At 41.5% G+C, this 288,358-nt stretch overlaps 1 protein-coding gene across 1 annotated transcript; it reads right to left on the bottom strand.

Annotated features, from left to right (window-relative positions):
• Nucleotides 1–83,987: 83,987 nt before the first annotated feature.
• On the bottom strand, nucleotides 83,988–285,257 carry LOC141178661 (uncharacterized). The gene is made up of 2 exons (XM_073660551.1): nucleotides 284,712–285,257; nucleotides 83,988–84,968 (listed from the first exon to the last, which is right to left on the bottom strand). Exons 1-2 carry the CDS (start codon nucleotides 284,727–284,729, stop codon nucleotides 84,072–84,074), a joined length of 915 nt encoding a protein of 304 aa, XP_073516652.1. The 5' UTR covers nucleotides 284,730–285,257; the 3' UTR covers nucleotides 83,988–84,071.
• Between the last annotated feature and the right edge of the window lie 3,101 nt (nucleotides 285,258–288,358).

Here is a 288,358-nt window from a genome sequence, read left to right as displayed (position 1 = left end):
CTGGTTCGCTTCTAACCTGCTGTCTTCATTTTCAGCTTGCTGAATTCTAACTCATTTACTGTCATTCGAGACGATGCCTTTGCTGGTCTCTTTCACCTTGAATACCTGTAAGTGCTCCACTTAATGTCATATTTTTGATTCTGTTCTTCTTCATCTTTTGGCATGTGCAATTGTATGAGCAAGTATTCATATGAATTTATGACCTACTTAAACCTTCGAGGACCTTAAATTTTATTCAATCAAATTTTTTTACAGTTTAAAACTATGGGACATATATGTGCCTTGGTCCTCAAAGGGTTTTTAAAGGGGCTGCAAACATAAATACGAAAAAAATAATTCAATTAGTGCTTTTTGTGTTCATTTAATTTTTATTTGAAGTCCATTTTTTTATATACATTGAAATTAAGCCCTACCCCATGGAATGAAGCCCTACCTACATGACATCTGAGAGCTACATGGATCCCGCTTGTGAGGTGCCTGTCCGTCACTACTATTCAGTTTTAGGGTCCACTCACTAAGCCATATATTCTCTCATGCAAGAGAATAGGGCCAATTATGCTAATGACACTGGGCTCAAACTCTGTCAGAGCTTCAACTGAGTGTGATCCGATTCTCTCGCAGCACAGATATGGAGAAGATGGAGAACTTAATTTCTCCATCTTCTCCATAGTCTCTGTGAGTGTTCATCGGACTGCACTTGGACGACATCCGAGTGCAGTCCAATGTTTTACGTGCACCCATAAACTTGTATGGGTGCACATGGTCCGAATATCGAATGAGATTATTTTCTCATGCCAATAATCGCACTGTCCCATAGTATAACATAGGGCCGAGTCCTATCCGATAAAACATAACATAGCATTCGGCCGTGTTATACGACAGTGTGAGCGAGCCCTTAGAATCAAGGAATATTTACATGCAGATGATGATATTACTCTCCAAGTGTATATTTTTTTAGGCGAGTTCATAGTAAATGCTTTGCATTTTTGACATGTGATCAACTAAAGAACAAGAAAGATTTAGGACCTCGCCTATAGAGAAACGGAAAATAGTTTGGAGGACTTGCATGTCCTTTTTTATTTATTATGAGAAAATCATAAAAGATCCCGTTTTTTAACCATGCTGTGACTTTCTGCTGAGGGAGAGGGAGAGAGCTGCCCTATTCAGAGTCTGTAATAAGACCTGCTGACAAAAGTGTTGAAGATACAGTCTAATGTGAATTAACAATGAAAAGAAGTTAATTTAACAAATGGCTTGTATTTTTTTTAATACAAACTTTTTGTCTTTACAGCTCCTTTAAAGGGAATCTGTCATCAGGTTTTTGCCACCTAATCTGAGAGCAGCATAATGTAGGGTTAGAGGCACTGATTCCAGTAATGTGTCACTTACTGGGCTGCTTAGTGTTGTTTTGATAAAATCATTGATTTGTCAGAAGGTAATTATCACTAGATGACTAGTAAGTTCTATAGGACCCCACCCCCATCACTGATCAGTAGATTTCTGTGTACACTGAGCATGGGCAGAAAGCTGCCAATCAGTGGTGTGGGTGGGGCTATACAGAGCGCAGCATTCAGAGAGCTGCTAGATCTGCAGCAGATAAAACGGTGATTTTCTCAAAATGACAACAAGCAGCTGAAAAAGTGACACATCGCTGGAATCAGGGTATCTGCCCCAATATTGTGCTGCTCTCAGATGAGGCAGCACAATTAATATTATGCCAAATTAATTTCCCGTGAACTATCACATGATCTATCACAGGGGATCATGTGACATGTCACGTGATAAATCAGGTGTGTGGAGGGGGCCCGCGCCTTCTAAACTGCCCGGGGCCCTTGCTACTCTTAATCCACCCCTGCCTATATCCCCGGAGCGGCCTGGCTGCCCCAGTATGCCGGCGAGTCGCATACCTTGGGCGACTTTAAAGAAAGGCTGTATAGACTGTTCAAAGTTTATCCGCTGACAGAAGAACAGAAAGTAAGCATACTGATAGGGCAGTTAACTGGTGCGGCCCAGCGGGAGGTAAAGTCTTGGACAGCTGAGGAGAAAAGGACTGTAAGGGGGGTTCTGACACGTCTACGGGACACCTTTGATACCCGTACCTCAGCAGAAATCAAAATGCGGTTCTATGGATGTAAGCAGCGAGCTCAAGATAGCATCCGAGATTCTGCCCTAAATTTACAGGAAGCCTTGGGGGCAATTAAGCAAGCTGACCCTGGCAGCGTGCAGGATACAGATAAACTATTGACTGACCAGTTCATAGAAGGTCTGCTGTCCAGCGCCCACAGAACCCAGCTTCGCCTCATGGCCCTACAGAACCCCGATTTGACTTTTGCACAGTTCAAAGATAGGGCCATCCGGGTGCTCTGAGAACCTGCACCGGGTGGCGCTGTAGCTTCCCGGCGCCCTGCCATCCCTTACCACCAGGGGGCGGCGCCCTATCCTGAAGACCTTGTGGGGGCTGATGCGCAGGCCCTAAATCCATCCCCGCCTGCAAACCTGCAGCATCAGGTCCAAGAACTAACAAAGAGTGTTGCTGCATTGACCAGGACCGTACAGTCGTTACAGATGGACCCGTCAGGACCAATCAAGCTGGCTTCCAGTCCGGAGGATGTCCCGTGGCGTCGACGGAGGAGGATCCCGTCGTTCAGAGGGAGGCCCGCCGATCATTACACTGAGGATGGACAGCCGATTTGCCGCCGTTGCAGCCAGCCGGGACACGTAGCCAGGTACTGTACTTTAAATGGGTCCGACCTGGGGCAAAGGGCCAACTCCCAGGCATAAGGTCATCAGGCCCATCTAATTGGCGTGATAAGTGCGTAGGGGGACGCCCGGTTTTACCCATAGCGCTGGACGGTATCCCCATGAGTGCACTGCTGGACACCGGGTCCCAAGTGACTACCATCCCCTATGTACTTTTCAAGCAGTACTGGAGTGACACTGATATAACTCGTTATCCAGACAATGACTTGAGCATCATCGCCAGCAATGGTCAACCCGTGCCGCAGGTGGGGTTCAGAGAGATGACCATTAAGATTGGTAAAGTTGAACTGCCGGCACAGGGAGTGATCATTGTGGACATTGACCGTCGAGAAAGTCACCCTAAAATAACCTTGGGTACTAATGTGATTGAAAATTGTCTTTCAGAAGCAATGGTAATTTTGCAGCAGGTGGCGATGAATGCGAGCTCCAGCCAACAGAGGGTCCTCCAGAAGGAGATAAGAGCCCTGATGAGATGGCAACAGGTAGAAATGTCTGGTGGTGAGATCGGTAGCGTGAGGATGAGCGACCCGTTCCCCATTGCCATGCCCCCCAAAAGTGAAATGATCTGGTGTCGGACTGCAATCGGGTTAAGAGGGAGAGACTACCAAGCCATGGTAGAACCCGTGTACTCAGACAGCAGGCCCACCATTTTGACAGCCCGGGGGGTGGTGGATGTCCGCCATGGAAGGGTGCCCGTCCGGATCTTAAACATTGGGGAAAGAGAAGTACACTTGCCCCGGTACGCTACACTAGCCAAATTGTATACTGTTGAACACAATGCTGTCAGGGCCATGGAACCCTTGCCTCCATCTCCCCAGGCGGAGGGTAATGGTTCCCAGAAACCCAAGGCGTACTGGTGCCAGAAACTCCTCGTGGGTGCTGACTCCACTCCCTTGCACCAAAAACAAGGAGTCTACCGGGTGGTTCAAGAGTCCGAGAGAATCTTTAGTAAGCACCCGCTAGACTTCGGCAGAGTGAAAGGGGTAGAACACCACATCCCCATGGGGAGCCACCCACCAATAAAAGAAAGATACAGACCTGTACCACCCCGCACACTATCAGAACGCAAAGGGCATGCTGAGAGAAATGAAGGAAGCCGGGGTCATTAGAGACAGTTGTAGCCCCTGGGCAGCCCCCTTGGTTCTGGTAAAAAAGAAAGACTGTACTATGAGAATGTGCGTGGACTATAGAGAAGTCAATCGTATCACCCATAAAGACGCATACCCGTTGCCTAGAATAGAGGAGTCTTTGGTCGCACTAAAATCAGCTAATTTATTCTCTACTTTGGACCTTACTAGTGGGTACTGGCAGGTTCCTGTGGCAGAGGCTGATAAGGAGAAGACCGCCTTCACCACCCTGATGGGATTAAGTGAATTCAACTATATGCCGTTCGGGCTCTGCAACGCACCCGGGACCTTCCAGAGGCTGATGGAATGCTGTCTAGGGCACCGAAACTTTGAGACGGTCCTACTTTACCTGGATGACGTGATTGTCTATTCGAAGACTTACGAGGACCATCTAAAGCACCTGGCCGAGGTGTTCGAGGCCCTGGCAGGCTATGGCATGAAAGTGAAACCCTCCAAGTGCCATCTGTTAAAGCCGAAGGTACAGTACCTGGGACACGTGGTGAGTGCAGAAGGAGTAGCCCCCGACCCTGACAAAATCACGGCAATAAAGAACTGGCCAAGCCCCTCAAACATAAAAGAAGTGAGGCAGTTCCTCGGGTTGGTAGGCTACTACCGAAGGTTCATCCCCAGGATCACCAAGATGGCAGCCCCTATGCAGGACCTCCTTATAGGACAATCTAAGACCAGAAGCCAAAAGCCACCCTTCAAGTGGGACAAGCCGGAAGAGGAGTCCTTCCGCCAGCTGAAGATGGCCCTCACGGGGGATGAGATCCTGGCCTACCCTGATTATGGCCAGCCTTTTATCCTCCACACAGACTCCAGTAATGTGGGGCTGGGAGCCGTACTGTCACAGAACCAACAGGGCAGAGAAAGGGTGATCGCGTACGCCAGCCGGAAGCTGAGGCCCACCGAGAGAAACCCGGAGAATTACAGCTCCTTTAAGCTGGAGTCCTTGGCAGTGGTGTGGGCCGTAACAGAACGTTTCAAGCATTACCTGGCCTCTGTGAAGTTCACTGTGTACACGGACAACAATCCGTAGACACATCTGGACAATGCGAGACTTGGTGCCCTAGAGCAGCGGTGGATGGCCCGGCTAGCAAACTATGACTTCACCATCAAGTACCGGGCAGGCCGAGCCAATGCCAATGCAGATGCCCTATCGAGAATGCCCCACTTGCCCGATGAGGGAGAAGATCCAGACGAGTTGGAGGAAATAGAGCTCCCTGCATTCCACCGGTACGGGGCCACTCAGTACTCCCAACGTGTAAGAGACAAAGACTTGACCACTGTCACGTTCAATCCCTTACCTCACCACGGCTGGGCTGAAACGCAAGATAGTGACCCTGCAATTCGCCTGGTGAAAGACCTCTTGACCCAGGCAGACGCTAGCCCTGGCTCGGACACTCCAGAGGAAGCCAAGCAGTTATGGAAGGAGAAAGGCAGGCTATTCCTCTACGAAGGTAAGCTGTGCAGAAGGCTTGTCAACCACCGGACGCACGAGCTGACCTGGCAGGTAGTGGTACCGAGACGAGATGCAGCAATGGTCCTGGAGGCCTACCATGACAGAGCGGGACACTTCGGGTGGAAGAAACTGGAGTTCCTACTGAGAGAGCGGTTCTACTGGGTCGGAATGAGAGGGGCCATAGAGAAGTGGTGCAGGGACTGTGGCCCATGTAACCTCAGAAGGAAGGACGGTACCAGCCAGAAGACGCCCTTGATGCCCATCGTCACCAGGCAGCCTCTTGAGCTGGTAGCTCTGGACCATGTGAAACTGGCTCCAAGCCGGTCGGGCTACGTCTATGCCCTGACAATAGTGGACCACTATTCCCGGTTCCTGGTGGTGGTTCCTGTTAAAGACTTGACAGCCCAAACAGCGGCCAGAACCTTCCAACAACACTTCTGCCGTCCACACGGGTATCCGGAACAGGTCTTGACAGATCAAGGTCCAGGGTTTGAGGCTGAAATCTTCCAGGAGTTCTGCAACCTCTACGGCTGTAAGAAGATTCGGACAATGTCTTACCACCCACAAACCAACGGGCTGTGTGAGAAAATGAATAATATCGTCATTGATCTCCTCAAAACGTTGCCCCTGGAAGAACGCAGCCTGTGGCCGGAGAAGCTGCCAGACCTGATAGACTTATACAACCATATCCCGGTGAATGCTACAAATTGCACCCCGGCTTACCTGATGCGGGCAAGACCAGGTAAGCTGCCGATAGACCTGGAGATGGGAGTCCTGACCCCCGAGGACACCTCCCCAGACGCGGACTGGGATACGGAACGGCGGCTACAGTTCAAGAAGGTACAGGAGAGTGTGGAGAGGAGTCTGGCTCAAGTGAGAGAAAAGCAAGAGAGGCTCTTCAACCAACACGCCCCTGCTGGTCCCCTGGAACCTGGTGAGCAGGTCCTGAAGCGGAAGAGAAGGCTTCACAAGCTAGATGACCAGTGGGAGAGCGACCCGTACACAGTACTGCAGTCCAACCACAACAACCCGAAGGTATGTGTAATTACCAAGGATGGAGGAGAAACCACTAGCACCGTCTCCAGACACCACCTAAAAAGGTGCCCCGAGCAACTACAGAGTGCAGGAGAAGATCAAGATGACCTTGAACCCGCAGAAGACAAGAAAGAAATGATCAGCACAGTTCTTGGAGAGTTCCCCCGGTCCTGGACTCGGATAAATGATGCAATAGTGGTACCCGTCCTACACTTCCTTCAACCAACCCAGCAGGAACCTACAGGAGAGCAGGAGGAATCAGAAGACCAAGCAGCCCTAGAGGCAGAAGAACCCATGCCAGCAGCCCAGGAGAGTCAACCCTCTGCTGACAGTGAGCCTGCCATACCTGCGGTAAGCCAAAGGACCCGCAGATAGCTGCCTGCACTGCCTGTAAACCCAGCTAGTAGCTGTACCCTGAATGCTAGTGGGGAAAGTCAGGTTAGACCACCACCAGACAGTGGGTTACGCAGGTCAACCCGGAGCACTAGGGGGCAAATACCAGCTCGCTGGAAGATCTAAATGCTGTATATTGTAAATGTTTTATGTTTGTTGCCTGGTTGCTAATTATGTTTTTCCAGTCTTTCTAGTTCATGGACTAACAGGTTATGGACGCTGAATAACCGGAACTATCTTGTAGATAGTTGCACTTGGTGCCCTCTTTCGAAGATGGCCACGGAAGAAAAATCTGTCCGGTGTGGCCTCCTTGTGGCCCAAAGTAGAGATCGCAGCCTTGTCGCCACGCCCAAGGCCAGGAAATTGGGGTTTATGGAAACAGGTCCCCACACCGTGGAAAACTTCACCTTGTTGGGTGAAATGGACACCCGGTCACGGAAGCCTCAAGGACAAAATATACTTGTATATATGTTATGTTGTCATTTATACCCTGTATTTGTGTTTCCTGTTTAGTCCGGAGTACTAAATTTTACTAGGGGAGAATGTGTCACCCCAGGCCTGGATGCCACAAACAATAATCTGTGTCTGAGAGCAGGAGGGAGGTCCCCTGGTTAGGGACTATTAGCATACAGCACCTCCTGTCCCAGGCCAGCAGGGGGAGCTGGCTGCCCCTATAAAAGCTGGAACTGGGGGCAGGGTTAGAGAGAACTGGAAGATCTAGCTCAGGAGTGAGACTAGTCCCAGAGAAGGAGGGACAGTTCAGCTGTAGCTGAGGAGTCCGTGAGGCAGAGGAGAAACTGCAAGCCAGGGACAGAGGCGACGAGAGCCGGTCCTGGAAGAGAACCAATCTACCGGGCATTGGGGTCCGGGGCTGTCAGGGTTACAAGCCCAGCAGCAGAGAACCAACCTGCGAGGGATTTCAGGTCCCTTGGCCTAAGAAGCCTGGAGGCTCCGCCACACAGAGGGACCTGTACAGCGAGGAGCAAGCAACAGGTACCCAAGGCCCTAGTCGCATGCCATACAGGCGAGAAGTACACGGCCAGCTCAGGTACGTGGGCTATTACACCACGAAAAGGGGGATAGTCAGAAAGAGCATAGAGAGAACGGTAGGCCTACACACTCACCCTGACCAGTGGGGCTCGCCCGAATTCTCTCAGACACCCAGGCCCATTCCTAACCGGTACTGTTGGGTCATTAATAATATCTACAATAAAGACCCTGAACTGTTTGAAGCGGACTCTGAACTCTTACTATTGCGGCCTGCACTATCACCCCCAACATCCACCTACACTGCCCTGAGGCTACACTCTTCCCGTGGGGAGTTATCCTACACCTGTGCTGCACACCAACACCAGCCTCAGCAGTCTGCCTCGCAGCGGCGGTTATCCCTGACCGCAATCCACGGGTGGCGTAGTCGGACATTCAAAACACTGATAAATAGACTGCCACCATTTGGTCTGACCACCCTGAGCCACGGGATCGGGTTGCCACTACTACCCCCATCAGCACCGTACACTAGAAGGCCCGGTTCCGTGTACCCCACGGCCCAGGGGGCGAGTCATGTGCATCAAATTATACATACACATATGGGGCAGTGGGGCTTCATACTATATACAGGTGCTTCTCACAAAATTAGAATATCATCAAAAGTTAGTTTATTTCAGTTCTTCAATGCAAAAAGTGAAACTCCTATATTATATAGAGTCATTACACACAGAGTGATCTATTATATAGAGTCATTACACAGAGGGATCTATTATATAGAGTCATTACACACAGAGGGATCTATTATATACAGTCATTACACACAGAGGGATCTATTATATAGAGTCATTACACACAGAGGGATCTATTATATAGAGTCATTACACACAGAGGGATCTATTATATAGAGTCATTACACACAGAGGGATCTATTATATAGAGTCATTACACACAGAGGGATCTATTATATAGAGTCATTACACACAGAGGGATCTATTATATAGTCATTACACACAGAGGGATCTATTATATAAAGTCATTACACACAGAGGGATCTATTATATAGAGTCATTACACACAGAGGGATCTATTATATAGAGTCATTACACACAGAGGGATCTATTATATAGAGTCATTACACACAGAGGGATCTATTATATAGAGTCATTACACACAGAGGGATCTATTATATAAAGTCATTACACACAGAGGGATCTATTATATAGAGTCATTACACACAGAGGGATCTATTTTAAGTGTTTATTTCTGTTAATGTTGATGCTTATGGCTTACAGCCAATGAAAACACAAACGTCATTATCTCAGTAAATTAGAATACTTCATAACAACAGCTTGAAAAATGTTTTTAAAATCCGAAAAGTTGGCCTACTGAAATGTATGTTTAGTAAATGTCCTTAATACTTGTTTGGGCTCCTTGTGCATCAATTACTGCATCAATGCGGCAATGTGGCATGGAGGGATCAGCCTGTGGCGCTGCTGAGGTGTTATGGAAGCCCAGGTGGCTTTGATAGCAGCCTTCAGCTCATCTGTATTGTGGGGTCTGGGGTCTCATCTTCCTCTTGACAATACCCCATAGATTCTCTATAATAGATTCTCTATGGGGTTAAGGTCAGGCGAGTTTGCTGCCAATCAAGCACAGTGATACTGTTGTGTGTAAACCAGGTATTGGTACTTTTGGCAGTATGGACAGGGGCCAAGTCCTGCTGGAGAATGACATTTCCATCTCCATAAAGCTTGTGGGCAGAGGGAAGCATGAAGTGCTGTAAAATGTCCTGGTAGACGGCTGCGCTGACTTTGGTCTTGATAAAACACAGTGGACCTCCACCAGCAGATGACATGGCCCCCAAACCATCACTGATTGTGGAGACTTCACACTAGACCTCCAGCAGCTTGGATTGTGGCCTCTCCACTCTTCCTCCAGACTCTGGGACCTTGATTTCCAAATGAAATGCAAAATTTACTTTTCATCTGAAAACAACACCTTGGGCCACTGAGCATCAGTCCAGGTCTTTTTCTCTTTGGCCCAGGTAAGACGCTTTTGGCGTTGTCTATTGGTCATGAGGGGCTTGACACAAGCAATGCGACACTTGTAGCCCATGTCCTGGATACGTCTGTGTGTGGTGGCTCTTGAAGCAATGACTCCAGCAGCAGTCCACTCCTTGTGAATCTCCCCCAAATTTTTGAATGGCCTTTTCTTAGCAATCCTTTCAAGGCTGCGGTTATCCCGGTTGCTTGTGCACCTTTTTCTACCACCCTTTTTCCTTCCACGTCCATTAATATGCTCGGATACAGCACTCTGTGAACAGCTGCTTCTTTAGCAATGACCTTTTGTGGCTTACCCTCCTTGAGGAGTGTGTCAATGACTGCCTTCTGGACATCTGTCAAGTCAGCAGTCTTGCCCATGATTGTGGAGCCTACTAAAACAGACTAAGGGACCTTTTTAAATGCTTAAGAAGCCTTTGCAGGTGTTTCTTGTTAATTCTAATTTACTGAGATAGTGACTTTTGTGTTTTCATTGGAGATAAGCCATAATCATCAACATTAGCAGAAATAAACACTTAAGACAGATCACTCTGTTTGTAATGACTCTGTATAATATATGAGTTTCACTTTTTGGATTGAAGAACTGAAATAAATTCACTTTTTGATGATATTCTAATTTTCTGAGAAGCACCTGTATGTAGCAGTGCGGCAATTATATTATATACAGTCAGGAGAATAAGTACTTGATACACTGACAATTTCGAAAGTTTTTCCACCTACAAAGAATGAAGAGGTCTGTTTTGTTCTACTTAACTGCTGCAACTTGGACCTTTAACAGGATTTATATCTGACCTATGAGAAAGCATACTATGTGTATTTGGCAGATTAACTCAGGCATGTTTATGATAAACTGAATACCTGGATTGGAGTCCTATTTATATACAGAATATTGACTATTAATGCTGGCAGAGTAAGTCTTAGGCTATATTCACACTAGGTGTTTTTTTTCTGCAGCAAAACATAATCTCTTGGCAGGAAAGAAGTAGCGTCAAAAACGCAGGTTTTCGTGTGTTTTTTTGCAGTGGTTCTTGGTGCATTTTTGGTGCGTTTTTCAGGATCCCAAAGTTCAGCTTTGCTTCCACCATAGACACATGAAAACAGGTCACCATTGCAAGACATATGTTCATGAAAAAGTACACATTACAAATGTAACAGGGGGGGAGGTGAATTGGTCTGGAATGGTTTATCTAAGACCCTGGCAGTGCATTGAATTTGTAGGACACTATTTACTTTCACATTATGGTTTGCCATTGAGTTACTCAGGCATTGTTCATTTTCACACCTCCCTGGGCCACACGTGTTGTTCAATCTCACACCTAGCTCAACCAATGTTTACTTTGTAGGAATCACTAATTTAATTAAACTGTAATAATCCAAGCTGCTATCTCAGGTGACCAAGACAAGATGGTTTAAAGTTGGGAAAATCACAGGAATAAATGTGTGTCACATACTTGCTTTTTTCACTAAAAACGCAGCAAAATGTTCAAACTAGGCTTTTTTTCAGCATTTTTTTCCACCACCCTTTTTTTTAATGGGTGAAAAACGCTGAAACAAGTGACATACTCTATTGCAAAAAGCCATGGAGAGCACAAAATACTGAGGACAAATAAGCAAGCTGTGTGCATGAGATTTCGGAAATCTCATAGACTTTGTTGGTACTGTAAAACGCAGCTGAAAATTTGCATAAAAAAGCCCGCTAAAAAAACGTCTAGTGTGAATATAGCCTTGTATAACAGTTTGCCAATGAGTTAGGATATATGACCACGATGCAGAAATGCTGCAGATTTTTCCTAAGCGTTTCTGCATCTCCCTGGGTTGTCAAGCGCTTTGACAAGTGATTTTAGCATCACTTGGAAAAGTGCTTGACAACTTGGTCACACTATATAATTCCATGCAACCGGCATGGATTTACATAGTGTGACCAACTTACAATGCTGCAAATGCAGCATCAATAATAAAAAAAAAGAATAATAATGGTGAAAAATAAAAAAAAAACATTATACTCATCTTCCGATGGTCCTCGATCTCCTTCTCCGGTGAGTCCGGTGTCTTCGGTGGATCACGGTGCTGTAAAAGGACCTTCCATGACGTCATTTAGTCATGTGACAGGTCACGCGACCGCCGATGTCAGCGGTCACGTGATCTGTCACATGACTAAATGGCGTCATGGAAGGTCCTTTTACCACTGCGAGCAGCCGAAGAGCCAGCAGCACCGCTGGGAGCAGACAGGGGCCATCAGAAGGTAAGTATATGTTTATTTTTTATTTTAATTCTATTTTAACTACAGGTACTATGGTACCCGGGTCTGGAGGAGAGTCTCTTCATCTCCAGACCCGGGTACCATCCACGCATTGAGTCGCATAATATCCACATGTGTATTTGTAGTCATGCGGATGTTATGCGTTCCAATGCAAGTCAATGGCGGCTAAATCGCAGCGACTCTGCAAAATTAATAGACGTGCTGCGGATTTTTCCGCAATGATAATCCGCAGCGGAAATCTCCGCGGCATGTGCACAGCACATGCGGATTATCATTGGGAACCATTGCAGACCTATCACCAAGCGTTTTTTAAGTGTTTACGCGGCGGAAGTTACGCTGCAGAAACGCCTAAAAAACGCATAGTGGGCACACAGCCTTAAAAGTTCTATGGTGAAGAAAAACACGTGAGATAATAAATACTAAATATACAATATTTCCCATAATATGACTGAGCATATCTTTAGGGTGTATTGACTGTTTTTTCTTCTGCAGCAAAAATGCTGTGTTTTACAGTACCATCTTAGTGAATGACATTTCTGAAATCTCATTCTCATGCTGTTTTTTTTGCATTTTTTTTAAATCTGCAGCTTGTCAAGTCTTTCAGAGGTTTTGCTGCATTTTTCACCCATTCAAATGAATGGAAAAAAAAACACAAGTAAAAACACCTGAATTTTAAGCAGCGTTTTTCCTGCCACCTTTGATTTTTGGGGTAGAAAAAAAATGCTGCCAAAATCCAACTTGTGAACACACCTTTATCCTGGTTGTGTTCTAATTGGATATAAAATAGAACGGTCATGATAACATGGGTAGTTAATTGTATGGTGTTTTCACTTTATATATTACCAGGCCGCATTCTATTTGCGCAGAGCTGCTCCGTGAAGATTCTATCACAAGATTCCGTGATGACATCACAGGTGATGGTGACATCACTGCTCACAGTCGCTATATATACAATGCACATAGGCTCATCCGTGCCTTTCTTGGCTCTATAGTGACTGATAGCACTTGCAGTTTTTCACTATGGCTGGAATTGTTTTGGACATTCCTCAGGTAAAAGCACTATTGTTGATCCTTATGATCAATCGTCCTAACAGTGTGCTTCTACCACCCGATGGCGTCCTCAGCTTCACTCACCGGCTGGTGATGGAGCTAGTAAAGGATTGCCTGACCAAACACCGACAACGTCGTCTAACGTCAGACTATCTGACGGATTTACTTCAGAACATCAGGACATTACTACACCAGGTAAGTGGCGGACACTCTGCACAGAACATCTCAATATTGATAGATAATAATGGAGGGATAGAAGTTTTTTCTTCTAATATATCATATTTTGCAGACCATAAGACGCACCAAAAATTTTTGGGAGGAAAATAGGAAAAACATTTATTATAATAAAATGGGGGTCTGTCTTATAGTCCGAATTTTCGGTTGCTTACTGAGGGGGGTGGTGGCAGTGGAGCAAAGTCACAGGAGGCAGAGTCGCTGCTGCAGGAAGTCGGCAGTAGGAGTGGGGCGCTGCTGCGGGCCCCAAGCTGGGAGGAGCGGGGTGTCCAGAAGGTGCGAGGCTGCGGGCCCTGGGCTTCAAGGAAATGTTAGCGGTAATTCAGGAGGGGAGGCCCTGCTCTGCTTATTGATTTCTCTGCAGTGGGCTTCAAGAAGTAGGCTGCTGGAGATGGCCAATACGCAAATTGACATCTCAGATCGTCATTGAGCCGAGATCTAAATCTTCACATGCACTGCCTCCAGCGGCCATTTGCCTGAAGCCCACCGCCAGAAAATCAATGGGCAGAGCGGGGACTCCCCTCCTAAATCACCGCTAACATTTCCTTGAAGCCCAGGGCCCGCAGCCTCGCACCTCCTGGATACCCCGCTCCTCCCAGCTCGGGGCCCGCAGCAGCGCCCCACTTCTACTGCCGGCTTCCTACAGCAGTGACCCTACCTCCTGTGACCTCACTCCACCACAGCCACCCCCCTGGTAAGCTACATTCAGACAATTATTATTATTAATAATCTGTCTGATATGCTGGGGTGGAGAGTTCCAGAGTAGGGGGGATGCACGGGAGAAATCTTGTATGCGATTGTGGGAAGAGGAGATAAGAGGGGAGTAGAGAAGAAGATCTTGTGAGGATCGGAGGTTGCGTGCAGGTAAGTACCGGGAGACTAGGTCACAGATATATGGAGGAGACAGGTTGTGGGTGGCTTTGCATGCCAAGGTTAGGGTCTTGAACTGGAGTCTCTGGGTAATGTGTAGCCAGTGAAGGGATTGGCGGAGCGAGGGGAGAAGCCAGGGAATAGCGGGGGGACAGGTGGATTAGTCAGACAGCAGAGTTTAGGATAGATTCGAGGGGTGCGAGAGTGTTAGAAGGGAGGTCAAAAATTTTGGAAAAAAAGGCATCTTATAGTCCAAAAAATACGGTAAAACACGAGTCCCCAAATACAGTATGTAGTCATTGTATCTGCAGACAGAGAACCGATGTCACATACAATTTCCGCCTCCATTCTGACCGCTCTCATCTCAAAATTCTCCTTTCCATTTTTCCTTCTTTATAGGCTGAAGAAAGATCTCAGACTGAAGATTTGGCTGTCTTTAAAGAACTGGCCGAAAAAGTCCTGTCTATACTAGAACGCTCATTGGAACGCCCGGTAAGGATCAATATTAATAGACGTATCTTAATCCACCGTATCTGAGGAGACTTTCTGAGAAAAGGTCTGAAGATGGCGCGGGATTTGTATCGTTACAATTGGTGCATCTGTAAATTTTGGTTTAGTCCTTCATGATTTATGTATTTGGTGATTTAGTGAAATCTTCCACATATTAATTATATATATTATATCTATCAGGAAACAACAGGAGGCGACGCCAAACATGGGCAAAATGTGACCCCGAAAATCCCTGACCCTAATAGGAGTCAGCCGGAGCTGAACAGCGATCTGATTACAGGTGAGCGATCACCCGACCTTCTACAAGGAATGTCCAGATATTACAGAGGACGGAGGATAATGTTAGATTTACTCTCTACTCTGTGTAATGGGAACCTGGCAGCACATTGTTACATATAGAAGTAGTGGTGTGACGGTATAGGCCATTGTCCCCTAATAATAATTGTTTGTAGAAATCCAATGTGCCAGTCAGGAGAAATGTAAAGTGGACACCATATACAAATCACAATGGAAGTGCACTGGGGGTGTGAAAGAAGAAATCCAAGTGCAGTGACACGCCCCCAGTGCACTTCCAGGCTAATTTGCAAATCTCTCCTATGTTTCAGCTCTCTTACCATCACTCATATGTGCAGCGTGGGTGGGGGGTTCCTCATTCATGTGATGGAGGGTCCATTCTGCAGTGCTATAGCAAGTAACATGAAATAAATTAAATTTAAATTGCATTACTGCTCTAGAAAATGGGAAAAAACTAAGATACTGAGCACATAATTTGGCCAATTCATGAATGCCCAGCAGCCAATGACAAGGCGATCTTTTTGTTGGAATCCTCTCCTAATGTGAATCCTCTCCTAGGCTGAAGCCTACATTTATATGGGTAGGTAGGATCCTGTTGTAATTAAAACCACCCCGGGCTGATGGGTGGAGATAGGTTCTCAGCAAAAAAGTTCGCCTTGCCGTGACTGCTGGGCATGCACCGAGCAAAAGAAGGTCGCCTTGCCGTGGCTGCTAGGCATGCACCCAGCAAAAGAAGGTCGCCTTGTCGTGACTGCTGGGCATGCACCCAGCAAAAGAAGGTCGCCTTGTCGTGACCGCTGGGCATGCACCCAGCAAAAGAAGGTCGTCTTGCCGTGACTGCTGGGCATGCACCCAGCAAAAAAAAAGGTCACCTTGCCGTGGCTACTTGGCATGCACCCAGAAAAAGAAGATCGCCTTGCCGTGGCTGCTGGCCATGCATAAATTGGCCAAATTATGCGCTAAGTATCTTCCTTTTATCCTATTTTCTACAGCAGTAATGCAATTCAAATTTCATTTATTTCATGTTTACATGCTATAGCGTTACAGAGTGCAACTTTGTTAGTTATGTATTTGGATGGCTACTCTTAGTATGCACCTGTTCACACCCATTTTCTTTTCGGAAGTGATGGTCAGTCTTTTGTTATTTATGAAGGGGTTCCTCCATCATTTACATTACATTTATCTATGGATTCCCCGTATATTCTCATATTTAGAATCCCCATATAACGAGTATTAATCCCATTTACAGACATCTTGTCATTTCTCCGATATATTGCTGTATTATCTATGTAGGAATAATATCCTCTAATACATTTCATTTCTTCATCATTATTTTAGAAACAACTGAGCTGTCGAATCCTAACAATGGAATTAGTGAGATCCCGGAGATCCAAGAATCCGTAAGTATCATAGAGGGGGATGCGTGTGTGTCATCAGATCATGGGGTGTGAATGACTCGTCCAGTATTATCCCCCATACAACCATGGGACGTCTCTATTCTAAGTGTAGATGACCCTATGGTGTTAATTACATTTGAATTACTGGGAATCTGTCACCAGGTTTATGCTATTTGGTCTGAGAGAAGCATGATGCAGGGACAGAGACCCTGATTCCATGTGTTGATTACTTTACTCAGTGGAGCAGTTGTGATAAAATCACTATTTTTTGCTGCTGCAGAGCTCTGAATGCTGAGTCTTGTATAACCCCGCCCACACCATTGATTGGCAGCTTTCTGTGTACACTGTGCATAGGCAGAAAGCTGCTAATCAGTGGTGGAGGCAGGGGTACAGAGCAATAGGACTACCTGGCTAGACAGATAGTCTTCTAGTGATAATCTACTGATTTTATTGAAACAGCCACACACAGCCTAGTAAGTAACACATCACTGGAATCAGGGTCTCTGCCCCTACATCATGGTGCTTTCAGAGTACATAGCAAACACCTGGTGACAGATTACCTGTAAGTCCTCCTCTGTGTGATCTCCCACATTATCCAGAATGTTATAGTAATGTATGATGACCGTTGCAGGGCGGCTCCAGGATTTCGTGGGCCCTGGGCGAAAGAGTCTCAGTGGCCCCTTTAACACATACCACGATTCATGATGTACAGATAAATATATATGTATATATATATATATATATATATATATATATATATATATATATATATATATATATATATATATATATAGTACAAGCCCGAAGATTTCACTTCTTACATTACATGAGCGATATCTATTGTAAATTCCACAATAACTCAGAAAGCGGCGAATCCTCACAGCTCACAGTGCAGACCGGACAGTAATGTCCTCCACACAGTATAATGGCACCACATAGTCCTCTATACCATATTATGAGCTCCATATATTGCTCCATATAGAATAATGGACCCCATAAAATGCTCCACGCAGGCTGTGCCCCCATATAATGCCCCATGCAGGCTGTGACCCCCCACATAATGCCCCATGCAGGCTGTGCCCCCCACATAATGCCCCATGCAGGCTGTGCACCCCCCCACATAATGCTCCATGCAGGCTGTGACCCCCACATAATGCCCCATGCAGGCTGTGCTCCCCCCCCCACATAATACCCCATGCAGGATGCCCCCCTCCCACATAATGGCCCATGCAGGATGTCACACCCCATATAATTCCCCATGCAGAATGTCCCTCCCACATAATGCCCCATGCAGGCTGTGCCCCCCACATAATGCCCCATGCAGGCTGTGCCCCCCCACATAATGGCCCATGCAGGATGTCACCCCCCATATAATTCCCCATACAGGATGTCCCCTCCACATAATGCACCATGCAGGATGTCCCACCCCACATAATGCCCCATGCAAGATGTCCCCCCCACATAATGCCCCATGCAGGATATGCCCCCCACATAATGCCCCATGCAGGATGTCACCCCCCATATAATTCCCCATGCAGGATGTCCCCCCCACATAATGCTCCATGCAGGATGTCCCACCCCACATAATGGCCCATACAGGATGTCACCCCCCATATAATGCCCCATGCAGGATGTCACCCCCCATATAATGCCCCATGCAGGATGTCCCCCCAACACATACTGCCCCATGTAGGATGTCACCTCTCACCCCATATATTGCCCCATGCAGGATGTCACCTCTCACCCCATATAATGCCCCATGCAGGATGTCACTTCTCCCCCCATATAATACCCCATGCAGGATGTCACCCCCCCATATAATGCCCCATGCAGGATGTCACCCCCCATATAATGCCCCATGCAGAATGTCACCTCTCACCCCATATAAAGCCCTATGCTGGATGTCATTTCCCCCCCCATATAATGACCCATGCAGGATGTCACTTCTCCCCCTCATATAATACCCCATGCAGGATGTCATGCCCCCTATATAATGCCCCATGCAGGATGTCCCCCCCATATAATGCCTCATGTAGGATGTCACCTCTCACCCCATATAATGCCCCATGCAGGATGTCACTCCCCCCCATATAATGCCCCATGCAGGATGTCACTCCCCCCCGCCCATATAATACCCCACGCAGGATGTCCCTACCTCCCCCCCATATAATGCCCCATGCAGGATGTCACTTCTCCCCCCCATATAATGCCCCATACCTCCATACATAAAAAAAAAAAAATCAAATGCTCACCTCACTGCTCACCAGCTGTGGAGAGGTAAGTATTGTGCTGGCCGTGGCCCTGGGCAAGCATTGGGGGGGGGGAGCAAGGCCCACTAGCTGGCGCTGGCACCACTCTCCTCTGCTCACCGGTCCCATAGCACGCCAGGGTGCCCGACAGCAAGTGGGCCCCTCGCCTACTCAGGGCCCCGGCACTTGCCTGGGTGTGCTGGGTGCTAGCGCCGGGTCTGCCGAGCGTCCGGTTTGTATCCTCCCAACATCATATCAGTGTAAATCATCTGGGACATAATATGGGGGGAGAAGTTTTTGCATCTGTAACTTTTTTCCTGCATCTTCAATAAATCAGTATTATTTCTTATTCTTTTATAGAGCGTGATGGATTCATTGGTTCCGGCGAGAAAGCCGCATATGAGCGACTATGAAACTTCCAAACTCATCAGCAGTGGAAATTTTGGGTGAGATTTCTGTTGCCATAATCCACATTTCTCAGGGTTCCCTATCACAATGCTTCTGCCCCTGCACTCTGCCATTCAGTGTTATCATAGGGAAATTATGTGATCTGTAGCAAATCAAACTGTAAGGAAAGCGATTTAAATAATATAATTACATATAATATAATATATAATAATATAATATTATTACATTCGCCTGTGCTAGACCCTCATCTGTTCTTATGCTGCCTCCTCCACCTGAGCTTTTCTGCTCTCCACTCTGATCTTTGTTTTGATGGGGGGGCTCCATTATGAAGCTGATCAGAGAAGTTGGCTACACATGGTCACATGAAGGGTGACACCATATTGACGTCAATGACATCTACACCCTCCACCATGACCATGTGGGCCCAATCACTGGCCTCAGCAGCAGAAGAGAGCCCTGGAGCACATTCATTTTGGACCAATTTTTATTTGCACTAAATTGTATTTGGTCAGTTATAGCGAATCTGCCCAAAGAGAATTTCGGTAGATTCTCGTATCTATAATGTGACCTGGGTAATGGCTCCGGCAGAAGTGGCATTGTGGAGACCTCCCATAGGTGATCTATGTAGTGCTATTTTATGTATTTCTAGATGTGAATTTATAGTGGCGGCCAGACTTCTAGTATTAAACATATGCAAATTGTCTCTTCAGAGAGGAAGCAAACTAGAACTCCACCTATAGGAAGTAGCAATCCTAAAAGTCAATATCGACCCTTTAACAAGCCTTGTCACATGACTTAGGATAATAGCCAAAACCAAAATCTCAATTTGCAGGAACTGTGTTCTGGGGTACTGCCCCTCTTCAGTGCAAAGTGTGAGATATGGTTTGACTGGGTGAGAGGTGTCTGACCGGTATCCAAGGGGTTGACGTTTCTCCTTGCGGACATGAGGAGACTTTTAAGCCGCAATGCTCTTCTGGGAAATAGGATTGCTACTTCCTATAGGTGGCACTAGGGTGCTAGTTCTCTTCCTCTCTGAAAAGAGACAATTTGCATATTTCCCAGAAGAGCATTGCAGCTTAAAAGTCTCCTCACCTTGACTTGCTTAACATGTCACTCTCCGCAAGGAGAAATGTTACCCCTTGGATCCTGGTCAGATGCCTCTCACCCAGCCAAACCATATCTCACACCTTACACTGATGAGTGCTTGTATCCCAAACATAGTGTCCAAAAATTGAGATTTTGGTTATGGCTATTATCTTATGTCATGTGACAAGGCTCGTTAAAGGGTCGATATTGACTTTTAGGATTACTACTTCCTATAAGGGGCACTAGAGTTCTAGTTCTCTTCCTCTCTGAAGAGACAATTTGCATATTTCCCAGAGGATCATTGAGGCTTAAAAGTCTCCTCACCTTGACAAGCTTAACATGTCACTCTCCGCAAGGAGAAATGTTACCCCTTGGATACCAGTATTAAACATATAATGATTTCTATAGATGGATTATTAATAAGGATTTATTATAACCGATGGATTCTCCTTCTCTCCAGGGCCGTCTACTTAGTGCATCATAAAGACTCACACCATACCTTTGCTATGAAGAAAATGGCTAAGCGGAACCTAAATACTGCACAGAGATTGGAATGGGCCTTTCTGGAGAGGGACATCTTAACATTTGCTGATTGTCCCTTTGTGGTCTCCATGCTCTGCTCCTTTCCAACTAGATCTCACCTGTGTATGGTCATGGAGTATGTAGGAGGTAAGACACATCTATTGTATTATATTCAGCCCATGTCTGCTTTCATCTTATCACTGCTCATATCATTAGGACATTGTTGGTTACATCCCCACAGAGCATTTACTATAGGTTATCTATTACCAAGATGCTCGTAAATTCATTGATCTTGGTGCAGGGGCGCTATGGGGCTCATCAGTCGGAGGGGGTCTGTCGACGCTCGGCAGTGGGCAGCATCCCTCCACCTGTCATCACAATTTCAGCGGTATTTGCTTCTTCAAGGAGGTGGGGCTGGTGGGGGCAAAAATACTGAGTAGGTGGCTAGTAGGGGCCAAAATACTGAAAGGGGGCCGTATGACTAGATATGGGGGGACTGTGAATGCTGAGTGGAGGTCATCATATTAAGTGGGGTGCTGTGGGGGTCCTCACTCTGTATGGAGGCCCCCATTCTGTGTGGGAACATCATACTGAGTGGGGAGTTATGCGGACCATTATATTGTGTGAGGGTCTGTGGGAACCATTATCGTGAGTGGGAGGGTTGCTGTGGGTGCCATCACACCGAGTAGGGGGTTGTGGCTGGCCTCCTTCTAAGTGGTGGCCTCCTTAGGAGGATTCACTGTGGGGATACCATACTCATTGAGTGTGGGTGTGGGCATTTTTGGGAGCATCATACTCTAAAATGGCCATAAAAGTTGTATTGCTGGTGAGAACACCAAGCTGCTTCAACAGGGATATAAATATATTTCTTTTTTACTTTTTAGGGTGGGGGGCAATTACAACTTTTGATATGGGGTCTTGTGATTTCTATGTACGCCACTATCTGTGTGATCTCCCCAGGATGTTTCCGCTCACTGCTCATTATACATCATAGTTATCTGCTCGTGGTATATCATGGTTATCTTCTGTATAAACCCCTCACCGGTCATATTTCCTTTCTTCTATAGGTGGAGACTGTGGGACCCTTCTAAGCACCAGGGGTCCTTTCTCTGTCCCCATGGCCCGCTTGTACTTTGCAGAGGCGGTACTTGCCGTGGAATACCTGCATAGTTACGGTGTGGTGCACAGAGACCTGAAGCCGGATAAGTAAGTGCCCCCGTAGTATAATAAAGTGGGGAAAGTTGTCATTTATTATCATTCAGTCTGTGAGGCTAAAACCATCTTCTCTTTTGCAGCCTCCTGATTACATCTACTGGACATATTAAAGTTACCGATTTTGGGATTTCAAAACTTGGTCTAATGATACCGAAAACCAACACCTACAAGGAATTAGCAGTGGACATCTCCAGAGAGTTCCAGGACCGTGAGGTCAGCATCACCTACAAGAACTTAGCTTGTTATTTGCAAATCTCATCACACTATTGTCTCTTCTCTACGTTCTTCCTTTCTAGAGAACTTTTCCACTAATATTTTATCTTCTGCATTGTGTTTTAACGATGATATCTTGTCATAATAATTGTTTCATCGATTCTCATCTCTATGTTCTGTTGGTTTCCAGTTCTGTGGCACCCCATGTTACATAGCCCCAGAGATCATCCTGAAAGAAGGATATGGAAGACCTGTTGACTGGTGGTCATTGGGGATCATCCTGTATAAATTCCTGCTGGGATGTGTACCATTTGATGCTGATTCCCTCACTGAGCTTTATAAAAGGGTTGTCATTGGTGAGTAGAATAATCCGATCATTGCGTTGATTGGTTACATTTGTTTAGTTATTTCCTTTGCTTTATGTTACAGTCCAGTAAAGAGGTTTTATTTTCTGTAATTTTCTATGTAACAGGAGAACTAATTTGGAATTGTGATCTCGCTCCACCCCTGGATGCTCAGAATCTCATCACTGAGCTGCTCAGAAGAAATCCTGTGCGTAGACTTGGGACAGGTAACAGATATACTAGTATTAATATTCCCTTATTAGACCAAGGACATATCGCTCATGTCCATGAAGATCAGCATTTCTCTATCAGCTCATCTACTGTATTTCTAGTTCTCCACACTAAGACTTTCAGTTTATTTCCTTCATGTCGGCTCAGTTTTGTCATTAGTTCAGATTACGATAAAATGTTCAGATATGGAGCCATCCCTGACTATGTCCGCATCACTTTTGGTTTTCTTTTTCTAGGAGGAGCATTTGAGATCAAGGTTCATCCATTCCTGAGTGACTTGGACTTTGACAACATTCTGAGCCAGGAGCTGGAGTATGTTCCTCAGCTTGTTTCAGACTCAGACACCAGCTTATTTATCAGTAAGTAGAAGGAGACGTCATCTAGACTAAGCGACTGTTTGTCTCATCTTCCCTAATATGTGATCATCTGTTCCCATTAATATTAGTGATAAATAGTGACTGTGTTATACTGACAACCTCTAATAATACTTCATTACCTATTTCTTGTAGATCATTCTGATATAAACAAACATCTGGTCTCAAAGGATGAGGAAGGCACAAGTGAGAACAATGAGAGCCTTGACTTCCAAAATTTTACGTCATCTTCTGAAAAGCTTTGTAAAGTAAGTATGTGATTAATAAATCCAAAATATGTAAAAAAAAATTAAAAAAACTCTAAAAGCACATAAAAAAAATATTTTATATCTTATTTTTATCCGTATTTAGCTCTGTACCATCGCTACCAGGATGGTGAACAATGAGGATCCCAATGCCCCTCCAGAGTATACACAAGAAACCAACACAAACATCTCAGAAATGTGAGTAGATTAGAAAGGGTCATTACTGGGAGTTCCAGGCTGATCTATGTACACAACACCAAATATAGGACATAAATAACAGAATATCAAATGCAGCATTCACCGCTTCATGGTTAACGGTCATTGTACTTTTGGCTTCAAAAAATGCAGAAGATAACAGCCCATAATTGTGGCAGGTCATGCATTTTTAGCACTGCCTACTCTGTAGGAGAGCTGTAGTATTACTTGCCAGACATTCTTAGTAGTTGTGTTCTGATCCATGGAAGGTAGTTTGGAGCAGAAAACCTTCCCCACTATGACAGTCATATGTCCTATTAGGCCTTATAGTCAGTGTTCTTATAGTGAGACAACCCATTTTATACTGTGTTTACTTACGATTTACATGTTTTTCTTCTTCAAACAGGCAGAAAGAATCTGTTCCTGTATGTAATACAGACTATGCTGTTACCATCTTGCCACCCTCGTCCCCATTGCCAGGTATGTACATGTCTACAGCACCAACAATGTGAATGTTGACTTCAAGGCTCAAATATTTCCACATGGTTTTTCTGGTCTACTATGTTATCCATGTTTCATGGATCTCAGCTATGTTGACCATGGTTTCGTACTATATCCCTATTTCTCTAATTTTGTACAGGAGTTTTTTTTCATGTTTTCTGTATATTACGTTGTATTATCTAGTAACCTAGTGAGATATAGCGACTGTGTTATACTGACACCCTCTAACAATCCTTCCTTACCTATGTCTTGTAGATCACTCTGATGAAAACAACCATCTGGTCTCAGAGGATAAGGAGGGCACAAGGGAGGACGATGAGAACTTTATCTTCCGAATATTTGCATCATCATCTTCTGAGAGGCTTTCTAAAGTAAGTATGTGATCGATAAATCCAAAATATGTACAAAAAAAGGATCTATAAAATTAAAAAGTATGTATATTTAATAACTTATTGTTATCCACATTTAGCACTCTACCACCACTAACGGGATGGTGAACAACGAGGATCCCAAGGCCCCTCCAGAGTGTACACCAGAATCCAACACAAACATCTCAGAAATGTGAGTAGATTATGGGGTCATTACTGGGAGCTCCAGGCTGATATATGTGCACAACACCAAATATAGGACATAAATACCATAATATCAAATGCAGCATCCACCGCCCCATGGTTATGGGTCATTGTGCTTTCAGCTTTCGGAATTGTTGGAGATAACAGCCCATAATTGTGGCCGGTCATGCACTTTTAGTGCTGCCCTCACTGTAGGAGAGATGTAGTATGAAATGCCGGCCATTCTTGGTAGTGGTTTTCCTCTCAGCTCTCTATAAAAGGTAGTCTTGAGCAGAAGACCTTCCCCACTATGACAGTCATATGTCCTACTAGGCCTTATAGTCGGTGTTCTTCTAGTGAGACAACCCCTTTTATACGGAGTTTACTTGAGATTTACATGTTTTTCTTCTTCAAACAGGCAGAAAGTATCTGTTCCTGTATGTAATACAGACGATGCTGTTACCATCTTGCCACCCTCGTCCCCATTGCCAGGTATGTACATGTCTACAGCACCAGCAATGTGAATGTTGACTTCAAGGCTCAAATATTCCCACATGGTTTTATACAATACTATAGGTCTCTTATGTTATCCATATTATGACAAAGCAGATCCTATAAGAAGATATTGTTACTGATTATTTTTTTTTAATTTTTCATCAGAATTTCCATCTCATGAAGAAAGAAAATCGGCAATAAATCTGAGTATGGAGCAACAAAACTCAGAAAATGGAAAAAATGGGAAAAAGAGACGAGGTAAATGTGAGAATCAGCTCCATGTTGTGTGATGTCAGTGAAAATAATTCATGTGGAGTAGATGTCATCTGTCAGTGATGGGATTGTCACATGTATGATTGCTGACAATGACCCCTGACCTCTGTATGATAATATTCCTCTGCCGTCCGGCCACAGTGACTGCACAGCATTATCATGTAATATGGAGTCCCATCACTTACATTATATTTATTTCTCTTGTCATAGGTTCCATCTTCCGCCGGATCTTATCATCCTGCCGGCGTGGATTATCCAGGGCTGCTCGTGCATTTGCATGCTGTCACTGTTGCCCTAAAACCATCTAAAAGACGGGACACCTAAGCATCCAGCGCCCTGAAGTCCAGCAGATCCACCATCACTGCTGGAGCTGTATAGAAGGACCTTCACCATCTACCTGTGGCCTTCTGACTGGTCAACCTGGACAAGTTTCAGTAACGCCTCTGTCATCGGGCTCCGCGGTATTCATACTGCTCGTCTGACTTGTCATTTACTGATCACCTGGTATCTGACCCCGGCTATCTTCCTGACTTTGATTTAGTCTTTTGATAATGTTCATGATTTTATTCATCCCATTATTAATTAAAAAAAAGTAAAATCTGTTACTGTTGTTCTGATTCCTTTTTGTCTTGAATTCACAAATACTTGTAACTCACTAATTGCTCTTCTTCTCACTAAATGTATTTCTCATTATCCTTAATGCAGCAGTCAGTCTCATATTTCTGTCCAGCAGTTACACTGGTGCCTCCACCCTGTACCAGTCATTACACTCATCCACAAACCTCTCCACACTGCTGCACAGTCCTGCATCTCTACCATATCTACACTCCAATGAGCTAAGATTAACATCCTCCATAATCAGGACCTCCCACTCTCATGTCCAAGACATTTTCTCTGCTGCACCAGCTCTCAGGAGTGGACTACTGCAGGCAATCAGGTTCATTCCCACTATCAGAGATTTTAAGTGTGCAGTAGAAACAGATTATTTGTGGCAGGACTATCAAATCACCTCACTATTCTAAGTTTTTCCTACAGCACTCAGTAGCACTTCATATTTGTACATATACAGATAATGGTTGGTGACTGGTTCATGCAGCCTTAATTCCACAAAGATAGAAATAAAAGGTCAACATGTTTCATACATCCAAACCATCCTTAATCATGGCAGAAAAACATAATTTTAAGTTCCCACTATGAATATTTGGTGAGATATCACAGCTGTGTATTTTCACAGCACAAAGAACGCATCTTACAGATCAGCAAATCACAGTGTGCTGACGCTTAGTGTTGTAGTTTTGCTACGGGCTCCAATGTGGCCCCCCCATATGCGAACTGCTACATGGCCAACTTTGAGAATTGCATGGTGTACACAAACCAATTATTCCAGTCATACTCCATCGTATGGAAAAGATTCATTGATGACATTTTTTGCATCTGGGCCGGTCCATTGGAGTCCCTTGAGTTATTTCACAATTTCCTGAACAGTGCATGGCCTGATTTGGGCTTCACCATGACACATGACAAATTTCAGATTAGCTTTTTAGACACCTTGGTACTTAAGGACACTGAGGGGCGCCTTAGCACAGATCTTTTTCGCAAATCGACGGACCGGAATGGTCTACTACATTTTACTAGCAATCATCCCAAACCTATGAAAACATCTATCCCCAGATCCCAGTTTAAAAGGGTCGAACGTATTGTCTCAGATCCAGACACAAGAAATCTTCGACTACAAGAGATGCAATCCAAATTTAGAGAACGGGGTTACCCCTCTTCCACTCTCCAACTCGGAACAGGGAATTCCAGCAACAATACGGCTTCGGGCTCCAAGGAACGCATCCCTTTTGTTCATACATTTCATCCTTATGCCTATCTGATTCACAAAACCATAAAAAAACATTGGCACTTACTACAAGAAGCACACCCTACCATATTGTCATTTAAACAACCTTTTATGCCCTGTTTCAAAAGAGCTCCCAACATCAAAGATGCACTGGTACATGCTGATATTGGCAGCAACAAAACAGGCCAGACACAACGCTTTCTCTGCAATCCTAAATCAGGCACATTCCCATGCCTTCATTGCCATCAATGCAATAATGTGCTTAAAGGCAGTTCCGTTTTTCATCCCCAGTCAGGCAAGAGATACACTATCAAAAATTACTTCACATGTGACAGTTCGTTTGTGGTTTACCTCATTAAATGTCCGTGTGGCATGATTTACATTGGAGAAACCACACAACCTATAAAAGATCGTATTTCTAAACACAAATCGACAATCAGATGTAGAAATATGTTACTACCGATCCCGCACCATTTCATTACAGTAGGACATAATATATCACAACTTAGATTCCAAATCCTGGAACAGGTACCACCATTACGCAGAGGTGGTAATCGGATCTTACGTCTCAAACAAAGGGAAGCATTCTGGATCCACGAGTTGGATTCCAGGACCCCCAAAGGTCTGAACAGGGAATATGACTTATCTGCTTTCATCTAATAGGATACATAGTACCCTGCTCTATATCGTGATTTTATGCTCAGCCACGCTGTTTTCTGTAATGTAACTAGTAACTCTGATTTATATTGTCATTCAATGTATCTCTTTAACATGACTATATTTCTATAGTATATGATGCACAATGCTCGGTTTACATGTACTCATTCGTTGTTTCTTTTCTCCCTAGAAAGCCCTGCCTTCCATTCCTGCTCTCCCCTCCAGTCCCCTCCTCCGTTTCCTTGACTACTGCGCTTGCCCAGATCTCCTGATTCTCTCGGCCGGTCACTTCCTGTTGGTGGAACGCAAGCCTCTGGACCGCACGCGTCACATCCGGTGACGTCACTTCCTCTTCCGCTCTAGCGCGCTCTGCAGCGCCTCGTTCCTCTCACTACATATATAAATAGGGACCCTCCACACCTCTTACCTGTGCCTTCTACTAGCGGGGGATACCGCGTAGCTCTGCCCTCTTCACCCAGGTATAGTACTGTCTCTCCCTGGACATACACTGCTCTTCAGCAAGCGTCTCACCTCTTTAAATTTATACGCTTCCAGGAAGCCTTGTTACCTTTTGTCCATATCATACGAACGGGGGATACCGCGTTATACAGTTCTCCTCATTCACTACTACTTCTACTACTACTCAGGTATTTTTACTATGTCTTTTAGACTGTGTGTCTCCATTATACCTGGCGCCTTACCTCTGCATATACTTTTACACAGGTAACTCCAGAAACCTTTCTTCTGGACCATCCAGCCACATACACCTTCTCCTTCCTCTTGGTATGTTTTCTTCCGCCTCTATTAACTACATCCTCCTCTACCCTACATCCTCCTCCACCCTTATTCCACTTTCCTTCCCAGATCCCATTGAGTTGCATTTATACTTTATGTTATAATCCTTGAATGTATTATTTTGTTTTCATTTTATTATTTTCTGACTGCATCTACTTATTTTGCAGCAATACTGATGAAGGTCAACTGTGACCGAAACGTTTATTTTTTGTGTGGACTGCATAATAAATTTACCTTCTTTGCATATCCATTGAGTGCCGAGGTTATTCTTATATGTTACGGGTTCGGCCCCTACTCGAGCACCACTCATCAACAGCTGTGCGGTGATTTTTTCATTTAGTAGTACGATTACTGTGATGCCAAACTTATAAGGTTTATATATATATATATTATATATATATACAGTGTTTAGCATAAATCAGTACACCCAAATAGATTTGTCAGCAAACCTGTAGTTTCCTTTCAGAATCATCATTTTATATGGGATACCATACTACAAAATACTCTCGCAAATTTGAGCCATTGAATGCAAACAAGATTTGGTATTTTGAAGACCCCAAAAAAGTAATTTTCTTAACAAACGCATTCAAGATCATGTTTCAAAAATGAGAACATCCCAGTAACAGTCTTAAGAGAAAAGCTAAGTTTAGACAACAAAATTCTAATTAACAAGAACTGAACCACAGGTAAGTGTAATTATTCATTAAACAGATGTCCAGCAGACAGGTGTCTGTAAAAGGAAGTTACTTAATAAAGAAAACTCCTTCCCATTTCATGCTATCAGCAATGGCACCACATAGAAGGGAAATGTCACAAAACCTGAGAAAGAAAATAATTTCTTTGCAATAAATGTGAAGTCTACAAGAAGATCAGCAAAACTTTACTTATCAGTCAGAATACTGTAGCAAAAGTGATGCAAAACTATAACAAAGATGGAACTGCAACCATCTTACAGAGACGTCCAGGCCGACTATGGAAGTTAACACCTAAACAAAAGTGTCCTCTGATGAGAAGGGTAAGTGGCACCACATAGAAGAGAAATGTCACAAGACATTTCTGAGAAAGAAAAGAATTTCTTTACAAAAAATGTGAAGTCTACAAGAAGATCAGCAAAGCTTTTCTTATCAGTCAGATGGAAGATAACATCTAAACAAAAGCATCTTCTGATGAGAAGAAAATCGACAGGCAAATTCATTGCTATTAGCTGAAGAAGTAGAAAGCCAAACCAGGGCGAGTGTTTTCCATGACACGACACGGTGTACACTGCAAATGAATGGCATTCATGAGTGTCCTCCACAAAGGAAGCCTCTCTCCCTTAAAGCCCATGAACAATAAAAGTCCGTCTACAATTTGCCAGGGTCCATGCTTAAAACTATGAGGACTACCGGGACTCTATACTGTGTATGTGCATCTTATGTGTATGTCCGTATTTTATGTTTGTGTGCACTATGTATATGCATACGTTAAAATGTGTATAGAGTATTAGCATGTGCAAATTTTATATGTGTGCCTAATATAAATATACATGGAAATGTATATGTAGGTGGTGCCTGATGGAGGGTGGGGGGCCCAGATCAGAAGTCCTGATTAAGGGCCCTTCACTGTCATTGTCTGCCCCTTATATAAACAGTAAAATCTCCTTTAATAACTGGACTTCCATTGGGGTGGACTTCTCATAGATGGCCAGTAGGCATACTATATTGTGAATCTGGGCATCTCTCACAGAAAATCTGATCTGGATATGAGGGTGACGCGCCCCCTGGGCCAGTGCTGTTAGGGATACCCGGAGCCGGATCAGATGGGGGTTGTAGTCTCCGAGTGGCTGTGACCCGGTCCGTGCCCAGGGTGTCAAGCTCAGTGTGTGGCAGTCCTTACTGATGTTACTAAAGTTCTTTATGTCGACTACGCCACCCGTTGAATTGCGGTCAGTACGGCCGCCGCTGCAGCAGGGTCCACTGAGGCTGGTGATGTGTGTGCAGCTTAGGTAGTATAACCCCCAACGGGAGGGGTATAGCCTCAGGGGGTCAGGTGCAGAGGATGGTGGTTGTGGAGGTGCAGTGAAGATGGTAATGAGAGTCAGAGTCGGGTTGTGCAGTTCAGGGTTCTTTACTTACTGCTGTTCTTGTACCGGTCACTCCGGCCTTGAGTGACCACCCGAGCCGCGCTGCGTCCACCAGGTCCTGGACTCGGCCAACCCCCAAGTAGTTCTGGAGCGTGGTTCTGAGCTCCCTTTCTGTCCTGTCCTCGTCTCTGGCCTTCCCCACCAGGGATCCACCTAAGTCCGGCTCCCTCGGGCCTCTTGTTGGTGAACCCTTGTCTCTGGGTTCCCTGACCCTATTTGTGGTCTGCCTTCCGGGTGGATTTAGTGGGTGATCGTGGCAGATCAGTCCTGCCCACGACCTCCGGTTCCTGGCTAAGGTGTGCTGTAGCCTCTGCCAGCTTGGGATCCAGTACCCTGTTGCCAACTCTTCACCCTTTGATTTAGTTTGGGCTCTCAGAGTTCCTTCTTTCTCCCCCTCTGGGTCTTTCTTTCTCCTCTCTCTCTCTCTGGGCCTTGGGGCTGCTCTGCTCCTCTGCTTTCCTCCACTGCTCTGCAAAAGACTGACAGACTGACCAGCCTTCTGCAAAAGACTCCTCTGCAAAGACCCTGTCCTAAGATGGTGCCCACCTTATATACTCCCTCTATGTGTGAGCTCAGGTGACCAGCACCCAATGAGCTCCTAGCTTTACCCAGGCTGCTCCCCCTATCTGCCCCTACACTACTGGGATGTACCACCCCCCTCCCACTCCAGCCAGGAACAGACACTGTCGTACCTGCACATTTCTAAGTGGGAGTACCGTTGGTCTGCTCCTCGGAAATGGGATGTGTGTAGTGCATGCAGCTAACTGAGCTCAGTTCCACACTCCATCCTTACCCGGGAGTGGAATACCACACCTCTGGCTGAGGTGCAATACCCCTGTAGCAGCCGAATCCTCAGGGTGCTACATTCCCCCCTGGTAAATCACAGCACGTCCTCGGGCTGTAAGATATAAACATCCACAAACATACATTTTTTTTTCATAAAACATAAACATATAAAACATCATATATTATCAGCATAAACTTTTCATATAAACTTTTCATAAAAACATTCTTGTCTTCTGGTACCTCCGGTCACGGTGCAACTTGTGACCGGGTAAAGTGCGACAGTCTCTTGAAGAAACACGGTTTTCTATAAAACCGGTAGGGGGCGCTTTAGGAAGCGCAACTATATACAAGGGAATTATGGCCGCTCTCAGTCCTCGGCCAGGTATTAGGAAAGGGATGACCGCTCTCAGTCCTCGGTCAGTGGGGAAATGGGACACACTGGAACAGTTCACACTTGTCCCAACGGGGACCATATTTTAACTAGAACAGTTCTTATACCCTGACGGGTAACTATGTACAGTCTCTCTCTACCGTACTCAACGACGGCGTCCTCCTGCTCTTTCTTTGTGGACAGTTTCAGTTTCAGACCCGTCCGGGTCCTCTTGCTCCTCCTCACACCGCAGCTCCTCCTCCGTCAGGCGATGCACATGGAGGGCGAAGGGTCCTTTGGCACACTTGTGCCGGGTGAAGGTGACCTCATCCCCTAAATACAGGTCACGACCTCTGTGTCCCTCCGGTAGGTGGGACTCAACGTCTCTCCTGGTCACGAAGACGTCACCTGGGGTGCGGTGATCCCTGATGAAACCCCACCCATGCTGCAGATTGAACTTTATCACAGTCCCGATGGTACGGGGACCATGCGCTGCACGGGGGTCTCTCCTGGTCCGGCTCTTCTGCTCCGCGCTCCTTATTTGGGCTTGTTGTTCCCGGACCCGCCTCTCTCTCCGCTCCCTCTCAAAGACCTCGAGCTGCTGGCGGCAGCACTCTGCACGCTCCGCTGCGGCTGCCCGAGTCTCCTGAGTGAACCCCATGAGGTCTTCTCCGGTGGGATCCCACTCAAACTGGGTCTCTTCTAGCGGGGGCGAGGTCCTCTTTACAGGCTTCGGAACCGGAATCAGGGGTTCGTCTAGGGGTCTCTCTTTCCGGAGTCGGGGATGGTGAAACTCCGGTGGCCATATGAAGGGCTGCCCATCCGGGCACGTATGCTGGGCGAATAGATCTTCACCCAGGTGCGGCGCTCTAGATGTTATGGGCGCCGTGGTGGTAGCGGCGCCCGGGTTTACCAGGCCTTGCGACCAGGCCTGGGGCACCTTGAAAGTAAAGGGCACCGTAAGAACGGCGGCACCCTGGGTTACTCGGCCCTGCGACCAGGCCGGGGGCTCCGCGGAGGTAGGGGGCGCTGTTGGTATTGCGTCGCCCGGGGGTACTAGGCCTTGCGACCAGGCCGATGGTACTTCCTGCTTGGCCACGCTCGGGGTCGAGGCGTGTGACGTCACAGGGGTCGCGGCTTCCGTTTGAGGCCTAGTCTGCGGCGGTGACGTTGCAGCGACGGGCACGGCAGGGGGTACTTCGGGCTCTGCGACGGGGAGCTGGGGCAGGCGCGCGGTTTCCCGGCTCGGGGTAGTGACGTCCCCTTTACCTGCCTCCATTCGTTCGGCTCCCTTCTCGGCGCCGTCTCCGGCCTTCAGTCCTCCTGCGCCATCCTCAGAGGCGGTCTGTCTCCTCGTCTCGGGTGGCGTGCTCCGCTGACGGATTTCGGTCTGCTGGGCCATCTCTCGGCTCCACTCCGCCAACGTCTCTCGCTGCACCCGGGCCAACCTCTGTGCGAGGCCCTCCAGCGCGGTCTGTGCACACTCCCGGTCTCGGGGGAGCTGTGTTAGGATCTCCAGCAGGCCTTCTGGAGTGGCGACCTGCAACAGGCTCCTGACCACTGGGTCGGTGCTGCCTGGAGTGGCGGCCCGCATCAGGCTCCTGACCTCTGGGTCGGTGCTGCCTGGCTCTCCCTCCATCTCCGGGTAGGCTCTCTCTGGTCTCTCTTCCAGACGTCTTGTCTCCGGGTGCGCTCTCTCCAGACTGCTCCAGGCGACACCCATCTTTGTTCTCTTCTTCTGTCTCCGCCCACATTGAGGGTGGTCCCGGGGCAACTTAGTGATTGTCAGTTCCAGGGGCAGTTCTCTCACGCTGATGGACACTTCCAGCATCACAGTCTCTGTTGGTGGGCGCGGTTTCCGCTTTTGGCGCCATTCTTCGACCTGGCCCACGATGGGAGGTGGCCTCTTGCCACCCTCTGGCACGCCCATAATGGCGTCCGCGCTTCCAAGGCGGGAAATCTTCGGAAATGGCGGGAATCGTCTCCCAGTGGCGGGAAACTCCATGGATGGCGGGAAAAAGCTGCAAATGGCGGACAACCGGCGGGAAACGACCTGTGATGGGGCCCGATGGCGGGGACCCTCCGGAACCGGTAGGAGACTTCTTTTTGAGGTAACGGTGTACTTTTCTTCAGGCACGCAGTACCCGGTTGTTGCGGGCACGTTATCCTGCCGACTACGCCAAAGTTGTCGCGCCCCCTGGGCCAGTGCTGTTAGGGATACCCGGAGCCGGATCAGATGGGGGTTGTAGTCTCCGAGTGGCTGTGACCCGGTCCGTGCCCAGGGTGTCAAGCTCAGTGTGTGGCAGTCCTTACTGATGTTACTAAAGTTCTTTATGTCGACTACGCCACCCGCTGAATTGCGGTCAGTACGGCCGCCGCTGCAGCAGGGTCCACTGAGGCTGGTGATGTGTGTGCAGCTTAGGTAGTATAACCCCCAACGGGAGGGGTATAGCCTCAGGGGGTCAGGTGCAGAGGATGGTGGTTGTGGAGGTGCAGTGAAGATGGTAATGAGAGTCAGAGTCGGGTTGTGCAGTTCAGGGTTCTTTACTTACTGCTGTTCTTGTACCGGTCACTCCGGCCTTGAGTGACCACCCGAGCCGCGCTGCGTCCACCAGGTCCTGGACTCGGCCAACCCCCAAGTAGTTCTGGAGCGTGGTTCTGAGCTCCCTTTCTGTCCTGTCCTCGTCTCTGGCCTTCCCCACCAGGGATCCACCTAAGTCCGGCTCCCTCGGGCCTCTTGTTGGTGAACCCTTGTCTCTGGGTTCCCTGACCCTATTCGTGGTCTGCCTTCCGGGTGGATTTAGTGGGTGATCGTGGCAGATCAGTCCTGCCCACGACCTCCGGTTCCTGGCTAAGGTGTGCTGTAGCCTCTGCCAGCTTGGGATCCAGTACCCTGTTGCCAACTCTTCACCCTTTGATTTAGTTTGGGCTCTCAGAGTTCCTTCTTTCTCCCCCTCTGGGTCTTTCTTTCTCCTCTCTCTCTCTCTGGGCCTTGGGGCTGCTCTGCTCCTCTGCTTTCCTCCACTGCTCTGCAAAAGACTGACAGACTGACCAGCCTTCTGCAAAAGACTCCTCTGCAAAGACCCTGTCCTAAGATGGTGCCCACCTTATATACTCCCTCTATGTGTGAGCTCAGGTGACCAGCACCCAATGAGCTCCTAGCTTTACCCAGGCTGCTCCCCCTATCTGCCCCTACACTACTGGGATGTACCACCCCCCTCCCACTCCAGCCAGGAACAGACACTGTCGTACCTGCACATTTCTAAGTGGGAGTACCGTTGGTCTGCTCCTCGGAAATGGGATGTGTGTAGTGCATGCAGCTAACTGAGCTCAGTTCCACACTCCATCCTTACCCGGGAGTGGAATACCACACCTCTGGCTGAGGTGCAATACCCCTGTAGCAGCCGAATCCTCAGGGTGCTACAAGGGTGGTCTTCTATAAGCGGTGATGTTTTGGAGAGATTTAGGGAAAAGTCCCAATGCTTATCCATCGATCTGGTAATTTGAGTAAAATATTTGTGTTGATAACTGATCACAAAGTCACAAAATATGTAAGATTTGGCATAACCTGGCTCATTTTTCAAAAAGTTATGCTCAATTTTTTTAGCACCAAGTTTTGTTGCTTTTTTGTAGACTTACACTAACTTAGTATATTGTGTGAGAATTAAATGAATTATGAATTAGTTGGTGCATTTTACCACACTCTGGGGGTCCCTGACAGTCCTTCTTTATCTGTCCTGTAGTGATGCCAATGTAAACTTCCAAGTGACCGCGCAGTCAATCACTGTCACGAATGCAGGACAACCTATGATTAGCTAATTTTTGGGAAATCCTTATAACAAAAGGGGATTGAAAATATTTACATTTATTTTAAAAGCATTAAAAAAAAACAGACCCAATACTTATAATTAGTTTGTTGAAAGTAGTCTAATTAAAGGGAGCTGAAAGGATTAGAGATTATGAACCCGATTCACCAGTGTTTTTGCCAGAAAACTGGCATAAAGCTCTTGAAAAGTTGCAAAGTTTTGTGACTTTTCCCATTTTCACATAATTTTAACTTCTTTAAAGCCCAAGACGTACTGATACGTATCTGCGCCCTGGGACTTAAGAGCCTGATACGTATTAGTACATCTTTGCGATCGTGCACACAGGCTGTGCGGGCGTGATCGCCGCCGGGTGTCAACTGATTGTCACAGCTGACACCCGGTGCTATGTGCTGGGAGAGGTCCCGCACATTAACCCCCGCAATGCTGCGATCGAAGTCGTTCGCAGCATTGCGGGGGCAAGGGGAGGTGATCGGGATAGTCACCTCTCCTGCCGGCGTCCAGCAATGTGTGCCGCGGTTTCCCGGATGTTGCCATGATGACCCGATTCACTGAGGGGTGCAGTTTTAAGAATGGTGTCACTTTTGGGTATTTTCAGTCATAAAGACCCCTCAAAGTGACTTCAAATGTGATGCGGTCCCTAATAAAATGGTTTTGTAAATTTTGTTGGAAAAATGAGAAATCGCTGGTCAATTTTAACCCTTATAGCTCCCTAATAAAAATAAATTTGGGTTCCAAAATTGTGCTGATGTAAAGTAGACATATGGGAAATGTTATTTATTAACTTTTTTTGTGTGACATATCTCTCCGATTTAAGGGCATAAAAATTCAAATTTTGAAAATTGCAAAATTTTCAAAATTTTCGCCAAATATCTGTTTTTTTCACAAATAAACACAAGTGATATCGAAGAAATTTTACCACAATCATAAAGTTCAATATGTCATGAAAAAATATTCTCAGAACCAGGGGGATCCGTTGAAGCGTTCCAGAGTAATTACCTCATAAAGTGACAGTGGTCAGAATTGTAAAAATTGGCCTTCTCATTAACGTGCAAACCACTTTGGGTTGTAAAGGGGTTAAGGACTCTACCTGCATATACAGTCATGGCGGAAAGTGCTGGCACCCTTGAAATTGTTTCAGAAAATTACACATGTTTTATTACACGCATGTTTATTTCCTTTGTGTTTATTGGAACAACACAAAAAAACTGAGAAAAAAAAGGCAAATTGGACATAATTTCACACAAAACTCCAAAAATGGGCCGGAATACATATATATATTTTTGATGGGACAACACTGAAGATGCGACACTTTGATACAATGTACAGTAGTCAGTGTACAGCTTGTTTAACTGTAAATTTGGTGTGCCTGCAAAATAACTCAACACACAGCCATTAATGTCTAAACCGCTGGCAACAAAAGTGAGTACACCCCTAAGTGTGTTCTCAGCTGATGTTATTTGTTGGTTTTTCTTTGCATCCCGAACAATTTTCTTGGCAGTTGTGGCTGAAATTTTTGTTGGTCTACCTGACTGTGGTTTGGTTTTTACAGAGCATCTGATTTTCCATTTGTTAATCACAGTTTGAACACTGCAGACTGGCATTATCAATTCCTGGGATATCTTTTTGTATCCCTTTCCTGTGTTATACTCTTTTTGCCTCCCTTTCCTGTGTTATACAGTTCAACTACCTTTTCCCGTAGATCCGTTGATAATTCTTTTGCTTTCCCCATCTCAAAATCCAGAAACGTCAGTGGCTGGATCCCAGAAACTCACTCAGCTTTATGCACACACACTGATTACAAGCAAACAGGTCATAGGTGAGGATGCTACCTTTAGTAGCCATTCAAACCCATTTGTGTCAAATTCTGTGCATGTTATCAGGCCAAAATCACCAGGGTATGTGAACTTTTTGATCAGGATTATTTGGATGTTTTTCGTTGTCATTAGTGATGAGCGAGCACTAAAATGCTTGAGTACTCGTTGCTCGGGTCGAGCAAATTGAAATACTCGGGTGCTCAACCCGAGCAATGAGCCCAATATAAGTCTAGGGGAAACTTGAGCATTTTTCAGGTGGCTCCCCACGGCGGTCTGCAGAGGGCCTAAAAATTGCCCAAATCGATGGGAACTGTGCTCAAATGACATGGGAACAGCATGGGGAAGACCCCTGGAAGCATCTCTGACTCCCAGATCACTGCTGTCAACAACGTCGTCAGAGTATTACGCCACTTTTACAGCGTAAGGAACATCCTTTCCAGGGTGATGACTTGTATATAAGGCAAAATAAATAAACAAAAACAAAAATACTCCTACACACCTTGGGCTATGTTCACACGTAGCATTTTTGACACGTTTTTGCACTTTTGCATTGCTTTCAACTAAGACAAATGCATTCACCAGGAAATGTCATTTTAACATTTTACAACCTTATCTGGCCATGTGGTGTGTGACACATCATCAGACACATGCATACAGTGCTGAAAACACATGGGAACAGCAAGGGGAAGACCTCTGGAAACATCTCTGACTCCCAGGTCACTGCCTAAATGTGTGCCCATCATAAGTGATCCTTGGCACATGCGAAGATGATTCCCGCCATGCACCTGTCGTTGCAGACTTGCAACAATCACCGTCCACGTCCTTGTCCCACTGCAGTGTTCAGTTGTCCCTACCCCATTCCTTGGAATGCAAGCACAAGAATGCCGGCAGCCACCCACCCAAAGGCTGCAATACTATACTGCCAAATTTTTGACAGCTGCTTGCACTTGAAATGTGGCCTTTTAGGCTCGTGGAGGCGGAAGCTTTTCATAACCTCATGCCGGCGGCGGCCGGGTGTCCATACTCGGTCCCCAGCCGCCACTATATTTCCCGGTATCGCCTCCGCTTTCCACAAGCACGGGTCCCATAACATTACCCGTGCCCTCCCCAGTGCACTTACTGGGAAGGACCGCCTAACCACAAACACGTGGACAGGTGAATGTGGCCAGGGACGGTACGGAGCCAGTCCACAACTTTTTTTGCTAAGAGTTGTATTTAGCTCGGTGAAAGGACTGGCATAGAGGGAAACCGTATCTACCCTGCATGTCATTTCTCCCAGAAAATCCTGTAATTGAGCTTGTTGCAGAAGCAATGGCAGCCCATCCAACATCAACTCGCACTTGTCAATGGTGCTTTGACACACACACACATCTTTCTTTGCGCATTTAATTTCTTGAATACAGAGTTGGAAAATGGCCTGATCCGTAATGCGTTTTGAGAAATAACATGCATAAGCATGACCGATCCGCATTAAAAAAGCAGCCATAGAGTGTCCAGGAACCTTCCCCCACACTTTTCTTAGCCAGGGCTGCTTTTCGGCAGGGTTGGACGGGCCCACCAGAGAACTGGAGACTCCTCCGGCGGGCCCTGGCTTCTCCTTCAGGAGAGTTCATAGTGCCGAGGTGAGGCCATGATGATGATAGAGGCCATCATCTGCTTAGTTTTCTGTTACTTGGATTGCAATTGCAAGTATGCAGCCAGCCACCCACCCACCCACAGGCCGCAACACTAAACTGACAGATTTCTGGGCAGCTCTTTGCACTTGAAATATGGCCTTTTAAGCTTGTGGAGATGGAAGCTTTTCACAACCTCATGCAGGCGGCGGCCGGGTGTCCATACTCGGTCCCCAGCCGCCAGTATTTTTCCCGGTATCGCCTTCGCCTTCCACAAGCACGGGTCCCACAACATTACCCATGCCCTACCCAGTGCACTTACTAAGAAGGACTGCCTAACCACAAACACGTGGACAGGTGAATGTGGCCAGGGACGGTACGGAGCCAGTCCACAACTTTTTTTGATAAGAGTTGTATTTAGCTCAGTGAAAGGACTGGCATAGAGGGAAACCGTATCTACCCTGAGTGTCATTTCTCCCAGGAAGTCCTCTAAAGCTGCTTGCACTTGAAATGTGGCCTGAACATTACTGCTGGTACTTTTCTGTGGGAATTTTCTTGCCTCCTACCAGCCTGGAATATTTCCAGCAAACTATGGTACAACACTATGGTATTAACACTGCCCCCAGTACCAGTAGCGAAGCCATCCTCAATTTCCTTCTCTGGAATTTTATTTGGTAGAGTGAGTGGCTGCCCAAATACATTTTCTCACAAAGGAGCTGATGATAGAGTGGCAGTAGGTTCAAGTTTCTCCAGCCTGTTAGATATTAGAGGGTGAACGGCAGCACATTGGATCAGTGGTTAGCACTGAAGTCTTACAGCACTGGGATCCTGGGTTCAAATCCCAGCAAGGACAACATCTGCAAGAAATTTGTATGTTCTCCCCATGTTTGCATGTGTTTCCTCCTCAGTAAAAATAGAGTGTCCTGGAATCTTCCCACACACTTTTCTTAGCCAGGACTGCTTCTCGGCAGGGTTGGACAGTCCCACCAGAGAATTCTCTGGTGTGCCTTGGCTTCTACCTCAGGAGAGTTCATGATAGCGCTAACTTTGCAGCTGCTATGGGGCTCTTGAGCGGGTGAGAAAGGTTAGCCCTCAGAAACAAATCCTCTGGTGGGCACAATGTTTTTCAATCTGAAACAGCTTCTCAGTGGGAGTTGTATTTCACCACAGCCATATTCTTTAGCTCTGTGAAAGGACTGGCATAGAGGGAAACAGTATCTACCCCGGTTGTCATTTCTCCGTCACCAGGTTCCGCCCATTGTAACACACGACCATGCCTGGCTGTATGTTCAGCGGTGAGAGCCACAGATCAAGCTGCTGTGTTACAGCTTTCAACAACTATGCAGCGCTGGGCGGTTTGTCAATTAAGCATTAAGCATGTTATCTTCAGCACAGCCTGTTGCTGTTTGGCCAAGGCAGTGCTGCAGTGCTGTCAGCTTGTGACTGATATGGTCATTTCGGAGATGGAGGAGGAGGTGCATGAGCTGAACAATGTGATTACATTGAGGTTAAATTGGTGATGCTGTTTTTTATACTAAAGAAAGATCCTATTGTTATGTTTTTTTATGTTATTTTTTATGACAAATGCATTCACCGGGAAATGTCATTTTAACATTTTACAACCTCATCTGGCAATGTGGTGTCATCAGACACATCCTGTTTTATTTATGATGGAGGGACTCTGAAAGTCATAAAGCCTATTTTTATAGGGACATCAGACGGCCCTTACTATTCTTAAAAGGCCAGCAGTCGGCCCTAGCTATTGTTAGAGAGCCATCAGAGGGCTATGCTTTGTTTTTCCCATTATTAACAAGTGGGTCTCCTATACTGTTATTGCGCATCCAGTGACTGCAAGGGTTGTCAAAAATTTGGACGCAACCTAATACCCCTTTGAAGAGACATAGAGGAGGGTCTCAGTAAAAAAAATGTTCCCATTATAAAGGAGCGGGTCTTCTATAGTGGTAATGCCCATGCTGTGACTGCAAGGGTGGCCAAAATTTTTGAAAAAAAACACTAACAATTTAAAGACACAAAGAGCATGGCCACATTAACAAGGTACGACATGTTCCCGTTAGAAAGGAGAGGGTCTGCTATACAGTTATAGGGTATGCAGTGAATCCAACGGCTGACAAATTTTAGGAAAAACCCCACTAAGAATTTAAGAACACACAGAGCAGGGCCACAGTAACAAGGTACGACATGTTCCCATTAGAAAGGAGAGGGTCTGCTATACAGTTATAGGGTATGCAGTGAGTCCACCGGCTGACCAAGTTTAGGAAAAAACCCACTAAGAATTTAAAGACACACAGAGCAGGGCCACAGTAACAAGGTACGACATGCTCCCATTAGAAAGGACAGGGTCTGCTATACAGTTATAGGGTATGCAGTGAGTCCAACGGCTGACCAATTTTAGGAAAAAACCCACTAAGAATTTAAAGACACATAGAGCAGGGCCACAGTAACGACAAATTCCCATTAGAAATTATAGGGTCGGCTATACTGTTATAGGGTATGCAGTGAGTCCAACGGCTGACAGATTTTAGGAAAATCCCCACTAAGAATTTAAAGACACACAGAGCAGGGCCACAGTAACAAGATATGACATGTTCCCATTAGAAAGGAGAGGGTCTGCTATACAGTTATAGGGTATGCAGTGAGTCCAACGGCTGACCAAGTTTAGGAAAAAACCCACTAAGAATTTAAAGACATATAGACCAGGCCACAGTAATGACAAATTCCCATTAGAAAGGAGAGAGTCTCCCATAGTGTTGGACTATGCAGTGACTGCAAGGGCTGCCAAAAATTTGGAGGCACTTCAATGGCCCTTGGAAGAGACGTGGAGGAGCGCATCATAAAATTTTTTTACCATTAGAAAGGAGCGGGCCTCCTATACTTATAATGCCATGCACTAAGTGTATGGGCTGACAAACATTTACTCCTGGGGGGTATACATGAACATACTGTATAAAAAATTTTTTTTACAGGCATCATAAAACTGTAGCGCCCCGAGGGCTCGGACGCTACAGGGGTATTGCACCTCTGCCAGAGGTGTGATATTCCACTCCCGGGTAAGGATGGAGTATGGACCAGGGTTCAGTTAGCTGCATACAGCACACTCACCCCATTTCCGAGGGACAGCTCAACGGTGCTCCCATTAGACAGAAATGCAGGCACGACAGACCGTGTCCCTGGCTGGAGTGGGGAGGGGGTAGGAATACCCAGTGATGTAGGAGCAGATAGGGGTTGGTTCCTGAGCGTAGATAGGAGCCCATTGTTTGCTGGTCACCTGGGCTCATGTTCTAGAGGGAGGTATAAAAGGTGGGCACCATCTTAGAACAGTGTTCAGTCAGAGAGAAGAAGTGACAGAGTGGGGGCCTTGGTTGTCGAACGAAGTGTGCCCTCTGCCTCCAGCGTTTTTAGATGGGAATTTTTTTAATAGTTCCGCAACAAGGGCCTTCTGGTACTGCCTCATTTTTGTACACCTGTCCGCCTCAGGAATAAGAGATATAAAGTTCTCCTTGTAGAGTGGGTCTAGAAGTGTCACCAACCAGTAATGACCTAAAATTTTGAGAATGCGAGGGTCATGGGAAAGGCAGCATAACATAAACTCAGCCATGCGTGCCAGACTACTAACAGGCAAGACTTCCGTGTCCTCACCAAGAGGATGACTGACCATGCTCTCCTCCTCCTCCTCTCTGTCCTCTGGCCATCCACGCTGAACAGACGGTATGACAGCTGTGCAGATAGCACCGTCTATAGTGCATGAAACTAGTTCCTGTCCTTCCTCCTCCTCCTCTTCCTCATTGTCACCCAATCCACGTTGGGATGAGATGAGGCTTGGCTGTGTGTAATCACCCTGTATGGTTAATTGCTCCATCTTATCGTGCTCCGCCTGCAATGCATCATCTTTGATTGTGAGCAGAGAGCGTTTCAGAAGACAGAGAAGCGGGATGGTGAGGCTAATTATGGCGTCATCGCCGCTCACCATCTTGGTGGAGTCCTCAAAGTTTTGGAGGATGGTACATATGTCTGACATCCACGTCCACTACTGAGGTCTTATGTGTGGAGTCTGAACTGAATACCGATAGCCTTTTTGATGCTGGTACTCAACAACTGCCCTCTTCTGCTCACAAATCCTTCCCAACATCTGCAATGTAGAGTTCCAACGTGTGGGGACATCACACACCAGTCTGTGAGCCAGAAGCTGCAAACGCTGCTGAAACACTGCAAGGGCGGCGGAAGCTGTAGCTGACTTTCTAAAATGGGCACACAGGCGGCATACTTTAACAAGCAGATCCGGCAGCTCCGGGTAGGATTTGAGTAACCGCTGAACCACGAGGTTAAGCACATGGGCCAGGCATGGTACGTGTGTGAGCTCGCCTCGCCTCAGAGCCGCCACCAGGTTCCGGCCATTGTCACACACGACCATGCCTGGCTGTAGGTTCAGCGGTTTGAGCCACAGATCTGCCTGCTCTTTCAGAGCTGTCCATAACTCTTCAGCATTGTGTGTTTTTTCACTTAAGCATATTAGCTTCAGCACAGCCTGTTGCCGCTTGGCCGAGGCAGTGCTGCAGTGCTTCCAGCTTGTGACTGATGTGGTCATTTCGGAGATGGAGGCTGAGGAGGAGGAGGAGGCTGAGGAGCATGAGGTTCAGGAGCTGTAGACCGTGGGGGCAACCCTGATTGACCTAGGGCCTGCAATCCTTGACGTCGGGAGGACGTGTTCCGTCCCAAGGTCGGACTGGGTCCCGGCTTCCACTATGTTAACCCAGTGTGCCATCAGCGAGATGTACCATCCCTGCCCACAAGCACTTGTCCACGTGGCTGTGGTTAGGTGGACTTTACTCGTAACTGCGTTGTTGAGGGCACGGCTAATGTTTTGGGACACGTGCTTGTGTAATGTGGGGACGGCACACTGGGAGAAATAGTGGCGGCTGGGGACAGAGTACCGAGGGACGGCCGCCGCCATCAGGTTGCGGAATGCTTCTGTCTCCAGAAGCCTAAAAGGCAACATTTCGAGCCAAGCAGTCGTGAATTGTGAGAATTTAGTAGTGTGGCCTGTGGGACGTTGGCTGCATATTTGCGCTTGCATTCCAAGGACTGGAGTATGAACAACTGAACGCTGCGCTGGGACAAGGACATGGACGTGCTTCCTGATGCTGCTACTTATCATAGAATCATAGAATCATAGAATGGTAGAGTTGGAAGGGACCTCCTGGGTCATCTGGTCCAACCCCCTGCTCAAAGCAGGATTCACTAGATCATCTCAGACAGATGTCTGTCCAGCCTCTGTTTGAAGACGTCCATTGAAGGGGGACTCACCACCTCTCGTGGCAGCCTGTTCCACTCATTAATCACCCTAACTGTCAAAAAGTTTTTTTCTAATATCTTATCTGTGTCTCCTCCCATTTAGTTTCATCCCATTGCTTCTAGTCTTTCCTTGTGCAAATGAGAATAAAGATGATCCTTCTACAATGTGACAGCCCTTGACATATTTGTAGACAGCTATTAAGTCTCCTCTCAGTCTTCTTTTTTGCAAGCTAAACATTCCCAAATCCTGCAACCGTTCCTCATAGGACATGGTTTGCAGACCAGTCACCATTCTGGTCGCTCTTCTCTGAACTTGCTCCAGTTTGTCTATGTCTTTTTTAAAATGTGGTGCCCAAAACTGTACACAGTATTCCAGATGAGGTCTGACCAAAGAGGAGTACAGACCAATAATGACTTCACGTGATCTAGACTGTATGCTTCTGTTAATACATCCCAGAATTGTATTTGCCTTTTTTACTGCTGCATCACACTGTTGACTCATGTTCAGTCTATGATCTATTAGTATACCTAAGTCTTTTTCACATGTACTGTTGCTTAGCTCTATTCCTCCCATTCTGTATATGCTTTTTTCATTTTTACTGCCCAGATGTAGTACTTTGCATTTTTCCCTGTTAAAAACCATTCTGTTGGTTGCTGCCCACTGCTTCAGTTTATTTAGGTCTTTTTGAATCCTCTCTCTCTCTTCTCTAGTATTAGCTATCCCTCCCAGCTTTGTGTCATCAGCAAATTTAATCAGTTTACCCTCAATTCCTTCATCTAAATCATTGATAAAGATGTTGAACAATACAGGTCCCAGGACGGAGCCCTGTGGTACCCCACTTGAGACATTCATCCAGCTGGATGTGAAGCCATTTACAACCACCCTTTGAGTCCGATCACTAAGCCAGTTATGAATCCACCTAACAGTTGCCTAGTCCATTGCATACTTGGTCATTTTTTAAATAAGGATGGTGTGAGATACTTTGTCAAATGCTTTGCTGAAGTCAAGATATACTATATCTACAGCATTTCCCTGATCCACCCAGTCAGTGATTCTGTCATAGAAGGAAATTAAGTTAGTCTGACATGACTTGTTAGTTACAAACCCATGCTGACTCTAGTTAATCACTTCATTCTTATCCATGTACTTACATACATGTTGTTTAATAATTTTTTCAAAGATCTTTCCTGGTATAGAAGTCAGACTCACCGGCCTATAGTTCCCTGGGTCCACCTTCTTCCCCTTTTTGAAGATAGGAACAACATTTGCTCTTCTCCAGTCTTCTGGGACTTCTCCTGTTCTCCAAGAATTTTCAAAGATTATGGAGAGTGGTTCTAAAATTTCTTCTACGATCTCCTTCAGTACTCTGGGGTGTAATTCATCTGGACCTGGAGACTTGAACTCATTTATGTTAGCTAAATATTCCCTCACAATCTTTCTGTTTACAGATAACTTGGATTCCTCTATTCCTTTAAAAGGACAGTGAAGATCAGTTGATGTTACATTTTCTTTCTGAGAGAAAACAGATGCAAAATAGGAATTAAAAAGTTTGGCCTTCTCAACATCCTCTCTTACCATTTCTCCATTTTCATCCTGTAAAAATCCTATAGCATCTTTGACTTTTCTTTTACTTTTGACATACCCCCAAAATCCTTTTTTATTGCTTTTGACATCTCTTGCAAGCCTTAATTCATTGTCAGCTTTAGCTAACCTGATACGTGCCCTACAGGATCTGCAGACTGCATTATAATCTTCTTTAGATATGCCTCCCTCTTTCCATTTAATAAACATTTCTTTCTTTCTTTTTAGCATGTGTTTAAGTTCTGTGTTCATCCATCCTGGTTTCCTTAAATGCTTCCCATTCTTCCTACTTTTCGGGATTGTTAACGATTGTGCTTTGAGAATCTCATTTTTAAAAATTTCCCATCCTTCCTGGACATTTTTGTCCTTAAGGACATCCAGCCATTGGATCCCTCCTATTCTCTTTCTGAGTCTCTTAAAATCTGCCTTTCTAAAATCTAACCTTGAAGTTTGAGTCTTCACATGTCTTCCTCCTCTAGTTATCCAAAATTCTATAATAGCATGATCGCTACCTCCTAGGGTCCCAGCCACCTTTACCTCCTCAACCATTTCCTCCCTGTTTATAAGGATTAGATCCAAAGTAGCAGATCCCCTTGTTTTCTCCCCTACCTTTTGGAAGATAAAGTTGTCAGCAAGAGAGGATAAGAATTAGCTTGACCTGTTAGTTTTACTTGTGAGAGATTCCCAACAAATGTCTGGATAGTTGAAATCTCCCATGACCACTACGTCATATTTTTTGGAGAACTTGGTCATTTGATACATAAAGAGTTCATCCATATCTTCAGCTTGCCCAGGTGGCCTGTAGTAAATGCTTACAATGGTGTACTTTCCGTTGTTCTCTCCTTGTATTCTTACCCAAACAGTTTCCACAGAACTCCCAGTCTCTGAAGCTTCAATCTCTGTGCAGATATACGCTTTTCTAACATACAATGCAACACCTCCTCCTCGTTTATCAAGTCTGTTTCTTGCAAATAAGTTGTATCCTTTTAGCCTTTTATTCCAATCATGTGTATCGTCCCACCAAGTTTCAGTGATTCCAATGACATCATATTCCTTTTCCTGCATTAGTAGTTCCAATTCTCCTTGTTTGTTGCCCATGCTTTGTGCATTTGTATAAAAACATTTTAGTTTGTGATTGGTTTCTCTTCCTCCCATATTTTTATTATTTAAATAGTTTTGTCTTTGTTCTTCCTTTCCACTTCCAGTAGCAGAGATCTCAATAGTATTTGTCAGCTGTATGGCTTTTTCTGGCCTTTTGCTTCCCTTCCCACATTGTTCTAGTTTAAAGCTCTTCTGATGAGTGTAGCAAGGCGACTTCCAAATACATGTTTTCCAGTCTTCGTAAGGTGCACCCCATCTCTAGCAAGGAGTCCATCGTATAGGTAATTCATTCCGTGATCCAGAAATCCAAATCCTTGTTGACGACACCATCGACGTAGCCAGTTGTTCACCTGTAGAATCTTATTCCACCTCATTGTTCCATGGCCATCCACTGGGAGGATGGATGAGAAGACCACCTGCGCTCCCAATTCTTTCACTTTCTTGCCTAAGTCTTCAAAGTCACTGCAGATGGTTTCCAGGTCCTTTCTTGCGGTGTCATTTGTCCCCACATGTATTAGCAGGAATGGGTAGTGATCTGTAGGTCTGAAGAGTCTTGATATCCTGTCAGACACATCTTTAATTTTTGCTCCTGGAAGACAGCACATTTCTCTTGAGGTTATGTCTGGTCTGCAGATAGCGGCCTCTGTTCCTCTTAACAGGGAATCCCCCATAACCACCATTTTCCGTTTTTTCTTCACAACATTCTTCTTTCTCCATCCATACATAGAGCGAATGCTACGTAATATGTGTAAGCATCATACATACCTAGAGAAGATGCTACGTAATCAGTGACAGCGCCATACGTACCTAGAGAGGATGCTACATAATAAGGGAAGGCGCTATTGTGTCACCCTGGCCTGGATGCCACAAGTGTAATTAAAGCTGTGTCTGAGAGCAGGGGGGAGGTTCTCTGGCCAGGGGAACATTAGCATGCAATGCCTCCTGTCTCAGGCCAGTAGGGGGAGCAGGCTGCCCCTATAAAAGCTGGTACTGGGGACAGGGTTAGGGAGAACTGGATTGCCTGTCTCAGCTCTGAGACGTGTCCCAGAGTGGAGCAGGGACAGAAAGTTGCATTGTAACCTAAGAGGAAGTGTGGCAGTAGGAGAGAGCCACAAGCCAGAGACAAGAGGCGAAGAGAGCCTGTCTTGGCAGAGAAAAGACTTCATTTTACCAGACTTTGGTGTCTGAGGCTGGAAGGATTCCACATCCCCCAGCAGAGAACCAGTCCGCAGGGGACTGTATATTCCTTGGCCTAAGAAGCCTGGAGGCCCTGCCACAACCGAAGGGACCAGTAAAGCCGTACAAGGCTGGGAGCAGAAAGGAACCCACGTCGCAGGCCATACAGGCGAGAAAGCACGGAAAGCTCGGAAACGTGGGCTGTTATCCTATAACGAGGAGATAGCCAGAAGGAGCGCAGAAAGCACGGTAGGCCTACACCCTCACCCTGACCAGGGCCAATTTCCACGTTGCTCTCAGACATCTAGGTCCCCTCCTAGCTGGGACTGTTTGTGGGTCAGTTTGCCTGTTTAGTAAAGACCCTGGACTGCAACCTGTTGTCTGTGTGCTCCTTGCTCCTCCAGCACTATCAGCACTGGGACTCTCACTACCATCACTCCCACCATCCATTATACTGCCCTGGGGCCGCACTCTTCCCGTGGGGAGTCACACTACCCTAGCTGCACACCTCATCAGCCCCAGCGGTCTGCATGCAGCGGCGGTTCCTAATAACCGCAATCCACGGGTGGCGTAGTCGGACATAATCAATAGCACATAACGGACTACCACTGGCCTGACCACCCTGAGCCACGGAACCGGGTTGCCACTACTACTCCCATCGTTCCCCCACTGCCCGGATCCGAGTGCCCCACGGCCCAGGGGGCGAGTCAGCTTTGGCGTAGTCGGCAGGATTTCGTGCCCGCAACCACCGGGTACTGCGTGCCTGAAAAAGACTTTTGTAACTTACCTGTGGCGAAGTTTCCCGCCGTCCGGAGTCGTTTCCCGCCATCCGGAGCCGATTCCCGCCATCAGACGCCATCTTGGACCGTTTCCCGCCGTCTTCTGCCGTCTTCCCGCCATCCGCAGCTGTTTCCCGCCATCGGACGCCATCTTCAGGACGCCGCGCGGGAAGAAGAGGGGCGTGGACGTCAAAACCGCACGAGATCCGAAGCTCCGCCCCACGCAGTGACGCTGCGCAAGGTCCTGGAAGGGAGAGAGAGCGACGCTGACGTCATCAGGACGCGACGCAAGGTCCTCGTCCAGAGCAGCAGTAGCGGAGCCGCGGCCTACAGAAGAGGATCGTCGGAAGGTAGGCCACGCTTAACTAGGGGGGAGGAAGATGTCAGACACAGAGGCGCCCACTAACACCAACGCAGCTGCAGCAGCGGTGATGCCTTTTTCCCTGCCCTACATCCCTGGAGCGGCCTGGCTGCCCAAGTACTCAGGGGAGCCCCATGCCCTAACTGACTTCAAGGAAAGGCTGTACAGTTTGTTCCAAGTTTACCCCCTGACAGAGGAACAGAAGGTCAGCATATTAACAGGGCAGTTAACTGGCGCAGACCAGAGGGAGGTAAAATCATGGCCCACTGAGGAGAAAAGGACTGTGAAGGGTATTCTGGCCCGGCTGCGGGGTACCTTTGACACACGTACCTCCGCTGAAATTAAAATGAGGTTCTATGGATGTAAGCAGCGGGCACAGGACAGCATCAGAGACTATGCCCTAAATCTGCAGGAAGCCCTGAGGGCTATTCAATAAACTGACCCAGGCAGTGTGCAGGACACGGATAAGCTGCTAACAGAACAATTCATAGAAGGTCTGCTGTCTAGCGCCCACAGGGCTCAACTGCGCCTCATGTTCTTTCAGAACCCCGACCTGACCTTTGCCCAATTTAAGGACAGGGCCATAAGGGTGCTCCGTGAATCTGCAACCAGTGGCGCTATAAACCCCCGGCGCCCTGCTATCACTTACCACCAGGAGGCGGCGCCCTCCTCTATGGACTCCGTGGAGGCTGATGCACAGGCCCTGAACCAAGCCCCGTCGAAAGGCCTGCACCACCAAGTCCAGGAGCTGACCAGGAGCGTCGCGGCGTTGACCAGGACCGTCCAGGCGTTGCAAGTGGACCCGTCAAGACCCATCGAGCTGGCTTCAAGTCCGGAGGATGTCCCGTGGCGTCGACAGAGGAGGATCCCGTCCTTCCGGGGGAGGCCTACAGACCGCTACGCAGAGGATGGACAGCCCATTTGCCGTCGATGCAACCAGCCCGGACAAATTTCCAGGTACTGTAATTTAAACGGGTCCAACCTGGGGCAGAGGGCCGACCCCCAGGCATAAGATCACCAGGCCCTTATAATTGGCGTGATAAGTACGTTGGGGGGTGCCCGGTTTTACCCGTGGTGCTGGACGGTATCCCCATGAGCGCCTTGCTGGATACTGGGTCGCAAGTAACCACAATCCCTTATGTACTTTTTAAGCAGTATTGGACTGATGCTGATATCACACGGTATCCAGACAGTAACTTGAGCATCATCGCCAGTAATGGCTTACCCGTGCGGCAGATGGGGTTCAAGGAGATGACCATTAAAATTGGTAAAGTTGAACTGCCGGCACAGGGAGTGATTATTGTGGACATTGACCGTCATGAAAGTCACCCTAAAATAACTGTGGGTACTAATATAATTGAAAATTGTCTTTCAGAGTTAATTGTAATCTTACAACAGGTGGCGGTGAATGCTAGTTCCAGCCAACAGAGAGTCCTCAACAAGGAGATAAAAGCCCTGATGAGACGGCAGCAGGTAGAACTGTCTGGTAGTGAGATCGGTAGCGTAAGACTCAGTGATCCATTCCCCATTTCCATGCCTCCCAAAAGTGAAATGATGATCTGGTGTCGGACTGCAATCGGGTTGAGAGGTAGAGATTACCAAGCCATGGTAGAACCCGTGTACTCAGACAGCAGGCCCACCATTTTGACAGCCCGGGGGGTGGTTGATGTCCGTCATGGGAGGGTGCCCGTCCGCATCCTCAACATTGGGGAGAGGGAAGTACACTTACCCAGGTACGCTACACTCGCCAAACTGTTTGTCGTCGAACACAAAGCTATCAGGGCTGTGGAACCCTTGCCTCCATCTCCACAGGCGGAGGGTAATGGCTCCCAGAAACAAAAGGAGGACTGGTGCCAGAAACTCCACGTGGGTGCTGACTCCACTCCCCTACACCAAAAACAAGGAGTCTACCGGGTGGTACAGGAGTACGAGAGAGTCTTTAGTAAGCACCCGCTAGACTTCGGCAGAGTAAAAGGGATAGAACACCACATCCCCACAGGGAGCCACCCACCAATAAAAGAGAGGCACAGACCTGTACCCCCTGCACATTATCAGAACGCCAAGGGTATGCTGCGGGAAATGAAAGAAGCTGGGGTCATTAGAGATAGCTGTAGCCCCTGGGCAGCCCCCTTGGTTCTGGTCAAAAAGAAAGACGGCACCATGAGAATGTGCGTGGACTATAGACAAATCAACCGTATCACTCACAAAGACGCATATCTGCTGCCTAGAATAGAAGAGTCTTTAGCCGCACTAAAATCTGCTAACTTCTTTTCTACTTTGGACCTTACTAGCGGGTACTGGCAGGTTCCTGTGGCAGAGGCTGACAAGGAGAAGACCGCCTTCACCACCCCGATGGGACTGAGCGAATTCAACTGCATGCCTTTCGGGCTCTGCAACGCACCAGGGACCTTCCAGCGGCTGACGGAATGCTGTCTAGGGCACCGAAACTTTGAGACGGTCCTCCTTTACCTGGACGACGTGATCATCTATTCGAAGACCTACGAGGACCATCTAAAGCACCTGGCCGAGGTGTTCGAAGCCCTGGCAGGCTATGGCCTGAAGGTGAAACCATCGAAGTGTCACCTGCTGAAACCAAAGGTCCAGTACCTAGGGCACGTGGTAAGCGCGGAAGGAGTGGCCCCCGACCCTGACAAGGTCACGGCAATCAAGAGCTGGCCAAGCCCCTCGAACATCAAAGAGGTGAGACAGTTTCTCGGGTTGGTAGGCTACTACCGAAGATTCATCCCCAGGTTCACCAAGGTGGCAGCTCCTATGCAGGACCTCCTGATCGGACAGTCTAAGTCCAGGAGTCAAAAGCCACCCTTCAAGTGGGATAAACCGGAAGAGGAGTCCTTCCGCCAGCTAAAGATGGCCCTCACGGGGGATGAGATCCTGGCCTACCCTGATTACGGCCAGCCTTTCATTCTCCACACAGATGCCAGTAATGTGGGACTGGGAGCCGTACTGTCCCAAAACCAACAGGGCAGAGAACGGGTGATCGCATACGCCAGCCGGAAGCTGAGGCCCACCGAGAGGAACCCGGAGAATTACAGCTCCTTCAAGCTAGAATTCTTGGCGGTGGTGTGGGCCGTGACAGAACGCTTCAAGCATTACCTGGCCTCTGCAAAGTTCACCGTGTACACGGACAACAACCCGTTGACACACCTGGACAATGCAAGACTGGGTGCCCTGGAACAGCGGTGGATGGCCCGTCTCTCCAACTATGACTTCGTGATCAAGTACCGGGCAGGCAAAACCAACGCCAACGCGGACGCCCTATCAAGAATGCCTCACTTACCTGAAGGTGACGAAGACCCAGAAGAGCTGGAAGAGGTAGAACTCCCCACGTTTCACCGGTATGGAGCCGCTCAACACTCTCACCGCGTGAAGGAGGAGGATCTAACAACTGTGATGATGAATCCCCTACCTCACCACAGTTGGGCCGAAACCCAAGATAGTGACCCTGCTGTCCGCCTGGTGAAAGATCTGCTGACCCGGGAAGACGCCCGCCTAGATCCAGATGCCCCGGAGGAAGCCAAGCAGCTATGGAAGGAGAAGAGCAAGCTGTTCCTCTACGAAGGCAAGTTGTGCAGAAGGATTGTCAACCACCGGACACACGAGCTGACCTGGCAAGTCGTGGTCCCAAGGCGAGATGCAGCTATGGTCCTGGGAGCTTACCATGACAGAGCGGGACACTTCGGTTGGAAGAAACTGGAGTTCCTACTAAGAGGAAGGTTCTTTTGGGTCGGCATGAGAGGAGCAGTAGAAAAGTGGTGCAGAGACTGTGGCCCTTGTCACCTGAGGAGGAAGGACCGCACCAGCCAGAAGACACCCTTGAGGCCCATCGTCACCACGCAGCCTCTTGAGCTGGTAGCTCTGGACCACGTCAAATTGGCTCCAAGCCGGTCCGGATACATCTACGCCCTGACAATCGTGGACCACTATTCCCGTTTTCTAGTGGTGGTCCCGGTAAAGGACTTGACAGCCCAAACAGCGGCCCGAGCCTTCCAGCAATACTTCTGCCGTCCACACGGGTATCCGGAACAGGTCCTGACAGACCAGGGTCCAGCGTTTGAAGCTGAAATCTTCCAGGAGTTCTGCAACCTCTATGGCTGTAAGAAGATTCGGACAACGCCTTACCACCCCCAAACCAACGGGATGTGTGAGAAGATGAACAATATAGTCATTGATCTCCTGAAGACGTTGCCCCTGGAGGAACGCAGCCTGTGGCCAGAAAAATTGCCGGACCTGGTAGACATGTACAACAATATCCCGGTGAATGCTACAAACTGCACCCCGGCTTACCTGATGCGAGCTAGACCAGGTAAGCTGCCCGTAGACCTGGAGATGGGAGTCCTAATACCTGAGGACACCTCCCCGGATGCGGACTGGGATACGGAAAGGCAACTGCAGTACAAGAAGGTACAGGAGAGTGTGGAGAAGAGCCTGGCCCAGGTGAGAGAGAAGCAAGAAAGACTCTTCAATCAACACGCCCCTGTTAGTCCCCTAGAACCTGGTGAGCAAGTCCTAAAGCGAAAAAGAAGGCTACATAAGTTGGACGACCAGTGGGAAAGGGAACCCTACACCGTACTGCAGTCTGACCACGACAACCCAAAGGTGTGCGTAATCACCAAGGACGGAGGAGAAACCACTAGTGTCGTCTCCAGAGACCACCTCAAAAGGTGCCCCGAGCAACTCCGCAGTGCAGAAGAGGATCAGAGTGACCTTGAACCCGCAGAGGACAAGGAAGAAATGATCAGCACCGTTCTCGGAGAGTTCCCTCAATCCTGGACTCGCATAAATGATGCCATAGTGGTACCCGTCCTGCATTTCCTGCAACCGGCCCAGCAACAACCAACACCAGAGCCGGAAGGTGAAGAGGAGCAAGCGGTTCCAGAGGCAGAAGAGCCTGTACCAGCAGCCCAGGAGAGTCAACCCTCTGCTGACAGTGAGCTTGCCATACCTGCGGTAAGCCAAAGGACCCGCAGACAGCTGCCTGCCTTACCTGTACACCCAGCTGGTAGCTGTACCCCTAACGCTAGTGGGGAAAGCCAGGTTGGTCCACCACCAGACAGTGGGTTAAGGAGGTCAACCAGGAGCACAAAAGGACAGATACCCGCTCGCTGGAGAATATAGAGTGTACTAAAAATTGTAAATAACCCTGTTGCCAAATGTTGAATTGTTTGCCAAAGTTACCTGCATGTTTATTAATAGAGTGTTTCAGTTTCTTGCAGCTACCGTAAGGATTCACAGGTTATGGACTTTTTATAACCGGGACCTTGTGTGGACTGCATTCTGAGCCTAACCCAGGAATGAACTAAGACTGTGAAGGACTTGGGGTAGGACAGACCCCCACCTGGTTAAGGCTCCCGTTGTTTTGGTGATATGGACACCCGGTCACAGACCACACTGTGACCTTAAGAACTCAATCTGTGCGTCGTCTGTCTGTTAATATTTTATTGTTGTGCATATTGTCTTTGTTATTGTTTAGTCCCGGAGTACTAAATTTCACTAGGGGGGAATGTGTCACCCAGGCCTGGATGCCACAAGTGTAATTAAAGCTGTGTCTGAGAGCAGGGGGGAGGTTCTCTGGCCAGGGGAACATTAGCATGCAATGCCTCCTGTCTCAGGCCAGTAGGGGGAGCAGGCTGCCCCTATAAAAGCTGGTACTGGGGACAGGGTTAGGGAGAACTGGATTGCCTGTCTCAGCTCTGAGACGTGTCCCAGAGTGGAGCAGGGACAGAAAGTTGCATTGTAACCTAAGAGGAAGTGTGGCAGTAGGAGAGAGCCACAAGCCAGAGACAAGAGGCGAAGAGAGCCTGTCTTGGCAGAGAAAAGACTTCATTTTACCAGACTTTGGTGTCTGAGGCTGGAAGGATTCCACATCCCCCAGCAGAGAACCAGTCCGCAAGGGACTGTATATTCCTTGGCCTAAGAAGCCTGGAGGCCCTGCCACAACCGAAGGGACCAGTAAAGCCGTACAAGGCTGGGAGCAGAAAGGAACCCACGTCGCAGGCCATACAGGTGAGAAAGCATGGAAAGCTCGGAAACGTGGGCTGTTACCCTATCAGGAGGAGATAGCCAGAAGGAGCGCAGAAAGCATGGTAGGCCTACACCCTCACCCTGACCAGGGCCAATTTCCCCGTTGCTCTCAAACATCCAGGTCCCCTCCTAGCTGGGACTGTTTGTGGGTCAGTTTGCCTGTTTAGTAAAGACCCTGGACTGCAACCTGTTGTCTGTGTGCTTCTTGCTCCTCCAGCACTATCAGCACTGGGACTCTCACTACCATCACTCCCACCATCCATTATACTGCCCTGGGGCCGCACTCTTCCCGTGGGGAGTCACACTACCCTAGCTGCACACCTCATCAGCCCCAGCGGTCTGCATGCAGCGGCGGTTCCTAATAACCGCAATCCACGGGTGGCGTAGTCGGACATAATCAATAGCACATAACGGACTACCACTGGCCTGACCACCCTGAGCCACGGAACCGGGTTGCCACTACTACTCCCATCGTTCCCCCACTGCCCGGATCCGAGTGCCCCACGGCCCAGGGGGCGAGTCACTATACATACCTAGAGAGCGTGCTGCGCAATAAGTGACAGCGTCATACATAGCTAGAGAGGGTGCTAAGAAATAAGTGACAGCGTCATACATAGCTAGAGAGGATGCTACGTAATAAGGGAATGCACCACACATAGGTGGAGAGGATGCTAGGTAATAAGGGACGGTCCCATACATAGCTAGAGGGAGTGCTACGTAATAAGTGACAGTGCCATACATAGCTAGAGATGGTGCTACGTGATAAGTGACGATGCCATACATAGCTAGAGAGGGTGCTATGTAATAAGGGATGGCGACATATAACGCAGCATTCTCTCTAGCTATGTAAGGGACAGCACCATACATAGCTAGAAAGGATGTTACGTAATAAGGGACGGCCCCATACATAGCTAGAGAGGTTGCTACATAATAAGTGACAGCGTCATACATAGCTAGAGAGGGTGCTACGTAATAAGTGACAGCGTTATACATAGCTAGAGAGGATGCTACGTAATGAGGGACGGCGCTATACATAACTAGAGAGGATGCTACATAATAAGAGACGACATCATACATACCTAGAGAGGGTGCTACGTAATAAGGGAAGGTGTCATACATAGGTAGAGAGGGTGCTACGTAATAAGGGACGAAGTTATACATACCTAGAGAGGATGCTACGTAATAAGGGACGGCCCCATACATACCTAGAGAGGATGCTACATAATAAGGTACGGCGCCATACATAGCTAGAGAGGGTGCTACGTAATAAGTGACAGTGCCATACATAGCTAGAGAGGGTGCTACGTGATAAGTGACGACTAGTGTTGAGCGATACCTTCCGATATCGGGAAATATCGGATCGGATTGGATCGGACCGATACCGAAAAAGTATCGGATATCGCCGATTCCGATACCGGAAACCAATGCAAGTCAATGGGACAGAAATATCGGAATGAAAATAAACCCTTTCTTTCCTTGTAGGTTAATTCTACATGAAGGAAAACAACTAAGAATAATGTAGAATGTATTGGGGGAGGTGGGGGAGACAATAAAGGCATAGAGGTTTAGCCCAATCAAATGGAATAGCAGGAATTAATATTTTTTTTAAGACGTTCTGAGTTACGGAAATATTGACTATGTTAAGTATTTTTATATTTTGTCAGATATTTATGTTTCACTACTTCCATGCTCTTCACTTTCTTTTTTACTTCTCCCACACTTTCTCCATCATCCTCAGCATCTTTTTCATCCTCTTCTTCTTCACCTTCTTCATCTTCTTCTTCTTCACCTTCTTTGTATTATTCTTTTTTTTTACATTCTTCATATTCTACTTCTTCATCTTCTTCATATTCTTCTTCTTCATCATATTCTTATTTGTGACAGGCATTTCTGTAGTTGTTATCTATAAAAGGTTGGACATTACACCTTTCGTTCTGCCCGTCACAAAAGATTTACAACAGGATTTGTCCGCGTTCAGTTTGGCCTGCAGCAGCAGGTCTTTTCCAGGGGCACCACGAGGAGGAACGGACTCACCCCCATACACTGCTTAGTCATCTTCTGCTTATAATTTAGATATTATCTTTTGCTCTGATTTTTAGTCTTATGCTTAATGTTCTTCCGCTTTTTGTTCTGCAGCTTCTTGTATTTCTGCTTCTTGGTTTTCTGTCTCTTGTTCTTCTGTATCTTGGTGCTTGTCTTATCTTCTTTGTCCTCTTGGTCAACTTCTTCAGGGTCATCTTCTTGGTCTTCTTCGGGGTGGTCTTCAGGGTCGTCGTCTTCGGGGGTCCTCGTCTTCGGGGTCCTCGTCTTCTTCGGGTTGGTCTTCTGGGTCCTCGTCTTCGGGGTCCTCGTCTTCTTCAGGGTGGTCTTCAGGGTTCTCGTCTTCTTTGGGGTGGTCTTCAGGGTCCTCGTCTTCTTCGGGGTGGTCTTCAGGGTCCTCGTCTTCAGGGTCGTTGTCTTCGGGGTCCTCGTCTTCTTAGGGTTGGTCTTCAGGGTCCTCGTCTTCAGGATCCTCGTCAGGGAGATCCAGAGTGATTACCAAGAACCATTTCAAAAAGCTTGAACTTGGAAATGTAGCAGAAGGTACAAGAAAGCTGAGGAACTACCGAGGACCAGCTGACGGTACTGGAACCCGGATGGATAGCAGAAGGTACAAGAGCCAATGGAACTGCCGAAGACCAGCTGACGGTACTGGAACTCGGTTACTAAGCAGGAGGTACCTGTGTCACAAAGCACTACCAAGGACCAGCAGACGTTGGTGGAACTTGGATACCGAGAAGGAGGCACCTAATCCAAAGGCACTGCCGAGAACCAGCTGACGGTACTGGAACCCGGATGGGTAGCAGAAGGTACCCATGTAAAAAAAAGTTCAACGCCGCGAGCCGGCCGCAGTTACCAAAACCCACAGTCCTACAGGGGGTGCTTGTCCTATTGGCACTATGGAACCAGCCTTCATTGCCTGATCCCGCAGCCCACATAGGAGTCACCTAAACTGCAGGCACCATAGAGTCGGCTAACCCGACCGCAACACGACAGGACAACGCATTGGAGGCAAAGTGACGTTGACACTACCCGGAAACAGCTGGCGTGCTGGAACCAGGCTGGGCAGGAGGGAGTACCCGTGCCAAAGACACTACCGAGAACCAGCTGACGGTACTGGAACCCGGATGGGTAGTAGAAGGTACAAGAGCCAATGGAACTGCCGAAGACCAGCTGACGGTACTGGAACTCGGTTACTAAGCAGGAGGTACCTGTGCCAGAAAGCACTACCAAGGACCAGCAGACGTTGGTGGAACTTGGATACCGAGAAGGAGGCACCTAATCCAAAGGCACTGCCGAGAACCAGCTGACGGTACTGGAACCCGGATGGGTAGCAGAAGGTACCCATGTAAAAAAAAGTTCAAGGCCGCGAGCCGGCCGCAGTTACCAAAACCCACAGTCCTACAGGGGGTGCTTGTCCTATTGGCACTATGGAACCAGCCTTCATTGCCAGATCCCGCAGCCCACATAGGAGTCACCTAAACTGCAGGCACCATAGAGTCGGCTAACCCGACCGCAACACGACAGGACAACGCATTGGAGGCAAAGTGACGTTGACACTACCCGGAAACAGCTGGCGTGCTGGAACCAGGCTGGGCAGGAGGGAGTACCCGTGCCAAAGTCACTGCCGAGAACCAGCTGACGGTACTGGAACCCAGATGGGTAGTAGAAGGTACAAGAGCAATTGAACTACCGAGGACCAGCTGACGGTACTGGAACCCGGATGGGTAGCAGAAGGTACAAGAGCCAATGGAACTGCCGAAGACCAGCTGACGGTACTGGAACCCGGATGGGTAGTAGAAGGTACAAGAGCAAATGGAGCTACCGAGAACCAGCTGGCGGTGCTGGAACCCAGGGTAAATACTAAAAACAGAGTGGAGCCAGAGGTGTAATTGGAGCAAGTTTTAAATCAGTAGTACAGTGGATGTGGACAAAGCAGGAGAATTTGCCGGACACACAGCAGGGGAACAGCTGACGTTACTGAACCCCAATAACACTGGAGCAAGCGTTGACTGTGCAGACGGCACTTCTGAGCAGCAACTAGCGGTATTGGAGCCCAGGGTAAATACTAAAAACAGAGGAGCCAGAGGTGTATTTGGAGGAGGTTTTAAATCAGTAGTACAGTGGATGTGGACAAAGCAGGAGAAATTGCCGTCCGCACAGCAGGGGAACAGCTGACGTTACCGAACCCCAATAACACGGCAGCAAGTGTTGACTGTGCAGACGGCACTTCCGAGCGCCAACTGGCGGTGTTGGAGCTCAGGGATAATACTGAAAACAGAGGAGCCAGAGGTGTATTTGGAGGAGGTTTTAAATCAGTAGTACAGTGGATGTGGACAGAGCAGGAGAAATTGCCGTCCGCACAGCAGGGGAACAGCTGACGTTACTGAACCCCAATGACACGGCAGCAAGTGTTGACTGTGCAGACGGCACTTCCGAGCGCCAACTGGCGGTGTTGGAGCTCAGGTATAATACTGAAAACAGAGGAGCCAGAGGTGTAATTGGAGCAACTTTAAAATCTGTAGTAGTGAGAATGTGGACAGAGCAGGAGAAATTGCCGTCCGCACAGCAGGGGAACAGCTGACGTTACTGAACCCCAATGACACGGCAGCAAGTGTTGACTGTGCAGACGGCACTTCCGAGCGCCAACTGGCGGTGTTGGAGCTCAGGGATAATACTGAAAACAGAGGAGCCAGAGGTGTAATTGGAGCAACTTTAAAATCTGTAGTAGTGAGAATGTGGACAGAGCAGGAGAAATTGCCGTCCGCACAGCAGGGGAACAGCTGACGTTACCGAACCCCAATAACATGGCAGCAAGTGTTGACTGTGCAGACGGCACTTGCGAGCGCCAACTGGCGGTGTTGGAGCTCAGGGATAATACTGAAAACAGAGGAGCCAGAGGTGTATTTGGAGGAGGTTTTAAATCAGTAGTACAGTGGATGTGGACAGAGCAGGAGAAATTGCCGTCCGCACAGCCGGGGAACAGCTGACGTTACCGAACCCCAATAACACGGCAGCAAGTGTTGACTGTGCAGACGGCACTTCCGAGCGCCAACTGGCGGTGTTGGAGCTCAGGGATAATACTGAAAACAGAGGAGCCAGAGGTGTAATTGGAGCAACTTTAAAATCAGTAGCAGTGAGAATGTGGACAGAGCAGGAGAAATTGCCGTCCGCACAGCAGGGGAACAGCTGACGTTACTGAACCCCAATGACACGGCAGCAAGTGTTGACTGTGCAGACGGCACTTCCGAGCACCAACTGGCGGTGTTGGAGCTCAGGGATAATACTGAAAACAGAGGAGCCAGAGGTGTAATTGGAGCAACTTTAAAATCTGTAGTAGTGAGAATGTGGACAGAGCAGAAGAAATTGCCGTCCGCACAGCAGGGGAACAACTGACGTTACTGAACCCCAATGACATGGCAGCAAGTGTTGACTGTGCAGACGGCACTTCCGAGCGCCAACTGGCGGTGTTGGAGCTCAGGGATAATACTGAAAACAGAGGAGCCAGAGGTGTAATTGGAGCAACTTTAAAATCTGTAGTAGTGAGAATGTGGACAGAGCAGGAGAAATTGCCGTCCGCACAGCCGGGGAACAGCTGACGTTACTGAACCCCAATGACACGGCAGCAAGTGTTGACTGTGCAGACGGCACTTCCGAGCGCCAACTGGCGGTGTTGGAGCTCAGGGATTACATTTCAGGTGGTAGAAACATGAACAGAACAGGAGACCTGGATACTTTTGCCAACAATTATTTATTCTGGAAGAGGACTGGCAAATTCATGAGAGATCCAGGCCTTGTTCATTTTGAGAAAAGTAAGCCGGTCAACGTTATCGGAGGATAGTCGCATGCGACGGTCTGTTAGTAAACCACCTGCGGCACTAAAGACGCGTTCCGATAATACACTAGCAGCAGGGCAAGCTAGCACCTCCAATGCATACTGACTTAGCTCTGGCCATGTATCTAGCTTACAGACCCAAAACTTGAAGGGAGAGAGCCGTCTGGGAGTACACTAAGAGGGCAAGACATGTAGTCTGTCACCATCTGACGGAAACGTTGCCTCCTGCTGACTGGAGCCGTCTGTGATGGTGTAGACATTTGTGGCGGCGGGGACACAAAACTTTGCCACATTTCGGCCATACTGGTCTTGCCTTGTGCTGAGGCGCTGCTTCTGCTCCCTCTTTGTGCAGAGCTTCCTCCACTGCCTCGACGCACTGAGCTGCTTTGTAAAGCACTAGCAGCACTGCTCTCGGTTGGAATGGAGAACATGATGGAATGCACCAGTGCGTCTTGGTACTCCCGCATTTTACCCTCCCGGTTCAACGGTGTTATGAGGCTTTGTAAGTTGTCCCGGTAGCGAGGATCTAGGAGGGTGGATACCCAATAATCAGCCGTGTTGAGAATGTGGGCGATGCGGCGGTCGTTTCTCAGGCACTGCAGCATGAAATCAACCATGTGCTGCAGACTGCCAACTGGCCAAGAAACGCTGTCCCCTGCTTGAGGCGTGATCTCTGCCTGCTCTGCATCACCCCACCCTTGCTCTAGATACTGACTACTAGAGCATTGTGAACCTCCCTCCTCTGGACAGATGTCTTCCTCATCCATTGACTCCTCCTCATCCTCCTCACAAAGTGTCCCCTGCCTAGGCCTTTGTGAGGAACCACGTTGCGCAGACTGTAGAGAAGCAGATGGCATTTGTGACTCCTCATCCTCCACCTCTTTCAAAACCTCGCCCCTTAGTGCTTGCAGTGTTTTTTCAAGCAGGCAGATAAGGGGGATAGTCATGCTGACTAGTGCATCATCTGCACTCGCCATCCGCGTGGAATAATTGAAGGCACGCAAAACGTGGCAAATGTCCTTCATAGAGGCCCACTCAGTGGTGGTGAAGTGTGAACGGCGCGCACTGCGACTTCTTTGCGCCTGCTGCAGCTGGTACTCCATTACTGCTGCCTGCTGCTCACACAACCTCTCCAACATATGTAACGTTGAATTCCACCTGGTGGGTAGGTCACATATGATGCGATGTTCCGGAAGACGTAATCGGCGCTGCAGAGCTGCAATGCGTGATCTTGCATTGCTGGAACGCCGCAAGTGAGCGCACTCTATGCGGACCCTGTGAAGCAGTGCATCAAGATCCGGATAGTCCCTCAAAAAACTCTGCACGACCCAGTTGAGCACATGTGCCAGACATGGGATGTGAGTGAGGTTGCCTAGGCCCAGAGCTGCCACCAGATTTCGGCCATTGTCACACACTACCATGCCTGGCTGGAGATTCGCTGGCACAAACCACACGTCGCTCTGCTGCTTGATGGCATTCCAGAGCTCCTGCGCTGTGTGGCTTCGATTCCCCAAAGAAATTAATTTTAATACGGCCTGTTGACGTTTGGCCACGGCTGTGCTCATATTGGTCACCATAACAGGTAACCGTTCACGGGTCGATGTGGAGGTAGACCGTGACGGCTCCTGCAGCACTGATTCAGAGGAACTGGAGTATGAGGAGGAGTCAATGTGTACAGACTGGATTCCTGCAATCCTTGGAGTTGGCAGAACACGTACAGCGCCACTCTCAAGATCTGTACCCGGCTCCACAACATTTACCCAATGGGCAGTGAGGGAAAGGTATCGTCCCTGTCCATGCTTACTGGTCCACGCATCGGTGGTCAGGTGGACCTTGCTACTGACGGCGTTTTGTAGCGCATGTTTAATTTTTCCCTCCACATGATGTTGCAGGGCAGGGACGGCTTGCCTGCTGAAATAAAATCGGCTGGGCACGTTGTATTGTGGGACTGCCAATGCCATAAAGTTACGGAATGTGTCAGTCTCCACCAGCCTGAATGATAGCATTTCAAGGGCCAGTAGTTTAGCAATGCCAGCATTCAGAGCCTATGCTCGGGGGTGGTTTGCCGAGTATGGGCGCCTTTTCTCCCATGCCTGTGCTAACGATGGCTGTAGACTGGCCTGGGAGTGTGAGGATGACTGGGAAAGTGGTGCTGTGGGTGGAAATACACTGTGTCTCTGTACAACAGTGCCAGAGATTCTTCCATGGCGATCCTGTGAGGAAGCCGAACCAGCTGTGTGTGAGCTGGAGGAAGAGGCTACAACACGAGCTGAAGAGGTGGTAGGTGGCGCTGTAGGTTGGCCTAGGTCTTCAGTGTGTTTTTGTAACTCCACCACGTGCTTGGTCCGCATATGTTTCCACATATTTGTGGTATTGAGGTTGCTGACACTTTTCCCTCTTTTCACCTTCTGATTACACAGCTTGCATTTGACAAAGCAAATGTCATCTGCAACTGTGTCAAAAAAGGACCAGGCACTGCAAGTCTTGGGAGCGCCCGCTTTGGATTTTGGAAGAGCCATGCTCCTAATGGGTGCCGAAGTGGAGGCTACAGGCAACCAAGTCTGCCCCCTCCCTCTCCCTCCTTTTTGGGCTGTTCGGGGAATCTCTTCCTCAGAGCTGCTCCCACCACCTTCCTGTCCCTCATGCCATGATGGGTCAAGGACCTCATCATCTACACCACCCTCTTCAAACAACTGCTTCTCCTGGGTAGTCTCGACAGCACAGTACGCACCAGAAAGTGGCACCTGAGTCTCATCATCAGATGCGTACTGAGGTGTGCTGCTGACCATAGGCACTGGCCCACCCGCCTCTTCAGATTCAGAGAGACAAAACGGTTGCGCATCACTGCATACTACCTCTTCTTCAAATTCTCGAATTCTGCTTGGCTGGCCCCCTCTTTCCAAGCCAAGAGATTCAGAGAACAGAAGTAGAGATGGCTCCTGTCCAGGGCTCTCTGACTGCCTGGGCAATTTGGCAGGTGGTGAAGAGACAGATGGGTGCTCTTCAGTGCTCAGGACCTGAGAGGATTTGGAACTAATTGAAGTCGATGCGTTAGCTGCCATCCATCCGACAACGGCTTCAATTTGGTCCTCCCGCAGCAGTGGGGTACGGCTAGCTCCTACAAAGCTGCGCATAAAGGACTGTTCCCTGGTAAAACTGGGGGATGCTGAGTCACTGGTGCCCGCAGCAGGCACAGAATCCCCACGTCCTCTCCCTGCAGGCACAGAATCCTCACGTCCTCTCCCTGCAGAAACTCCACGCCCACGACCACGTGCCTTACTCCCTGCCTTCTTCATCTTGGTAGACTGATAAAGATAGGCAGAAAAGTACTAAGGGCTTAGTGTGCTTATTCCTGAACAGCTGCTAACAGGTATAAGAAACACTAATTTTATAAAGTGTGGACTAGACTTTAATATGAGCTAATGTGGCCTACACAACTGTAAAGTGGAGTGTTTGGTGAACTTTTAGGTTTTTTTTGTCACAAAAAGACACTGGATGTGCCTAAAGATGTAATAACGATAGTATCACAAACTTTTTGTAGCTATTACAATGTAGGAAGGTAACCTACAATGCAATAGATGAGGCTGCAAAAAATAGGCTAATACTAATCTGGCTGGGGCTGCAGGGCCCAATGCTGCAGAAAGGCTCCTCTAACTACTCCTATATAGTGTGTTTGGAACCAATTTAGCTGAATACGGATGGAACCACCACACTAATAGGAGAAATCAGGAAAAATTATGAATTGGCAAAAAAGGACAATGTATGAGGCAGTGACACACACTGAGTGCACTACAACCAGACGTGGCTGAAGCACACACTACAGGGTGAGCTGCACTCACACACACAGACCTTGCAGAAAGCGGTGAACAGCACAGAGAACTGTGCACTAGCACTGCAAGGCACAGCGATTTATAAAGTAGCTTGGGTAAAGCAGAATAGACCAAATAGGTAGCTAAAACTGTCCCTCAGAAAAACAGCGTCCTATCCTTAACTGAATTCACAGCAGAGTGAGCTCAAAATGGCGGCGGCGGCTTTTATAGTGTATCATGACATGATTTCAGCAGCCAATCACAGCCATGCCATTAGTTAAGATGCCTACATGCCTAACAGGATGTGCCCACACTTCTTAGGATCCTCATTGGCTGAATAAAATGAAAATGGCTCATTGCATTATGGGAACTTCCGATTCCGGTATACGATATTGCAAAAGTATCGGAATTAAGTATCAGAATTCCGATACCGCGAATATCGGCCGATACCCGATATTTCAGTATCGGAATGCTCAACACTAGTGACGACGCCACACATAGCTAGAGAGGGTGCTACGTAATAAGGGACAGCAACAGTCTCTCTAGCAATGTAAGGGACAGCACCATACATAGCTAGAAAGTATATTAAGTAATAAGGGACAGCGCTATACATAGCTAGAAAGGATGTTACGTAATAAGGGACGGCCCCATACATAGCTAGAGAGGTTGCTACATAATAAGTGACAGCGCCATACATCCCTAGAGAGGGTGGTACGTAATAAGGAAAGTTGTCATACATAGGTAGAGAGGGTGCTAAGTAATAAGGGATGGTGCTATACATACCTAAAGAGGATGCTACGTAATAAGGGATGGCCCCATACATACCTAGAGAGGATGCTACATAATAAGGGACGGTGCCATACATAGCTAGAGAGGGTACTACGTAATAAGGGACGGCACCATACATAGAGCGAATGCTATGTAATATGTGTAAGCACCCTACATAACTAGAGAAGATGCTACATAATCAGGGACAGCGCCATACATACCTAGAGAGGATGCTACATAATAAGGGAAGGCGCCATAGATAGGTAGAGAGGAAGCTACGTAATAAGAGACGGCCCCATACATAGCTAGAGAGGGTGCTACGTATTAAGTGACAGCGCCAAACATAGCTAGAGAGGGTGCTACGAAATAAGGGACGACGCTATACATAACTAGAGAGGATGCTACATAATAAGGGACGGCACCATACATAGCTAGAGAGGGTGCTATGTAATAAGGAACGGCGCCATACATAGCTAGAGAGGATGCTACATAATAAGGGATGGTGCTATACATAGCTAGAGAGGATGCTACATAATAAGGGATGGTGCTATACATAGCTAGAGAGGATGCTATGTAATAAGGGACGATACTATACACAGCTAGAGAGGATGCTATGTAATTAGGGATGGTGTTGTATAGAGAGGAGGAAATTATGTAATTAAAGGGGCATTCCCATCTCTAAGATCCTATCCCAATATGTAGTAGGTATAGTAATATTAGCAAATACCTCAAATTAGAAATTTAGTATAGTTCTCCTAATTAGCTATGTCACTTACCTCATGTGCAGGCATTGCACTAGCCTACGTAATGTAAGGCGGCGGTGTTCACACCGTGCAGTAACTGAGGCAGTGACCCAAGCAAGTCCAACATAAACAGCTTTTATTCAGCAACTCACGGGTAAACAGAAAGTCCTCCGGTTCGTAACCGGGTTAACATGAGTCCATAAACAACGGTTGCCGGGGGCAACGGCCGCGCCGGGCCGCTCAGAGCCTGACAGGTGCAGAGGCTTCCCAGGAGTGGGTTCAGCCACCCTCAATCCTGCTGAGCTCCCCTGCTGTGCTCCTAGCAGGTTCCAACATAGAAGAACACTAATCCTTAGTGCAGGGGTTTTAAAGGACCTGTGGCAAGAGCCACTGGAAAACCCGGGTTGGAGGGAGGAGGCCGCCCCACTGCCTCCTGTGACCTCCTCCAAGAAATGAAGGCCCTGCCGGGTTTTACTTAATCTGCCTTAGCCAGGTAGTCTGACCAGGTCAATGCTTACCTTCATTCCTGCATTGCAGCTGTGTCTATGACTGCAATGCACTCCAATGGTTTTAATAGGTCTCTGTACACATTCTGGGGTATATATAACGTCCCTCGTATACGATCCCGGTCACTGCCTCACATATCCCCCCCTCTGTTCAAACTTGTGGGGTTGTACATTTGCCATCATACACGGTGCCCGGGACAGGGCATCCGCGTTTCCCTGCGACTTCCCGGGGTGATGTTCTACAGAGAAACTGAAATTTTGCAGTGATAGGAACCACCTGGTGACTCGCGCATTCCTCTCCTTGGCATTTCTCACCCATACCAAAGGTGAGTGGTCCGTCACCAAGCGGAACTGACACCCGAGTAAATAATAACGTAGCGATTCCAAGGCCCACTTAATAGCCAAACACTCCTTCTCTACCACGCTATAGTTTTTCTCTACCAGGACAAGTTTTCTACTTAAGTAGGTGACCGAGTGCTCTGCACCATTCACTTTTTGTGACAATACCGCCCCTAAGCCTACCTCCGAGGCATCTGTCTGTACAATGAAGGTTTCCTTGAAGTTGGGGCTGATGAGGACCGGCTGTCCACACAGGGCCAACTTCAGGGACTGAAAAGCTTCTTCTGCCTGAGAGATCCACCGGACCATTACCGATTTTTTTTTCCCTTTCAAGAGATCGGTCCGGGCCGCCGTTCGCCCAGCAAAATTAGGTATAAACCTAGCAGGTTCCAACATAGAACATCACTAATCCTTAGTGCAGGGATTTTAAAGGACCTGTGGCAAGAGCCACTGGAAAACCTGGGTTGGAGGGAGGAGGCCGCCCCACTGCCTCCTGTGACCTCCTCCAAGAAATGAAGGCCCTGCCGGGTTTTACTTAATCTGCCTTAGCCAGGTAGTCTGACCAGGTCAATGCTCACCTTCATTCCTGCATTGCAGCTGTGTCTATGACTGCAATGCACTCCAATGGTTTTAATAGGTCTCTGTACACATTCTGGGGGAGATATAACGTCCCTCGTATACGATCCCGGTCACTGCCTCACAGTATCTATGGTTACGACCACCAACAGCTGACTAACAATATGTGTGTAGTTGTAACCTTGGATACCTAAGCTACTGCAATGCCTGCACATGGGGTAAGTGACATAGCTAATTAGGAGAACTATACTACATTTCTAATTGGAGGTATTTGTTACTATTATTATACCTACAACATATTGAAATAGGAACTTGGAGATTAGAATACTCCTTTAAGGACTGTGCTATCCATAATAAGTGAGTACATTATACACTAAGGGACTGCTCTATATATATAATAAGGCTACATTTCTGCATCAGTGTCCTGCTTGATTTTCTTTTTCTTTCAAACAGCACACAGACCCACTGAGTAAGTCCTATTCCGATCTTCAAAATCGGATCAGAACAGGACATGATTTGAGTCTCGCAGATCTCATTCTCGGATCTGTGACTTTCACAGATATGTGAATGGATTTATAAAACTCTGAGTCTGTGTGCCGTCTAATAAAAAAATCTGGCAGCTCATGGACATTTCACACAAAAATGAGAATGTGGCCTAAGTGATTTTACAAATAACAGTATTACTCCAAGTCATACAGTGCAGATACAGAATAAATACTTACATCCAGTGATCGCTGACGTCTCTTCTGATCAGAGCCGGTTTCTGTTGTTTCTTCTCCATCTGATCAGACCTTCATGTCGACATCTCCCAGCCATGACTCGTCTTGTCACACTGATCACCGCAGCCCTAAAAATAACAAATAACAAGGTCACATATATAAAATATATATATATATATATACACACATACAGTACAGACCAAAAGTTTGGACACACCTTCTCATTTAAAGATTTTTCTGTATTTTCATGACTTTGAAAATTGTACATCCACACTGAAGGCATCAAAACTATGAATTAACACATGTGGAATTATATACTTAACAAAAAAGTGTGAAACAGCTGAAATATGTCTTATATTCTAGGTTCTTCAAAGTAGCCACCTTTTGCTTTGATGACTGCTTTGCACACTCTTGCCATTCTCTTGATGAGCTTCAAGAGGTAGTCACCGGAAATGGTTTTCACTTCACAGGTGTGCCCTGTCAGGTTTAATAAGTGGGATTTCTTGCCTTATAAATGGGGTTGGGACCATTAGTTGTGTTGTGCAGAAGTCAGGTGGATACACAGCTGATAGTCCTACTGAATAGACTGTTAGAATTTGTATTATGACAAGAAAAAAGCAGCTAAGTAAAGAAAAACGAGTGGCCATCATTACTTTAAGAAATTAAGGTCAGTCAGTGCGAAAAATTGGGCAAACTTTGAATGTGTCCCCAAGTGCAGTTGCAAACACCATCAATTGCTACAAACAAACTGGCTCACATGAGGACCGCCGCAGGAAAGGAAGACCAAGAGTCACCTCTGCTTCTGAGGATAAGTTTATCCGAGTCACCAGCCTCAGAAATCGCAGGTTAACAGCAGCTCAGATTAGAGACCAGGTCAATGCCACACAGAGTTCTAGCAGCAGACACATCTTTACAACAACTGTTAAGAGGAGACTTTGTGCAGCAGGCCTTCATGGTAAAATAACTGCTAGGAAACCACTGCTAAGGACAGGCAACAAGCAGAAGAGACTTGTTGGGCTAAAGTACACAAGGAATGGACATTAGACCAGCGGAAATCTGTGCTTTGGTCTTATGAGTCCAAATTTGAGATCTTTGGTTCCAACCACTGTGTCTTTGTGCGACGCAGAAAAGGTGAACAGATGGACTCTACATGCCTGGTTCCCACCGTGAAGCATGGAGAAGGAGGTGTGATGGTGTGGGGGTGCTTTGCTGGTGACACTGTTGGGGATTTATTCAAAATTGAAGGCATAGTGAACCAGCATGGCTACCACAGCATCTTGCAGCGGCATGCTATTCCATCCGGTTTGCGTTTAGTTGGACCATTATTTATTTTTCAACATGACAATGACTCCAAACACACCTCCAGGCTGTGTAAGAGCTGTTTGACCAAGAAGGAGAGTGATGGGGTGCTACGCCAGATGACCTGGCCTCCACAGTCACTAGACCTGAACCCAATCGAGATGGTTTGGGGTGAGCTGGACCGCAGAGTGAAGGCAAAAGGGCCAACAAGTGCTAAGCATCTCTGGGAACTCCTTCAAGATTGTTGGAAGACCATTTCCGGTGACTACCTCTTGAAGCTCCTCAAGAGAATGCCAAGAGTGTGCAAAGCAGTCATCAAAGCAAAAGGTGGCTACTTTGAAGAACCTAGAATATAAGACATATTTTCAGTTGTTTCACACTTTTTTGTTAAGTATATAATTCCACATGTGTTAATTCATAGTTTTGATGCCTTCAGTGTGAATGTACAATTTTCATAGTCATGAAAATACAGAAAAATCTTTAAATGAGAAGGTGTGTCCAAACTTTTGGTCTGTACTGTATATATAGGTAGCATATGGCTTGAGGGTTGTGGTTTCCAGAACAAGAGTGTCAGGGTATTCCACAGCGACGATACCGGGGGGGATCACGCAATATCTCGGTGTTGCCGTCATGCTGTCAGGATTTCGTCAGGGACCCTCGAGCATACGGTCCCCACTACTCGTAGCGTATGGCATCACACCTTTGGATTCCAACGCATGGAATATGTGTTTACGCCCTCTGTACGGTTACTGTCAGCTTCACGATAGCACGATTATAAATATTATTTGCTGCCACCACCGGCCGAGTTTGAAATATATTACAGGCCTGGCCGGATGCCTGCGTTCTGATAGCGCATGGCTTCAGGGAAGGGAACGATTACAGGAAAAAAGAAACTATTAAATTTTATATTTAATCCAAAAGGGAGGCAGTGTTTAGGAAAAATATACAAGGGTTTTACAAAGGGGACAATACAATACATAAGCAGTTACACAAAATAATAAGGATTAAAGCAGAAACTTACTATACGATCGCTGAGACGATGCAATATAGCTGGAGGGGAGCTCTCCTCTGATTTGACTGTTATTGAACATGATCCGTTGCATATAATAACTATATACTCCCGCAATGAATGTTATGCCAACCTCAGCAGACTATTATATGCTGAAGGGAGAGACCTACCCACACCCCCCTGGGCCGACATCACAGGAGCAGGGCTCCACCCGTTATGCTTTTATTAAAAATGCTAATTTCTGCAATAACTTTTCGCTCATTGATCGCAGAAGCTTGCAAACGACGCCATGTTTTCCGTGATTATGGCTTATAGCCAATGAAAACACAAAAGTCATCATCTCAATAAATTTAAATAATTAACAAAAAACACCTGCAAAGACTTCCTAAGCATTTAAAAAGGTCCCTTAATCGGTTTCAGTAGGCTCCACAATCATGGGGAAGACTGCTGACTTGACAAATGTCCAGAATGCAGTCATTGACACACTCCACAAGGTTCCAGAATTTCAATTTTCATTTGGAAATCAAGGTCCCAGAGTCTGGAGGAAGAGTGGAGAGGCCACAATCCAAGCTGCTTGAGGTCTAGTGTGAAGTTTCCACAATCAGTGATGGTTTGGGGAGCCATGTCATCTGCTGGTGTAGTTCCACTGTGTAAAAGTAAAGAGATAATTAGTAGCTTTATACAGTGGGTAAACCTAAACCTTTATGGATATAATATTGCTTTGGACCCCAGGATATGTTAAAATCCAGCTTATTTCGACTTTGGGTAGATTGGCTAAAATATAAAAAAAAAAGTATGGTAACTAGTTGGGTAATTTAATATATATGTTATGGGCATGTCCATTCATGCACATCTTTTGGAAAGATACAGTACAGACCAAAAGTTTGGACACACCTTCTCATTTAAAGATTTTTCTGTATTTTCATGACTATGAAAATTGTACATTCACACTGAAGGCATCAAAACTATGAATTAACACATGTGGAATTATATACTTAACAAAAAAGTGTGAAACAACTGAAAATATGTCTTATATTCTAGGTTCTTTAAAGTAGCCACCTTTTGCTTTGATGACTGCTTTGCACACTCTTGGCATTCTCTTGATGAGCTTCAAGAGGTAGTCACCGGAAATGGTGTTCCAACAATCTTGAAGGAGATCCAAGAGATGCTTAGCACTTGTTGGCCCTTTTGCCTTCACTCTGCGGTCCAGCTCACCCCAAACCATCTCGATTGGGTTCAGGTCTGGTGACTGTGGAGGCCAGGTCATCTGGCGTAGCATCCCATCACTCTCCTTCTTGGTCAAATAGCCCTTACACAGCCTGGAGGTGTGTTTGGGGTCATTGTCCTGTTGAAAAATAAATAATGGTCCAACTAAGCGCAAACCGGATGGAATAGCATGCCACTGCAAGATGCTGTGGTAGCCGTGCTGGTTCAGTATACCTTCAATTTTGAATAAATCCCCGACAGTGTCACCAGCAAAGCACCCCCACACCATCACACCTCCTCCTCCATGCTTCATGGTGGGAACCAGGCATGTAGAGTCCATCCGTTCACCTTTTCTGCGTCGCACAAAGACACGGTGGTTGGGACCAAAGATCTCAAATTTGGACTCATCAGACCAAAGCACATATTTCCACTCGTCTAATGTCCATTCCTTGTGTTCTTTAGCCCAAATAAGTCTCTTCTGCCTGTTGCCTGTCCTTAGCAGTGGTTTCCTAGCAGCTATTTTACCATGAAGGCCTGCTGCACAAAGTCTCCTCTTAACAGTTGTTGAAGAGATGTGTCTGCTGCTAGAACTCTGTGTGGCATTGACCTGGTCTCTAATCTGAGCTGCTGTTAACCTGCGATTTCTGAGGCTGGTGACTCGGATAAACTTATCCTCAGAAGCAGAGGTGACCCTTGGGCTTCCTTTCCTGGGGCTTTCCTCATGTGAGCCAGTTTCTTTGTTGCGCTTGATGGTTTTTGCAACTGCACTTGGGGACACTTTCAAAGTTTTCCCAATTTTTCAGACTGACTGACCTTCATTTCTTAAAGTAATGATGGCCACTCGTTTTTCTTTACTTAGCTGCTTTTTTCTTGCCATAATACAAATTCTAACAGTCTATTCAGTAGGACTATCAGCTGTGTATACACCAGACTTCTGCACAACACAACTGATGGTCCCAACCCCATTTATAAGGCAAGAAATCCCACTTATTAAACCCGACAGGGCACACCTGTGAAGTGAAAACCATTTCCGGTGACTACCTCTTGAAACTAATCAAGAGAATTCCAAGAGTGTGCAAAGCAGTCAACAAAGCAAAAGGTGGCTACTTTGAAGAACCTAGAATATAAGACACATTTTCAGTTGTTTCACACTTTTTTGTTAAGTATATAATTCCGCATGTGTTAATTCACAGTTTTGATGCCTTCAGTGTGAATGTACAATTTTCATAGTCATGAAAATACAGAAAAATCTTTAAATGAGAAGGTGTGTCCAAACTTTTGGTCTGTACTATATATTGGATATACAGTGCCTACAAGTAGTATTCAACCCCCTGCAGATTTAGCTGGTTGACACATGCGGAATTAACTTGGCATTGTGACATTTGTACTGTAGATCAGCCTGGAAGTGGGAAATGCACTGCAGCAAATTTTTTTTTTGTTTTTTTTTTAAACGTAAAAAGTTAATTCAGAGTGTCATTTACTATTCAACCCCTCAAACCACAAGAATTCTGTTTGGTCCCCCTAAAGTATTAAGAAGTAGTTCAGGCACCAAGAATAATGAGCTTCACATGTGTGGATTAAAGATCTCTTTTGCCAGCCTTTTCTGACTATTTAAGACCCTCCCCAAACTTGTGAACAGCACTCAGACATGGTCAACATGGGAAAGACAAAGGAGCATTCCAAGGCCATCAGAGACAAGATCGTGGAGGGTCACAAGGCTGGCAAGGGGTACAAAACCCTTTCCAAGGAGTTGGGCCTACCTGTCTCCACTGTTGGGAGCATCATCCGTAAGTGGAAGGCTTATGGAACTACTGTTAGCCTTCCACGGCCAGGAAAGCCTTTGAAAGTGTCCTCCCGTGCCGAGGCCAGGCTTGTCCGAAGAGTCAAGGCTAACTCAAGGACAACAAGGAAGGAGCTCCGGGAAGATCTCATGGCAGTGGGGACATTGTTTTCAGTCAATACCATAAGTAACGTACTCCACCGCAATGGTCTCCGTTCCAGACGAGCCCGTAAGGTACCTTTACTTTCAAAGCGTCATGTCAAGGCTCGTCTACAGTTTGCTCATGATCACTTGGAGGACTCTGAGACAGACTGGTTCAAGGTTCTATGGTGTGATGAGACCAAGATCGAGATCTTTGGTGCCAACCACACACGTGACGTTTGGAGACTGGATGGCACTGCATACGACCCCAAGAATACCATCCCTACAGTCAAGCATGGTGGTGGCAGCATCATGCTGTGGGGCTGTTTCTCTGCCAAGGGGCCTGGCCATCTGGTCCGCATCCATGGGAAGATGGATAGCACGGCCTACCTGGAGATTTTGGCCAAGAACCTCCGCTCCTCCATCAAGGATCTTAAGATGGGTCGTAATTTCATCTTCCAACAAGACAACGACCCAAAGCACACAGCCAAGAAAACCAAGGCCTGGTTCAATAGGGAAAAAGTCAAGATGTTGGAGTGGCCTAGTCAGTCTCCTGACCTTAACCCAATTGAAAACTTGTGGAAGGAGCTCAAGAATAAAGTCCACATGAGACACCCAAAGAACCTAGATAACTTGGAGAAGATCTGCATGGAGGAGTGGGCCAAGATAACTCCACAGACCTGTGCCGGCCTGATCAGGTCTTATAAAAGACGATTATTAGCTGTAATTGCAAACAAGGGTTATTCCACAAAATATTAAACATAGGGGTTGTATAATAATTGACCCACACTTTTATGTTTAAAATTTAATAAAATTCAACAGAGCAACATAACTTTTTGGTTTGTAAGATTTATGCTTCTGTTCATAAAACCTACTCTTGTTTGCAGTTTGAAGGCTCTAACTTATTTGCATCTTATCAAACCAGCTAAATCTGCAGGGGGTTGAATACTACTTGTAGGCACTGTATGTGGACCAATTGTATATCATTAACCTCTTCCCAACATTTGAAGTACATGTATGTAATAACGTAATAATCAGGAAGGAATACACACACTGTGACTCACTTATCTCATGGTGAACATGTGGGCACAGGAGCAATGCCTGCAAGATCACTGCTAGACGAATTCTGTTTGGGAGTTAGCATATTGCATACTTGACCGCCATTGAGGGTGAGGGAACTTACATTATTGATACCACTCTAGCACTGAAATAAAAACAAAATTGCTGGCGTGGTGCTTTAGTCAATATCTCACTAAACGCAAGAACAAAGACTTAGTTTCATAGAACATTTTTTTGACCCATAACATATAAGTATGGTTAGTAATATAACTTTCATTACAAAATCAGTTTTACTCATATTAGTTGATGCAGAAATGAGTACACCCCACATCAAAAACTACTACATGTAGTATTTAGTATGACCTCCATGAATTTTATGCGCAGCATCAAGTCCTCTAGGCGTGGAATGAACAAGTTGGCGATATATTGCATCATCTATCTTTTTCCATTCTTCAAAAACCTAGGGCAGTATGAATCAGAGCCTGGCTGCACTGTTGCAGCCAAATATGTCTTACTGTGAAATGCTGGGTTTTTTTTCTTCGAGACAACATAGAAAAGTCAGCTGGGGAATATACCAAGAGGCACGACTAGTCCAGCATGGCTCCCAGCTTCTCCCTGTGTGATTGACAGCTCTCTCCCTATATGCACACATGGGAGAGACCTGTCAATCAACAGAAGCTGGTCGGGAGCCATACTGGATTAGTTACATCTGTCCCTATAGTCCCCAGCTGACTTTTTGATCTAGGTTTTCTCTAGAACGCTGCATCATTTCACAGTAAAACATTGCGCAGCCAGACTCTGATATATGCTGCCTGTGCTTTGCGCAGCATGAATATAGTGGCAGGTTCCCATTAAGTGATATATGTTTACAACCCACAAATAAGACAGAAAACTGTTTTCACTGTAAATTAATAATTACAGTCGCAATAATTTGTACAAGTTTCTCCAGCTTCAAAAAAAGTCACCCATGTTTCCATTCTTTTTTTATTGACAGGGAAAATAAGTGCCCTATTTTACAGACTATCTTGGAATTTCTGGACGGTTAGCAAACCTGATAGTGTTATGTAAGTTGGAACTCCACTTATCAATTACGGGTGAAGAAATCAAATAGGCAAATGCCTCTTCAGAGAGGAAGAGGACTTGAACTCTATAGCGCCACCTGTTGGAAACAGCAATCCTACAAGTCAGTATCGACCCTTTAACGAGCCTTGTAATATGACTTAGGATAAAAGCCAAATCAGAACCTCAATTTGCAGACCCGGTGTTTCGGGGTATTGCTCCTTGTCAGTGCAAAGTATGAGAACTGATATGACTAGGTGAGAGGCTCTGGACTGAGGTCTAATGGGTAATGTTTCTCCTTGGGGAGAGTGACATACCGGCTCTGGCATGCTAAGGTTAGGAGGCTTATTAGCCATGCAATGCTTCTCTGGGAAGTTAAACATGCAAAGAAAATTGAGAAGAAAAGGGCTAGACCTCTGTAGCGTCACTTGTTGGAAGCAGCGATCCAACAAGTCACTATTGACCATGTAACCAGCCTTGCCTTGTGTGAAGAAATTTGCGTTTTTGATGTCTACTTTAGATGAAAGAAAAGTGGATTCCACATACTCGACCCTGTGATCTGCCAGTAATGGGTGTTGAGTTGTGAGATATTATATTGATTTTATTGTCTTCAGAAAGCGCTTTGTTGTGGACTTGATCTTTGTGGGCTTTCATCCATGCTAAAGATTACTGGACATTGCAATTTGTGCATAATTAAGGGATCTTCACCTGCTTGATTGGACATTGTGGTTGCACAGACGCAACAGCAGCCTGGGCAGTAGAGTTATATCATGCATGGGTCCTATTGTGAATTATTAGGAGCCGTGCAGAATACTTGCTGAGCGTGCTATAGTTGCCTGGAGAACTGTACTGTCCATGCACCTGAATCCCTCCACAACCGACGTCAGATCACGTGGAAGAGTATTTAATATTTATTTTTAGAGCCCCATTGGTTCAGTGGTGCTGTACATGTGAAAACTATCCCAAGAGGTTCATGTCTCTCCTGGCTGTGACGCGATCGCTGGAAGAGACAGTGCCGACACCGCTGGAACAGCATCGGCGGTGAGTAAAACTGTTGGCAATTTAAAATGGGGAAACCGTGATTGAGAAGAGGTAACAAGTCATGGCGTCTTCAGCAGTCCTTGAAATAAAGAAGTTCTGGAAAGTTCTGCCTCATGTTTATGACGCGCCCCCTGGGTCGTGGGGTACTCGGTGCCGGGCCGGTCGTTGCTAAGGGAGATGTCACAGTGGCGGTGACCCGGTCCGTGACCCAGGGCGGTCAGTAAAAAGGAGAATATTTACAGGGGATTTATGTACAAAGTTCGTGACGCCACCTGTGGTATGCGGCTATATGGAGCCGCCGCTGCGGAGCAGGTCCTCTGGAGCTGATGTTAGTGCAACAAAGCTGGTGTGGCTCTCCACAGGTAGAGCTTAGCTCCAGGGCAGTGTAGATGTTATAGGTTATGCTGGGCGTTGTAGTGCAGGGGTTGATGGCGCAGCAATAATCACAGAGACAGTGGGGTGCAGTCTTCTGAGTTTACTCACAGTTGATAAATTCCTCAGGTTACAGGGTCCAGACCACAACCTCCCACGTCGTGCTGCGTTCACCAGGCAGGGGTTCAGCAATCCCTCAGGTAATTCAAGAGTGCCTGACAGGACCCCTTTCTATGTGCCTTCCTCAGTCGTCTTCCTGCGCTGGCTCTCGCCCTCCTGACCTGCGCCTCGCAACCAGTGTCCCAATCCTGTAGCCTCGGGTCTTGTCGGGCGACCTGCAGTCCCCTGGACCCTCTGTGGCCGCCTTTTCGGAGATATAGTTGTTGATGTGGCCACTGCACCTTGCAAGTACAGCAGCCTCCGGTTCCAAGCTGAGCCTTGTAGTTCTCCACTAGTTTAGAGGCCGGTCCCCTCTGCGGCTCGATTCCTCCACTGCCTGGCAGATTCGGGCGTACGGGTGGCCTCCAGCACTGCCCGCACCCCTGGGATCCCTTCTGTTCCTGGAGCCTTTCTCCTGCTCCCGCTCCTCTCTCAGTCCTGGGCCTCTCTGGCTAGGCCCGCCTCCCGAGCAGAGCCTCTGCTCCCCTCACTTTCCTCCTCTGACTGGCTTGTCCTTCTAAGATGGCTCCCCTTTTTATACAGCTTCCTTTCATGTGCTCCCCTGATCTACATCCTCCACCCACACCCACTACATGGTTCCCCCTCACTAGGTTCCCTCCACTCCAGCCAGGGACCAGGGACTGTGCTCTCCCGCAGGAGCAATCTCGCCCTGCCCTACTGAAGTGGACATGTTGGATGCAGGTGTTAGTGTCCCGGGCAGCAATCTATCCTTACCCGAGAGTGAGATACCACACCTCTGGGTGAGATGCAGTACCTCTGTGGCGACTGAACCCTCAGGGGCACCACTTTTACTGATAGCAAAATTGGTTCATACTAAAGATTAGTGGGAGCATCAATAATATCCTATTAATTTCTAGTAATCCCCCCATTGTCCCTCAGCTTCTTTGTAACGTGGCCTATAACCGCCCGCTGACTATTATACTTTGTGCTGACTATAGCATGCACACAGAGGGCAGCAGCAATTTGTGTACAGCGGGACATACAGGTGCATCTCACTAAATTAGAATATCATCAAAAAGTTCATTTATTTCAGTTCTTCAATACAAAAAGTGAAACTCATATTATATAGAGTTATTACAAACAGAGTGATCTATTTCAAGTGTTTATTTCTGTTAATGTTGATGATTATGGCTTACAGCCAATGAAAACACAAAAGTCATTATCTCAGTAAATTAGAATAATTAACAAAAAATACCTGCAAAGGCTTCCTAAGCGTTTAAAAAGGTCCCTTAGTCTGTTTCAGTAGGCTTAACAATCATGGGGAAGACTGCTGACTTGACAGATGTCCAGAAGGCAGTCATTGACACACTCCACAAGGAGGGTAAGCCACAAAAGGTCATTGCTAAAGAAGCAGCTGTTCACAGAGTGCTGTATCCAAGAATATTAATGGAAAGTTGAGTGGAAGAAAAAAGTGTGGTAGAAAAAGGTGCACAAGCAACAGGGATAACCGCAGCTTTGAAAGGATTGTTAACAAAACGCCATTCAAAAATTTGGGGGAGATTCACAAGGAATGGACTGCTGCTGGAGTCATTGCTTCAAGAGCCACCACACACAGACGTATCCAGGACATGGGTTACAAGTGTCACATTCCTTGTGTCAAGCCAATCATGACTAATAGACAACGCCAGAAGCATCTTAACTGGGCCAAGGAGTAAAAGACCTGGACTGATGCTCAGTGGTCCAAAGTGTTGTTTTCAGATGAAAGTAAATTCTGCATTTCATTTGGAAATCAAGGTCCCAGAGTCTGGAGGAAGAGTGGAGAGGCCACAATCCAAGCTGCTTGAGGTCTAGTGTAAAGTTTCCACAATCAGTGATGGTTTGGGGAGCCATGTCATCTGCTCGTGTAGGTCCACTGTGTTTTATCAAGACCAAAGTCAGCGCAGCCTGCTACCAGGAAATTTTAGAGCACTTCATGCTTCCCTCTGCCGACAAGCTTTTTGGAAATGGAAATTTCTTTCTCCAGCAAACTTGGCACCTGTCCACACTGCCAAAACCAGCTGAAACCAGATGCCAACCAGCTGAGAGAAAGCCTACAGACGGGGGCTGGTGTTATTATTCTGGTTAAAGGCCAATAGCATTAAAGGTTTCCAGACTATTAATAACAGCTCACAGCTGTCTGTTTAGCCGTTACTGGTTATTAAAAAGGGGGTACCACCCAAAAAAAGACTTGGGCTCCCCCTAATTTTAATAATCACCAAAGGCTAAAACAGACAGCTGTGGGCTTATATTAATAGGCTGGGAAGGGGTAATGGATATTGGCCCCCTCCCAGACTAATAACATCAGCCCTCAGCCACCCCAGAAAAAGCGCATCCATTAGATGCACCAATTCTGACGCTTAGCTGCGGCTCTTCACACTTGACCTGGTGTGTTGGCAAGTGGGGTAATAGTTTTGGGGTTGATGTCAGCTGTTTACTGTCTGCTGACATCAAGCCCAGGGGTTAGTAATGGAGAGGTGTCTATTAGCCACCCCTATTACTAACCCCGTAGTTAAAATACAAACACAAATAAACACACAGAGAAAAGTCCTTTAATTGAAAAAAAAATCCCCTACAATTCCCCTCATTTTCCTATTTAGTACCATAGAAATGAAAGATATGCTCACTTGTCCACCTTATTTCCATAATAAAGAGGGCCCAAAGTTATATTCACCTGTCTCACTGTGAGCGGTGACGTCAGTAAGATTACCGCAGTTCATAGGCTGACTCAAACAGAGGTTACCGTGGGAACCGATGCCTGTGCCTGGCGGTGACCTTGATGACGTCACCGCTCGGCACTGCAGCCGGGTTCTCATGGTACTCTCATTGTGTTCCAGCTGGCGTGGTGAGCAGTTGCATTACTCATGTCACCGCTCACCACACCACCCGGAGGTAACAGAGTTGGAGATCATTGTGGGACCTCCTTATTATGGCGGACAGGTGATGCAGACCGTGGGGAATACATTGGTGGAGGAGGGGCCACCAATAATGTGTATGCAAGGGCGTACATAGAAATCATGTGGCCCAATAACAGAAGTTCTAATTGGGCCGCCGCACCCCAAAAAAACCTACCTCCCCATGGTCCTCCTCACAATATAATGCACCCCTTTATGGTCCCCTATACCAGTATAATGTGACCCCCAAGATCCTCTATACAGTATAATGCACCGCCATGGTCCCCCAAACAATATAATGCGCCCACCATGATCCTCCACCCAGTATAATGTACTCCCCATGGTCCTCCACACAATATAATGCACCCCCCATGGTCCTCTATACAAGTATAATGCACTCCCATGGTCCTCCACACAATATAATGCACCCCCCATGGTCCTCTATACAAGCATAATGTACCCCCATAGACCTCCATATAGTTTAATGCACCCCCATGGTCCCCCACACAATATAATGCGCCCACCATGATCCTGCATACAGTATAATGCACCCCCATGGTCCTCCACACAGTATAATGCACTCCCCATGGTCCTCCACACAATATAATGCACCCCCCATACTGTATTATGGCCACTGGTCACTGATTTTAAAAAAATAAATACAGTACTCACCTCTCCTGGTTCCACCCAGTGCTCCAGTCTCCTCAGCGTGCATTGTGAAGCGCCGGACATCTCAGAGCAACGGGCGCCAAGTGTTGGCGTCATCGCAACCGCTGCTCTAAGACGTCAGACAACGAGGAAGAATTATGGGGTGGAAGCGACTGCTTACGCTCCCTCCTCCATCATCATTGCTTGCACTGGGCCTCCCCCCCTCCAGCCATCAGCGCGAGCAATGATGATGGAGGAGGGAGCGTCAGCAGACGCTTCCACCCCCATCATTCTGTGTGGGTGGTCGGCCAGGCAGTATGGGTGCTGATGGGCAGAGGTGGGGCCCGGTGCGGGGAGGGCCCAGTGTGGTGCGCCCCCCTCCCCGGTTCACGTCTCCATAGCAGTGATGGCCTGCCTTCATTGGCGGTACGCCACTGTGTGTATGGGATGTTTGGCTTCAGATGGGAAGGCTATGGGGCTCTCATGCTGGACATGGGGAGGCTATGGGGCTCTCATGCTGGACATGGGGAGGCTATGTGGAGCTCAAGCTGTATATGGGGAAGCTATGTGGGGCTCATGCTGTATATGTGGAGGCTATGTGGGGCTCATGCTGTATATAGAGAGACTATGTGGGGCTCATGCTCTATATAGGGAAGCTATGTGGCGCTCATGCTGTATATAGGGAGGCTATGTGAGGCTCATGGTGTATATAGGAAGGCTATGTGGGGCTCATGCTATATATAGGGAGCCTATGTGGGGCTCTTAAGGTTTATAGGGGCTGTGTGTGGGCTCTTACGGTATATAGGGAGCTCATATGATATATAGAAGGGGGAATATTAATATATACACCGTATATATACACGGTATATAGGGGGAAATAAGCATACTTAATTATGTTCAATATTAAGTGTTCTAATTATTTTATATTAATAAATAACCTATAAATGTGACTCATGGACAGTATAAAATGGACATTAATTGAAAAATTCATAAAAACACATACAAAACAATAATACAAAAGAGGAAAAAAGTAAACAGAAAAATGGGCATCTGAGGGTAGGTAGAAGCATAAATCGACATTTTAAACCATGTACAAAAGCACAGTGACCAAAGTCAGCCTAAGGTAAAGATGCATATGGAGACCATCATTTAAATAAAGTGCAAAGTGCAACAAGGTGTCCCAAGTGAATAGGTACTTAGGCTACATAGAAAAGGGGTCAGTAAATAAATAAATACGACAGCTGATACAGAGGTCAGAGGTACTGGAAAATGGACATGAATGTATCACATGAGCTACCTGAAGATCCCTCAGAGTCCACACAGGTCCGACGCGCGTTTCGCCGTAGGCTTTTACCAGGATACAGAAAGGGGGGTGAGGAGGGGGTATATATAGGACAATTGGCCAATGAGAAGAGTATAAGAACAAAAGCATAGCGCTATGCAAAAAGAGCGCCAAGCAGCGATCTGTTAGAAGACCGCGTCTCATCAGAGCACAGTCCTACCACAGTATCGGTGTTGGCGTGCGTGTCACGTTGGAACGCAAACGCGCCCGGAAGTGACGTAAACTGAACATCCGGGATTCATGTGGAACGCAAACCGGAAGTGAGGTGATAAGAATCACCAGGATTGAAGTAGCGAGGAGGGGAGGAGAATATCTGCAAGGAGTTTATGCGCGCCAACATGGAAAGCAAGGAAACAGTGGTACAGGTAGGTGTAGAAGAGAAGATGTATGTAGAAATAAGAACGTGAACGTGACTAGAAAAACAATGAAAGACAAAATAGGATATATATGTGAAAATAATACATGAGAGAATATAATATATAAATAAATAAATACATAAAAGGCGGCAGATGTAACAAATATGCACCCGATAAATATTATGTCCACGCTCACAAGAAATAAGAACATGGAATTATCGTGATAATCAAAAAATACAGAAAAAGACATAATACTAAGAGACAAAGCAAAAAGTGAAAAAATGAGGTGAAAATATTCATAATAAAATGTGTATATCCATATTGTGGTAGGCATGTAGTCCATCCCAAAGAATGTTTCAAAGTACAGCATAATGGTGTATTTCTTCTCTTCAACTCATGGCCAAAACGAGACTCCTCAAGAAATACATCAAATAGGCGAAAGAACTAATAAGCAAAAGAAAAATAAGTGAAGAACAAGCAGTAAAAACATCATAAAAACAATAAAAATAGACCAATAAAAATAGTGATAAGCAGAAATATAATCAGCAGACAACAATAAAGAGACAACAAAGAAGAAAAGAGAGAAAAGAGAAGAAAGAAGAAGGAAACTGAGAAAGCAGAATACAACGGAAGAGGGAAGTAAATTTAGAGGAAAGGAACAAAGCTGTTGGATTCATTAAGACCATGGGGTACCATGGTATTAAGAGTAAAAATCCATTTCACTTCTTTTTGGGCCAAGACCTTTTTCCAATTTCCGCCTCGGATCCCCACATAGACTCGGTCTATACCACTAACCTTGAGGAGAGAGGCATCACACTCATGGTGCCTTTTAAAATGGCAGGGTAAAGTTTTCAGTTAATCCAAGTTAGTTACTTCTTTGGCTGCTATGATGTCCAAAACATGTTCTCTTGTTCGTTTGCGGAGCTCCCTAGTAGTCATGCCAATATAAATCTTATCACAGGGGCATCTAGCACTATAGATGACCCCTATTGTTGTACACGTGATGGCATGAGTTATGGTATACTCCCTAGATTTGTCCGCGTTAGTGAATGTCTTCTCAGAACAAGTATTTGGACAGGCCACACATGACCCGCAAGGTCTACATCCCCATGAAGGGCCTTTTGATCCAAATATATAGGTTTTCTTCTTACTATTAAGATTACTATGAACAAGTCTATCCCGTAAATTCTGAGCCCGTCTATAAGTAACCATAGGGTTGCGGGGGATATAAGAGGAGAGGGTTTTGTCCAAAAGAAGAACCTGCCAATGTTTGTTCAAAGCATTCCATATCTCATTACTTCTAGAATTAAATGTTGAGATAAATCTCACGATATCCTTTCCTCCAATTTTTCGTTGTTGGTATAGTAGGTTCTTCCTATCTGAGAATTTTGCTCTTCGATAACTTCTCTGTATAGCTTTCTCACTATAACCCCTCTTTCTGAACCTATCTTTGAGGTCCAATGCCTGTTTTTCAAAAGTCTCATCATTGGAACAGATTCGGCGAATTCTCAAAAATTGGCCTGTGGGGATGCCATTAATCAGTTTCCTGGGGTAAGAGGAATTAGCATGCAAAAGGGCGTTAGTCGTCGTAGGCTTCCGAAAAACGCCCGTTTGGATGAGTCCATCACAGTCAATGCTCAGCATAACATCCAAAAACTCCATGTTGTGTCTCCCAGTCTTGAAAGTTAAATTGATGTTGAGGTTGTTGAGGTTTAGAGTGTAGATGAGATGCGCAACCTCCGTGTCAGAGACCTGCCACAAAAAGAAAATATCATCAATGTATCGACCCCAGTACAGGATCCTATCAATACCCTGTACTGGATCGGTCATGAAGATCTCCCTCTCCCACAGCCCCAGGAACCGATTAGCATAAGAGGGGGCACAAGCCGCTCTCATAGCTGTCCCCTGGAGCTGTAGGTAGAAGGACTCTCCATACAGAAAAAAATTGTGACTTAAGGAAAACTGTAAGAGCTCGACCACAAGGTCGCGCATCCCAATCTCCATATCCGACATCTCAAGAAAAACCTTGGTGGCCCTAACTCCGTCCTCATGGCGGATGGACGTATAAAGAGATTCAACATCATTCAACATCACAAACCACCATGAGGACATCCTCATCCACATGTACCCAATCCATTTTTTTTAAGAAAATCGGTAGTGTCCCTAAGGTGGGACGGTAATGTCTCTACCAGAGGATGGGGACAAATTGGTTCACAGAAGTTTTGTACACCAGACACTATAGGTCTACCTGGGGGGGCAGTCATAGTAACATAGTTTGTAAAGCCGAATAAAGACTTGCGTCCATCAAGTTCGACCTGTTAGTTCTGTAATTGCTAAAGTTGATCCAGAGGAGGGCAAAAACCCCAAATGATTTAGCTAATCTTCACCTGAGGAAAAATTCCCTCCCGACTCTGAAACCAGCAGTCAGAATAAATCCCTGTATCAACCTACTATTTTATTTTATTTTTAAGTATACGCTGAAATCTGCCTGGTATCTAGAAATGCATCCAGTCCCCGCTTGAACTGGTGTAGTGAATCCGACATTACCGTCTCCTCACTCAGTGAATTCCATATTCTCACTGCTCTTACAGTAAAGAACCCCTTTCTATGCTGGTGCTGAAACCTTTTCTCTTCCAATCTTAGTGAATGCCCTCTTGTTACCGTAATATCCCTCCTTTTGAACAAATCCCGGGCAAGATCTCTATACTGTCCCCTAACATATTTGTACACATTTATTATGTCCCCCCTCAACCTTCTCTTTTCCAGGCTGAATAGTCCTAGTTTTGCCAACCTCTCTGGGTATTGCAGTCCCTCCATTCCCTTTATTAATTTTGTTGCCCTCCTTTGTACCTTTTCAAGCTCATTTATATCCTTTCTATATATTGGGGCCCATAACTGAGCACAGTATTCCAAGTGTGGTCTGACCAGTGCTTTGTACAGTGGAAGAACAATGTTCTCATCCTTTGCAGCTATATCTCTTCTGATACATCCCATTACCCTGTTTGCCCTTACAGCAGCGGCCTGACTTTGGGCACTCCAATTTAGTTTGCTATCAATCAAGATGCCCAAGTCCTTCTCCATCTCTGAATTCCCCAATGATTTCCCATTCAGTGAGTACTGGTGACTTCCATTTTTCCTTCCCATATGTATGACCTTACATTTCTCCTCGTTAAACCTCATTTGCCATTTAATGCTCCACCTACCCAGCTTATCCAAATCCCTCTGTAGGTCTGCACTGTCCTCTTTTGTATTAATTGTTTTACATAACTTTGTGTCATCTGCAAATATTGATATTTTACTATTTATCCCGTTGACTATGTCGTTAATAAAGATATTAAATAACATTGGGCCTAGTACAGACCCCTGTGGTACCCCACTAGTGACGCTTACCCATTCTGAGTATATTCCATTTATAACTACCCTCTGCCTTCTATCCTTTAGCCAGTTAGCTACCCACTTGCAAACATTTTCCCCCAGCCCCATCATTCTCATTTTGTATACCAACCTATTATGTGGCACGCTATCGAACGCTTTTGAGAAGTCGAGATACACGACATCCACTGGTTCCCCCTGATCTACTCGAGAGCTAACCTCCTCGTAGAAGTCAATCAGGTTTGTTTGGCAGGGGCGATTCCTCATGAATCCATGTTGGTTCGGGATTAAAAGATTATTAGCATCAAGATGCTCCGTAATTGCCTCTTTAATGAAGCTTTCAAAAATTTTGCCCACAACGGACGTCAGACTCACCGGCCGATAGTTTCCGGCGTCACTTTTTGCTCCCTTTTTGAATATTGGCACTACATTCGCCTGTCGCTAATCAAGTGGTACAGACCCAGTCTCAACAGAGTCCTTAAATATAAGATATAACGGTCTGTCTATCACATTACTTAGTTCCCTTAGTACCTGTGGGTGTATGCCATCAGGTCCTGGTGATTTGTTTATTTTAATGTTACTGAGGCGTTTCTGTACCCCAGCTTGGGTTAGATTTGTCATACTTAGTGGAGGATTAAGTTTGTCACTTCTCATTTCTCCTGTTAGTTCGATTTCCTTTGTGAAAGTTGTCGAAAAAAAATTATTTAATAGATTAGCTTTATCCTCATCTTTCTCTATGATTTTGCCTTCCTCACTTTTTATCGGTCCAATATTATCCGATTTAATCCTTTTACTATTTATATACGTAAAGAACAGTTTGGGATTTGATCTACTTTCCCTAGCAATATGTTTCTCTGTTTCCTCCTTCGCTATTTTTATTTGTTTTTTACAGGTTCTCGTTTTTTCCTTGTAACACATTAGTGCCTCCTTACTGTTTTCCTGTTTTAATATCTTGAATGCCTCTTTTTTGCTATTTAACGCCCCTTTTACGTTCTTGTTCAACCATATTGGTTTCCTCTTATTTCTGGCCCTTTTATTCCCATACGGTATATACCTCTCGCACTGAGTATTCAGAATTCTTTTGAAGGTTTCCCATTTACTATTCGTATTCCATTGATTAAGTACTTTGTCCCAGTCAATAAGTTGAAGGTTTTCTATCAGCTGATCAAACTTCGCCCTCCTAAAGTTTAATGTTTTTGTTGTTCCCTTATTGATAACCCTACTGAAGGGCATTTTGAAGTCGATAATATTATGATCGCTATTACCTAGGTGCCCCCCTATCTGTACCTCAGTTATTCTATCAGGCCTATTAGTCAATATTAAGTCCACCACGGCCTTCCCTCTCGTTGGTTCCTGCACTAGTTGGGAGAGATAATTATCCTTAATATTTGTCAAGAACCTCTTTCCTTTTTGAGATCTACAGGTTTCTGTTTCCCAGTCAATATCCGGGTAGTTGAAATCCCCCATTACAATCACTTCATTATGTTTTGCTACTTTGTCTATTTGTCCTAATAACAGATTCTCATTCTCCTCTGTTATATTTGGTGGCTTATAGCAGACCCCCAGTAATATTTTATTATTATTTTTTGCCCCCTCTATCTCTACCCACATGGACTCGACCCCCTATTCTCCCTCTCCTATATCTTCCCTTAGTCTGGGTTTTAGACATGACTTTACATATAAGCAGACTCCTCCGCCTTTCCCGTTTCCGGTCCCTTCTAAATAAACTATAATCTAATAAATTTACCGCCCAGTCGTAGCTATCGTCTAGCCAAGTCTCTGTTATACCTACGATGTCATACCTCTCCTCCGATATAAGCGCCCGCAGCTCATCCGCCTTATTGGTCAGGCTTCTTGCGTTGGTCAGCATGCAAGATAAAACTTTGGGGTTATTTAGCATCCTATTCTTCTCTAACGATCTATGGAACTCTCTGCCGCATGATGTTGTAATGAGTGATTCACTACTAAAATTTAAGAAGGGTATGGATGGCTTTCTTGAAAAGTATAATATTACAGGTTATATATACTAGATTCCCTGATAGGGCATTGATCCAGGGAACTAGTCTGATTGTCGTATGGAGTCGGGAAGGAATTTTTTTCTCCAATGTGGAGCTTCGTGTTTGCCACATGGGGTTTTTTCTTGCCTTCCTCTGGATCAACATGTTAGGCTATGGATTGAACTAGATGGACTTAGTCTTCCTTCAACCTTAAAAACTATGTTACTATGTTACATTCCTCAAAAGTTGAATTTGGGACAAACTGAACAATCAGCACTGAGTGTAATTATTTGTATAATAAAATTGCTAGTTTTATTCATTACAAAAAACTAAATTTTGCTGATTTTTTTGGCTGCATCGAAATACATAAAAAATATAAAACGGTATTAAAAATGAATGTACAACTTTGGATGTTTACTCACTTAAAGGGAATCTGTCACCCCCTGGGATCTATCAGACCTCTAATATGGGCATACATAATATGGGTGTATGAAATGTAAATCTATACATACCTGTATGGCCCATATTAGAGGTCTGCTTGCTTTGAAATATCTTTTTATAAAAGCCATTCTGCTAAGCTTGGCGTCCAGGGGACGCCAAGAAATGCCCGTCTACCTGCTTAATTTAAATATTCCCCCCTCACCATCACAGTCTAGGTCTGCACATCCCGCACATGCGCAATGCGCCTATAATGCAAGGCGCGTTCTTTTTTCTCCCTTCCCTATTTTACACTGCTGGGCTCTAGTGCGCAGGTGCTAGGGAGTCACTGTGACTTCCGCTCCAGTGACCTCCGGTGTGCACAACAGTAAGGTTTGGTCTCCACTTCCTCCCGGCATCCTGATTTTATAAAAAGATATTTCAAAGCAAACAGACCTCTAATATGGGCCATACAGGTATGTATAGATTTACATTTCTATCACCTGTATGCCCATATTAGAGGTCTGATAACTCCCAGGGGGTGACAGATTCCCTTTAAAAAATCAATTTACTTCAAATAAAAACACCATGAAATCATCCACTGGGATTTAGCTTTCTTATATAAAGCAGGCAAAATCCTAGAGGGGGGAAGGAACTGGTGCATTGGGCCAGTAGTTATAGTATTAACCCCTTATATAAAATAAATTAATCTGATCACTAAACGGCATAATGAGAAAAAAATTTAAAGGCCAGAATTACGTGTTTTTGGCCACCACAACATTGCAATAAAATGCAATAAGAGGCGATCAAAACATGGTATCCACGCCAAAATGGTATCAATAAAAACGTCCCGCCAAAAAAGAAAAAAAAAAGCCCCCAACGACGATGTGGACAGAAAAATAAAAAAGGAAAAAAATGATAAAACTGAAAATGGCCCGAGGGTTAAAACACCCCTAGGTGCAAGCTTGGAAGAAATCTGTGGTCCTGTGATCAACAAAAATGATCACCAGTAAATGAAATGGACGTGGATGTGATCAGAGCAGGATATTGTACAGACCGAAATCAGGGGGGTAATTCCTGTGTATAAACATCCCATAAAAATAGATATGAGCCATATCTAGTCCACGGCTCAATATTACTGCGAAAAATACCATTCCAGGATTCCTATAGATCCAGGGGCGGACAAAGAATGTAGTGGGCCCCTGTGCAAGAATTTTTTTGCCCCCCCCCCCGTGCATCTCTCATCCCCCCCATGCATCTCTGATTCCCCCCACTCCTAGTTAATTGTATTTAAAAAAAATAAAACTTGTTATACTTACCCCCAGGGCCGGCTCCAGGTTTTTGTGGGCCCTGGGCGAAAGAGTCTCAGTGGGCCCCTTTAACACATACCATGATTCATGATGCACAGATACGACAGGGAAATATATATATATAGTACAAGGCCAAGGATTTCACTTACTACATTACATGAGTGATATCTATTGTAAATTCTACAATAGCTCAGAAACCGGCAAATCCTCACAGCGCACAGTGCAGACCGGACAGTATAGTCCTCCATACAGTATTATGGGCACCATATCATGCTCCATACAGGATACTGACCCCCTTATAACGCTCCATACAGGATATTGGTCCCCATATAACGCTCCATACAGAATACTGGTCCCCATATATAGCTTCATACAGGATACTGGTCCCCATATAACGCTCCATACAGGATACTGGTCCCAATATAACGCTCCATACAGGATACTGGTCCCCATATAACGCTCCATACAGGATACTGGTCCCCATATAACACTGCATACAGAATACTGGCTCCCATAAAATGCTCCATACAGAATACTGGCCCCCATATAACGCTCCATACAGAATACTGGCCCCCATATAACGCTCCATACAGAATACTGGCCCCCATATAAAGCTCCATACAGAATACTGGCCCCCATATAACGCTCCATACAGAATACTGGCCCCCATAAAAAACTCCATACAGAATACTGACCCCCATATAAAACTCCATACAGAATACTGGCCCCCATATAAAACTCCATACAGAATACTGGCCCCCATATAAAACTCCATACAGAATACTGGCCCCCATATAACGCTCCATACAGAATACTGGCCCCCATATAACGCTCCATACAGAATACTGACCCCATATAACGCTCCATAGAGAATACTGTCCCCCATATAACGCTCCATACAGAATATTGGCCCACATATAACGCTCCATGCAGGCTGTTCCCCCCCTTATAATGCCCCATGCAGGATGACACCCCCCTTTTAATGCCCTATGCAGGATGTCACCTCTACCCCCCATAAAATGCCCCATGCAGGATGTCACCTCTCCCCCCCATATAATGCCCCTTGAAGGATGTCACTTCCCCCCTTTTCAATGCCCCATGCAGTAAGTCAGACCACCCCCTCCCTTATCATGCCCCATGCAGTAATTCAGACCACCCCCTCCCTTATAATGCCCCATGCAGGATGTCACTTCCCCCCTTCCAATGCCCCATGCAGGATGTCACTTCCCCCCTTCCCCTCTTATAATGCCCCATGCAGGATGTCACACACCCCCCACAACCATATAAAGCCCCATGCAGGATGTCAATTCCCCCCTCCCCCTCTTATAATGCCCCATGCAGGATGTCACTTCCCCCCTCCCCCTCTTATAATGCCCCATGCAGGATGTCACTTCCCCCCCTTCCCCTCTTATAATGCCCCATGCAGGATGTCAATTCCCCCCTCCCCCTCTTATAATGCCCCAAGCAGGATGTCACTTCCCCCCTTCCCCTCTTATAATGCCCCATGCAGGATGTCAACCCCCCATATAATGCCCCATGCAGGATGTCACCCCCCCATATAATGCCCCATGCAGGATGTCACCCCCCCATATAATGCCCCATGCAGGATGTCACCCCCCCCATATAATGCCCCATGCAGGATGTCACCTCTACCCCCCATATAATGCCCCATTCAGGATGTCACCTCTCCCCCCATATAATGCCCCATGCAGGATGTCACACCCACTCTCCCCCCACCATATAATGCCTCATGCCCCCATACATAAAAAAAAAAAAATCAAATACTCACCTCCCTTCTTACCTGCTGCTGATCCGGACTCCAGCGTTGCGTCGTGCCCTGATGGCGGCCCTGCTGGAGGGGCCCCCTCTCCCTCGGGGGCCCCCCATTCAATGAACCGTCTGCAAGGGCGGTAGGTCCGCCCCTGTATAGATCTACATCCAATAAGTGTCCTGCATCCCAGTGGGGTTCAGCATTGTCATATAGGGCAGGATAAAGCCCAGTGGCCAGAAGGGCCTGGTCCCTCTGCCCAGCAGGGAATAGCCGGCTCTGGGTGACAGCACAATGCCAGTGGCCAGAAGGGCCTGGTCCCTCCGCCCAGCAGTGAATAGCCAGCTCTGGGTGACAGCACAATGCCAGTGGCCAGAAGGGCCTGGTCCCTCTGCCAAGCAGGGAATAGCCGGCTCTGTGTGACAGCACAATGCCAGTGGCCAGAAGGGCCTGGTCCCTCTGCCCAGCAGGGAATAGCCGGCTCTGTGTGGGTGACAGCACAATGACAGTGGCCAGAAGGGCCTGGTCCCTCTGCCCAGCAGGGAATAGCCGGCTCTGGGTGACAGCACAATGCCAGTGGCCAGAAGGGCCTGGTCCCTCTGCCCAGCAGGGAATAGCTGGCTCTGTGTGGGTGACAGCACAATGACAGTGGCCAGAAGGGCCTGGTCCCTCTGCCCAGCAGGGAATAGCCGGCTCTGGGTGACAGCACAAGGCCAGTGGCCAGAAGGGCCTGGTCCCTCTGCCCAGCAGGGAATAGCCGGCTCTGGGTGACAGCACAATGACAGTGGCCAGAAGGGCCTGGTCCCTCTGCCCAGCAGGGAATAGCCGAATCTGTGTGTCAGCACAATGCCAGTGGCCTGGTCCCTCTGCCCAGCAGGGAATAGCCGGCTCTGTGTGACAGCACAATGCCAGTGGCCAGAAGGGCCTGGTCCCTCTGCCCAGCAGGGAATAGCCGGCTCTGGGTGACAGCACAATGACAGTGGCCAGAAGGGCCTGGTCCCTCTGCCCAGCAGGGAATAGCCGGCTCTGGGTGACAGCACAATGCCAGTGGCAAGAAGGGCCTGGTCCCTCTGCCCAGCAGGGAATAGCCGGCTCTGGGTGACAGCACAATGCCAGTGGCCAGAAGGGCCTGGTCCCTCTGCCCAGCAGGGAATAGCCGGCTCTGTGTGACAGCACAATGCCAGTGGCCAGAAGGGCCTGGTCCCTCTGCCCAGCAGGGAATAGCAGGCTCTGGGTGACAGCACAATGCCAGTGGCCAGAAGGGCCTGGTCCCTCTGCCCAGCAAGGAATAGCCGGCTCTGGGTGACAGCACAATGCCAGTGGCCAGAAGGGCCTGGTCCCTCTGCCCAGCAGGGAATAGCCGGCTCTGTGTGACAGCACAATGCCAGTGGCCAGAAGGGCCTGGTCCCTCTGCCCAGCAGGGAATAGCCGGCTCTGGGTGACAGCACAATGCCAGTGGCCAGAAGGGCCTGGTCCCTCTGCCCAGCAGGGAATAGCCGGCTCTGGGTGACAGCACAATGCCAGTGGCCAGAAGGGCCTGGTCCCTCTGTCCAGCAAGGAATAGCCGGCTCTGGGTGACAGCACAATGCCAGTGGCCAGAAGGGCCTGGTCCCTCTGCCCAGCAGGGAATAGCCGGCTCTGGGTGACAGCACAATGCCAGTGGCCAGAAGGGCCTGGTCCCTCTGTCCAGCAAGGAATAGCCGGCTCTGTGTGACAGCACAATGACAGTGGCCAGAAGGGCCTGGTCCCTCTGCCCAGCAGGGAATAGCCGGCTCTGGGTGACAGCACAATGACAGTGGCCAGAAGGGCCTGGTCCCTCTGCCCAGCAGGGAATAGCCGGCTCTGGGTGACAGCACAATGCCAGTGGCCAGAAGGGCCTGGTCCCTCTGTCCAGCAGGGAATAGCCGGCTCTGTGTGGGTGACAGCACAATGACAGTGGCCAGAATGACCAGGCCCTTTACCGCACTGGGAGAGCCACAACCCTGCTCCAGCCCCAGGGTGCACCGCAGCCTCCGGCTCCTCTGCTATCACGTGTCTCTGCGCGCCATGCAGTGACGTCACCGCGCTGCCCGACGTCCCCTGCGTGACACCGGATTCCCTGCGTCCTGCTGAAGTGACAGACGAGGCCCTCAGCTTCTGTCCCGGACGAAGCTGACACCCCAGGGAGGTACCGCCGGCGGGGGGCGGGCAGAGAGCGGTGTTAGGGGCTGCCTGCCCCCCCGGCCGTCACTGTGCTGGAGCCGGAGGAAGGAGCCTGGCGGCCAGCGCTGCCTGCGACAGTTGGTGATTTTGTTTAAAACTGCGCCATCTACCGCCCGGTAAATGTATTGACACGACATGTAATGTGCGGCTTCATGCAGCTCGCTCCTGCGCTCCCTCTACTGGTGGCTGCAGGTAGTGCTCTTGTCACCATTTGTACCATGAAGTATATAGATATGGATTATATCATGTGCACTATAGTAGAGACTCCGGGGCACATCCTGTGCTGGGTTTATTGGGGGTGGTTGTTCTATCACAGAGAAGTTTCTAAATAAATATTTATTCCAGATTACAAAGAAAATGAAGAAAGCAGTGACAATAATGAATTGCTGTGCTGGTCCTGGGCTTCTCTCTTCTCTTTTGACCTCATCGCCTTCTGCCTTATGACATCGCTCGATCTGCCACTCGCACCAGCTGCAGCCGATCACTTGAGCAGAGCAGTCGTCTCACCGGCAGATGTGTCCTCCCCTTAGACCCCAAACACGAGCACCATTTTCTCCAGGCCGCAGATGGAAGATTGTGATTTACTGATCTCAGGCTCCGCACAAAGTGACAGATAAGTATTAATGATCCGTGTCCGTATTCCTCCCTCCACTGTCTTCCCTGCGGTAGATCTTTCTAGGACCCCGGTACAATGGCCGCAGTACTGCAGGATACAAGGATTGCAGCAGGTGTCTCCCCTCACCCCTGGTATCACATCTGTTACTGTGCGGCTGAACCTGCTGCAGGGACTGTGGGAGAAATCCTAAAGACACTGTCCCATATTACTGCCGCCATCCTGGGGACACATTCACAGACCGATTTTGGCCTGGATTTGGGTCAGGAATTTGTAAGCCAAAATCAGGAGTCGGTGCAAAAGAGGTTCAGGTCTCTCCAAGATAGATTTTATCTGTTTGTTTCACTCCTGGTTTTCTCTAAAAAAAATGCTGATTTAATCCATAGTGTATATGTGGTGGTTGCATATCTGTAGTATAGATGTGCTGTCTATTTACACACAGTATGTGAAGTGTATGTGTTAGCCTACCTTCACACATCCACTTTTTAAAGGGAATATGTCACCACTTTGGAGCTATGGGCATACAGGGTATAGAAAAGTAAATCTATACATACCTGTATGGCCCATGGTAGAGGTCTGAATGCAGAGAAATGTAGTTTTATCTCCTTGGTTTTTCACAAGATACCAAGCTATCCCTACCAATCTGCTTATTATTCCACCAATTCCCGCCTATGTCCACGTTTACCATATTTCTCCCCCTCCCCGCACTTGACAGGTCCCTGTGACGTGCGCTTTCTTCCCTCACCTCCCGGCACAAGCGCAAAGCGCGGCATACCGGGAGCGCACTTTGTTTCCTCCTGGGCCCGTTTGGCTGAGCACAGTGCCACAGTGACTCCCCAGCGCCTGCGCAATAGAGCACTGTGGCACTGTACTCAGACAAACGGGCCCGGGAGGAAACAAAGGGCCCTCCCTGTGGGGGGACGCCAAGCCTGTGAAAAACCAAGGAGATAATACTACGTTTCTCTGCATTCAGATCTCTACCATGGCCATACAGGTATGTATAGATTTACTTTTCTGTACCCTGTATGCCCATAGTAGAGGTCTGATAACTCCAAAGTGGTGACAGATTCCCTTTAAGGGCTGCAAAAACGGACACACGCACACCCATTGTATTCAATGGTGGTGCACGAATGTAGTTTTTTTCACATGGACGACGTGTCCGTGTGAAAAACTTGCAGACATGTAATTTTTTCTAGCAGCACGAAGGAAATGCGTGCATGCCGCACACGTGCACACTGATGACACACGTGCACACTGATGACACACGGTTGACATGTACCAGAATGAAAAGCTCCAGCGCCTGGAAAAGCAGTACAGTTAGCGCCAGGACTGTGGAGTCGGTAAGCCAAACCTCCGACTCCTCAATTTCCATGACTCCGACTCCCTCATACATGGCTCATGTTTAAGTGATAAATTTACTGCAGTACACATTCATCTCAGCTAAAAGTCTAGACCCTTAGATCAGGAATAGGACAGACATTTATAGGACATTTCATAACTTTCCAAAATTCTTATGAAAAAATATTCCCCACAAACTGCATTGAACTACTGTACCCAATTTATTATATATTTTAGGAGTCAGAGTCAGTCCATTTGATACTGACTCTGACTCCACCAAAATGGACTCTGACTCCACAGCCCTGGTTAGCGCTGATACCGGGTGCTGACAACTGTCATCATCCTCTCCTGGTCTTCCTGTGACTAGCAAGATCAGGCAACGCTGATGACGGTTGCAGTCAGCGCATTAAATAATTGAAAAAAAAAAACGCCGTGGCCTCCCCCCATATATTTTATCCCCTAGTGACCAAGCCAATTTTGACCTTAAATGGAATCTTTCACCCCCTGGGACTTATCTGACCTACCAATATGGGCATACAGGTGATAGAAATGTAGATCTATTCATACCTGTATGCCTCATATTAGAGGTCTTGTTGCTGTGAAATTTCTTTTTATTCATTCTGATTTCTGATGGCTTGCGGGCCCTGCGCCTGGAATAAATCCCTGCCTCCTATATTACTTATAATGTTTCCCCCCTCCCCTGCACGTCACAGTGCCCTGTGACGTGCATTTGCGGCGACCAAATCCCGCGCACTTCACATTTTGCAGAAGGCGCACTCCCGTGTTTGGTCATAGTACTGCAGGGATCTTGTATTCAAGCACCTACAAGTCTCTATGACTTCCCGGTCCGGGATTTGGCCGCCGCAACTGCACGTCACAGGGCACCGTGACGTGCAGTGGAGTGGGGAAACATTATAAATCACACAGGAGGTGGGGATTTCTTCCGGGTCCAGGGACTGGAACGCATCAGAAACCAGAATGAATAAGAAGACATTTCACAGCAATAAGACCTCTAATATGAGGAATACAGGTATAAATAGATTTACATTTCTGTCACCTGTATGCCCATCTTAGTAGGTCAGATAAGTCCCAAGGGGTAACAGATTCCCCTTAATGACCAAACCAATTTTTACAATTCTGACCAGGGTAAGTTTATGAGGTACTAACCCCGGAACGCTTCAACAGAGCTCACTGATTCTGAGACTGTTTTTTCGTGACATATTGTCCTTCATGGTAGTGGTAAAATTTGTTCAATATGACTTGCGTTTATTGTCAAAAATGTTGAAAATGTTGCAAAGTTTCAAATTTGAATTCTTATGCCCTTAAATCAGAGTTATGTCACACAATATAGTTAATAAATAACATTTCCCACATGTCTACTTTACATCAGCACAATTTTTGAAACAATTATTATATGTTATAATGGTTAAACGTTGACCTGCGATTTCTCATTTTGTCAACAAAATTTACAAAACCGTTTTTTTTTTTTAGGGACCACATTACATTTGAAGTGATTTTTAGGGGTCTATATGACAGAAAATACCCATAAGTAACACAATTCTAAAAACTGCATCCCTCAAGGTGCTAAAAAACACATTAATATTATTATTATTATAGTGCCATTTATTCCATGGCGCTTTACATGTAAAAAAAGGGGTATACCTACAAAAACAATTACAATGATCTTTAACAAAATGTGACGGCGACTGGTACAGGAGGAGCGAGGACCCTGTCCATGAGGGCTCACAGTCTACAAGGGATGGGTGAGGATACAGTAGGTGAGGGTAGAGCTAGTCGTGCAGCGGTATGGTGGAGCAATGGTTACTGGCTGGAGCAAAGGTTGTAGGCTTGTTGGAAGAGGTGAGTGAGTCTTCAGGTTCCTTTTGAAGGTTTTCACGGTGGGCGAGAGTCTGATGTGTTGGGGTAGAGAGTTCCAGAGTAGTGTGGACGCACGGCAGAAATTTTATATGCGATTGTGGGAAGAGGAGATAAGAGGGGAGTAGAGCAGGAGATCTTGTGAGGATCGGAGGTTACGTGCAGGTATGTCCCGGGAGACTAGGTCACAGATATATGGAGGAGACAGGTTGTGGATGGCTTTGGGCTTTGTATGCCGTGGTTAGGGTTTTGAACTGGAGTCTGGGTAATGCGGAGCCAGTAAAGGGATTGACAGAGAGGTGAGTCTGGGGAATAGCGTAGGGACAGGTGGATTAGTCGGGCAGCAGAATTTAGGATAGATTGGAGGGGTGCAAGAGTGTTAGAGGGGAGGCCACAGAGAAGGAGGTTGCAGTATTCGAGGCGGGAGATGATGAGGGTGTGCACTAGTGTTTTTGCAAATTCATGGTTGAGGAATGTGCGGAATCGGGAGATATTTTTGAGTTGGAGTCGGCAGGAAGTGGAAAGGGTTTGGATATGTGGTTTGAAGAAGAGATCAGAGTCCAGGGTTACCTATGTACCGTACGTCACGTCTGCGTCCTTTGTGTGTGCATAACTCACTCACTGACACACACATGCACACACTCCCCGACTCTCTTTTTCTCTTTCTTGCACTCACAAACATTCTTTCACATTCTTTCACACTCTCCTACACACACACTCACTATCATGTGCATACACTCACACAACCTTTCTCTCACTCTCCTACACACACTCTCAGACACACTCACACAAACTCACTATCACATGCGCACACTCACTCACTGTAAAACACACACATACACACTATCACGCACACACACACATTGTCTATCAAACACTGTCATGCACACACACACCCTCTCTCACACACTCACTATCACGCATGCATACACGATCTCGCACAAGCACGCTGGCACAAGCACGCTGGCACTCACATAAAAACACTCACACAAGCATGCACACACAAACTCACACACACGCTTACAGAAACAGGCTCCCACAAAGACGCTGACACTCTCACAAACATGCTCACACTCTCACAAACACGCTCGCATAAACACGCTCGCACAAACACACTCGCACAAACAATTGTTTGATAGGCAAACATCACATCTAGAGTTTGCAAGATATACCTTCCAGCTACTTAATGTGAATTAGAAGCAAATTCTTTGAAGATTACGTCTACCTAAATGGAAGAAAACGCACCTATCTTGGTGATGGATAGGACAGCTTGAGGGGATATGGAGGAGGCTGTTTTTTTGATAGCAAAATGTTTAAATTACACCTAATAATTTATAGAAAGTATCAGATTTTTCTAACTATTGAACTCACCTTAATTTAAAACACACCCCAGGTTTAGATAGTATCAAAATAGGAGCAATACTTTTGCAACTAATTTAAATTTCCTGGAGGTGTAAATTTGGGAAGGATTTGATAATACTAACTTTACTTTACACACACACACACACACACACACTCTTTCACATACTGTCTCTCACACACACACTCTTTCACATACTGTCTCTCACACAAGCACAGTCACTCAAACACACACAAACAGACTCACACAAACAGACTCACACAAACAGACTCACACAACACTCTCACACAACACTTTCACACAAACACATGCACACACTCTCACACAAACACATGCACACACTCTCACACAAACACATGCACACACTCTCACACAAACACAAACGCGCTGGCACAAACACATAAATGCTCACACAAACATGATCACACTCTCACACAAACACGCTCACACAACACTTACACAAACACGCTCACAAAAAGACGCTCACACAAATACTCACATAAACACGCTCGCACAAACACGCTGACCCATCCACACTTGCACAAACACACTGACACAAACACACTGACACAAACACGCTCGCACAAACACGCTGACCCATCCACACTTGCACAAACCTCACACAAATCTCCTCACACGCTCACACTCTCACACAAACCCGCTTACACCAACACTCTCTCACAAGCACGCTCACACAAACACGCTGACACTCACACAAACACACAAGCATGCACACACAAACACGCTGACACTCACACAAACACACAAGCATGCACACACAAACACGATCACAATCTCACACACGCTTACACAAACACGCTCACACAAACACACTTACACCATCAGGCTCACAGGCTCACACAAACAGGCTCACACACTCATACAAACACGCTGACAAACAAGCTGACACAAACAAGCTGACGCTCTCACACAAACAGGCTCACACTCTCACACAAACTGACTCACAAACACTCTTACACAAACACGCTCACACAACACTCTCACACGCTTACACAAACACGCTCACACAAACACACTCACATAAACACTCTCACACAAACACGCTGACAACGCTCACACAAACACGCTCACACTCACACAAACACGCACACAAACGCGCTGACACAAAGATGCGGACACAAAAAAGTCTGATACAAACGCTGACAAACACACAAACACTGTTAGAAAAAACTAACAGGAGGGTTCTATCTTGTGTTTGTGGTCTCGTGACCATCTGCCTATATATTTCAGCTCCGCCCTTCTGGCTTTGCTGGACTTCAGTGTTGTTTTGACTGTCTCTAGCCAGGTGCTTCGGTGCCTATCTGTCTAGTTCGCTTGGTCCTCTGGACCTCTAGTACTTTTTGTCAGTTTGTCTTTTGTGCTCTGCAACATCTTCTGTTTAGGAGGTGTCCCATTTTTGTCACAGTCCTTAGTTCATTTAGGGACCCCTTCCTTAAATCTATAGGTCTCCGTTCAGACTAGCCGAGGACGAAGGTGGGTCTGTTCACAAGGAACAGGCAGCCCGCTACATCGTAGGGATTCAGCTTAGTCTTACTGTAGGGACAGCTTTCCCTTATCTTTCCTTAGTTTATGTTGCAGATCATAACAGTAAGTCCAGCCCAAAAAAAAAAAAACTAAAAAGGAAAGAAATTCGGGGATCAGTATGGTTTCTGTCCAGGAGTTGGCTCAATGCCTGCAGGGATTGTCTCTGGAGGTGGCCGAGCTTCAGCAACACGTGAGTAGCTGTCCTGGAGCGCATTTTGTCGAACCCAAGGTAGGACTGCCTGATGTTTTTTATGGTAAACAGCAAGATTTTTTTTTTCTTTAAAAATGCTTGTTTGTTATATTTTCGTTTGAGACCAAGGTCCTCTGGGAATGAATCACAGCACATTGGTTTTATTATATCACTTTTGCGCAAAGAACTACAGGGGTGGACCTTTTCTGTCCAACCTAATGATCCGTGTTTAAGTTCTGTTGAAGAATTTTTTTCTGCTATGGGGCTATTATATGACGATCCTGATCGAATCTCATCTGCTGAATCAGAACTTAGACGTTTGAATCAGGGGTCAGATGATGTTGAAAATTATTGCACACACTTCAGGAGATGGGCCTTAGAAGTTAAATGGAATGATTCTGCGCTGAGATGTTTATTTCTTGCTGGTCTGAGTGAAAGGGTTAAGGATTTGCTAATTGCATTCCCTGTACCTGAGACTCTACAGGAAGCTATGCAGTTAGCTGTTCGTATTGACAGGAGACTGAGGTCCAGGGTTAATGATGTAAAAACTCCTGTAACTTCAGGTCCTAGTTCCCAGAAAATCTGCTCTGTCAGCGGAGAACCGATGGAGGTTGGGGCGAGGTCACTCCGCTCTCAGGAAAGATCGGAGATTCACCGAAGGTTTGTGTCTTTATTGTGGTAAAGCCGACCATTTGATTAAGTATTGTGAGCATCGTTTAAGTAAAGAAAAAAAAAAAAGGTCAGTTACATCTGCATAGCTTTTTTACGCTCTGCAGGAGTGTTTCTTTCTGGGAGTACTACTCTGCAAGGAGATTTGATTGAATTTCAGGTATTTGTGGATTGTGGTTCAACACTTAATGTGATTGATAAAGGGTTTTTGGAAAAACTTAAATTGAAATCCAAACCGTTGCCATCACCTATTTCTGTGGTTGCAATTGATAACACTCCTTTGAAATGTATTACTCACAAGACTGCTGCATTTCCTGTCACTTTCAATGGAGGTCACCAAGAAATTTTTGACTTGGTTGTTTCGGATAATTTGCCCTCTCCAGTTGTTCTAGGATTGCCTTGGTTAAAACTGCACAATCCTTTATTGGACTGGTCTACTAATGTGATTAAGTCTTGGAGTCCGAAGTGCTATGATAAATGTTGTAATGGTCGCATTGCAGCTGTGGAAAAAGGAGAATTACCATACCTATTCAAGATTTTTGGAGGTTTTTTTCGGAGGAGGAGTCGCAAGTTTTACCTCCTCATAGGGATTATGATTGCGCCATTGAGTTTGTTCCAGGTGCTACTCTTCCCAAAAGTCGCTTGTTTAATCTGACTATCCCTGAAAGAAAGGCCTTGGAGGAGTACATAGAGGCTAGCCTGGCTGCTGGTCACATTAGACCTTCTAAGTCACTTGTGGCAGTTGGATTCTTCTTTGTTAAAAATAAGGACGGCGGTTTACGTCCATGTCTGGATTTTCGTGAAATTAATAAGATTACCGTACGCAATTCCTACCCATTGCCGTTAATTCCTGACTTGTTTAACCAGTTAGTGGGAGCCAAGTGGTTCTCCAAAACTGATCTCCGGGGGGCATACAATTTGTTACGTGTGAAGGAGGGTGATGAATGGAAAACTGCCTTTAACACTCCGGTAGGTCATTTTGAGAATCTGGTGATGCCTTTTGGTCTTACCAATGCACCTGCATTTTTTCAGAACCTTATTAATGACATCCTGAGACCTTTGATTGGTAAGAATGTGGTTGTGTATTTGGATGACATTTTGATTTATGCGCCAGATCTAGAGTCCCATTGGCAGAGTGTACGTGAAGTTTTGCAGTTATTGAGTGATAATTCACTCTTTGCTAAGCTGGAGAAATGTAAGTTCGCTGTGCAGAAAATTAGTTTTTTGGGCTACATTGTCTCCAGCGAGGGCTTTGAGATGGACCCGGTGAAGGTTCAGGCTGTGCAGGAATGGCCTAGGCCTATTGGTTTGAAATCTATACAGAGATTTTTGGGTTTTGCCAATTATTACAGGAAATTCATTAAGAATTTTTCTGTAATTGTTAAACCTCTAACCGATCTCACCAGGAAAGGGGTGAATATGGCCCAGTGGACTACTGAGGCCATTGAAGCGTTTGAGTATCTCAAAAGAGAGGTTCAGTTCTGCCCCTATCCTTATTGAGCCTGATGAGACCAAGCCTTTTTTGGTCGAGGTCGATGCTTCATCGGTGGGGGTCGGAGCAGTTTTGTCTCAGGAGAATAAGGGTGGAGTACATCCTTGTGCCTTCTTTTCGAAAACCGAACTGAATTATGATGTTGGAAATCGGGAGTTGCTGGATATTAAACTTGCGTTTGAACATTGGCGTCATTTTTTGGAAGGCGCTAGATTTCCTATTCAGGTTTTCACAGATCATAAGAATCTGATCTATCTGGATGCTGCCAAGCGCTTGAATGCCCGTCAAGCTAGGTGGGCACATTTTTTTCTCGGTTTCATTTTTCTGTTACCTATATGCCTGGTACTAAGAATGTTAAAGCCGATGCTTTATCTCACAGCTTCTCTCCTACGGTTGGTGCCGAAGAGGAGGAGAGCATTTTACGGAAAGGAGTTGTGGTGGCGGCTTTGGACTCCGTTTTGGAGAATGGGATTCTGAAAGCTCAAGATGATGCTCCATCTAACAGTCCCAATGGGAGGTTGTTCGTGCCTAGAGCCTTTAGGAGAGATTTGTTTGTGGAGTGTCATGAGTCTCGGTTGGCAAGTCATCCAGGAATTTTGGAAACTAAGCGACTTATCAGTTGCAGTTTTTGGTGGCCTGGATGGCAGAAGGAAGTCTTCAAGTGGGTGCGTCAATGTACTGTGGGTGCTAGGTCAAAGGCTTTACATACTCCTGCTGTGGGGTTGCTTTGCCCTCTGGAGGTTCCTAGTGCACCTTGGACGCATCTCACAATGGATTTCATTACTGATCTTTCTGTGTCCAAGGGTTTTACTGTCATCTGGGTGGTCGTGGGCCGTTTTAGTAAGATGTGTCATTTGGTTCCATTCTTTAAGTTGCCCTGCACCAAGACACTCGCTAAGGCGTTTGTTAAGCAGATTGTCAAGCTCCATGGCGCTCCCACGGATATTGTTTCTGATAGAGGACCTTAGTTTGTGGCTCGCTTTTGGCGTGCTTTTTGTGACAGGTTGGGAGTCCATTTGTCATTTTTGTCTGGTTATCATCCTGAGTCTAATGGACAGACTGAAAGAAAGAACCAGGATGTTGAACAGTTTTTGCGTTGTTTTGTGGCAGACAATCAAGAGGTGTGGTGTGAGTTTCTGCCTCTCGCAGAATTTGCTCTTAACAATCATACATCCTCCTCTGCTGGGTGTTCTCCTTTTTTTTTGTTGTACTGGGAGACATTCGTATTTTGGTTCGTTTTTCAACTTAGGGTCGGCGGTGCCGGAGGAGGAGAATTTTTCCGGTGATTTGGAGAGAGTTTGGACTAATGTAATTTGCAACCTTCAAGAGGCTAACAACAAGTCCAAGAAGTATTTTGACAGGAAACGTAAAGAGGTTTTGTTTACTGTGGGTGACATGGTTTGGTTGTCCTCAAAGAACTTGCGGTTGAGGATTCCCTCTAAAAAACTGGGTCCTAAGCTTGTGGGTCCATTTAAAGTGCTTCAGGTAGTTAACCCGTCTGCTGTTAGGTTGGATGTCCCTACTTCCTGGAAGATTAATCCTGTGTTTCATGTCTCCTTGTTGAAAAAGGCTGATGTATCTGATAGGGACGCCACTATCACAGTTCCTCCTGTGGTGGAAGACGGCGAATATGAAATTTCTCTTATCTTGAATTCTAGATGGCATAGAGGGAGATTACAGTATCTTGTCTCCTGGAAGGGTTTCGGTCCCGAAGGCAACTCCTGGGTAAGGACGGATGATGTCTCTGCTCCTAGGTTTGTTAAAGCTTTCCACAGGAGGTTTCCGGATAGGCCTGGGCCTGGAGGATCCAGAGGCTCCTCATAAAAGAGGGGGTACTGTTAGCACCCTTCTGTTTGTTTTTTTTTATCTTGGGTTTTGCGGTCACCTGACCATCTGCCTTTATATTCCAGCTCCGCCCTCCTGGCTGTGCTGGACTTCAGTGTTTGACTTTCTCTAGCCTGGTGCTTCGGTGCCTTTCTCTGTCAGTTCGCTTGGTCCTCTGGGACCTCTAGTACTTTTTGTCAGTTTGTCTTTTTGTGTTCTGCAACAACTTCTGTTTAGGAGGTGTCCCATTTTTGTCCCAGTCCTTAGTTCTTTTAGGGACCCTAGGGACCCCTCCCTTAATTCTATAGGTCTTCGTTCAGACAAGTCGAGGACTAAGGAGGGTATGTTCACTAGGAACAGGCTGCCCGCTACATCGTAGGAATTCAGCTTAGTCTTACTGTAGGGACAGCTTTCCCCTATCTTTCCTTAGTGCTTGTTTCAGATCATAACAGCCAACAAAGTGAACAACACTCTCCAGGAGGTAGGCGCATCAATATCCAAATCTACCATAAAGAGAAGACTGCATGAAAGTAAATACAGAGGGTTCACTGCATGGTGCAAGCCACTCATAAGCATCAAGAATAAAAAGGCTAGACTGGACTTTGCTAAAAAAACATCTAAAAAAGCCAGCACAGTTCTGGAAGAACATTCTTTGAACAGATGAAACCAAGATCAACCTCTACCAGAATGATGGAAAGAGAGAAGTATGGCGAAGGCGTGGTACAGCTCATGATCCAAAGCATACCACATCATCTGTAAAACACGGCGGAGGCAGTGTGATGGCTTGGGCATGCATGGCTGCCAGTGGCACTGGGTCACTAGTGTTTATTGAAGATGTGACACAGGACAGAAGCAGCCAAATGAATTCTGATTTGTTAAGAGCCATACTGTGTGCTCAGATCCAGCCAAATGCAGCCCAACTGATTGGTCATCATTTCATACTACAAATGGACAATGACCCAAAACATAAAGCCAAAGCAACCCAGGAGTTTATTAAAGCAAAGAAGTGGAATATTCTTGAATGGCCAAGTCAGTCACCTGATCTCAACCCAATTGAGCATGCATTTCACTTGTTAAAGACTAAACTTCAGAGAGAAAGGTCCACAAACAAACAGCAACTGAAAACCACCACAGTGAAGGCCTGGCAGAGCATCAAAAAGGAGGAAACACAGCGTCTGGTGATGTCCATGATTTCAAGGCTTCAGGCAGTCATTGCCAACAAAGGGTTTTCAACCAAGTACTAGAAATGAACATTTTATTTACAATTATTTAATCTGTCCAATTACTTTTGGTCCCTTTTAAAAACAGGGTGGCACATGTTAAGGAGCTGAAACTCCTAAACCCTTCATCCAATTTTAATGTGGATACCCTCAAATGAAAGCTGAAAGTCTGAACTTCAACTGCATCTGAATTGTTTTGTTTAAAATTCATTGTGGTAATGTCTAGAACCAAAATTAGAAAAATGTCTCTGTCCAAATATATATGGACCTAACTGTAGGTGGATAGATAGATGCACATACACATAGATAGATGTTTCATAGCTAGGAGATAGATATAGATAGATTATGTGACAGATATTTAATATTGTAAGGTGATCACAGGGGAGATGTGTCATCCAGTTTGTAAAGCTTGGTGATATGAACCCGGAATTAATGCTCCAATGTCACAGATGCTGAGAGACTTAAATTAACTTTAACAGGGCTGTGTTTTTTTGTGAACAGCTAAAGAGATGGGCGGGATGGCTGTTCACCATATCTCCACCTCAGGGTGTGGTCCATAGAGATATATAGATATAGACATACATAGATAAATAGATAGCTAGATAGATATGAGATACATAGATGATAGATACATATGAGATACATCAATGAGACATACATGAGAGATAGATAGAAATGACACACATACATTAAATATAGATTGAGACACAGACAAATAACATGATATAGACAGATATATGATAGATCAATATAAAATACATATATAATAGATACAGGGATAGATAGACATAGATTATAGAATAAAATGTGTTTTTTTGTCCTTATGTGGATACAATGTTAATAAAATGTTACCTTTATCTACTTTGCTTTCATTTTAACAAAGGGGGAGGGATGAGTGCACTTAGGAAAGGGGACACACAGGGGGGAGACAGCTCAAACGAAAGAACAAAAGAGGGAAGAAGACAGCACGGGTGGAGAGAGATAGCAGACAAGGGGGATAGTACGTGGGGTACACAGGTCAAAGAAGAGAGCACAGACGGGAGAAGTCAGCACATGGGGGAAAAAGAGAAAGTGGATAGGTGGGTGAGCACATGGGGGGGGGTGGGGAGATTCTCAATGCTGCAAAGCCTGCCCCCATCGTGACATTACCACCCTCCCGATGCCATAGCATCGGGCCTAAACCTAGTAATTATATATTACAGTATTTTAAACCTGTGTCCGACCTTCATCATATGAATGTCGTTGTTTGTTCTACGGGGTTTTGGAGGGAGAGGAGGCAACTGGTAATACCATTTTGGTGTCGCTGCAGTCTCATACTGACCTGAAGGATCATATTGACAACTATTAACGTTGAAACCAATACCCTTCCCACATCGCTTGCCAAAGAAACAAAACAAACAAAAATAAAAGGATTTGCGTTTATTCACTCCATGTTTTAATTGCACTGTGGGGAAGGGACGCCATTTTAATTTTTACCTCAGTTATCAGGCAAGATAAAAATAGAATTAGACTTACCAGTAATTTGGTTTCTAATAACCCACCACTACAGCACCACAGCAAGATATCACCCCACCGTAATAGCCTAGGGACAGTAAACACAAAGAGGTTAAAAATCCCCTCCCACATCCTCTCTCCAGGGTTATTATAAAGGACCATAAGAGTATGAATGCTTCAAATTATGTTTATTTTCACCTGATTCAAAGTAATGCAGTAAATAATTGAGCAAGGTGAGGGAATTACCTGTGCTGTCGTGGTGGGTTATTAGAAACCAAATTACCGGTAAGTCTAATTCTGTTTTCTCCAATTACCCCCATGGACAGCACCACAGGAGGAATACCAAAGACTAATGTTTAAGGAGAGATAATAGCCTGGAGAACTTTTATACCAAAGGCCAAATCTTTAACAGACGTTAAGTCTAGTCTGTAATGTTTGGAGAAGGTACGGACTAGTGATGAGCGAGTGTATCCATTACTATTCGCACGGATAGTACGGTATTCGGATTACTTGTTATATTGCTAGTATTTGTGTACTCACCTCGCTATATTCGGATGTCCCGCCCTGCAGTTTTGGCGCCTCCTTTGCAGCCACTAAACATGCTGGGCTTCTTAACCAATCACAGTAATGCTGCAGACATCTTGGTTGTGGCATTACTGTGCTTGGCTGGCCGCCCAGCGTCATAGGGTCTATTTAAGCCCTGCCACCGCCATTTTGTGCACATTGCGTTTGGAGCCTGCATTCTATAAGCATAGGGAGAAATTGCCGAGCTGCTAGGGAGAGTGTTTAGGCCTCTTGATAAAACAAAAGCCCTTGTAAAGCCTACCTGCAGTGTATACTAGTTATGTGTTTAAAGGAGCCACTCACTAGCTCTATAATACCACCAAAAAATAGCTCTTTTCAGAGCTGAAGGCACACTACAAAGTGAGAGTACAAGGAGGGAGAGATTGTGTATTAGGTAGGGAGAGGTTAAAGTGTTCTTCCAGTTTCCATCTTAAAACAGCTCTTGTCAGAGGCACAGCAATATTTTACCAGCACACACAGAAGTAGCATTTTGTGCTGCCTTTTTTTTTTTTTTTTTTTTTTTTTAGCACCGGTCTATTTTCCCTGCTGTTTTAGGGGTCAGAGCCTGCCTTCTGTCCAAATTAGTCCACTTAAAAAAGCTTTTTGTGCCCTAAACAAAGCAGTAGTCCAAACATTTCATGCTGCCCACTACAAAGCATGCACCAGACCATTTTAACCACTATTTTGGCTGTGACAGCTAGCTTTGCTTGTGCATTCATCATCTGAAAATCTGTCAACAAAACCCAAAATGCCAAAAAAGCCTGTTATTAAGGGACGTGGACATGGACGTGGTGTTGTCAGTGGTGCGCGAGAAGGCACTCAGTCTGTGTCAGGTCAGAAGAAGCTTGATGCATCCACTATGTTCCTGGAAAAATTTCCCGGTCTGGAACGTAAATGTGTGTGGAAGCCACAAGAGCGAGAGCAGATTCTGTCTTGGATAGCAGACAAGGCTTCTACGCATTTGTCAAGCAGCAACAAATCTTCCACGACCACACAGTCTACTGTGGATACACAGAAGGCTGGCCCATCCAATCCTGAAGCTGGTTCTCCTTCCTCTAGCCATTATCAGTCACAGGAGACATATGACCCCAAGTTTGGCCACTCCGAGGATCTGTTTGTTACGTATCCTTTAGGCTCTGGACTATCACCGTGCAGCATTGAAGAGGCACAAGAGGAGGTGGCGTGCGTTGATGCCCAGAGTGAGAACTGGGTCAACTGTTCCCAAGAGCCCCCCCGCTGTGCACAAAGTCTGGGCAAGGGGGCGTTCAGCTGCTGTGTGGAATTTTTTTTCTGAAAGTCCTTCAGAGAAAAACATGGTATGGCACATGCTACAAAGTTGAGCAGAGGCCAGGGCAAAGGCAACCTAAGCACCACCAGTATGCGAAACCACATGGCAGCCAAGCACTCTAGTAGGTGGGCGGAACACCAGGGTACCAAATCTGCGTCTGCGGGTCAAACCAATGCCATGTCGCCTGGGCTATGTCCTTCAGAATCTGCTGTTCAGGAAGCAGGCACTCATACCTTCTGCCCACAAGCTGCTTTTGCTCACACACAACAAACATCAACCACATCCACGTCCTTGTTCCAGCAAAGCGTCCAATTGTTCGTGCCTGAGAGCTTGGAAAGAAAGCGTAAATACCCAGCCACGCACCCACAAAATGGGTAATTTTTCTACTGTTGGGGACACAGAATATTTGCCTTTTTGCAGCTTGGCCGACTTGGCACAGTTCATCTGTAAGTGTCTGTGGCAAGAGCCTTGTGTGATACACATTTTATCCAACAACTTTATACTGGTTGGCCACCTTTCTCCATCCACAGTACAAGGAGAAATTTCCCTCTCTCCTTTTGGAGTCTACAAAAAGTTTTACAATGCAATCGTTCAAGAAGGTCGTTGTAGATCAGTTGCTGAAAATATCACCCTCAGACAATGCTGGTGGCAGAGGTACCAGCTCTTTTCAACACCAAGGGATAATGGGGAGAGACACGAACCCCAGCTCTAACAGAGGTGGGGGGAAAATGTGCACAAATTAGTCAATTTTCCATAGACCAGTAACACAGCAAGGGCTATCTGTGCCTATAAACATGCCCAGGAGGGATAAGTCGCAGAACATGGTCAAGGGTTACTTAAGTGACCATACGTGTATCCTTTCTGACGCTTCAGTTCCCATTAATTATTGGGTGTCTAAGCTGAAAACTTGGCCCGACCTCTCCTTATATGCTTTGGAGGTGCTGGCCTGCCCGGCTGCTAGTGTGGTGTCTGAGCGTGTTTTCAGTTCCGCTGGGGCAATAATCACTGATAGGCGCACACGCCTCTCCACGGAAAATGCAGACAGACTTACTCTAATTAAATTCAACAAGGACTGGATATCTCCACAGTTTGTAATTCCTCCAGATGACAGCAAGCCAACCTAAATTCACCAAAAATGCAGATTCATGCTACTGCTGTTAACCATAAAAACCCGTTTCCTTCCTTCGTCAACCATGACTCAGCCCATAGGGCTAATTTTTACAAACCCTATACACATTGTGTAGTGAACAAATCTGGAATGTACATTGGTCCTACCAAATTAATATTTGTCATTGGAGGCCCTTGTCACAGGTTGTGTCACATTGTGACTGAGATAGGAGATACATATTCAATAGAAATGTACTGTCAGTCACCCTATTTGGCAAAAAACATGCCTGGCTTGTGCCACATTGTAACTGAGATAGGGGATACATATTCAATAGAAATTTACACTGACTGTTCATAACCGACTGATGGCCCTCTGAAAACTTGAATTGAGGGCCACAACTTCTACAGTACTCCATCGTAGATAATGTTTGACAAGGGATGCCCTTGTCAAGGATTCTCCCTGCACCTATGACACAGCCCCCAGGAGTAGTTTTTGGAAATATGATGCACATTCTGCACTGGACCAAGTAGTACAATATCAAGAAGTCTTCTCTTCTTATATAATCTTGGGAATATTGACAATCAAAATCTCTGAGCCATTTGGAGAAACTTCTCCAACCCTCCTGGAGGGGGGGGGGTCACCATATATCCTTTGTCCATTGACTTGCACAAGTGATATATTTGAGCTCGTCATCCAGTTAACTAGTGCAGCTTTATTTTTCCAGTTCACGGAGTTCAGCCATACCTGAGGATCGCAGGCTGCACTCACTGCTACCTTCTAGTACTCCATGTCTCTTGGCCTTTTTCTCTGTAGTCTCTGCTCTTAAATTAGTTAAATAATAGAGTGAGGGCCCTGTAATATGAATAAGTGAGGGCACTCTCAAATGTACACAAGAGGGACCTCCAAAAATCTCTAGAGGAGGGCACTTCAAAATGTATGTTACAGGGCCACATGAGGGCTCTCACAAAACTCAGCTTTCCTGCCTACTGCAGGGCCTCTGAACATTTGAATTTAAGGCCACAGTATCACATGGTGGTGCAGGAGTAGGAGGAGGAGGGTCAACCCAATGCTACAATGGGCACATTGTAAACTGCTATTGAATATGTATTCCACTATCTGAGTGTCAATGATGGAGGAACTGCCCAAATGTCTAAATAACAGCTGTCTGTCCAAAACGCATGTTATAGAGCCACCTGAGGCCTCTCGGGTCAAAGATCAACATACCTACTAGTACGTTCTAGCTGAGTTGTAAAGTGCTGGGTAATAGCGAACTAAAAATGATGTATGAGAGAGGGACCTACAAAATGTATAAGTGAGGACCCTCCCAATTGTAAAAAGCAAAAAAAAGCCACAACAGTATGTGTGAACAAACGCTGAAAGGCATATTTTTTTGGTTTCTCTGGTTTATTTAGCCTTATATACAAGTTATTGTGCAGGAAAAACCTGTTTCTTAACCGTTTTGGCCTGTTAAATGCCATTTAGGTTAGGTTTGGTAGTTGTTCTTGTGTGTCTGTAAAAGTGGCGTAATACTGCGACAAACTTATTCCCAGAAACCATGTGCGAGTCAGAAATGCATGCAGGCACATTCTCCGGGCTCTTCTATTCTGTTTCATCACTTTCCCATCCATTTCAGCCTTTTCCTCAGGCCCCCAGGCCCCTTAGTAGGGTCCAGCAGAAAGTTACTTGCATTTCCCATTGACTTACATTGTAATAATCGCGTATTCATGCCGAATACCGAGTATAAAGTACTCGTTACGAGTATAGTGATTAGTGTTGAGCCACCCCCGTAGTGTTCGAGTTCGGTTCGGTTTGCAGAACACCCGTATGTACGGGTATGTAAGCTGACAAACTGCTCAGAAGACACAACTAACACATGGAAAAGTGACAAGTACATATAGTCATGTGAAAAGAAAAGAGGTGGAGGAGTAAAAGGAGGGGGGAGACTCAGATATAGGCATGTCATGCCCTTCTAAAATCAAGAAAGGCTGGAGTAAAAATCTAAAATCAGCCTACCAACACCCAGACGTCGTGACAAGAAAATTAAAAAAAGAAATATCTTTAGGTAGAATGGCGGTTCCATTCAGAACACTTTCCTTACAAGACGTAGTGGTATCCCCGTTGGGAGTCGTGCCAAAAACGGAACCCAATACATTCGGACTAATCCACCATTTGTCATATCCAAGGGGCAGGTCAGTAAACGACAACATCGACGTGGAACCAAGTACAGTAGTATATACTGTACATCCTTTGACAAGGCAATCAGGCGGATCAAGAAGTTGGGAAGGGTCAGCCTAATGGCCAAAACAGACATTGATGCTTCGTTCCGGTTACTTAATACCTGTGCCTCCGAATAGTGTCCACCTATTGGGCTGTTTCTGGGAAGGAGCATACTATATAGATCGCTGTTTGCCCATGGGGTGGTCCAGATCCTGCTCACTATTTGAGGCGTTTAGTTGCTTCCTCGAATGGGTTGTAATGGACGTTTCTAAGGGGGCACATATTAACCATTACCTTGACAACTTCTTATGCCTGGGCCCAAAAGATTCGCCACAGTGTGAATACACGCGGTAGTCCACCTGTGAGAAGGAGAGAGCTGGAGGGAGAGCGGACACCACAGAGCCAAGGGGTTAGATGGAGAACGGAAGAAGGAAAGAGGGCGAGGGAGGTAAGGGAGTACAGTGGAAGGCCGACCTGAGCTCCCCCACGTTCCTGCTGGGCGGGGAACAGCCCTGGGAAGAAAAGCCACTTGCGCATCCCTTTGAGGTTACGGGCGCGAGCGGGCAGAGGGACTACGCTGGAGTGCGAAGCCGACACGGCCAGTCCGTTCCTGCCCGTGCGACCTCCGTGTCGCCGGGTTTGTGCCAGAGCCGCGGTGGACCCTGACGGCCAGCCCCCCTCTCCCAATACTGGTGCCTGTCCGCTGGTGGGTCGAGCCCCCCCGCGGTGGGGGGGGGAGTAACATCTGCAGAAGAAAGACCATCTTCCAGCCAAACTAAGACTAAACTACTTCTTTTCATGGACAATGTGATACGATCCCTTTCTTACGGACACGCCCATCGCTACAAATTCCAGATGAGATACAAAAACAGCAGGTGCTTCAACGGATATCAAGTGCTCCTTCAAGTGGGCTCTCCTCCACCTCAACATCACAAATACTCCAGTCCTCAGAGGTGTCACCCCAATCGCACTTGCTTCCTCACAGCTCCCAAGTCTCCAGCTTCCCGTCTGAGTATGGGGTAACACAGATGGTTGAGTCTGCACAGCTGTTTACTCATACTATAGCCTGGGAAATGGAGGTCTGCTCCAGAGCTTCTGTTAATCCAGACGAGGAAATGATCTGCACTGATGCCCAGAATCTTTATGAGTTGGATCCAGGACCAGATGAAGAAGGTTCTGAGCATAATGTAGACCCTCTTTCCCAAACTGTAACTCCTGTTGGTGGAGACAATGATGAAGACGATGAGGAGACTCAAATACCTGATTGGAGCGACAACTTGACTTTTCGGTCAGGGCAGGAAGAGGTTGGCTCTGAGGACAACTGGTGTGAGAACACACAGGGTGATGATGACGAGGTTGGAGATCCCACTTACTGTCAACCCACAGTCAGCCAGTCGATGAGGTCAGCAGAGGAGGTGAAGGAGGATGTGACTAGCCCAGGGGATGGGGATGACTCGGTACCCGGGCCTTTGCCTGGCCTTGGGGATGTCGCGGTGGTCGTCTCCCCGGCCCCTACACTGGGGTCACTCTTTAAAAGGGTGGATAATTGTTAATATTATAAGAGTTCGGGACGCCACCTGTGGTATCTGGTGAGAAGCACCAGCGCTGCAGCAGTCCACTGAGGCCGGTGATAAGGCAGCTTGATGGTATAGCTCCCCACAGGTGGAGCTAGGCCTCAGGGCAGCGTATGCAGGGGGAATGCAGGACAGGCGAGACCCAGCTGGGTTAGAGGAAGAACCTTTTACTGGTGGAAATTCAGGCACATCCTGGAGCACTGTAGGGTGAAGGGTGCATATCAGGATCCTCCCCAATGAGCGGGTGTAGGGCCTCCTGTTTCTTGCCTCTGCGTAGTAAGTTTCTGACCTGCCTGGAGCTAGGCCTAACTTTGTCTCTGTCCTGCACTGGCTGACCTTGTGGTAGGGCCTTGTCTTGGAGTTCTCTCTCCCAGTATGCGGGGCCTAAGCGTCTCCTGGCTCTGTTACGTATCAGCACCTTAGCGATCCTGGGACTTGTAGTTCTCCAGGGATTCTGGTTATGCCTTACTGGGTCCTAGAGATCCCGGTAAGCTCGGATCCGGTGTCCGGTAAATGCTTCGGGGTGAGCTGGTTAAGCTTCTCTGCCCCCTATGTACTAACTCTCCACTCACCTTCGGCCTAATCGGGCCCTCACTCGGCTATACACACTAACGGCAGCTTGCCGCGCTTCACCGATCTTATGGCGCCGGCACACCTTAAGCTCTAACTGGGCTCCCTGAATCTAGCTAGCAGGAGCCTCGTGCTCCACTGCTGAACTATTAACTGAGTTCTGTAGACTAGACTGAGCTCCAGGCAGGAACTCTTCAGAGGAACTGAACTGCCTAGCTCCACCTTCCCTATTAATATCCCTAACGGGCTCCCTCTGCTGGTCTGAGGTGGAAGGTGGAGATGTGTGAATGTTTATGGGGGCCTCTTGTGGAGGATTCCATCAATGCAGTCTTCTAGGATCTGTGATACCAAGCGCAGCAGGGCGTCACAGATGCTATTGACGAGGTTAGGTTGCGCCTTCCTGGACAGAGACGGAGTACTGGAAGCACGTCAACAACTGCATCCTCAACCACAACTCTGCCTCTGACCACAAGTCGTGGTGGCTCTTCAGGTCGCATGGGCTCTAAGCCTTGCATAGCCTGGGCATTTTTTCAGATCGATAACGATGACCCAACTCGTGTTATCTGTAATATTTGTCACCAAAAGCTAAGTAGAGGTCAAAAAATCCATAGTTTGAGTACTTCATGCATGAACCGTCACATGGATACGAAGCATAAGTTGCAGTGGGAAGCTCACTGTGCTACAATGCGGCCTAGCGGGCCGGGCCAACCACCGTCTGCCCCATCTTGTGCATCCGCGGCCTCTTCATCCTCTGTGACTTGGGGGACAGCAGTCACACATGTTTTTGGACGCAGACCTGCCACCTCTTTACCTGCAACAGCCAGTGTGATTGGCAGGTCGTCAGTTCATTGGGAAGTGGAAACACCTGCTGGTGTTGAGCGCTCTCCGACATAGAGAGCACCACCTTTGGATCAAGGCAACCTAACATGTCCGCCTGCATCTTCCTCACAGACCGGCAGTTTGCCGGGGACACCCTACTCAACCCCGTCTAAGCACAACAGCCAGCCCTCGGTCCCTCAGATGTGGACAAGTAAAAGACCATTTCCTCCTAGCCATGACAAAGCTAAGAGGTTGAATTTCACCATCTGCAAGCTGTTGGCTCCAGAAATGCTGCCTTTCCGCCTGGTGGACACAGAGGATTTTCGAGACCTTATGTCCGTCACAGTGCCCCAGTACCAGATGCCCAGTCGGCACTATTTCTCAAAGAAAGCTGTGCCTGTGCTCCACCAGCATGTCGCACACAACATCACCGCTTCTTTGAGAAACTCTGTGTGTGACAGGGTGCATTTCACCACAGACACTTGGACGAGTAGGCATGGACAGGGGCGTTACATGTCGCTGACTGGGCACTGGGTAACTATGGTGACAGCAGGACAAGGGGCTGCTGTCCAAGTCTTGCCGTCCCCACGAGTTGTACGTCAATCCTCTTTATCTCGAAGTTCCTCCACTGCTTCTGCCTCCTCAACCTCCTCTCGGTCCTCCACCTGCACCCAAAGCCTGTCTGGTAATGCCACCCGCTTTATAACTGCGCAGAAGGAATCCTGCACACCTCCTTACTATGCTGGCAGCAGGGCTCAACGGCATCAGGCGGTGTTTACTTTGAAATGTCTGGGAAATGTGAGTCACACAGCTGAGTTGTGGTCAGCTCTGGAGACCCAGTTTCATGAATGGTTGTCTCCACTGGACCTGCAACCAGGGAAGGCCGTGTGCAACAATGCTGCAAACCTGGGTGCGGCCCTTCGCAGGGGCAATGTCACACACGTGCCTTGTATGGCTCACGTGTTGAACCTGGTTGTCCAGCTATCTGGCCTGACCCCTCTACCTCCTGGTAGCAGCGGGCGTACGGGTGGCCTTCTGCACGGCCCTTACCCCTAGGGTCCCTTCGGTTCCTGGAGCCTTCCTGCTCCCACTCCTCTCTTCTCTCCTTCAGTCCTGGGCCTCCCAGGCTAAGCCTGCCTTCGGAGCAGAGCTCATGCAGAGCCTCTGCTCCTGTCACTTCTCCTCCTCTGACTGGCTTGCTCTTTCTAAGATGGCTTCCTATTTTTACTCTCCCTGTCATGTGCTCCCCTAAGCTGCTCCCCTAAGCACCCACTACATAGGACCCTCCCGCCAGCTAGGGACCTGGGACTGTGCTCTCCCTTAGGAGCAATTACGCCCACTGTGGGTATGTGTTGGATGCAGGTGTTAGGGTCCTGAGCCATACTTCTTCCTTACCTGAGGGTGAGATACCACACCTCTGGGTGAGATGCAGTAACTCTGTGGCGACTGAACCCTCAGGGGCACCACACACCCTTCTGCACAGTTTTGAAATGGCGACAAAGATGTTTAGTGCTGACGACGATGCCATTATCAGCATGACTATTCCGGTGATTTACATACTGGAGCACACATTTAACAGAATTCAGAGTCAGATGGTGGGACAAGAGGAGGTGGAGGAAGTAGAGGAGGAGTCGTATGCGGAAGGGATAACATCTCCAAGGTCCAGACGGTCGGCAGCACCAAGGCGGCAGGCATGGGAGGGTGGGGGAGAGGGATTAACCAGGGCACATGGTAGCAGCCAAACTGTTGAGGAAGGTGCAGGAGCCGAGGAAGAAGTGGAGGACGAACTGCCAATGGACATGGAAGACTCATCAGATGAGGGAGACCTTGATCACATTTCTGTTGTGCGAGGTTGGGGGGGGAGGGCAGAGGAAGGAAGCATGATTGTTACCTCGCTACCAACACAACAAGGACTTGGTCCTCATGGATGCGCAAGACACATGAGTGCCTTCTTGCTGCACTACCTGCAACATGACCCTCTGATTGTCAGAATTGGAAGTAATCCAGACTACTGGGTTGCCACACTCTTAGATCCCCGGTACAAAAGTAAATTTTCCGGAATAATTCCTGCCATAGAAAGGGATTCACGCATGCAGGAGTATCAGCAGACGCTGTTGCAGAATCTAACATGTGCTTTTCCACAAAACACCAGTGGTGCACGTAGTGAATCTCACAGTTCTAACTTGCCAACCGTGGGACTGTCGAGTCTTCAGCACTCAAACCGTAACAGTAACACAGTATCTGCTGGTAACAGCAATTTTGTGGAATCATTCACCATTTCACCACTTTTTTTAGACCATCCTTTGCAAGGCAACAGGAGAGAAGAAGTCTGACACATAGTCAATGCCTAGAGAGGATGGTACAGGAGTATCTCCAAGTGAACATCGAAGCCATGACTGTCACTGGATGCTTGCTCATTTTGGGACTCCAATCTGGAAAAATGGCTAGAGCTCGCCACTCACGCCTTGGAGATCTTGTCATGCCCTGCAGCCAGCGTTCTCTCTGAACGCGTGTTCAGCGCTGCTGGTGGTGTGCTGACATAAGCGCAAGCGGCTGTCCACTGAGAATGTAGACAGACTCACGTTCATAAAGATTTACAAATCATGGATTCGCAAGGACTTTTCTACCCCTGTGTCATCCTGGGGAGACTAAAAGCTTGAGGATTTGGTAAAATTACCTCACCAACCTTTTTAAGTAACTCTGGGGCAATTGATGCCACTTAACCCTAGAACGCATGACCATAAAAATCTACACTTTCACATACCTGGGGCCTTTTAGGCCCGTGTGCAAATAACATGGAATAACTCAAACTCAAATGACAAACAACTATATAGATGAGGAATACCTAGAGTTTCAAAATTCTAACTAAAGTAATCTTGCAGAAAATAGAAAACAATTAACAGGGCGGGCCTGTGAGGCCCCAGGTATGCGTTCTAGGGTTAAGTGGTGTCTGTGCCACAATTTTTGGAAAAAATGGAGACTCTTTTTGGAGACCCCTTGCTGTGTTTTACGTGACGTTGGCATAGTCATTTCCAGGTGGGTTGGGTCGCTTCCCCCCCCTTTTAACTGTAAGAAACTACATACACTATGGCTCGGGGTAACACAGATGATTGAGTCTGAAGAGCTGTTTACTCAGAGGTCTGCTCCAAAGCTTCAGTGTCTGCTAGTCAGCGTAGAATTTTTAACTGCATCTAGCCTAGGCAATACTTTGAGCGTAGTAGCCCAGCTGCGAAGCAAGCTGCACCGCCTGTGTATCTAATAAGAATTTTTAAATGCATCTAGCCTAGGCAGACTGTGGGGACCCCCAACCAAACCCAGACGCTCAGCCCCCCTACCGCCCCCCTTTCCTTGACAATACAATAATTTAACTCTTACAACTGGATGGGTGAGGATCGGTCACAGCTTTATTAACTCTTTATACTTATTCCTTTAGAAAGGCATTTTATTTCGAAAATAATTCAGCTTGTTGCAGCATGCTCTGGGTCTCCACTCCAGCAAGTTGGCCAACAAGTGTAACTCTCCAACATGTCCTTTCTATTTCCAGGCCACGGAGGATCCTGCGTACTCATATGCAGGATTCTGACCCCCATCCATCACTCTTAACGCTTGTTCCTGACAGGAATATATCCAGTCCAATATCCATTAAGTGAACACCGTCGGGCCGTATGAGGCCTGCTTTATCTCCTTCCAGTTGTCGGTGTTGTACCACTACACCGCCTCTGTCTCTTCTAAATTTTGCCATCCGAATATTTATTACCCGCCTTGTCCGTTCGATGGCCGTGATGTCTCGCACACCTTGCCATACCGCTATCGGCACAATCTCTGACCATACTATAGTTAGTTTTGTGAAAAATTCTCTGAAGCGCTCAGTGTCTAGTTTCATTATTGCCATTAGTTATGCGCTCTTGTGATGACCTAGGTTGTTTCCCCCGGCCTGTATAACTAAAATGACCAGACCTCTTGCCTCTCTCCCTACCTTGATTACCTCCATTAGTACCTGTGGCCATAGCAGGCCTCTAATACCTCTCCAGTTGAAATATGTGTTATGAAACTCTAATTTCCTCCCGCCTGGGCGGACTTTCGCCCTTTTTTCTGCCCAATATATATACGAGTGGCCTATCACCCACACTGTTGGCTTAGTGTCACCTGTAAAAGAAACAAACCACGTTAGGATAACAAGTCCGGTCTTATGTATCTCGCCAAACACGTGGATCGCCATCTCCCTATCCTCTGAACTTCCGTTTCTGACAGTCCTGCTCTTGCTGCTTCCGTGGCCGCACCTATGCGGAATGAGTGTGTCCCGTAATCTTTGGGGTGGTTTCCTGCCAATGTTAGGCATTTATTAAATATAGCTTGGAACTGGTATCTTGATAATGGCGTTCCATCAATGTGTGATAGGAAGAAATTACTTTGTGATCTGATTGTTATATATGTTTTTACTATTGTTACCCGACTCAGTGTACCGTTTGTGGGTTGTAGAAGTACCCAAGTGCCCCTGCCCGCTGGAACCGTTTTCGATTGGCGTATGCGTAGACGTATTGCATTATTGGCTATGACTACGTCCTGGTGTAATAAGCCTCCACTGGTGGTAATTTTGGATTGAGGGACTAATTCACTTATGCATAGCGCCCCGAAGAAGGCGATCACAAATGCAGTAGACAGTAGTGTTGCTTCAAATTGTGAGTGTCATGTTAATGGTGTTAGGGATATGATGTGAGAAATCAGTTTTAGTGACACAGGACGTCTACACTCCTGACTTGGCTGACCCCTTTTCCACCCTTTTATGGATTGTCTGATGATGAATCTCTTTGTCACATCTCCCCAATTCAGTAGTTGGAAGTGAAATGCTACTCCGATCAGACACCGCTGCGCTGACGCCCCTGATATGCCCCTCATCATTAGCTGGTGGAGAAATTCTATGGTGACTTGTGATCTGGCTTGTTCACATTGGTCAACCAGTCTGCCTGCTACTAGTCGTGTCCACTCTTCCCATGCCTTACCGTATGCTTGCCACGTCGATGGGGCAACTGACGCTCTGATTAATGACATCAACTATTCGCCACTAGATCCCATAGGGAGGGTGGACAACTGTTGCCCGATGGGTGGGCGTTGGGGAGGAGCTCTGTGAAAATCTGCCAATTGAATTGTGATAAAGCGTTAGCAGCAGCTTTAGACCCCCTCAGCATCGTGGCTAGCGCGGACCCATACATTGTGTTTTAGGCACAGGAATGCTAGCCGGCGTAGTAGGCCTAGCACTGGGAGAGACGATGATGCCATCTTATTAATGCAGTGCGCTAGGCTGGTGTTTTTTGTTATGAAGCGTATATTTTTGTTTGCCAGGCGCGCGCCCCATATTTCTATTGCTACCACTATTGTGAAAAAAAATTATTTTCAGGGCTAGATGCAGCTAAAAATTATTTTTAATTTGCAACCTGGTGGAGCTTAGTATATATAGATGGACTAATAGAATGATGCTATGCCCAAAAGGTTTTAGTTGCCATGGTGCAGTGAAAAAATTTGTATTCTATACACAGGTGGTGTAGCTTGCAACACAGATAGGCTACTCCACTGACTAACACACTGCAAGAGACCAAAAAGGATTTGCTTAGCTAGATTTAGCCAAATGCTGTGAAAAAAACTTGCACAGCACTGGCACAGACCTGCCTGGCAAAAACTGATAGGAACTGATGTAACCTAGCCCTCAAAAGGACTGCAATTACAAGTAGACCCTACTCCCAACCTATCTATTTAACAGCACAGACCTGCCTGATAAAAGTCGTAGGAAATGATGTAACCTAGTCCTCAAAAGGACTGCAATCACAACTATTCCCTACTCCCAAGCCATCTGTAGATTTGTGCGAAAATTGGCTTGAAATTAACACTCAAAGTATATCCACACAACAACAGCGGTGCCGTCTAACACGCAGCTGCAGCAGTGAGAAAATGGTGGCGACGGGGAAAATGGCTGGATCTTATAGGGCAAGGACATGTGACATACACAGCCAATGACACATGCCCTTGCTTGTGTGAAAAAAAGCAGTTCGCTCCGTGTGTGCACTGCTGATAGGCTGACAGATTGCACCTCCTCACTGTAAATGCGGGAAAGAGAAAAAAAAATGGAGATCTTCATTATTTCTGCAGAGATCCATCCCCTGCCCCTCCCCCCGCCCCACTGTACACTCAAACTGCGTATTAACATTAATTTTCAGCATTACTGAGAAAAAATCCAGTTATGATTTTGGTGCACGAACAGTTATCGAACATAACCTCGAACAGCTGAATTTTTTTCAAATCGTTAGTGTTCGCCGAACAGCTCGAACACCGCCCAAAACAGCTCGAATTTGAGATTGGCGAATAGTTCGATTCGAACACCGCTCATCTCTAATAGCGATTACGAATATAACGGTACTCGCTCATCACTACTGATCATAGATGTGACTTCTCCATCTGTCTGTGACTTCTACAATATTTGTTTCAGGGTGAAGATCTGACCCATATTAACCCCTTTAAAGCCCATGACGTACTAATACGTGTCTGTGCCCTGGGACTTAAGAGCCTTACCCTTATTAGTAAGTCATCGCGATCGCGCACACAGGCTGTGCGGGCGCAATCGCCGCCGGGTGTCAGCTGTGACAATGTGCAGGGAGCGGTCCCGCACCGCTCCCGGCATATTAACCCCCGCAATGCTGCGGTCGAAGTCGATCGCATCATTGCGGTGGCTAGGGGAGGTGATCACAATACTCTCCTCCTCTTCCGGCCTCCAGCGCTGTCTGCTGCGGCTTCCCGGGTGTTGCCATGACGACCTGATGTCGACATGACAACATCCGGGTCACCAGACAGCAGGAAGATTGTTTGGTCATGCGCAGTGCATGACCAAACAATCTTCTCACTGTGCAGCGCTGACTGCCTGTATGGCACAGGGATGATGCTCCATCCCCATGCTATGCAGACTATCAGAATAAAAAAAAAGTGAAAGTCCCAGAGTGGAACAAAGTAAAAAAAGTAAAAAAACTTTCAGAAAGTGAAAAAAAAGAAGATTAAAACAAAATTGTAAAAATATAAAAAAAAATAAAAAAAATAATCCACCAAAAATAAAAATATAATGTACCCATCAATAAATATTGTTATGAAAAAAAACAATAAAAGTACACATATTTGGTATTGCCGTGTCCGGAACGACCTGACCTATAAAATTGTCCCACTAGTTAACTCATTCAGTGAACACGGTGAAAAAAATAAATAAAAAACGAAGCAAAAAACAATGCTTTATCATCATACTGCCAAACAAAAAATGGAATAACACGCGATCAAAAAGACGAATATAAATAAATATGGTACCGCTGAAAACGTCATCTTGTCCCACAAAAAACAAGCTGCCATACAGCTCCATCATCCGAAAAATCAAAAAGTTATAGCTCTCAGAATAAAGCGATGCAAAAAAATAATTTTTCTATAAAATAGCTTTTATTGTGTAAAAGCGCCAAAACATAGAAAAACGATATAAATGTGGTAAACGTACTGACCTGTAGAATAACGCTGCCTTATCAATTTTACCACACGCGGAGTAGAATAAAAAAAAAAACAATTGCTGAATTGTTGGTTTTTGTTTATTCTGCCTCCCAAAAGCTGGAATAGAAAGCGATCAAAAAATGTCACGTGCCTGAAAATGGCACCAATAAAAACGTCAACTTGTCCAGCAAAAAACAAGCCATCACATGACTATCGGCCAAAATATGGAAAAATTATAGCTCTCAAAATATGACGATGCAAAAACTAAATTTTACAAAATATGTGTCTTTTAGTGTGTGACAGCTGTCAATCATAAAAACCCGATATCATTCTGGTATCTCTGTAGTCGCACTGACTCAAAGAATAAGGTCGTCTAATCACTTATACCGCACAAGGAACGGCGTAAAAAATAAACGCTAGGGCTGGGGTTGGGGTTAGGGTTGTGCTAATGTTAGGGTTGTTGTTTTTTCCAAAAAAAACAAAAAAAAAGGATGACGATATGGCAACTAGTGTTGAACGCAAGTGCTCGCTACTTAAGTTTGCGTCGGGTGCTCGGGTATGCATTGAGTATCGCGGGTGCTCGAGTCTCCGCCCCATATGCTTCGTGGCCAAAAAAACCTCGCGGGGATTGCCTGCCATGCACGAGCGATCCCCGCATGTTTTTTTGGGGTGTCTAATAACCGTGAAACATGTGGGCAGGACTCGAGCATTTCAGTTGAGCACCTGTGATACATGGTGCATACCTGAGTACCCGATGCCAACTCAAGTAGCGAGCACTTGCGCTCAAGACTAATGACAACTTATTCAATATGATGACCTAATATCATCAAATTCTGTGTCGTACCTCTGGGTTCAAAATGTTCACTATACCCCTTGATAAAATCCTTGAGGGGTGTAGTTTCCAAAATGGTGTCACTTGTGGGGGGTTTCCACTGTTTAGGCACATCAGGGGCTCCTCAAATGCAACATGGCGTCCGCTAATTATTCAAGCAAATTTTACATTCAAAAAGTCAAATGGCGCTCCTTCCCTTCCGAACCCTGCCGTGCGCCCAAACAGTGGTTTTTCCCCACATATGGGGTATCTGTGTGCCCAGGGAAAATTGCACAACAAATTTTGGGGTCAATTTTTTCCTGTTACCCCTGAAAAAACAAGCAAAAAATTGGGTCTAAAGTAACATTTTTGTGAAAAAAGTTAAATGTTCATTTTTTTCTTCCACATTCCAAAAATTCCTGTGAAGCACCTGAAGGGTTAATAAAGTTCTTGAATGTGGTTTTGAGCACATTGAGGGGTGCAGTTTTTAGAATGGTGTCACTTTTGGGTATTTTCTGTCATCATGTGCTGATGTAAAGTAGACATGTGGGAAATGTTGTTTATTAACTATTTTGTGTGACATCTCTCTGATTTAAGGGCATAAAAATTCAAATTTTGAAAATTGCAAAATTTTCAACATTTTCGCCAAATTTCCATTTTTTTCACAAATAAGCGCAAGTGATATAGAAGAAATTTTACCACAATCATGAAGTACAATATGTCACGAAAAACAGTCTCAGAATCAGGGGGATCCGTTGAAGCGTTCCAGAGTAATTACCTCATAAAGTGACAGTGGTCAGAATTGTAAAAATTGGCCTGGTCATTAACGTGCAAACCACCTTGGGTTGTAAAGGAGTAAAATAGTAAAAAAATGTAAGCAAAAAATGTGGTCATGATGCGCTGTTATGGGGGAGGGGGTCTGCTGCTGACACTGGTATTGGGGTAATGTCCCCCAATTCTGTTAATATCCTCCATCCTGGTATGTATGGCCCATCCTTCCTGGTATAAGTGGCCCCCATCCCATCCTGGTATGCATGGCACCCCTTGATCCCCCATCCTGGTATGCATGGCACTCCTTTATACCCCATTTTGGTATGCATGGCACCCCTTGAGCCCCCATCCTGGTATGCATGGCACCCCTTGAGCCCCCATCCTGGTATTCATGGCACCCCTTGAGCCCCCATACTGGTATGTATGGCACCCTTGAGCCCCCATACTGGTATGTATGGCACCCTTGAGCCCCCATCTTGGTATGCATGGCACCCTCTGAGCCCCCATCCTGGTATGCATGGCACCCTCTGAGCCCCCATCCTGGTATGCATGGCACCCTCTGAGCCCCCATCCTGGTATGCATGGCACCCTCTGAGCCCCCATCCTGGTATGCATGGCACCCCCTTGAGCCCCCATCAGTCTGCCTACGAAAAAAAAAACCAAACAATCATACTCACCTCCTCTCTCCTCTAGCGCTGTCCCTCTCTGCTGCCGACACTCTCACTGTGTGAGCCGATCATGGCAGGGCGCGCATGGCGTCCCTGCCATGCGCCCTCTCACATTGTGAGATTCTGTGCTGGAATAGTCACTGCTCCCCACGCCGGGACACTGTGCTTGGGGAGCAGTGACCATTCAGTCTGTTCAATAGCCTGCACCCTGGAGCCGCAGCGCGGCTCCTGCTGCCGCTCTGCGGTCAGTGTGCCTGCTATTAAAGACTATGGATATTCACTACAACCCATGGGAGTGGGTTATAGGGAATATTCATGAGCTTTAATAGCGGGCACACAGACCGCAGAGTGGCAGCAGGAGCCGCGCTGCGGCTCCAGTGTGCCGGCTATTAAGAAAAATTAATATTCATTGCTCTCCACGCCCATGGGTGTGGGGAGCAGGGAATATTCATTTTCTTTAGTAGCGGGCATAGCATAGGCTGCAGCAGGTGGCTGCTGCCTCCTGTGCCACGCTGATCCCCCACCACCATGCACAGCCATGTATATAGTATTCGAACTATAAGACGCACCCCTCACTTTCCTCCAAAATTTTGAAGGAAAAAAGTGCGTCTTATAGTCCGAAAAATAAGATAAGTAAAAAGCAATAGTGCGTATAAATAACATAGGGTACTTGGTAAACACAGTTTTTGATTTAAAAAAAAAAAAAAGCATAAAAGCCATTCCACCAGTGTCAAAGTGTTCACAAATCGGGATGGTCTTAACCTCTAGTGTTAGAACCTTACCATGTGACGTCAATGTGAATAAGGGCCGAGCAGGACTGGGTCCCAAATATGAATACCCAGCAAATGGGAATCTATATAAACATAGTGTCCAGCCTAACCCCTTAGTGACCGAGCTAATCTTGACCTTAACCCCTTCACGACCTATGATGTATAGGTAGGTCATAGGTCGTGTATCCCCCTTTGATGCGGGCTCCGGCATGGAGCCCACATCTTTACCGGCACATGACAGCTGATTTGATTGCAATCCACCCACGGCTGTTAACATGTTAAATGCCGCTGTCAAACTCTGACAGCGGCATTTAACATGATCGCGCCGGAAGCGCGTCACAAACCCCACCCATCAGCGCCCCTGTCACATGATCGCGCGGGGCCGATCGGTTGGCATGACAATCGGGGGTCTGCCAAAGACCAACTGTGCTTATCATTGCTGATCTGCTATGAATGCTGGCCCATGACCGGCGTTCATAACAAATGATTTTTGCCACACAAAGCAGGGCTGCAGCCTTGCTATGTGTAGCACAAGCGATCAGAAGGTTGCAGCTTCAAGTCTCCTGAGCTGACTATTGAAGCAACTAAAAAGTAGAAAAAAAAAGTTTTAAAAAAGATTTAAAATATGAAAAAAATATACACTTTCAAAACACCTCCCTTTTGCCCCATTTAAAATAAAACAATAAAAAAAAAAAACAGATATTTGGTATCGCTGCATTCAGAAACGCCCGATCTATCAAAATATAAAAAGAATTAATCCAATCTGTCAATGGTGTAACGAGAAAAAAAAATAAAAAAAATGGCTGCATTTTTTGGACGCCGCAACATTGCAATAAAATGCAATAACAAGCGATCAAAGCATAGGATCTACCCCAAAATGGTATCAATAAAAACGTCAACTTGTCGCGCAAAAAAATGACTCCTCACCCAGCCCCAGATCTCAAAAATTGGAGACGGAAAATGGCACCATTTGTTTTTTACAAACTTTGGATTTTTTTTTTCACCACGTAAGTAAAAAAGAACCTATACATGTTTGGTATCTACGAACTTGTAATAACCTGGAGAATAATGGCAGGTCAGTTTTAGGATATAGTGAACATGGTAGAAAAAAAAACAATTGTGGAATTGCAGTTTGTTTTGCAATTTCACCGCACTTGGAATTTTTTTTCCTATTTTCCAGTACACGATATAGTAAAACCAATGGTGTATTTAAAAAGTACAACTAGTCCTTCAAAAACAAGCCCTCATATGGCCATCTGGACAGAAAAGTAAAAAAAGTTATGGCTCTGGGAAGAAGCGGAGCAAAAACCGAAAACACAAAAACGGAAAATCCCAAAGTCGTGAAGGGGTTAATGACCTGGCCAAATTTTACGAATCTCACTAGTGTTACTTTATGTGGTAATAACTCTGGAATGCTTCAACGGATCCCACTGATTCTGAGAGTATTTTTTCGTGACACATTTTACTTCACGATAGTGGTAAAAGTATTACAATTTTGGCAAAAATGTTTAAAAAAATAATTGCAATTTTCAGACTTTCAATCTTTATATCATTAAACCAGTTAGTCATGCCGTACAAAATAATTAACTAAGGGTATGTGCACATGATGCAGAAATGCTCAGGATTTTTTCCTGAGCATTTCTGCGTCTCCCTGGCAGGAAAAAACGCATGCGGATTGTACATGCGGTTTCCTGCCAGGGACATGCGGAAATGAAGCGGTCTTCACTTTTATTTCCGCGTGCGGGTTGACAAGCGCTTCCCAAGCGATTTTAGCATCACTTGAGTGCTTGTCAACTTCACACTATATAAATCCATGCAAACAGCATGGATTTATATAGTGTGTGAATGTCAAAAAATAAATATATACTCACCCTCTGATGGCCCGCGGTGTCCTGCTTCGCTCGGTCCCGGCTGCCGGCAGTGAAGACTGAAGGACCTGCCAACGTCAGAGTCACGTGACCCGTCACATGACTCTGATGTCAGCGAAGGTCCTTCTTCATTCAACCGCGAAGTGCCGGGAACCAAGCAGGAGCGCTGCTCGGGCCGTCAGAAGGTGAGTGAGTATGTATGTATATATATATATATATATATATATATATATATATATATATATATATATATATATATATATATATACACACCATCCGCACATTAGACCGCATCTACATATACAGTGATGCGGATTCCATGCGTTCTAATGCTAGTCAATGGCGGCAAAAAAGCAGCGTTTCCGCAAAATTAATTGACAAGCTGAAGATTTTTGAGCGCAGCGTTTACGCTGCGGAAAATTCCGCATCATGGGCACAGCACATGCGGATTTCCATTGGGGAACATTGCTGCCCTTCTACCATGCGTTTTTAATGCGTTTCCGCAGCTGCAAAAACGCCGCAGAAACGCATTAAAAATGCATCCTGTGAACTCCGCCTAATAACATTTCCCATATTTCTACTTGATATCTGTATTATTTTTTAAACATCATTTTATGTTGTTAGGATGTTATAGGGATTAAAAGTTTAGCAGCAATTTCATTTTTTCAACAAATTTACAAAACCTGTTTCTATAGGGAGCTATTCAGATTTCAATGGACTTTGAGGGAACTATATGTAGGAAACTCCCCAAAAGTGATACCATTTTAAAAACTGCACCCCTCAAATACTTCAAAACTGCTGTCAGTTTTTTTTTAACCCTTCAGGTGCTACACAGGAATTAATGCAAGGTGGAATGAAAAAATTTTTTTTTTACCTCAAATGTTCCTTTAGCCTCAATTTTTTCACTTTTGCAACAGTGGACCCCACAGTTTGTTACCCACTTTCTCACAAGCACAGAGATGCCCCACATGTAGTCAAAAAGTTCTGTTTGGACACACGGCAGGGCTTGGAACGGAAGAAGCAATATTTTAATTTTGGAACATAAATTTGGCTGACACAGATAGCGGGCACAGTGTTGCATTTGCAGTGCCCCTAAGGTGCCTAAACAGCAGAAATCCCTCACAACTGACCCCATTTTGAAAACTACACCCCTCAAGGATTTTATCCAGGGGTATAGTGAGCATTTTGAACCCACAGGTACTACATAGAATTTGATAATAACATTAGGTCGTCATATTGAATGTCGTCATATTGTAATTTTTTTTTCCGTAACTTTTGAAAAAAAACATAACTCTAAGCCTAACCCTAAACCTAACCCTAACCTTAAGACAAACCATAAGCCTAATCCTAATGCCAAAGAATGAAAGAAATAAAAAAAATGTGATCTAAGGGGATGACATGAGGGGGATGATCAAGGGGTTGCACAGCGAGGCACAACCCAAGTATTGTCCTTTTTACTAATTATTGGGCTTTTGATCACTGTGATAGGGTCTATCATAGTGATCAAAAGTCAGGAACCAATAGGAAAAATTCCTGCGGAAGATCTCGGCGGGCACACTGTGCATGCGCCCACCATTTTGCTTCATGAGGAGGAGGGCCAGGGGATGGCGGATCTGGTACTAAGGTACCGTGGTGGTTTGGGAACACTATTTCTCTCTCCTTTGACATATTATATGATGCCAGAAGAGAAAGTAATGATTTTTACACCGGATCTCCCTTTTTTTTATGTGATCGCCGTTATTTATTGAATAATGGCGATCACGTGATCAGGGACCGGAAAAACCAGCCCTGATCATGTTCTTCAGGGTCTCAGCTAAAACTGTGATATGGGAATAAGGCCCCATAGCGGCCGCTGTTTTAATGCATATCGGCGGTCATTAAAGGGTTAAAGAAAGAAAGGCCACACGCTTACCTGCACTAAGTGCAGAAACCTTAAACTTAACCGAAAAAAAAAATTAACTAAAGTATAAGTTGGTATGCACGCAAATAATGGAAGTGATGATATGGCCCCACAAAGCCGTGATCTCCAGATCATCGATTCTGTCTGGGATTTCATGAAGAGACAGAAGAATTTGTGCAAACCTACATCCACAGAAGATCTATACCTACTATTCTCACCTCTCTAATGGTTATCTGCCACCTGTCAGTCATGATTTAAGCTGCTGCTATTCCATTGCATCATCTCATTGTGTGACCACAGTAGCCATTACTGGCCACATAAGTGAACTGTCAATTTCAGTAATGTCAAGATGCATATCATCACTGCAGCACCATAAAGGAAGGCTGAGAGGGAACCACTGGTGTTCATTTTTAAGGTGAGAGCATTATTTTTGCCAATTTAACCTTGTAGGGACCCAGTGCTGATGTTTTGCCCTTGGCTATAACTCTGCACTGTTGTAAATTTGCGGCATGGAGTTAAAGCTTCTGCTCCTCCAATCTGATGCCTGGCTGTCAGACATATCTGGGAACTCTATGGAGAAAGCAGAGGTGGTTTATTACTGCTTCTGTATTCTTTTGCTAACTACATAGTACACAATGAGTGTTAAGGCCCCGTCACACATAACGAGATCGCTAGAGAGATCGTTGATACGTCACGGTTTTAGTGAAGCAATAGCGATCTCGCTAGCGATCTCGTTATGTCTGACAGATATTAGTGACCAGGCCCCTGCTGTGAGATCGCTGATCGTTACAAAGCTTCCTGGACCATTCCTGGGTCGTTGCGCTCCCACTGGGCAGTGTGCATCGCTGTATTTGACACCTTATCAACGACCTCGTTAGCAATTCAGAACTGAGACACGTAGGCATGCATGAATTGGACTTTAAGAGTCAGTGAAGATGTCCAGAGATCTCAGTCCGATCATGGATCACAATGCATGGACTAGCCGCAGGTCTCCCAACTGAAGCATGATATGCAGATATGAAGCAGTTTCTAATCTGGGCCATGGCAATTCTTTCAGTGTTTTTACAGCATTTTCACACATTGAAATAAATGGTGTGGTGGGGATACATAAAAAAACGCACACAAAAATGTGTATATTTTATGCAGTAGCGTTCATCAGTCGGAGAGGAGGGGGCGCGGAAAAGTAATTTTATGTATGCCTTTGTGACACAGTACAGTCCCTATCAAGGTGTGGATCGTTGAAATAGCTGCTGTGTGAAAGCGTCCCAACGACCGCCGAGATCGTTAGTTAGATCGCTGGGGCGGCCGAAATCGTTGGCAGGTTCTGCATGTTTGACAGCTCCCCAGCGATCACGAAACGACTTTCCAGTGATCCCAAAACCGTGACATAATAACGATCTCGCTAGCGATCTCGTTATGTGTGACGGGGCCTTTATGTACTGTACATAAGCATCAATAATTCTGTAGGATTTTGTGATCACATCGCCAGGTGTCTGCCAGTGTAGCAGAACTGCTGGATCTTAGCAGGCCCAGATCAGCCCCATCAGTGACTTATTTCAATGTAGCAGCTGTTTTTTTGCTTTAACTGGGGTTCTAATGGATGCCTCAGTTACAGTGGAACAAAAATCTACACATACATAATGTATCTACACAAACCTAATCACCTGGAGAGTTCATTCAATAGGCTATTTGGAGTGGAACATGAACATGTTCAGCTTTTTCTGATATTTGCGTCTCAAAATATATATATAAATTGTCGTGGTAGCCCCTCCAAGAAGAGCTAATTTGGATTGAGATACAAATTATCTCCAAATCTGCTATTTTTGATTCAAATTGGGTAAATGAAATAAATACGATGCATTGGAGAAAGAAACTAACACACAGCCAGTGTCTGAGTGTACAATTATTGTCTGCCCTCAGATCCCAAGCAACAAGTATTTATTACACCCCCAGAAGAAAGGGGATGGCGAACATTACCTAACAGAGAAAGTATTTTAATTGGAAATAACAGTCGTCCTTGAAAGCAGCTCTGTCCAATTAACTATACAGTACTTTAAAAAAAACAGAGGAAAGCGTAACAGAAACAGCTCTATACCCGGTGTTATCGCTTTTATGAATAACACTTATAAAGCGAATATTAAAATATCAAAGATAAATAGGTAGATTTAATTGTCTAAAGTAATAATCAAAGCAAAGTATGAATATTTACCATAACAAAAGTATACAATAATTTATAGGTACCCCAACTCTGTGCTAAAAAATTATATAATTTGTTGCACATAAAACAAAGCCTCATGAAGTTATATCAGTGAAAAAATAAAATTATATCTACATAAAAGTGGAGAGACTAAAACAACATTTTTTTTTTTTACTAAGACCCTTTCAGGCCCAGACATTAATAGGTTAAGTCATCTTTAATACTTCGGTATATTGGATATCATTAAACTCATAAGTATATCGTAGTGTTGAACCGTATTGGAATGGTGTATAGGTGTATTGTCCCTAGGGACCCACTGACATATATATTAGGGTACGTTGAGGAAATAAAAACAGACAACATGACCAAAATAGCAATTGCGAGATTGTTTATTGCCAGAAAATTGATTGCAAAATATTGGATTAGAGAGGAGCCCCCGTCCAGACGAGAATTCATTGCCCAAACGAACTATATAATTCAACCTGAAAAAAGTATTTACACCAAGACGAATAAGCAGGAATACTTCCATAAATGATGGCAGCCACGGTTGGATAGGATCAATTAGAGTAACACCTATATATACTACTGTAGAGTAAAAAACTGCATGGCGGAGTGGAGAGGGAAGAAGGAAAGAAGAAAAGGGGAAGAGAAGGAAAGGGAGTAGGGGAAGGAAAGAAAAGAAAAGGAAAGGAAAGAAGGGGGGGATAAAATAAAAAAGAGAAAGAAAGGTCTCCATGGGGGCAGAGGGGGGGGGGGACTTACTGTAATATTGTAAAACGAGTATTGGCATGTAATATCTGTTCCAAGTTTTGTTATGTTTAATAAAAATTTCTGATTAAAAAAAAAAAAAAAAAAGAACCTCCTAAGTATAAAAGTATATCTAAAGTTAATAGAAGGCAATGGATCAGATTTCTCAAAAATATCAATTATCTGTAATTGGATTTTATTTATTTTGTCAAGAATGTAACATCAAGAAACGACATCAAACACCTTGATCTCTTATATCATAACTTCAGTGGTATAGTATTTTTAACTGTACTTAAAAACTTTTTTAAATGCTTACCTTATAGATTGGAAATAGTGCCAAAACCTTGGAAGAAGTCTTTTTTGACAAATTACAACTTCATCAAGGAAAATTTGAACTCAATGAACCCAACAATGGCTGCTGTTTTGGATTTATGGCATTCTTCATTCATGTAAGTAATTACAATACAACTCTGCCTTGGTTATCTTTTCTTTTTTGATGTCTTGTAAAGTGCGCATTAAAGGGGCATTTAATAATAATAATAATAATAATAATAATTAGAAATGTAGTATAGTTTTTCTGATTCGCTATGTCTCTTTCCTCATGTGCAGGCATTGCAGGACATTAGGTATCCATGGTTACGACCACTAGCAACTAGCTAACTGTCACTATATCAGTGGTCGTAACCATGGATACCTAAAGGTCCTGCAATGAGGAAAGAGACATAGCCAATCAGAAAAACTATACTACATTTCTAATTGGAGGTATTTGATGATATTATTATTATTCCACCTACTACAAATTGAGATAGGATCTCGGAGATAGGAATACCCCTTTTATTTATAGGGCTTCAATTTTGGCTAAAAGGGGTGTACAAAACTACACCAAAACCGCACTGTCAGTACAGCCATTGCCAATAAGGTGCAGTTGTTGGTGCTTTTCTTTATTTTTAATGTACATTTTTAACTTTGTTCTTTTTAATTTCCAAAGGCAATTACGTCTTGTTGATACTGATGAATTTCACAACCGCCAGGAGTCAATGGAGCTATCCATTTTCCAAAATCTTCCTATGAGACATATTGATTCTGCCAAGGAAAAATTACTTAAGTAAGGAATATAAATGTTACTGGATAATTTGTTAGCCTATTAGTCCACTTAACTTGCCAGGGTCATAGTTTTCCAATACAGTTAGAAGAGGGGTACATAAGTATGTGAATAGACTGATACTCTACAGTAAATAGGAAAACTCTTTTCTTTTTAATCTATTGAGAATTTTATTGTACATATATATATATATTATACACACACACACATACACACACACACACACACACACACACACATACACATACATACACAGTACAGACCAAACGTTTGGACACACCTTCTCATTTAAAGATTTTTCTGTATTTTCATGACTATGAAAATCGTACATTCACACTGAAGGCATCAAAACTATGAATTAACACATGTGGAATTATATACTTAACAAAAAAGTGTGAAACAACTGAAAATATGTCTTATATTCTAGGTTCTTCAAAGTAGCCACCTTTTGCTTTGATGACTGCTTTGCACACTCTTGGCATTCTCTTGATGAGCTTCAAGAGGTAGTCACCGGAAATGGTCTTCCAACAATCTTGAAGGAGTTCCCAGAGATGCTTAGCACTTGTTGGCCCTTTTGCCTTCACTCTGCGGTCCAGCTCACCCCAAACCATCTCGATTGGGTTCAGGTCTGGTGACTGTGGAGGCCAGGTCATCTGGCGCAGCACCCCATCACTCTCCTTCTTGGTCAAATAGCCCTTACACAGCCTGGAGGTGTGTTTGGGGTCATTGTCCTGTTGAAAAATAAATGATGGTCCAACTAAACGCAAACCGGATGGAATAGCATGCCGCTGCAAGATGCTATGGTAGCCATGCTGGTTCAGTATGCCTTCAATTTTGAATAAATCTCCAACAGTGTCACCAGCAAAGGACCCCCACACCATCACACCTCCTCCTCCATTCTTCACGGTGGGAACCAGGCATGTAGAGTCCATCCGTTCACCTTTTCTGCGTCGCACAAAGACACGGTGGTTGGAACCAAAGATCTCAAATTTGGACTCATCAGACCAAAGCACAGATTTCCACTGGTCTAATGTACATTCCTTGTGTTCTTTAGCCCAAACTTGTCTCTTCTGCTTGTTGCCTGTCCTTAGCAGTGGTTTCCTAGCAGCTATTTTGCCATGAAGGCCTGCTGCACAAAGTCTCCTCTTAACATTTGTTGTAGAGCTGTGTCTGCTGCTAGAACTCTGTGTGATATTGACCTGGTCTCTAATCTGAGCTGCTGTTAACCTGCGATTTCGAGGCTGGTGACTCGGATAAACTTATCCTCAGAAGCAGAGTTGACTCTTGGTCTTCCTTTCCTGGGGCGGTCCTCATGTGAGCCAGTTTCTTTGTAGCGCTTGATGGTTTTTGCAACTGCACTTGGGGACACTTTCAAAGTTTGCCCAATTTTTCAGACTGATTGACTTTCATTTCTTAAAGTAATGATGGCCACTCGTTTTTCTTTACTTAGCTGCTTTTTTTCTTGCCATAATACAAATTCTAACAGTCTATTCAGTAGGACTATCAGCTGTGTATCCACCTGACTTCTGCACAACACAACTGATGGTCCCAACCCCATTTATAAGGCAAGAAATCCCAATTATTAAACCTGACAGGGCACACCTGTGAAGTGAACACCATTTCCGGTGACTACCTCTTGAAGCTCATCAAGAGAATGCCAAGAGTGTGCAAAGCAGTCATCAAAGCAAAAGGTGGCTACATTGAAGAACCTAGATTATAAGACATATTTTCAGTTGTTTCACACTTTTTTGTTAAGTATATAATTCCACATGTGTTAATTCATAGTTTTGATGCCTTCAGTGTGAATGTACAATTTTCATAGTCATGAAAATACTGAAAAATCTTTAAATGAGAAGGTGTATCCAAACTTTTGGTCTGTACTGTATACATAAAATATATGTGCTTAAAGCCCAATGAAGTGCAGGGCGATTGGCATTTACCAGAGAACACCAAGATTGGCAGATTCCACACTGGCGTCCTGTGCTCTTCACGGATGAGAGCAGGTTCACACTGAGCACATGTGACAGTCGTGACAGTCTGGAAACGCCATGGTGAATGTTCTGCTGCCTGCGACATCCTTCAGCATGACCGGTTTGGCAGTGGGTCAGTAATGGTGTGGGGAGGCATTTCTTTGGAGGGCCGCACAGCCCTCCATGTGCTCGCTAGAGGTAGCCTGACTGCCATTAGGTACCGGAATGAGATCCTCCTCATTGTGAGACCATATGCAGGTTGAGTGGACCCTGGGTTCCTTCTGATGCATAACAATGCAAGGCTTCATGTTGCTAAAGTGTGTCAGCAGTTCCTGCATGATGAAGGCATTGATGCTTTGGACTGGCCTGCCCGTTCCCCAGACCTGAAGCCAATCGAGCACATCTCATTCCATCCACCATTGCCACGTTGCACCACAGACTGTCCAGGTGTTGACTGATGCTTTAATCCAGGTCTGGGAGGAGATCCCTCAGGAGAACATCCGCAACCTCATCAGGAGCATGGCCAGGCGTTGTACGGAGGTCATACAGGCACAATGAGGCCACACACACTACTGAGCATCATTTCCTTATCTTGAGGCATTTCCACTGAAGTTGGATCAACCAGACCTCCATGGGATATTTTTGATTTACATTGATTATTTTTATGCTTTATTGTTCTCAACGAATTGCACTATGTAATGAATAAAGATATGCACCTGGAGTATTTCATCCTGTGATATCTAGGATGTGGTATTTATGTGTTACCTTTATTTTTTTGAGCAGTGTATATATATATATATATATATTTTTTATATAATTATCTATATATACTTTGGGGGAAATAATCATTTGATCCATTGCTGTTTTTGTAAGTTTGCCCACTGACAAAAATATGAATAGTCTATGATTTTAAGGGTAGGTTAATTTTAACATTGAGAGATAGAATATCCAAAAAAAAATAAAATCAAGAAAATCACATAGAAATTAGATTTTTTTTTGCATTTTGCAGTGAGAAATAAGTATTTGATCCCTCTGGCAAACAACACTTAATACTTGGTGGCAAAACTCTTGTTGGCAAGCACAGCCGTCAGATGTTTTTTGTAGTTGATGATGAGGTTTGCTCACATGTCAGGAGGATTTTTGGTCCACTCCTCTTTGCAGATCATCTCTAAATCATTAAGATTTTGAGGCTGTCGCTTGGCAACTCGGAGCTTCAACTCCCTCCATAAGTTTTCTATGGGATTAAGGTCTGGAGACTGGCTAGGCCACTCCATGACCTTACTGTGCTTCTTTTTTAGCCACTCCTTTGTTGCCTTAGCTGTATGTTTTGTATAATTGTCTTGCTGGAAGACCCAGCCACGACCCATCTTCAATGCTCTTACTGAGGGAAGGAGGTTGTTGGCCGAAATCTCGTGATACATGACCCCACCCATCTTCCCTTCAGTACGGTGAAGTAGTCATGTCCCCTTTGCTGAATAGCACCCCCAAAGTATAATGTTTCCCCCACCATGCTTCACGGTTGGGACGATGTTCTTAGGGTTGTACTCCTCTTTCTTCTTCCTCCAAACACGGCGAGTTGAGTTAATGACAAAGAGCTCAATTTTTGTCTCATCTGACCGGAGCACCTTCTCCCAATAACTCACAGAATCATCCAGGTGTTCATTGGCAAACTTCAGATGGGCCTGCACATGTGCCTTCTTGAGCAGGGGGACTTTGCGGGCACTGCAGGATTTTAAACCTTTTATGCGTAATGTGTTACCAATGGTTTTCTTGGTAAATGTGGTCCCAGCTGCCTTGAGATCATTAACAAGTTCCCCCCCGTGTAGTTTTAGGCTGATTTCTCACCTTCCTCATGATCAAGGATACCCCACGAAGTGAGATTTTGCATGGAGACCCATATCTATGTCGATTGACGGTCATTTTGTATTTCTTCCATTTTCTTACTGGATACGGGAATGCACAGCAAGTATGGAGTCCAATAATATTAAAGAAGGTGCTAACCCATGTGGTATAACCAAGAATGCAAGTAAAGGAGAAAAGAACCACATGTACGGAGCAGCACACTTCTATATATAAAAAGGTATAATTTTATTCCAGAAACTTCGTAGACGAAACATTTAAAAGATAGAGATATATATATATAGACAAAGGGGTCTGGCCCTCATGACTGCTCAGGTTAATAGATGGTCACCAATACACAGACAATACTTTGTATATCATGCAGTAAATACATGGGTATATAGCATATCAAAATACACAGAATTTACAGAAAAGAGACCATGAACACTGTACAGGAGAAACAAAAAACACAATAGCCACAACGTGGTCTTTGCCATCTAATCAACAAGATTAGTGCAATGTAAGAGCCCAATATCTAATCTAAATAAGCGGGTAATATCAAATCCTTAATGCTCCTGCAAAATAGCACAATAGTATTACAAGGTATTCTTATATAAAATCCCAATGATGCAAAAGGTCTTATTATCAATATACAGAATAAATGTTACCTATAGCCTGTATTCAGCATTAGGTAATTCTATCACTTGATCCGACCCATCTGCATACATCTAGGTGTAACACAATCTAGATGTAATGGCCAGCAGAAAGATGTAGATGGGTGTGCCCTGTCAGCGTGGCTAGTGCTATAGTATACCAGTCATGTGGAGAGGATGAAGGAGCAGAGCCCCATGCCCCACGCGTATCGCCGCGTCTCCGCGCAGCTTCGTCAGGGGAATAACGTCCACTGGTTCCTGGCTTGTCTTTATATCATGGTTAAATAAGCTAATAGTATACTGGTGTGTTTCCTCTGCCGACATCATCTCAGCCGGAAGGGGGTACATGTTACTTTACTCCTAGCATTCCTGGTATCTGGTTTAGATGATGGTCAGTGAGCAAAATTACAAAAACAGCAAGAGATCAAATAATTATTTCCTTCACTGTATATATTTATATGTCGAACATATTGTATATATAGTTCCTACAAATTGATCTATGCGTATAGAACACATGCTAAATATGTATTACTTTGATCAGAACCAGGTTTGTATTATGCAGTATTGGAAAACAAATAAGCATCTCTAACATTTTCTTAGGAAAAGTTTTATTTTGTCCTATAGTCTATTCCTATTTTTCATTAAGACGCCATGCAGGAGAGTGTATTTCCCAAATGTTGTGTTAGGTTGAATTTAAACACAATGTTTCAATGCATTTTCGGTAACGGCATTTTTTTCTTTTGCAAACACTTCTCTATGGTGCTTCAGAAACACCTAAAAATTCTATGAAGAAAATGTAAAAAGATAAAAAATGCCATCAAAGACGCTTGTATTACATATGTCTTAAAATAGTAAAGGTGAAAAAAGTTGCAGAACACGCACTTTGGTGCCCATCAAAGTAGTTTCGCCAGAATTTTTCAAACTAGGATAAAAATCACGTTTATAGCGAACCGGTCTTCAGGATCAGGCATGTTAAACTAAAGATATCGACAGCGTGGCTGTTCTTTATCTTTAGAAGTTTGTGTGCAATAAGCTGTTCGTTCATCAGGGGGATCCTGGAGCGGGACTGTAGATAAGGTCTTTGGCTCTGCTTTGGCCTCTCAGCTGCGGGGTCCTGGAGCGGGACTGTAGATAAGGTCTTTGGCTCTGCTTTGGCCTCTCAGCTGCGGGGTCCTGGAGCGGGACTGTAGATAAGGTCTTTGGCTCTGCTTTGGCCCCTCAGCTGCCTCTGGTGTCTATATCTTGTTATTGTTTTTAATTTTGCATCGGCGCCGCAAGAGGCGCCTGCATACATTGACCTCGCAGTGGGCTTTAGGAAAATGGCGTGTTGGCGCATGCGCAAATTTAGATCTCGGCTCCATGACGACTCGAGATCTCAATTTGCGAATGTGCCGCCTCTGGCGCTATTTTACTGAAGACCGCCAAGAGATCAATGTGCGCATGCGCTGACACAGCGGCGTTCTGATGAAGCCCACTGCAAGGTCAATATGCAAGTGCCACCCCCCCCCCCCTGTTAAGACCGCGCCGGCACAAAATTTGTGACAGTAACAAGATACTGGGACCAGAGGCAGCTGAGGGGCCGGAGCAGAGCCAAAGACCTTATCTACAGTCCCGCCCACAGGCCCACTCCGATGAACGAACAGCTTACTGCACACAAACGTCTAAAGATAATTAAAGAACAGTTAAAGTACCTATTAAACCAGTAGGACAGCTCCTTTATACCCATACATACGTTTAACATGCCTGATCCTGATGACAGGTTGTCTTTAAGGCTGCGTGCCCACTATGCGTTTTTCATGCGTTTCCGCTGCGGAATTTCCGCAGCGGAAACGCATCAAAAACGCTTGGTAATCCGCACCCCATGGTCCCCAATGGCATTCCACAATGTCAATGCACATGCTGTGGATTTTTCCGCAGTGCTCATAAATCCGCAGTATGTTCATTAATTTTGCAGAAGCGCAGCAGAAGCGCCGCCATTGACTTGCATTGAGACGCATATAATCCGAGTCTGTACATTTGTACACGCGGATTATATGCGGTTCAATGTGCGGATGGTACCCAGGTCTGGAGGAGAGAAGACTCTCATCCAGACCTGGGTAACATTGTACCTGTAAAAAAAAGAATAAAATAAAAAAGTTTATATTCACCTTCTCCTTCCAGGACCTGAGATGACGTCGCGGTCATGTGACCGCAGGCTGTCTCGCGATGTGCTGGCAACCCGGAAGAAGCCAGGACGAGCGCTGCAGCACACGTGGGGGATCGGGGGTAAGTATAGCTTTATTTTTCTATTTTTACGGTCACGCTATATAAATCCATGCCTTTTGCATTGATTTATACAGTGTGACCTAGTTGTCAAGCACTTTCCAAGTGATGCTATCGCCTGGAAAGCGCTTGTCAGTCCACATGCGTATCCACATGCGTTAACGCATGTGAATCTGCATGTGAATCCGCATGTATTCTGCAGGAAAAACGCATGCACAATCTGCATGCATTTTTTCTGCCAGGGAGATGCAGAAATGCTGCAGAAATTTTCTGCTTCATTTCTGCATCGTGGGCACATCGCCTAACATCTGCTGAGCTGCTGAAAAAGAAGTCTCTTGCTGTGATATTCCTTGAAGGTTCTTTATTAACCACTCCACGTTTCAACATTAAAACACTTTGAAAAGTCACAAAATTACGACTTTTTGTGCTTTCACATCACTTTCAATCATCTCTACCAAAGTTATTAGCTGGGGAGAAGCCTGACTGGAGTAACATTTATGGCAAGACACCTGCCGTAGCATGCCACTGATGAGATGCGCAAAATTAATTGACGCGTGCCTCTTAATGAATTTGATGCAAAAAGAAAGGGCTCATGTGTAGACTCACAGGGCTATTTATATAAATTAAAAAGTGCCAGTGCACTCACCTGTGATGGTTGTGTACGTCTACACAACCAAGATTAAGCGTGTGATTAATGAGGCTCCGGGTCGCCTCTCTCTATTTGTAATACCTCTCTCTATTTGTAATACAGGCTGTGCGGGCGCGATCGCCGCCGGGTGTCAGCTGATTGTCACAGCTGACACCCGGTACTATGTGCAGGGAGCGGTCCTGCACCGCTCCCAGCACATTAACCCCCGCTATGCTGCGATCGAAGTCGATCGAAATCGATCGCGGCATTGCGAGGGCAAGGGGAGGTGATCGGCGATACTCACCTCCTCTTCCGGCTTCCAGCGCAGTCTGCAAAGGCTTCCCGGGTGTTGCCATGACGACCCTATGTCGTCATGACAACATCCGGGTCACCAGAGAGCAGGAAGATTGCTTGGACATGCGCAGTGCATCTCCAAGCAATCTTCACACTGTGCACTTCTGACAGCCTGCATGGCATAGGGATGGTGCTCCATTCCTGTGCCATGCAGGCGATCAGAAAAAAAAAAGTGAAAGTCCCAGAGTGGAACAAAGTAATAAAGAGTATAAACTGTGTGAAAGTGGAAAAAAAAAATGTGCAAAAATATTATAAAAAAATAAAAAAAATATTACACCAAAAATAAAAATATAATGTACCCATCAATAAATATTATTATAAAAAAAATAAATAAATAAAAATAAAAGTACACATATTTGGTATCGCCGCGTCCGGAACAACCTGACCTATAAAACTGTCCCACTAGTTAACCCCTTCAGTGAACACTGTAAAAAAAAAAAAAAAAAAACACCGAAGCAAAAAACAATGCTTTATCACCATACCGCCAAACAAAAAGTGGAATAACATGCGATCAAAAAGACGCATATAAATAAAAATGATACCCCTGAAAACGTCATCTCGTCCCGCAAAAAACAAGCCGCCATACAGCTCCATCAGCCGAAAAATAAAAAAAAGTTATAGCTCTCAGAATAAAGCGATGCTAAAAAATATTTTTTTCTATAAAATAGCTTTTATTGTGTATAAGCGCCAAAACATAGAAAAATGATACAAATGTGGTACCGCTGTAAACGTACTGACCCGAAGAATAAAGCTACCTCATCAATTTTACCACACGCGGAACAGAGTAAAAAAAAAAAAAAAAAACAATTCCTGAATTGCTGGTTTTTGTTTATTCTGCCTCCCAAAAATCGGAATAGAAAGCGATCAAAAAATGTCACGTGCCTGAAAATGGCACCAATAACATCGTCAAGTCATCCCGCAAAAAACGAGCCGTCACATGACTGTCTGCCAAAATCTGGAAAAATTATAGCTCTCAAAATATGGCGATGCAAAAACTAGATTTTACAAAAAATGCGTCTTTTAGTGTGTGACAGCTGTCAGTCATAAAGACCCCATATGATTCTGGCATTGCTGTAATCACACCGACCCGAAGAATAAAGTCGTCTAATCACTTATACCGCACAAGGAACGGCGTCAAAAATATACTCTTGGGTTAGGATTGGGCTAGGGTTAGGGCTGAGTTTGGGGCTAGGGTTGTGCTGGGGCTAGGGTTGTGCTGGGGCTAGGGTTGTGCTGGGGCTAGGGTTGTGCTGGGGCTAGGGTTGTGCTGGGGCTAGGGTTGTGCTGGGGCTAGGGTTGCGCTATGGTTAGGGTTGTGCTAGGGTTAGGGCTGGGGTTGAGATTTTTTTCAAAAGTAAGAAAAAAAGATGACGATATGGCGACTAGTGTTGAGAGCAAGTGCTCGCTACTTGAGTTTGCATCGGGTGCTCTGGTATGCATTGAGTATCGTGGGTATTTGAGTGACATGCTCGAGTCTCTGCCCCATATGCTTCGCGGCCAAAAAACTTTACGGGGATTGCCTGCCATGCACGAGCGATCCCCGCATGTTTTTTTTTGGGTGTCTAATAACCGTGAAACATGCGGAGCAGGGACTCGAGCATGTCACTCAAGCACACGCTGTACATGGTGCATACCTGAGTACCCGATGCAAACTCAAGTAGCGTGCACTTGCGCTCAAGAATAATGACAACTTATTCAATATGATGACCTAATGTAAACAAATTCTGTGCCGTATCTCTGGGTTCAAAATATTTACTATACACCTTAATAAAATCCTTGAGGGGTATAGTTTCAAAAATGGGGACACTTGTGGGGGAGCTCCACTGTTTAGGCACATCACGGGCTCTCCAAACGCGACATGGTGTCCGCTAACAAATTGAATGGAAAATCGGCTCAAATTGTTAGCGGACGCCATGTTGAGTTTGGAGAGCCCCTGTGTGCCCAAACATTGGAGCTCCCCCACAAGTGACCCCATTTTGGAAACTAGACCCCCCAAGGCACCTATCTAGATGCATAGTGAGCAATTGGAACCCCCAGGTGCTTCACAAATTGATTCGTAAAAATGAAAAAGTGAAAAAAAAAACACTTTCATTTTTATGAATCAATTTGTGAAGCACCTGGGGTTCCAAGTGCTCACTATGAATCTAGATAGGTGCCTTGGGGGGTCTAGTTTCCAAAATGGGGTCACTTGTGGGGGAGCTCCAATGTTTGGGCACACAGGGACTCTCCAAATGCAACATGATATCCGCTAACAAATTGTCGGCTCAAATTGTTAGCGGATATCATGTTGCATTTGGAGAGTCCCTGTGTGCCCAAATATTGGAGCTCCCCCACAAGTGACCCCATTTTGGAAACTAGACCCCCCAAGGCACCTATCTAGATGCATAGTGAGCACTTGGAACCCCCAGGTGCTTCACAAATTGATTCGTAAAAATGAAAAAGTGTTTTTTTTTTCACTTTTTCATTTTTACGAATCAATTTGTGAAGCACCTGGGGGTTCCAAGTGCTCACTATGCATCTAGAAAGGTGCCTTGGGGGGTCTAGTTTCCAAAATGGGGTCACTTGTGGGGGAGCTCCAAAGTTTGGGCACACATGGGCTCTCCAAACACAACATGGCGTCCGCTAATTATTCAAGCAAATTTTACAATCAAAAAGTCAAATGGCTCTCCTTCCCTTCCGAGCCCTGCCGTGCGCTCAAACAGTGTTTCTTCCCCAAATATTGGGTATCTGCGTGCCCAGGGGAAATTGCACAACAAATTTTGGGGTCCATTTTTTCTTGTTACCCCTGTGAAAATAAAAAAAATTGGGTCTAAAGTAACATTTTTGTGAAAAAAGTTAAATGTTCATTTTTTTCTTCCACATTCAAAAAATTCCTGTGAAGCACCTGAAGGGTTAATAAAGTTCTTGAATGTGGTTTTGAGCACCTAGAGGGGTGCAGTTTTTAGAATGGTGTCACTTTTGGGTATTTTCTGTCATAAAGTCCTCTCCAAGTGACTTCAAATGTGATGTGGTCCCTAAAAAAATGGTTTTATAAATTTTGTTGGAAAAATGAGAAATCGCTGGTCAACTTTTAACCCTTATAACTCCCTAACAAAAAAAAATTTTGGTTCCAAAATTGTGCTGATGTAAAGTAGACATGTGGGAAATGTTATTTATTAACTCTTTTGTGTGACATATCGCTCTGATTTCAGGGCTTAAAAATTCAAATTTTGAAAATTGCAAAATTTTCAAAATTTTCGCCAAATTTCCGTTTTTTCCACAAATAAACGCAAGTGATATCGAAGAAATTTTTCCACAATCATGAAGTACAATATGTCACGAAAAAACAATCTCAGAATGGGGGGATCCGTTGAAGCGTTCCAGAGTAATTACCTCATAAAGTGACAGTGGTCAGAATTGTAAAAATTGGCCCGGTCATTAACGTGCAAACCACCCGCGGGGCTTAAGGGGTTAAGAAACTTAACTTTTGAATTGGGGGCTGGAAATCGCAGTATAGCAGTGTCAAGACACCCTAAGAAGTTTCCCAGGGTGATTTTAAATATGTATGGGGTTTATAATTGTAGTGGGCAATGGTATAAGGTTATTTTTGGCCATTTTATATGAAAGTGTACTGTCTCTTTAAGAAATTTCACTTTTGAATTGTGGGCTGGAAATCGCAGTATAGCACTGTCAAGACACCCTAAGAAGGTTCCCAGGGTGATTTTAAATATGTATGGGGTTTATAATTGTAGTTGTCAATGGTATAAGGTTATTTTTGGCCATTTTATATGAAAGTGTACTGTCTCTTTAAGAAATTTAACTTTTGAATTGGGGGCTGGAAATCGCAGTATAGCACTGTCAAGAAACCCTAAGAAGGTTCCCAGGGTGATTTTAAATATGTATGGGGTTTATAATTGTAGTGGGCAATGGTATAAGGTTAGTTGGCCAAAAATAACCTTATACCATTGTCCACTACAATTATAAACCCCATACATATTTAAAATCACCCTGGGAACCTTCTTAGGGTGTTTTGACAGAGCTATACTGCGATTTCCAGACCCCAATTCAAAAGTTAAGTTTCTTAAAGAGACAGTACACTTTCATATAAAATGGCCAAAATAACCTTATACCAGTGCCCACTACAATTATAAACCCCATACATATTTAAAATCACCCCCGTAACCTTCTTAGGGTGTCTTGACAGTGCTATACTGCGATTTCCAGCCCCCAATTCAAAAAATAAGTTTCTTAAAGAGACAGTACACTTTCATATAAAATGGCCAAAAATAACCTTATACCATTGTCCACTACAATTATAAACCCCATACATATTTAAAATCACCCTGGGAACCTTCTTAGGGTGTTTTGACAGAGCTATACTGCGATTTCCAGACCCCAATTCAAAAGTTAAGTTTCTTAAAGAGACAGTACACTTTCATATAAAATGGCCAAAATAACCTTATACCAGTGCCCACTACAATTATAAACCCCATACATATTTAAAATCACCCCCGTAACCTTCTTAGGGTGTCTTGACAGTGCTATACTGCGATTTCCAGCCCCCAATTCAAAAAATAAGTTTCTTAAAGAGACAGTACACTTTCATATAAAATGGCCAAAAATAACCTTATACCATTGCCCACTACAATTATAAACCCCATACATATTTAAAATCACCGTTGTCCTGAAATGCTATAGTGCGATTTCCAGCCCCCAATTCAAAATTGAAGTTTCTTAAAGAGACAGTACACTTTCATATAAAATGGCCAAAATTAACCTTATACCATTGCCCACTACAATTATAAACCCCATACATATTTAAAATCACCCTGGGAACCTTCTTAGGGTGTCTTGACAGTGCTATACTGCGATTTCCAGCCCCCAATTCAAAAGTGAAGTTTCTTAAAGAGACAGTACACTTTCATATAAAATGGCCAAAAATAACCTTATACCATTGCCCACTACAATTATAAACCCCATACATATTTAAAATCACCCTGGGAACCTTCCCAGGGTGACCAGAAAATGCTATAGTGCGATTTCCAGCCCCCAATTCAAAAGTGAAGTTTCTTAAAGAGACAGTACATTTTCATATAAAATGGCCAAAAATAACCTTATACCATTGCCCACTACAATTATAAACCCCATACATATTTAAAATCACCCTGGGAACCTTCCCAGGGTGTCCTGAAAATGCTATAGTGCGATTTCCAGCCCCCAATTCAAAAGTGAAGTTTCTTAAAGAGACAGTACACTTTCATATAAAATGGCCAAAAATAACCTTATACCATTGCCCACTACAATTATAAACCCCATACATATTTAAAATCACCGTTGTCCTGAAATGCTATAGTGCGATTTCCAGCCCCCAATTCAAAAGTTAAGTTTCTTAAAGAGACAGTACACTTTCATATAAAATGGCCAAAAATAAAATTATACCATTGCCCACTACAATTATAAACCCCATACATATTTAAAATCACCCTGGGAACCTTCTTAGGGTGTCTTGACAGTGCTATACTGCGATTTCCAGCCCCCAATTCAAAAGTGAAGTTTCTTAACCCCTTAAGCCCCGCGGGTGGTTTGCACGTTAATGACCGGGCCAATTTTTACAATTCTGACCACTGTCACTTTATGAGGTAATTACTCTCGAACGCTTCAATGGATCCCCCTGATTCTGAGTTTGTTTTTTCGTGACATATTGTACTTCATGATTGTGGAAAAATTTCTTCGATATCACTTGCGTTTATTTGTGAAAAAAACGGAAATTTGGCGAAAATTTTGAAAATTTTGCAATTTTCAAAATTTGAATTTTTAAGCCCTGAAATCAGAGAGATATGTCACACAAAAGAGTTAATAAATAACATTTCCCACATGTCTACTTTACATCAGCACAATTTTGGAACCAAAATTTTTTTTTGTTAGGGAGCTATAAGGGTTAAAAGTTGACCAGCGATTTCTCATTTTTCCAACAAAATTTACAAAACCATTTTTTTAGGGACCACATCACATTTGAAGTCACTTTGAGAGGTCTTTATGACAGAAAATACCCAAAAGTGACACCATTCTAAAAACTGCACCCCTCAAGGTGCTCAAAACCACATTCAAGAACTTTATTAACCCTTCAGGTGCTTCACAGGAATTTTTTGAATGTGGAAGAAAAAAATGAACATTTAACTTTTTTCACAAAAATGTTAATTTAGACCCAATTTTTTTTATTTTCACAGGGGTAACAAGAAAAAATGGACCCCAAAATTTGTTGTGCAATTTCCCCTGGGCACGCAGATACCCAATATTTGGGGAAAAAATACTGTTTGGGCGCACGGCAGGGCTCGGAAGGGAAGGAGCGCTATTTGACTTTTTGATTGTAAAATTTGCTTGAATAATTAGCGGACGCCATGTTGTGTTTGGAGAGCCCATGTGTGCCCAAACTTTGGAGCTCCCCCACAAGTGACCCCATTTTGGAAACTAGACCCCCCAAGGCACCTTTCTAGATGCATAGTGAGCACTTGGAACCCCCAGGTGCTTCACAAATTGATTCGTAACAATGAAAAAGTGAAAAAAAAAAACACTTTTTCATTTTTATGAATCAATTTGTGAAGCACCTGAGTGTTCCAAGTGCTCACAATGCATCTAGATAGGTGCCTTGGGGGGTCTAGTTTCCAAAATGGGGTCACTTGTGGGGGAGCTCCAATGTTTGGGCACACAGCGGCTCTCCAAACGCAACATGGTGTCGCTAACAATTTGAGCCGATTTTCCGTTAAATTTGTTAGAGGACACCATGTTGCATTTAGAGAGTCCCTGTGTGCCCAAACATTGGAGCTCCCCCACAAGTGACCCCATTTTGGAAACTAGACCCCCCAAGGCACCTATCTAGATGCATAGTGAGCACTTGGAACCCCCAGGTGCTTCACAAATTGATTCGTAACAATGAAAAAGTGAAAAAAAAACACTTTTTCATTTGTATGAATCAATTTGTGAAGCACCTGAGGGTTCCAAGTGCTCACTATGCATCTAGATAGGTGCCTTGGGTGGTCTAGTTTCCAAAATGGGGTCACTTGTGGGGGAGCTCCAATATTTGGGCACACAGCGGCTCTCTAAATGCAACATGGTGTCCGCTAACAAATTTAACGCAAAATTGGCTCAAATTGTTAGCGACACCATGTTGCGTTTGGAGAGCTGCTGTGTGCCCAAACATTGGAGCTCCCCCACAAGTGACCCCATTTTGGAAACTAGACCCCCCAAGGCACCTATCTAGATGCATAGTGAGCACTTGGAACCCCCAGGTGCTTCACAAATTGATTCGTAACAATGAAAAAGTGAAAAAAAAAACACTTTTTCATTTTTATGAATCAATTTGTGAAGCACCTGGGGGTTCCAACTGCTCACTATGCATCTAGATAGGTGCCTTGGGGGGTCTAGTTTCCAAAATGGGGTCACTTGTGGGAGAGCTCCAATGTTTGGGCACACAGGGACTCTCTAAATGCAACATGGTATCCGCTAACAAATTGAATGGAAAATCGGCTCAAATTGTTAGCGGACACCACATTGCGTTTGGAGAGCTTCTCTGTGCCCAAACTTTGGAGCTCCCCCACAAGTGACCCCATTTTGGAAACTAGACCCACGCAAGGCACCTTTCTAGATGCATAGTGAGCACTTGGAACCCCCAGGTGCTTCACAAATTGATTCGTAATAATGAAAAAGTGAAAAAAAAAACACTTTTTCATTTTTACGAATCAATTTGTGAAGCACCTGGGGGTTCCAAGTGCTCACTATGCATCTAGAAAGGTGCCTTGGGGGGTCTAGTTTCCAAAATGGGGTCACTTGTGGGGGAGCTCCAAAGTTTGGGCACAGAGGGGCTCTCCAAACGCAATGTGGTGTCCGCTAACAATTTGAGCCGATTTTCCATTCAATTTGTTAGCGGATACCATGTTGCATTTAGAGAGTCCCTGTGTGCCCAAACATTGGAGCTCCCCCACAAGTGACCCCATTTTGGAAACTAGACCCCCCAAGGCACCTATCTAGATTCATAGTGAGCACTTGGAACCCCAGGTGCTTCACAAATTGATTCATAAAAATTAAAAAGTGTTTTATTTTCACTTTTTCATTTTTACGAATCAATTTGTGAAGCACCTGGGGGTTCTAAGTGCTCACTATGCATCTAGATAGGTGCCTTGGGGGGTCTAGTTTCCAAAATGGGGTCACTTGTGGGGGAGCTCCAATGTTTGGACACACAGGGGCTCTCCAAACGCAACATGGCGTCCGCTAACAATTTGAGCCGATTTTCCATTCAATTTGTTAGCGGACACCATGTCGCGTTTGGAGAGCCCGTGATGTGCCTAAACAGTGGAGCTCCCCCACAAGTGTCCCCATTTTGGAAACTATACCCCTCAAAGATTTTATTAAGGTGTATAGTGAACATTTTGAACCCAGAGGTACGGCACATTATTTGTTTACATTAGGTCATCATATTGAATAAGTTTTCATTATTCTTGAGCGCAAGTGCTCGCTACTTGAGTTTGCATCGGGTACTCAGGTATGCACCATGTACAGCGTGTGCTCGAGTGACATGCTCGAGTCCCTGCTCCGCATGTTTCACGGTTATTAGACACCCAAAAAAAAACATGCGGGGATCGCTCGTGCATGGCAGGCAATCCCCGTAAAGTTTTTTGGCCGCGAAGCATATGGGGCAGAGACTCGAGCATGTCACTCAAATATCCACGATACTAAATGCATACCAGAGCACCCGATGCAAACTCAAGTAGCGAGCACTTGCTCTCAACACTAGTCGCCATATCGTCATCTTTTTTTCTTACTTTTGAAAAAAATCCCAACCCCAGCCCTAACCCTAGCACAACCCTAGCCCCAGCACAACCCTAGCCCCAGCACAACCCTAGCCCCAGCACAACCCTAGCCCCAGCACAACCCTAGCCCCAGCACAACCCTAGCCCCAGCACAACCCTAGCCCCAAACCCAGCCCTAACCCTAGCCCAATCCTAACCCAAGAGTTTATTTTTGACGCCGTTCCTTGTGCGGTATAAGTGATTAGACGACTTTATTCTTCGGGTCGGTGTGATTACAGCAATGCCAGAATCATATGGGGTTTTTATGACTGACAGCTGTCACACACTAAAAGATGCATTTTTTGTAAAATCTAGTTTTTGCATCGCCATATTTTGAGAGCTATAATTTTTCCAAATTTTGGCAGACAGTCATGTGACGGCTCGTTTTTTGCGGGATGACTTGACGTTGTTATTGGTGCCATTTTCAGGCACGTGACATTTTTTGATCGCTTTCTATTCCGATTTTTGGGAGGCAGAATAAACAAAAACCAACAATTCAGGAATTGTTTTTTTTTTTGTTTTTTTTTATTCTGTTCCGCGTGTGGTAAAATTGATGAGGCAGCTTTACTCTTCGGGTCAGTACGTTTACAGCGGTACCACATTTGTATAATTTTTCTATGTTTTGGCGCTTATACACAATAAAAGCTATTTTATAGAAAAAAATATTTTTTAGTATCGCTTTATTCTGAGAGCTATAACTTTTTTATTTTTCGGCTGATGGAGCTATATGGCGGCTTGTTTTTTGCGGGACGAGATGACGTTTTCAGCGGTATCATTTTTATTTATATGCGTCTTTTTGATCGCGTGTTATTCCACTTTTTGTTTGGCGGTATGGTGATAAAGCATTGTTTTTTGCTTGGTTTTTTTTTTTTTTTTTTTACCGTGTTCACTGAAGGGGTTAACTAGTGGGACAGTTTTATAGGTCAGGTTGTTCCGGACGCGGCGATACCAAATATGTGTACTTTTATTGTTTTTTTTTTATTTTTTTTATAATAATATTTATTGATGGGTACATTATATTTTTATTTTTGGTGTATTATTTTTTTTATTTTTTTATAATATTTTTGCACATTTTTTTTTTTTTTTTTTTTTCCACTTTCACACAGTTTATACACTTTATTACTTTGTCCCACTCTGGGACTTTCACTTTTTTTTTTCTGATCGCCTGCATGGCACAGGAATGGAGCACCATCCCTATGCCATGAAGGCTGTCAGAAGTGCACAGTGTGAAGATTGCTTGGAGATGCACTGCGCATGTCCAAGCAATCTTCCTGCTCTCTGGTGACCCGGATGTTGTCATGACGACATCGGGTCGGCATGGCAACACCCGGGAAGCCTTTGCAGACTGCGCTGGAAGCCGGAAGAGGAGGTGAGTATCGGCGATCACCTCCCCTTGCCCCCGCAATGCCGCGATCGACTTCGATCGCAGCATCGCGGGGGTTAATGTGCTGGGAGCGGTGCGTGACCGCTCCCTGCACATAGTACCGGGTGTCAGCTGTGACAATCAGCTGACACCCGGCGGCGATCGCGCCCGCACAGCCTGTGTGCGCGCGCGATCGCCATGACGTACTAATACGGGTCTGGCTCTTAAGTCCCAGGGCACAGACGCGTATTAGTACGTCAGATGTTATTAAGGGGTTAAAGAGACAGTACACTTTCATATAAAATAGCTAAAAATAACCTTATACCATTGCCCACTACAATTATAAACCCCATACATATTTAAAATCACCCTGGGAACCTTCTTAGGGTGTCTTGACAGTGCTATACTGCGATTTCCAGCCCCCAATTCAAAAGTGAAGTTTCTTAAAGAGACAGTACACTTTCATATAAAATGGCCAAAAATAACCTTATACCATTGCCCACTACAATTATAAACCCCATACATATTTAAAATCACCCTGGGAACCTTCCCAGGGTGACCTGAAAATGCTATAGTGCGATTTCCAGCCCCCAATTCAAAAGTTAAGTTTCTTAAAGAGACAGTACACTTTCATATAAAATGGCCAAAAATAACCTTATACCATTGCCCACTACAATTATAAACCTCATACATATTTAAAATCACCCTGGGAACCTTCTTAGGGTGTCTTGACAGTGCTATACTGCGATTTCCAGCCCCCAATTCAAAAGTGAAGTTTCTTAAAGAGACAGTACACTTTCATATAAAATGGCCAAAAATAACCTTATACCATTGCCCCCTACAATTACAAACCCCATACATATTTAAAATCACCCTGGGAACCTTCTTAGGGTGTCTTGACAGTTATATACTGCGATTTCCAGCCCCCAATTCAAAAGTGAAGTTTCTTAAAGAGACAGTACACTTTCATATAAAATGGCCAAAAATAACCTTATACCATTGCCCACTACAATTATAAACCCCATACATATTTAAAATCACCCTGGGAACCTTCCCAGGGTGACCTGAAAATGCTATAGTGCGATTTCCAGCCCCCAATTCAAAAGTTAAGTTTCTTAAAGAGACAGTACACTTTCATATAAAATGGCCAAAAATAACCTTATACCATTGCCCACTACAATTACAAACCCCATACATATTTAAAATCACCCTGGGAACCTTCTTAGTGTGTCTTGACAGTGCTATACTGCGATTTCCAGCCCCCAATTCAAAAGTGAAGTTTCTTAAAGAGACAGTACACTTTCATATAAAATGGCCAAAAATAAACCTTATACCATTGCCCACTACAATTATAAACCCCATACATATTTAAAATCACCCTGGGAACCTTCCCAGGGTGTCCTGTAAATGCTATACTGCGAGTTCCAGCCCCCAATTCAAAAGTGAAGTTTCTTAAAGAGACAGTACACTGTCATATAAAATGGCCAAAAATAACCTTATACCATTGCCCACTACAATTATAAACCCCATACATATTTAAAATCACCCTGGGATCCTTCTTAGGGTGTCTTGACAGTGCTATACTGCGATTTCCAACCCCCAATTCAAAAGTGAAGTTTCTTAAAGAGACAGTACACTTTCATATAAAATGGCCAAAAATAACCTTATACCATTGCCCACTACAATTATAAACCCCATACATATTTAAAATCACCCTGGGAACCTTCCCAGGGTGACCTGAAAATGCTATAGTGCGATTTCCAGCCCCCAATTCAAAAGTTAAGTTTCTTAAAGAGACAGTACACTTTCATATAAAATGGCCAAAAATAACCTTATACCATTGCCCACTACAATTATAAACCCCATACATATTTAAAATCACCCTGGGAACCTTCTTAGGGTGTCTTGACAGTGCTATACTGCGATTTCCAGCCCCCAATTCAAAAGTGAAGTTTCTTAAAGAGACAGTACACTTTCATATAAAATGGCCAAAAATAACCTTATACCATTGCCCCCTACAATTACAAACCCCATACATATTTAAAATCACCCTGGGAACCTTCTTAGGGTGTCTTGACAGTTATATACTGCGATTTCCAGCCCCCAATTCAAAAGTGAAGTTTCTTAAACAGACAGTACACTTTCATATAAAATGGCCAAAAATAACCTTATACCATTGCCCACTACAATTATAAACCCCATACATATTTAAAATCACCCTGGGAACCTTCCCAGGGTGACCTGAAAATGCTATAGTGCGATTTCCAGCCCCCAATTCAAAAGTGAAGTTTCTTAAACAGACAGTACACTTTCATATAAAATGGCCAAAAATAAACCTTATACCATTGCCCACTACAATTATAAACCCCATACATATTTAAAATCACCCTGGGAACCTTCCCAGGGTGTCCTGTAAATGCTATACTGCGAGTTCCAGCCCCCAATTCAAAAGTGAAGTTTCTTAAAGAGACAGTACACTTTCATATAAAATGGCCAAAAATAACCTTATACCATTACCCACTACAATTATAAACCCCATACATATTTAAAATCACCCTGGGATCCTTCTTAGGGTGTCTTGACAGTGCTATACTGCGATTTCCAACCCCCAATTCAAAAGTGAAGTTTCTTAAAGAGACAGTACACTTTCATATAAAATGGCCAAAAATAACCTTATACCATTGCCCACTACAATTATAAACCATACATATTTAAAATCACCCTGGGAACCTTCTTAGGGTGACCTGAAAATGCTATAGTGCGATTTCCAGCCCCCAATTCAAAAGTGAAGTTTCTTAAAGAGACAGTACACTTTCATATAAAATAGCCAAAAATAACCTTATACCATTGCCCACTACAATTATAAACCCCATACATATTTAAAATCACCCTGGGAACCTTCCCAGGGTGTCCTGTAAATGCTATACTGCGAGTTCCAGCCCCCAATTCAAAAGTGAAGTTTCTTAAAGAGACAGTACACTTTCATATAAAATGGCCAAAAATAACCTTATACCATTGCCCACTACAATTATAAACCCCATACATATTTAAAATCACCCTGGGAACCTTCTTAGGGTGTCTTGACCAGTGCTATACTGCGATTTCCAGCCCCCAATTCAAAAGTGAAGTTTCTTAAAGAGACAGTACACTTTCATATAAAATGGCCAAAAATAACCTTATACCATTGCCCACTACAATTATAAACCCCATACATATTTAAAATCACCCTGGGAACCTTCTTAGGGTTTCTTGACAGTGCAATACTGCGATTTCCAGCTCCCAATTCAAAAGGTAAGTTTCTTAAAGAGACAGTACACTTTCTTATAAAATGGCCAAAAATTACCCTATACCATTGACAACTACAATTATAAACCCCATACATATTTAAAATCACCCTGGGAACCTTCTTAGGATGTCTTGACAGTGCTATACTGCGATTTCCAGCCCCCAATTCAAAAGTGAAGTTTCTTAAAGAGACAGTACACTTTCATATAAAATGGCCAAAAATAACCTTATACCATTGCCCCCTACAATTATAAACCCCATACATATTTAAAATCACCCTGGGAACCTTCTTAGGATGTCTTGACAGTGCTATACTGCGATTTCCAGCCCCCAATTCAAAAGTGAAGTTTCTTAAAGAGACAGTACACTTTCATATAAAATGGCCAAAAATAACCTTATACCATTGCCCACTACAATTATAAACCCCATACATATTTAAAATCACCCTGGGAACCTTCCCAGGGTGACCTGAAAATGCTATAGTGCGATTTCCAGCCCCCAATTCAAAAGTTAAGTTTCTTAAAGAGACAGTACACTTTCATATAAAATGGCCAAAAATAACCTTATACCATTGCCCACTACAATTATAAACCCCATACATATTTAAAATCACCCTGGGAACCTTCTTAGTGTGTCTTGACAGTGCTATACTGCGATTTCCAGCCCCCAATTCAAAAGTGAAGTTTCTTAAAGAGACAGTACACTTTCATATAAAATGGCCAAAAATAAACCTTATACCATTGCCCACTACAATTATAAACCCCATACATATTTAAAATCACCCTGGGATCCTTCTTAGGGTGTCTTGACAGTGCTATACTGCGATTTCCAACCCCCAATTCAAAAGTGAAGTTTCTTAAAGAGACAGTACACTTTCATATAAAATGGCCAAAAATAACCTTATACCATTGCCCACTACAATTATAAACCCCATACATATTTAAAATCACCCTGGGAACCTTCTTAGGGTGACCTGAAAATGCTATAGTGCGATTTCCAGCCCCCAATTCAAAAGTGAAGTTTCTTAAAGAGACAGTACACTTTCATATAAAATAGCCAAAAATAACCTTATACCATTGCCCACTACAATTATAAACCCCATACATATTTAAAATCACCCTGGGAACCTTCCCAGGGTGTCCTGTAAATGCTATACTGCGAGTTCCAGCCCCCAATTCAAAAGTGAAGTTTCTTAAAGAGACAGTACACTTTCATATAAAATGGCCAAAAATAACCTTATACCATTGCCCACTACAATTATAAACCCCATACATATTTAAAATCACCCTGGGAACCTTCTTAGGGTGTCTTGACCAGTGCTATACTGCGATTTCCAGCCCCCAATTCAAAAGTGAAGTTTCTTAAAGAGACAGTACACTTTCATATAAAATGGCCAAAAATAACCTTATACCATTGCCCACTACAATTATAAACCCCATACATATTTAAAATCACCCTGGGAACCTTCTTAGGGTTTCTTGACAGTGCAATACTGCGATTTCCAGCTCCCAATTCAAAAGGTAAGTTTCTTAAAGAGACAGTACACTTTCATATAAAATGGCCAAAAATTACCCTATACCATTGACAACTACAATTATAAACCCCATACATATTTAAAATCACCCTGGGAACCTTCTTAGGATGTCTTGACAGTGCTATACTGCGATTTCCAGCCCACAATTCAAAAGTGAAATTTCTTAAAGAGACAGTACACTTTCATATAAAATGGCCAAAAATAACCTTATACCATTGCCCACTACAATTACAAACCCCATACATATTTAAAATCACCCTGGGAACCTTCTTAGGGTGTCTTGACTGTGATATACTGCGATTTCCAGCCCCCAATTCAAAAGTGAAGTTTCTTAAAGAGACAGTACACTGTCATATAAAATGGTCAAAAATAAACCTTATACCATTGCCCACTACAATTATAAACCCCATACATATTTAAAATCACCCTGGGAACCTTCCCAGGGTGTCCTGTAAATGCTATACTGCGATTTCCAACCCCCAATTCAAAAGTTAAGTTTCTTAAAGAGACAGTACACTTTCATATAAAATGGCCAAAAATAACCTTATACCATTGCCCACTAAAATTATAAACCCCATACATATTTAAAATCACCCTGGGATCCTTCCCAGGGTGTCTTGACAGTGCTATACTGCGATTTCCAACCCCAAATTCAAAAGTGAAGTTTCTTAAAGAGACAGTACACTTTCATATAAAATGGCCAAGAATAACCTTATACCATTGCCCACTACAATTATAAACCCCATACATATTTAAAATCACCCTGGGAACCTGCTTAGGGTTTCTTGACAGTGCAATACTGCGATTTCCAGCCCCCAATTCAAAAGGTATGTTTCTTAAAGAGACAGTACAGTTTCATATAAAATGGCCAAAAATTACCTTATACCATTGACAACTACAATTATAAACCCCATACATGTTTAAAATCACCCTGGGAACCTGCTTAGGGTTTCTTGACAGTGCAATACTGCGATTTCCAGCCCCCAATTCAAAAGGTAAGTTTCTTAAAGAGACAGTACAGTTTCATATAAAATGGCCAAAAATTACCTTATACCATTGACAACTACAATTATAAACCCCATACATGTTTAAAATCACCCTGGGAACCTCCCCAGGGTGTCCTGAAAATGCTATACTGCGATTTCCTGCCCCAATTCAAAAGTTAAGATTCTTAAAGAGACAGTACACTTTCATATAAAATGGCGAAAAATAACCTTATACCATTGCCACTACAATTATAAACCCCATACATATTTAAAATCACCCTGGGAACCTTCTTAGGGTGTCTTGACAGTGCTATACTGTGATTTCCAGCCCCCAATTCAAAAGTTTAATTTCTTAAAGAGACAGTACACTTTCATATAAAATGGCCAAAAATAACCTTATACCATTGCCCACTACAATTATAAACCCCATACATATTTAAAATCACCCTGGGAACCTTCTTAGGGTTTCTTGACAGTGCTATACTGCGATTTCCAGCCCCCAATTCAAAAGTAAAGTTTCTTAAAGAGACAGTACCCTTTCATATAAAATGGGCAAAAATAACCTTATACCATTGCCCACTACAATTATAAACCCCATACATATTTAAAATCACCCTGGGAACCTTCTTAGGGTGTCTTGACAGTGCTATACTGCGATTTCCAGCCCCCAATTCAAAAGTGAAGTTTCTTAAAGAGACAGTACACTTTCATATAAAATGGCCAAAAATAAACCTTATACCATTGACAACTAAAATTATAAACCCCATACATATTTAAAATCACCCTGGGAACCTTCCCAGGGTGTCCTGTAAATGCTATACTGCGAGTTCCAGCCCCCAATTCAAAAGTGAAGTTTCTTAAAGAGACAGTACACTTTCATATAAAATGGCCAAAAATAACCTTATACCATTGCCCACTAAAATTATAAACCCCATACATATTTAAAATCACCCTGGGATCCTTCCCAGGGTGTCCTGTAAATGCTATACTGCGATTTCCAGCCCCCAATTCAAAATTAAAGTTTCTTAAAGAGACAGTACACTTTCATATAAAATGGCCAAAAATAACCTTATACCATTGACAACTACAATTATAAACCCCATACATATTTAAAATCACCCTGGGAACCTTCTTAGGGTGTCTTGACAGTGCTATACTGCGATTTCCAGCCCACAATTCAAAAGTGAAATTTCTTAAAGAGACAGTACACTTTCATATAAAATGGCCAAAAATAACCTTATACCATTGCCACTAAAATTATAAACCCCATACATATTTAAAATCACCCTGGGAACCTCCCCAGGGTGTCCTGAAAATGCTATACTGCGATTTCCTGCCCCAATTCAAAAGTTAAGATTCTTAAAGAGACAGTACACTTTCATATAAAATGGCGAAAAATAACCTTATACCATTGCCACTACAATTATAAACCCCATACATATTTAAAATCACCCTGGGAACCTTCTTAGGGTGTCTTGACAGTGCTATACTGTGATTTCCAGCCCCCAATTCAAAAGTTTAATTTCTTAAAGAGACAATACACTTTCATATAAAATGGCCAAAAATAACCTTATACCATTGCCACTACAATTATAAACCCCATACATATTTAAAATCACCCTGGGAACCTTCTTAGGGTGTCTTGACAGTGCTATACTGCGATTTCCAGCCCCCAATTCAAAAGTGAAGTTTCTTAAAGAGACAGTACACTTTCATATAAAATGGCCAAAAATAAACCTTATACCATTGCCCACTACAATTATAAACCCCATACATATTTAAAATCACCCTGGGAACCTTCCCAGGGTGTCCTGTAAATGCTATACTGTGAGTTCCAGCCCCCAATTCAAAAGTGAAGTTTCTTAAAGAGACAGTACACTTTCATATAAAATGGCCAAAAATAACCTTATACCATTGCCCACTACAATTATAAACCCCATACATATTTAAAATCACCCTGGGAACCTTCTTAGGGTGTCTTGACCAGTGCTATACTGCGATTTCCAGCCCCCAATTCAAAAGTGAAGTTTCTTAAAGAGACAGTACACTTTCATATAAAATGGCCAAAAATTACCCTATACCATTGACAACTACAATTATAAACCCCATACATATTTAAAATCACCCTGGGAACCTTCTTAGCATGTCTTGACAGTGCTATACTGCGATTTCCAGCCCACAATTCAAAAGTGAAATTTCTTAAAGAGACAGTACACTTTCATATAAAATGGCCAAAAATAACCTTATACCATTGCCCACTAAAATTATAAACCCCATACATATTTAAAATCACCCTGGGATCCTTCCCAGGGTGTCCTGTAAATGCTATACTGCGATTTCCAGCCCCCAATTCAAAATTAAAGTTTCTTAAAGAGACAGTACACTTTCATATAAAATGGCCAAAAATAACCTTATACCATTGCCCACTACAATTATAAACCCCATACATATTTAAAATCACCATGGGAACCTTCCCAGGGTGTCCTGAAAATGCTATACTGCGAGTTCCAACCCCCAATTCAAAAGTGAAGTTTCTTAAAGAGACAGTACAGTTTCATATAAAATGGCCAAAAATTACCTTATACCATTGACAACTACAATTATAAACCCCATACATATTTAAAATCACCCTGGGAACCTTCTTAGGATGTCTTGACAGTGCTATACTGCGATTTCCAGCCCACAATTCAAAAGTGAAATTTCTTAAAGAGACAGTACACTTTCATATAAAATGGCCAAAAATAACCTTATACCATTGACAACTACAATTATAAACCCCATACATATTTAAAATCACCATGGGAACCTTCCCAGGGTGTCCTGAAAATGCTATACTGCGATTTCCAGCCCACAATTCAAAAGTGAAATTCCTTAAAGAGACAGTACACTTTCATATAAAATGGCCAAAAATAACCTTATATCATTGCCCACTACAATTATAAACCCCATACATATTTAAAATCACCCTGGGAACCTTCTTAGGGTGTCTTGACAGTGCTATACTGCGATTTCCAGCCCCCAATTCAAAAGTAAAGTTTCTTAAAGAGACAGTACACTTTCATATAAAATGGCCAAAAATAACCTTATACCATTGCCCACTACAATTATAAACCCCATACATATTTAAAATCACCCTGGGAACCTTCTTAGTGTGTCTTGACAGTGCTATACTGTGATTTCCAGCCCCCAATTCAAAAGTGAAGTTTCTTAAAGAGACAGTACACTTTCATATAAAATGGCCAAAAATAACCTTATACCATTGCCCACTACAATTATAAACCCCATACATATTTAAAATCACCCTGGGAACCTTCTTAGGGTGTCTTGACAGTGCTATACTGCGATTTCCAGCCCCCAATTCAAAAGTAAAGTTTCTTAAAGAGACAGTACCCTTTCATATAAAATGGGCAAAAATAACCTTATACCATTGCCCACTACAATTATAAACCCCATACATATTTAAAATCACCCTGGGAACCTTCTTAGGGTTTCGTGACAGTGCTATACTGCGATTTCCAGCCCCCAATTCAAAAGTGAAGTTTCTTAAAGAGACAGTACAGTTTCATATAAAATGGCCAAAAATTACCTTATACCATTGACAACTACAATTATAAACCCCATACATATTTAAAATCACCCTGGGAACCTTCTTAGGATGTCTTGACAGTGCTATACTGCGATTTCCAGCCCCCAATTGAAAAGGTAAGTTTCTTAAAGAGACAGTACACTTTCATATAAAATGGCCAAAAATTACCTTATACCATTGCCACTACAATTATAAACCCCATACATATTTAAAATCACCATGGGAACCTTCCCAGGGTGTCTTGACAGTGATATACTGCGATTTCCAGCCCACAATTCAAAAGTGAAATTTCTTAAAGAGACAGTACACTTTCATATAAAATGGCCAAAAATAACCTTATATTATTGCCCACTACAATTATAAACCCCATACATATTTAAAATCACCCTGGGAACCTTCTTAGGATGTCTTGACAGTGCTATACTGCGATTTCCAGCCCCCAATTCAAAAGTAAAGTTTCTTAAAGAGACAGTACCCTTTCATATAAAATGGCCAAAAATAAGCTTATACCATTGCCCACTACAATTATAAACCCCATACATATTTAAAATCACCCTGGGAACCTTCTTAGGGTGTCTTGACAGTGCTATACTGCGATTTCCAGCCCCCAATTCAAAAGTGAAGTTTCTTAAAGAGACAGTACACTTTCATATAAAATGGCCAAAAATAAACTTATACCATTGCCCACTACGATTATAAACCCCATACATATTTAAAATCACCATGGGAACCTTCCCAGGGTGTCCTGAAAATGCTATACTGCGATTTCCAGCCCACAATTCAAAAGTGAAGTTTCTTAAAGAGACAGTACACTTTCATATAAAATGGCCAAAAATAACCTTATACCATTGCCCACTACAATTATAAACCCCATACATATTTAAAATCACCCTGGGAACCTTCTTAGGGTGTCTTGACAGTGCTATACTTCGATTTCCAGCCCCCAATTCAAAAGGTAAGTTTCTTAAAGAGACAGTACACTTTCATATAAAATGGCCAAAAATTACCTTATACCATTGACAACTACAATTATAAACCCCATACATATTTAAAATCACCCTGGGAACCTTCTTAGGATGTCTTGACAGTGCTATACTGTGATTTCCAGCCCCCAATTCAAAAGTAAAGTTTCTTAAAGAGACAGTACCCTTTCATATAAAATGGCCAAAAATAACCTTATACCATTGCCCACTACAATTATAAACCCCATACATATTTAAAATCACCCTGGGAACCTTCTTAGGTTTTCTTGACAGTGCAATACTGCGATTTCCAGCCCCCAATTCAAAAGGTAAGTTTCTTAAAGAGACAGTACAGTTTCATATAAAATGGCCAAAAATTACCTTATACGATTGACAACTACAATTATAAACCCCATACATATTTAAAATCACCCTGGGAACCTTCTTAGGATGTCTTGACAGTGCTATACTGCGATTTCCAGCCCACAATTCAAAAGTGAAATTTCTTAAAGAGACAGTACACTTTCATATAAAATGGCCAAAAATAACCTTATACCATTGCCCACTACAATTATAAACCCCATACATATTTAAAATCACCCTGGGAACCTTCTTAGGGTTTCTTGACAGTGCTATACTGCGATTTCCAGCCCCCAATTCAAAAGTTTAATTTCTTAAAGAGACAGTACACTTTCATATAAAATGGCCAAAAATAACCTTATATCATTGCCCGCTACAATTATAAACCCCATACATATTTAAAATCACCCTGGGAACCTTCTTAGGGTGTCTTGACAGTGCTATACTGCGATTTCCAGCCCCCAATTCAAAAGTGAAATTTCTTAAAGAGACAGTACACTTTCATATAAAATGGCCAAAAATAACCTTATATTATTGCCCACTACAATTATAAACCCCATACATATTTAAAATCACCCTGGGAACCTTCTTAGGATGTCTTGACAGTGCTATACTGCGATTTCCAGCCCCCAATTCAAAAGTAAAGTTTCTTAAAGAGACAGTACCCTTTCATATAAAATGGCCAAAAATAACCTTATACGATTGACAACTACAATTATAAACCCCATACATATTTAAAATCACCCTGGGAACCTTCTTAGGGTTTCTTGACAGTGCAATACTGCGATTTCCAGCCCCCAATTCAAAAGGTAAGTTTCTTAAAGAGACAGTACAGTTTCATATAAAATGGCCAAAAATAACCTTATACCATTGCCAACTACAATTATAAACCCCATACATATTTAAAATCACCCTGGGATCCTTCCCAGGATGTCCTGTAAATGCTATACTGCGATTTCCAGCCCCCAATTCAAAATTAAAGTTTCTTAAAGAGACAGTACACTTTCATATAAAATGGCCAAAAATAACCTTATACCATTGCCAACTACAATTATAAACCCCATACATATTTAAAATCACCCTGGGAACCTTCTTAGGGTGTCTTCACAGTGCTATACTGCAATTTCCAGCCCCCAATTCAAAAGTTAAGTTTCTTAAAGAGACAGTACACTTTCATATAAAATGGCCAAAAATAAACTTATACCATTGCCAACTACAATTATAAACCCCATACATATTTAAAATCACCCTGGGAACCTTCTTAGGGTGTCTTCACAGTGCTATACTGCAATTTCCAGCCCCCAATTCAAAATTAAAGTTTCTTAAAGAGACAGTACACTTTCATATAAAATGGCCAAAAATAACCTTATACCATTGCCCACTACAATTATAAACCCCATACATATTTAAAATCACCCTGGGAACCTTCTTAGGGTGTCTTGACAGTGCTATACTGCGATTTCCAACCCCCAATTCAAAAGTGAAGTTTCTTAAAGAGACAGTACACTTTCATATAAAATGGCCAAGAATAACCTTATACCATTGCCCACTACAATTATAAACCCCATACATATTTAAAATCACCCTGGGAACCTGCTTAGGGTTTCTTGACAGTGCAATACTGCGATTTCCAGCCCCCAATTCAAAAGGTAAGTTTCTTAAAGAGACAGTACAGTTTCATATAAAATGGCCAAAAATTACCTTATACCATTGACAACTACAATTATAAACCCCATACATATTTAAAATCACCCTGGGAACCTTCTTAGGATGTCTTGACAGTGCTATACTGCGATTTCCAGCCCACAATTCAAAAGTGAAATTTCTTAAAGAGACAGTACACTTTCATATAAAATGGCCAAAAATAACCTTATACCATTGACAACTACAATTATAAACCCCATACATATTTAAAATCACCCTGGGAACCTTCTTAGGATGTCTTGACAGTGCTATACTGCGATTTCCAGCCCACAATTCAAAAGTGAAATTTCTTAAAGAGACAGTACACTTTCATATAAAATGGCCAAAAATAACCTTATACCATTGACAACTACAATTATAAACCCCATACATATTTAAAATCACCCTGGGAACCTTCTTAGGATGTCTTGACAGTGCTATACTGCGATTTCCAGCCCCCAATTCAAAAGTAAAGTTTCTTAAAGAGACAGTACCCTTTCATATAAAATGGCCAAAAATAACCTTATACCATTGCCCACTACAATTATAAACCCCATACATATTTAAAATCACCCTGGGAACCTTCTTAGGGTTTCTTGACAGTGCTATACTGCGATTTCCAGCCCCCAATTCAAAAGTGAAGTTTCTTAAAGAGACAGTACACTGTCATATAAAATGGCCAAAAATAACCTTATACCATTGCCCACTAAAATTATAAACCCCATACATATTTAAAATCACCCTGGGATCCTTCCCAGGGTGTCCTGTAAATGCTATACTGCGATTTCCAGCCCCCAATTCAAAATTAAAGTTTCTTAAAGAGACAGTACACTTTCATATAAAATGGCCAAAAATAACCTAATACCATTGCCCACTACAATTATAAACCCCATACATATTTAAAATCACCCTGGGAACCTTCCCAGGGTGTCCTGAAAATGCTATACTGCGAGTTCCAGCCCCCAATTCAATAGTGAAGTTTCTTAAAGAGACAGTACACTTTCATATAAAATGGCCAAAAATAACCTTATACCATTGCCCACTACAATTATAAACCCCATACATATTTAAAATCACCCTGGGAACCTTCTCAGGGTGTCTTGACAGTGCTATACTGCGATTTCCAGCCCCCAATTGAAAAGGTAAGTTTCTTAAAGAGACAGTACACTTTCATATAAAATGGCCAAAAATTACCTTATACCATTGCCACTACAATTATAAACCCCATACATATTTAAAATCACCCTGGGAACCTTCTTAGGGTGTCTTGACAGTGCTATACTGCGATATCCATCCCACAATTCAAAAGTGAAATTTCTTAAAGAGACAGTACACTTTCATATAAAATGGCCAAAAATAACCTTATACCATTGCCAACTACAATTATAAACCCCATACATATTTAAAATCACCCTGGGAACCTCCCCAGGGTGTCCTGAAAATGCTATACTGCGATATCCATCCCACAATTCAAAAGTGAAATTTCTTAAAGAGACAGTACCCTTTCATATAAAATGGCCAAAAATAACCTTATACCATTGCCCACTACAATTATAAACCCCATACATATTTAAAATCACCCTGGGAACCTTCTTAGGGTGTCTAGACAGTGCTATACTGCGATTTCCAGCCCCCATTTCAAAAGTGAAGTTTCTTAAAGAGACAGTACACTTTCACATAAAATGGCCAAGAATAACCTTATACCATTGACAACTACAATTATAAACCCCATACATATTTAAAATCACCCTGGGAATCTCACCAGTGTGTCCTGAAAATGCTGTACTGCGATTTCCAGCCCCCAATTCAATAGTGAAAATTCTTAAAGAGACAGTACACTTTCATATAAAATGGCCAAAAATAACCTTATACCATTGCCCACTACAATTATAAACCCCATACATATTTAAAATCACCCTGGGATCCTTCCCAGGATGTCCTGTAAATGCTATACTGCGATTTCTAGCCCCCAATTCAAAATTAAAGTTTCTTAAAGAGACAGTACACTTTCATATAAAATGGCCAAAAATAACCTTATGCCATTGCCAACTACAATTATAAACCCCATACATATTTAAAATCACCCTGGGAACCTTCTTAGGGTGTCTTCACAGTGCTATACTGCGAGTTCCAGCCCCCAATTCAATAGTGAAGTTTCTTAAAGAGACAGTACACTTTCATATAAAATGGCCAAAAATAACCTTATACCATTGCCCACTACAATTATAAACCCCATACATATTTAAAATCACCCTGGGAACCTTCTTAGGGTGTCTTGACAGTGCTATACTGCGATTTCCAACCCCCAATTCAAAAGTGAAGTTTCTTAAAGAGACAGTACACTTTCATATAAAATGGCCAAGAATAACCTTATACCATTGCCCACTACAATTATAAACCCCATAAATATTTAAAATCACCCTGGGAACCTGCTTAGGGTTTCTTGACAGTGCAATACTGCGATTTCCAGCCCCCAATTCAAAAGGTAAGTTTCTTAAAGAGACAGTACAGTTTCATATAAAATGGCCAAAAATTACCTTATACCATTGACAACTACAATTATAAACCCCATACATATTTAAAATCACCATGGGAACCTTCCCAGGGTGTCCTGAAAATGCTATACTGCGATTTCCAGCCCACAATTCAAAAGTGAAATTCCTTAAAGAGACAGTACACTTTCATATAAAATGGCCAAAAATAACCTTATATCATTGCCCACTACAATTATAAACCCCATACATATTTAAAATCACCCTGGGAACCTTCTTAGGGTGTCTTGACAGTGATATACTGCGATTTCCAGCCCACAATTCAAAAGTTTAATTTCTTAAAGAGACAGTACACTTTCATATAAAATGGCCAAAAATAACCTTATACCATTGCCCACTACAATTATAAACCCCTTACATATTTAAAATCACCCTGGGAACCTTCTTAGGGTGTCTTGACAGTGATATACTGCGATTTCCAGCCCCCAATTCAAAAGTGAAGTTTCTTAAAGAGACAGTACACTTTCATATAAAATGGCCAAAAATAACCTAATACCATTGCCCACTACAATTATAAACCCCATACATATTTAAAATCACCCTGGGAACCTTCCCAGGGTGTCCTGAAAATGCTATACTGCGAGTTCCAGCCCCCAATTCAATAGTGAAGTTTCTTAAAGAGACAGTACACTTTCATATAAAATGGCCAAAAATAACCTTATATCATTGCCCACTACAATTATAAACCCCATACATATTTAAAATCACCCTGGGAACCTTCTTAGGGTGTCCTGAAAATGCTATACTGCGATTTCCAGCCCCAATTCAAAAGTTAAGATTCTTAAAGAGACAGTACACTTTCATATAAAATGGCCAAAAATAACCTTATACCATTGACAACTAAAATTATAAACCCCATACATATTTAAAATCACCCTGGGAACCTTCTTAGGATGTCTTGACAGTGCTATACTGCGATTTCCAGCCCACAATTCAAAAGTAAAGTTTCTTAAAGAGACAGTACCCTTTCATATAAAATGGCCAAAAATAACCTTATACCATTGCCCACTACAATTATAAACCCCATACATATTTAAAATCACCCTGGGAACCTTCTTAGGGTTTCTTGACAGTGCTATACTGCGATATCCATCCCACAATTCAAAAGTGAAATTTCTTAAAGAGACAGTACACTTTCATATAAAATGGCCAAAAATAACCTTATATTATTGCCCACTACAATTATAAACCCCATACATATTTAAAATCACCCTGGGAACCTTCTTAGGATGTCTTGACAGTGCTATACTGCGATTTCCAGCCCCCAATTCAAAAGTTAAGTTTCTTAAAGAGACAGTACACTTTCATATAAAATGGCCAAAAATAACCTTATACCATTGCCCACTAAATTATAAACCCCACACATATTTAAAATAACCCTGGGAACCTTCCCAGGGTGTCCTGTAAATGCTATACTGCGATTTCCAGCCCCCAATTCAAAAGTAAAGTTTCTTAAAGAGACAGTACCCTTTCATATAAAATGGCCAAAAATATCCTTATACCATTGCCCACTACAATTATAAACCCCATACATATTTAAAATCACCCTGGGAACCTCCCCAGGGTGTCCTGAAAATGCTATACTGCGATATCCATCCCACAATTCAAAAGTGAAATTTCTTAAAGAGACAGTACACTTTCATATAAAATGGCCAAAAATAACCTTATACCATTGCCCACTACAATTATAAACCCCATACATATTTAAAATCACCCTGGGAACCTTCTTAGGGTGTCTTGACAGTGCTATACTGCAATTTCCAGCCCCCAATTCAAAAGTGAAATTTCTTAAAGAGACAGTACACTTTCATATAAAATGGCCAAAAATAACCTTATACCATTGCCCACTACAATTATAAACCCCATACATATTTAAAATCACCCTGGGAACCTTGTTAGGATGTCTTGACAGTGCTATACTGCGATTTCCAGCCCACAATTCAAAAGTGAAATTTCTTAAAGAGACAGTACACTTTCATATAAAATGGCCAAAAATAACCTTATACCATTGCCCACTACAATTATAAACCCCATACATATTTAAAATCACTCTGGGAATCTCCCCAGTGTGTCCTGAAAATGCTGTACTGCGATTTCCAGCCCCCAATTCAAAAGTGAAATTTCTTAAAGAGACAGTACACTTTCATATAAAATGGCCAAAAATAACCTTATACCATTGCCCACTACAATTATCAACCCCATACATATTTAAAATCACCCTGGGAACCTTCTTAAGATGTCTTGACAGTGCTATACTGCGATTTCCAGCCCCCAATTCAAAAGTGAAATTTCTTAAAGAGACAGTACACTTTCATATAAAATGGCCAAAAATAAACCTTATACCATTGCCCACTACAATTATAAACCCCATACATATTTAAAATCACCCTGGGAACCTCCCCAGGATGTCCTGAAAATGCTATACTGCGATTTCCAGCCCCCAATTCAAAAGTGAAATTTCTTAAAGAGACAGTACACTTTCATATAAAATGGCCAAAAATAACCTTATACCATTGCCCACTACAATTATAAACCCCATACATATTTAAAATCACCCTGGGAACCTTCTTATAGTGTCTTGACAGTGCTATACTGCAATTTCCAGCCCCCAATTCAAAAGTTAAGTTTCTTAAAGAGACAGTACACTCTCATATAAAATGGCCAAAAATAACCTTATACCATTGCCCCTACAATTTTAAACCCCATACATATTTAAAATCACCCTGGGAACCTTCTTAGGATGTCTTGACAGTGCTATACTGCGATTTCCAGCCCACAATTCAAAAGTGAAATTTCTTAAAGAGACAGTACACTTTCATATAAAATGGCCAAAAATAACCTTATACCATTGACAACTACAATTATAAACCCCATACATATTTAAAATCACCCTGGGAATCTCCCCAGTGTGTCCTGAAAATGCTGTACTGCGATTTCCAGCCCCCAATTCAAAAGTGAAATTTCTTAAAGAGACAGTACACTTTCATATAAAATGGCCAAAAATAACCTTATACCATTGCCCACTACAATTATAAACCCAATACATATTTAAAATCACCCTGGGAAACTTCTTATGGTGTCTTGACAGTGCTATACTGCGATTTCCAGCCCCCAATTCAAAAGTGAAATTTCTTAAAGAGACAGTACACTTTTATATAAAATGGCCAAAAATAACCTTATACCATTGCCCACTACAATTATAAACCCCATACATATTTAAAATCACCCTGGGAACCTTCTTAGGGTTTCTTGACAGTGCAATACTGCGATTTCCAGCCCCCAATTCAAAAGTGAAATTTCTTAAAGAGACAGTACACTTTCATATAAAATGGCCAAAAATAACCTTTTACCATTGCCCACTACAATTATAAACCCCATACATATTTAAAATCACCCTGGGAACCTTCTTAGGGTGTCTTGACAGTGCTATACTGCAATTTCCAGCCCCCAATTCAAAAGTGAAATTTCTTGAAGAGACAGTACACTTTCATATAAAATGGCCAAAAATAACCTTATACCATTGCCCACTACAATTATAAACCCCATACATATTTAAAATCACCCTGGGAACCTCCCCAGGATGTCCTGAAAATGGTATACTGCGATTTCCAGCCCCCAATTCAAAAGTGAAATTTCTTAAAGAGACAGTACACTTTTATATAAAATGGCCAAAAATAACCTTATACCATTGCCCACTACAATTATAAACCCCATACATATTTAAAATCACCCTGGGAACCTTCTTATAGTGTCTTGACAGTGCTATACTGCAATTTCCAGCCCCCAATTCAAAAGTGAAGTTTCTTAAAGAGACAGTACACTTTCATATAAAATGGCCAAAAATAACCTTATACCATTGCCCACTAAAATTATAAACCCCATACATATTTAAAATCACCCTGGGAACCTCCCCAGGGTGTCCTGAAAATGCTATACTGCGATTTCCAGCCCCCAATTCAAAAGTTACGTTCTTAAAGAGACAGTACACTTTCATATAAAATGGCCAAAAATAACCTTTTACCATTGCCCACTACAATTATAAACCCCATACATATTTAAAATCACCATGGGATCCTTCCCAGGGTGTCCTGTAAATGCTGTACTGCGATTTCCAGCCCCCAATTCAAAATTAAAGTTTCTTAAAGAGACAGTACACTTTCATATAAAATGGCCAAAAATAACCTTATACCATTGCCCACTACAATTATAAACCCCATACATATTTAAAATCACCCTGGGAACCTTCCCAGGGTGTCCTGAAAATGCTATACTGCGAGTTCCAGCCCCCAATTCAATAGTGAAGTTTCTTAAAGAGACAGTACACTTTCATATAAAATGGCCAAAAATAACCTTATATCATTGCCCACTACAATTATAAACCCCATACATATTTAAAATCACCCTGGGAACCTTCTTAGGGTGTCTTGACAGTGCTATACTGCGATTTCCAGCCCACAATTCAAAAGTGAAATTTCTTAAAGAGACAGTACACTTTCATATAAAATGGCCAAAAATAACCTTATACCATTGACAACTAAAATTATAAACCCCATACATATTTAAAATCACCCTGGGAACCTCCCCAGGGTGTCCTGAAAATGCTATACTGCGATTTCCAGCCCCAATTCAAAAGTTAAGATTCTTAAAGAGACAGTACACTTTCATATAAAATGGCCAAAAATAACCTTATACCATTGACAACTAAAATTATAAACCCCATACATATTTAAAATCACCCTGGGAACCTTCTTAGGGTGTCTTGACAGTGCTATACTGCGATTTCCAGCCCACAATTCAAAAGTGAAATTTCTTAAAGAGACAGTACACTTTCATATAAAATGGCCAAAAATAACCTTATACCATTGACAACTAAAATTATAAACCCCATACATATTTAAAATCACCCTGGGAACCTCCCCAGGGTGTCCTGAAAATGCTATACTGCGATTTCCAGCCCCAATTCAAAAGTTAAGATTCTTAAAGAGACAGTACACTTTCATATAAAATGGCCAAAAATAACCTTATACCATTGACAACTAAAATTATAAACCCCATACATATTTAAAATCACCCTGGGAACCTTCTTAGGATGTCTTGACAGTGCTATACTGCGATTTCCAGCCCACAATTCAAAAGTAAAGTTTCTTAAAGAGACAGTACCCTTTCATATAAAATGGCCAAAAATAACCTTATACCATTGCCCACTACAATTATAAACCCCATACATATTTAAAATCACCCTGGGAACCTTCTTAGGGTTTCTTGACAGTGCTATACTGCGATATCCATCCCACAATTCAAAAGTGAAATTTCTTAAAGAGACAGTACACTTTCATATAAAATGGCCAAAAATAACCTTATATTATTGCCCACTACAATTATAAACCCCATACATATTTAAAATCACCCTGGGAACCTTCTTAGGATGTCTTGACAGTGCTATACTGCGATTTCCAGCCCCCAATTCAAAAGTTAAGTTTCTTAAAGAGACAGTACACTTTCATATAAAATGGCCAAAAATAACCTTATACCATTGCCCACTAAATTATAAACCCCACACATATTTAAAATAACCCTGGGAACCTTCCCAGGGTGTCCTGTAAATGCTATACTGCAATTTCCAACCCCCAATTCAAAAGTGAAATTTCTTAAAGAGACAGTACACTTTCATATAAAATGGCCAAAAATAACCTTATACCATTGCCCACTACAATTATCAACCCCATACATATTTAAAATCACCCTGGGAACCTTCTTAAGATGTCTTGACAGTGCTATACTGCGATTTCCAGCCCCCAATTCAAAAGTTAAGCTTCTTAAAGAGACAGTACACTTTCATATAAAATGGCCAAAAATAAACCTTATACCATTGACAACTACAATTATAAACCCCATACATATTTAAAATCACCCTGGGAATCTCCCCAGTGTGTCCTGAAAATGCTGTACTGCGATTTCCAGCCCCCAATTCAAAAGTGAAATTTCTTAAAGAGACAGTACACTTTCATATAAAATGGCCAAAAATAACCTTATACCATTGCCCACTACAATTATAAACCCAATACATATTTAAAATCACCCTGGGAAACTTCTTAGGGTGTCTTGACAGTGCTATACTGCGATTTCCAGCCCCCAATTCAAAAGTGAAATTTCTTAAAGAGACAGTACACTTTTATATAAAATGGCCAAAAATAACCTTATACCATTGCCCACTACAATTATAAACCCCATACATATTTAAAATCACCCTGGGAACCTTCTTAGGGTTTCTTGACAGTGCAATACTGCGATTTCCAGCCCCCAATTTAAAAGGTAAGTTTCTTAAAGAGACAGTACACTTTCATATAAAATGGCCAAAAATAACCTTATACCATTGCCCACTAAAATTATAAACCCCATACATATTTAAAATCACCCTGGGAACCTTCTTAGGGTGTCTTGACAGTGAAATACTGCAATTTCCAGCCCCCAATTCAAAAGTTAAATTTCTTAAAGAGACAGTACACTTTCATATAAAATGGCCAAAAATAACCTTATACCATTGACAACTACAATTATAAACCCCATACATATTTAAAATCACCCTGGGAATCTCCCCAGTGTGTCCTGAAAATGCTGTACTGCGATTTCCAGCCCCCAATTCAAAAGTGAAATTTCTTAAAGAGACAGTACACTTTCATATAAAATGGCCAAAAATAACCATATACCATTGCCCACTACAATTATAAACCCCATACATATTTAAAATCACCCTGGGAACCTCCCCAGGGTGTCCTGTAAATGCTATACTGCGAGTTCCAGCCCCCAATTCAAAAGTGAAGTTTCTTAAAGAGACAGTACACTTTCATATAAAATGGCCAAAAATAACCTTATACCATTGCCCACTACAATTATAAACCCCATACATATTTAAAATCACCCTGGGAACCTTCTTAGGGTGTCTTGACCAGTGCTATACTGCGATTTCCAGCCCCCAATTCAAAAGTGAAGTTTCTTAAAGAGACAGTACACTTTCATATAAAATGGCCAAAAATAACCTTATACCATTGCCCACTACAATTATAAACCCCATACATATTTAAAATCACCCTGGGAACCTTCTTAGGGTTTCTTGACAGTGCAATACTGCGATTTCCAGCTCCCAATTCAAAAGGTAAGTTTCTTAAAGAGACAGTACACTTTCATATAAAATGGCCAAAAATTACCCTATACCATTGACAACTACAATTATAAACCCCATACATATTTAAAATCACCCTGGGAACCTTCTTAGGATGTCTTGACAGTGCTATACTGCGATTTCCAGCCCACAATTCAAAAGTGAAATTTCTTAAAGAGACAGTACACTTTCATATAAAATGGCCAAAAATAACCTTATACCATTGCCCACTACAATTACAAACCCCATACATATTTAAAATCACCCTGGGAACCTTCTTAGGGTGTCTTGACTGTGATATACTGCGATTTCCAGCCCCCAATTCAAAAGTGAAGTTTCTTAAAGAGACAGTACACTGTCATATAAAATGGTCAAAAATAAACCTTATACCATTGCCCACTACAATTATAAACCCCATACATATTTAAAATCACCCTGGGAACCTTCCCAGGGTGTCCTGTAAATGCTATACTGCGATTTCCAACCCCCAATTCAAAAGTTAAGTTTCTTAAAGAGACAGTACACTTTCATATAAAATGGCCAAAAATAACCTTATACCATTGCCCACTAAAATTATAAACCCCATACATATTTAAAATCACCCTGGGATCCTTCCCAGGGTGTCTTGACAGTGCTATACTGCGATTTCCAACCCCCAATTCAAAAGTGAAGTTTCTTAAAGAGACAGTACACTTTCATATAAAATGGCCAAGAATAACCTTATACCATTGCCCACTACAATTATAAACCCCATACATATTTAAAATCACCCTGGGAACCTGCTTAGGGTTTCTTGACAGTGCAATACTGCGATTTCCAGCCCCCAATTCAAAAGGTAAGTTTCTTAAAGAGACAGTACAGTTTCATATAAAATGGCCAAAAATTACCTTATACCATTGACAACTACAATTATAAACCCCATACATGTTTAAAATCACCCTGGGAACCTCCCCAGGGTGTCCTGAAAATGCTATACTGCGATTTCCTGCCCCAATTCAAAAGTTAAGATTCTTAAAGAGACAGTACACTTTCATATAAAATGGCGAAAAATAACCTTATACCATTGCCACTACAATTATAAACCCCATACATATTTAAAATCACCCTGGGAACCTTCTTAGGGTGTCTTGACAGTGCTATACTGTGATTTCCAGCCCCCAATTCAAAAGTTTAATTTCTTAAAGAGACAGTACACTTTCATATAAAATGGCCAAAAATAACCTTATACCATTGCCCACTACAATTATAAACCCCATACATATTTAAAATCACCCTGGGAACCTTCTTAGGGTTTCTTGACAGTGCTATACTGCGATTTCCAGCCCCCAATTCAAAAGTAAAGTTTCTTAAAGAGACAGTACCCTTTCATATAAAATGGGCAAAAATAACCTTATACCATTGCCCACTACAATTATAAACCCCATACATATTTAAAATCACCCTGGGAACCTTCTTAGGGTGTCTTGACAGTGCTATACTGCGATTTCCAGCCCCCAATTCAAAAGTGAAGTTTCTTAAAGAGACAGTACACTTTCATATAAAATGGCCAAAAATAAACCTTATACCATTGACAACTAAAATTATAAACCCCATACATATTTAAAATCACCCTGGGAACCTTCCCAGGGTGTCCTGTAAATGCTATACTGCGAGTTCCAGCCCCCAATTCAAAAGTGAAGTTTCTTAAAGAGACAGTACACTTTCATATAAAATGGCCAAAAATAACCTTATACCATTGCCCACTAAAATTATAAACCCCATACATATTTAAAATCACCCTGGGATCCTTCCCAGGGTGTCCTGTAAATGCTATACTGCGATTTCCAGCCCCCAATTCAAAATTAAAGTTTCTTAAAGAGACAGTACACTTTCATATAAAATGGCCAAAAATAACCTTATACCATTGACAACTACAATTATAAACCCCATACATATTTAAAATCACCCTGGGAACCTTCTTAGGGTGTCTTGACAGTGCTATACTGCGATTTCCAGCCCACAATTCAAAAGTGAAATTTCTTAAAGAGACAGTACACTTTCATATAAAATGGCCAAAAATAACCTTATACCATTGCCACTAAAATTATAAACCCCATACATATTTAAAATCACCCTGGGAACCTCCCCAGGGTGTCCTGAAAATGCTATACTGCGATTTCCTGCCCCAATTCAAAAGTTAAGATTCTTAAAGAGACAGTACACTTTCATATAAAATGGCGAAAAATAACCTTATACCATTGCCACTACAATTATAAACCCCATACATATTTAAAATCACCCTGGGAACCTTCTTAGGGTGTCTTGACAGTGCTATACTGTGATTTCCAGCCCCCAATTCAAAAGTTTAATTTCTTAAAGAGACAGTACACTTTCATATAAAATGGCCAAAAATAACCTTATACCATTGCCACTACAATTATAAACCCCATACATATTTAAAATCACCCTGGGAACCTTCTTAGGGTGTCTTGACAGTGCTATACTGCGATTTCCAGCCCCCAATTCAAAAGTGAAGTTTCTTAAAGAGACAGTACACTTTCATATAAAATGGCCAAAAATAAACCTTATACCATTGCCCACTACAATTATAAACCCCATACATATTTAAAATCACCCTGGGAACCTTCCCAGGGTGTCCTGTAAATGCTATACTGTGAGTTCCAGCCCCCAATTCAAAAGTGAAGTTTCTTAAAGAGACAGTACACTTTCATATAAAATGGCCAAAAATAACCTTATACCATTGCCCACTACAATTATAAACCCCATACATATTTAAAATCACCCTGGGAACCTTCTTAGGGTGTCTTGACCAGTGCTATACTGCGATTTCCAGCCCCCAATTCAAAAGTGAAGTTTCTTAAAGAGACAGTACACTTTCATATAAAATGGCCAAAAATTACCCTATACCATTGACAACTACAATTATAAACCCCATACATATTTAAAATCACCCTGGGAACCTTCTTAGCATGTCTTGACAGTGCTATACTGCGATTTCCAGCCCACAATTCAAAAGTGAAATTTCTTAAAGAGACAGTACACTTTCATATAAAATGGCCAAAAATAACCTTATACCATTGCCCACTAAAATTATAAACCCCATACATATTTAAAATCACCCTGGGATCCTTCCCAGGGTGTCCTGTAAATGCTATACTGCGATTTCCAGCCCCCAATTCAAAATTAAAGTTTCTTAAAGAGACAGTACACTTTCATATAAAATGGCCAAAAATAACCTTATACCATTGCCCACTACAATTATAAACCCCATACATATTTAAAATCACCATGGGAACCTTCCCAGGGTGTCCTGAAAATGCTATACTGCGAGTTCCAACCCCCAATTCAAAAGTGAAGTTTCTTAAAGAGACAGTACAGTTTCATATAAAATGGCCAAAAATTACCTTATACCATTGACAACTACAATTATAAACCCCATACATATTTAAAATCACCCTGGGAACCTTCTTAGGATGTCTTGACAGTGCTATACTGCGATTTCCAGCCCACAATTCAAAAGTGAAATTTCTTAAAGAGACAGTACACTTTCATATAAAATGGCCAAAAATAACCTTATACCATTGACAACTACAATTATAAACCCCATACATATTTAAAATCACCATGGGAACCTTCCCAGGGTGTCCTGAAAATGCTATACTGCGATTTCCAGCCCACAATTCAAAAGTGAAATTCCTTAAAGAGACAGTACACTTTCATATAAAATGGCCAAAAATAACCTTATATCATTGCCCACTACAATTATAAACCCCATACATATTTAAAATCACCCTGGGAACCTTCTTAGGGTGTCTTGACAGTGCTATACTGCGATTTCCAGCCCCCAATTCAAAAGTAAAGTTTCTTAAAGAGACAGTACACTTTCATATAAAATGGCCAAAAATAACCTTATACCATTGCCCACTACAATTATAAACCCCATACATATTTAAAATCACCCTGGGAACCTTCTTAGTGTGTCTTGACAGTGCTATACTGTGATTTCCAGCCCCCAATTCAAAAGTGAAGTTTCTTAAAGAGACAGTACACTTTCATATAAAATGGGCAAAAATAACCTTATACCATTGACAACTACAATTATAAACCCCATACATATTTAAAATCACCCTGGGAACCTTCTTAGGGTGTCTTGACAGTGCTATACTGTGATTTCCAGCCCCCAATTCAAAAGTGAAGTTTCTTAAAGAGACAGTACACTTTCATATAAAATGGGCAAAAATAACCTTATACCATTGACAACTACAATTATAAACCCCATACATATTTAAAATCACCCTGGGAACCTTCTTAGGGTGTCTTGACAGTGCTATACTGTGATTTCCAGCCCCCAATTCAAAAGTTTAATTTCTTAAAGAGACAGTACACTTTCATATAAAATGGCCAAAAATAACCTTATACCATTGCCCACTACAATTATAAACCCCATACATATTTAAAATCACCCTGGGAACCTTCTTAGGGTTTCTTGACAGTGCTATACTGCGATTTCCAGCCCCCAATTCAAAAGTAAAGTTTCTTAAAGAGACAGTACCCTTTCATATAAAATGGGCAAAAATAACCTTATACCATTGCCCACTACAATTATAAACCCCATACATATTTAAAATCACCCTGGGAACCTTCTTAGGGTGTCTTGACAGTGCTATACTGCGATTTCCAGCCCCCAATTCAAAAGTGAAGTTTCTTAAAGAGACAGTACACTTTCATATAAAATGGCCAAAAATAACCTTATACCATTGACAACTACAATTATAAACCCCATACATATTTAAAATCACCCTGGGAACCTTCTTAGGGTGTCTTGACAGTGCTATACTGCGATTTCCAGCCCACAATTCAAAAGTGAAATTTCTTAAAGAGACAGTACACTTTCATATAAAATGGCCAAAAATAACCTTATACCATTGCCACTAAAATTATAAACCCCATACATATTTAAAATCACCCTGGGAACCTCCCCAGGGTGTCCTGAAAATGCTATACTGCGATTTCCTGCCCCAATTCAAAAGTTAAGATTCTTAAAGAGACAGTACACTTTCATATAAAATGGCGAAAAATAACCTTATACCATTGCCACTACAATTATAAACCCCATACATATTTAAAATCACCCTGGGAACCTTCTTAGGGTGTCTTGACAGTGCTATACTGTGATTTCCAGCCCCCAATTCAAAAGTTTAATTTCTTAAAGAGACAGTACACTTTCATATAAAATGGCCAAAAATAACCTTATACCATTGCCACTACAATTATAAACCCCATACATATTTAAAATCACCCTGGGAACCTTCTTAGGGTGTCTTGACAGTGCTATACTGCGATTTCCAGCCCCCAATTCAAAAGTGAAGTTTCTTAAAGAGACAGTACACTTTCATATAAAATGGCCAAAAATAAACCTTATACCATTGCCCACTACAATTATAAACCCCATACATATTTAAAATCACCCTGGGAACCTTCCCAGGGTGTCCTGTAAATGCTATACTGTGAGTTCCAGCCCCCAATTCAAAAGTGAAGTTTCTTAAAGAGACAGTACACTTTCATATAAAATGGCCAAAAATAACCTTATACCATTGCCCACTACAATTATAAACCCCATACATATTTAAAATCACCCTGGGAACCTTCTTAGGGTGTCTTGACCAGTGCTATACTGCGATTTCCAGCCCCCAATTCAAAAGTGAAGTTTCTTAAAGAGACAGTACACTTTCATATAAAATGGCCAAAAATTACCCTATACCATTGACAACTACAATTATAAACCCCATACATATTTAAAATCACCCTGGGAACCTTCTTAGCATGTCTTGACAGTGCTATACTGCGATTTCCAGCCCACAATTCAAAAGTGAAATTTCTTAAAGAGACAGTACACTTTCATATAAAATGGCCAAAAATAACCTTATACCATTGCCCACTAAAATTATAAACCCCATACATATTTAAAATCACCCTGGGATCCTTCCCAGGGTGTCCTGTAAATGCTATACTGCGATTTCCAGCCCCCAATTCAAAATTAAAGTTTCTTAAAGAGACAGTACACTTTCATATAAAATGGCCAAAAATAACCTTATACCATTGCCCACTACAATTATAAACCCCATACATATTTAAAATCACCATGGGAACCTTCCCAGGGTGTCCTGAAAATGCTATACTGCGAGTTCCAACCCCCAATTCAAAAGTGAAGTTTCTTAAAGAGACAGTACAGTTTCATATAAAATGGCCAAAAATTACCTTATACCATTGACAACTACAATTATAAACCCCATACATATTTAAAATCACCCTGGGAACCTTCTTAGGATGTCTTGACAGTGCTATACTGCGATTTCCAGCCCACAATTCAAAAGTGAAATTTCTTAAAGAGACAGTACACTTTCATATAAAATGGCCAAAAATAACCTTATACCATTGACAACTACAATTATAAACCCCATACATATTTAAAATCACCATGGGAACCTTCCCAGGGTGTCCTGAAAATGCTATACTGCGATTTCCAGCCCACAATTCAAAAGTGAAATTCCTTAAAGAGACAGTACACTTTCATATAAAATGGCCAAAAATAACCTTATATCATTGCCCACTACAATTATAAACCCCATACATATTTAAAATCACCCTGGGAACCTTCTTAGGGTGTCTTGACAGTGCTATACTGCGATTTCCAGCCCCCAATTCAAAAGTAAAGTTTCTTAAAGAGACAGTACACTTTCATATAAAATGGCCAAAAATAACCTTATACCATTGCCCACTACAATTATAAACCCCATACATATTTAAAATCACCCTGGGAACCTTCTTAGTGTGTCTTGACAGTGCTATACTGTGATTTCCAGCCCCCAATTCAAAAGTGAAGTTTCTTAAAGAGACAGTACACTTTCATATAAAATGGCCAAAAATAACCTTATATCATTGCCCGCTACAATTATAAACCCCATACATATTTAAAATCACCCTGGGAACCTTCTTAGGGTGTCTTGACAGTGCTATACTGCGATTTCCAGCCCCCAATTCAAAAGTGAAATTTCTTAAAGAGACAGTACACTTTCATATAAAATGGCCAAAAATAACCTTATATTATTGCCCACTACAATTATAAACCCCATACATATTTAAAATCACCCTGGGAACCTTCTTAGGATGTCTTGACAGTGCTATACTGCGATTTCCAGCCCCCAATTCAAAAGTAAAGTTTCTTAAAGAGACAGTACCCTTTCATATAAAATGGCCAAAAATAACCTTATACGATTGACAACTACAATTATAAACCCCATACATATTTAAAATCACCCTGGGAACCTTCTTAGGGTTTCTTGACAGTGCAATACTGCGATTTCCAGCCCCCAATTCAAAAGGTAAGTTTCTTAAAGAGACAGTACAGTTTCATATAAAATGGCCAAAAATAACCTTATACCATTGCCAACTACAATTATAAACCCCATACATATTTAAAATCACCCTGGGATCCTTCCCAGGATGTCCTGTAAATGCTATACTGCGATTTCCAGCCCCCAATTCAAAATTAAAGTTTCTTAAAGAGACAGTACACTTTCATATAAAATGGCCAAAAATAACCTTATACCATTGCCAACTACAATTATAAACCCCATACATATTTAAAATCACCCTGGGAACCTTCTTAGGGTGTCTTCACAGTGCTATACTGCAATTTCCAGCCCCCAATTCAAAAGTTAAGTTTCTTAAAGAGACAGTACACTTTCATATAAAATGGCCAAAAATAAACTTATACCATTGCCAACTACAATTATAAACCCCATACATATTTAAAATCACCCTGGGAACCTTCTTAGGGTGTCTTCACAGTGCTATACTGCAATTTCCAGCCCCCAATTCAAAATTAAAGTTTCTTAAAGAGACAGTACACTTTCATATAAAATGGCCAAAAATAACCTTATACCATTGCCCACTACAATTATAAACCCCATACATATTTAAAATCACCCTGGGAACCTTCTTAGGGTGTCTTGACAGTGCTATACTGCGATTTCCAACCCCCAATTCAAAAGTGAAGTTTCTTAAAGAGACAGTACACTTTCATATAAAATGGCCAAGAATAACCTTATACCATTGCCCACTACAATTATAAACCCCATACATATTTAAAATCACCCTGGGAACCTGCTTAGGGTTTCTTGACAGTGCAATACTGCGATTTCCAGCCCCCAATTCAAAAGGTAAGTTTCTTAAAGAGACAGTACAGTTTCATATAAAATGGCCAAAAATTACCTTATACCATTGACAACTACAATTATAAACCCCATACATATTTAAAATCACCCTGGGAACCTTCTTAGGATGTCTTGACAGTGCTATACTGCGATTTCCAGCCCACAATTCAAAAGTGAAATTTCTTAAAGAGACAGTACACTTTCATATAAAATGGCCAAAAATTACCCTATACCATTGACAACTACAATTATAAACCCCATACATATTTAAAATCACCCTGGGAACCTTCTTAGCATGTCTTGACAGTGCTATACTGCGATTTCCAGCCCACAATTCAAAAGTGAAATTTCTTAAAGAGACAGTACACTTTCATATAAAATGGCCAAAAATAACCTTATACCATTGCCCACTAAAATTATAAACCCCATACATATTTAAAATCACCCTGGGATCCTTCCCAGGGTGTCCTGTAAATGCTATACTGCGATTTCCAGCCCCCAATTCAAAATTAAAGTTTCTTAAAGAGACAGTACACTTTCATATAAAATGGCCAAAAATAACCTTATACCATTGCCCACTACAATTATAAACCCCATACATATTTAAAATCACCATGGGAACCTTCCCAGGGTGTCCTGAAAATGCTATACTGCGAGTTCCAACCCCCAATTCAAAAGTGAAGTTTCTTAAAGAGACAGTACAGTTTCATATAAAATGGCCAAAAATTACCTTATACCATTGACAACTACAATTATAAACCCCATACATATTTAAAATCACCCTGGGAACCTTCTTAGGATGTCTTGACAGTGCTATACTGCGATTTCCAGCCCACAATTCAAAAGTGAAATTTCTTAAAGAGACAGTACACTTTCATATAAAATGGCCAAAAATAACCTTATACCATTGACAACTACAATTATAAACCCCATACATATTTAAAATCACCATGGGAACCTTCCCAGGGTGTCCTGAAAATGCTATACTGCGATTTCCAGCCCACAATTCAAAAGTGAAATTCCTTAAAGAGACAGTACACTTTCATATAAAATGGCCAAAAATAACCTTATATCATTGCCCACTACAATTATAAACCCCATACATATTTAAAATCACCCTGGGAACCTTCTTAGGGTGTCTTGACAGTGCTATACTGCGATTTCCAGCCCCCAATTCAAAAGTAAAGTTTCTTAAAGAGACAGTACACTTTCATATAAAATGGCCAAAAATAACCTTATACCATTGCCCACTACAATTATAAACCCCATACATATTTAAAATCACCCTGGGAACCTTCTTAGTGTGTCTTGACAGTGCTATACTGTGATTTCCAGCCCCCAATTCAAAAGTGAAGTTTCTTAAAGAGACAGTACACTTTCATATAAAATGGCCAAAAATAACCTTATATCATTGCCCGCTACAATTATAAACCCCATACATATTTAAAATCACCCTGGGAACCTTCTTAGGGTGTCTTGACAGTGCTATACTGCGATTTCCAGCCCCCAATTCAAAAGTGAAATTTCTTAAAGAGACAGTACACTTTCATATAAAATGGCCAAAAATAACCTTATATTATTGCCCACTACAATTATAAACCCCATACATATTTAAAATCACCCTGGGAACCTTCTTAGGATGTCTTGACAGTGCTATACTGCGATTTCCAGCCCCCAATTCAAAAGTAAAGTTTCTTAAAGAGACAGTACCCTTTCATATAAAATGGCCAAAAATAACCTTATACGATTGACAACTACAATTATAAACCCCATACATATTTAAAATCACCCTGGGAACCTTCTTAGGGTTTCTTGACAGTGCAATACTGCGATTTCCAGCCCCCAATTCAAAAGGTAAGTTTCTTAAAGAGACAGTACAGTTTCATATAAAATGGCCAAAAATAACCTTATACCATTGCCAACTACAATTATAAACCCCATACATATTTAAAATCACCCTGGGATCCTTCCCAGGATGTCCTGTAAATGCTATACTGCGATTTCCAGCCCCCAATTCAAAATTAAAGTTTCTTAAAGAGACAGTACACTTTCATATAAAATGGCCAAAAATAACCTTATACCATTGCCAACTACAATTATAAACCCCATACATATTTAAAATCACCCTGGGAACCTTCTTAGGGTGTCTTCACAGTGCTATACTGCAATTTCCAGCCCCCAATTCAAAAGTTAAGTTTCTTAAAGAGACAGTACACTTTCATATAAAATGGCCAAAAATAAACTTATACCATTGCCAACTACAATTATAAACCCCATACATATTTAAAATCACCCTGGGAACCTTCTTAGGGTGTCTTCACAGTGCTATACTGCAATTTCCAGCCCCCAATTCAAAATTAAAGTTTCTTAAAGAGACAGTACACTTTCATATAAAATGGCCAAAAATAACCTTATACCATTGCCCACTACAATTATAAACCCCATACATATTTAAAATCACCCTGGGAACCTTCTTAGGGTGTCTTGACAGTGCTATACTGCGATTTCCAACCCCCAATTCAAAAGTGAAGTTTCTTAAAGAGACAGTACACTTTCATATAAAATGGCCAAGAATAACCTTATACCATTGCCCACTACAATTATAAACCCCATACATATTTAAAATCACCCTGGGAACCTGCTTAGGGTTTCTTGACAGTGCAATACTGCGATTTCCAGCCCCCAATTCAAAAGGTAAGTTTCTTAAAGAGACAGTACAGTTTCATATAAAATGGCCAAAAATTACCTTATACCATTGACAACTACAATTATAAACCCCATACATATTTAAAATCACCCTGGGAACCTTCTTAGGATGTCTTGACAGTGCTATACTGCGATTTCCAGCCCACAATTCAAAAGTGAAATTTCTTAAAGAGACAGTACACTTTCATATAAAATGGCCAAAAATAACCTTATACCATTGACAACTACAATTATAAACCCCATACATATTTAAAATCACCATGGGAACCTTCCCAGGGTGTCCTGAAAATGCTATACTGCGATTTCCAGCCCACAATTCAAAAGTGAAATTCCTTAAAGAGACAGTACACTTTCATATAAAATGGCCAAAAATAACCTTATATCATTGTCCACTACAATTATAAACCCCATACATATTTAAAATCACCCTGGGAACCTTCTTAGGATGTCTTGACAGTGCTATACTGCGATTTCCAGCCCCCAATTCAAAAGTAAAGTTTCTTAAAGAGACAGTACCCTTTCATATAAAATGGCCAAAAATAACCTTATATTATTGCCCACTACAATTATAAACCCCATACATATTTAAAATCACCCTGGGAACCTTCTTAGGATGTCTTGACAGTGCTATACTGCGATTTCCAGCCCCCAATTCAAAAGTAAAGTTTCTTAAAGAGACAGTACCCTTTCATATAAAATGGCCAAAAATAACCTTATACGATTGACAACTACAATTATAAACCCCATACATATTTAAAATCACCCTGGGAACCTTCTTAGGGTTTCTTGACAGTGCAATACTGCGATTTCCAGCCCCCAATTCAAAAGGTAAGTTTCTTAAAGAGACAGTACAGTTTCATATAAAATGGCCAAAAATAACCTTATACCATTGCCAACTACAATTATAAACCCCATACATATTTAAAATCACCCTGGGATCCTTCCCAGGATGTCCTGTAAATGCTATACTGCGATTTCCAGCCCCCAATTCAAAATTAAAGTTTCTTAAAGAGACAGTACACTTTCATATAAAATGGCCAAAAATAACCTTATACCATTGCCAACTACAATTATAAACCCCATACATATTTAAAATCACCCTGGGAACCTTCTTAGGGTGTCTTCACAGTGCTATACTGCAATTTCCAGCCCCCAATTCAAAAGTTAAGTTTCTTAAAGAGACAGTACACTTTCATATAAAATGGCCAAAAATAAACTTATACCATTGCCAACTACAATTATAAACCCCATACATATTTAAAATCACCCTGGGAACCTTCTTAGGGTGTCTTCACAGTGCTATACTGCAATTTCCAGCCCCCAATTCAAAATTAAAGTTTCTTAAAGAGACAGTACACTTTCATATAAAATGGCCAAAAATAACCTTATACCATTGCCCACTACAATTATAAACCCCATACATATTTAAAATCACCCTGGGAACCTTCTTAGGGTGTCTTGACAGTGCTATACTGCGATTTCCAACCCCCAATTCAAAAGTGAAGTTTCTTAAAGAGACAGTACACTTTCATATAAAATGGCCAAGAATAACCTTATACCATTGCCCACTACAATTATAAACCCCATACATATTTAAAATCACCCTGGGAACCTGCTTAGGGTTTCTTGACAGTGCAATACTGCGATTTCCAGCACCCAATTCAAAAGGTAAGTTTCTTAAAGAGACAGTACAGTTTCATATAAAATGGCCAAAAATTACCTTATACCATTGACAACTACAATTATAAACCCCATACATATTTAAAATCACCCTGGGAACCTTCTTAGGATGTCTTGACAGTGCTATACTGCGATTTCCAGCCCACAATTCAAAAGTGAAATTTCTTAAAGAGACAGTACACTTTCATATAAAATGGCCAAAAATAACCTTATACCATTGACAACTACAATTATAAACCCCATACATATTTAAAATCACCATGGGAACCTTCCCAGGGTGTCCTGAAAATGCTATACTGCGATTTCCAGCCCACAATTCAAAAGTGAAATTCCTTAAAGAGACAGTACACTTTCATATAAAATGGCCAAAAATAACCTTATATCATTGTCCACTACAATTATAAACCCCATACATATTTAAAATCACCCTGGGAACCTTCTTAGGATGTCTTGACAGTGCTATACTGCGATTTCCAGCCCCCAATTCAAAAGTAAAGTTTCTTAAAGAGACAGTACCCTTTCATATAAAATGGCCAAAAATAACCTTATACCATTGCCCACTACAATTATAAACCCCATACATATTTAAAATCACCCTGGGAACCTTCTTAGGGTTTCTTGACAGTGCTATACTGCGATTTCCAGCCCCCAATTCAAAAGTGAAGTTTCTTAAAGAGACAGTACACTGTCATATAAAATGGCCAAAAATAACCTTATACCATTGCCCACTAAAATTATAAACCCCATACATATTTAAAATCACCCTGGGATCCTTCCCAGGGTGTCCTGTAAATGCTATACTGCGATTTCCAGCCCCCAATTCAAAATTAAAGTTTCTTAAAGAGACAGTACACTTTCATATAAAATGGCCAAAAATAACCTAATACCATTGCCCACTACAATTATAAACCCCATACATATTTAAAATCACCCTGGGAACCTTCCCAGGGTGTCCTGAAAATGCTATACTGCGAGTTCCAGCCCCCAATTCAATAGTGAAGTTTCTTAAAGAGACAGTACACTTTCATATAAAATGGCCAAAAATAACCTTATACCATTGCCCACTACAATTATAAACCCCATACATATTTAAAATCACCCTGGGAACCTTCTCAGGGTGTCTTGACAGTGCTATACTGCGATTTCCAGCCCCCAATTGAAAAGGTAAGTTTCTTAAAGAGACAGTACACTTTCATATAAAATGGCCAAAAATTACCTTATACCATTGCCACTACAATTATAAACCCCATACATATTTAAAATCACCCTGGGAACCTTCTTAGGGTGTCTTGACAGTGCTATACTGCGATTTCCAGCCCCCAATTCAAAAGTTTAATTTCTTAAAGAGACAGTACACTTTCATATAAAATGGCCAAAAATTACCTTATACCATTGCCACTACAATTATAAACCCCATACATATTTAAAATCACCCTGGGAACCTTCTTAGGGTGTCTTGACAGTGCTATACTGCGATTTCCAGCCCCCAATTCAAAAGTTTAATTTCTTAAAGAGACAGTACACTTTCATATAAAATGGCCAAAAATTACCTTATACCATTGACAACTACAATTATAAACCCCATACATATTTAAAATCACCCTGGGAACCTTCTTAGGATGTCTTGACAGTGCTATACTGCGATTTCCAGCCCACAATTCAAAAGTGAAATTTCTTAAAGAGACAGTACACTTTCATATAAAATGGCCAAAAATAACCTTATACCATTGCCCACTACAATTATAAACGCCATACATATTTAAAATCACCCTGGGAACCTCCCCAGGGTGTCCTGAAAATGCTATACTGCGATATCCATCCCACAATTCAAAAGTGAAATTTCTTAAAGAGACAGTACACTTTCATATAAAATGGCCAAAAATAACCTTATACCATTGACAACTACAATTATAAACCCCATACATATTTAAAATCACCCTGGGAACCTTCTTAGGATGTCTTGACAGTGCTATACTGCGATTTCCAGCCCACAATTCAAAAGTGAAATTTCTTAAAGAGACAGTACACTTTCATATAAAATGGCCAAAAATAACCTTATACCATTGCCCACTACAATTATAAACGCCATACATATTTAAAATCACCCTGGGAACCTCCCCAGGGTGTCCTGAAAATGCTATACTGCGATATCCATCCCACAATTCAAAAGTGAAATTTCTTAAAGAGACAGTACACTTTCATATAAAATGGCCAAAAATAACCTTATACCATTGCCAACTACAATTATAAACCCCATACATATTTAAAATCACCCTGGGAACCTCCCCAGGGTGTCCTGAAAATGCTATACTGCGATATCCATCCCACAATTCAAAAGTGAAATTTCTTAAAGAGACAGTACCCTTTCATATAAAATGGCCAAAAATAACCTTATACCATTGCCCACTACAATTATAAACCCCATACATATTTAAAATCACCCTGGGAACCTTCTTAGGGTGTCTAGACAGTGCTATACTGCGATTTCCAGCCCCCATTTCAAAAGTGAAGTTTCTTAAAGAGACAGTACACTTTCACATAAAATGGCCAAGAATAACCTTATACCATTGACAACTACAATTATAAACCCCATACATATTTAAAATCACCCTGGGAATCTCCCCAGTGTGTCCTGAAAATGCTGTACTGCGATTTCCAGCCCCCAATTCAATAGTGAAAATTCTTAAAGAGACAGTACACTTTCATATAAAATGGCCAAAAATAACCTTATACCATTGCCCACTACAATTATAAACCCCATACATATTTAAAATCACCCTGGGATCCTTCCCAGGATGTCCTGTAAATGCTATACTGCGAATTCTAGCCCCCAATTCAAAATTAAAGTTTCTTAAAGAGACAGTACACTTTCATATAAAATGGCCAAAAATAACCTTATGCCATTGCCAACTACAATTATAAACCCCATACATATTTAAAATCACCCTGGGAACCTTCTTAGGGTGTCTTCACAGTGCTATACTGCAATTTCCAGCCCCCAATTCAAAATTAAAGTTTCTTAAAGAGACAGTACACTTTCATATAAAATGGCCAAAAATAACCTTATACCATTGCCCACTACAATTATAAACCCCATACATATTTAAAATCACCCTGGGAACCTTCCCAGGGTGTCCTGAAAATGCTATACTGCGAGTTCCAGCCCCCAATTCAATAGTGAAGTTTCTTAAAGAGACAGTACACTTTCATATAAAATGGCCAAAAATAACCTTATACCATTGCCCACTACAATTATAAACCCCATACATATTTAAAATCACCCTGGGAACCTTCTTAGGGTGTCTTGACAGTGCTATACTGCGATTTCCAACCCCCAATTCAAAAGTGAAGTTTCTTAAAGAGACAGTACACTTTCATATAAAATGGCCAAGAATAACCTTATACCATTGCCCACTACAATTATAAACCCCATACATATTTAAAATCACCCTGGGAACCTGCTTAGGGTTTCTTGACAGTGCAATACTGCGATTTCCAGCCCCCAATTCAAAAGGTAAGTTTCTTAAAGAGACAGTACAGTTTCATATAAAATGGCCAAAAATTACCTTATACCATTGACAACTACAATTATAAACCCCATACATATTTAAAATCACCATGGGAACCTTCCCAGGGTGTCCTGAAAATGCTATACTGCGATTTCCAGCCCACAATTCAAAAGTGAAATTCCTTAAAGAGACAGTACACTTTCATATAAAATGGCCAAAAATAACCTTATATCATTGCCCACTACAATTATAAACCCCATACATATTTAAAATCACCCTGGGAACCTTCTTAGGGTGTCTTGACAGTGATATACTGCGATTTCCAGCCCACAATTCAAAAGTTTAATTTCTTAAAGAGACAGTACACTTTCATATAAAATGGCCAAAAATAACCTTATACCATTGCCCACTACAATTATAAACCCCTTACATATTTAAAATCACCCTGGGAACCTTCTTAGGGTGTCTTGACAGTGATATACTGCGATTTCCAGCCCCCAATTCAAAAGTGAAGTTTCTTAAAGAGACAGTACACTTTCATATAAAATGGCCAAAAATAACCTAATACCATTGCCCACTACAATTATAAACCCCATACATATTTAAAATCACCCTGGGAACCTTCTTAGGATGTCTTGACAGTGCTATACTGCGATTTCCAGCCCACAATTCAAAAGTAAAGTTTCTTAAAGAGACAGTACCCTTTCATATAAAATGGCCAAAAATAACCTTATACCATTGCCCACTACAATTATAAACCCCATACATATTTAAAATCACCCTGGGAACCTTCTTAGGGTTTCTTGACAGTGCTATACGGCGATATCCATCCCACAATTCAAAAGTGAAATTTCTTAAAGAGACAGTACACTTTCATATAAAATGGCCAAAAATAACCTTATATTATTGCCCACTACAATTATAAACCCCATACATATTTAAAATCACCCTGGGAACCTTCTTAGGATGTCTTGACAGTGCTATACTGCGATTTCCAGCCCCCAATTCAAAAGTTAAGTTTCTTAAAGAGACAGTACACTTTCATATAAAATGGCCAAAAATAACCTTATACCATTGCCCACTAAATTATAAACCCCACACATATTTAAAATAACCCTGGGAACCTTCCCAGGGTGTCCTGTAAATGCTATACTGCGATTTCCAGCCCCCAATTCAAAAGTAAAGTTTCTTAAAGAGACAGTACCCTTTCATATAAAATGGCCAAAAATATCCTTATACCATTGCCCACTACAATTATAAACCCCATACATATTTAAAATCACCCTGGGAACCTCCCCAGGGTGTCCTGAAAATGCTATACTGCGATATCCATCCCACAATTCAAAAGTGAAATTTCTTAAAGAGACATTACACTTTCATATAAAATGGCCAAAAATAACCTTATACCATTGCCAACTACAATTATAAACCCCATACATATTTAAAATCACCCTGGGAACCTCCCCAGGGTGTCCTGAAAATGCTATACTGCAATTTCCAACCCCCAATTCAAAAGTGAAATTTCTTAAAGAGACAGTACACTTTCTTATAAAATGGCCAAAAATAATCTTATACCATTGCCCACTACAATTATAAACCCCATACATATTTAAAATCACCCTGGGAACCTTCTTAGGGTGTCTTGACAGTGCTATACTGCAATTTCCAGCCCCCAATTCAAAAGTGAAATTTCTTAAAGAGACAGTACACTTTCATATAAAATGGCCAAAAATAACCTTATACCATTGCCCACTACAATTATAAACCCCATACATATTTAAAATCACCCTGGGAACCTTGTTAGGATGTCTTGACAGTGCTATACTGCGATTTCCAGCCCACAATTCAAAAGTGAAATTTCTTAAAGAGACAGTACACTTTCATATAAAATGGCCAAAAATAACCTTATACCATTGCCCACTACAATTATAAACCCCATACATATTTAAAATCACTCTGGGAATCTCCCCAGTGTGTCCTGAAAATGCTGTACTGCGATTTCCAGCCCCCAATTCAAAAGTGAAATTTCTTAAAGAGACAGTACACTTTCATATAAAATGGCCAAAAATAACCTTATACCATTGCCCACTACAATTATCAACCCCATACATATTTAAAATCACCCTGGGAACCTTCTTAAGATGTCTTGACAGTGCTATACTGCGATTTCCAGCCCCCAATTCAAAAGTTACGTTCTTAAAGAGACAGTACACATTCATATAAAATGGCCAAAAATAACCTTTTACCATTGCCCACTACAATTATAAACCCCATACATATTTAAAATCACCCTGGGAACCTTCTTAGGGTTTCTTGACAGTGCTATACTGCGATTTCCAGCCCCCAATTCAAAAGTGAAATTTCTTAAAGAGACAGTACACTTTCATATAAAATGGCCAAAAATAAACCTTATACCATTGCCCACTACAATTATAAACCCCATACATATTTAAAATCACCCTGGGAACCTCCCCAGGATGTCCTGAAAATGCTATACTGCGATTTCCAGCCCCCAATTCAAAAGTGAAATTTCTTAAAGAGACAGTACACTTTCATATAAAATGGCCAAAAATAACCTTATACCATTGCCCACTACAATTATAAACCCCATACATATTTAAAATCACCCTGGGAACCTTCTTATAGTGTCTTGACAGTGCTATACTGCAATTTCCAGCCCCCAATTCAAAAGTTAAGTTTCTTAAAGAGACAGTACACTCTCATATAAAATGGCCAAAAATAACCTTATACCATTGTCCCTACAATTTTAAACCCCATACATATTTAAAATCACCCTGGGAACCTTCTTAGGATGTCTTGACAGTGCTATACTGCGATTTCCAGCCCACAATTCAAAAGTGAAATTTCTTAAAGAGACAGTACACTTTCATATAAAATGGCCAAAAATAACCTTATACCATTGACAACTACAATTATAAACCCCATACATATTTAAAATCACCCTGGGAATCTCCCCAGTGTGTCCTGAAAATGCTGTACTGCGATTTCCAGCCCCCAATTCAAAAGTGAAATTTCTTAAAGAGACAGTACACTTTCATATAAAATGGCCAAAAATAACCTTATACCATTGCCCACTACAATTATAAACCCAATACATATTTAAAATCACCCTGGGAAACTTCTTAGGGTGTCTTGACAGTGCTATACTGCGATTTCCAGCCCCCAATTCAAAAGTGAAATTTCTTAAAGAGACAGTACACTTTTATATAAAATGGCCAAAAATAACCTTATACCATTGCCCACTACAATTATAAACCCCATACATATTTAAAATCACCCTGGGAACCTTCTTAGGGTTTCTTGACAGTGCAATACTGCGATTTCCAGCCCCCAATTTAAAAGGTAAGTTTCTTAAAGAGACAGTACACTTTCATATAAAATGGCCAAAAATAACCTTATACCATTGCCCACTAAAATTATAAACCCCATACATATTTAAAATCACCCTGGGAACCTTCTTAGGGTGTCTTGACAGTGAAATACTGCAATTTCCAGCCCCCAATTCAAAAGTTAAATTTCTTAAAGAGACAGTACACTTTCATATAAAATGGCCAAAAATAACCTTATACCATTGACAACTACAATTATAAACCCCATACATATTTAAAATCACCCTGGGAATCTCCCCAGTGTGTCCTGAAAATGCTGTACTGCGATTTCCAGCCCCCAATTCAAAAGTGAAATTTCTTAAAGAGACAGTACACTTTCATATAAAATGGCCAAAAATAACCATATACCATTGCCCACTACAATTATAAACCCCATACATATTTAAAATCACCCTGGGAACCTCCCCAGGGTGTCGTGAAAATGCTATACTGCGATTTCCAGCCCCCAATTCAAAAGTTACGTTCTTAAAGAGACAGTACACTTTCATATAAAATGGCCAAAAATAACCTTTTACCATTGCCCACTACAATTATAAACCCCATACATATTTAAAATCACCCTGGGAACCTTCTTAGGGTGTCTTGACAGTGCTATACTGCAATTTCCAGCCCCCAATTCAAAAGTGAAATTTCTTGAAGAGACAGTACACTTTCATATAAAATGGCCAAAAATAACCTTATACCATTGCCCACTACAATTATAAACCCCATACATATTTAAAATCACCCTGGGAACCTCCCCAGGATGTCCTGAAAATGGTATACTGCGATTTCCAGCCCCCAATTCAAAAGTGAAATTTCTTAAAGAGACAGTACACTTTTATATAAAATGGCCAAAAATAACCTTATACCATTGCCCACTACAATTATAAACCCCATACATATTTAAAATCACCCTGGGAACCTTCTTATAGTGTCTTGACAGTGCTATACTGCAATTTCCAGCCCCCAATTCAAAAGTTAAGTTTCTTAAAGAGACAGTACACTCTCATATAAAATGGCCAAAAATAACCTTATACCATTGCCCACTACAATTATAAACCCCATACATATTTAAAATCACCCTGGGAACCTTCTTAGGGTGTCTTGACAGTGCTATACTGCGATTTCCAGCCCCCAATTCAAAAGTGAAGTTTCTTAAAGAGACAGTACACTTTCATATAAAATGGCCAAAAATAACCTTATATCATTGCCCACTACAATTATAAACCCCATACATATTTAAAATCACCCTGGGAACCTTCTTAGGGTGTCTTGACAGTGCTATACTGCGATTTCCAGCCCACAATTCAAAAGTGAAATTTCTTAAAGAGACAGTACACTTTCATATAAAATGGCCAAAAATAACCTTATACCATTGACAACTAAAATTATAAACCCCATACATATTTAAAATCACCCTGGGAACCTCCCCAGGGTGTCTTGACAGTGCTATACTGCGATTTCCAGCCCACAATTCAAAAGTGAAATTTCTTAAAGAGACAGTACACTTTCATATAAAATGGCCAAAAATAACCTTATACCATTGACAACTAAAATTATAAACCCCATACATATTTAAAATCACCCTGGGAACCTCCCCAGGGTGTCCTGAAAATGCTATACTGCGATTTCCAGCCCCAATTCAAAAGTTAAGATTCTTAAAGAGACAGTACACTTTCATATAAAATGGCCAAAAATAACCTTATACCATTGACAACTAAAATTATAAACCCCATACATATTTAAAATCACCCTGGGAACCTTCTTAGGATGTCTTGACAGTGCTATACTGCGATTTCCAGCCCACAATTCAAAAGTAAAGTTTCTTAAAGAGACAGTACCCTTTCATATAAAATGGCCAAAAATAACCTTATACCATTGCCCACTACAATTATAAACCCCATACATATTTAAAATCACCCTGGGAACCTTCTTAGGGTTTCTTGACAGTGCTATACTGCGATATCCATCCCACAATTCAAAAGTGAAATTTCTTAAAGAGACAGTACACTTTCATATAAAATGGCCAAAAATAACCTTATACCATTGCCCACTAAATTATAAACCCCACACATATTTAAAATAACCCTGGGAACCTTCCCAGGGTGTCCTGTAAATGCTATACTGCGATTTCCGGCCCCCAATTCAAAAGTAAAGTTTCTTAAAGAGACAGTACCCTTTCATATAAAATGGCCAAAAATATCCTTATACCATTGCCCACTACAATTATAAACCCCATACATATTTAAAATCACCCTGGGAACCTCCCCAGGGTGTCCTGAAAATGCTATACTGCGATATCCATCCCACAATTCAAAAGTGAAATTTCTTAAAGAGACAGTACACTTTCATATAAAATGGCCAAAAATAACCTTATACCATTGCCAACTACAATTATAAACCCCATACATATTTAAAATCACCCTGGGAACCGCCCCAGGGTGTCCTGAAAATGCTATACTGCAATTTCCAACCCCCAATTCAAAAGTGAAATTTCTTAAAGAGACAGTACACTTTCTTATAAAATGGCCAAAAATAATCTTATACCATTGCCCACTACAATTATAAACCCCATACATATTTAAAATCACCCTGGGAACCTTCTTAGGGTGTCTTGACAGTGCTATACTGCAATTTCCAGCCCCCAATTCAAAAGTGAAATTTCTTAAAGAGACAGTACACTTTCATATAAAATGGCCAAAAATAACCTTATACCATTGCCCACTACAATTATAAACCCCATACATATTTAAAATCACCCTGGGAACCTTGTTAGGATGTCTTGACAGTGCTATACTGCGATTTCCAGCCCACAATTCAAAAGTGAAATTTCTTAAAGAGACAGTACACTTTCATATAAAATGGCCAAAAATAACCTTATACCATTGCCCACTACAATTATAAACCCCATACATATTTAAAATCACTCTGGGAATCTCCCCAGTGTGTCCTGAAAATGCTGTACTGCGATTTCCAGCCCCCAATTCAAAAGTGAAATTTCTTAAAGAGACAGTACACTTTCATATAAAATGGCCAAAAATAACCTTATACCATTGCCCACTACAATTATCAACCCCATACATATTTAAAATCACCCTGGGAACCTTCTTAAGATGTCTTGACAGTGCTATACTGCGATTTCCAGCCCCCAATTCAAAAGTTAAGCTTCTTAAAGAGACAGTACACTTTCATATAAAATGGCCAAAAATAAACCTTATACCATTGACAACTACAATTATAAACCCCATACATATTTAAAATCACCCTGGGAATCTCCCCAGTGTGTCCTGAAAATGCTGTACTGCGATTTCCAGCCCCCAATTCAAAAGTGAAATTTCTTAAAGAGACAGTACACTTTCATATAAAATGGCCAAAAATAACCTTATACCATTGCCCACTACAATTATAAACCCAATACATATTTAAAATCACCCTGGGAAACTTCTTAGGGTGTCTTGACAGTGCTATACTGCGATTTCCAGCCCCCAATTCAAAAGTGAAATTTCTTAAAGAGACAGTACACTTTTATATAAAATGGCCAAAAATAACCTTATACCATTGCCCACTACAATTATAAACCCCATACATATTTAAAATCACCCTGGGAACCTTCTTAGGGTTTCTTGACAGTGCAATACTGCGATTTCCAGCCCCCAATTTAAAAGGTAAGTTTCTTAAAGAGACAGTACACTTTCATATAAAATGGCCAAAAATAACCTTATACCATTGCCCACTAAAATTATAAACCCCATACATATTTAAAATCACCCTGGGAACCTTCTTAGGGTGTCTTGACAGTGAAATACTGCAATTTCCAGCCCCCAATTCAAAAGTTAAATTTCTTAAAGAGACAGTACACTTTCATATAAAATGGCCAAAAATAACCTTATACCATTGACAACTACAATTATAAACCCCATACATCTTTAAAATCACCCTGGGAATCTCCCCAGTGTGTCCTGAAAATGCTGTACTGCGATTTCCAGCCCCCAATTCAAAAGTGAAATTTCTTAAAGAGACAGTACACTTTCATATAAAATGGCCAAAAATAACCTTATACCATTGCCCACTACAATTATAAACCCCATACATATTTAAAATCACCCTGGGAACCTTGTTAGGATGTCTTGACAGTGCTATACTGCGATTTCCAGCCCACAATTCAAAAGTGAAATTTCTTAAAGAGACAGTACACTTTCATATAAAATGGCCAAAAATAACCTTATACCATTGCCCACTACAATTATAAACCCCATACATATTTAAAATCACTCTGGGAATCTCCCCAGTGTGTCCTGAAAATGCTGTACTGCGATTTCCAGCCCCCAATTCAAAAGTGAAATTTCTTAAAGAGACAGTACACTTTCATATAAAATGGCCAAAAATAACCTTATACCATTGCCCACTACAATTATCAACCCCATACATATTTAAAATCACCCTGGGAACCTTCTTAAGATGTCTTGACAGTGCTATACTGCGATTTCCAGCCCCCAATTCAAAAGTTAAGCTTCTTAAAGAGACAGTACACTTTCATATAAAATGGCCAAAAATAAACCTTATACCATTGACAACTACAATTATAAACCCCATACATATTTAAAATCACCCTGGGAATCTCCCCAGTGTGTCCTGAAAATGCTGTACTGCGATTTCCAGCCCCCAATTCAAAAGTGAAATTTCTTAAAGAGACAGTACACTTTCATATAAAATGGCCAAAAATAACCTTATACCATTGCCCACTACAATTATAAACCCAATACATATTTAAAATCACCCTGGGAAACTTCTTAGGGTGTCTTGACAGTGCTATACTGCGATTTCCAGCCCCCAATTCAAAAGTGAAATTTCTTAAAGAGACAGTACACTTTTATATAAAATGGCCAAAAATAACCTTATACCATTGCCCACTACAATTATAAACCCCATACATATTTAAAATCACCCTGGGAACCTTCTTAGGGTTTCTTGACAGTGCAATACTGCGATTTCCAGCCCCCAATTTAAAAGGTAAGTTTCTTAAAGAGACAGTACACTTTCATATAAAATGGCCAAAAATAACCTTATACCATTGCCCACTAAAATTATAAACCCCATACATATTTAAAATCACCCTGGGAACCTTCTTAGGGTGTCTTGACAGTGAAATACTGCAATTTCCAGCCCCCAATTCAAAAGTTAAATTTCTTAAAGAGACAGTACACTTTCATATAAAATGGCCAAAAATAACCTTATACCATTGACAACTACAATTATAAACCCCATACATCTTTAAAATCACCCTGGGAATCTCCCCAGTGTGTCCTGAAAATGCTGTACTGCGATTTCCAGCCCCCAATTCAAAAGTGAAATTTCTTAAAGAGACAGTACACTTTCATATAAAATGGCCAAAAATAACCTTATACCATTGCCCACTACAATTATAAACCCCATACATATTTAAAATCACCCTGGGAACCTCCCCAGGATGTCCTGAAAATGGTATACTGCGATTTCCAGCCCCCAATTCAAAAGTGAAATTTCTTAAAGAGACAGTACACTTTTATATAAAATGGCCAAAAATAACCTTATACCATTGCCCACTACAATTATAAACCCCATACATATTTAAAATCACCCTGGGAACCTTCTTATAGTGTCTTGACAGTGCTATACTGCAATTTCCAGCCCCCAATTCAAAAGTTAAGTTTCTTAAAGAGACAGTACACTCTCATATAAAATGGCCAAAAATAACCTTATACCATTGCCCACTACAATTATAAACCCCATACATATTTAAAATCACCCTGGGAACCTTCTTAGGGTGTCTTGACAGTGCTATACTGCGATTTCCAGCCCCCAATTCAAAAGTGAAGTTTCTTAAAGAGACAGTACACTTTCATATAAAATGGCCAAAAATAACCTTATACCATTGCCCACTAAAATTATAAACCCCATACATATTTAAAATCACCCTGGGAACCTCCCCAGGGTGTCCTGAAAATGCTATACTGCGATTTCCAGCCCCCAATTCAAAAGTTACGTTCTTAAAGAGACAGTACACTTTCATATAAAATGGCCAAAAATAACCTTTTACCATTGCCCACTACAATTATAAACCCCATACATATTTAAAATCACCCTGGGATCCTTCCCAGGGTGTCCTGTAAATGCTGTACTGCGATTTCCAGCCCCCAATTCAAAATTAAAGTTTCTTAAAGAGACAGTACACTTTCATATAAAATGGCCAAAAATAACCTTATACCATTGCCCACTACAATTATAAACCCCATACATATTTAAAATCACCCTGGGAACCTTCCCAGGGTGTCCTGAAAATGCTATACTGCGAGTTCCAGCCCCCAATTCAATAGTGAAGTTTCTTAAAGAGACAGTACACTTTCATATAAAATGGCCAAAAATAACCTTATATCATTGCCCACTACAATTATAAACCCCATACATATTTAAAATCACCCTGGGAACCTTCTTAGGGTGTCTTGACAGTGCTATACTGCGATTTCCAGCCCACAATTCAAAAGTGAAATTTCTTAAAGAGACAGTACACTTTCATATAAAATGGCCAAAAATAACCTTATACCATTGACAACTAAAATTATAAACCCCATACATATTTAAAATCACCCTGGGAACCTCCCCAGGGTGTCCTGAAAATGCTATACTGCGATTTCCAGCCCCAATTCAAAAGTTAAGATTCTTAAAGAGACAGTACACTTTCATATAAAATGGCCAAAAATAACCTTATACCATTGACAACTAAAATTATAAACCCCATACATATTTAAAATCACCCTGGGAACCTTCTTAGGGTGTCTTGACAGTGCTATACTGCGATTTCCAGCCCACAATTCAAAAGTGAAATTTCTTAAAGAGACAGTACACTTTCATATAAAATGGCCAAAAATAACCTTATACCATTGACAACTAAAATTATAAACCCCATACATATTTAAAATCACCCTGGGAACCTCCCCAGGGTGTCCTGAAAATGCTATACTGCGATTTCCAGCCCCAATTCAAAAGTTAAGATTCTTAAAGAGACAGTACACTTTCATATAAAATGGCCAAAAATAACCTTATACCATTGACAACTAAAATTATAAACCCCATACATATTTAAAATCACCCTGGGAACCTTCTTAGGATGTCTTGACAGTGCTATACTGCGATTTCCAGCCCACAATTCAAAAGTAAAGTTTCTTAAAGAGACAGTACCCTTTCATATAAAATGGCCAAAAATAACCTTATACCATTGCCCACTACAATTATAAACCCCATACATATTTAAAATCACCCTGGGAACCTTCTTAGGGTTTCTTGACAGTGCTATACTGCGATATCCATCCCACAATTCAAAAGTGAAATTTCTTAAAGAGACAGTACACTTTCATATAAAATGGCCAAAAATAACCTTATACCATTGCCCACTAAATTATAAACCCCACACATATTTAAAATAACCCTGGGAACCTTCCCAGGGTGTCCTGTAAATGCTATACTGCGATTTCCGGCCCCCAATTCAAAAGTAAAGTTTCTTAAAGAGACAGTACCCTTTCATATAAAATGGCCAAAAATATCCTTATACCATTGCCCACTACAATTATAAACCCCATACATATTTAAAATCACCCTGGGAACCTCCCCAGGGTGTCCTGAAAATGCTATACTGCGATATCCATCCCACAATTCAAAAGTGAAATTTCTTAAAGAGACAGTACACTTTCATATAAAATGGCCAAAAATAACCTTATACCATTGCCAACTACAATTATAAACCCCATACATATTTAAAATCACCCTGGGAACCTCCCCAGGGTGTCCTGAAAATGCTATACTGCAATTTCCAACCCCCAATTCAAAAGTGAAATTTCTTAAAGAGACAGTACACTTTCTTATAAAATGGCCAAAAATAATCTTATACCATTGCCCACTACAATTATAAACCCCATACATATTTAAAATCACCCTGGGAACCTTCTTAGGGTGTCTTGACAGTGCTATACTGCAATTTCCAGCCCCCAATTCAAAAGTGAAATTTCTTAAAGAGACAGTACACTTTCATATAAAATGGCCAAAAATAACCTTATACCATTGCCCACTACAATTATAAACCCCATACATATTTAAAATCACCCTGGGAACCTTGTTAGGATGTCTTGACAGTGCTATACTGCGATTTCCAGCCCACAATTCAAAAGTGAAATTTCTTAAAGAGACAGTACACTTTCATATAAAATGGCCAAAAATAACCTTATACCATTGCCCACTACAATTATAAACCCCATACATATTTAAAATCACTCTGGGAATCTCCCCAGTGTGTCCTGAAAATGCTGTACTGCGATTTCCAGCCCCCAATTCAAAAGTGAAATTTCTTAAAGAGACAGTACACTTTCATATAAAATGGCCAAAAATAACCTTATACCATTGCCCACTACAATTATCAACCCCATACATATTTAAAATCACCCTGGGAACCTTCTTAAGATGTCTTGACAGTGCTATACTGCGATTTCCAGCCCCCAATTCAAAAGTTAAGCTTCTTAAAGAGACAGTACACTTTCATATAAAATGGCCAAAAATAAACCTTATACCATTGACAACTACAATTATAAACCCCATACATATTTAAAATCACCCTGGGAATCTCCCCAGTGTGTCCTGAAAATGCTGTACTGCGATTTCCAGCCCCCAATTCAAAAGTGAAATTTCTTAAAGAGACAGTACACTTTCATATAAAATGGCCAAAAATAACCTTATACCATTGCCCACTACAATTATAAACCCAATACATATTTAAAATCACCCTGGGAAACTTCTTAGGGTGTCTTGACAGTGCTATACTGCGATTTCCAGCCCCCAATTCAAAAGTGAAATTTCTTAAAGAGACAGTACACTTTTATATAAAATGGCCAAAAATAACCTTATACCATTGCCCACTACAATTATAAACCCCATACATATTTAAAATCACCCTGGGAACCTTCTTAGGGTTTCTTGACAGTGCAATACTGCGATTTCCAGCCCCCAATTTAAAAGGTAAGTTTCTTAAAGAGACAGTACACTTTCATATAAAATGGCCAAAAATAACCTTATACCATTGCCCACTAAAATTATAAACCCCATACATATTTAAAATCACCCTGGGAACCTTCTTAGGGTGTCTTGACAGTGAAATACTGCAATTTCCAGCCCCCAATTCAAAAGTTAAATTTCTTAAAGAGACAGTACACTTTCATATAAAATGGCCAAAAATAACCTTATACCATTGACAACTACAATTATAAACCCCATACATCTTTAAAATCACCCTGGGAATCTCCCCAGTGTGTCCTGAAAATGCTGTACTGCGATTTCCAGCCCCCAATTCAAAAGTGAAATTTCTTAAAGAGACAGTACACTTTCATATAAAATGGCCAAAAATAACCTTTTACCATTGCCCACTACAATTATAAACCCCATACATATTTAAAATCACCCTGGGAACCTTCTTAGGGTGTCTTGACAGTGCTATACTGCAATTTCCAGCCCCCAATTCAAAAGTGAAATTTCTTGAAGAGACAGTACACTTTCATATAAAATGGCCAAAAATAACCTTATACCATTGCCCACTACAATTATAAACCCCATACATATTTAAAATCACCCTGGGAACCTCCCCAGGATGTCCTGAAAATGGTATACTGCGATTTCCAGCCCCCAATTCAAAAGTGAAATTTCTTAAAGAGACAGTACACTTTTATATAAAATGGCCAAAAATAACCTTATACCATTGCCCACTACAATTATAAACCCCATACATATTTAAAATCACCCTGGGAACCTTCTTATAGTGTCTTGACAGTGCTATACTGCAATTTCCAGCCCCCAATTCAAAAGTTAAGTTTCTTAAAGAGACAGTACACTTTCATATAAAATGGCCAAAAATAACCTTATACCATTGCCCACTAAAATTATAAACCCCATACATATTTAAAATCACCCTGGGAACCTCCCCAGGGTGTCCTGAAAATGCTATACTGCGATTTCCAGCCCCCAATTCAAAAGTTACGTTCTTAAAGAGACAGTACACTTTCATATAAAATGGCCAAAAATAACCTTTTACCATTGCCCACTACAATTATAAACCCCATACATATTTAAAATCACCCTGGGATCCTTCCCAGGGTGTCCTGTAAATGCTGTACTGCGATTTCCAGCCCCCAATTCAAAATTAAAGTTTCTTAAAGAGACAGTACACTTTCATATAAAATGGCCAAAAATAACCTTATACCATTGCCCACTACAATTATAAACCCCATACATATTTAAAATCACCCTGGGAACCTTCCCAGGGTGTCCTGAAAATGCTATACTGCGAGTTCCAGCCCCCAATTCAATAGTGAAGTTTCTTAAAGAGACAGTACACTTTCATATAAAATGGCCAAAAATAACCTTATATCATTGCCCACTACAATTATAAACCCCATACATATTTAAAATCACCCTGGGAACCTTCTTAGGGTGTCTTGACAGTGCTATACTGCGATTTCCAGCCCACAATTCAAAAGTGAAATTTCTTAAAGAGACAGTACACTTTCATATAAAATGGCCAAAAATAACCTTATACCATTGACAACTAAAATTATAAACCCCATACATATTTAAAATCACCCTGGGAACCTCCCCAGGGTGTCCTGAAAATGCTATACTGCGATTTCCAGCCCCAATTCAAAAGTTAAGATTCTTAAAGAGACAGTACACTTTCATATAAAATGGCCAAAAATAACCTTATACCATTGACAACTAAAATTATAAACCCCATACATATTTAAAATCACCCTGGGAACCTTCTTAGGATGTCTTGACAGTGCTATACTGCGATTTCCAGCCCACAATTCAAAAGTAAAGTTTCTTAAAGAGACAGTACCCTTTCATATAAAATGGCCAAAAATAACCTTATACCATTGCCCACTACAATTATAAACCCCATACATATTTAAAATCACCCTGGGAACCTTCTTAGGGTTTCTTGACAGTGCTATACTGCGATATCCATCCCACAATTCAAAAGTGAAATTTCTTAAAGAGACAGTACACTTTCATATAAAATGGCCAAAAATAACCTTATATTATTGCCCACTACAATTATAAACCCCATACATATTTAAAATCACCCTGGGAACCTTCTTAGGATGTCTTGACAGTGCTATACTGCGATTTCCAGCCCCCAATTCAAAAGTTAAGTTTCTTAAAGAGACAGTACACTTTCATATAAAATGGCCAAAAATAACCTTATACCATTGCCCACTAAATTATAAACCCCACACATATTTAAAATAACCCTGGGAACCTTCCCAGGGTGTCCTGTAAATGCTATACTGCGATTTCCAGCCCCCAATTCAAAAGTAAAGTTTCTTAAAGAGACAGTACCCTTTCATATAAAATGGCCAAAAATATCCTTATACCATTGCCCACTACAATTATAAACCCCATACATATTTAAAATCACCCTGGGAACCTCCCCAGGGTGTCCTGAAAATGCTATACTGCGATATCCATCCCACAATTCAAAAGTGAAATTTCTTAAAGAGACAGTACACTTTCATATAAAATGGCCAAAAATAACCTTATACCATTGCCAACTACAATTATAAACCCCATACATATTTAAAATCACCCTGGGAACCTCCCCAGGGTGTCCTGAAAATGCTATACTGCAATTTCCAACCCCCAATTCAAAAGTGAAATTTCTTAAAGAGACAGTACACTTTCTTATAAAATGGCCAAAAATAATCTTATACCATTGCCCACTACAATTATAAACCCCATACATATTTAAAATCACCCTGGGAACCTTCTTAGGGTGTCTTGACAGTGCTATACTGCAATTTCCAGCCCCCAATTCAAAAGTGAAATTTCTTAAAGAGACAGTACACTTTCATATAAAATGGCCAAAAATAACCTTATACCATTGCCCACTACAATTATAAACCCCATACATATTTAAAATCACCCTGGGAACCTTGTTAGGATGTCTTGACAGTGCTATACTGCGATTTCCAGCCCACAATTCAAAAGTGAAATTTCTTAAAGAGACAGTACACTTTCATATAAAATGGCCAAAAATAACCTTATACCATTGCCCACTACAATTATCAACCCCATACATATTTAAAATCACTCTGGGAACCTTCTTAAGATGTCTTGACAGTGCTATACTGCGATTTCCAGCCCCCAATTCAAAAGTTAAGCTTCTTAAAGAGACAGTACACTTTCATATAAAATGGCCAAAAATAAACCTTATACCATTGCCCACTACAATTATAAACCCCATACATATTTAAAATCACCCTGGGAACCTCCCCAGGATGTCCTGAAAATGCTATACTGCGATTTCCAGCCCCCAATTCAAAAGTGAAATTTCTTAAAGAGACAGTACACTTTCATATAAAATTGTCAAAAATAACCTTATACCATTGCCCACTACAATTATAAACCCCATACATATTTAAAATCACCCTGGGAACCTTCTTATAGTGTCTTGACAGTGCTATACTGCAATTTCCAGCCCCCAATTCAAAAGTTAAGTTTCTTAAAGAGACAGTACACTCTCATATAAAATGGCCAAAAATAACCTTATACCATTGCCCACTACAATTATAAACCCCATACATATTTAAAATCACCTTGGGAACCTTCTTAGGGTGTCTTGACAGTGCTATACTGCGATTTCCAGCCCCCAATTCAAAAGTTAAGCTTCTTAAAGAGACAGTACACTTTCATATAAAATGGCCAAAAATAACCTTATACCATTGCCCACTAAAATTATAAACCCCATACATATTTAAAATCACCCTGGGAACCTTCTTAGGGTGTCTTGACAGTGAAATACTGCAATTTCCAGCCCCCAATTCAAAAGTTAAATTTCTTAAAGAGACAGTACACTTTCATATAAAATGGCCAAAAATAACCTTATACCATTGACAACTACAATTATAAACCCCATACATATTTAAAATCACCCTGGGAATCTCCCCAGTGTGTCCTGAAAATGCTGTACTGCGATTTCCAGCCCCCAATTCAAAAGTGAAATTTCTTAAAGAGACAGTACACTTTCATATAAAATGGCCAAAAATAACCATATACCATTGCCCACTACAATTATAAACCCCATACATATTTAAAATCACCCTGGGAACCTTCTTAGGGTGTCTTGACAGTGCTATACTGCAATTTCCAGCCCCCAATTCAAAAGTGAAATTTCTTGAAGAGACAGTACACTTTCATATAAAATGGCCAAAAATAACCTTATACCATTGCCCACTACAATTATAAACCCCATACATATTTAAAATCACCCTGGGAACCTCCCCAGGATGTCCTGAAAATGGTATACTGCGATTTCCAGCCCCCAATTCAAAAGTGAAATTTCTTAAAGAGACAGTACACTTTTATATAAAATGGCCAAAAATAACCTTATACCATTGCCCACTACAATTATAAACCCCATACATATTTAAAATCACCCTGGGAACCTTCTTAGGGTGTCTTGACAGTGCTATACTGCGATTTCCAGCCCCCAATTCAAAAGTGAAGTTTCTTAAAGAGACAGTACACTTTCATATAAAATGGCCAAAAATAACCTTATACCATTGCCCACTAAAATTATAAACCCCATACATATTTAAAATCACCCTGGGAACCTCCCCAGGGTGTCCTGAAAATGCTATACTGCGATTTCCAGCCCCCAATTCAAAAGTTACGTTCTTAAAGAGACAGTACACTTTCATATAAAATGGCCAAAAATAACCTTTTACCATTGCCCACTACAATTATAAACCCCATACATATTTAAAATCACCCTGGGATCCTTCCCAGGGTGTCCTGTAAATGCTGTACTGCGATTTCCAGCCCCCAATTCAAAATTAAAGTTTCTTAAAGAGACAGTACACTTTCATATAAAATGGCCAAAAATAACCTTATACCATTGCCCACTACAATTATAAACCCCATACATATTTAAAATCACCCTGGGAACCTTCCCAGGGTGTCCTGAAAATGCTATACTGCGAGTTCCAGCCCCCAATTCAATAGTGAAGTTTCTTAAAGAGACAGTACACTTTCATATAAAATGGCCAAAAATAACCTTATACCATTGCCCACTACAATTATAAACCCCATACATATTTAAAATCACCCTGGGAACCTGCTTAGGGTTTCTTGACAGTGCAATACTGCGATTTCCAGCCCCCAATTCAAAAGTGAAGTTTCTTAAAGAGACAGTACAGTTTCATATAAAATGGCCAAAAATTACCTTATACCATTGACAACTACAATTATAAACCCCATACATATTTAAAATCACCCTGGGAACCTTCTTAGGATGTCTTGACAGTGCTATACTGCGATTTCCAGCCCACAATTCAAAAGTGAAATTTCTTAAAGAGACAGTACACTTTCATATAAAATGGCCAAAAATAACCTTATACCATTGACAACTACAATTATAAACCCCATACATATTTAAAATCACCATGGGAACCTTCCCAGGGTGTCCTGAAAATGCTATACTGCGATTTCCAGCCCACAATTCAAAAGTGAAATTCCTTAAAGAGACAGTACACTTTCATATAAAATGGCCAAAAATAACCTTATATCATTGTCCACTACAATTATAAACCCCATACATATTTAAAATCACCCTGGGAACCTTCTTAGGATGTCTTGACAGTGCTATACTGCGATTTCCAGCCCCCAATTCAAAAGTAAAGTTTCTTAAAGAGACAGTACCCTTTCATATAAAATGGCCAAAAATAACCTTATACCATTGCCCACTACAATTATAAACCCCATACATATTTAAAATCACCCTGGGAACCTTCTTAGGGTTTCTTGACAGTGCTATACTGCGATTTCCAGCCCCCAATTCAAAAGTGAAGTTTCTTAAAGAGACAGTACACTGTCATATAAAATGGCCAAAAATAACCTTATACCATTGCCCACTAAAATTATAAACCCCATACATATTTAAAATCACCCTGGGATCCTTCCCAGGGTGTCCTGTAAATGCTATACTGCGATTTCCAGCCCCCAATTCAAAATTAAAGTTTCTTAAAGAGACAGTACCCTTTCATATAAAATGGGCAAAAATAACCTTATACCATTGCCCACTACAATTATAAACCCCATACATATTTAAAATCACCCTGGGAACCTTCTTAGGGTGTCTTGACAGTGCTATACTGCGATTTCCAGCCCCCAATTCAAAAGTGAAGTTTCTTAAAGAGACAGTACACTTTCATATAAAATGGCCAAAAATTACCTTATACCATTGACAACTACAATTATAAACCCCATACATATTTAAAATCACCCTGGGAACCTTCTTAGGATGTCTTGACAGTGCTATACTGCGATTTCCAGCCCACAATTCAAAAGTGAAATTTCTTAAAGAGACAGTACACTTTCATATAAAATGGCCAAAAATAACCTTATACCATTGCCAACTACAATTATAAACCCCATACATATTTAAAATCACCCTGGGAACCTCCCCAGGGTGTCCTGAAAATGCTATACTGCGATATCCATCCCACAATTCAAAAGTGAAATTTCTTAAAGAGACAGTACACTTTCATATAAAATGGCCAAAAATAACCTTATACCATTGCCAACTACAATTATAAACCCCATACATATTTAAAATCACCCTGGGAACCTCCCCAGGGTGTCCTGAAAATGCTATAATGCGATATCCATCCCACAATTCAAAAGTGAAATTTCTTAAAGAGACAGTACCCTTTCATATAAAATGGCCAAAAATAACCTTATACCATTGCCCACTACAATTATAAACCCCATACATATTTAAAATCACCCTGGGAACCTTCTTAGGGTGTCTAGAGAGTGCTATACTGCGATTTCCAGCCCCCATTTCAAAAGTGAAGTTTCTTAAAGAGACAGTACACTTTCACATAAAATGGCCAAGAATAACCTTATACCATTGACAACTACAATTATAAACCCCATACATATTTAAAATCACCCTGGGAATCTCCCCAGTGTGTCCTGAAAATGCTGTACTGCGATTTCCAGCCCCCAATTCAATAGTGAAAATTCTTAAAGAGACAGTACACTTTCATATAAAATGGCCAAAAATAACCTTATACCATTGCCCACTACAATTATAAACCCCATACATATTTAAAATCACCCTGGGATCCTTCCCAGGATGTCCTGTAAATGCTATACTGCGATTTCTAGCCCCCAATTCAAAATTAAAGTTTCTTAAAGAGACAGTACACTTTCATATAAAATGGCCAAAAATAACCTTATGCCATTGCCAACTACAATTATAAACCCCATACATATTTAAAATCACCCTGGGAACCTTCTTAGGGTGTCTTCACAGTGCTATACTGCAATTTCCAGCCCCCAATTCAAAATTAAAGTTTCTTAAAGAGACAGTACACTTTCATATAAAATGGCCAAAAATAACCTTATACCATTGCCCACTACAATTATAAACCCCATACATATTTAAAATCACCCTGGGAACCTTCTTAGGGTGTCTTGACAGTGCTATACTGCGATTTCCAACCCCCAATTCAAAAGTGAAGTTTCTTAAAGAGACAGTACACTTTCATATAAAATGGCCAAGAATAACCTTATACCATTGCCCACTACAATTATAAACCCCATACATATTTAAAATCACCCTGGGAACCTGCTTAGGGTTTCTTGACAGTGCAATACTGCGATTTCCAGCCCCCAATTCAAAAGGTAAGTTTCTTAAAGAGACAGTACAGTTTCATATAAAATGGCCAAAAATAACCTTATACCATTGACAACTACAATTATAAACCCCATACATATTTAAAATCACCCTGGGAACCTTCTTAGGATGTCTTGACAGTGCTATACTGCGATTTCCAGCCCACAATTCAAAAGTGAAATTCCTTAAAGAGACAGTACACTTTCATATAAAATGGCCAAAAATAACCTTATATCATTGCCCACTACAATTATAAACCCCATACATATTTAAAATCACCCTGGGAACCTTCTTAGGGTGTCTTGACAGTGATATACTGCGATTTCCAGCCCACAATTCAAAAGTTTAATTTCTTAAAGAGACAGTACACTTTCATATAAAATGGCCAAAAATAACCTTATATCATTGTCCACTACAATTATAAACCCCATACATATTTAAAATCACCCTGGGAACCTTCTTAGGATGTCTTGACAGTGCTATACTGCGATTTCCAGCCCCCAATTCAAAAGTAAAGTTTCTTAAAGAGACAGTACCCTTTCATATAAAATGGCCAAAAATAACCTTATACCATTGCCCACTACAATTATAAACCCCTTACATATTTAAAATCACCCTGGGAACCTTCTTAGGGTGTCTTGACAGTGATATACTGCGATTTCCAGCCCCCAATTCAAAAGTGAAGTTTCTTAAAGAGACAGTACACTGTCATATAAAATGGCCAAAAATAACCTTATACCATTGCCCACTAAAATTATAAACCCCATACATATTTAAAATCACCCTGGGATCCTTCCCAGGGTGTCCTGTAAATGCTATACTGCGATTTCCAGCCCCCAATTCAAAATTAAAGTTTCTTAAAGAGACAGTACACTTTCATATAAAATGGCCAAAAATAACCTAATACCATTGCCCACTACAATTATAAACCCCATACATATTTAAAATCACCCTGGGAACCTTCCCAGGGTGTCCTGAAAATGCTATACTGCGAGTTCCAGCCCCCAATTCAATAGTGAAATTTCTTAAAGAGACAGTACACTTTCATATAAAATGGCCAAAAATAACCTTATACCATTGACAACTAAAATTATAAACCCCATACATATTTAAAATCACCCTGGGAACCTCCCCAGGGTGTCCTGAAAATGCTATACTGCGATTTCCAGCCCCAATTCAAAAGTTAAGATTCTTAAAGAGACAGTACACTTTCATATAAAATGGCCAAAAATAACCTTATACCATTGACAACTAAAATTATAAACCCCATACATATTTAAAATCACCCTGGGAACCTTCTTAGGATGTCTTGACAGTGCTATACTGCGATTTCCAGCCCACAATTCAAAAGTAAAGTTTCTTAAAGAGACAGTACCCTTTCATATAAAATGGGCAAAAATAACCTTATACCATTGCCCACTACAATTATAAACCCCATACATATTTAAAATCACCCTGGGAACCTTCTTAGGGTTTCTTGACAGTGCTATACTGCGATTTCCAGCCCACAATTCAAAAGTGAAATTTCTTAAAGAGACAGTACCCTTTCATATAAAATGGCCAAACATAACCTTATACCATTGCCCACTACAATTATAAACGCCATACATATTTAAAATCACCCTGGGAACCTCCCCAGGGTGTCCTGAAAATGCTATACTGCGATATCCATCCCACAATTCAAAAGTGAAATTTCTTAAAGAGACAGTACACTTTCATATAAAATGGCCAAAAATAACCTTATATTATTGCCCACTACAATTATAAACCCCATACATATTTAAAATCACCCTGGGAACCTTCTTAGGATGTCTTGACAGTGCTATACTGCGATTTCCAGCCCCCAATTCAAAAGTTAAGTTTCTTAAAGAGACAGTACACTTTCATATAAAATGGCCAAAAATAACCTTATACCATTGCCCACTAAATTATAAACCCCACACATATTTAAAATAACCCTGGGAACCTTCCCAGGGTGTCCTGTAAATGCTATACTGCGATTTCCAGCCCCCAATTCAAAAGTAAAGTTTCTTAAAGAGACAGTACACTTTCATATAAAATGGCCAAAAATAACCTTATACCATTGCCCACTACAATTATAAACCCCATACATATTTAAAATCACCCTGGGAACCTTCTTAGGGTTTCTTGACAGTGCTATACTGCAATTTCCAGCCCCCAATTCAAAAGGTAAGTTTCTTAAAGAGACAGTACACTTTCATATAAAATGGCCAAAAATAACCTTATACCATTGCCCACTACAATTATAAACCCCATACATATTTAAAATCACCCTGGGAACCTTGTTAGGATGTCTTGACAGTGCTATACTGCGATTTCCAGCCCACAATTCAAAAGTGAAATTTCTTAAAGAGACAGTACACTTTCATATAAAATGGCCAAAAATAACCTTATACCATTGCCCACTACAATTATAAACCCCATACATATTTAAAATCACTCTGGGAATCTCCCCAGTGTGTCCTGAAAATGCTGTACTGCGATTTCCAGCCCCCAATTCAAAAGTGAAATTTCTTAAAGAGACAGTACACTTTCATATAAAATGGCCAAAAATAACCTTATACCATTGCCCACTACACTTATAAACCCAATACATATTTATAATCACCCTGGGAACCTTCTTAGGGTGTCTTGACAGTGCTATACTGCGATTTCCAGCCCCCAATTCAAAAGTGAAATTTCTTAAAGAGACAGTACACTTTCATATAAAATGGCCAAAAATAACCTTATACCATTGCCCACTACAATTATAAACCCCATACATATTTAAAATCACCCTGGGAACCTTCTTAAGATGTCTTGACAGTGCTATACTGCGATTTCCAGCCCACAATTCAAAAGTGAAATTTCTTAAAGAGACAGTACACTTTCATATAAAATGGCCAAAAATAACCTTATACCATTGCCCACTAAAATTATAAACCCCATACATATTTAAAATCACCCTGGGAACCTCCCCAGGGTGTCCTGAAAATGCTATACTGCGATTTCCAGCCCCCAATTCAAAAGTTACGTTCTTAAAGAGACAGTACACTTTCATATAAAATGGCCAAAAATAACCTTTTACCATTGCCCACTACAATTATAAACCCCATACATATTTAAAATCACCCTGGGAACCTTCTTAGGATGTTTGACAGTGCTATACTGCAATTTCCAGCCCCCAATTCAAAAGTGAAATTTCTTGAAGAGACAGTACACTTTCATATAAAATGGCCAAAAATAACCTTATACCATTGCCCACTACAATTATAAACCCCATACATATTTAAAATCACCCTGGGAACCTCCCCAGGATGTCCTGAAAATGCTATACTGCGATTTCCAGCCCCCAATTCAAAAGTGAAATTTCTTAAAGAGACAGTACACTTTCATATAAAATGGCCAAAAATAACCTTATACCATTGCCCACTACAATTATAAACCCCATACATATTTAAAATCACCCTGGGAACCTGCTTAGGGTTTCTTGACAGTGCAATACTGCGATTTCCAGCCCCCAATTCAAAAGTGAAGTTTCTTAAAGAGACAGTACAGTTTCATATAAAATGGCCAAAAATTACCTTATACCATTGACAACTACAATTATAAACCCCATACATATTTAAAATCACCCTGGGAACCTTCTTAGGATGTCTTGACAGTGCTATACTGCGATTTCCAGCCCACAATTCAAAAGTGAAATTTCTTAAAGAGACAGTACACTTTCATATAAAATGGCCAAAAATAACCTTATACCATTGACAACTACAATTATAAACCCCATACATATTTAAAATCACCATGGGAACCTTCCCAGGGTGTCCTGAAAATGCTATACTGCGATTTCCAGCCCACAATTCAAAAGTGAAATTCCTTAAAGAGACAGTACACTTTCATATAAAATGGCCAAAAATAACCTTATATCATTGTCCACTACAATTATAAACCCCATACATATTTAAAATCACCCTGGGAACCTTCTTAGGATGTCTTGACAGTGCTATACTGCGATTTCCAGCCCCCAATTCAAAAGTAAAGTTTCTTAAAGAGACAGTACCCTTTCATATAAAATGGCCAAAAATAACCTTATACCATTGCCCACTACAATTATAAACCCCATACATATTTAAAATCACCCTGGGAACCTTCTTAGGGTTTCTTGACAGTGCTATACTGCGATTTCCAGCCCCCAATTCAAAAGTGAAGTTTCTTAAAGAGACAGTACACTGTCATATAAAATGGCCAAAAATAACCTTATACCATTGCCCACTAAAATTATAAACCCCATACATATTTAAAATCACCCTGGGATCCTTCCCAGGGTGTCCTGTAAATGCTATACTGCGATTTCCAGCCCCCAATTCAAAATTAAAGTTTCTTAAAGAGACAGTACCCTTTCATATAAAATGGGCAAAAATAACCTTATACCATTGCCCACTACAATTATAAACCCCATACATATTTAAAATCACCCTGGGAACCTTCTTAGGGTGTCTTGACAGTGCTATACTGCGATTTCCAGCCCCCAATTCAAAAGTGAAGTTTCTTAAAGAGACAGTACACTTTCATATAAAATGGCCAAAAATTACCTTATACCATTGACAACTACAATTATAAACCCCATACATATTTAAAATCACCCTGGGAACCTTCTTAGGATGTCTTGACAGTGCTATACTGCGATTTCCAGCCCACAATTCAAAAGTGAAATTTCTTAAAGAGACAGTACACTTTCATATAAAATGGCCAAAAATAACCTTATACCATTGCCAACTACAATTATAAACCCCATACATATTTAAAATCACCCTGGGAACCTCCCCAGGGTGTCCTGAAAATGCTATACTGCGATATCCATCCCACAATTCAAAAGTGAAATTTCTTAAAGAGACAGTACACTTTCATATAAAATGGCCAAAAATAACCTTATACCATTGCCAACTACAATTATAAACCCCATACATATTTAAAATCACCCTGGGAACCTCCCCAGGGTGTCCTGAAAATGCTATAATGCGATATCCATCCCACAATTCAAAAGTGAAATTTCTTAAAGAGACAGTACCCTTTCATATAAAATGGCCAAAAATAACCTTATACCATTGCCCACTACAATTATAAACCCCATACATATTTAAAATCACCCTGGGAACCTTCTTAGGGTGTCTAGAGAGTGCTATACTGCGATTTCCAGCCCCCATTTCAAAAGTGAAGTTTCTTAAAGAGACAGTACACTTTCACATAAAATGGCCAAGAATAACCTTATACCATTGACAACTACAATTATAAACCCCATACATATTTAAAATCACCCTGGGAATCTCCCCAGTGTGTCCTGAAAATGCTGTACTGCGATTTCCAGCCCCCAATTCAATAGTGAAAATTCTTAAAGAGACAGTACACTTTCATATAAAATGGCCAAAAATAACCTTATACCATTGCCCACTACAATTATAAACCCCATACATATTTAAAATCACCCTGGGATCCTTCCCAGGATGTCCTGTAAATGCTATACTGCGATTTCTAGCCCCCAATTCAAAATTAAAGTTTCTTAAAGAGACAGTACACTTTCATATAAAATGGCCAAAAATAACCTTATGCCATTGCCAACTACAATTATAAACCCCATACATATTTAAAATCACCCTGGGAACCTTCTTAGGGTGTCTTCACAGTGCTATACTGCAATTTCCAGCCCCCAATTCAAAATTAAAGTTTCTTAAAGAGACAGTACACTTTCATATAAAATGGCCAAAAATAACCTTATACCATTGCCCACTACAATTATAAACCCCATACATATTTAAAATCACCCTGGGAACCTTCTTAGGGTGTCTTGACAGTGCTATACTGCGATTTCCAACCCCCAATTCAAAAGTGAAGTTTCTTAAAGAGACAGTACACTTTCATATAAAATGGCCAAGAATAACCTTATACCATTGCCCACTACAATTATAAACCCCATACATATTTAAAATCACCCTGGGAACCTGCTTAGGGTTTCTTGACAGTGCAATACTGCGATTTCCAGCCCCCAATTCAAAAGGTAAGTTTCTTAAAGAGACAGTACAGTTTCATATAAAATGGCCAAAAATAACCTTATACCATTGACAACTACAATTATAAACCCCATACATATTTAAAATCACCCTGGGAACCTTCTTAGGATGTCTTGACAGTGCTATACTGCGATTTCCAGCCCACAATTCAAAAGTGAAATTCCTTAAAGAGACAGTACACTTTCATATAAAATGGCCAAAAATAACCTTATATCATTGCCCACTACAATTATAAACCCCATACATATTTAAAATCACCCTGGGAACCTTCTTAGGGTGTCTTGACAGTGATATACTGCGATTTCCAGCCCACAATTCAAAAGTTTAATTTCTTAAAGAGACAGTACACTTTCATATAAAATGGCCAAAAATAACCTTATATCATTGTCCACTACAATTATAAACCCCATACATATTTAAAATCACCCTGGGAACCTTCTTAGGATGTCTTGACAGTGCTATACTGCGATTTCCAGCCCCCAATTCAAAAGTAAAGTTTCTTAAAGAGACAGTACCCTTTCATATAAAATGGCCAAAAATAACCTTATACCATTGCCCACTACAATTATAAACCCCTTACATATTTAAAATCACCCTGGGAACCTTCTTAGGGTGTCTTGACAGTGATATACTGCGATTTCCAGCCCCCAATTCAAAAGTGAAGTTTCTTAAAGAGACAGTACACTGTCATATAAAATGGCCAAAAATAACCTTATACCATTGCCCACTAAAATTATAAACCCCATACATATTTAAAATCACCCTGGGATCCTTCCCAGGGTGTCCTGTAAATGCTATACTGCGATTTCCAGCCCCCAATTCAAAATTAAAGTTTCTTAAAGAGACAGTACACTTTCATATAAAATGGCCAAAAATAACCTAATACCATTGCCCACTACAATTATAAACCCCATACATATTTAAAATCACCCTGGGAACCTTCCCAGGGTGTCCTGAAAATGCTATACTGCGAGTTCCAGCCCCCAATTCAATAGTGAAATTTCTTAAAGAGACAGTACACTTTCATATAAAATGGCCAAAAATAACCTTATACCATTGACAACTAAAATTATAAACCCCATACATATTTAAAATCACCCTGGGAACCTCCCCAGGGTGTCCTGAAAATGCTATACTGCGATTTCCAGCCCCAATTCAAAAGTTAAGATTCTTAAAGAGACAGTACACTTTCATATAAAATGGCCAAAAATAACCTTATACCATTGACAACTAAAATTATAAACCCCATACATATTTAAAATCACCCTGGGAACCTTCTTAGGATGTCTTGACAGTGCTATACTGCGATTTCCAGCCCACAATTCAAAAGTAAAGTTTCTTAAAGAGACAGTACCCTTTCATATAAAATGGCCAAACATAACCTTATACCATTGCCCACTACAATTATAAACGCCATACATATTTAAAATCACCCTGGGAACCTCCCCAGGGTGTCCTGAAAATGCTATACTGCGATATCCATCCCACAATTCAAAAGTGAAATTTCTTAAAGAGACAGTACACTTTCATATAAAATGGCCAAAAATAACCTTATATTATTGCCCACTACAATTATAAACCCCATACATATTTAAAATCACCCTGGGAACCTTCTTAGGATGTCTTGACAGTGCTATACTGCGATTTCCAGCCCCCAATTCAAAAGTTAAGTTTCTTAAAGAGACAGTACACTTTCATATAAAATGGCCAAAAATAACCTTATACCATTGCCCACTAAATTATAAACCCCACACATATTTAAAATAACCCTGGGAACCTTCCCAGGGTGTCCTGTAAATGCTATACTGCGATTTCCAGCCCCCAATTCAAAAGTAAAGTTTCTTAAAGAGACAGTACACTTTCATATAAAATGGCCAAAAATAACCTTATACCATTGCCCACTACAATTATAAACCCCATACATATTTAAAATCACCCTGGGAACCTTCTTAGGGTTTCTTGACAGTGCTATACTGCAATTTCCAGCCCCCAATTCAAAAGGTAAGTTTCTTAAAGAGACAGTACCCTTTCATATAAAATGGCCAAAAATATCCTTATACCATTGCCCACTACAATTATAAACCCCATACATATTTAAAATCACCCTGGGAACCTTCTTAGGGTGTCTTGACAGTGCTATACTGCAATTTCCAGCCCCCAATTCAAAAGTGAAATTTCTTAAAGAGACAGTACACTTTCATATAAAATGGCCAAAAATAACCTTATACCATTGCCCACTACAATTATAAACCCCATACATATTTAAAATCACCCTGGGAACCTTGTTAGGATGTCTTGACAGTGCTATACTGCGATTTCCAGCCCACAATTCAAAAGTGAAATTTCTTAAAGAGACAGTACACTTTCATATAAAATGGCCAAAAATAACCTTATACCATTGCCCACTACAATTATAAACCCCATACATATTTAAAATCACTCTGGGAATCTCCCCAGTGTGTCCTGAAAATGCTGTACTGCGATTTCCAGCCCCCAATTCAAAAGTGAAATTTCTTAAAGAGACAGTACACTTTCATATAAAATGGCCAAAAATAACCTTATACCATTGCCCACTACACTTATAAACCCAATACATATTTATAATCACCCTGGGAACCTTCTTAGGGTGTCTTGACAGTGCTATACTGCGATTTCCAGCCCCCAATTCAAAAGTGAAATTTCTTAAAGAGACAGTACACTTTCATATAAAATGGCCAAAAATAACCTTATACCATTGCCCACTACAATTATAAACCCCATACATATTTAAAATCACCCTGGGAACCTTCTTAAGATGTCTTGACAGTGCTATACTGCGATTTCCAGCCCACAATTCAAAAGTGAAATTTCTTAAAGAGACAGTACACTTTCATATAAAATGGCCAAAAATAACCTTATACCATTGCCCACTAAAATTATAAACCCCATACATATTTAAAATCACCCTGGGAACCTCCCCAGGGTGTCCTGAAAATGCTATACTGCGATTTCCAGCCCCCAATTCAAAAGTTACGTTCTTAAAGAGACAGTACACTTTCATATAAAATGGCCAAAAATAACCTTTTACCATTGCCCACTACAATTATAAACCCCATACATATTTAAAATCACCCTGGGAACCTTCTTAGGATGTCTTGACAGTGCTATACTGCAATTTCCAGCCCCCAATTCAAAAGTGAAATTTCTTGAAGAGACAGTACACTTTCATATAAAATGGCCAAAAATAACCTTATACCATTGCCCACTACAATTATAAACCCCATACATATTTAAAATCACCCTGGGAACCTCCCCAGGATGTCCTGAAAATGCTATACTGCGATTTCCAGCCCCCAATTCAAAAGTGAAATTTCTTAAAGAGACAGTACACTTTCATATAAAATGGCCAAAAATAACCTTATACCATTGCCCACTACAATTATAAACCCCATACATATTTAAAATCACCCTGGGAACCTTCTTATAGTGTCTTGACAGTGCTATACTGCAATTTCCAGCCCCCAATTCAAAAGTTAAGTTTCTTAAAGAGACAGTACACTCTCATATAAAATGGCCAAAAATAACCTTATACCATTGCCCACTACAATTATAAACCCCATACATATTTAAAATCACCTTGGGAACCTTCTTAGGGTGTCTTGACAGTGCTATACTGCGATTTCCAGCCCCCAATTCAAAAGTTAAGCTTCTTAAAGAGACAGTACACTTTCATATAAAATGGCCAAAAATAACCTTATACCATTGCCCCTACAATTTTAAACCCCATACATATTTAAAATCACCCTGGGAACCTTCTTAGGATGTCTTGACAGTGCTATACTGCGATTTCCAGCCCACAATTCAAAAGTGAAATTTCTTAAAGAGACAGTACACTTTCATATAAAATGGCCAAAAATAACCTTATACCATTGACAACTACAATTATAAACCCCATACATATTTAAAATCACCCTGGGAATCTCCCCAGTGTGTCCTGAAAATGCTGTACTGCGATTTCCAGCCCCCAATTCAAAAGTGAAATTTCTTAAAGAGACAGTACACTTTCATATAAAATGGCCAAAAATAACCTTATACCATTGCCCACTACAATTATAAACCCAATACATATTTAAAATCACCCTGGGAAACTTCTTAGGGTGTCTTGACAGTGCTATACTGCGATTTCCAGCCCCCAATTCAAAAGTGAAATTTCTTAAAGAGACAGTACACTTTTATATAAAATGGCCAAAAATAACCTTATACCATTGCCCACTACAATTATAAACCCCATACATATTTAAAATCACCCTGGGAACCTTCTTAGGGTTTCTTGACAGTGCAATACTGCGATTTCCAGCCCCCAATTTAAAAGGTAAGTTTCTTAAAGAGACAGTACACTTTCATATAAAATGGCCAAAAATAACCTTATACCATTGCCCACTACAATTATAAACCCCATACATATTTTAAATCACCCTGGGAACCTTCTTATGGTTTCTTGACAGTGCTATACTGCGATTTCCAGCCCCCAATTCAAAAGTTAAGTTTCTTAAAGAGACAGTACACTTTCATATAAAATGGCCAAAAATAAACCTTATACCATTGCCCACTACAATTATAAACCCCATACATATTTAAAATCACCCTGGGAACCTTCTTAGGATGTCTTGACAGTGCTATACTGCGATTTCCAGCCCACAATTCAAAAGTGAAATTTCTTAAAGAGACAGTACACTTTCATATAAAATGGCCAAAAATAACCTTATACCATTGACAACTACAATTATAAACCCCATACATATTTAAAATCACCCTGGGAATCTCCCCAGTGTGTCCTGAAAATGCTGTACTGCGATTTCCAGCCCCCAATTCAAAAGTGAAATTTCTTAAAGAGACAGTACACTTTCATATAAAATGGCCAAAAATAACCTTATACCATTGCCCACTACAATTATAAACCCCATACATATTTAAAATCACCCTGGGAACCTCCCCAGGGTGTCGTGAAAATGCTATACTGCGATTTCCAGCCCCCAATTCAAAAGTTACGTTCTTAAAGAGACAGTACACTTTCATATAAAATGGCCAAAAATAACCTTTTACCATTGCCCACTACAATTATAAACCCCATACATATTTAAAATCACCCTGGGAACCTTCTTAGGGTGTCTTGACAGTGCTATACTGCAATTTCCAGCCCCCAATTCAAAAGTGAAATTTCTTGAAGAGACAGTACACTTTCATATAAAATGGCCAAAAATAACCTTATACCATTGCCCACTACAATTATAAACCCCATACATATTTAAAATCACCCTGGGAACCTTCTTATAGTGCCTTGACAGTGCTATACTGCGATTTCCAGCCCCCAATTCAAAAGTGAAGTTTCTTAAAGAGACAGTACACTTTCATATAAAATGGCCAAAAATAACCTTATACCATTGCCCACTAAAATTATAAACCCCATACATATTTAAAATCACCCTGGGAACCTCCCCAGGGTGTCCTGAAAATGCTATACTGCGATTTCCAGCCCCCAATTCAAAAGTTACGTTCTTAAAGAGACAGTACACTTTCATATAAAATGGCCAAAAATAACCTTTTACCATTGCCCACTACAATTATAAACCCCATACATATTTAAAATCACCCTGGGAACCTTCTTAGGGTTTCTTGACAGTGCTATACTGCGATTTCCAGCCCCCAATTCAAAAGTGAAATTTCTTAAAGAGACAGTACACTTTCATATAAAATGACCAAAAATAACCTTATACCATTGCCCACTACAATTATAAACCCCATACATATTTAAAATCACCCTGGGAACCTTCTTAGGATGTCCTGAAAATGCTATACTGCAATTTCCAGCCCCCAATTCAAAAGTGAAATTTCTTGAAGAGACAGTACACTTTCATATAAAATGGCCAAAAATAACCTTATACCATTGCCCACTACAATTATAAACCCCATACATATTTAAAATCACCCTGGGAACCTCCCCAGGATGTCCTGAAAATGCTATACTGCGATTTCCAGCCCCCAATTCAAAAGTGAAATTTCTTAAAGAGACAGTACACTTTCATATAAAATGGCCAAAAATAACCTTATACCATTGCCCACTACAATTATAAACCCCATACATATTTAAAATCACCCTGGGAACCTTCTTATAGTGTCTTGACAGTGCTATACTGCAATTTCCAGCCCCCAATTCAAAAGTTAAGTTTCTTAAAGAGACAGTACACTCTCATATAAAATGGCCAAAAATAACCTTATACCATTGCCCACTACAATTATAAACCCCATACATATTTAAAATCACCCTGGGAACCTTCTTAGGATGTCTTGACAGTGCTATACTGCGATTTCCAGCCCCCAATTCAAAAGTTTAATTTCTTAAAGAGACAGTACACTTTCATATAAAATGGCCAAAAATAACCTTATACCATTGCCCACTACAATTATAAACCCCATACATATTTAAAATCACCCTGGGAACCTTCTTAGGGTTTCTTGACAGTGCTATACTGCGATTTCCAGCCCCCAATTCAAAAGTTTAATTTCTTAAAGAGACAGTACACTTTCATATAAAATGGCCAAAAATAACCTTATATCATTGCCCACTACAATTATAAACCCCATACATATTTAAAATCACCCTGGGAACCTTCTTAGGGTTTCTTGACAGTGCAATACTGCGATTTCCAGCCCCCAATTCAAAAGGTAAGTTTCTTAAAGAGACAGTACAGTTTCATATAAAATGGCCAAAAATTACCTTATACGATTGACAACTACAATTATAAACCCCATACATATTTAAAATCACCCTGGGAACCTTCTTAGGATGTCTTGACAGTGCTATACTGCGATTTCCAGCCCACAATTCAAAAGTGAAATTTCTTAAAGAGACAGTACACTTTCATATAAAATGGCCAAAAATAACCTTATACCATTGCCCACTAAAATTATAAACCCCATACATATTTAAAATCACCCTGGGATCCTTCCCAGGGTGTCCTGTAAATGCTATACTGCGATTTCCAGCCCCCAATTCACCATTAAAGTTTCTTAAAGAGACAGTACACTTTCATATAAAATGGCCAAAAATAACCTTATATCATTGCCCACTACAATTATAAACCCCATACATATTTAAAATCACCCTGGGAACCTTCTTAGGGTGTCTTGACAGTGCTATACTGCGATTTCCAGCCCACAATTCAAAAGTGAAATTTCTTAAAGAGACAGTACACTTTCATATAAAATGGCCAAAAATAACCTTATACCATTGACAACTAAAATTATAAACCCCATACATATTTAAAATCACCCTGGGAACCTTCTTAGGATGTCTTGACAGTACTATACTGCGATTTCCAGCCCACAATTCAAAAGTAAAGTTTCTTAAAGAGACAGTACCCTTTCATATAAAATGGGCAAAAATAACCTTATACCATTGCCCACTACAATTATAAACCCCATACATATTTAAAATCACCCTGGGAACCTTCTTAGGGTTTCTTGACAGTGCTATACTGCGATTTCCAGCCCACAATTCAAAAGTGAAATTTCTTAAAGAGACAGTACACTTTCATATAAAATGGCCAAAAATAACCTTATATTATTGCCCACTACAATTATAAACCCCATACATATTTAAAATCACCCTGGGAACCTTCTTAGGATGTCTTGACAGTGCTATACTGCGATTTCCAGCCCCCAATTCAAAAGTTAAGTTTCTTAAAGAGACAGTACACTTTCATATAAAATGGCCAAAAATAACCTTATACCATTGCCCACTACAATTATAAACCCCATACATATTTAAAATAACCCTGGGAACCTTCCCAGGGTGTCCTGTAAATGCTATACTGCGATTTCCAACCCCCAATTCAAAAGTAAAGTTTCTTAAAGAGACAGTACACTTTCATATAAAATGGCCAAAAATAACCTTATACCATTGCCCACTACAATTATAAACCCCATACATATTTAAAATCACCCTGGGAACCTTCTTAGGGTTTCTTGACAGTGCTATACTGCAATTTCCAGCCCCCAATTCAAAAGGTAAGTTTCTTAAAGAGACAGTACCCTTTCATATAAAATGGCCAAAAATATCCTTATACCATTGCCCACTACAATTATAAACCCCATACATATTTAAAATCACCCTGGGAACCTCCCCAGGGTGTCCTGAAAATGCTATACTGCGATATCCATCCCACAATTCAAAAGTGAAATTTCTTAAAGAGACAGTACACTTTCTTATAAAATGGCCAAAAATAACCTTATACCATTGCCCACTACAATTATAAACCCCATACATATTTAAAATCACTCTGGGAATCTCCCCAGTGTGTCCTGAAAATGCTGTACTGCGATTTCCAGCCCCCAATTCAAAAGTGAAATTTCTTAAAGAGACAGTACACTTTCATATAAAATGGCCAAAAATAATCTTATACCATTGCCCACTACAATTATAAACCCCATACATATTTAAAATCACCCTGGGAACCTTCTTAAGATGTCTTGACAGTGCTATACTGCGATTTCCAGCCCCCAATTCAAAAGTTAAGCTTCTTAAAGAGACAGTACACTTTCATATAAAATGGCCAAAAATAAACCTTATACCATTGCCCACTACAATTATAAACCCCATACATATTTAAAATCACCCTGGGAACCTTCTTAGGATGTCTTGACAGTGCTATACTGCGATTTCCAGCCCACAATTCAAAAGTGAAATTTCTTAAAGAGACAGTACACTTTCATATAAAATGGCCAAAAATAACCTTATACCATTGCCCACTAAAATTATAAACCCCATACATATTTAAAATCACCCTGGGAACCTCCCCAGGGTGTCCTGAAAATGCTATACTGCGATTTCCAGCCCCCAATTCAAAAGTTACGTTCTTAAAGAGACAGTACACTTTCATATAAAATGGCCAAAAATAACCTTTTACCATTGCCCACTACAATTATAAACCCCATACATATTTAAAATCACCCTGGGAACCTTCTTAGGGTTTCTTGACAGTGCTATACTGCGATTTCCAGCCCCCAATTCAAAAGTGAAATTTCTTAAAGAGACAGTACACTTTCATATAAAATGGCCAAAAATAACCTTATACCATTGCCCACTACAATTATAAACCCCATACATATTTAAAATCACCCTGGGAACCTCCCCAGGATGTCCTGAAAATGCTATACTGCGATTTCCAGCCCCCAATTCAAAAGTGAAATTTCTTAAAGAGACAGTACACTTTCATATAAAATGGCCAAAAATAACCTTATACCATTGCCCACTACAATTATAAACCCCATATATATTTAAAATCACCCTGGGAACCTTCTTATAGTGTCTTGACAGTGCTATACTGCAATTTCCAGCCCCCAATTCAAAAGTTAAGTTTCTTAAAGAGACAGTACACTCTCATATAAAATGGCCAAAAATAACCTTATACCATTGCCCACTACAATTATAAACCCCATACATATTTAAAATCACCCTGGGAACCTTCTTAGGGTGTCTTGACAGTGCTATACTGCGATTTCCAGCCCCCAATTCAAAAGTTAAGCTTCTTGAAGAGACAGTACACTTTCATATAAAATGGCCAAAAATAACCTTATACCATTGCCCACTAAAATTATAAACCCCATACATATTTAAAATCACCCTGGGAACCTTCCCAGGGTGTCCTGAAAATGCTATACTGCGAGTTCCAGCCCCCAATTCAATAGTGAAATTTCTTAAAGAGACAGTACACTTTCATATAAAATGGCCAAAAATAACCTTATACCATTGACAACTAAAATTATAAACCCCATACATATTTAAAATCACCCTGGGAACCTCCCCAGGGTGTCCTGAAAATGCTATACTGCGATTTCCAGCCCCAATTCAAAAGTTAAGATTCTTAAAGAGACAGTACACTTTCATATAAAATGGCCAAAAATAACCTTATACCATTGACAACTAAAATTATAAACCCCATACATATTTAAAATCACCCTGGGAACCTTCTTAGGATGTCTTGACAGTGCTATACTGCGATTTCCAGCCCACAATTCAAAAGTAAAGTTTCTTAAAGAGACAGTACCCTTTCATATAAAATGGGCAAAAATAACCTTATACCATTGCCCACTACAATTATAAACCCCATACATATTTAAAATCACCCTGGGAACCTTCTTAGGGTTTCTTGACAGTGCTATACTGCGATTTCCAGCCCACAATTCAAAAGTGAAATTTCTTAAAGAGACAGTACCCTTTCATATAAAATGGCCAAACATAACCTTATACCATTGCCCACTACAATTATAAACGCCATACATATTTAAAATCACCCTGGGAACCTCCCCAGGGTGTCCTGAAAATGCTATACTGCGATATCCATCCCACAATTCAAAAGTGAAATTTCTTAAAGAGACAGTACACTTTCATATAAAATGGCCAAAAATAACCTTATATTATTGCCCACTACAATTATAAACCCCATACATATTTAAAATCACCCTGGGAACCTTCTTAGGATGTCTTGACAGTGCTATACTGCGATTTCCAGCCCCCAATTCAAAAGTTAAGTTTCTTAAAGAGACAGTACACTTTCATATAAAATGGCCAAAAATAACCTTATACCATTGCCCACTAAATTATAAACCCCACACATATTTAAAATAACCCTGGGAACCTTCCCAGGGTGTCCTGTAAATGCTATACTGCGATTTCCAGGGCCCAATTCAAAAGTAAAGTTTCTTAAAGAGACAGTACACTTTCATATAAAATGGCCAAAAATAACCTTATACCATTGCCCACTACAATTATAAACCCCATACATATTTAAAATCACCCTGGGAACCTTCTTAGGGTTTCTTGACAGTGCTATACTGCAATTTCCAGCCCCCAATTCAAAAGGTAAGTTTCTTAAAGAGACAGTACCCTTTCATATAAAATGGCCAAAAATATCCTTATACCATTGCCCACTACAATTATAAACCCCATACATATTTAAAATCACCCTGGGAACCTTCTTAGGGTGTCTTGACAGTGCTATACTGCAATTTCCAGCCCCCAATTCAAAAGTGAAATTTCTTAAAGAGACAGTACACTTTCATATAAAATGGCCAAAAATAACCTTATACCATTGCCCACTACAATTATAAACCCCATACATATTTAAAATCACCCTGGGAACCTTGTTAGGATGTCTTGACAGTGCTATACTGCGATTTCCAGCCCACAATTCAAAAGTGAAATTTCTTAAAGAGACAGTACACTTTCATATAAAATGGCCAAAAATAACCTTATACCATTGCCCACTACAATTATAAACCCCATACATATTTAAAATCACTCTGGGAATCTCCCCAGTGTGTCCTGAAAATGCTGTACTGCGATTTCCAGCCCCCAATTCAAAAGTGAAATTTCTTAAAGAGACAGTACACTTTCATATAAAATGGCCAAAAATAACCTTATACCATTGCCCACTACACTTATAAACCCAATACATATTTATAATCACCCTGGGAACCTTCTTAGGGTGTCTTGACAGTGCTATACTGCGATTTCCAGCCCCCAATTCAAAAGTGAAATTTCTTAAAGAGACAGTACACTTTCATATAAAATGGCCAAAAATAACCTTATACCATTGCCCACTACAATTATAAACCCCATACATATTTAAAATCACCCTGGGAACCTTCTTAAGATGTCTTGACAGTGCTATACTGCGATTTCCAGCCCACAATTCAAAAGTGAAATTTCTTAAAGAGACAGTACACTTTCATATAAAATGGCCAAAAATAACCTTATACCATTGCCCACTAAAATTATAAACCCCATACATATTTAAAATCACCCTGGGAACCTCCCCAGGGTGTCCTGAAAATGCTATACTGCGATTTCCAGCCCCCAATTCAAAAGTTACGTTCTTAAAGAGACAGTACACTTTCATATAAAATGGCCAAAAATAACCTTTTACCATTGCCCACTACAATTATAAACCCCATACATATTTAAAATCACCCTGGGAACCTTCTTAGGGTTTCTTGACAGTGCTATACTGCGATTTCCAGCCCCCAATTCAAAAGTGAAATTTCTTAAAGAGACAGTACACTTTCATATAAAATGGCCAAAAATAACCTTATACCATTGCCCACTACAATTATAAACCCCATACATATTTAAAATCACCCTGGGAACCTTCTTAGGATGTCTTGACAGTGCTATACTGCAATTTCCAGCCCCCAATTCAAAAGTGAAATTTCTTGAAGAGACAGTACACTTTCATATAAAATGGCCAAAAATAACCTTATACCATTGCCCACTACAATTATAAACCCCATACATATTTAAAATCACCCTGGGAACCTCCCCAGGATGTCCTGAAAATGCTATACTGCGATTTCCAGCCCCCAATTCAAAAGTGAAATTTCTTAAAGAGACAGTACACTTTCATATAAAATGGCCAAAAATAACCTTATACCATTGCCCACTACAATTATAAACCCCATACATATTTAAAATCACCCTGGGAACCTTCTTATAGTGTCTTGACAGTGCTATACTGCAATTTCCAGCCCCCAATTCAAAAGTTAAGTTTCTTAAAGAGACAGTACACTCTCATATAAAATGGCCAAAAATAACCTTATACCATTGCCCACTACAATTATAAACCCCATACATATTTAAAATCACCTTGGGAACCTTCTTAGGGTGTCTTGACAGTGCTATACTGCGATTTCCAGCCCCCAATTCAAAAGTTAAGCTTCTTAAAGAGACAGTACACTTTCATATAAAATGGCCAAAAATAACCTTATACCATTGCCCCTACAATTTTAAACCCCATACATATTTAAAATCACCCTGGGAACCTTCTTAGGATGTCTTGACAGTGCTATACTGCGATTTCCAGCCCACAATTCAAAAGTGAAATTTCTTAAAGAGACAGTACACTTTCATATAAAATGGCCAAAAATAACCTTATACCATTGACAACTACAATTATAAACCCCATACATATTTAAAATCACCCTGGGAATCTCCCCAGTGTGTCCTGAAAATGCTGTACTGCGATTTCCAGCCCCCAATTCAAAAGTGAAATTTCTTAAAGAGACAGTACACTTTCATATAAAATGGCCAAAAATAACCTTATACCATTGCCCACTACAATTATAAACCCAATACATATTTAAAATCACCCTGGGAAACTTCTTAGGGTGTCTTGACAGTGCTATACTGCGATTTCCAGCCCCCAATTCAAAAGTGAAATTTCTTAAAGAGACAGTACACTTTTATATAAAATGGCCAAAAATAACCTTATACCATTGCCCACTACAATTATAAACCCCATACATATTTAAAATCACCCTGGGAACCTTCTTAGGGTTTCTTGACAGTGCAATACTGCGATTTCCAGCCCCCAATTTAAAAGGTAAGTTTCTTAAAGAGACAGTACACTTTCATATAAAATGGCCAAAAATAACCTTATACCATTGCCCACTACAATTATAAACCCCATACATATTTTAAATCACCCTGGGAACCTTCTTATGGTTTCTTGACAGTGCTATACTGCGATTTCCAGCCCCCAATTCAAAAGTTAAGTTTCTTAAAGAGACAGTACACTTTCATATAAAATGGCCAAAAATAAACCTTATACCATTGCCCACTACAATTATAAACCCCATACATATTTAAAATCACCCTGGGAACCTTCTTAGGATGTCTTGACAGTGCTATACTGCGATTTCCAGCCCACAATTCAAAAGTGAAATTTCTTAAAGAGACAGTACACTTTCATATAAAATGGCCAAAAATAACCTTATACCATTGACAACTACAATTATAAACCCCATACATATTTAAAATCACCCTGGGAATCTCCCCAGTGTGTCCTGAAAATGCTGTACTGCGATTTCCAGCCCCCAATTCAAAAGTGAAATTTCTTAAAGAGACAGTACACTTTCATATAAAATGGCCAAAAATAACCTTATACCATTGCCCACTACAATTATAAACCCCATACATATTTAAAATCACCCTGGGAACCTCCCCAGGGTGTCGTGAAAATGCTATACTGCGATTTCCAGCCCCCAATTCAAAAGTTACGTTCTTAAAGAGACAGTACACTTTCATATAAAATGGCCAAAAATAACCTTTTACCATTGCCCACTACAATTATAAACCCCATACATATTTAAAATCACCCTGGGAACCTCCTTAGGGTGTCTTGACAGTGCTATACTGCAATTTCCAGCCCCCAATTCAAAAGTGAAATTTCTTGAAGAGACAGTACACTTTCATATAAAATGGCCAAAAATAACCTTATACCATTGCCCACTACAATTATAAACCCCATACATATTTAAAATCACCCTGGGAACCTTCTTATAGTGCCTTGACAGTGCTATACTGCGATTTCCAGCCCCCAATTCAAAAGTGAAGTTTCTTAAAGAGACAGTACACTTTCATATAAAATGGCCAAAAATAACCTTATACCATTGCCCACTACAATTATAAACCCCATACATATTTAAAATCACCCTGGGAACCTTCTTAGGATGTCTTGACAGTGCTATACTGCGATTTCCAGCCCACAATTCAAAAGTGAAATTTCTTAAAGAGACAGTACACTTTCATATAAAATGGCCAAAAATAACCTTATACCATTGCCCACTAAAATTATAAACCCCATACATATTTAAAATCACCCTGGGAACCTCCCCAGGGTGTCCTGAAAATGCTATACTGCGATTTCCAGCCCCCAATTCAAAAGTTACGTTCTTAAAGAGACAGTACACTTTCATATAAAATGGCCAAAAATAACCTTTTACCATTGCCCACTACAATTATAAACCCCATACATATTTAAAATCACCCTGGGAACCTTCTTAGGGTTTCTTGACAGTGCTATACTGCGATTTCCAGCCCCCAATTCAAAAGTGAAATTTCTTAAAGAGACAGTACACTTTCATATAAAATGGCCAAAAATAACCTTATACCATTGCCCACTACAATTATAAACCCCATACATATTTAAAATCACCCTGGGAACCTTCTTAGGATGTCCTGAAAATGCTATACTGCAATTTCCAGCCCCCAATTCAAAAGTGAAATTTCTTGAAGAGACAGTACACTTTCATATAAAATGGCCAAAAATAACCTTATACCATTGCCCACTACAATTATAAACCCCATACATATTTAAAATCACCCTGGGAACCTCCCCAGGATGTCCTGAAAATGCTATACTGCGATTTCCAGCCCCCAATTCAAAAGTGAAATTTCTTAAAGAGACAGTACACTTTCATATAAAATGGCCAAAAATAACCTTATACCATTGCCCACTACAATTATAAACCCCATACATATTTAAAATCACCCTGGGAACCTTCTTATAGTGTCTTGACAGTGCTATACTGCAATTTCCAGCCCCCAATTCAAAAGTTAAGTTTCTTAAAGAGACAGTACACTCTCATATAAAATGGCCAAAAATAACCTTATACCATTGCCCACTACAATTATAAACCCCATACATATTTAAAATCACCCTGGGAACCTTCTTAGGATGTCTTGACAGTGCTATACTGCGATTTCCAGCCCCCAATTCAAAAGTTTAATTTCTTAAAGAGACAGTACACTTTCATATAAAATGGCCAAAAATAACCTTATACCATTGCCCACTACAATTATAAACCCCATACATATTTAAAATCACCCTGGGAACCTTCTTAGGGTTTCTTGACAGTGCTATACTGCGATTTCCAGCCCCCAATTCAAAAGTTTAATTTCTTAAAGAGACAGTACACTTTCATATAAAATGGCCAAAAATAACCTTATATCATTGCCCACTACAATTATAAACCCCATACATATTTAAAATCACCCTGGGAACCTTCTTAGGGTTTCTTGACAGTGCAATACTGCGATTTCCAGCCCCCAATTCAAAAGGTAAGTTTCTTAAAGAGACAGTACAGTTTCATATAAAATGGCCAAAAATTACCTTATACGATTGACAACTACAATTATAAACCCCATACATATTTAAAATCACCCTGGGAACCTTCTTAGGATGTCTTGACAGTGCTATACTGCGATTTCCAGCCCACAATTCAAAAGTGAAATTTCTTAAAGAGACAGTACACTTTCATATAAAATGGCCAAAAATAACCTTATACCATTGCCCACTAAAATTATAAACCCCATACATATTTAAAATCACCCTGGGATCCTTCCCAGGGTGTCCTGTAAATGCTATACTGCGATTTCCAGCCCCCAATTCACCATTAAAGTTTCTTAAAGAGACAGTACACTTTCATATAAAATGGCCAAAAATAACCTTATACCATTGACAACTAAAATTATAAACCCCATACATATTTAAAATCACCCTGGGAACCTTCTTAGGATGTCTTGACAGTACTATACTGCGATTTCCAGCCCACAATTCAAAAGTAAAGTTTCTTAAAGAGACAGTACCCTTTCATATAAAATGGGCAAAAATAACCTTATACCATTGCCACTACAATTATAAACCCCATACATATTTAAAATCACCCTGGGAACCTTCTTAGGGTGTCTTGACAGTGCTATACTGCGATTTCCAGCCCCCAATTCAAAAGTTTAATTTCTTAAAGAGACAGTACACTTTCATATAAAATGGCCAAAAATAACCTTATACCATTGCCCACTACAATTATAAACCCCATACATATTTAAAATCACCCTGGGAACCTTCTCAGGGTGTCTTGACAGTGCTATACTGCGATTTCCAGCCCCCAATTGAAAAGGTAAGTTTCTTAAAGAGACAGTACACTTTCATATAAAATGGCCAAAAATTACCTTATACCATTGCCACTACAATTATAAACCCCATACATATTTAAAATCACCCTGGGAACCTTCTTAGGGTGTCTTGACAGTGCTATACTGCGATTTCCAGCCCACAATTCAAAAGTGAAATTTCTTAAAGAGACAGTACACTTTCATATAAAATGGCCAAAAATAACCTTATACCATTGCCCACTACAATTATAAACGCCATACATATTTAAAATCACCCTGGGAACCTCCCCAGGGTGTCCTGAAAATGCTATACTGCGATATCCATCCCACAATTCAAAAGTGAAATTTCTTAAAGAGACAGTACACTTTCATATAAAATGGCCAAAAATAACCTTATACCATTGACAACTACAATTATAAACCCCATACATATTTAAAATCACCCTGGGAACCTTCTTAGGATGTCTTGACAGTGCTATACTGCGATTTCCAGCCCACAATTCAAAAGTGAAATTTCTTAAAGAGACAGTACACTTTCATATAAAATGGCCAAAAATAACCTTATACCATTGCCCACTACAATTATAAACGCCATACATATTTAAAATCACCCTGGGAACCTCCCCAGGGTGTCCTGAAAATGCTATACTGCGATATCCATCCCACAATTCAAAAGTGAAATTTCTTAAAGAGACAGTACACTTTCATATAAAATGGCCAAAAATAACCTTATACCATTGCCAACTACAATTATAAACCCCATACATATTTAAAATCACCCTGGGAACCTCCCCAGGGTGTCCTGAAAATGCTATACTGCGATATCCATCCCACAATTCAAAAGTGAAATTTCTTAAAGAGACAGTACCCTTTCATATAAAATGGCCAAAAATAACCTTATACCATTGCCCACTACAATTATAAACCCCATACATATTTAAAATCACCCTGGGAACCTTCTTAGGGTGTCTAGACAGTGCTATACTGCGATTTCCAGCCCCCATTTCAAAAGTGAAGTTTCTTAAAGAGACAGTACACTTTCACATAAAATGGCCAAGAATAACCTTATACCATTGCCCACTACAATTATAAACCCCACACATATTTAAAATCACCCTGGGAATCTCCCCAGTGTGTCCTGAAAATGCTGTACTGCGATTTCCAGCCCCCAATTCAATAGTGACAATTCTTAAAGAGACAGTACACTTTCATATAAAATGGCCAAAAATAACCTTATACCATTGCCCACTACAATTATAAACCCCACACATATTTAAAATCACCCTGGGATCCTTCCCAGGATGTCCTGTAAATGCTATACTGCGAATTCTAGCCCCCAATTCAAAATTAAAGTTTCTTAAAGAGACAGTACACTTTCATATAAAATGGCCAAAAATAACCTTATGCCATTGCCAACTACAATTATAAACCCCATACATATTTAAAATCACCCTGGGAACCTTCTTAGGGTGTCTTCACAGTGCTATACTGCAATTTCCAGCCCCCAATTCAAAATTAAAGTTTCTTAAAGAGACAGTACACTTTCATATAAAATGGCCAAAAATAACCTTATACCATTGCCCACTACAATTATAAACCCCATACATATTTAAAATCACCCTGGGAACCTTCCCAGGGTGTCCTGAAAATGCTATACTGCGAGTTCCAGCCCCCAATTCAATAGTGAAGTTTCTTAAAGAGACAGTACAGTTTCATATAAAATGGCCAAAAATTACCTTATACCATTGACAACTACAATTATAAACCCCATACATATTGAAAATCACCATGGGAACCTTCCCAGGGTGTCCTGAAAATGCTATACTGCGATTTCCAGCCCACAATTCAAAAGTGAAATTCCTTAAAGAGACAGTACACTTTCATATAAAATGGCCAAAAATAACCTTATATCATTGCCCACTACAATTATAAACCCCATACATATTTAAAATCACCCTGGGAACCTTCTTAGGGTGTCTTGACAGTGATATACTGCGATTTCCAGCCCACAATTCAAAAGTTTAATTTCTTAAAGAGACAGTACACTTTCATATAAAATGGCCAAAAATAACCTTATACCATTGCCCACTACAATTATAAACCCCTTACATATTTAAAATCACCCTGGGAACCTTCTTAGGGTGTCTTGACAGTGATATACTGCGATTTCCAGCCCCCAATTCAAAAGTGAAGTTTCTTAAAGAGACAGTACACTTTCATATAAAATGGCCAAAAATAACCTAATACCATTGCCCACTACAATTATAAACCCCATACATATTTAAAATCACCCTGGGAACCTTCCCAGGGTGTCCTGAAAATGCTATACTGCGAGTTCCAGCCCCCAATTCAATAGTGAAGTTTCTTAAAGAGACAGTACACTTTCATATAAAATGGCCAAAAATAACCTTATATCATTGCCCACTACAATTATAAACCCCATACATATTTAAAATCACCCTGGGAACCTTCTTAGGGTGTCCTGAAAATGCTATACTGCGATTTCCAGCCCCAATTCAAAAGTTAAGATTCTTAAAGAGACAGTACACTTTCATATAAAATGGCCAAAAATAACCTTATACCATTGACAACTAAAATTATAAACCCCATACATATTTAAAATCACCCTGGGAACCTTCTTAGGATGTCTTGACAGTGCTATACTGCGATTTCCAGCCCACAATTCAAAAGTAAAGTTTCTTAAAGAGACAGTACCCTTTCATATAAAATGGCCAAAAATAACCTTATACCATTGCCCACTACAATTATAAACCCCATACATATTTAAAATCACCCTGGGAACCTTCTTAGGGTTTCTTGACAGTGCTATACGGCGATATCCATCCCACAATTCAAAAGTGAAATTTCTTAAAGAGACAGTACACTTTCATATAAAATGGCCGAAAATAACCTTATATTATTGCCCACTACAATTATAAACCCCATACATATTTAAAATCACCCTGGGAACCTTCTTAGGATGTCTTGACAGTGCTATACTGCGATTTCCAGCCCCCAATTCAAAAGTTAAGTTTCTTAAAGAGACAGTACACTTTCATATAAAATGGCCAAAAATAACCTTATACCATTGCCCACTAAATTATAAACCCCACACATATTTAAAATAACCCTGGGAACCTTCCCAGGGTGTCCTGTAAATGCTATACTGCGATTTCCAGCCCCCAATTCAAAAGTAAAGTTTCTTAAAGAGACAGTACCCTTTCATATAAAATGGCCAAAAATATCCTTATACCATTGCCCACTACAATTATAAACCCCATACATATTTAAAATCACCCTGGGAACCTCCCCAGGGTGTCCTGAAAATGCTATACTGCGATATCCATCCCACAATTCAAAAGTGAAATTTCTTAAAGAGACAGTACACTTTCATATAAAATGGCCAAAAATAACCTTATACCATTGCCAACTACAATTATAAACCCCATACATATTTAAAATCACCCTGGGAACCTCCCCAGGGTGTCCTGAAAATGCTATACTGCAATTTCCAACCCCCAATTCAAAAGTGAAATTTCTTAAAGAGACAGTACACTTTCTTATAAAATGGCCAAAAATAATCTTATACCATTGCCCACTACAATTATAAACCCCATACATATTTAAAATCACCCTGGGAACCTTCTTAGGGTGTCTTGACAGTGCTATACTGCAATTTCCAGCCCCCAATTCAAAAGTGAAATTTCTTAAAGAGACAGTACACTTTCATATAAAATGGCCAAAAATAACTTTATACCATTGCCCACTACAATTATAAACCCCATACATATTTAAAATCACCCTGGGAACCTTGTTAGGATGTCTTGACAGTGCTATACTGCGATTTCCAGCCCACAATTCAAAAGTGAAATTTCTTAAAGAGACAGTACACTTTCATATAAAATGGCCAAAAATAACCTTATACCATTGCCCACTACAATTATAAACCCCATACATATTTAAAATCACTCTGGGAATCTCCCCAGTGTGTCCTGAAAATGCTGTACTGCGATTTCCAGCCCCCAATTCAAAAGTGAAATTTCTTAAAGAGACAGTACACTTTCATATAAAATGGCCAAAAATAACCTTATACCATTGCCCACTACAATTATCAACCCCATACATATTTAAAATCACCCTGGGAACCTTCTTAAGATGTCTTGACAGTGCTATACTGCGATTTCCAGCCCCCAATTCAAAAGTTACGTTCTTAAAGAGACAGTACACTTTCATATAAAATGGCCAAAAATAACCTTTTACCATTGCCCACTACAATTATAAACCCCATACATATTTAAAATCACCCTGGGAACCTTCTTAGGGTTTCTTGACAGTGCTATACTGCGATTTCCAGCCCCCAATTCAAAAGTGAAATTTCTTAAAGAGACAGTACACTTTCATATAAAATGGCCAAAAATAAACCTTATACCATTGCCCACTACAATTATAAACCCCATACATATTTAAAATCACCCTGGGAACCTCCCCAGGATGTCCTGAAAATGCTATACTGCGATTTCCAGCCCCCAATTCAAAAGTGAAATTTCTTAAAGAGACAGTACACTTTCATATAAAATGGCCAAAAATAACCTTATACCATTGACAACTACAATTATAAACCCCATACATATTTAAAATCACCCTGGGAATCTCCCCAGTGTGTCCTGAAAATGCTGTACTGCGATTTCCAGCCCCCAATTCAAAAGTGAAATTTCTTAAAGAGACAGTACACTTTCATATAAAATGGCCAAAAATAACCTTATACCATTGCCCACTACAATTATAAACCCAATACATATTTAAAATCACCCTGGGAAACTTCTTAGGGTGTCTTGACAGTGCTATACTGCGATTTCCAGCCCCCAATTCAAAAGTGAAATTTCTTAAAGAGACAGTACACTTTTATATAAAATGGCCAAAAATAACCTTATACCATTGCCCACTACAATTATAAACCCCATACATATTTAAAATCACCCTGGGAACCTTCTTAGGGTTTCTTGACAGTGCAATACTGCGATTTCCAGCCCCCAATTTAAAAGGTAAGTTTCTTAAAGAGACAGTACACTTTCATATAAAATGGCCAAAAATAACCTTATACCATTGCCCACTAAAATTATAAACCCCATACATATTTAAAATCACCCTGGGAACCTTCTTAGGGTGTCTTGACAGTGAAATACTGCAATTTCCAGCCCCCAATTCAAAAGTTAAATTTCTTAAAGAGACAGTACACTTTCATATAAAATGGCCAAAAATAACCTTATACCATTGACAACTACAATTATAAACCCCATACATATTTAAAATCACCCTGGGAATCTCCCCAGTGTGTCCTGAAAATGCTGTACTGCGATTTCCAGCCCCCAATTCAAAAGTGAAATTTCTTAAAGAGACAGTACACTTTCATATAAAATGGCCAAAAATAACCATATACCATTGCCCACTACAATTATAAACCCCATACATATTTAAAATCACCCTGGGAACCTCCCCAGGGTGTCGTGAAAATGCTATACTGCGATTTCCAGCCCCCAATTCAAAAGTTACGTTCTTAAAGAGACAGTACACTTTCATATAAAATGGCCAAAAATAACCTTTTACCATTGCCCACTACAATTATAAACCCCATACATATTTAAAATCACCCTGGGAACCTTCTTAGGGTGTCTTGACAGTGCTATACTGCAATTTCCAGCCCCCAATTCAAAAGTGAAATTTCTTGAAGAGACAGTACACTTTCATATAAAATGGCCAAAAATAACCTTATACCATTGCCCACTACAATTATAAACCCCATACATATTTAAAATCACCCTGGGAACCTCCCCAGGATGTCCTGAAAATGGTATACTGCGATTTCCAGCCCCCAATTCAAAAGTGAAATTTCTTAAAGAGACAGTACACTTTTATATAAAATGGCCAAAAATAACCTTATACCATTGCCCACTACAATTATAAACCCCATACATATTTAAAATCACCCTGGGAACCTTCTTATAGTGTCTTGACAGTGCTATACTGCAATTTCCAGCCCCCAATTCAAAAGTTAAGTTTCTTAAAGAGACAGTACACTCTCATATAAAATGGCCAAAAATAACCTTATACCATTGCCCACTACAATTATAAACCCCATACATATTTAAAATCACCCTGGGAACCTTCTTAGGGTGTCTTGACAGTGCTATACTGCGATTTCCAGCCCCCAATTCAAAAGTGAAGTTTCTTAAAGAGACAGTACACTTTCATATAAAATGGCCAAAAATAACCTTATACCATTGCCCACTAAAATTATAAACCCCATACATATTTAAAATCACCCTGGGAACCTCCCCAGGGTGTCCTGAAAATGCTATACTGCGATTTCCAGCCCCCAATTCAAAAGTTACGTTCTTAAAGAGACAGTACACTTTCATATAAAATGGCCAAAAATAACCTTTTACCATTGCCCACTACAATTATAAACCCCATACATATTTAAAATCACCCTGGGATCCTTCCCAGGGTGTCCTGTAAATGCTGTACTGCGATTTCCAGCCCCCAATTCAAAATTAAAGTTTCTTAAAGAGACAGTACACTTTCATATAAAATGGCCAAAAATAACCTTATACCATTGCCCACTACAATTATAAACCCCATACATATTTAAAATCACCCTGGGAACCTTCCCAGGGTGTCCTGAAAATGCTATACTGCGAGTTCCAGCCCCCAATTCAATAGTGAAGTTTCTTAAAGAGACAGTACACTTTCATATAAAATGGCCAAAAATAACCTTATATCATTGCCCACTACAATTATAAACCCCATACATATTTAAAATCACCCTGGGAACCTTCTTAGGGTGTCTTGACAGTGCTATACTGCGATTTCCAGCCCACAATTCAAAAGTGAAATTTCTTAAAGAGACAGTACACTTTCATATAAAATGGCCAAAAATAACCTTATACCATTGACAACTAAAATTATAAACCCCATACATATTTAAAATCACCCTGGGAACCTCCCCAGGGTGTCCTGAAAATGCTATACTGCGATTTCCAGCCCCAATTCAAAAGTTAAGATTCTTAAAGAGACAGTACACTTTCATATAAAATGGCCAAAAATAACCTTATACCATTGACAACTAAAATTATAAACCCCATACATATTTAAAATCACCCTGGGAACCTTCTTAGGGTGTCTTGACAGTGCTATACTGCGATTTCCAGCCCACAATTCAAAAGTGAAATTTCTTAAAGAGACAGTACACTTTCATATAAAATGGCCAAAAATAACCTTATACCATTGACAACTAAAATTATAAACCCCATACATATTTAAAATCACCCTGGGAACCTCCCCAGGGTGTCCTGAAAATGCTATACTGCGATTTCCAGCCCCAATTCAAAAGTTAAGATTCTTAAAGAGACAGTACACTTTCATATAAAATGGCCAAAAATAACCTTATACCATTGACAACTAAAATTATAAACCCCATACATATTTAAAATCACCCTGGGAACCTTCTTAGGATGTCTTGACAGTGCTATACTGCGATTTCCAGCCCACAATTCAAAAGTAAAGTTTCTTAAAGAGACAGTACCCTTTCATATAAAATGGCCAAAAATAACCTTATACCATTGCCCACTACAATTATAAACCCCATACATATTTAAAATCACCCTGGGAACCTTCTTAGGGTTTCTTGACAGTGCTATACTGCGATATCCATCCCACAATTCAAAAGTGAAATTTCTTAAAGAGACAGTACACTTTCATATAAAATGGCCAAAAATAACCTTATACCATTGCCCACTAAATTATAAACCCCACACATATTTAAAATAACCCTGGGAACCTTCCCAGGGTGTCCTGTAAATGCTATACTGCGATTTCCGGCCCCCAATTCAAAAGTAAAGTTTCTTAAAGAGACAGTACCCTTTCATATAAAATGGCCAAAAATATCCTTATACCATTGCCCACTACAATTATAAACCCCATACATATTTAAAATCACCCTGGGAACCTCCCCAGGGTGTCCTGAAAATGCTATACTGCGATATCCATCCCACAATTCAAAAGTGAAATTTCTTAAAGAGACAGTACACTTTCATATAAAATGGCCAAAAATAACCTTATACCATTGCCAACTACAATTATAAACCCCATACATATTTAAAATCACCCTGGGAACCTCCCCAGGGTGTCCTGAAAATGCTATACTGCAATTTCCAACCCCCAATTCAAAAGTGAAATTTCTTAAAGAGACAGTACACTTTCTTATAAAATGGCCAAAAATAATCTTATACCATTGCCCACTACAATTATAAACCCCATACATATTTAAAATCACCCTGGGAACCTTCTTAGGGTGTCTTGACAGTGCTATACTGCAATTTCCAGCCCCCAATTCAAAAGTGAAATTTCTTAAAGAGACAGTACACTTTCATATAAAATGGCCAAAAATAACCTTATACCATTGCCCACTACAATTATAAACCCCATACATATTTAAAATCACCCTGGGAACCTTGTTAGGATGTCTTGACAGTGCTATACTGCGATTTCCAGCCCACAATTCAAAAGTGAAATTTCTTAAAGAGACAGTACACTTTCATATAAAATGGCCAAAAATAACCTTATACCATTGCCCACTACAATTATAAACCCCATACATATTTAAAATCACTCTGGGAATCTCCCCAGTGTGTCCTGAAAATGCTGTACTGCGATTTCCAGCCCCCAATTCAAAAGTGAAATTTCTTAAAGAGACAGTACACTTTCATATAAAATGGCCAAAAATAACCTTATACCATTGCCCACTACAATTATCAACCCCATACATATTTAAAATCACCCTGGGAACCTTCTTAAGATGTCTTGACAGTGCTATACTGCGATTTCCAGCCCCCAATTCAAAAGTTAAGCTTCTTAAAGAGACAGTACACTTTCATATAAAATGGCCAAAAATAAACCTTATACCATTGACAACTACAATTATAAACCCCATACATATTTAAAATCACCCTGGGAATCTCCCCAGTGTGTCCTGAAAATGCTGTACTGCGATTTCCAGCCCCCAATTCAAAAGTGAAATTTCTTAAAGAGACAGTACACTTTCATATAAAATGGCCAAAAATAACCTTATACCATTGCCCACTACAATTATAAACCCAATACATATTTAAAATCACCCTGGGAAACTTCTTAGGGTGTCTTGACAGTGCTATACTGCGATTTCCAGCCCCCAATTCAAAAGTGAAATTTCTTAAAGAGACAGTACACTTTTATATAAAATGGCCAAAAATAACCTTATACCATTGCCCACTACAATTATAAACCCCATACATATTTAAAATCACCCTGGGAACCTTCTTAGGGTTTCTTGACAGTGCAATACTGCGATTTCCAGCCCCCAATTTAAAAGGTAAGTTTCTTAAAGAGACAGTACACTTTCATATAAAATGGCCAAAAATAACCTTATACCATTGCCCACTAAAATTATAAACCCCATACATATTTAAAATCACCCTGGGAACCTTCTTAGGGTGTCTTGACAGTGAAATACTGCAATTTCCAGCCCCCAATTCAAAAGTTAAATTTCTTAAAGAGACAGTACACTTTCATATAAAATGGCCAAAAATAACCTTATACCATTGACAACTACAATTATAAACCCCATACATATTTAAAATCACCCTGGGAATCTCCCCAGTGTGTCCTGAAAATGCTGTACTGCAATTTCCAGCCCCCAATTCAAAAGTTAAATTTCTTAAAGAGACAGTACACTTTCATATAAAATGGCCAAAAATAACCTTATACCATTGCCCACTACAATTATAAACCCCATACATATTTAAAATCACCCTGGGAACCTTCTTAGGGTGTCTTGACAGTGCTATACTGCAATTTCCAGCCCCCAATTCAAAAGTGAAATTTCTTGAAGAGACAGTACACTTTCATATAAAATGGCCAAAAATAACCTTATACCATTGCCCACTACAATTATAAACCCCATACATATTTAAAATCACCCTGGGAACCTCCCCAGGATGTCCTGAAAATGGTATACTGCGATTTCCAGCCCCCAATTCAAAAGTGAAATTTCTTAAAGAGACAGTACACTTTTATATAAAATGGCCAAAAATAACCTTATACCATTGCCCACTACAATTATAAACCCCATACATATTTAAAATCACCCTGGGAACCTTCTTATAGTGTCTTGACAGTGCTATACTGCAATTTCCAGCCCCCAATTCAAAAGTTAAGTTTCTTAAAGAGACAGTACACTTTCATATAAAATGGCCAAAAATAACCTTATACCATTGCCCACTAAAATTATAAACCCCATACATATTTAAAATCACCCTGGGAACCTCCCCAGGGTGTCCTGAAAATGCTATACTGCGATTTCCAGCCCCCAATTCAAAAGTTACGTTCTTAAAGAGACAGTACACTTTCATATAAAATGGCCAAAAATAACCTTTTACCATTGCCCACTACAATTATAAACCCCATACATATTTAAAATCACCCTGGGATCCTTCCCAGGGTGTCCTGTAAATGCTGTACTGCGATTTCCAGCCCCCAATTCAAAATTAAAGTTTCTTAAAGAGACAGTACACTTTCATATAAAATGGCCAAAAATAACCTTATACCATTGCCCACTACAATTATAAACCCCATACATATTTAAAATCACCCTGGGAACCTTCCCAGGGTGTCCTGAAAATGCTATACTGCGAGTTCCAGCCCCCAATTCAATAGTGAAGTTTCTTAAAGAGACAGTACACTTTCATATAAAATGGCCAAAAATAACCTTATATCATTGCCCACTACAATTATAAACCCCATACATATTTAAAATCACCCTGGGAACCTTCTTAGGGTGTCTTGACAGTGCTATACTGCGATTTCCAGCCCACAATTCAAAAGTGAAATTTCTTAAAGAGACAGTACACTTTCATATAAAATGGCCAAAAATAACCTTATACCATTGACAACTAAAATTATAAACCCCATACATATTTAAAATCACCCTGGGAACCTCCCCAGGGTGTCCTGAAAATGCTATACTGCGATTTCCAGCCCCAATTCAAAAGTTAAGATTCTTAAAGAGACAGTACACTTTCATATAAAATGGCCAAAAATAACCTTATACCATTGACAACTAAAATTATAAACCCCATACATATTTAAAATCACCCTGGGAACCTTCTTAGGATGTCTTGACAGTGCTATACTGCGATTTCCAGCCCACAATTCAAAAGTAAAGTTTCTTAAAGAGACAGTACCCTTTCATATAAAATGGCCAAAAATAACCTTATACCATTGCCCACTACAATTATAAACCCCATACATATTTAAAATCACCCTGGGAACCTTCTTAGGGTTTCTTGACAGTGCTATACTGCGATATCCATCCCACAATTCAAAAGTGAAATTTCTTAAAGAGACAGTACACTTTCATATAAAATGGCCAAAAATAACCTTATATTATTGCCCACTACAATTATAAACCCCATACATATTTAAAATCACCCTGGGAACCTTCTTAGGATGTCTTGACAGTGCTATACTGCGATTTCCAGCCCCCAATTCAAAAGTTAAGTTTCTTAAAGAGACAGTACACTTTCATATAAAATGGCCAAAAATAACCTTATACCATTGCCCACTAAATTATAAACCCCACACATATTTAAAATAACCCTGGGAACCTTCCCAGGGTGTCCTGTAAATGCTATACTGCGATTTCCAGCCCCCAATTCAAAAGTAAAGTTTCTTAAAGAGACAGTACCCTTTCATATAAAATGGCCAAAAATATCCTTATACCATTGCCCACTACAATTATAAACCCCATACATATTTAAAATCACCCTGGGAACCTCCCCAGGGTGTCCTGAAAATGCTATACTGCGATATCCATCCCACAATTCAAAAGTGAAATTTCTTAAAGAGACAGTACACTTTCATATAAAATGGCCAAAAATAACCTTATACCATTGCCAACTACAATTATAAACCCCATACATATTTAAAATCACCCTGGGAACCTCCCCAGGGTGTCCTGAAAATGCTATACTGCAATTTCCAACCCCCAATTCAAAAGTGAAATTTCTTAAAGAGACAGTACACTTTCTTATAAAATGGCCAAAAATAATCTTATACCATTGCCCACTACAATTATAAACCCCATACATATTTAAAATCACCCTGGGAACCTTCTTAGGGTGTCTTGACAGTGCTATACTGCAATTTCCAGCCCCCAATTCAAAAGTGAAATTTCTTAAAGAGACAGTACACTTTCATATAAAATGGCCAAAAATAACCTTATACCATTGCCCACTACAATTATAAACCCCATACATAATTAAAATCACCCTGGGAACCTTGTTAGGATGTCTTGACAGTGCTATACTGCGATTTCCAGCCCACAATTCAAAAGTGAAATTTCTTAAAGAGACAGTACACTTTCATATAAAATGGCCAAAAATAACCTTATACCATTGCCCACTACAATTATCAACCCCATACATATTTAAAATCACTCTGGGAACCTTCTTAAGATGTCTTGACAGTGCTATACTGCGATTTCCAGCCCCCAATTCAAAAGTTAAGCTTCTTAAAGAGACAGTACACTTTCATATAAAATGGCCAAAAATAAACCTTATACCATTGCCCACTACAATTATAAACCCCATACATATTTAAAATCACCCTGGGAACCTCCCCAGGATGTCCTGAAAATGCTATACTGCGATTTCCAGCCCCCAATTCAAAAGTGAAATTTCTTAAAGAGACAGTACACTTTCATATAAAATTGTCAAAAATAACCTTATACCATTGCCCACTACAATTATAAACCCCATACATATTTAAAATCACCCTGGGAACCTTCTTATAGTGTCTTGACAGTGCTATACTGCAATTTCCAGCCCCCAATTCAAAAGTTAAGTTTCTTAAAGAGACAGTACACTCTCATATAAAATGGCCAAAAATAACCTTATACCATTGCCCACTAAAATTATAAACCCCATACATATTTAAAATCACCCTGGGAACCTTCTTAGGGTGTCTTGACAGTGAAATACTGCAATTTCCAGCCCCCAATTCAAAAGTTAAATTTCTTAAAGAGACAGTACACTTTCATATAAAATGGCCAAAAATAACCTTATACCATTGACAACTACAATTATAAACCCCATACATATTTAAAATCACCCTGGGAATCTCCCCAGTGTGTCCTGAAAATGCTGTACTGCGATTTCCAGCCCCCAATTCAAAAGTGAAATTTCTTAAAGAGACAGTACACTTTCATATAAAATGGCCAAAAATAACCATATACCATTGCCCACTACAATTATAAACCCCATACATATTTAAAATCACCCTGGGAACCTTCTTAGGGTGTCTTGACAGTGCTATACTGCAATTTCCAGCCCCCAATTCAAAAGTGAAATTTCTTGAAGAGACAGTACACTTTCATATAAAATGGCCAAAAATAACCTTATACCATTGCCCACTACAATTATAAACCCCATACATATTTAAAATCACCCTGGGAACCTCCCCAGGATGTCCTGAAAATGGTATACTGCGATTTCCAGCCCCCAATTCAAAAGTGAAATTTCTTAAAGAGACAGTACACTTTTATATAAAATGGCCAAAAATAACCTTATACCATTGCCCACTACAATTATAAACCCCATACATATTTAAAATCACCCTGGGAACCTTCTTAGGGTGTCTTGACAGTGCTATACTGCGATTTCCAGCCCCCAATTCAAAAGTGAAGTTTCTTAAAGAGACAGTACACTTTCATATAAAATGGCCAAAAATAACCTTATACCATTGCCCACTAAAATTATAAACCCCATACATATTTAAAATCACCCTGGGAACCTCCCCAGGGTGTCCTGAAAATGCTATACTGCGATTTCCAGCCCCCAATTCAAAAGTTACGTTCTTAAAGAGACAGTACACTTTCATATAAAATGGCCAAAAATAACCTTTTACCATTGCCCACTACAATTATAAACCCCATACATATTTAAAATCACCCTGGGATCCTTCCCAGGGTGTCCTGTAAATGCTGTACTGCGATTTCCAGCCCCCAATTCAAAATTAAAGTTTCTTAAAGAGACAGTACACTTTCATATAAAATGGCCAAAAATAACCTTATACCATTGCCCACTACAATTATAAACCCCATACATATTTAAAATCACCCTGGGAACCTTCCCAGGGTGTCCTGAAAATGCTATACTGCGAGTTCCAGCCCCCAATTCAATAGTGAAGTTTCTTAAAGAGACAGTACACTTTCATATAAAATGGCCAAAAATAACCTTATACCATTGCCCACTACAATTATAAACCCCATACATATTTAAAATCACCCTGGGAACCTGCTTAGGGTTTCTTGACAGTGCAATACTGCGATTTCCAGCCCCCAATTCAAAAGTGAAGTTTCTTAAAGAGACAGTACAGTTTCATATAAAATGGCCAAAAATTACCTTATACCATTGACAACTACAATTATAAACCCCATACATATTTAAAATCACCCTGGGAACCTTCTTAGGATGTCTTGACAGTGCTATACTGCGATTTCCAGCCCACAATTCAAAAGTGAAATTTCTTAAAGAGACAGTACACTTTCATATAAAATGGCCAAAAATAACCTTATACCATTGACAACTACAATTATAAACCCCATACATATTTAAAATCACCATGGGAACCTTCCCAGGGTGTCCTGAAAATGCTATACTGCGATTTCCAGCCCCCAATTCAAAAGTGAAATTCCTTAAAGAGACAGTACCCTTTCATATAAAATGGGCAAAAATAACCTTATACCATTGCCCACTACAATTATAAACCCCATACATATTTAAAATCACCCTGGGAACCTTCTTAGGGTGTCTTGACAGTGCTATACTGCGATTTCCAGCCCCCAATTCAAAAGTGAAGTTTCTTAAAGAGACAGTACACTTTCATATAAAATGGCCAAAAATTACCTTATACCATTGACAACTACAATTATAAACCCCATACATATTTAAAATCACCCTGGGAACCTTCTTAGGATGTCTTGACAGTGCTATACTGCGATTTCCAGCCCACAATTCAAAAGTGAAATTTCTTAAAGAGACAGTACACTTTCATATAAAATGGCCAAAAATAACCTTATACCATTGCCAACTACAATTATAAACCCCATACATATTTAAAATCACCCTGGGAACCTCCCCAGGGTGTCCTGAAAATGCTATACTGCGATATCCATCCCACAATTCAAAAGTGAAATTTCTTAAAGAGACAGTACACTTTCATATAAAATGGCCAAAAATAACCTTATACCATTGCCAACTACAATTATAAACCCCATACATATTTAAAATCACCCTGGGAACCTCCCCAGGGTGTCCTGAAAATGCTATAATGCGATATCCATCCCACAATTCAAAAGTGAAATTTCTTAAAGAGACAGTACCCTTTCATATAAAATGGCCAAAAATAACCTTATACCATTGCCCACTACAATTATAAACCCCATACATATTTAAAATCACCCTGGGAACCTTCTTAGGGTGTCTAGAGAGTGCTATACTGCGATTTCCAGCCCCCATTTCAAAAGTGAAGTTTCTTAAAGAGACAGTACACTTTCACATAAAATGGCCAAGAATAACCTTATACCATTGACAACTACAATTATAAACCCCATACATATTTAAAATCACCCTGGGAATCTCCCCAGTGTGTCCTGAAAATGCTGTACTGCGATTTCCAGCCCCCAATTCAATAGTGAAAATTCTTAAAGAGACAGTACACTTTCATATAAAATGGCCAAAAATAACCTTATACCATTGCCCACTACAATTATAAACCCCATACATATTTAAAATCACCCTGGGATCCTTCCCAGGATGTCCTGTAAATGCTATACTGCGATTTCTAGCCCCCAATTCAAAATTAAAGTTTCTTAAAGAGACAGTACACTTTCATATAAAATGGCCAAAAATAACCTTATGCCATTGCCAACTACAATTATAAACCCCATACATATTTAAAATCACCCTGGGAACCTTCTTAGGGTGTCTTCACAGTGCTATACTGCAATTTCCAGCCCCCAATTCAAAATTAAAGTTTCTTAAAGAGACAGTACACTTTCATATAAAATGGCCAAAAATAACCTTATACCATTGCCCACTACAATTATAAACCCCATACATATTTAAAATCACCCTGGGAACCTTCTTAGGGTGTCTTGACAGTGCTATACTGCGATTTCCAACCCCCAATTCAAAAGTGAAGTTTCTTAAAGAGACAGTACACTTTCATATAAAATGGCCAAGAATAACCTTATACCATTGCCCACTACAATTATAAACCCCATACATATTTAAAATCACCCTGGGAACCTGCTTAGGGTTTCTTGACAGTGCAATACTGCGATTTCCAGCCCCCAATTCAAAAGGTAAGTTTCTTAAAGAGACAGTACAGTTTCATATAAAATGGCCAAAAATAACCTTATACCATTGACAACTACAATTATAAACCCCATACATATTTAAAATCACCCTGGGAACCTTCTTAGGATGTCTTGACAGTGCTATACTGCGATTTCCAGCCCACAATTCAAAAGTGAAATTCCTTAAAGAGACAGTACACTTTCATATAAAATGGCCAAAAATAACCTTATATCATTGCCCACTACAATTATAAACCCCATACATATTTAAAATCACCCTGGGAACCTTCTTAGGGTGTCTTGACAGTGATATACTGCGATTTCCAGCCCACAATTCAAAAGTTTAATTTCTTAAAGAGACAGTACACTTTCATATAAAATGGCCAAAAATAACCTTATATCATTGTCCACTACAATTATAAACCCCATACATATTTAAAATCACCCTGGGAACCTTCTTAGGATGTCTTGACAGTGCTATACTGCGATTTCCAGCCCCCAATTCAAAAGTAAAGTTTCTTAAAGAGACAGTACCCTTTCATATAAAATGGCCAAAAATAACCTTATACCATTGCCCACTAAAATTATAAACCCCATACATATTTAAAATCACCCTGGGATCCTTCCCAGGGTGTCCTGTAAATGCTATACTGCGATTTCCAGCCCCCAATTCAAAATTAAAGTTTCTTAAAGAGACAGTACACTTTCATATAAAATGGCCAAAAATAACCTAATACCATTGCCCACTACAATTATAAACCCCATACATATTTAAAATCACCCTGGGAACCTTCCCAGGGTGTCCTGAAAATGCTATACTGCGAGTTCCAGCCCCCAATTCAATAGTGAAATTTCTTAAAGAGACAGTACACTTTCATATAAAATGGCCAAAAATAACCTTATACCATTGACAACTAAAATTATAAACCCCATACATATTTAAAATCACCCTGGGAACCTCCCCAGGGTGTCCTGAAAATGCTATACTGCGATTTCCAGCCCCAATTCAAAAGTTAAGATTCTTAAAGAGACAGTACACTTTCATATAAAATGGCCAAAAATAACCTTATACCATTGACAACTAAAATTATAAACCCCATACATATTTAAAATCACCCTGGGAACCTTCTTAGGATGTCTTGACAGTGCTATACTGCGATTTCCAGCCCACAATTCAAAAGTAAAGTTTCTTAAAGAGACAGTACCCTTTCATATAAAATGGGCAAAAATAACCTTATACCATTGCCCACTACAATTATAAACCCCATACATATTTAAAATCACCCTGGGAACCTTCTTAGGGTTTCTTGACAGTGCTATACTGCGATTTCCAGCCCACAATTCAAAAGTGAAATTTCTTAAAGAGACAGTACCCTTTCATATAAAATGGCCAAACATAACCTTATACCATTGCCCACTACAATTATAAACGCCATACATATTTAAAATCACCCTGGGAACCTCCCCAGGGTGTCCTGAAAATGCTATACTGCGATATCCATCCCACAATTCAAAAGTGAAATTTCTTAAAGAGACAGTACACTTTCATATAAAATGGCCAAAAATAACCTTATATTATTGCCCACTACAATTATAAACCCCATACATATTTAAAATCACCCTGGGAACCTTCTTAGGATGTCTTGACAGTGCTATACTGCGATTTCCAGCCCCCAATTCAAAAGTTAAGTTTCTTAAAGAGACAGTACACTTTCATATAAAATGGCCAAAAATAACCTTATACCATTGCCCACTAAATTATAAACCCCACACATATTTAAAATAACCCTGGGAACCTTCCCAGGGTGTCCTGTAAATGCTATACTGCGATTTCCAGCCCCCAATTCAAAAGTAAAGTTTCTTAAAGAGACAGTACACTTTCATATAAAATGGCCAAAAATAACCTTATACCATTGCCCACTACAATTATAAACCCCATACATATTTAAAATCACCCTGGGAACCTTCTTAGGGTTTCTTGACAGTGCTATACTGCAATTTCCAGCCCCCAATTCAAAAGGTAAGTTTCTTAAAGAGACAGTACCCTTTCATATAAAATGGCCAAAAATATCCTTATACCATTGCCCACTACAATTATAAACCCCATACATATTTAAAATCACCCTGGGAACCTTCTTAGGGTGTCTTGACAGTGCTATACTGCAATTTCCAGCCCCCAATTCAAAAGTGAAATTTCTTAAAGAGACAGTACACTTTCATATAAAATGGCCAAAAATAACCTTATACCATTGCCCACTACAATTATAAACCCCATACATATTTAAAATCACCCTGGGAACCTTGTTAGGATGTCTTGACAGTGCTATACTGCGATTTCCAGCCCACAATTCAAAAGTGAAATTTCTTAAAGAGACAGTACACTTTCATATAAAATGGCCAAAAATAACCTTATACCATTGCCCACTACAATTATAAACCCCATACATATTTAAAATCACTCTGGGAATCTCCCCAGTGTGTCCTGAAAATGCTGTACTGCGATTTCCAGCCCCCAATTCAAAAGTGAAATTTCTTAAAGAGACAGTACACTTTCATATAAAATGGCCAAAAATAACCTTATACCATTGCCCACTACACTTATAAACCCAATACATATTTATAATCACCCTGGGAACCTTCTTAGGGTGTCTTGACAGTGCTATACTGCGATTTCCAGCCCCCAATTCAAAAGTGAAATTTCTTAAAGAGACAGTACACTTTCATATAAAATGGCCAAAAATAACCTTATACCATTGCCCACTACAATTATAAACCCCATACATATTTAAAATCACCCTGGGAACCTTCTTAAGATGTCTTGACAGTGCTATACTGCGATTTCCAGCCCACAATTCAAAAGTGAAATTTCTTAAAGAGACAGTACACTTTCATATAAAATGGCCAAAAATAACCTTATACCATTGCCCACTAAAATTATAAACCCCATACATATTTAAAATCACCCTGGGAACCTCCCCAGGGTGTCCTGAAAATGCTATACTGCGATTTCCAGCCCCCAATTCAAAAGTTACGTTCTTAAAGAGACAGTACACTTTCATATAAAATGGCCAAAAATAACCTTTTACCATTGCCCACTACAATTATAAACCCCATACATATTTAAAATCACCCTGGGAACCTTCTTAGGGTTTCTTGACAGTGCTATACTGCGATTTCCAGCCCCCAATTCAAAAGTGAAATTTCTTAAAGAGACAGTACACTTTCATATAAAATGGCCAAAAATAACCTTATACCATTGCCCACTACAATTATAAACCCCATACATATTTAAAATCACCCTGGGAACCTTCTTAAGATGTCTTGACAGTGCTATACTGCGATTTCCAGCCCACAATTCAAAAGTGAAATTTCTTAAAGAGACAGTACACTTTCATATAAAATGGCCAAAAATAACCTTATACCATTGCCCACTAAAATTATAAACCCCATACATATTTAAAATCACCCTGGGAACCTCCCCAGGGTGTCCTGAAAATGCTATACTGCGATTTCCAGCCCCCAATTCAAAAGTTACGTTCTTAAAGAGACAGTACACTTTCATATAAAATGGCCAAAAATAACCTTTTACCATTGCCCACTACAATTATAAACCCCATACATATTTAAAATCACCCTGGGAACCTTCTTAGGGTTTCTTGACAGTGCTATACTGCGATTTCCAGCCCCCAATTCAAAAGTGAAATTTCTTAAAGAGACAGTACACTTTCATATAAAATGGCCAAAAATAACCTTATACCATTGCCCACTACAATTATAAACCCCATACATATTTAAAATCACCCTGGGAACCTTCTTAGGATGTCTTGACAGTGCTATACTGCAATTTCCAGCCCCCAATTCAAAAGTGAAATTTCTTGAAGAGACAGTACACTTTCATATAAAATGGCCAAAAATAACCTTATACCATTGCCCACTACAATTATAAACCCCATACATATTTAAAATCACCCTGGGAACCTTCTTATAGTGTCTTGGCAGTGCTATACTGCAATTTCCAGCCCCCAATTCAAAAGTTAAGTTTCTTAAAGAGACAGTACACTCTCATATAAAATGGCCAAAAATAACCTTATACCATTGCCCACTACAATTATAAACCCCATACATATTTAAAATCACCTTGGGAACCTTCTTAGGGTGTCTTGACAGTGCTATACTGCGATTTCCAGCCCCCAATTCAAAAGTTAAGCTTCTTAAAGAGACAGTACACTTTCATATAAAATGGCCAAAAATAACCTTATACCATTGCCCCTACAATTTTAAACCCCATACATATTTAAAATCACCCTGGGAACCTTCTTAGGATGTCTTGACAGTGCTATACTGCGATTTCCAGCCCACAATTCAAAAGTGAAATTTCTTAAAGAGACAGTACACTTTCATATAAAATGGCCAAAAATAACCTTATACCATTGACAACTACAATTATAAACCCCATACATATTTAAAATCACCCTGGGAATCTCCCCAGTGTGTCCTGAAAATGCTGTACTGCGATTTCCAGCCCCCAATTCAAAAGTGAAATTTCTTAAAGAGACAGTACACTTTCATATAAAATGGCCAAAAATAACCTTATACCATTGCCCACTACAATTATAAACCCAATACATATTTAAAATCACCCTGGGAAACTTCTTAGGGTGTCTTGACAGTGCTATACTGCGATTTCCAGCCCCCAATTCAAAAGTGAAATTTCTTAAAGAGACAGTACACTTTTATATAAAATGGCCAAAAATAACCTTATACCATTGCCCACTACAATTATAAACCCCATACATATTTAAAATCACCCTGGGAACCTTCTTAGGGTTTCTTGACAGTGCAATACTGCGATTTCCAGCCCCCAATTTAAAAGGTAAGTTTCTTAAAGAGACAGTACACTTTCATATAAAATGGCCAAAAATAACCTTATACCATTGCCCACTACAATTATAAACCCCATACATATTTTAAATCACCCTGGGAACCTTCTTATGGTTTCTTGACAGTGCTATACTGCGATTTCCAGCCCCCAATTCAAAAGTTAAGTTTCTTAAAGAGACAGTACACTTTCATATAAAATGGCCAAAAATAAACCTTATACCATTGCCCACTACAATTATAAACCCCATACATATTTAAAATCACCCTGGGAACCTTCTTAGGATGTCTTGACAGTGCTATACTGCGATTTCCAGCCCACAATTCAAAAGTGAAATTTCTTAAAGAGACAGTACACTTTCATATAAAATGGCCAAAAATAACCTTATACCATTGACAACTACAATTATAAACCCCATACATATTTAAAATCACCCTGGGAATCTCCCCAGTGTGTCCTGAAAATGCTGTACTGCGATTTCCAGCCCCCAATTCAAAAGTGAAATTTCTTAAAGAGACAGTACACTTTCATATAAAATGGCCAAAAATAACCTTATACCATTGCCCACTACAATTATAAACCCCATACATATTTAAAATCACCCTGGGAACCTCCCCAGGGTGTCGTGAAAATGCTATACTGCGATTTCCAGCCCCCAATTCAAAAGTTACGTTCTTAAAGAGACAGTACACTTTCATATAAAATGGCCAAAAATAACCTTTTACCATTGCCCACTACAATTATAAACCCCATACATATTTAAAATCACCCTGGGAACCTTCTTAGGGTGTCTTGACAGTGCTATACTGCAATTTCCAGCCCCCAATTCAAAAGTGAAATTTCTTGAAGAGACAGTACACTTTCATATAAAATGGCCAAAAATAACCTTATACCATTGCCCACTACAATTATAAACCCCATACATATTTAAAATCACCCTGGGAACCTTCTTATAGTGCCTTGACAGTGCTATACTGCGATTTCCAGCCCCCAATTCAAAAGTGAAGTTTCTTAAAGAGACAGTACACTTTCATATAAAATGGCCAAAAATAACCTTATACCATTGCCCACTACAATTATAAACCCCATACATATTTAAAATCACCCTGGGAACCTTCTTAGGATGTCTTGACAGTGCTATACTGCGATTTCCAGCCCACAATTCAAAAGTGAAATTTCTTAAAGAGACAGTACACTTTCATATAAAATGGCCAAAAATAACCTTATACCATTGCCCACTAAAATTATAAACCCCATACATATTTAAAATCACCCTGGGAACCTCCCCAGGGTGTCCTGAAAATGCTATACTGCGATTTCCAGCCCCCAATTCAAAAGTTACGTTCTTAAAGAGACAGTACACTTTCATATAAAATGGCCAAAAATAACCTTTTACCATTGCCCACTACAATTATAAACCCCATACATATTTAAAATCACCCTGGGAACCTTCTTAGGGTTTCTTGACAGTGCTATACTGCGATTTCCAGCCCCCAATTCAAAAGTGAAATTTCTTAAAGAGACAGTACACTTTCATATAAAATGGCCAAAAATAACCTTATACCATTGCCCACTACAATTATAAACCCCATACATATTTAAAATCACCCTGGGAACCTTCTTAGGATGTCCTGAAAATGCTATACTGCAATTTCCAGCCCCCAATTCAAAAGTGAAATTTCTTGAAGAGACAGTACACTTTCATATAAAATGGCCAAAAATAACCTTATACCATTGCCCACTACAATTATAAACCCCATACATATTTAAAATCACCCTGGGAACCTCCCCAGGATGTCCTGAAAATGCTATACTGCGATTTCCAGCCCCCAATTCAAAAGTGAAATTTCTTAAAGAGACAGTACACTTTCATATAAAATGGCCAAAAATAACCTTATACCATTGCCCACTACAATTATAAACCCCATACATATTTAAAATCACCCTGGGAACCTTCTTAGGGTGTCTTGACAGTGCTATACTGCGATTTCCAGCCCCCAATTCAAAAGTGAAATTTCTTAAAGAGACAGTACACTTTCATATAAAATGGCCAAAAATAACCTTATACCATTGCCCACTACAATTATAAACCCCATACATATTTAAAATCACCCTGGGAACCTTCTTAAGATGTCTTGACAGTGCTATACTGCGATTTCCAGCCCACAATTCAAAAGTGAAATTTCTTAAAGAGACAGTACACTTTCATATAAAATGGCCAAAAATAACCTTATACCATTGCCCACTAAAATTATAAACCCCATACATATTTAAAATCACCCTGGGAACCTCCCCAGGGTGTCCTGAAAATGCTATACTGCGATTTCCAGCCCCCAATTCAAAAGTTACGTTCTTAAAGAGACAGTACACTTTCATATAAAATGGCCAAAAATAACCTTTTACCATTGCCCACTACAATTATAAACCCCATACATATTTAAAATCACCCTGGGAACCTTCTTAGGGTTTCTTGACAGTGCTATACTGCGATTTCCAGCCCCCAATTCAAAAGTGAAATTTCTTAAAGAGACAGTACACTTTCATATAAAATGGCCAAAAATAACCTTATACCATTGCCCACTACAATTATAAACCCCATACATATTTAAAATCACCCTGGGAACCTTCTTAAGATGTCTTGACAGTGCTATACTGCGATTTCCAGCCCACAATTCAAAAGTGAAATTTCTTAAAGAGACAGTACACTTTCATATAAAATGGCCAAAAATAACCTTATACCATTGCCCACTAAAATTATAAACCCCATACATATTTAAAATCACCCTGGGAACCTCCCCAGGGTGTCCTGAAAATGCTATACTGCGATTTCCAGCCCCCAATTCAAAAGTTACGTTCTTAAAGAGACAGTACACTTTCATATAAAATGGCCAAAAATAACCTTTTACCATTGCCCACTACAATTATAAACCCCATACATATTTAAAATCACCCTGGGAACCTTCTTAGGGTTTCTTGACAGTGCTATACTGCGATTTCCAGCCCCCAATTCAAAAGTGAAATTTCTTAAAGAGACAGTACACTTTCATATAAAATGGCCAAAAATAACCTTATACCATTGCCCACTACAATTATAAACCCCATACATATTTAAAATCACCCTGGGAACCTTCTTAGGATGTCTTGACAGTGCTATACTGCAATTTCCAGCCCCCAATTCAAAAGTGAAATTTCTTGAAGAGACAGTACACTTTCATATAAAATGGCCAAAAATAACCTTATACCATTGCCCACTACAATTATAAACCCCATACATATTTAAAATCACCCTGGGAACCTTCTTATAGTGTCTTGGCAGTGCTATACTGCAATTTCCAGCCCCCAATTCAAAAGTTAAGTTTCTTAAAGAGACAGTACACTCTCATATAAAATGGCCAAAAATAACCTTATACCATTGCCCACTACAATTATAAACCCCATACATATTTAAAATCACCTTGGGAACCTTCTTAGGGTGTCTTGACAGTGCTATACTGCGATTTCCAGCCCCCAATTCAAAAGTTAAGCTTCTTAAAGAGACAGTACACTTTCATATAAAATGGCCAAAAATAACCTTATACCATTGCCCCTACAATTTTAAACCCCATACATATTTAAAATCACCCTGGGAACCTTCTTAGGATGTCTTGACAGTGCTATACTGCGATTTCCAGCCCACAATTCAAAAGTGAAATTTCTTAAAGAGACAGTACACTTTCATATAAAATGGCCAAAAATAACCTTATACCATTGACAACTACAATTATAAACCCCATACATATTTAAAATCACCCTGGGAATCTCCCCAGTGTGTCCTGAAAATGCTGTACTGCGATTTCCAGCCCCCAATTCAAAAGTGAAATTTCTTAAAGAGACAGTACACTTTCATATAAAATGGCCAAAAATAACCTTATACCATTGCCCACTACAATTATAAACCCAATACATATTTAAAATCACCCTGGGAAACTTCTTAGGGTGTCTTGACAGTGCTATACTGCGATTTCCAGCCCCCAATTCAAAAGTGAAATTTCTTAAAGAGACAGTACACTTTTATATAAAATGGCCAAAAATAACCTTATACCATTGCCCACTACAATTATAAACCCCATACATATTTAAAATCACCCTGGGAACCTTCTTAGGGTTTCTTGACAGTGCAATACTGCGATTTCCAGCCCCCAATTTAAAAGGTAAGTTTCTTAAAGAGACAGTACACTTTCATATAAAATGGCCAAAAATAACCTTATACCATTGCCCACTACAATTATAAACCCCATACATATTTTAAATCACCCTGGGAACCTTCTTATGGTTTCTTGACAGTGCTATACTGCGATTTCCAGCCCCCAATTCAAAAGTTAAGTTTCTTAAAGAGACAGTACACTTTCATATAAAATGGCCAAAAATAAACCTTATACCATTGCCCACTACAATTATAAACCCCATACATATTTAAAATCACCCTGGGAACCTTCTTAGGATGTCTTGACAGTGCTATACTGCGATTTCCAGCCCACAATTCAAAAGTGAAATTTCTTAAAGAGACAGTACACTTTCATATAAAATGGCCAAAAATAACCTTATACCATTGACAACTACAATTATAAACCCCATACATATTTAAAATCACCCTGGGAATCTCCCCAGTGTGTCCTGAAAATGCTGTACTGCGATTTCCAGCCCCCAATTCAAAAGTGAAATTTCTTAAAGAGACAGTACACTTTCATATAAAATGGCCAAAAATAACCTTATACCATTGCCCACTACAATTATAAACCCCATACATATTTAAAATCACCCTGGGAACCTCCCCAGGGTGTCGTGAAAATGCTATACTGCGATTTCCAGCCCCCAATTCAAAAGTTACGTTCTTAAAGAGACAGTACACTTTCATATAAAATGGCCAAAAATAACCTTTTACCATTGCCCACTACAATTATAAACCCCATACATATTTAAAATCACCCTGGGAACCTTCTTAGGGTGTCTTGACAGTGCTATACTGCAATTTCCAGCCCCCAATTCAAAAGTGAAATTTCTTGAAGAGACAGTACACTTTCATATAAAATGGCCAAAAATAACCTTATACCATTGCCCACTACAATTATAAACCCCATACATATTTAAAATCACCCTGGGAACCTTCTTATAGTGCCTTGACAGTGCTATACTGCGATTTCCAGCCCCCAATTCAAAAGTGAAGTTTCTTAAAGAGACAGTACACTTTCATATAAAATGGCCAAAAATAACCTTATACCATTGCCCACTACAATTATAAACCCCATACATATTTAAAATCACCCTGGGAACCTTCTTAGGATGTCTTGACAGTGCTATACTGCGATTTCCAGCCCACAATTCAAAAGTGAAATTTCTTAAAGAGACAGTACACTTTCATATAAAATGGCCAAAAATAACCTTATACCATTGCCCACTAAAATTATAAACCCCATACATATTTAAAATCACCCTGGGAACCTCCCCAGGGTGTCCTGAAAATGCTATACTGCGATTTCCAGCCCCCAATTCAAAAGTTACGTTCTTAAAGAGACAGTACACTTTCATATAAAATGGCCAAAAATAACCTTTTACCATTGCCCACTACAATTATAAACCCCATACATATTTAAAATCACCCTGGGAACCTTCTTAGGGTTTCTTGACAGTGCTATACTGCGATTTCCAGCCCCCAATTCAAAAGTGAAATTTCTTAAAGAGACAGTACACTTTCATATAAAATGGCCAAAAATAACCTTATACCATTGCCCACTACAATTATAAACCCCATACATATTTAAAATCACCCTGGGAACCTTCTTAGGATGTCCTGAAAATGCTATACTGCAATTTCCAGCCCCCAATTCAAAAGTGAAATTTCTTGAAGAGACAGTACACTTTCATATAAAATGGCCAAAAATAACCTTATACCATTGCCCACTACAATTATAAACCCCATACATATTTAAAATCACCCTGGGAACCTCCCCAGGATGTCCTGAAAATGCTATACTGCGATTTCCAGCCCCCAATTCAAAAGTGAAATTTCTTAAAGAGACAGTACACTTTCATATAAAATGGCCAAAAATAACCTTATACCATTGCCCACTACAATTATAAACCCCATACATATTTAAAATCACCCTGGGAACCTTCTTATAGTGTCTTGACAGTGCTATACTGCAATTTCCAGCCCCCAATTCAAAAGTTAAGTTTCTTAAAGAGACAGTACACTCTCATATAAAATGGCCAAAAATAACCTTATACCATTGCCCACTACAATTATAAACCCCATACATATTTAAAATCACCCTGGGAACCTTCTTAGGATGTCTTGACAGTGCTATACTGCGATTTCCAGCCCCCAATTCAAAAGTTTAATTTCTTAAAGAGACAGTACACTTTCATATAAAATGGCCAAAAATAACCTTATACCACTGCCCACTACAATTATAAACCCCATACATATTTAAAATCACCCTGGGAACCTTCTTAGGGTTTCTTGACAGTGCTATACTGCGATTTCCAGCCCCCAATTCAAAAGTTTAATTTCTTAAAGAGACAGTACACTTTCATATAAAATGGCCAAAAATAACCTTATATCATTGCCCACTACAATTATAAACCCCATACATATTTAAAATCACCCTGGGAACCTTCTTAGGGTTTCTTGACAGTGCAATACTGCGATTTCCAGCCCCCAATTCAAAAGGTAAGTTTCTTAAAGAGACAGTACAGTTTCATATAAAATGGCCAAAAATTACCTTATACGATTGACAACTACAATTATAAACCCCATACATATTTAAAATCACCCTGGGAACCTTCTTAGGATGTCTTGACAGTGCTATACTGCGATTTCCAGCCCACAATTCAAAAGTGAAATTTCTTAAAGAGACAGTACACTTTCATATAAAATGGCCAAAAATAACCTTATACCATTGCCCACTAAAATTATAAACCCCATACATGTTTAAAATCACCCTGGGATCCTTCCCAGGGTGTCCTGTAAATGCTATACTGCGATTTCCAGCCCCCAATTCACCATTAAAGTTTCTTAAAGAGACAGTACACTTTCATATAAAATGGCCAAAAATAACCTTATATCATTGCCCACTACAATTATAAACCCCATACATATTTAAAATCACCCTGGGAACCTTCTTAGGGTGTCTTGACAGTGCTATACTGCGATTTCCAGCCCACAATTCAAAAGTGAAATTTCTTAAAGAGACAGTACACTTTCATATAAAATGGCCAAAAATAACCTTATACCATTGACAACTAAAATTATAAACCCCATACATATTTAAAATCACCCTGGGAACCTTCTTAGGATGTCTTGACAGTACTATACTGCGATTTCCAGCCCACAATTCAAAAGTAAAGTTTCTTAAAGAGACAGTACCCTTTCATATAAAATGGGCAAAAATAACCTTATACCATTGCCCACTACAATTATAAACCCCATACATATTTAAAATCACCCTGGGAACCTTCTTAGGGTTTCTTGACAGTGCTATACTGCGATTTCCAGCCCACAATTCAAAAGTGAAATTTCTTAAAGAGACAGTACACTTTCATATAAAATGGCCAAAAATAACCTTATATTATTGCCCACTACAATTATAAACCCCATACATATTTAAAATCACCCTGGGAACCTTCTTAGGATGTCTTGACAGTGCTATACTGCGATTTCCAGCCCCCAATTCAAAAGTTAAGTTTCTTAAAGAGACAGTACACTTTCATATAAAATGGCCAAAAATAACCTTATACCATTGCCCACTACAATTATAAACCCCATACATATTTAAAATAACCCTGGGAACCTTCCCAGGGTGTCCTGTAAATGCTATACTGCGATTTCCAACCCCCAATTCAAAAGTAAAGTTTCTTAAAGAGACAGTACACTTTCATATAAAATGGCCAAAAATAACCTTATACCATTGCCCACTACAATTATAAACCCCATACATATTTAAAATCACCCTGGGAACCTTCTTAGGGTTTCTTGACAGTGCTATACTGCAATTTCCAGCCCCCAATTCAAAAGGTAAGTTTCTTAAAGAGACAGTACCCTTTCATATAAAATGGCCAAAAATATCCTTATACCATTGCCCACTACAATTATAAACCCCATACATATTTAAAATCACCCTGGGAACCTCCCCAGGGTGTCCTGAAAATGCTATACTGCGATATCCATCCCACAATTCAAAAGTGAAATTTCTTAAAGAGACAGTACACTTTCTTATAAAATGGCCAAAAATAACCTTATACCATTGCCCACTACAATTATAAACCCCATACATATTTAAAATCACCCTGGGAACCTTCTTAGGGTGTCTTGACAGTGCTATACTGCGATTTCCAGCCCACAATTCAAAAGTGAAATTTCTTAAAGAGACAGTACACTTTCATATAAAATGGCCAAAAATAACCTTATACCATTGCCCACTACAATTATAAACCCCATACATATTTAAAATCACTCTGGGAATCTCCCCAGTGTGTCCTGAAAATGCTGTACTGCGATTTCCAGCCCCCAATTCAAAAGTGAAATTTCTTAAAGAGACAGTACACTTTCATATAAAATGGCCAAAAATAATCTTATACCATTGCCCACTACAATTATAAACCCCATACATATTTAAAATCACCCTGGGAACCTTCTTAAGATGTCTTGACAGTGCTATACTGCGATTTCCAGCCCCCAATTCAAAAGTTAAGCTTCTTAAAGAGACAGTACACTTTCATATAAAATGGCCAAAAATAAACCTTATACCATTGCCCACTACAATTATAAACCCCATACATATTTAAAATCACCCTGGGAACCTTCTTAGGATGTCTTGACAGTGCTATACTGCGATTTCCAGCCCACAATTCAAAAGTGAAATTTCTTAAAGAGACAGTACACTTTCATATAAAATGGCCAAAAATAACCTTATACCATTGCCCACTACAATTATAAACCCCATACATATTTAAAATCACCCTGGGAACCTCCCCAGGATGTCCTGAAAATGCTATACTGCGATTTCCAGCCCCCAATTCAAAAGTGAAATTTCTTAAAGAGACAGTACACTTTCATATAAAATGGCCAAAAATAACCTTATACCATTGCCCACTACAATTATAAACCCCATATATATTTAAAATCACCCTGGGAACCTTCTTATAGTGTCTTGACAGTGCTATACTGCAATTTCCAGCCCCCAATTCAAAAGTTAAGTTTCTTAAAGAGACAGTACACTCTCATATAAAATGGCCAAAAATAACCTTATACCATTGCCCACTACAATTATAAACCCCATACATATTTAAAATCACCCTGGGAACCTTCTTAGGGTGTCTTGACAGTGCTATACTGCGATTTCCAGCCCCCAATTCAAAAGTTAAGCTTCTTAAAGAGACAGTACACTTTCATATAAAATGGCCAAAAATAACCTTATACCATTGCCCCTACAATTTTAAACCCCATACATATTTAAAATCACCCTGGGAACCTTCTTAGGATGTCTTGACAGTGCTATACTGCGATTTCCAGCCCACAATTCAAAAGTGAAATTTCTTAAAGAGACAGTACACTTTCATATAAAATGGCCAAAAATAACCTTATACCATTGACAACTACAATTATAAACCCCATACATATTTAAAATCACCCTGGGAATCTCCCCAGTGTGTCCTGAAAATGCTGTACTGCGATTTCCAGCCCCCAATTCAAAAGTGAAATTTCTTAAAGAGACAGTACACTTTCATATAAAATGGCCAAAAATAACCTTATACCATTGCCCACTACAATTATAAACCCAATACATATTTAAAATCACCCTGGGAAACTTCTTAGGGTGTCTTGACAGTGCTATACTGCGATTTCCAGCCCCCAATTCAAAAGTGAAATTTCTTAAAGAGACAGCACACTTTTATATAAAATGGCCAAAAATAACCTTATACCATTGCCCACTACAATTATAAACCCCATACATATTTAAAATCACCCTGGGAACCTTCTTAGGGTTTCTTGACAGTGCAATACTGCGATTTCCAGCCCCCAATTCAAAAGTGAAGTTTCTTAAAGAGACAGTACACTGTCATATAAAATGGCCAAAAATAACCTTATACCATTGCCCACTAAAATTATAAACCCCATACATATTTAAAATCACCCTGGGATCCTTCCCAGGGTGTCCTGTAAATGCTATACTGCGATTTCCAGCCCCCAATTCAAAATTAAAGTTTCTTAAAGAGACAGTACACTTTCATATAAAATGGCCAAAAATAACCTTATACCATTGCCCACTACAATTATAAACCCCATACATATTTAAAATCACCCTGGGAACCTTCCCAGGGTGTCCTGAAAATGCTATACTGCGAGTTCCAGCCCCCAATTCAATAGTGAAATTTCTTAAAGAGACAGTACACTTTCATATAAAATGGCCAAAAATAACCTTATACCATTGACAACTAAAATTATAAACCCCATACATATTTAAAATCACCCTGGGAACCTCCCCAGGGTGTCCTGAAAATGCTATACTGCGATTTCCAGCCCCAATTCAAAAGTTAAGATTCTTAAAGAGACAGTACACTTTCATATAAAATGGCCAAAAATAACCTTATACCATTGACAACTAAAATTATAAACCCCATACATATTTAAAATCACCCTGGGAACCTTCTTAGGATGTCTTGACAGTGCTATACTGCGATTTCCAGCCCACAATTCAAAAGTAAAGTTTCTTAAAGAGACAGTACCCTTTCATATAAAATGGGCAAAAATAACCTTATACCATTGCCCACTACAATTATAAAGCCCATACATATTTAAAATCACCCTGGGAACCTTCTTAGGGTTTCTTGACAGTGCTATACTGCGATTTCCAGCCCACAATTCAAAAGTGAAATTTCTTAAAGAGACAGTACCCTTTCATATAAAATGGCCAAACATAACCTTATACCATTGCACACTACAATTATAAACGCCATACATATTTAAAATCACCCTGGGAACCTCCCCAGGGTGTCCTGAAAATGCTATACTGCGATATCCATCCCACAATTCAAAAGTGAAATTTCTTAAAGAGACAGTACACTTTCATATAAAATGGCCAAAAATAACCTTATATTATTGCCCACTACAATTATAAACCCCATACATATTTAAAATCACCCTGGGAACCTTCTTAGGATGTCTTGACAGTGCTATACTGCGATTTCCAGCCCCCAATTCAAAAGTTAAGTTTCTTAAAGAGACAGTACACTTTCATATAAAATGGCCAAAAATAACCTTATACCATTGCCCACTAAATTATAAACCCCACACATATTTAAAATAACCCTGGGAACCTTCCCAGGGTGTCCTGTAAATGCTATACTGCGATTTCCAGCCCCCAATTCAAAAGTAAAGTTTCTTAAAGAGACAGTACACTTTCATATAAAATGGCCAAAAATAACCTTATACCATTGCCCACTACAATTATAAACCCCATACATATTTAAAATCACCCTGGGAACCTTCTTAGGGTTTCTTGACAGTGCTATACTGCAATTTCCAGCCCCCAATTCAAAAGGTAAGTTTCTTAAAGAGACAGTACCCTTTCATATAAAATGGCCAAAAATATCCTTATACCATTGCCCACTACAATTATAAACCCCATACATATTTAAAATCACCCTGGGAACCTTCTTAGGGTGTCTTGACAGTGCTATACTGCAATTTCCAGCCCCCAATTCAAAAGTGAAATTTCTTAAAGAGACAGTACACTTTCATATAAAATGGCCAAAAATAACCTTATACCATTGCCCACTACAATTATAAACCCCATACATATTTAAAATCACCCTGGGAACCTTGTTAGGATGTCTTGACAGTGCTATACTGCGATTTCCAGCCCACAATTCAAAAGTGAAATTTCTTAAAGAGACAGTACACTTTCATATAAAATGGCCAAAAATAACCTTATACCATTGCCCACTACAATTATAAACCCCATACATATTTAAAATCACTCTGGGAATCTCCCCAGTGTGTCCTGAAAATGCTGTACTGCGATTTCCAGCCCCCAATTCAAAAGTGAAATTTCTTAAAGAGACAGTACACTTTCATATAAAATGGCCAAAAATAACCTTATACCATTGCCCACTACACTTATAAACCCAATACATATTTATAATCACCCTGGGAACCTTCTTAGGGTGTCTTGACAGTGCTATACTGCGATTTCCAGCCCCCAATTCAAAAGTGAAATTTCTTAAAGAGACAGTACACTTTCATATAAAATGGCCAAAAATAACCTTATACCATTGCCCACTACAATTATAAACCCCATACATATTTAAAATCACCCTGGGAACCTTCTTAAGATGTCTTGACAGTGCTATACTGCGATTTCCAGCCCACAATTCAAAAGTGAAATTTCTTAAAGAGACAGTACACTTTCATATAAAATGGCCAAAAATAACCTTATACCATTGCCCACTAAAATTATAAACCCCATACATATTTAAAATCACCCTGGGAACCTCCCCAGGGTGTCCTGAAAATGCTATACTGCGATTTCCAGCCCCCAATTCAAAAGTTACGTTCTTAAAGAGACAGTACACTTTCATATAAAATGGCCAAAAATAACCTTTTACCATTGCCCACTACAATTATAAACCCCATACATATTTAAAATCACCCTGGGAACCTTCTTAGGGTTTCTTGACAGTGCTATACTGCGATTTCCAGCCCCCAATTCAAAAGTGAAATTTCTTAAAGAGACAGTACACTTTCATATAAAATGGCCAAAAATAACCTTATACCATTGCCCACTACAATTATAAACCCCATACATATTTAAAATCACCCTGGGAACCTTCTTAGGATGTCTTGACAGTGCTATACTGCAATTTCCAGCCCCCAATTCAAAAGTGAAATTTCTTGAAGAGACAGTACACTTTCATATAAAATGGCCAAAAATAACCTTATACCATTGCCCACTACAATTATAAACCCCATACATATTTAAAATCACCCTGGGAACCTCCCCAGGATGTCCTGAAAATGCTATACTGCGATTTCCAGCCCCCAATTAAAAAGTGAAATTTCTTAAAGAGACAGTACACTTTCATATAAAATGGCCAAAAATAACCTTATACCATTGCCCACTACAATTATAAACCCCATACATATTTAAAATCACCCTGGGAACCTTCTTATAGTGTCTTGACAGTGCTATACTGCAATTTCCAGCCCCCAATTCAAAAGTTAAGTTTCTTAAAGAGACAGTACACTCTCATATAAAATGGCCAAAAATAACCTTATACCATTGCCCACTACAATTATAAACCCCATACATATTTAAAATCACCTTGGGAACCTTCTTAGGGTGTCTTGACAGTGCTATACTGCGATTTCCAGCCCCCAATTCAAAAGTTAAGCTTCTTAAAGAGACAGTACACTTTCATATAAAATGGCCAAAAATAACCTTATACCATTGCCCCTACAATTTTAAACCCCATACATATTTAAAATCACCCTGGGAACCTTCTTAGGATGTCTTGACAGTGCTATACTGCGATTTCCAGCCCACAATTCAAAAGTGAAATTTCTTAAAGAGACAGTACACTTTCATATAAAATGGCCAAAAATAACCTTATACCATTGACAACTACAATTATAAACCCCATACATATTTAAAATCACCCTGGGAATCTCCCCAGTGTGTCCTGAAAATGCTGTACTGCGATTTCCAGCCCCCAATTCAAAAGTGAAATTTCTTAAAGAGACAGTACACTTTCATATAAAATGGCCAAAAATAACCTTATACCATTGCCCACTACAATTATAAACCCAATACATATTTAAAATCACCCTGGGAAACTTCTTAGGGTGTCTTGACAGTGCTATACTGCGATTTCCAGCCCCCAATTCAAAAGTGAAATTTCTTAAAGAGACAGTACACTTTTATATAAAATGGCCAAAAATAACCTTATACCATTGCCCACTACAATTATAAACCCCATACATATTTAAAATCACCCTGGGAACCTTCTTAGGGTTTCTTGACAGTGCAATACTGCGATTTCCAGCCCCCAATTTAAAAGGTAAGTTTCTTAAAGAGACAGTACACTTTCATATAAAATGGCCAAAAATAACCTTATACCATTGCCCACTACAATTATAAACCCCATACATATTTTAAATCACCCTGGGAACCTTCTTATGGTTTCTTGACAGTGCTATACTGCGATTTCCAGCCCCCAATTCAAAAGTTAAGTTTCTTAAAGAGACAGTACACTTTCATATAAAATGGCCAAAAATAAACCTTATACCATTGCCCACTACAATTATAAACCCCATACATATTTAAAATCACCCTGGGAACCTTCTTAGGATGTCTTGACAGTGCTATACTGCGATTTCCAGCCCACAATTCAAAAGTGAAATTTCTTAAAGAGACAGTACACTTTCATATAAAATGGCCAAAAATAACCTTATACCATTGACAACTACAATTATAAACCCCATACATATTTAAAATCACCCTGGGAATCTCCCCAGTGTGTCCTGAAAATGCTGTACTGCGATTTCCAGCCCCCAATTCAAAAGTGAAATTTCTTAAAGAGACAGTACACTTTCATATAAAATGGCCAAAAATAACCTTATACCATTGCCCACTACAATTATAAACCCCATACATATTTAAAATCACCCTGGGAACCTCCCCAGGGTGTCGTGAAAATGCTATACTGCGATTTCCAGCCCCCAATTCAAAAGTTACGTTCTTAAAGAGACAGTACACTTTCATATAAAATGGCCAAAAATAACCTTTTACCATTGCCCACTACAATTATAAACCCCATACATATTTAAAATCACCCTGGGAACCTTCTTAGGGTGTCTTGACAGTGCTATACTGCAATTTCCAGCCCCCAATTCAAAAGTGAAATTTCTTGAAGAGACAGTACACTTTCATATAAAATGGCCAAAAATAACCTTATACCATTGCCCACTACAATTATAAACCCCATACATATTTAAAATCACCCTGGGAACCTTCTTATAGTGCCTTGACAGTGCTATACTGCGATTTCCAGCCCCCAATTCAAAAGTGAAGTTTCTTAAAGAGACAGTACACTTTCATATAAAATGGCCAAAAATAACCTTATACCATTGCCCACTACAATTATAAACCCCATACATATTTAAAATCACCCTGGGAACCTTCTTAGGATGTCTTGACAGTGCTATACTGCGATTTCCAGCCCACAATTCAAAAGTGAAATTTCTTAAAGAGACAGTACACTTTCATATAAAATGGCCAAAAATAACCTTATACCATTGCCCACTAAAATTATAAACCCCATACATATTTAAAATCACCCTGGGAACCTCCCCAGGGTGTCCTGAAAATGCTATACTGCGATTTCCAGCCCCCAATTCAAAAGTTACGTTCTTAAAGAGACAGTACACTTTCATATAAAATGGCCAAAAATAACCTTTTACCATTGCCCACTACAATTATAAACCCCATACATATTTAAAATCACCCTGGGAACCTTCTTAGGGTTTCTTGACAGTGCTATACTGCGATTTCCAGCCCCCAATTCAAAAGTGAAATTTCTTAAAGAGACAGTACACTTTCATATAAAATGGCCAAAAATAACCTTATACCATTGCCCACTACAATTATAAACCCCATACATATTTAAAATCACCCTGGGAACCTTCTTAGGATGTCCTGAAAATGCTATACTGCAATTTCCAGCCCCCAATTCAAAAGTGAAATTTCTTGAAGAGACAGTACACTTTCATATAAAATGGCCAAAAATAACCTTATACCATTGCCCACTACAATTATAAACCCCATACATATTTAAAATCACCCTGGGAACCTCCCCAGGATGTCCTGAAAATGCTATACTGCGATTTCCAGCCCCCAATTCAAAAGTGAAATTTCTTAAAGAGACAGTACACTTTCATATAAAATGGCCAAAAATAACCTTATACCATTGCCCACTACAATTATAAACCCCATACATATTTAAAATCACCCTGGGAACCTTCTTATAGTGTCTTGACAGTGCTATACTGCAATTTCCAGCCCCCAATTCAAAAGTTAAGTTTCTTAAAGAGACAGTACACTCTCATATAAAATGGCCAAAAATAACCTTATACCATTGCCCACTACAATTATAAACCCCATACATATTTAAAATCACCCTGGGAACCTTCTTAGGATGTCTTGACAGTGCTATACTGCGATTTCCAGCCCCCAATTCAAAAGTTTAATTTCTTAAAGAGACAGTACACTTTCATATAAAATGGCCAAAAATAACCTTATACCATTGCCCACTACAATTATAAACCCCATACATATTTAAAATCACCCTGGGAACCTTCTTAGGGTTTCTTGACAGTGCTATACTGCGATTTCCAGCCCCCAATTCAAAAGTTTAATTTCTTAAAGAGACAGTACACTTTCATATAAAATGGCCAAAAATAACCTTATATCATTGCCCACTAAAATTATAAACCCCATACATATTTAAAATCACCCTGGGATCCTTCCCAGGGTGTCCTGTAAATGCTATACTGCGATTTCCAGCCCCCAATTCACCATTAAAGTTTCTTAAAGAGACAGTACACTTTCATATAAAATGGCCAAAAATAACCTTATATCATTGCCCACTACAATTATAAACCCCATACATATTTAAAATCACCCTGGGAACCTTCTTAGGGTGTCTTGACAGTGCTATACTGCGATTTCCAGCCCACAATTCAAAAGTGAAATTTCTTAAAGAGACAGTACACTTTCATATAAAATGGCCAAAAATAACCTTATACCATTGACAACTAAAATTATAAACCCCATACATATTTAAAATCACCCTGGGAACCTTCTTAGGATGTCTTGACAGTACTATACTGCGATTTCCAGCCCACAATTCAAAAGTAAAGTTTCTTAAAGAGACAGTACCCTTTCATATAAAATGGGCAAAAATAACCTTATACCATTGCCCACTACAATTATAAACCCCATACATATTTAAAATCACCCTGGGAACCTTCTTAGGGTTTCTTGACAGTGCTATACTGCGATTTCCAGCCCACAATTCAAAAGTGAAATTTCTTAAAGAGACAGTACACTTTCATATAAAATGGCCAAAAATAACCTTATATTATTGCCCACTACAATTATAAACCCCATACATATTTAAAATCACCCTGGGAACCTTCTTAGGATGTCTTGACAGTGCTATACTGCGATTTCCAGCCCCCAATTCAAAAGTTAAGTTTCTTAAAGAGACAGTACACTTTCATATAAAATGGCCAAAAATAACCTTATACCATTGCCCACTACAATTATAAACCCCATACATATTTAAAATCACCCTGGGAACCTTCTTAGGGTTTCTTGACAGTGCTATACTGCAATTTCCAGCCCCCAATTCAAAAGGTAAGTTTCTTAAAGAGACAGTACCCTTTCATATAAAATGGCCAAAAATATCCTTATACCATTGCCCACTACAATTATAAACCCCATACATATTTAAAATCACCCTGGGAACCTCCCCAGGGTGTCCTGAAAATGCTATACTGCGATATCCATCCCACAATTCAAAAGTGAAATTTCTTAAAGAGACAGTACACTTTCTTATAAAATGGCCAAAAATAACCTTATACCATTGCCCACTACAATTATAAACCCCATACATATTTAAAATCACCCTGGGAACCTTCTTAGGGTGTCTTGACAGTGCTATACTGCGATTTCCAGCCCACAATTCAAAAGTGAAATTTCTTAAAGAGACAGTACACTTTCATATAAAATGGCCAAAAATAACCTTATACCATTGCCCACTACAATTATAAACCCCATACATATTTAAAATCACTCTGGGAATCTCCCCAGTGTGTCCTGAAAATGCTGTACTGCGATTTCCAGCCCCCAATTCAAAAGTGAAATTTCTTAAAGAGACAGTACACTTTCATATAAAATGGCCAAAAATAATCTTATACCATTGCCCACTACAATTATAAACCCCATACATATTTAAAATCACCCTGGGAACCTTCTTAAGATGTCTTGACAGTGCTATACTGCGATTTCCAGCCCCCAATTCAAAAGTTAAGCTTCTTAAAGAGACAGTACACTTTCATATAAAATGGCCAAAAATAAACCTTATACCATTGCCCACTACAATTATAAACCCCATACATATTTAAAATCACCCTGGGAACCTTCTTAGGATGTCTTGACAGTGCTATACTGCGATTTCCAGCCCACAATTCAAAAGTGAAATTTCTTAAAGAGACAGTACACTTTCATATAAAATGGCCAAAAATAACCTTATACCATTGCCCACTAAAATTATAAACCCCATACATATTTAAAATCACCCTGGGAACCTCCCCAGGGTGTCCTGAAAATGCTATACTGCGATTTCCAGCCCCCAATTCAAAAGTTACGTTCTTAAAGAGACAGTACACTTTCATATAAAATGGCCAAAAATAACCTTTTACCATTGCCCACTACAATTATAAACCCCATACATATTTAAAATCACCCTGGGAACCTTCTTAGGGTTTCTTGACAGTGCTATACTGCGATTTCCAGCCCCCAATTCAAAAGTGAAATTTCTTAAAGAGACAGTACACTTTCATATAAAATGGCCAAAAATAACCTTATACCATTGCCCACTACAATTATAAACCCCATACATATTTAAAATCACCCTGGGAACCTTCTTAGGATGTCTTGACAGTGCTATACTGCAATTTCCAGCCCCCAATTCAAAAGTGAAATTTCTTGAAGAGACAGTACACTTTCATATAAAATGGCCAAAAATAACCTTATACCATTGCCCACTACAATTATAAACCCCATACATATTTAAAATCACCCTGGGAACCTCCCCAGGATGTCCTGAAAATGCTATACTGCGATTTCCAGCCCCCAATTCAAAAGTGAAATTTCTTAAAGAGACAGTACACTTTCATATAAAATGGCCAAAAATAACCTTATACCATTGCCCACTACAATTATAAACCCCATATATATTTAAAATCACCCTGGGAACCTTCTTATAGTGTCTTGACAGTGCTATACTGCAATTTCCAGCCCCCAATTCAAAAGTTAAGTTTCTTAAAGAGACAGTACACTCTCATATAAAATGGCCAAAAATAACCTTATACCATTGCCCACTACAATTATAAACCCCATACATATTTAAAATCACCCTGGGAACCTTCTTAGGGTGTCTTGACAGTGCTATACTGCGATTTCCAGCCCCCAATTCAAAAGTTAAGCTTCTTAAAGAGACAGTACACTTTCATATAAAATGGCCAAAAATAACCTTATACCATTGCCCCTACAATTTTAAACCCCATACATATTTAAAATCACCCTGGGAACCTTCTTAGGATGTCTTGACAGTGCTATACTGCGATTTCCAGCCCACAATTCAAAAGTGAAATTTCTGAAAGAGACAGTACACTTTCATATAAAATGGCCAAAAATAACCTTATACCATTGACAACTACAATTATAAACCCCATACATATTTAAAATCACCCTGGGAATCTCCCCAGTGTGTCCTGAAAATGCTGTACTGCGATTTCCAGCCCCCAATTCAAAAGTGAAATTTCTTAAAGAGACAGTACACTTTCATATAAAATGGCCAAAAATAACCTTATACCATTGCCCACTACAATTATAAACCCAATACATATTTAAAATCACCCTGGGAAACTTCTTAGGGTGTCTTGACAGTGCTATACTGCGATTTCCAGCCCCCAATTCAAAAGTGAAATTTCTTAAAGAGACAGTACACTTTTATATAAAATGGCCAAAAATAACCTTATACCATTGCCCACTACAATTATAAACCCCATACATATTTAAAATCACCCTGGGAACCTTCTTAGGGTTTCTTGACAGTGCAATACTGCGATTTCCAGCCCCCAATTTAAAAGGTAAGTTTCTTAAAGAGACAGTACACTTTCATATAAAATGGCCAAAAATAACCTTATACCATTGCCCACTAAAATTATAAACCCCATACATATTTAAAATCACCCTGGGATCCTTCCCAGGATATCCTGTAAATGCTATACTGCGATTTCCAGCCCCCAATTCAAAATTAAAGTTTCTTAAAGAGACAGTACACTTTCATATAAAATGGCCAAAAATAACCTTATACCATTGCCCACTACAATTATAAACCCCATACATATTTAAAATCACCCTGGGAACCTTCTTAGGATGTCTTGACAGTGCTATACTGCGATTTCCAGCCCACAATTCAAAAGTGAAATTTCTTAAAGAGACAGTACACTTTCATATAAAATGGCCAAAAATAACCTTATACCATTGACAACTACAATTATAAACCCCATACATATTTAAAATCACCCTGGGAATCTCCCCAGTGTGTCCTGAAAATGCTGTACTGCGATTTCCAGCCCCCAATTCAAAAGTGAAATTTCTTAAAGAGACAGTACACTTTCATATAAAATGGCCAAAAATAACCTTATACCATTGCCCACTACAATTATAAACCCCATACATATTTAAAATCACCCTGGGAACCTTCTTAGGGTGTCTTGACAGTGCTATACTGCAATTTCCAGCCCCCAATTCAAAAGTGAAATTTCTTGAAGAGACAGTACACTTTCATATAAAATGGCCAAAAATAACCTTATACCATTGCCCACTACAATTATAAACCCCATACATATTTAAAATCACCCTGGGAACCTCCCCAGGATGTCCTGAAAATGCTATACTGCAATTTCCAGCCCCCAATTCAAAAGTGAAATTTCTTGAAGAGACAGTACACTTTCATATAAAATGGCCAAAAATAACCTTATACCATTGCCCACTACAATTATAAACCCCATACATATTTAAAATCACCCTGGGAACCTCCCCAGGATGTCCTGAAAATGCTATACTGCGATTTCCAGCCCCCAATTCAAAAGTGAAATTTCTTAAAGAGACAGTACACTTTCATATAAAATGGCCAAAAATAACCTTATACCATTGCCCACTACAATTATAAACCCCATACATATTTAAAATCACCCTGGGAACCTTCTTATAGTGTCTTGACAGTGCTATACTGCAATTTCCAGCCCCCAATTCAAAAGTTAAGTTTCTTAAAGAGACAGTACACTCTCATATAAAATGGCCAAAAATAACCTTATACCATTGACAACTACAATTATAAACCCCATACATATTTAAAATCACCCTGGGAATCTCCCCAGTGTGTCCTGAAAATGCTGTACTGCGATTTCCAGCCCCCAATTCAAAAGTGAAATTTCTTAAAGAGACAGTACACTTTCATATAAAATGGCCAAAAATAACCTTATACCATTGCCCACTACAATTATAAACCCAATACATATTTAAAATCACCCTGGGAAACTTCTTAGGGTGTCTTGACAGTGCTATACTGCGATTTCCAGCCCCCAATTCAAAAGTGAAATTTCTTAAAGAGACAGTACACTTTTATATAAAATGGCCAAAAATAACCTTATACCATTGCCCACTACAATTATAAACCCCATACATATTTAAAATCACCCTGGGAACCTTCTTAGGGTTTCTTGACAGTGCAATACTGCGATTTCCAGCCCCCAATTTAAAAGGTAAGTTTCTTAAAGAGACAGTACACTTTCATATAAAATGGCCAAAAATAACCTTATACCATTGCCCACTAAAATTATAAACCCCATACATATTTAAAATCACCCTGGGATCCTTCCCAGGATATCCTGTAAATGCTATACTGCGATTTCCAGCCCCCAATTCAAAATTAAAGTTTCTTAAAGAGACAGTACACTTTCATATAAAATGGCCAAAAATAACCTTATACCATTGCCCACTACAATTATAAACCCCATACATATTTAAAATCACCCTGGGAACCTTCTTAGGGTGTCTTGACAGTGAAATACTGCAATTTCCAGCCCCCAATTCAAAAGTTAAGTTTCTTAAAGAGACAGTACACTTTCATATAAAATGGCCAAAAATAACCTTATACCATTGCCCACTACAATTATAAACCCCATACATATTTTAAATCACCCTGGGAACCTTCTTAGGGTTTCTTGACAGTGCTATACTGCGATTTCCAGCCCCCAATTCAAAAGTTAAGTTTCTTAAAGAGACAGTACACTTTCATATAAAATGGCCAAAAATAAACCTTATACCATTGCCCACTACAATTATAAACCCCATACATATTTAAAATCACCCTGGGAACCTTCTTAGGATGTCTTGACAGTGCTATACTGCGATTTCCAGCCCACAATTCAAAAGTGAAATTTCTTAAAGAGACAGTACACTTTCATATAAAATGGCCAAAAATAACCTTATACCATTGACAACTACAATTATAAACCCCATACATATTTAAAATCACCCTGGGAATCTCCCCAGTGTGTCCTGAAAATGCTGTACTGCGATTTCCAGCCCCCAATTCAAAAGTGAAATTTCTTAAAGAGACAGTACACTTTCATATAAAATGGCCAAAAATAACCTTATACCATTGCCCACTACAATTATAAACCCCATACATATTTAAAATCACCCTGGGAACCTCCCCAGGGTGTCCTGAAAATGCTATACTGCGATTTCCAGCCCCCAATTCAAAAGTTACGTTCTTAAAGAGACAGTACACTTTCATATAAAATGGCCAAAAATAACCTTTTACCATTGCCCACTACAATTATAAACCCCATACATATTTAAAATCACCCTGGGAACCTTCTTAGGGTGTCTTGACAGTGCTATACTGCAATTTCCAGCCCCCAATTCAAAAGTGAAATTTCTTGAAGAGACAGTACACTTTCATATAAAATGGCCAAAAATAACCTTATACCATTGCCCACTACAATTATAAACCCCATACATATTTAAAATCACCCTGGGAACCTCCCCAGGATGTCCTGAAAATGCTATACTGCGATTTCCAGCCCCCAATTCAAAAGTGAAATTTCTTAAAGAGACAGTACACTTTCATATAAAATGGCCAAAAATAACCTTATACCATTGCCCACTACAATTATAAACCCCATACATATTTAAAATCACCCTGGGAACCTTCTTAGGATGTCTTGACAGTGCTATACTGCGATTTCCAGCCCACAATTCAAAAGTAAAGTTTCTTAAAGAGACAGTACCCTTTCATATAAAATGGGCAAAAATAACCTTATACCATTGCCCACTACAATTATAAACCCCATACATATTTAAAATCACCCTGGGAACCTTCTTAGGGTTTCTTGACAGTGCTATACTGCGATTTCCAGCCCACAATTCAAAAGTGAAATTTCTTAAAGAGACAGTACACTTTCATATAAAATGGCCAAAAATAACCTTATATTATTGCCCACTACAATTATAAACCCCATACATATTTAAAATCACCCTGGGAACCTTCTTAGGATGTCTTGACAGTGCTATACTGCGATTTCCAGCCCCCAATTCAAAAGTTAAGTTTCTTAAAGAGACAGTACACTTTCATATAAAATGGCCAAAAATAACCTTATACCATTGCCCACTACAATTATAAACCCCACACATATTTAAAATAACCCTGGGAACCTTCCCAGGGTGTCCTGTAAATGCTATACTGCGATTTCCAGCCCCCAATTCAAAAGTAAAGTTTCTTAAAGAGACAGTACCCTTTCATATAAAATGGCCAAAAATATCCTTATACCATTGCCCACTACAATTATAAACCCCATACATATTTAAAATCACCCTGGGAACCTCCCCAGGGTGTCCTGAAAATGCTATACTGCAATATCCATCCCACAATTCAAAAGTGAAATTTCTTAAAGAGACAGTACACTTTCATATAAAATGGCCAAAAATAACCTTATACCATTGCCAACTACAATTATAAACCCCATACATATTTAAAATCACCCTGGGAACCTCCCCAGGGTGTCCTGAAAATGCTATACTGCAATTTCCAACCCCCAATTCAAAAGTGAAATTTCTTAAAGAGACAGTACACTTTCTTATAAAATGGCCAAAAATAACCTTATACCATTGCCCACTACAATTATAAACCCCATACATATTTAAAATCACCCTGGGAACCTTCTTAGGGTGTCTTGACAGTGCTATACTGCAATTTCGAGCCCCCAATTCAAAAGTGAAATTTCTTAAAGAGACAGTACACTTTCATATAAAATGGCCAAAAATAACCTTATACCATTGCCCACTACAATTATAAACCCCATACATATTTAAAATCACCCTGGGAACCTTGTTAGGATGTCTTGACAGTGCTATACTGCGATTTCCAGCCCACAATTCAAAAGTGAAATTTCTTAAAGAGACAGTACACTTTCATATAAAATGGCCAAAAATAACCTTATACCATTGCCCACTACAATTATAAACCCCATACATATTTAAAATCACTCTGGGAATCTCCCCAGTGTGTCCTGAAAATGCTGTACTGCGATTTCCAGCCCCCAATTCAAAAGTGAAATTTCTTAAAGAGACAGTACACTTTCATATAAAATGGCCAAAAATAACCTTATACCATTGCCCACTACAATTATAAACCCAATACATATTTATAATCACCCTGGGAACCTTCTTAGGGTGTCTTGACAGTGCTATACTGCGATTTCCAGCCCCCAATTCAAAAGTGAAATTTCTTAAAGAGACAGTACCCTTTCATATAAAATGGCCAAACATAACCTTATACCATTGCCCACTACAATTATAAACGCCATACATATTTAAAATCACCCTGGGAACCTCCCCAGGGTGTCCTGAAAATGCTATACTGCGATATCCATCCCACAATTCAAAAGTGAAATTTCTTAAAGAGACAGTACACTTTCATATAAAATGGCCAAAAATAACCTTATATTATTGCCCACTACAATTATAAACCCCATACATATTTAAAATCACCCTGGGAACCTTCTTAGGATGTCTTGACAGTGCTATACTGCGATTTCCAGCCCCCAATTCAAAAGTAAAGTTTCTTAAAGAGACAGTACCCTTTCATATAAAATGGCCAAAAATATCCTTATACCATTGCCCACTACAATTATAAACCCCATACATATTTAAAATCACCCTGGGAACCTCCCCAGGGTGTCCTGAAAATGCTATACTGCAATATCCATCCCACAATTCAAAAGTGAAATTTCTTAAAGAGACAGTACACTTTCATATAAAATGGCCAAAAATAACCTTATACCATTGCCAACTACAATTATAAACCCCATACATATTTAAAATCACCCTGGGAACCTCCCCAGGGTGTCCTGAAAATGCTATACTGCAATTTCCAACCCCCAATTCAAAAGTGAAATTTCTTAAAGAGACAGTACACTTTCTTATAAAATGGCCAAAAATAACCTTATACCATTGCCCACTACAATTATAAACCCCATACATATTTAAAATCACCCTGGGAACCTTCTTAGGGTGTCTTGACAGTGCTATACTGCAATTTCCAGCCCCCAATTCAAAAGTGAAATTTCTTAAAGAGACAGTACACTTTCATATAAAATGGCCAAAAATAACCTTATACCATTGCCCACTACAATTATAAACCCCATACATATTTAAAATCACCCTGGGAACCTTGTTAGGATGTCTTGACAGTGCTATACTGCGATTTCCAGCCCACAATTCAAAAGTGAAATTTCTTAAAGAGACAGTACACTTTCATATAAAATGGCCAAAAATAACCTTATACCATTGCCCACTACAATTATAAACCCCATACATATTTAAAATCACTCTGGGAATCTCCCCAGTGTGTCCTGAAAATGCTGTACTGCGATTTCCAGCCCCCAATTCAAAAGTGAAATTTCTTAAAGAGACAGTACACTTTCATATAAAATGGCCAAAAATAACCTTATACCATTGCCCACTACAATTATAAACCCAATACATATTTATAATCACCCTGGGAACCTTCTTAGGGTGTCTTGACAGTGCTATACTGCGATTTCCAGCCCCCAATTCAAAAGTGAAATTTCTTAAAGAGACAGTACACTTTCATATAAAATGGCCAAAAATAATCTTATACCATTGCCCACTACAATTATAAACCCCATACATATTTAAAATCACCCTGGGAACCTTCTTAAGATGTCTTGACAGTGCTATACTGCGATTTCCAGCCCCCAATTCAAAAGTTAAGCTTCTTAAAGAGACAGTACACTTTCATATAAAATGGCCAAAAATAAACCTTATACCATTGCCCACTACAATTATAAACCCCATACATATTTAAAATCACCCTGGGAACCTTCTTAGGATGTCTTGACAGTGCTATACTGCGATTTCCAGCCCACAATTCAAAAGTGAAATTTCTTAAAGAGACAGTACACTTTCATATAAAATGGCCAAAAATAACCTTATACCATTGCCCACTAAAATTATAAACCCCATACATATTTAAAATCACCCTGGGAACCTCCCCAGGGTGTCCTGAAAATGCTATACTGCGATTTCCAGCCCCCAATTCAAAAGTTACGTTCTTAAGAGACAGTACACTTTCATATAAAATGGCCAAAAATAACCTTTTACCATTGCCCACTACAATTATAAACCCCATACATATTTAAAATCACCCTGGGAACCTTCTTAGGGTGTCTTGACAGTGCTATACTGCAATTTCCAGCCCCCAATTCAAAAGTGAAATTTCTTGAAGAGACAGTACACTTTCATATAAAATGGCCAAAAATAACCTTATACCATTGCCCACTACAATTATAAACCCCATACATATTTAAAATCACCCTGGGAACCTCCTCAGGATGTCCTGAAAATGCTATACTGCGATTTCCAGCCCCCAATTCAAAAGTGAAATTTCTTAAAGAGACAGTACACTTTCATATAAAATGGCCAAAAATAACCTTATACCATTGCCCACTACAATTATAAACCCCATACATATTTAAAATCACCCTGGGAACCTTCTTAGGATGTCTTGACAGTGCTATACTGCGATTTCCAGCCCACAATTCAAAAGTAAAGTTTCTTAAAGAGACAGTACCCTTTCATATAAAATGGGCAAAAATAACCTTATACCATTGCCCACTACAATTATAAACCCCATACATATTTAAAATCACCCTGGGAACCTTCTTAGGGTTTCTTGACAGTGCTATACTGCGATTTCCAGCCCACAATTCAAAAGTGAAATTTCTTAAAGAGACAGTACCCTTTCATATAAAATGGCCAAACATAACCTTATACCATTGCCCACTACAATTATAAACGCCATACATATTTAAAATCACCCTGGGAACCTCCCCAGGGTGTCCTGAAAATGCTATACTGCGATATCCATCCCACAATTCAAAAGTGAAATTTCTTAAAGAGACAGTACACTTTCATATAAAATGGCCAAAAATAACCTTATACCATTGCCCACTACAATTATAAACCCCATACATATTTAAAATCACCCTGGGAACCTTCTTAGGATGTCTTGACAGTGCTATACTGCGATTTCCAGCCCCCAATTCAAAAGTTAAGCTTCTTAAAGAGACAGTACACTTTCATATAAAATGGCCAAAAATAAACCTTATACCATTGCCCACTACAATTATAAACCCCATACATATTTAAAATCACCCTGGGAACCTTCTTAGGATGTCTTGACAGTGCTATACTGCGATTTCCAGCCCACAATTCAAAAGTGAAATTTCTTAAAGAGACAGTACACTTTCATATAAAATGGCCAAAAATAACCTTATACCATTGCCCACTAAAATTATAAACCCCATACATATTTAAAATCACCCTGGGAACCTCCCCAGGGTGTCCTGAAAATGCTATACTGCGATTTCCAGCCCCCAATTCAAAAGTTACGTTCTTAAAGAGACAGTACACTTTCATATAAAATGGCCAAAAATAACCTTTTACCATTGCCCACTACAATTATAAACCCCATACATATTTAAAATCACCCTGGGAACCTTCTTAGGGTTTCTTGACAGTGCTATACTGCGATTTCCAGCCCCCAATTCAAAAGTGAAATTTCTTAAAGAGACAGTACACTTTCATATAAAATGGCCAAAAATAACCTTATACCATTGCCCACTACAATTATAAACCCCATACATATTTAAAATCACCCTGGGAACCTCCCCAGGATGTTCTGAAAATGCTATACTGCGATTTCCAGCCCCCAATTCAAAAGTGAAATTTCTTAAAGAGACAGTACACTTTCATATAAAATGGCCAAAAATAACCTTATACCATTGCCCACTACAATTATAAACCCCATACATATTTAAAATCACCCTGGGAACCTTCTTATAGTGTCTTGACAGTGCTATACTGCAATTTCCAGCCCCCAATTCAAAAGTTAAGTTTCTTAAAGAGACAGTACACTCTCATATAAAATGGCCAAAAATAACCTTATACCATTGCCCACTACAATTATAAACCCCATACATATTTAAAATCACCCTGGGAACCTTCTTAGGGTTTCTTGACAGTGCTATACTGCGATTTCCAGCCCCCAATTCAAAAGTTAAGCTTCTTAAAGAGACAGTACACTTTCATATAAAATGGCCAAAAATAAACCTTATACCATTGCCCACTACAATTATAAACCCCATACATATTTAAAATCACCCTGGGATCCTTCCCAGGATATCCTGTAAATGCTATACTGCGATTTCCAGCCCCCAATTCAAAATTAAAGTTTCTTAAAGAGACAGTACACTTTCATATAAAATGGCCAAAAATAACCTTATACCATTGCCCACTACAATTATAAACCCCATACATATTTAAAATCACCCTGGGAACCTTCTTAGGGTGTCTTGACAGTGAAATACTGCAATTTCCAGCCCCCAATTCAAAAGTTAAGTTTCTTAAAGAGACAGTACACTTTCATATAAAATGGCCAAAAATAACCTTATACCATTGCCCACTACAATTATAAACCCCATACATATTTTAAATCACCCTGGGAACCTTCTTAGGAAGTCTTGACAGTGCTATACTGCGATTTCCAGCCCACAATTCAAAAGTGAAATTTCTTAAAGAGACAGTACACTTTCATATAAAATGGCCAAAAATAACCTTATACCATTGACAACTACAATTATAAACCCCATACATATTTAAAATCACCCTGGGAATCTCCCCAGTGTGTCCTGAAAATGCTATACTGCGATTTCCAGCCCCCAATTCAAAAGTTACGTTCTTAAAGAGACAGTACACTTTCATATAAAATGGCCAAAAATAACCTTTTACCATTGCCCACTACAATTATAAACCCCATACATATTTAAAATCACCCTGGGAACCTTCTTAGGGTGTCTTGACAGTGCTATACTGCAATTTCCAGCCCCCAATTCAAAAGTGAAATTTCTTGAAGAGACAGTACACTTTCATATAAAATGGCCAAAAATAACCTTATACCATTGCCCACTACAATTATAAACCCCATACATATTTAAAATCACCCTGGGAACCTCCCCAGGATGTCCTGAAAATGCTATACTGCGATTTCCAGCCCCCAATTCAAAAGTGAAATTTCTTAAAGAGACAGTACACTTTCATATAAAATGGCCAAAAATAACCTTATACCATTGCCCACTACAATTATAAACCCCATACATATTTAAAATCACCCTGGGAACCTTCTTATAGTGTCTTGACAGTGCTATACTGCAATTTCCAGCCCCCAATTCAAAAGTTAAGTTTCTTAAAGAGACAGTACACTCTCATATAAAATGGCCAAAAATAACCTCATACCATTGCCCACTACAATTATAAACCCCATACATATTTAAAATCACCCTGGGAACCTTCTTAGGGTGTCTTGACAGTGCTATACTGCGATTTCCAGCCCCCAATTCAAAAGTTAAGTGTAACATACCTGGCGGCGTCCTTGCATAGTGGTCCATTTCCCACTGTGCAGGAGCGCGCACTTGATCTCCTGTCCAGAATGTCTCTCTGGCTTCCCTCCATGCTGTCTGTTTGTGTCTGTCTCTGCTGCTTAAGGGCGGCGCCCGATCACTTCCTGCTTTTTGTGCCTGCTGTGGGTCACACCCCTTGTGCGTCCTCAGCCTATTGCTGTCTGACACTTGGTATATAGCTCAGCAGCTCCCTTCTATCCCGGCCTGTGCATAGTGTTTTCCTTCAGTGTGTGCTTGCACTCTGAAGGTGCCAGGTCCCGTCTTTGTTTCCTTGTCTGCCTTTCCTGGAGGCTGTATTTCCAGGCCTGTCTGAACTTAGTCCTGTATGTCTCCTGCTTTGCGGTATTAGTTCCCGTGTCTGAACTAAGTCCTGTATGTCTCCTGCTTTTTGTATCAGTTTCCGTGTCTGAACTAAGTCCTGTACGTCTCCTGCTTTTTGTATCAGTTCCCGTGTCTGAACTGAGTCCTGTATTTCTCCTGCTTTGCGGTATCAGCTCCCGTGTCTGAACTAAGTCCTGTATGTCTCCTGCTTTGCGGTATTAGTTCCCGTGTCTGAACTAAGTCCTGTATGTCTCCTGCTTTGCGGTATTAGTTCCCGTGTCTGAACTGAGTCCTTTCTGTGTATCTTTTCTGTCCTGTCTGAACACGCTCCTAGCCTGTTCCTCCCGCCTTCTAGGAGCCGATTACCTAGACCCGCTCCTGTATCTTGTCTGTCCTGTCTGAACACGCTCCTTGCCTGTTCGTTCCGCCTCTCTGGGGGCAGTATTCCCAGACCCGCTCCTGTATCCCGCTGCAGTGTCGGTCTCCTCCGTACACTCAGTTCCAGTCTGAACTCTCTCCTATCCTTTACCTGTTTTGCCTCTATGTCCGTTCCCTTCCTTTTTCTGCAGAGTCTGAACTCGTACCTAACTCCTGCTTGTTGTCTCTGCAAGTACTGTGTGAGTATCTGGCTCTGTCTTTCCCTTCCTGTTTGTTCCGTGTGAACAGAGTCCTGTCCTGCCCTGCTTCTGCCCGCTGCTCCGGCAGTCCTGTCCTGCCCTGCTTCTGCCCGCTGCTCCGGCAGTCCTGTCCTGCCCTGCTTCTGCCCGCTGCTCCGGCAGTCCTGTCCTGCCCTGCTTCTGCCCGCTGCTCCGGCAGTCCTGTCCTGCCCTGCTTCTGCCCGCTGCTCCGGCAGTCCTGTCCTGCCCTGCTTCTGCCCGCTGCTCCGGCAGTCCTGTCCTGCCCTGCTTCTGCCCGCTGCTCCGGCAGTCCTGTCCTGCCCTGCTTCTGCCCGCTGCTCCGGCAGTCCTGTCCTGCCCTGCTTCTGCCCGCTGCTCCGGCAGTCCTGTCCTGCCCTGCTTCTGCCCGCTGCTCCGGCAGTCCTGTGTTCCTACCTGCTAGTGCCTCCCTGTCTGCACTCTAGCTGTGCTTGCCTTTACCCCCCTGCCTGCATACCCGCCTGCCTGCATACCAGTCGTGCCTGCCTTTACCCACCAGTCTGTGTGCCAGCCTACCAGCCTGTTCCTGTATTCCCCTGTGTGGGTCAACAGCCGTGTCCGGGGTCTGTCCTGGAGTAGCACCTGGTCCCTCTGCTCGGTTCCTCCTTGGTGCACTGGCGTCGTATGCCGTCGTGCGACCCTGGTCGGATCGGGTGAATACTTAGTCACGCCCCTCCAGGCATTCACTCTCCGGCACGGTCCAGTGGAATCACTACCAATCACACGCACACGCCGCTTAGCCCGGGCGTGTGCATAACATTAAGCTTCTTAAAGAGACAGTACACTTTCATATAAAATGGCCAAAAATAACCTTATACCATTGCCCACTACAATTATAAACCCCATACATATTTTAAATCACCCTGGGAACCTTCTTATGGTTTCTTGACAGTGCTATACTGCGATTTCCAGCCCCCAATTCAAAAGTTAAGTTTCTTAAAGAGACAGTACACTTTCATATAAAATGGCCAAAAATAAACCTTATACCATTGCCCACTACAATTATAAACCCCATACATATTTAAAATCACCCTGGGAACCTTCTTAGGATGTCTTGACAGTGCTATACTGCGATTTCCAGCCCACAATTCAAAAGTGAAATTTCTTAAAGAGACAGTACACTTTCATATAAAATGGCCAAAAATAACCTTATACCATTGACAACTACAATTATAAACCCCATACATATTTAAAATCACCCTGGGAATCTCCCCAGTGTGTCCTGAAAATGCTGTACTGCGATTTCCAGCCCCCAATTCAAAAGTGAAATTTCTTAAAGAGACAGTACACTCCTGTGGGTCATTTTGAGAATCTGGTTATGCCTTTTGGTCTCACTAATGCTCCTGCATTTTTTCAGAATCTGATTAATGACATCCTTAGACCTTTGATCGGTAAAAATGTGGTTGTGTATTTGGATGACATTTTGATTTATTCGCCAGATCTGGAGTCTCATTGGCGGAGCGTGCGTGAGGTATTACAGTTATTAATGGACAATTCGCTTTTTGCTAAGCTGGAGAAATGTGAGTTCGCTGTACAGAGAATTAGTTTTTTGGGCTACATTATCTCCAGCAAAGGTTTTGAGATGGATCCGGTTAAGGTTCAGGCTGTGCAGGAATGGCCTAGGCCTATTGGTTTGAAATCGATACAGAGGTTTTTGGGTTTCGCCAATTACTATAGAAAGTTCATAAAAAATTTTTCTAGTATTGTCAAACCTCTGACTGATCTCACCAGGAAAGGTGCTGATGTGGTTCAGTGGTCTTCTGAGGCCATTGAAGCTTTTGTGTATCTCAAGGAGAAGTTCACCTCTGCTCCCATCCTTATGCAGCCTGATGTTACTAGGCCGTTTTTGGTTGAGGTTGATGCTTCCTCTGTGGGGGTTGGCGCAGTATTGTCTCAGGATAACGGGGATGGATTACATCCCTGTGCCTTTTTTTCAAAAAAATTTTCGGAGACTGAATTGAATTACGATATTGGTAATCGGGAATTATTGGCTATTAAACTCGCATTTGAACACTGGCGCCACTTCTTGGAAGGTGCGGAATTTCCCGTTCAGGTTCTTACGGATCATAAAAATCTGATATATCTTGATGCTGCCAAGCGCCTGAATGCCCGTCAGGCTAGGTGGGCACTGTTTTTCTCGCGGTTTAATTTCTCCGTTACTTACATCCCTGGTACTAAGAATGTTAAGGCGGATGCCTTGTCTCGCAGTTTTTCTCCCATAGTCGGTGCTGAGAAAGAGGAAAACATTTTACAAGAAGGTGTTGTGATAGCTGCTTTAGACTCCGTTTTGGAAGATGAGATTCTTAAAGCTCAGGAGAATGCCCCATCTAACACTCCTCATGGGAGGTTGTTTGTGCCTGAGACCTTTAGGAGAGATTTGTTTGTTGAGTGTCACGAATCTCGGTTGGCAGGTCATCCCGGAATCTCTGAGACCAAGAGACTGGTGGGTCGCAGTTTTTGGTGGCCTGGATGGCAGAAGGAAGTCATTAAGTGGGTGCGCCAATGTACTATATGTGCTAGATCTAAGTCCTCACATACTCCTGCTGCGGGGTTGCTTTGTCCTTTGGAGGTCCCCAGTGCTCCTTGGACACATTTGGCTATGGACTTTATAACTGACCTTCCCCCCTCTG

The sequence above is a fragment of the Phyllobates terribilis genome, unplaced genomic scaffold (genome assembly GCF_046119375.1).
Source record: "Phyllobates terribilis strain yellow unplaced genomic scaffold, ASM4611937v1 Scaffold_29__1_contigs__length_15306474, whole genome shotgun sequence".
NCBI lineage: Eukaryota > Metazoa > Chordata > Amphibia > Anura > Dendrobatidae > Phyllobates > Phyllobates terribilis.
Note: the sequence above shows the minus strand (reverse complement) of the source record. Positions and strands in the feature narration are given on the sequence as shown.